Source organism: Mustela nivalis (assembly GCF_964662115.1).
Source record: "Mustela nivalis genome assembly, chromosome: 18".
Classification (NCBI taxonomy): domain Eukaryota; kingdom Metazoa; phylum Chordata; class Mammalia; order Carnivora; family Mustelidae; genus Mustela; species Mustela nivalis.
The window spans coordinates 55,253,552-55,521,282 of NC_139037.1; the positions used below are offsets into that span (position 1 = coordinate 55,253,552).

The 267,731-nt window shown below is 52.9% G+C and overlaps 22 protein-coding genes and 3 long non-coding RNA genes across 63 annotated transcripts in view; 14 read left to right on the forward strand and 11 right to left on the reverse strand.

The window, feature by feature from the left end:
- Positions 1-16,981, reverse strand: part of PPFIA3 (PTPRF interacting protein alpha 3) — a 22,822-nt gene extending 5,841 nt beyond the window's left edge. For 2 of the 4 annotated variants that reach the window (XM_082710313.1, XM_082710311.1), the window contains exons 1-20: positions 16,602-16,779; positions 12,169-12,423; positions 11,794-11,895; positions 11,254-11,418; positions 10,821-10,895; positions 10,429-10,503; positions 9,879-10,100; positions 7,724-7,870; positions 7,482-7,616; positions 6,991-7,074; positions 6,725-6,856; positions 6,046-6,108; positions 5,801-5,880; positions 5,392-5,536; positions 4,658-4,851; positions 2,883-3,105; positions 2,044-2,207; positions 1,787-1,914; positions 979-1,072; positions 558-639 (exon numbers count right to left, since the gene is read on the reverse strand). In XM_082710313.1, the coding sequence (XP_082566439.1) occupies positions 558-639; positions 979-1,072; positions 1,787-1,914; positions 2,044-2,207; positions 2,883-3,105; positions 4,658-4,851; positions 5,392-5,536; positions 5,801-5,880; positions 6,046-6,108; positions 6,725-6,856; positions 6,991-7,074; positions 7,482-7,616; positions 7,724-7,870; positions 9,879-10,100; positions 10,429-10,503; positions 10,821-10,895; positions 11,254-11,418; positions 11,794-11,895; positions 12,169-12,408 (2,550 nt within the window). In that variant the 5' untranslated portion in view covers positions 12,409-12,423; positions 16,602-16,779. Of the gene's footprint in view, positions 1-557; positions 640-978; positions 1,073-1,786; positions 1,915-2,043; positions 2,208-2,882; positions 3,106-4,657; positions 4,852-5,391; positions 5,537-5,800; positions 5,881-6,045; positions 6,109-6,724; positions 6,857-6,990; positions 7,075-7,481; positions 7,617-7,723; positions 7,871-9,878; positions 10,101-10,428; positions 10,504-10,820; positions 10,896-11,253; positions 11,419-11,793; positions 11,896-12,168; positions 12,424-16,601 lie in introns of all 4 variants that reach the window. The other 2 variants (XM_082710314.1, XM_082710312.1) reach the window with 2 other exon arrangements.
- Positions 16,982-16,988: 7 nt separating this feature from the next.
- On the forward strand, positions 16,989-25,112 carry LOC309852933. 3 transcript variants are annotated; one of them, XR_014305446.1, is made up of 3 exons: positions 16,989-17,287; positions 24,422-24,541; positions 24,834-25,112. It is a non-coding gene; the product is annotated as an uncharacterized lncRNA (long non-coding RNA). The 3 variants fall into 3 exon arrangements; XR_014305447.1 differs by having other exon boundaries at positions 17,053-17,282; XR_014305448.1 differs by lacking the exon at positions 16,989-17,287 and adding an exon at positions 21,239-21,327.
- Positions 17,855-21,760, reverse strand: LIN7B (lin-7 homolog B, crumbs cell polarity complex component). The gene is made up of 6 exons (XM_082710457.1): positions 21,652-21,760; positions 21,134-21,252; positions 20,786-20,857; positions 19,537-19,746; positions 18,311-18,474; positions 17,855-17,964 (listed from the first exon to the last, which is right to left on the reverse strand). Exons 1-6 carry the CDS (start codon positions 21,686-21,688, stop codon positions 17,943-17,945), a joined length of 624 nt encoding a protein of 207 aa, XP_082566583.1. The 5' UTR covers positions 21,689-21,760; the 3' UTR covers positions 17,855-17,942.
- A 474-nt stretch (positions 25,113-25,586) lies between the features above and the next one.
- SNRNP70 (small nuclear ribonucleoprotein U1 subunit 70) lies at positions 25,587-42,171 on the reverse strand. Of its 2 annotated transcripts, none has more exons than XM_082710393.1 (10): positions 41,721-42,171; positions 40,818-40,974; positions 39,215-39,277; positions 39,047-39,101; positions 33,692-33,756; positions 33,463-33,525; positions 32,716-32,797; positions 29,393-29,494; positions 26,489-26,576; positions 25,587-26,406 (listed from the first exon to the last, which is right to left on the reverse strand). In XM_082710393.1, the coding sequence occupies exons 2-10, from the start codon at positions 40,962-40,964 to the stop codon at positions 25,755-25,757; spliced, it is 1,317 nt and encodes a 438-aa protein (XP_082566519.1). In that variant the 5' UTR covers positions 40,965-40,974; positions 41,721-42,171; the 3' UTR covers positions 25,587-25,754. The 2 variants fall into 2 exon arrangements, with proteins under 2 accessions (XP_082566519.1, XP_082566520.1); XM_082710394.1 differs by having other exon boundaries at positions 25,587-26,379; positions 41,721-42,159.
- Positions 42,172-50,481: 8,310 nt separating this feature from the next.
- KCNA7 (potassium voltage-gated channel subfamily A member 7) lies at positions 50,482-52,830 on the forward strand (the record flags this gene model as incomplete). The annotated part of the gene is made up of 2 exons (XM_082710386.1): positions 50,482-51,086; positions 52,015-52,830. Exons 1-2 carry the CDS (start codon positions 50,532-50,534, stop codon positions 52,828-52,830), a joined length of 1,371 nt encoding a protein of 456 aa, XP_082566512.1. The 5' UTR covers positions 50,482-50,531.
- Positions 52,831-56,899: 4,069 nt separating this feature from the next.
- Positions 56,900-60,173, forward strand: NTF4 (neurotrophin 4). Of its 2 annotated transcripts, none has more exons than XM_082711400.1 (3): positions 56,900-57,050; positions 58,041-58,164; positions 59,225-60,173. In XM_082711400.1, exon 3 carries the CDS (start codon positions 59,237-59,239, stop codon positions 59,870-59,872), a length of 636 nt encoding a protein of 211 aa, XP_082567526.1. In that variant the 5' UTR covers positions 56,900-57,050; positions 58,041-58,164; positions 59,225-59,236; the 3' UTR covers positions 59,873-60,173. The 2 variants fall into 2 exon arrangements, with proteins under 2 accessions (XP_082567526.1, XP_082567525.1); XM_082711399.1 differs by lacking the exon at positions 56,900-57,050 and adding an exon at positions 57,133-57,615.
- A 1,695-nt stretch (positions 60,174-61,868) lies between these two features.
- SAXO3 (stabilizer of axonemal microtubules 3) lies at positions 61,869-64,991 on the forward strand. The gene is made up of 5 exons (XM_082712028.1): positions 61,869-62,076; positions 62,354-62,554; positions 62,654-62,818; positions 63,563-63,690; positions 64,215-64,991. The coding sequence occupies exons 1-5, from the start codon at positions 61,921-61,923 to the stop codon at positions 64,576-64,578; spliced, it is 1,014 nt and encodes a 337-aa protein (XP_082568154.1). The 5' UTR covers positions 61,869-61,920; the 3' UTR covers positions 64,579-64,991.
- A 358-nt stretch (positions 64,992-65,349) lies between these two features.
- Positions 65,350-66,546, forward strand: LHB (luteinizing hormone subunit beta). The gene is made up of 3 exons (XM_082712029.1): positions 65,350-65,489; positions 65,817-65,984; positions 66,226-66,546. The coding sequence occupies exons 1-3, from the start codon at positions 65,475-65,477 to the stop codon at positions 66,466-66,468; spliced, it is 426 nt and encodes a 141-aa protein (XP_082568155.1). The 5' UTR covers positions 65,350-65,474; the 3' UTR covers positions 66,469-66,546.
- A 504-nt stretch (positions 66,547-67,050) lies between these two features.
- On the reverse strand, positions 67,051-82,718 carry RUVBL2 (RuvB like AAA ATPase 2). Of its 2 annotated transcripts, none has more exons than XM_082710384.1 (15): positions 82,581-82,718; positions 79,900-79,954; positions 78,566-78,621; positions 78,138-78,279; positions 76,583-76,712; positions 76,358-76,424; positions 72,043-72,149; positions 71,854-71,947; positions 71,343-71,466; positions 70,905-70,999; positions 70,684-70,802; positions 68,313-68,432; positions 67,760-67,889; positions 67,297-67,411; positions 67,051-67,171 (listed from the first exon to the last, which is right to left on the reverse strand). In XM_082710384.1, the coding sequence occupies exons 1-15, from the start codon at positions 82,590-82,592 to the stop codon at positions 67,146-67,148; spliced, it is 1,392 nt and encodes a 463-aa protein (XP_082566510.1). In that variant the 5' UTR covers positions 82,593-82,718; the 3' UTR covers positions 67,051-67,145. The 2 variants fall into 2 exon arrangements, with proteins under 2 accessions (XP_082566510.1, XP_082566511.1); XM_082710385.1 differs by having other exon boundaries at positions 79,900-79,976; positions 82,581-82,704.
- Positions 82,719-82,867: 149 nt separating this feature from the next.
- Positions 82,868-98,837, forward strand: GYS1 (glycogen synthase 1). Of its 3 annotated transcripts, none has more exons than XM_082710336.1 (16): positions 82,868-83,497; positions 84,933-85,114; positions 87,133-87,324; positions 88,260-88,445; positions 88,664-88,808; positions 89,672-89,789; positions 90,082-90,202; positions 90,484-90,590; positions 91,937-91,996; positions 92,089-92,167; positions 94,054-94,167; positions 94,443-94,569; positions 96,353-96,448; positions 96,581-96,744; positions 97,100-97,180; positions 97,337-98,837. In XM_082710336.1, exons 1-16 carry the CDS (start codon positions 83,380-83,382, stop codon positions 97,658-97,660), a joined length of 2,214 nt encoding a protein of 737 aa, XP_082566462.1. In that variant the 5' UTR covers positions 82,868-83,379; the 3' UTR covers positions 97,661-98,837. The 3 variants fall into 3 exon arrangements, with proteins under 3 accessions (XP_082566462.1, XP_082566464.1, XP_082566463.1); XM_082710338.1 differs by having other exon boundaries at positions 83,158-83,497; positions 84,505-85,114; XM_082710337.1 differs by having other exon boundaries at positions 83,158-83,497; positions 85,028-85,114.
- A 1,595-nt stretch (positions 98,838-100,432) lies between these two features.
- Positions 100,433-101,924, reverse strand: FTL (ferritin light chain). The gene is made up of 4 exons (XM_082710463.1): positions 101,550-101,924; positions 101,252-101,398; positions 100,854-100,979; positions 100,433-100,740 (listed from the first exon to the last, which is right to left on the reverse strand). The coding sequence occupies exons 1-4, from the start codon at positions 101,649-101,651 to the stop codon at positions 100,588-100,590; spliced, it is 528 nt and encodes a 175-aa protein (XP_082566589.1). The 5' UTR covers positions 101,652-101,924; the 3' UTR covers positions 100,433-100,587.
- A 2,605-nt stretch (positions 101,925-104,529) lies between these two features.
- Positions 104,530-108,299, reverse strand: BAX (BCL2 associated X, apoptosis regulator). 2 transcript variants are annotated; one of them, XM_082710461.1, is made up of 6 exons: positions 108,165-108,299; positions 107,538-107,589; positions 107,301-107,447; positions 106,766-106,901; positions 105,186-105,290; positions 104,530-104,800 (listed from the first exon to the last, which is right to left on the reverse strand). In XM_082710461.1, exons 1-6 carry the CDS (start codon positions 108,196-108,198, stop codon positions 104,696-104,698), a joined length of 579 nt encoding a protein of 192 aa, XP_082566587.1. In that variant the 5' UTR covers positions 108,199-108,299; the 3' UTR covers positions 104,530-104,695. The 2 variants fall into 2 exon arrangements, with proteins under 2 accessions (XP_082566587.1, XP_082566588.1); XM_082710462.1 differs by lacking the exon at positions 107,538-107,589 and having other exon boundaries at positions 108,165-108,265.
- A 17,324-nt stretch (positions 108,300-125,623) lies between these two features.
- Positions 125,624-133,311, reverse strand: DHDH (dihydrodiol dehydrogenase). Its single transcript, XM_082710426.1, is given in 8 exon segments — positions 125,624-125,770; positions 126,016-126,169; positions 127,146-127,270; positions 128,947-129,152; positions 129,154-129,197; positions 131,121-131,284; positions 132,671-132,782; positions 133,164-133,311. Coding segments are annotated over 8 exon segments (993 nt in total). The 5' UTR covers positions 133,254-133,311; the 3' UTR covers positions 125,624-125,672.
- Positions 133,312-133,414: 103 nt separating this feature from the next.
- Positions 133,415-139,524, forward strand: LOC309852936. The gene is made up of 2 exons (XR_014305451.1): positions 133,415-136,328; positions 136,565-139,524. It is a non-coding gene; the product is annotated as an uncharacterized lncRNA (long non-coding RNA).
- NUCB1 (nucleobindin 1) lies at positions 139,195-159,474 on the reverse strand. Of its 3 annotated transcripts, none has more exons than XM_082710354.1 (13): positions 159,269-159,474; positions 158,728-158,864; positions 156,056-156,163; positions 153,657-153,789; positions 149,241-149,344; positions 145,229-145,414; positions 144,894-144,984; positions 141,812-141,870; positions 141,449-141,541; positions 141,274-141,366; positions 140,774-140,944; positions 140,204-140,300; positions 139,195-140,096 (listed from the first exon to the last, which is right to left on the reverse strand). In XM_082710354.1, the coding sequence occupies exons 2-13, from the start codon at positions 158,851-158,853 to the stop codon at positions 139,984-139,986; spliced, it is 1,374 nt and encodes a 457-aa protein (XP_082566480.1). In that variant the 5' UTR covers positions 158,854-158,864; positions 159,269-159,474; the 3' UTR covers positions 139,195-139,983. The 3 variants fall into 3 exon arrangements, with proteins under 3 accessions (XP_082566480.1, XP_082566481.1, XP_082566482.1); XM_082710355.1 differs by having other exon boundaries at positions 156,056-156,130; positions 159,269-159,389; XM_082710356.1 differs by having other exon boundaries at positions 159,015-159,280.
- On the forward strand, positions 156,170-169,562 carry TULP2 (TUB like protein 2). Of its 7 annotated transcripts, none has more exons than XM_082710364.1 (13): positions 160,014-160,261; positions 160,557-160,589; positions 160,931-160,982; positions 161,644-161,770; positions 162,370-162,507; positions 162,770-162,886; positions 164,090-164,211; positions 164,857-165,165; positions 166,087-166,199; positions 166,717-166,831; positions 166,917-167,015; positions 167,255-167,426; positions 167,713-169,562. In XM_082710364.1, the coding sequence occupies exons 2-13, from the start codon at positions 160,558-160,560 to the stop codon at positions 167,844-167,846; spliced, it is 1,530 nt and encodes a 509-aa protein (XP_082566490.1). In that variant the 5' UTR covers positions 160,014-160,261; position 160,557; the 3' UTR covers positions 167,847-169,562. The 7 variants fall into 7 exon arrangements, with proteins under 7 accessions (XP_082566487.1, XP_082566485.1, XP_082566489.1 ...); XM_082710365.1 differs by having other exon boundaries at positions 161,644-161,761; XM_082710361.1 differs by lacking the exon at positions 160,014-160,261 and adding an exon at positions 156,170-157,369 and having other exon boundaries at positions 167,255-169,562.
- On the reverse strand, positions 169,240-172,771 carry PPP1R15A (protein phosphatase 1 regulatory subunit 15A). The gene is made up of 3 exons (XM_082710342.1): positions 172,502-172,771; positions 170,077-171,798; positions 169,240-169,672 (listed from the first exon to the last, which is right to left on the reverse strand). The coding sequence occupies exons 2-3, from the start codon at positions 171,787-171,789 to the stop codon at positions 169,325-169,327; spliced, it is 2,061 nt and encodes a 686-aa protein (XP_082566468.1). The 5' UTR covers positions 171,790-171,798; positions 172,502-172,771; the 3' UTR covers positions 169,240-169,324.
- Positions 172,772-174,182: 1,411 nt separating this feature from the next.
- PLEKHA4 (pleckstrin homology domain containing A4) lies at positions 174,183-195,383 on the forward strand. Of its 6 annotated transcripts, none has more exons than XM_082710319.1 (20): positions 174,183-174,769; positions 175,221-175,310; positions 176,655-176,762; positions 178,082-178,154; positions 178,251-178,351; positions 178,513-178,622; positions 179,859-180,074; positions 180,444-180,723; positions 181,296-181,370; positions 182,717-182,764; positions 182,902-182,982; positions 183,139-183,288; positions 184,504-184,602; positions 186,189-186,329; positions 187,330-187,429; positions 187,502-187,578; positions 192,983-193,144; positions 194,028-194,086; positions 194,476-194,588; positions 194,926-195,383. In XM_082710319.1, exons 2-20 carry the CDS (start codon positions 175,227-175,229, stop codon positions 195,183-195,185), a joined length of 2,337 nt encoding a protein of 778 aa, XP_082566445.1. In that variant the 5' UTR covers positions 174,183-174,769; positions 175,221-175,226; the 3' UTR covers positions 195,186-195,383. The 6 variants fall into 6 exon arrangements, with proteins under 6 accessions (XP_082566445.1, XP_082566447.1, XP_082566448.1 ...); XM_082710321.1 differs by having other exon boundaries at positions 180,516-180,723; XM_082710322.1 differs by having other exon boundaries at positions 180,555-180,723.
- A 104-nt stretch (positions 195,384-195,487) lies between these two features.
- HSD17B14 (hydroxysteroid 17-beta dehydrogenase 14) lies at positions 195,488-210,167 on the forward strand. Of its 3 annotated transcripts, none has more exons than XM_082710445.1 (9): positions 195,488-195,864; positions 196,359-196,397; positions 196,517-196,638; positions 197,125-197,191; positions 200,193-200,284; positions 209,195-209,299; positions 209,467-209,534; positions 209,630-209,726; positions 209,829-210,167. In XM_082710445.1, exons 1-9 carry the CDS (start codon positions 195,777-195,779, stop codon positions 210,000-210,002), a joined length of 852 nt encoding a protein of 283 aa, XP_082566571.1. In that variant the 5' UTR covers positions 195,488-195,776; the 3' UTR covers positions 210,003-210,167. The 3 variants fall into 3 exon arrangements, with proteins under 3 accessions (XP_082566571.1, XP_082566572.1, XP_082566573.1); XM_082710446.1 differs by having other exon boundaries at positions 196,556-196,638; XM_082710447.1 differs by lacking the exons at positions 196,517-196,638; positions 197,125-197,191.
- LOC309852932 lies at positions 204,313-216,078 on the reverse strand. 3 transcript variants are annotated; one of them, XR_014305443.1, is made up of 4 exons: positions 215,711-216,077; positions 214,709-214,841; positions 211,897-212,011; positions 204,313-204,542 (listed from the first exon to the last, which is right to left on the reverse strand). It is a non-coding gene; the product is annotated as an uncharacterized lncRNA (long non-coding RNA). The 3 variants fall into 3 exon arrangements; XR_014305444.1 differs by lacking the exon at positions 204,313-204,542 and adding an exon at positions 204,549-205,058 and having other exon boundaries at positions 215,711-216,078; XR_014305445.1 differs by lacking the exon at positions 204,313-204,542 and having other exon boundaries at positions 210,291-212,011; positions 215,711-216,072.
- On the forward strand, positions 212,184-222,659 carry BCAT2 (branched chain amino acid transaminase 2). Of its 2 annotated transcripts, none has more exons than XM_082710387.1 (11): positions 212,184-212,355; positions 216,086-216,160; positions 216,519-216,722; positions 218,870-218,980; positions 219,074-219,193; positions 219,287-219,450; positions 220,475-220,617; positions 220,790-220,875; positions 221,111-221,251; positions 221,327-221,401; positions 222,214-222,659. In XM_082710387.1, exons 1-11 carry the CDS (start codon positions 212,332-212,334, stop codon positions 222,250-222,252), a joined length of 1,182 nt encoding a protein of 393 aa, XP_082566513.1. In that variant the 5' UTR covers positions 212,184-212,331; the 3' UTR covers positions 222,253-222,659. The 2 variants fall into 2 exon arrangements, with proteins under 2 accessions (XP_082566513.1, XP_082566514.1); XM_082710388.1 differs by having other exon boundaries at positions 212,227-212,355; positions 221,871-222,659.
- A 22,055-nt stretch (positions 222,660-244,714) lies between these two features.
- On the reverse strand, positions 244,715-248,251 carry FGF21 (fibroblast growth factor 21). The gene is made up of 4 exons (XM_082710456.1): positions 248,206-248,251; positions 246,075-246,488; positions 245,850-245,953; positions 244,715-245,109 (listed from the first exon to the last, which is right to left on the reverse strand). Exons 2-4 carry the CDS (start codon positions 246,307-246,309, stop codon positions 244,819-244,821), a joined length of 630 nt encoding a protein of 209 aa, XP_082566582.1. The 5' UTR covers positions 246,310-246,488; positions 248,206-248,251; the 3' UTR covers positions 244,715-244,818.
- Positions 245,118-251,515, forward strand: FUT1 (fucosyltransferase 1 (H blood group)). 6 transcript variants are annotated; one of them, XM_082710376.1, is made up of 6 exons: positions 245,118-245,653; positions 246,589-246,654; positions 246,864-247,001; positions 247,838-248,055; positions 248,277-248,439; positions 249,109-251,515. In XM_082710376.1, exons 3-6 carry the CDS (start codon positions 246,910-246,912, stop codon positions 250,103-250,105), a joined length of 1,470 nt encoding a protein of 489 aa, XP_082566502.1. In that variant the 5' UTR covers positions 245,118-245,653; positions 246,589-246,654; positions 246,864-246,909; the 3' UTR covers positions 250,106-251,515. The 6 variants fall into 6 exon arrangements, with proteins under 6 accessions (XP_082566502.1, XP_082566503.1, XP_082566504.1 ...); XM_082710377.1 differs by lacking the exons at positions 245,118-245,653; positions 246,589-246,654 and having other exon boundaries at positions 246,861-247,001; XM_082710378.1 differs by lacking the exons at positions 245,118-245,653; positions 246,589-246,654; positions 246,864-247,001 and adding an exon at positions 247,132-247,222.
- Positions 251,516-251,884: 369 nt separating this feature from the next.
- Positions 251,885-256,056, forward strand: IZUMO1 (izumo sperm-oocyte fusion 1). 4 transcript variants are annotated; one of them, XM_082710416.1, is made up of 10 exons: positions 251,885-252,090; positions 252,778-252,928; positions 253,366-253,440; positions 253,616-253,702; positions 253,984-254,004; positions 254,347-254,427; positions 254,614-254,714; positions 254,994-255,147; positions 255,443-255,647; positions 255,912-256,056. In XM_082710416.1, exons 2-10 carry the CDS (start codon positions 252,853-252,855, stop codon positions 256,033-256,035), a joined length of 924 nt encoding a protein of 307 aa, XP_082566542.1. In that variant the 5' UTR covers positions 251,885-252,090; positions 252,778-252,852; the 3' UTR covers positions 256,036-256,056. The 4 variants fall into 4 exon arrangements, with proteins under 4 accessions (XP_082566542.1, XP_082566541.1, XP_082566539.1 ...); XM_082710415.1 differs by lacking the exon at positions 251,885-252,090 and having other exon boundaries at positions 252,112-252,928; positions 255,443-255,668; XM_082710413.1 differs by lacking the exon at positions 251,885-252,090 and having other exon boundaries at positions 252,112-252,928.
- A 268-nt stretch (positions 256,057-256,324) lies between these two features.
- RASIP1 (Ras interacting protein 1) overlaps positions 256,325-267,731 on the forward strand; it is an 11,724-nt gene continuing 317 nt past the window's right edge. The window contains exons 1-12 of one of the 2 annotated variants that reach the window (XM_082710315.1): positions 256,325-256,435; positions 256,648-256,788; positions 257,478-258,163; positions 259,472-259,827; positions 261,877-262,530; positions 263,303-263,340; positions 263,582-263,733; positions 263,840-263,955; positions 265,038-265,281; positions 265,488-265,660; positions 266,921-267,068; positions 267,642-267,731. The exon at positions 267,642-267,731 is cut by the window's right edge and continues 317 nt beyond it. In XM_082710315.1, coding sequence (XP_082566441.1) covers positions 256,652-256,788; positions 257,478-258,163; positions 259,472-259,827; positions 261,877-262,530; positions 263,303-263,340; positions 263,582-263,733; positions 263,840-263,955; positions 265,038-265,281; positions 265,488-265,660; positions 266,921-267,068; positions 267,642-267,731 — 2,794 coding nt within the window. In that variant the 5' untranslated portion in view covers positions 256,325-256,435; positions 256,648-256,651. The remainder of the gene's footprint in view (positions 256,436-256,647; positions 256,789-257,477; positions 258,164-259,471; positions 259,828-261,876; positions 262,531-263,302; positions 263,341-263,581; positions 263,734-263,839; positions 263,956-265,037; positions 265,282-265,487; positions 265,661-266,920; positions 267,069-267,641) is intronic. The other variant, XM_082710316.1, reaches the window with a different exon arrangement.

Genomic DNA, 267,731 nt, shown 5'->3' on the forward strand with positions numbered 1-267,731 from the left:
GGGAGAGGCGGGAAAGTGGTCAGTGAGCAGCGATGGAGATGGGGCAAGGCAAACAAGAAGAGAGGGAGTCAAAGGGGACACGGGGAAAGGGGGGGATGAGGCAGGGGAGTCGGAGGGTAATCAGAGTCCGTCACCGGATGGGGTTGGGGAAAGAAGGGAAAGAGGGATGGGGAGGGAAGGGAGCAAAGACATTGGGAGAGACACGTGGAAAGACCCAGAGACATGGGAAGAAACGCGGGGAAGGACAGTAACACAGATGGGGAGAGAGGCCCAGAGAATCCCAGACAGTGAGAGAGAGATGTGGGGAGACACAAACAGAGAAAGCCAACAGGACAGCAGGACCGAGTGGGGCACGGACAAAGGCACAGGGGGAGGGGGACAAGGAGGAGGAAGGCGTTCAGATCAACAGGAAGGCTGAAGTCTTTCAGGGCCTCATCCCCCTGCACCCACCCTCCCTGGGCCAGGAGGAGGATGCTGGGTGGCCTGTGGTGACTCTGAGTGGCAGGGCTGTCACAGGAGTTGGAGATCAAGAGTCGGGGCATTTCGGGTCCCAGTACCTCCAGCCAGGAGACCACGGTGGGCCCATCCCAAGCAGCAAAGGGCAGGCCCTGGCGGCAGGCCTCTTCCAGAAGTTCGTGCCTGGGGACAGAGGCCTAGTAGGGTAGGAGCTCTCAGGGACAGAGACACCTCCCCCCCACCAGCTTTCCTGGATGGGGCCCTTCCCCACAAACCCCTTTCAAAGCACAGTTCTAGTTCTCAATGGGACGCTTCATGAATTTGCCTGGCATCCTGGTCCAGAGGCCATGCTAATCTCTGGATCGTTCCACTGTTAGTACAGCAGCTGCCAAACTGAGCCCGCAAAGCACTTTTTATGAAAGGTAGAAGACGTAGAAGGTTTACGGGGCAAAGAAAAAAAAAAGTGACTCTCTGTAAGTGGCCTCTCCTAACCCCCAACCCACCCTACACACACACACTCACTTCCTCTTGTTCCGTCGGTCCTTGTCTCCTGGGCCCGTCAGCTTGGCTAACCCCAGAGGGTCTGTGGCCAGTGTCTCATCTGAGGGTGTTCCTGCTGAAAGCAGGGAGAGACCGGAGTTTGGAGAGTCTCAAATAGGAAAGAGACTCTCTGAGGTCAGGGGTGCTGAGAAGGAGGCCAGCGAAGCAGAGGCCCCAGGGGAGTGATAATGCCAAATAAGAAGTGATTCCACCTCCCGGTGGGAACTGGAGACGTGCCCAGCATAGGGCTGGGTTCACTGGGCTGGCCTCGGTAAGGGGGCAGAGGGATGCTGGTAACAGTTTCACCACTCTCTGCACGGGAGGGAGGGAGGGAGGGCATATTCCCCAATTTGTGGTGTTCACCGATTCCCATGATGTAAAGAATCCCACCGATTTCAGGCTACCGATGTAAGGTCAGGCAAGCCCATAAAACCCCTGAAAATTAAACTCTTGGCTTTCACAAGCCAGTACAAGCAGGTTCCAGCACACCATCTGCCCTGCCTTTAGGTGGTCCTCTCTCTTTCTCTATTTAAAAAAATAGGTAAATGCAATACTAACATTCATTTAGCTCCCCACCTCCAGTAACCCAGACAGGCCTCAAAGGGCCCTGTCCTTGTCCCTCTTCCTTTACCTCTGCAGAGTCCTGACCCTTTCACATCCTTTGAACTACCAAATGAATGAAGACTCTCAGATGAATGTCAAGTGAATTTGTGAAAAGGAAGAAGGAAGGAAGAGAAGAAATAAAGAAGAGAGAGAGGAAAGGAGACAGGGTTCGCATCAGGGTCCTCACCCAGAGAAGAGCTGTCCCGGCCTGGTGGTCCCATTCGCCCCTTCTCCTTCTTGCCAAAGAGACGGCCTATGGATGACTTGATGCTCTTCTTCTTGGGGGCTTTGTGCAGGGAATCTGGGGTGCCCTCACTGGGTGAATAGGACAGAGTGAGGGCACACCCCCTGAGAGGTCTCCTCCCCTGCAAAGTCCTTGCCCCTTCCCCCAACACACCCTCCCAAGCAAGCTCCTCCCTCATCCCATCCACTGTCCCTGCTGACCTTCCCCGAGAGGGCCCACCATCTTCCAGGGATCCCGCCTGCAGTGCCAAGGCCTGTGTCATTCTCTCAAGGCGGGCAGAACGGGGAGTGGGAGGTGGGGTGTCTCCTGGGATGGCTGGCCCCTCCCCTCGTGGAGCCCCAGCTTCCTCCTTGGGGACATGATTCTGTGGACAGAAAGGCAGAGAGGCTGAAATAAATTAGAGGAGTCATGCTGGGGCTCTTCATTAGGGATGAAGAGGGATCCCTTCATTGGGATGTCTACGAGGGGGTGTCCGGGATGCCCCTAGTTTGGGGTACCATTTCTTAAAGCAGCCTAGACCAGGTGGGGTGAGCTGCAGAAACATAAAGGCAATGAGTTGGCCTGGAGCTTGACCGGCCGGTTTTGAGGTATCTCAGCTTCTGGTGTCAGGAGTGGGATCTGCTCAGGCTCAAGGAAAGCTAATGAGTTACACATTCTGGAAGTCAGAAAACTGGGTGCAAGGCAATGAAATGGGACTAATATGTCCTATTCCTCCTCAAAGATCCATTCTGAGGATCTAGTATTAGCTCTCAAATGTATGTTTAGTCACAGAAACCTTAAAAAAAAAAAAAAATGAAGACATGTACTGCATAAAACAGGTAAAAGCAGGCCAGATCTGACTAAAGTACTACTTAGGGTTCAGAAACCCCATGGCTCAGCCTCCCCACTACATTCTCTAAGTTGGATCTTATAAAGAAAGTGAAGGCTGCTTTTGAGAAATCACTGGTGTGAGGGGGTTTTGCTGCTGTTGGTTGGGGAGCCTTGTCTCCAATCTCACCACCCGCCCCACCCCACCAAAACGAGACTTCAGAACACTCACGGCTTTGTCGGTGCCCTCACGGGCAGGGCTAGGTGGTGCCAGACGGGGTGTTGAGTGGCCAGAGCTGGGAGGGGAGGGGCTGGCAAGGGTAGAGGTAGTGAGGGAGGGGGGCAGTGAGCAACTACTGCGGTAGCGGCCCAGGGAGTCAAGGCCAGAGCCAGACACCCGGCTCTCTAGCTCCTCTGCCCTTTGTTCCGTTGTCTCCTTCTCCTCTTGGATAAGCCTGAGGAGGAAAAGGGGGCAGACTGGGTGAGAGAAACAGAAGCAAGCAATGGGGACAGAGGTAAGCAACTGGGGATTTCAAAAGGCCAGGAAGGCTTGGAGGTAGGGGGGAAAAGATTTCTGAGGAAAGCATAATGAGGTCAGAGGGTCTTGGTGCATTCATCATGGCCTCATAGGTTCAAGGGCAGTCAAGGGGTCATGAGAGGCTCAGAAGGTCATGGAGGTATAAGGGACAACAGGAATATCAGGGTCTGCATCAAGGCTTCCATGATGATAACCACATGGTTCTATAAAATCATAAAAAAATCATTAAGGTGGGGTGCCTGGGTGGCTCAGTGGGTTAAACCTCTGCCTTCGGCTCAGGTCATCATCTCAGGCTCCTGGGACTGAGACCTGCATCGGGCTCTCTGCTCAGCAGGGAGCCTGTTTCCCTTTCTCTCTCTCTGCCTGCTTCTCTGCCTACTTATGATCTCTCTCTCTCTGTCAAATAAATAAATAAAATCTTTAAAAAAAAAAACACAACAAAAAACAAAACAAACAACGAGGGACGCCTGGGTGGCTCAGTTGGTTAAGCAGCTGCCTTAGGCTCAGGTCATGATCCCAGCGTCCTGGGATCGAGTCCCACATCGGGCTCCTTGCTCAGCGGGGAGCCTGCTTCTCCCTCTGCCTCTGCCTGCCATTCTGTCTGCCTGTGCTCGCTCTCTCCCCCTCTCTCTCTGATAAATAAATAAAATCTTTAAAAAAAAAAAAAATGCTTTATCTGCTTCTACTGAAGCAGGTTTTTAAAAAAAAAAAAAAAAAAAAAAAAAAACAACGAAAAAAAAATCACTAAGGGAAAGAGGTCCAATTCCAAGGAGGAAAAAAGAGCACTATCATAATAAGATTGGGGGAGATCAGGGACTCTGAGGTCAACCTAGGATCTGAGAAGTTCATGGAGTCATCTGAGTCAATGCCTCAACTCACAATGACTTTAGATGGAAAGTGGTGGTCACGCTGGTGTATTTGCAGGGGCCCATGGACAGTGCATTGTTAGAGGATTGCCAAGTAGGGCAATTTCTGGGAAACCAGGGTAGACTTTATGTCTACCTGGGGATTTGTGATAAATCAAGGATTCCTGTTCTATTAAGTAAAAATTCTTGGTATCTTGAATTGAGGTTCTTGAAGTATTAGGGTGAGACTCTTGGTGTTTGAGACTGGGGACCTTGTGTTGTGTTGAGATTCCTGAGGCAGTGGGAGACCCTGGCTACTAGTTGTGTGAAGCCATGACATCGAGGGTGTGCTGAAGGATTCTTGGTGTACTGGCTTGCAAACCTGGGTATTTTGGGAATTCAGTCTTTGCTGTGCTGGGAAATTATGAATACTAGAGAGAGGACATATAGACAGGAAGCACAGAGGAGGCTGCTGGGTATATCCTGAGGGATTCCTAGTTACTAGAGGGAGTGTTGGAGTGGGGGAGTTCCTTGAGGATAGTAAGAGAGGAAATGCACTCAGGCTTTCAGAGGAGCTACAGGGTCAGCTCGGGCAGGGTGGAGGAGGACTGGGCCAGTGCTCACTTAATCTCCTTGTTGATGGCTTCCAGCTGCTCCTGAAGCATAATGGCGAGTGTCTGCACGTCGGCCTGTCCGCTGGGGGAGAGCAGCTCAGCCCCAAACATCCCCTCAGCCTCCTCCTCATCTGAGCCATCCAGCTCCCCAGGGAATGGAGGTGGCATGGACCCTGCAGGGGCAGACCGCTCCCACTCCTGTCTCTGTGTGGGGACAGAAGGATGTCAGGTGTTGGAGCTTCCCTCACCTCTACTGACCTTGTCCACCTTCCATGACCTTGCCCATGTCCCTTGACAAGGACTGGCCTCACCTTATGATCCAGCCCACACACTTTTCCCAGCCCAGCTTTGTCTCTTAACAAGTCCCTTTCCTTGACCAACTGCCCCAACCAGGACTCTACCTCGTCTCCTGATTCCACCATTTCCCTTTTCCCTTGACTCAGGCCACTTCCTTTGTTCATCCTGCATCCCCATTCTAGGATTTTACACCGTGCTCATCCCCCACTCACCGCCCCTCTCCCCACCTCATCATTCCGCTAAGGTTCTCACCAGGTAGCAGGATATCCACGTGGAGACATCAGGCAAGTGGAGAGGATGGAGTTCCAGGAGAAAAAATACAACGTGGGTCCACGAGACCCTGCTTCTCAGCCCAGCCCCCTTCCAGAGCCCTGCTTATTAGACTCTCTTTTCTACTGTTGCCCACCCACCCCCTATTCAGTCTGGGCCCCAAAAGTGGCTGCTGACCTTGGAGGGTTCATCCTTGACCCCTGACCAGCGGCTCCTCTTGCCTGCCCGGCCACTGCCAGCCCCATAGGGGTCCAGGTGGGCACCAGAAGGTAGTGTGGGTGCCTGGGAGTAACGGAGCTCCAGGGCACTTCCGGGGAGAGACCTGTGGGCATGAAGAGAGACCAAGGGGTCAGGAAAGGGGCAGAGAGGTCAGGCATCATGGGAAAAGCTCTGGGGTCAGAGGACTGGGAGAGGGATCTGAAGTCAGAGGGCAGAGGCCATGAAGTCAGGTGTTAAATATAACAGGAGTCAGTGAAAGCCATGGGAGGAGAGGGAGTGGAGGTGGGGAAGATGTGGAGATCAGAAAGGATGAGCTTGGCCAAGGGGGCTCCTATGGGCGGGAGTGAGGCAGAAGGACTAGTGTCACCTGGAGTAGGAGGACGGTGGCCTCCCCCGAAGCTGGTCGATCTCCATCTGCATCCGCTCCATCTCTGCCAAGAGCTGCTCCTGGTGGGAGGAAGTTGAAGGTATCAGGTCAGAATCCACCCCATCCCTGAAGAATTGCCCCTCCCAGCCTGGCTGATGCCAACACCCCCCCAACCCCGCCAGCAATGTCTGCTCCACGTCCGCAGTCCTAGGCCCCCATATGCTCTCCTCCAGACCCCTCCTTACCTTGTTGAGCAGGAGTTCATCCTGAAGCTTCTTCATGTTTGCTATCTCCTCACTCAGTGAATTCTGTGGAGGACAGTAAGGGGCAGTAAGGGGCTGGAGCCTGGAAGGGGCTCTAAGAGTCCAGAAACTGGTCGAAGGCGATTCCAGGGGAATGAGGTGGATATAAGTGGTGAGCTGGAGGGCATGGGGCTTATGGGGCCAAAGATGCATCTGGGGAGGGGAATGCCAGGGAGCCCCAGAATCCTGCATCCTGTGTAATAAAGATTCAAAGTCTGAGGGTCCATGGACGCCTGGGTGGCTCAGTCCCTTGAGCATCCGACTCTTGGTTTCAGCTGTGGTCATGATCTCAGGGTCCTGAAATCAACCTCCCCTCCATTCTCTCCCTCTTCCTCCCCCGCTGCCCCCACCCCCTGCTCCCGCTCTCTAAAATAAATAAATAATCTTCAAAGTGTGAGGGTCCAAAGGGTCAGAGGCTTGGGGAAAAGCCAAGAACTCAGGGGGTGGGTGCACCCAGCTGTTGGGGTGTTTAGACCAGGTACAGACCCGAGAAGTCTGTTGAATTCAAATTCCAGATGCCCAGATTTGACATTTCAGCTAAGGGTTTGGGGAAAGGTCTAGGACCCCGGGATGGTGGCAGGAGGCGGTCTAGAATTGCAGGTTACTAAAGTCCTGGGCACACCTTCTCCTCAAGAGCCCCCATGCGCTCCTTGAGGTGCAGCTGTAACCGTTCGTTGGACTCGCTCAGCAATTTGTCTACCGTCTCTGACAGCCGCTTATTGTGGTCATCGTTCATCTTCTCCCGTTGCCGCGCCTGCCCAAAGGACAGCAAGACAGGGACGCTCTAGCCAACCCGGCGCGGAGCCCCGCCCCCAACTCCACCCCCTTATCTAAGCTCCAGCCCCAGCTTCAAAGCCCCAGCCCCTCTGCAGTCGTCCACCCCCTCACCCGCTGCAGCTCCTGGTTCTTCTCCTCCAGCTGGGCCTCCAGCTGCCGAAGCCGCTCCTCAAAATTCCCGTGACGTTCCTCAGCCTAATGGACAGGAAGCCAGGGCCTCTGACTTTGCCCCACTAGGACCCAGTCAGGCTCAGGCCCCGCCTCTTCCAAGGCTGGGGGCCAGGCTCCACCCCCCAAGCCCCAGGTTCCTCCCCTGAGAGACTCCAGACCCACAGTAGGATTCTCACCCTGTCCCTTCCTCGGGGGTCTATTCTGTCCCTTTTGTGTTCCAGGCCATCCTGTCAGTCAGGACTAGAGAACCCCCAACCCCTCACAAACCTTCAGGTCCTGCCTCCGTTCCAAGTTCCCTCCCTTTCCTGGACCCCTGGCCCTGCCTGTTTCCCCAGAATCCACAAGGCAAGTCTCCTACCCCTCCAAACCAAAGGCCCGGCCTCATCCCTCTACCCCACACCCCCACCCTCCTGCCCCACACCTCTCCTCACTTTGTTGAGCGCCGCCACCCGCTGGGCCAGCTGGGCCTCTATCTCCGGCAAGGTCTCCGCCTTCTGCAGTGTCTGCTGCAGCTTCTGCTTGGCGTCGTCCAACCACTCTGCCAGCTGACGGCTCTTCTCCTCACTCTGAGGGAGGGCAGACATGAGGGTGGGGGGTGAAGGGGGAAGGACAGGAAGCAGGTCACACAGGCCGCGGCCTCGTCCCCATGTCCCCTCCCTGGCCGTGCCCCTACCTGACGGTACAGCGACTCCTTGCTGGCCAACTCATTCTCCAGCTTGTCATTGGCATCGTGCAGAGACGTGGCCTCTCGCTGGGCACTCAGGTAGCGCTTCTCCAGGGTGGTGATCCGCTCCTCCATATCCTCCCGCTGCGCAAGCGCCTGCAGAGGCCGCAGAAGGTCACGTGGACGACAGCTCCCAGCAAGCCCCGGGGTGGGGGTAGTGTAGGCTTAGAACCCCAGACCAGGCACCCCACGGTATCCTGGGAAATGAAGTCTCCCACTATCTGGGCATCAGAATGGCGGAAGCACACCTCCCAAGAACTGGAATAGCCAACCTTAAGGACCCCGACCACCCAAGAGTTCAAACAGTGGTACCACACCTCCCATGAGCGTCTAGGATGTACTGTCTTAGACCCTCCCCATATGGATGACCTGAAGCCCATGTGATCGGAAATCTCCCCTTTCCTTGGTCCCCTCCCCTCAAAACTCCAGGCCTTAGGGGCGCCTGGCTGGCTCAGTCAATAGAGCCCTGTGACTCTCGATCTTGCGGTGCTGAGTTCAAGCCCCACCTTAGCGGTAGAGTTTACTTCAAAATAATAATAAACTGGGCGGCTCAGTGGGTTAAAGCCTCTGCCTTCAGCTCAGGTCATGATCCCAGAGGCCTGGGATCAGGCCCCACATGGGGCTCTCTGCTCCGCGGGGAGCCTGCTTCCTCCTCTCTGCCTGCCTTCCTGCCTACTAGTGATCTCTGTCAAATAAAACAAATAAAATCTTTAAAAATAATAATAATAATAAACTACCTTTAAAAAAATTCTAGTTATATTCAACTGATGAATCACTAAATACTACCTCTGAAGCTAATAAGAAAGAAAGAAACATATCAATAAATAAATAAACAAATCCAGGACAGATTTTTCAGCAAATTCTAGCACAGCCCAGCTTTAGAATTACAGAGAAAGTGTCCTAGGGTCTCATGAAAAACAAAAGTCCCTTCCACGTGGGAGCAAATATCTCCCAAGAGGCCCATGTTAGCACAGGCTCAGAAAAACCTAAGTCAGGACTCCAGGGTCTCATGGAAGATGGACTTCTGTCTGGGAGCCCCAACAGGACCATCCAGGCTTAAAATCTGAGGTGAAAGTCCAATGAACGATGAAAAACAAAGTGCTCGCTCTTCTTTCTCATCCACAGACTTCCAACATCCATATCCTACATTTCCCAGCAGTCCAGGGACACAGGAGTTAGGATCAAGGGGCCTAAGCCACTATGGGATGAAACGCAGACAGAGGAGTTCAACTTGGGAGCACAAGAGTAGGGTGCCTGGGTGGCTCAGTTGGTTAAGTGTCTGCTTTGGGTTCAGGTCATGATCCCAGGGGTTGTGGGATGGCCCTTCCCACAGACCCCTCCCTGTTCATGCTCTCTTTCTCAAATAAATAAATAAAATATTATTTTTTTAAAAAAGATTGTATGGAGGCGCCCAGGGTGGCTCAGTCAGTTGGGCTTGAGTCATGATCTCAGGGTCCTGGGATGGAGCCCTATGTGGGGCCCTCTGCTCAGCAGGGAGTCAGCTTCTCCTTCTCCCTCTGCCTGCCACTCTGCCTACTTGTGCTCTCTCTCGCTCTGTCAAATAAATAAATAAAATCTTTAAAAATAAATAAATAAATATTGTATGTATTTATTTGAGATAGAGCGAGAGAGCACGAGCAGAGGAAGGGGCAGAGGGAGAGGGGGAGAAGCAGGCTCTCCACTGAGCAGGGAGCCCGATATGGGACTGAATCCCAGGACCTGAGATCATGACCTGAGCCGAAGGCAGACGCTTCACTGCTGAGCCACCCAGGTGCCCAAAAAATAAAATCTTAAAAACAAAACAAAACAAGACAAAAAAAAAAAAAAAAACCCGCAAAAGAATTTCCCAATGATAACCTATCTCGGACCAGTTACTGAATGCCTACCATGTAGGTGTCATTCGCCAACACCCTGGCAAGGGACATAAATCCCATTCTACCGGTGAGCAAACTGAGGCACAGAGAGGAGGAGAGTCCACACAGCTTGTGGACCGATTCCAGGTTCCACCATTTATGTGGTTTTATGTGACTCTGGGCAAAGGGGGACAGGGAGGGTTAGGGGGAGGGAGGGACAGAGGGCAGCCCACCAGGGGCTCCGGCCTCACCTCCTTGAGGTCGCGCTGGAGCTTGGCGTTAGCTTCCTCGGCCTTACCCAGCTCGCGGTGGGCGGTGCCCAGCTCCTCCTCCAGCTGGCTCATCTGGCGGCACAACACCGCCAGGCGCTCTCGCAGCTGGCACACCTCCGCACGCTGCCGCTCCAGGGCCTCCTCCAGCTCCGCAGTCCGCCGGTTCGAATCCCCGCCAGGACCAAGGCCATTGGCCAGGGGCTGGAGTGGGAACAGTGAGAGAAAAAGGAACAGAACACAGAGTGGGGAACACAGAGATATAGAGAGAATACGAGGATAAAGTTGATGCAAGGGATGGGGGGGTTTGGGGGGGTTAATCAAAGGTCAGTCTAGAGGTCGCAGAAGTTAGCTAGGTGACTTGAATCAGAGGTCAAAGACCAGTAAGGGTCTTAGGACTTCAGGTGTCATAGAGCCAGTGAGGATCACACCAAACATTAAAAAGACGATCACAAAGTCAGGGGGCTGAGTGGAAGTCACAGGGATGGGGATCCTTGAAGAGCCAGGGGAGCGAAGGCCTACCGCCTCTCACCTGCCCATCCCCATCCTTGCCGGGCTCCTCCAGCCCCGACCGGCGCCTAGACAGCTGCTCTCGAAGGCTCAGGGTCTGGAAACAGGAAACAGAGATCAGCCAGCAGCTCTACTTCCCACTGGCACTGGTCCTGCTGGAGCCACCCCATCCCACAGTCCGTCTTTAAACCCTGTGCCTTCATTATATATCTCCTTAGCTGCTCAGCCTGAATAAGTCCACTGTTACTCTTCCGCCTAGCCTCCTTGTGGCGCTGTCCCCTATATCCCTAATTTTCCCCATCCAACTATTTCCTCCACAGTGGTCGGTTCTTTCCCTTAGCCCCAACCCACTCAATCAGCTCCACCCCATTGGTAGTCCCCTTAGTCCCTCCTCCTCCTTAGCCACGCCCCCACCTCCTGATTGCTCAGCTCCAACTCCTCCTCTAGCACCGCCACCCGCTCCAGCGCCATCCGCAGTCGCTCCCGGACCTGGGGATGAGGGCAGGACAGAGTGAAGTGGGGATCAGACACAATCTAAGACATTTGACTGTGAGGCCCAACACCCCTGGGACGGCCTGATAGGGCAACATTAGCATTCCTCTACCTATAATTGTTGTGCAGCTCCAACCAGTTGCCAAGGCAGCCCTACCCACCCGTAGCCCCCACTGAAATTCATTTTTCAACCAGTCGGGTCCCAGTCTGAGTCGCCCGTCCCAATCGATCTCAGTTAAAATTCTTCCCACTTAGGACATCCCCAATCAATCACAGCCGGAATCTCGCCTATCCAGGACAACCCCAGCTGACCATGGGCTTAAGTTCTGCATCCAGGCTCTTCCGATTCTCATACCTTCTCATCCAGGGCCTTGTGGTGCTCGAAGAGGGATTTTAGAGCCTTGAGCACCTCCACCTCGGAAGAGACCCCACCCGGGGACTGGGCCTGGCGCTTTACCACGGTCATGCGCAGTGACCTCTCGTGCCTGGACACCAGGCATTCCAGATGTTCAAGGAGAAGCTACAGGGTTAGGTCACCGGGCCAAGAAAAAGAGGCAAGGGAAGAGAGGCAGGGTCGAGGACAAGAGTAGTCCAGATAGGTGGGGCGGACACACGGAGGAAGAAGGGAGCCAAGCAAAGAGGTAAGGAGAGCAGTCAGGATAAAAGAGGTATATGAGAGGTAGGGGCATGGTCCAGGAAGGAATGGTGCAGGAAAAGAACAATTATGGAGGTAAAGGAGGAGATGTGAGGGAAGGAGGGACCAGAGGAGACCAGCCAGGAAGTCGGAGTAGGGAGAAGACGGGAAGGCAAGATGGGTTAAAAAAAAGACGGGTTAGGCAGCAACACCTTTGTGTCCCCGCCCACCCCATTTAGGCCCCGCCCCCACACCCCTCACCCTCGTGTTGTTGCGCTCCGCCTTCAGCTCTGCAATCTCTTCCTCCCGCTCCAGCAGCTGCTCCCGACATAAGTTCAGTTCTTTCGTCAGAGCCGCAAACTCCTGTCCAGATGTGAGTAGGATCGGGACAATTAAATCAATCCTTTCCCCATGTCCCTCCTTACACGGGCCTGGAAGTTTGAAGGCCCCGCCCCTCCCTGCTAAATCCCGCCCCTTCCAGCGGCTCAGGCCACGCCCATCACCGGCAAGGCCACCCCCCCACCGTGTACTCCTCCGCTCCACGCACCAAGTCCCGCCCCTTCCGGACCGCCCCCTCCGCGCCTTCGGTGGTCGAGATCCCGCCTCCCGCAGGCCCCGCCCCGGTCCCGCCCAGACCTGGGGCAGAGCGATGCTGAGCTGGCGCTGCAGCGAGTCCTTCTCGTGGCCCAGCTCGCGCAGCCGCAACTGCGCGGTAGCCAGCCCGTCCTGCGCCTCGCGGAGCGTCTCCAGCAGGCGCTCGCGCTCCGTAAGCATCGTGACCATAAGGCGCTCCAGCTCGCCGCCCGCCTCGTCCGGGCCCAGCGCCGAGCCCCGCCGGCCATCCTCGCTGATGGTGGGCATCACCTCGCACATCATGGCGGCGGTGCTGGCCTGCGGGAGTGGGGAGGGAGCAGGGAACAGAGACCGGCCTTGTCGAGGCACTGGCAGAGAAAACTGAGGCACGGCCACTGGGATACTCCATAGTGGAAACTGAGGTGGGGCAACCCGGGCATTGTACAGAAGAAACTGGGGTCCATCCGTTCTGACCATGGCACAGGATAAACTGAAACCCATTGCTCTCAGGAAATCAGGCCCAGCTACGTGGGTGAGAGAATCTGGGGAAACTGAGGTCATACTCCATCAGGCACTAGCAGCAAATCTAAGACCACTCTTGTCGGAGAAGCCAAAGCCAGGTGACCCATTGCCTCAGTCAATGGGAAAAATCAGTCCACCTGTTCTAACCCTACTGGGAATACCCAGGAGCCCACTGCATGAGTGAGAAGACAAGCACAGCTGAGAACCATGCCTTCAGGAAGTCAAAGAATCGGGACCACAGAATTAGGACAGTGGTACTAGTACAGGGTCACAGGGATGGCCGTCACTTATCCAGCCCAACTCCTGCCGCCAATTTCCCAGACATCTGGACCCCAGCTCCAGATATCTAAAAAAAAAAAAAAAAAAAAAAAAAAAAAATCTTTCTCCTAGAAAGAATCTTAAAAACACTCCACTTGCTAGCCATCTCCCACAACCCAGGAGTCCAAGATCCATCTCCCTCCTACCTCAAGTCACAGGAGGCTGGGTCCCCAGCTCCCTTCTCTCCCCTAGACCCTGGAGTCTGAGCCTCCAGCCGCCTCTTCCCCAATCCTGGGGATCAGACAGGGACACAAGAATCCGAGCTTTCCACCTCCATCCTCAGACCCAGAAATTCCAGCTGGCCTGCAGACCACTCCCCCCCCCACCCCGCCCAGAACCCAGGAGTCCAGGCCCCCAGGCCCCAGGAATCTGCCTGTATTAGCCGTGGGCGTGGGCGGAGATGAAGGGAGGTCTCCTGAACCGCTCCCTCCACACACATCAGGTCAGACGGGTCCAGCTGGCCTGGTCGAAAGCAGGAGGGACTTTCACTCCATTCCCTCCTTTCCTTCTCTCCCTCCAGGCAGCGGCATAACCGGTTCTGACAGTGGATAGTTCCCAGCCCCACCCAGCATGCAGACTATGTCCAAAACCTGGAACTGGGGTCTTGGACTTCAGTGAGAAGAGGAGGGGATGGAGGACCCTGGAAACTGGGAGTGAAGGCAGCTAGATGCCTGTACCCTTGGATCTTTGAAGAGGTGCCCCGGGAATCTAGACACCGGCATGTCGGCACTTAGAGGCCAGATTTAAGACAATATTTATAAGGAGAAAAGTCAAACCAAATGGTATCTAAACCCAGAACCTACTCGGGAGGTGCAACACAGGATGTTTCCGAGAAGCTACTCTAGAACTTCCAATTTACTGAGAAGGAATAGAACTTAGCAAGGCTGGGTGTAGGATCTAGAAGGCCATTGTCATGAAGACAGTACAGAGTGCAGAAAGGACATATGTATCCACATGTACAGTGTGCTTGGGGTAATTCCTTACATAGGGCCAACTAGAGGGGCATAGTCTAGAACCCAGGTCTGGAACCCGAACCAGTCAAAAGCAATCCAATAAATTAAAGAGTGGTCTGGGTCACCAAAGAACCTCAAACACAGAGGGGAGCATAATGATACCTAAGAACACACCTAATGAGATGCATGACAAACCTAGTCAGGAGACATCTAGAACTCAGAACCCATCAGGGAGGCAAGTGTAACAAAGAATATAGCAGGGGTCACACTCTCGGTGTTATCATGTGTCTAGATGACAGATAGAAGGCAGAAGATAGACTCTAGAATATGCTCTGGGCGTGGGGGAAAAAACCCTAGAAAGTCGCAAGGAGTTTGCCCGGAACTTACAAGTGTTTGGGGGAAGATTCAGAAGCATGCTGGGAATTGAGAATTTACTGGCATAAGGACTGAGCTGGCAAAGGAAAGGGGGAGAGATGTTCTGGAAATGAGGACATTTCTAGCTGAAGACTCCAAAAGAGGAGATAAGCCTAGAGCATGCTTAGAATGCTAAAGTGGCAGATGGAGGAAGAAGCCCACAGTCCTCCAGGAGATAAGTTCTAAAGGAAGGTCACGTTAGGGAAAAGACGGACAGAAAAGGTCGGAATGGATAAGCCTAGTACCGAGTACCTGAAAAGGAAAGATGTACATTTCAGTGAGAATCCTTTAGATTTAAGATGGTAGACGTGGATGGAATCTAAAATAGGAAAGTGCATTTTAAACCTGATAGCACAATGTGGAGAAAGGCTAGAGCATATAATTGGAACACACATATTCTAGAATGGAGACTGCCCCTGGGAGGAGAACGGAATCTAGAACAATGCCAAGGATGTGGCTGGAACCTAGAACACACCTAAAATAGAATTTTAGTAGAGAATAAGCAAGTGCTGGTTTCTAAAAATTCAGAACACATGTGAAGAGAAGGTGAGATCAGAATTTGGTTTAGGGACATTATCAAGACATTTGAATTCCCCTGGGGAAATGCATGCCTAGAATTTAGCATCTAACCTAGAATTGAGAACATACTGTGGGCGAAAACAGAAGATACTGACTGAGAGCATTCTAAGATTAAGAAAGAACCTAGAACATTGCAAGGGCACAGTTTAACTGTAAATACAGAAGACAGTAGGTAGGTTCTGGGTCATCTAATGAACCTAGGTCACAGAACACATCTAGAGGAAAGCGTGTATGTTTGGTTCATCAGCCTGAGAAGATATACACAGAGGATGGGACAACATGACACAAACATCATGATAGGGTGCTGGAAACATCTCAAGAAGAGAGAATATCTGGGAATAGAGAAGAGAAAGCCCAGGGAGCACAGTGCCTGAGATGATATGGGGATGAGGCAGGGATTTGTTAAGGACACTAAAATTGTCAAGTTGACGGGGGACCTGGTTCCCTAAGAGTAAGAGCTAACGGGCCTGGAATTCTGAATCGTTGTGGAGATAAAGAACAGTGGAAGCTTGGAGCCCGAGTCCTTGTTGGGAAGGAAGGTTGTGGCAGATGGCTTTGGTGGGCAATACAGAAGCTGGGTTCTGAACTCCTTGGTCCCTGAGGGGATGCAGGACCAGGGACAAAGCATCTAGGTGTCCAAAGGGGAAGGTGGGCAGAAGCCAGAGAATTGCATTAAGAATTGCATTCCAAGCTCCTGAAAGGGAGAGTGTCATGGTGCCTGAATCCCTAACCAGGCAGATACTGGGATGTGGGGAAGCTGGATATATTTGCCTGAGGGGCACAGAGGCTGTTGAACTGGGTCTCTAAAGGGGGCAAGACCTGGGGAACCGGATTCCCAGGTCCTGAGCAGGTGGGGGTTACCAGCTAGGGCCTTCAGCTAGACGGAATGAGCACAAGCAGGGCTTCCAGAGACAGGTGGGAGCTAGATCCCTGGATGCCAAGGTCCCTAAGGTGGACCAGGAAGGAACATTCAGAAGACCCGACTCCTAAGAAGCAGCTGGGGTCCCAGAAACCTGGGATACTGAGGACGGGCCGGGAGGCTCGCCAGCGGAACCCTGAGGCTCGGGCGCCCGGGTTGGAGAGGGCCCCGGGTATCTCCGGGTCAAAGGCGCGGCGGGGGGTATTCCCCCCCGGCGCCGCAGGCGCCCCCTCCCCAGCAGCAGGAGCAGCAGGAGGTGGGGGAGGTGAGGCTGCCGAGTGCGCTGACCATGGACAGCTCCAGAGCGGGCTTGAGTCCAGGGCGGCTGCCGAGCCGGCCTGGACCGAGGGAGGATGCTGGCTGTTCAAGCCGGAGGCTAGAGATGGGCAGACCGGGTGCACGAATAGGGGACTATGCACACCCGACGGGGGGCAGCTGGCCCTGGCTGGGGGTCTGGCACAGCCACAGCAGGTGTCTGGAGCTCCCGGGAATGGGCCGAGGAGGAGGATGTAGGTTCAGAGGGGGCTGCCGGGGCTTAACTGGGAAATCCAAGCTCCTGGGCCCTGGACGAGGCGCCAGGCGGCAGTACGCCTGGGATTCTAGGGTTCGGTTGGGGACTCTGAGAGCCGGGAGGGGCACGCCTGAGTCTCTGGGGTTCAGCTGTGAAATCTGGGCTCCAGAGCCCCCGGGGATAAAGAAGGCAGACCAGGATCTCGGGAAGGAAAGGGAGGCTCGGCGAGGGGTCCCCGGGGTGGGTACTGCCAAGCGGGCTGGGCCGGGCTCTTACCTACCTGGTCCGCGGCGGTTGCGGGCGGAGCTGGGCTGCAGGAGGGACGTGGGGTGGGGTGGGGGGACCGGGCGGGGCCCCTGGCGGCGGCCGGGGCCCGGATCTGTGGCTCCGGAGCCCTGTCTCCGCCGCTCGCGCGGGCTCCGCGTCTCTGGCTCCGGCTTGGGCGCTGGGGACCCCCCCTCCCCCTCACGGTCTCACAGCCCTCTACCCTAAAATAGACCCCTGCCCCTATCACCGTTCAGCCTCCCCCCCGCGAGGCCGCAGCCGCCAGATCCAGGGGTGCCCACCAGCTCCCCCCAAATCCCACCTCCCCCCCAAAAAAATTCCTCCTCCCTCCCCCCCCCACAACAGCTCCCGTGCGGTCGTGGCCCCTTTAACAGGAGACTGACAGACGGCTCTGAATGGCCAATGGGAGACGTCGTCGGAGCCGGCCGGTGGCTAAACCCCGCCTTCGCGCGGACTGGGAGGGGTCGCGCGGGCGGAGAGCGGAAGGCGGAGCTCAAGGAGCGCCGGCCAATAAGTGCGCGGCGTGAGGTGGCTGGGGCGGGAGGCGGAGCCCGGCAGGGGATGATGTCACCTGGAGCTAGTGGCGCGCGGCGTGGAATGCGAGTTGCGACCCCAGATCCCGGAGGTGGCGTGCGCCGGCCCTAGCGCCACACGGGACGCGAGGGCAGGACCGGCGGTGAGGTGGGAGTAAAGGTTGGATTTTAAGGCGGGGGCGACTCCCGGAGCCACGAGCTCAGGCTGGAAAGTGGGGTGAATGCCGGGTCGGCGGGTACACCTTTTTCTGCACCCCCTGCGCCCACCTCGGGAACTGCACACGGCACCCCCCACCCCGCACGTACTTTCATAAGTACGGCCTGCAGGGCTCCCCTGTCGAACGAAGCTAATGGTTTGCTCCGCCCCGCCCACACAGAGGCCGCCCACAGGCTCTGCAGCTTCTCAGGACTCCTCTGTCAGACCAACTACAGAAGGCGCTTGGCCTTCGCCCTGTCTCTCTTCAAGGCTAGGGGGCGTTGTCTGCGGTTGTGACCCCGCACTTGGACCCAAACAGGGTCCTAGCCTCCGCCTTGGACTTATGCCTAGGAAGCGGGCCAGCCTCCCGCTTCAGACCTTGGGGGAAAGTCTCTACCTCTGCTCTCAGACTCTGAAAAGCGTTTCTTCCGGGCCTGCTCTAGACTTCAGCTTCTCTCCCTCCCCCACTTCCCAAGACACTCTAACCCCAGGATGCAGGACAGACGCACAGACACTCAGTGAGGATCAAAGATCTTTAAATAAGGAGCCGGTGACAATAAATACTGTACAGGGAAGGGGGCGGGGTTAGGGTCCAAATACTGTGGTTTCAGCCTCGAGACTCCAAGGACCTGCAAAGAGGGTGAAGAGATGGGAGCCAAGCTCAGGGGAGGGGACCTGGGGAGGCTTGGGAGAGAACCAGGCCTGGGGTTCCAGAGCCAAGGGCCCAGGGAAGTGGACTGAGGAATTCCAGAGAGTAGGCTGCAGATCTCAAGATGACAGTGAGCTGGGAGTCCCCATGGGATGTAGCCAGAATGGCTTGTGAGAGCCTGGGTCGGGGTCAAGGGTCAGAACCCCAGGGAGAGGAGCCAGGGCTGGGGGTAGCCATGAAGGTCCCCGAAATCACTGGCCTGGCTTGGGACTCTGGGGATAAAGGAGGCAAAAGAAGCCCCAGGGGTGGGGTGGCAAAGGGCTCACGAGTAGCTCTGATGCTGCTGGCGCCGGCGGGCAGAGCGCATCTTCTCGAAGCGGGCCTCCATCTCCTCCAGCACGCGAGGCGTGTAACGCACCACCAGCTTCACCGAGCCCTGGGCTGCCTTCAGCAGCTCCACTGCCTTCTCGTGCTGCTCACCCTCAACGCTCTGCAGGGCAGTGCACAGACACCTGGGCCTGGGACCTACCACCCTCCCCCAGCCCCAACCCTGGAAATGGGACCTACTGTTGGTGGGCCTGGTGCCAGCCCAAGAGGTCAAGGCCTCGTGGCCTCAGGGGAGAGTAATTATTTTTGGCTCAGTGTCCAACCTCAAAACCTTGCAAGTTCATGTTGGGGACAAGCCCTATCTGCCCTCCCTCACTAAGCCAGAACTCCAGGTCCATCTTTATCCCCCTCCGTCCCCAAAGCCTGCTAATCCCAGCCCTCTCCCTCTTGCTGATTCCTTCTTCTTTGCCCCCACCACCCTGGCCCCAGCTCAGGCCTCCTCCTCTCCCTGGTCTTTTACCTAGCCTTCTTCCTAGAACGTTCTGGCCTCTAGTCTCTACCTTCAGTCTGTCCCCTGTAGAGTCCCAAAGGGATCCTTCTACACCTCCAAGCTGAGCCTATCCATCTCCTCTTCACAGCCTTCCCAAGGCTCCCCAGAACCCTTGAGACAAAGTCCCACCTTCTCAGGCTGGCCCTCCGGCCCTGCGTAGCTAACCCCCACTACCGATCCAGCTGTGCTGCCGTCTACTTCCAACTGCAGTGATTTTAATTAACCATGTGCTCCACTCCTCCACTAGACCTAAGCCCTTTCTGTTCAGCTCAGAGGAGTGCAGAGTCCCAGCGCCTACCTACAATACCCTTAGCTGCTAATACACTTCTCTATCTTATTTGCCTGGAGAACTCCTCCTCATCCTTCAAAACCCAGCTCAAATGTTCCTTTCCCTGCAAAAACTTCCCTCATCTACACTGGTCTGGTGAGAGCCATATTTGGGTTTCTGCAATGGTTTGTGCTTCCTCATTATGATCTCCCCAGATTAGGACAATTCCAGGCAATCTCCCTCACCAAGAAGGGAGTCCTTGAACATAGGAGCTGAGACAAACTTATCTCAGGCTCTGTAGTGGCGCCCAGCACACAGTACTCTATCGTTGCATGTTGAATGAATGTGAAAAGTAGGGACTGTGCTACCTGGAACAGACTGTGAGCCCAGCCTCAGTCCCCACTCACCACACCATTCACTGACAGCAGCTGGTCCCCACGCTTGAGGCCTCCATGGCGGTCAGCCACACCTCCAGGGATGACACGGGAAATGTAGATGGGGGAGTTCTGCTCCTTGCCCCCCATGATGTTGAAGCCCAGGCCCTCATCTGTTTTGGGCAGCTCCACTACCCTGGGATGTGCGTGGCCCTCGCTGGCTGTGAAGGCAGCCACTGTGGCCTGGGGGAAGAGAAAGCATTGGGAGATGAGGGCCGTTCCATGGCTGGGGGGTGGGGGGGCAGGCGGGTGAGGGGGGTAGGATCTGGGCCAGGGAGAGCAATTTGGATCAGATCGCTTTCCCCACACAGGGGACACCTGCCACAGTTCAAACAAGCTTGCACTGTAATGAGTCTCTCTTAATGCAGTCTGGATGCTTCAGGCATGTCGAAGAGAATGTCTCCATTTGGTGTTAGTGTACCTTCAGTAGTCAACTCTTGCCAATCTCAATTTAAAAAAAAATTTTTTAAGTTTATTTGACAGACAGAGATCACAGTTAGGCAGAGAGGCAGGCAGAGAGAGAGAGAGCGGAGGAGGAAGCAGGCTCCCTGCCGAGCAAAGAGCCCGATGTGGGGCTCGATCCTAGGACGCTGGGATCATGACCTGGGCTGAAGGCACTGAGCCACCCAGGCGCCCCCAATCTCAATTTTTAATAGAGAAAAACAAGGGCTGGAAGAAGCTGAGAGCCTCCAGGAAGCAGCAAGAAACAGCATACAACTAGAGTTTGATAAGATTTCAGTATTTCGTGCTATTTCATTATGTAGGTGTTAAAAGGTATCTTCAGGGGCACCTGGGTGGCTCAGTGGGTTAAAGCCTCTGCCTTTGGCTCAGGTCATGGTCTGAGGGTCCTGGGATCGAGCCCCGCATCGGGCTCTATGCTCAGCGGGAAGCCTGCTTCCCTTCCTCTCTCTCTACCTGCCTCTCTGCCTACTTGTGATCTCTGTCAAATAAATAAAATCTTTAAAAATTAAAAAAAAAAAAGGTATCTTCATGTCAGGTATGCGGCAATAGTTTCCATTTGAAGTTGCTAAAGATGCCTTTAAATGACATTTAAGTACAATTTAAGGGATTATAATGTCAGTAAATAATAGTAACAAAAACTGGTACACAGCTTTGGCAAAAATCATGTAAGAAGAAACAGGCATGACTGACTTTAGGAAGTTACTAAGCTAAACCAGGCGGTTCGGTGGGTACCATGAGCGATGGCGTAGGGGTCACCTACCTTGGCTGTGGCGTGGGCCCGGATCTCAGCACTGCCCGTGATGTCCAACGTGTCGTAGAGCTGCTCATACACCTGGTGAAGACGCCGTAGCGTCAGAGAACCACCAGGGGGACTCCCCTTCTCCTTTCAGCAGAGTCCAGACCCGCAGATCCTCCCACCCAAGGATCGGCCCCGCCCCCCGCAACCCGGAGCCCAAGGAAACTACAACTCCCGAAGAACCCCGGAGCTGAAGCGCGGGCTCCCTAAGGCGAGCCGGCCCAGCCGCTGCTGGGAGGCGTAGTCCCTGGGCTCTGGGCAACGACTGGGACCGCGGCCGCCCGCTTGTGTCCGGCGCCGCGCTGTTCTCACCTCCCGGATGGCAGAGCAGAAGCGGCTCTGAAGGACTCGCTGGAGGGCCTGCAGTTTCTGCGGGGGCAGCTCCCCGCTGCGCTGGAGCCGCTCGAGGAGCTCCACCGCCCGGGACACGTCTGCGGGGCGGGGGCGGGGCGCAGAGACAGAGTCAGAGACTCGGATAAGCACGGAGCGATGCGGCCAGAAACCGAGTAAGGGCGAGCGCTGACAGATCCCAGGAAAGACAGCCGAGTCCCAGTAGGACACCCGCAGAGTCGCCGGGGGCAAAGGAGACTGCGGCCGCAGTCCTGCGCCCCCGGATCCCCAAACGCACACAGGAAGGGCTGTGCGGTGGGCGCCGCTCCTGGGCCCGCTAAACCCACGGACCCTCCCACACCCACAAACCGCGGCGCCCCGCCCCGCCCACCCCCGCTCGATCTGCCCGCCCACCCGCCGGGGCTTCGCGGTGGAGGGGCGGGGACCGGGGTCCCGGACGCGGGCCGCGGCCGGTGGGCAGGGCCCCCTGGCGCGCTTACCCCGCTCCAGCCCCAGCGGCTCCACCAGCGCAGCCATGTCTGCGCCGCCGCCGCCGCGAGCCGCCCGCCTGCCCGGTCTCCGGCGAGGAGGGCGGGGCTGCTCGAGGCCACGCCCCGGACGGCGGGCGCCCCCTGCGGGGGCGCGGCCCGACTTGCGCTGGGATCCGGGCGCCGGGGCTGCCCCACCTGCTGCCACGCCTGTCTGGCGGTCCAGCCCACGGTCGCCAACCGTCTATCCGCTTTGCGACCCCTCCTCTTGCAGCATGTATGTACCTCCTTCCGTTTCACTGCCCTGCCCGCCACACCTGTCTCTCCGCTTTCTCTTTTTACCACGTTCATCGAACAAACGTTTTTAAAACATCTGGACACGATGTTGAGCAGGGCAGACAAGCCCACTCCCCTTAAGGAATTTAGTCTATGAGGAGGGGAGGTAGACTACCAACTACGGCTATGATGAGAAATCAGGAGTGAGGAGGTGTTCTAGGGCCACTGACCTAGTCCTTGGAGGGAAGATCATCGGGAGGTGGGGCGCGAATCATTTTCCAGCAGAAAGAACCCGCGAAGTTAAAACTAGAGTGGCTTGTGAGGGTGAGAAGGTAGGCGGGATCCAGGTTATACACGACCTTGGTTTTAGCATACACATGACGACCTTGGACGTCATGGTAACTCCTAAGAGTTAAATGTGATATTCAAATGCGTATTTTAAGATCCGTGTAGCCAGAGTGTGGGGACTGGATTGGATGGCAGCAACAGAGGAAGCAGGGGGACCAGCCAGTAAGGCTCCCCCAGCAATCCTGTGATGGCTTGGAGGAGGTCAGGAGACAGGAAGGACGACAGCTGGACAGATTTGGAAATGTCTGGCCCTGTCTTAGTGATCGGCTGTGTTCATTAGCTGGCGGCAAGGTAATATACAACAAAGAGGACCTAGGGCTGAGTTCCTGAAACTTCTACCATTTCAAAGTTAGGAAAAAGACAAAGAATAGCAGGAAAGTGGGAGGAAATCCAGGTGGGAGGAACTGTTAAGAGAGTGCTTTCAAAAAAGAAGTGGGCAGTGGTATCACATACGCTAGAGAGGCCAGAGAAATGTTGGAAAGGTGGAGAAGATTGTGGAGAAGGCTGACTGTTGCCTATCAGCAGGATTAGCTGGATGGGGAAATGGAATCCTGAAAAGGGCTTTTGCCAAGTGAGAGGACTAGAGCAGGTATGTCTATCCCTCTCCATAGTATCTTTCTCTCGTTTTAACAAGTTTAATGAAAACAAAATCAAACAGAAGGGCTAATATCGAAAAGCATGTCCTAAGTCTCCCCGCTGCAAGAGGCAACAACTTAGAGATGTTTTGCTTGTATATCTAAGTAACCTGTTTCTCAGTTCTAGGTGTTAGTAATATATTACGTATTGATTTTCTGCTCTTACAACCTTTCCGCTCTCTTCCCATGGTAGTTTTATGCTACCAGTTTTTAGGGCAATCAATAAAGTGCTCACATGGTAAGTACTGACTGTTTACAAGAGGGCCTAGGAGTGTTCTGTGATGACATTTCCTTTCCTGAACAGCTTTATTCCTGCAACTTCAGTCTGCTTTTCTTCCACGACATTCCCAACTTTTCAAACTTTCCATCACAGCATATTTTATTCAGTCCTTTTTAGCCAGGTTTACAGAGGAATTGACATGCATCACTGCAGCAGGTTAAGGGGTACGTACAGCACAATGGCTTGGTTTGTGTACCTCGTGAAATGATAAATGCCATCCATTCAGCGACTGAACCTTCTTTACTCTGAAAGTCCTTGGGAACCTGAGTCAGAGCCCTGACTCCAGCCTGGACTAACCGCTCTCTAGAAATTGCCATCCTGGGGTTTTTTCCCCTCACTGCTCTGAAATGGATCCTGTTTCCTCTCCTGTAAACTTTTGTTTTGGTGACATGTATCATTAACTTCCTTAAGAGATTGTGAAGTTCCTCTTACTTTCAAGAAAGTTTGTCTCTTTTCCCCGTTAGAACTTCTAATGTGTTGTTAACAGAAACATTTTGGGTTATGTAGTATATGAACTGCAAAATGCACCTAAATTCTTAATTTGTTATTTTCAGTTCTAAAGTTTGGAAAAAAATTTTTTTTTCTTTTAAAGATGGCAGATCTCTTCAAAGCTCTCCATCCTTTCCTTGTTTCGTGAACCTGTGGTTATTTCACTCTCTGGTAACTCCCAGCAGCAGAATGTGTGGGTCTGTTGGCTACTTCTCCCTTGGTTTTCAGCAACTCACGTCTTCTTTCTAGAATACCTAATGGTTTTTGAGTAAATGCTGAGCATTGTGTACTAGAAATCACAGAGGCTCTTGAATTAGATCTTACCCCAAAGGGCTAAGTCCTCTCCCAGCAAGGAGATCACCTGTAATCCCAATGGGTCCAGTTTCAGATCTCCACAGAGATGTTCCGCATGGCCACCGCAAGTGCAAGTGTGCAAGTGGCTGCTACCACCTCTACTCAGCTCGCTAGCATCCAGCTACTGCTTTCTGATGAGCCCTTTGTTGGCAGGTCTTACACAGACAGCAAGCAGTTTAGCAGCTGGCAAATGTCTTGAGGGAAGGCTGCCCATGGAACTGGGGGCTCAGCGGCCCATCTGGAAATTCTGCCCTTAAGTCCAACCTGTGCGGTCTAACCTGTGTGAATTCAACTCAGCGGACTGCCACTTTCTGAGTCTATTCCCCTAGGCTCAAGTGGCAAATGCCCTCAGGGAACAGGGGAGGGCTAACAGGTTCATCTGTGTGCTTTCCTTTCTTAGGCATCACCCTCCAGTCAGGCTTCCCAGTACCTTCCGCGGATTTTGTCCGGGCTTCGTGTAACTTGCCTGTGCCACGCTAGCCCCAAACCCTGCTCTTCACGGCCAATTCCAGAAGCGCAGGTACAGTATCTGAGATATCTATGAGCATATACTAACTAGAGGCACGGAGTTCTCTTTTAGTCCCTAAATTCTTCCTTCCAGAACCAGTTTTTTCATTTAGCTTGTGGTCTCCTGCTGCAGGATTTTTTCCATTGGCTGTCATTTTTGCCTGCTTAGGTAGAACGAGGCAGTTAAAAAGCATAATCCTTGTGTCAGATCTAGCGGACAGGCTGCCTCTGGGTTATCAGGCCAAGTTTACCTATCAACAGAAAGTCCTCAGACACAAAAATAGGTCCTGTATTTGCCTACGCAGGAAATGTCCAGCTCCTAGGCATCCTAAGGGCTGAAATGGAGGACAGCCGTTCTAGGCATCAATTCTGGAGTCTGCTACACTCATACTTGCAGCTGTGGTCTCGAGCCCCTCTGGGGTTCTGTGAGACTCACTGGCTTCATTCTCAAGGGGTCACCAGCCTGACGTGTCCTCACCCTCTGGAAATGGCCGCAATCTCAACTGCTGATGGAAGCTCTCCTGGACTCCTGTTAATCCTCCACTGACACTGGCAGCCAAAAGTAAAAATACTCATGAACTTGCTATCGTTAACCACAGGCCCTTTGTACTCCCCACCTTGTACAACTGCTCTGCGGCACCCCATCTTGTCCCTCTGCAGCTTGTGCTCCTGGTTCATCTCCTCAGCCTTTCCCTGCTTTCCCAACTCCGACGACAGCTTCCCTTTCATGTAAACCTGCGGCTCCCACTGAGCAATAGTGTCTGGAGCCCCATCTGGCCACCAAGACGAGGGCAGGGATGGCCCCAAAGGGAATGTATGGCAGACATTAAAAAAAGAGGAGGAAGGAAATCACAAAGGGACCAAAAATCCTAATGGAGGGAACCCTTAGAGAACACCTCCTTATCCCATTTTAAGCAGGTCTGGTGTAGTGTGGATAGGTCCAGCCTTAGGTCATCATAAAGCCCAGGGCCTGATACAAACCCAAGTGAGGCTATTAACAGTCAGGTGACGACCTTGGTGGGGGAAAGACAGGAAGAGCAGTGAAGAAACCAAGGTGCTCATTATCAACAGGAAATTAATTTTATTTTTAAATCTGAGGGGCCTGAACAAATAAGGAGACTCCTACCCTTGGCTGGCAAACTTAGGTGGTGGCCAAGGTCAGGGGAGAGGATGACAGCAGGGGGTGGGTAGGAACACGTCCAAAACAAAACAGGGGGAGGCCCTCATCACTCTGGTGCGGCCTCCATCAAATACCCGTTCTCCGGAGCAAGATACCCATCACCTCCCTCAGATTCCATGTACATGTCTCGGCTTTCGTTGCCCAGACCCTCCAGCCCGTTGTCCTGGCCGCCACCACCCCCACCTCGGGCCTCATCCCTGCCCCGTTCACCACCCCGCTCCCCCCGCTTGTGCTCGCGATCCCGGTCTCGGTCACGGTCCCGTCGCCGCTCCCGCTCGCTCCGGTGGCTCCGACGTCGTTCCCTGTCACGATCTCGGCCCTTCTCTTCTGGACCATCAGGGCCATCAGGACCCAGCTCCCCAGGAGGCCCATCGTCAGGAGGCGCATCGCCGGCCTCTGAGGGCTCTGCCATGTCACCACCACCTCCACCACCACGCAGCTCCTCCTTGCGCTCTCGCTCCCGTCGTGCTCGCTCCCGGCTCCGGCTACTTCGCCGCTTCCGTTCCCGGTCCTTGTCTTTGCTACGCTCCCTGGAGCGCCTCCGCTCCTCCTTGTCGCGACTCCGTGAGCGCCGCCGCCGGTCCCGAGAGCGGGAGCGTCGCCGTTCTCGCTCCTTGTCTCGCTCGCGGCTTCGTTCCCTGCGCTCCCGCTCGCGGTCCCGGTCTCGGTCCCTGTGGGGCAGCGGGGAGGGGCCGGGCCTGGATGAGGTGGGCAGAGGTTTGTGGCAGGGCTCCCCCACGTGACCACCCCCATCCCAGGAAACCGGCTGCCCAATCTTACCTCTCATCATAGCGGGAAGTGTCGTCCCGGCCGGAATGCCGGATGTTCACGTCGGCCCCGCCTCTTCTGGTCCCACCAAGGCCACCTCCTAGGGTGGGAGCAGGCGAGAGAGGGTCAGTCTGGGCAGGGCGCGGAGGGAAGGGAAATGGGCACTGAAGAGCGAAAGGACGGACTGCAGCCACACTACAAAAGCCAGGCTTTACAGACACGTGAGGACTTTCACAAGGTGCCAGCTGGGAAACACCTGCACTCAGACTCCAAAGCGCATGCCCCAGCCTCCAGATACAGTAGAGCCTCGCACACCCTTCCCACACAGCGGCCGCCTCACACCGCCCTAAGCCGGTAACTTTTTTCTTTAAAAGAGGGGCGCCTGGGTGGCTCAGTGGGTTAAAGCCTCTGCCTTCGGCTCAGGTCATGATCTCAGGTTCCTGGGATCGAGCCCTGCATCGGGCTCTCTGCTCATTGGGGAGCCTGCTTCCTCCTTTCTCTCTGCCTGCCTCTCTGCCTATATGTGATCTCTGTCTGTCAAATAAATAAATAAAATCTTTAAAAAAAAAAAAATTTTTTTTAGAAGATTTAATTATTTGATAGAGAGCATGAGTGGGGGTGGGGCAGAAAGGGAGAAATAAGACTCCCCGCTGAGCAGGGAAGGGGCTCTACCCCAGGACCCAGAGATCACGCCCTGAGTTGAAGCAGACACTCAACCAACTGAGCCATCCAAGCGCCCCAAGTCAGTGACCCTCTGAACTGACCTGCCTCAAAGCCTCCAATGGCTTCGCACTGCCCACCTTTCAACCAGGGGCTCCCGGTTCTTTACGTTCTGGGTGGTCTCAATCTCCTCGCAGCCTCTGCCTCCTTTCTGCCCCTGTCTGCGAACACTCATCTCTCCCTAGAATCTCACCCTCCCTGGGGAGCTAACTTACTCACCCTTCCTGTCTTAGCCGGAGCGGCACTTCCTCAGGCCTGCCCTGACCTACCGGACTCAGCTGCCCTCCATCATACACTCACAGACCATATGAGCCTCCTGAAACTTCCGGAAGCTCACATTTACACACCTGTGCAAGTTGAGGGGCGCCTGCCCTTCCTGGCAGACTCTCAGCACCATCAAGGTTGGGACTGACTGGCTCTGCTCACCGTAACCAGCACGTGGTAGAGCAGCCAAAAGATTAAAGTCTAGTGCTAAAGTCAGGTGACTGACCCAACGACTCCAAGGAGCAGGAGACACCTTATGCAGACGGGAAAACAAAGTCACTTGCACAGGGCCTTGGCAACGAAGGTGCAGAACTGGGCTCGGGCTCCCAGCCGACTCCAGAACTTCCCCTCTCGTGCCCCTCTCTGCACCACTCGGACTGGAAGAAAGATTCAGTGAGGCAGGCCCAAGTTCCATATAAGGAAATGGCTTCTAGCAATGCCAGTGAAAAAGGAAAAAGACTGCTTGAAGAGCAAACATTCTAGGCGGGAGAGACCACTGCCAAGCATCTGGAATATCACAGGCAGGGCGTAGCACGGGCTACTGTCTCCCCTTTTCAGGTCACGATCCAGCTGTGGATCCCATCATCTATCGGATGGCTTGCAACCAATATATTAAGAAAACATAATAAAACAACAGAACATAAAATACTAGTACATATTCCCTGTAAAAAAGATGATTATTGCTCACAGAACTTTTGTTCTGGATGCTATTTTTCCAGATATATATTGGGTCAGGATGTACTGCTATCACCAAGTCTGAATGCCAGCTGAACTAGAAGACTCTGAGATTCCAGAATCCTACAAGTGCAAACAGAACACTCTGAAAAACTCACGCCACCCGAGAAATGAGGGAAGGTAAGAAGCTCTCTCCTGTCTGAGGCTCAGCAGGTGCATGTGTGGTCTGGGTTACCCTGGCCAGGCCAGGATGAGAAGAGTGACGGGGAGGTGGGAGAAGAGCAGCAGTCCCGCACCCGCCTGAGGTGTCAGCCAGGGTAGGACCACCTCTCTCGGAGAGCCGTCACTCACCCTCGCAGGAGCAGGTCCTTCACAGGCCTGAAAGGATGGCAGGACCGGCAGCCCCAGGTCTAGGCCCCACGCTGAGCCCCTGAGATCCAAGCACCTCAGAGGACAGAGACGCACCCAGGACTAGGGGTAAAGCGGAAACGGCAGAGCAGGCACAGGGCCTGTGCAGGGAAGCACAGACGAGACCAGTCTGCGGGGACAGCAGACAAGGTGGACGCGGGCTGCAGGGACGCCAGGGGCAGCTCTGGGCAGCTCTAAGACCCAGCCGCCAGGTGTACGGGAGGACCATCACACATGTCTGGGCTCCAAGGGACTCCCAGGATTCTTTCCCAACAAGGCTCCTTTGTACTTTAAAAACCTCAAATGTGCTTTTAATACTTGCAACCAAACTGACCTTGACCGACAGGCTGAGTAACAATCAGAGACAGACAGAGGCTGTCCACGTCTTGCTCCGAACTGAAAGCACAGTACACAGCTGGTAACCGATGAATAAACAAAGGAGCAAGAGCTAAGACTACATGGGTGACAGCGAGACCTTCAGGAGCCCTACTGTGGGCCAACTGCCAAACTAGGCATCCTGTGCTGAACTCAGTGAACTATGCAGTTACCCCGACTTTCCAGGATCAAGGGAAATGAGGCAGGAAGAAGGGCAAATGCACCAATTAGTAAGTGCACAAACTGACATCTGGTCTCAGACTCGCCTCTCCAAGCCAGTGCTCCAACTCATCAATGACCCAGAATGAGAAGACAGCCATCAGGAAGGATGATGGTGACAAGAGAAGCCGGAGGGAGGGAAGGGTATGATGAACAGCCAGGCAAGGCGAAAAAGGAAGGGAAGATAGGAAGCAGCAGAGGGATGCAGAAGGGGGTCAGGCCCACCAGGGCGCAGTCCCGGCAGGAAGTGCTCACCTAGCCGCCGGGGCCGCCAGCCCTTCACAGTTCGGCCCCTCTCCACATCCACAAGGACTCTCCTGCCATCAATCTTCTTGCCGTCTGCGTGCTTGTAAGCGGCTGCAACAGACGTGGGGAGGGGGGAGGGGGAGGAGTCCCCAGAGGGTCCTCTAGTCAGGACAGGGCCCAGCTCTGTGGCATCCCCACCCGCACGTCCCCATCAATGCACTCTGTGCGCTTGCGCGCACACACACACACACACACGCCCACCAAACAGCCAGGCAACTGACAGCCAGACCAACCCTCTCCCAAACCAGGAGGGGCCTGCTCCATCTTGGCACCTGTTAATCACCCCCCAATTGCTACTGGGGGGGAGCAAGACCATCCCAACCACCATACCCCTGGGCACCCAGGCCCCTCCTACTCCCATTTGACAGAGCAGCCCCCTCCTGCCCAGGCGGCCAAAGTTGCTGCAAAGAAACTGGAGGTTAACTTAAGGCTGGACTCTGCTGTGGGGGAGGGCTCCTCCACAACCCCAGGCATGCACCCTAAACCATCATGCTGGGGCAGGAGGCCCAGCTGGGCCGCTCTGCACCCCAGTTCACACCGGTTTTCCTTTTTGTTTTTTTGTGTTTTTAGGGGTGGGGGTCGGAGGTGAGCGTGGGGGGGAACAGACATCAGAACAGAAAATGAACCAGAAAAGGGTGGGAGAAATCTTTAGGAGATGGCAGGGAGCAGAAGGGTGGGTTATGGTGCTCCCAGGGGGCCTGGAGGGGCCCCCTACAGCAGCTGGGGGAGAGGGAAAGTGGAGGGAGGCATGGGAGGCGTGCGGTGCTACCGACAATTCCTGCCTTACCTGAGCCGACTGACTGCCACCCAATCCCAGCCCCCATCCCATCTCTCCCTCCACACCCCCAGCTCAACACATGCTGGGAGGCCAACCCCAGCCGGAGCCTCTCGGGATGGGTGAGGAGTAGAGGGGGAGATTCAGGGAGAGGCATGTTCCTGCTCTTGGGCAGGGCACAGTGATGGGCAGGCCTGATCCCGGGCCTGTCTCACACGGGGCGTCGGGAAGGCCAAAAAGGTCTCTTTCCCACCCCCAGCCCTGGCCTAGGGAGTTGTCCTCAACCAACCACAATACCCTGCCCCGCCCCAGCCCTCTCCCCCCCAAATAACAACCAGAGGAAGAGAAAAAGGTGCCATTTACCGATGCCGGCCTTGCGGGTGTCCAAACCGAGCGGGATGGGGGGGGCTCGGCAACTCCTGGGGGCCTGGCGAGGAGGCGGGCTTCCCGGGGGGGGACACGGGACCGCTTACCTGGAGCCCCCAAGCTTACCTGAGCACGCGCACAGACCCCACACCCACCACCATGGGGTCAGCTAAAGCTACAGGGAAGGGAAGTGGGGGGTTCTAGGGAGCCACAAAGAGGGAGAGGAACCACATCTCCTGCACCACCTGGAGACAGGCAGAGGAAGTGGTGGACCCCAAAGAAACCTCATGGAAGCCTTGAAAGACGGGGGAGACAAGGGTTAACGTCAAGTCTAGGAGCTGGTAAAGCCCGGGGACTAGCTTGTTGAATTTTTAAAAAGAAGGCTGGGGAGACCTTAGTGAACCTGTCCGCCCTTACCTTTCCCAGTAAAGTCCACACTAAACTAAGCACACGCCCCACCCCCTCGCAGCACATAGAAGGACTTTTCCACCTCGAATTCCACACTCCCTCCCACCACCTGCCACTCAAAAGGCTGGCACACAAGTAGACAGCCTGGGGGGTCCAGGAGATGGAGTGCTGCCCGTGATTTGAGGAAGAGGGGCCATTTGGCCCCCAAACCCAGTGGGGGAGAAGGAATTTAAGGACTGGGAACACAGTCAAGCAAAGGAACCCTGCTCTGGTTCAGTATCCCAAAACCCAGAAAAGGCCCAACCCAAAGGTACCAACAAAGAAACCATGTGACATGTGTACTTCTAGGCTTCTCTTTCTCTCCCTCTCTTAGGTCTCTAGACAGTGGAAGGGTCTTAAGTAAAATCTGCAACACCTTCAGCTGCTTGCAGCCTGTCACTCGGTCCCTCCCACACCCCAACCCCCAATTCCATGCACTCTGCAGAGCCGCTGGCCACCACAGCCCTTTGGCAAGCCTCAACCATGATAAGGCAGACAGAAAAGGGGCACAGCACCCTGAGTCTAGCAACCAAAAAGATTCTCCAGGGCCACCACAGTGACAGCCCCACAAAAGCACGGGGGCCAGGAGCAAAGGGTTGAAGGGTTCCCCACGGAGCCCTCGCCCTAGTGCGCCCGGTCTGCAGTATTCCTGTAACCCTGCCGCTGACGCCATGAAGCCAGTTTAAGTCAGGGGTTGAGTGGAACCCAACCGGAGAGGCTAGCTGCCTTTCCCATCAGGGCTCATCCTTCCCTTCCTGGGATCAGCAAGACTATCAGAGAGCATATACGGACTGGGGGAAGGGTCGGCAGGAGGGACAAAGGGCACCCAAACAAGGAAAGGGTTCTGGGTGCGGGGAGGCTGAGGGGGCAACTGGGAATGGGAGGAGGGATGCCTCACTGCTCCTGAGCTGCCTGGCTAAGCTGGGCTGGTGTGCGGTGCTGAGTGATCTTACCCATGATACAAACCCTTATACCAACCATACACTGAGGTGTTGTAAGGGGAGCGTAAGCATCAGCTGCAAGCCAGCTGCGTGGTGGCTGCAGTGACAATAAGAACAGTCAATTAATACGGCGGCCCCTGGACACGCCGCAGCCCTGCCCGCCCCCCACCACCCGTCCCTGCCCGTGTGGACGCCGCCGCAGCCTCAAAGGGGGCTTTGGAGAGGTGGGGGCAGGCGCTAAGCACGCCTACCAACCCACTGCCCGCTGAGGAACAGGGTGGGGGGCCAGGGGTGGGGAGGCGGAGGGTCGGGTGGCCCAGCCCCAGCGCTGCTGAGGGAAAGAGAGGGCAGGTTCAAAGGCCAGTCCTCATTCCATCCTGGCCGGCCCCCAATGCTGGTGGGGGGAATGGGGAGAGGCTCCCCAAACATCCGACCCCTCCCCCACCTCCAGCTGGCCCCAGCCCCCACCCAGTTCCCTCCTTGCCCCTGAGGTTCAACGTGTGACACTTACCTCCCCAGGTTCACACACACACACACACGTTGTGGGGGATTTTGGTTTTTGTTTTTTAAAAAACACGTATATAAAAAAAAAAAAGATATATCAGAAACAGAGGGAGGAGGAGGAGAGACATCGCTAATGTCAGGTTTGGCAGGGTGGGGGGTGGGGACAGACGACGGGAAGGGGCTGGGCAGCAGAGGAGAGAGAGGGTCAGAGCGCAGGGCTCAGGCCGGGAGGTACTCACAGTGCATGTCTCGCTCATGTTCGTACTCGATGAAGGCGTAGCCTCGGGGCTTTCCTGACCGCTTACTGTAGACCATGTGTATCTGGGCGGAGCCGCAGGTAGAAATCAGTTCTCAGACTAGGAAATCTCACCCCTTCAATCATCAGCCTGTGCCAAAGGCCCTGGGCTGGGTGCTGCCAGCAACAGAGGCCTCAGACCCTCTCCCTGTCCTCAGGAGCCCAGAATGACTGTGGCTCTCACAGCGCCGGGCTTGGCAGTACGTGTGCAATAATCCCCAGCCCTCGCTAAGGCCCAGAGCGCTCATGGGACTTTTCAGTGAATTTAAGACACGTTGGTTAAACATAAAGCCTTCTTCTGAAACAGGAGTCAGCACACACATTTACACTTTTTCTCTGAAGGGCCAGACAGCAAGTACTTCAGCTGAGGGCCTCAGGGTCTAACTACCGGACTCTGCCTTCAGAAACAGCAGCCACAGACAACAGTGAATAAATGGGCTCGGCTGGTCACCGACAAGCCTATATTTACAAACAGTAAGTTTGTAGTTTGCCTACTCATACCCTAAATCAACAGAAAGCCGCCCTTTCTGCTTCCCAAAGCCAGCTGCATGTTAGTGCACTCAGAATGTGAACGTAGGCCATGGCCTCTGAAGCCCCAAAATAACAGGACACATCCTTGGGGCCAGGAGCCGGCCTTCTCCCTCCCCGCTTCGTGCCCCAATTCGAGTAGCCAAAGCCCCAGTTCACTCACTCTTTTGATGGGTCCGTACACCTCAAACTCTCTCCGGAGCTTCGATTCTGTCGTGTCATAGTTCTATCGGGAGACAGACACAACGTTAAGACAGAGAAGTGAACCATCCCAAAGCCCTCAGAGCATTCCAGGACTTAAGTCTATTGTCCTTTGTCCCACACTCAAGCTCTTAGCAGCCCAGGGATCTAGGCTCCTCTGGCGCTCCAGGGACGGGGAGCTGCAGACTCACCACTCTAGCCACAAAGAGAGTCTTGAAGGCATCACCCTGAGCATTGGGATCATTGTGAGGGTCCCCTGCGCGAGAAGAACACAATGTGTAAGGACTGAGTGTCCACAGCCTCACCCAGCAAGACAGACACACACAGATGGGCAGAGGCCCGTTAGATAGAGGAAAACCGCTGGTGACCTGGAGACCTTGGGCATGCTCCTCTCTCCAGCTGCCTTAGAGCACAGTGGCCCTTCTGTGAGTAGTCAGTTTAGGCTGACAGGGGAAGGGGGAGGCTGACCTCAAGCTGACTGGGCAGGACCACCCTAAGTGCCATTCAGACCTATACATGCAAAGGCTCCAGTCCCTTCCAGGGGAAGACGGGGTACCTCTGTGGAGGCAGCTAGATAGCCACTGGTGTGTGTGTGGGGGGGGAGCTTTCCTCCATCACCTGCAGGGCCCCACTGCCACCCGCTGGCACAGCTCGCAACTACAGGGAAAACCTTAGCTCAAAGGCCGGGAGAGGGCCCCAGAGAGGCAGAGCCTTGCTTTCTTCCCTATGAGCTTTGGCCTCTGTGCCTCAGGGAGAAAGCCAGGGCACAAGATGCTGATCAGATTCTCCGACCACAAGGCCACGGAGGAATAACCATCTCTGCAGACAGGAGCCAAAATCTACTACAGAACCCATTCCGGAAGGGATTCTGAAGGCTCAGGCCCGGGAAGAAATCCTTTTCAGACTATGGTGACCCAACCCCACACGACAGCCCTCGACTCCCGCCAGGGCCCCAGAGGCACCCTGCCCAGTGCCCAGCGGAGGCGGTTCCTCCATGACACAGTGCCACCCTCAGGAACAACCTGCCGTGTTGTAGGGGAACAGGAGAAAAGGAACATTAATAATTCATCGCACATATAATCAGGCCCCGACATGAGGATTCGTCATCTGGCAAATGGAAACAAAGCCAACCCCTGAAGCATGGAAGAGGAAGAAGCATCAGAGCAATGAAGAGGCCAAGCCCGGCTTTACACCTCAGCCTGACCTCACAGGCCGGGGGTTCTAACTACCAGGCTCCACGCTGAATGTCCAGGCACCGGCTTCTCAGGAAGATAGTCCAGGTGTTGCAAAAAGCCAGCGAAATAAAGTTCCAGATCTGTTTCCTGTGAGATGGCTATACTGCAAAGTGCAAGGTGACTTCAGAGAATTTACTAAAAACCAACAGACTGAGCCCACATTTAAAGGAATAACTACCTGGAAACTGATGGCAGACTTTGAAGACAACCCCATCTTTGCGCCTGCCCCCTTAAGCTGCTCACCCTATGTCACCCCTCCGCGCTGTCATTTTCTGTGCCCTGGTCTCTAGGTCTGCACCAGGATGCTCTCATCCACTCATGTAACAGGTACCCATTAAGGACTAGTGAGTGCCTGGAGCCGTCGTTAGGTGTCCAGGATTTCACAGCAAACCGGACCAAAAGAGAGCTGTGCTATCTTGGAGATCAGACACAAATGCAGGGAGGCTGACCATCAACAAGGTAAGGCAACCATTCAGTTCTATCAGACAGTGACAGACCCAGGCAGGAGAGCTTTAAGTAGAAAATCAGGAAAGACCTCAGTGGGATGAGGGCACCTGATCGAAGACCCAGAAGTCTCAGGGCAGCAACAAGAAATGCATATGCCAACACCAGGCAGTAGGTGGTCGAACAGGTGCAGAAGGAATGCAGCAGAGGGACGGACGGCTGACTGACTGCTGCCTGGGGGAGTGGAATTCCCGGCGGGCAGCGTGGAGGTGCCCAGCAGCACCACAGGTACACTGCGGCAGGCTCTGTGGTTCCTGCTTCCGCGAGGGGCCCATGAATGTGACTAAAGGCAAAAGCTAGTGCAGCCAGCCAAGAGCACCCCTGTACCTGAAAAAAGAACATGTCAGCACAATGACCGCAGCAGAGTACTAGAGCTGGTCGGCAGGTCACCAGTGAGCACTCCATCATGCTGGCAGAGAAATTCTGCCTTTGGGAAATCCTTGGCTAAAGGGCTGATCGAGGTAGAACCCTGAGCAGAGGCTCAAAGAACTGTACTATGTGGTGGGGAAACCTCATGAGACTTTTGGGTTGGGGGGGAAGTATTTCAGAACTACAGTAAGGGGGCGCCCGGGTGGCTCAGGGGGTTAAGCCTCTGCCTTCAGCTCAGGTCATGATCTCAGGGTCCTGGGATTTAGCCCTGAATTGGGCTCTCTGCTCAGCGGGAAGGCTGCTTCCCCCTCTCTCTCTGCCTACTTGTGATCTCTGTCAAATAAATAAATAAAATCTTAAAAAAAAAAAAAAAGAACTCTCAGTAAGCATACTAGGCCTCAACAATTCTTGATTTTCCTTGTCTTAAAAATATGAGTAATAACCTCTGCCATGCCTTGAAGCTATGAGAAATCAATCATAGAACGCAGACCAACTGCTTTAGAAAGGACAAGGTCCCCTTGAAGGGCAGCCGTTTACTGCGATGAGACACAGCATGCTTCAGCAGTGGGAACAGAGGCTCTCGGAGAGACGCATAAAAACCGGAATGTACTTGACGTATGCTTTTTTCTTTTCAATTATGCAAAAGTCCAAACATGTAGGACTGCAGAAAACAATACAATGAACCATAGAAATCAGCTTCAATTATCAACCTTGGCTATCCGTTTCAAGTGCACCCCAATCCCACTGAGGTATTTATTTTTTTAAAAAAGGGGTTTTTATTATTTGACAGAGACACAGGGAGAGAAGGAACACAAGTAGGAGAAGCGGGAGAGGGAGAAGCAGGTTTCCTGTCGAGCAGGAAGCTTGATGCGGGGCTTGATCCCAGGACCCTGGGATCATGACCTGAGCCAAAGGCAGACGCTTAACCCACTGAGCCACCCAGACACCCCTCACTGAAGTATTTTAAATCAAACCCCAGATATACCATTTCTGCCTCTAACAGAGACTTACCACCACACTATTGCGGCACCTTAACCCATTACTTCCTTACTGAAGACCCAGTATTCAAATGCCAATTGTTTCAATACTGGATTTTTAGAGTTAGCTCATTTAAATCCAGATCCAAACAAGTTCCACCCACACCACGTGGCTGACAGAGCTTTTGATTCCTTAATCCATAAGGTCTGGCTTCCTGCCAACCTCCCTTGTCATTTGACTGGTTAAAGAAACTGTGTTACAAGTTTGTTGTCTATAATTTCACACATTCTGAATTTGGCTGACTGCACCTCTGTGGTGGTGGAGTCATTTAACACAACAAGACCCCATTCCTAAAGGGGGGAAAATAACTTCTAGGGGGACAAGTGATTTACCCAAGGTCACTTGGCTGCAAGGGACAGAAAGAGGGTTAAAGCGCAGTGGGTTAGACTGCAAGGGCTGTGCCTTAACAATTGAGCGAAAAGACTCCCAGATTAACTGGGGCCAACAGTTCCGTGTGCCAGGTCCTGTGCCAGGCTGGGGCCATGGAAGTGAGCAAACCCCACCCAAACCCTGCTCTCTCGGGGCAGTCGGGCAACTCCAGTGAAGAAAGATCCCCTTCAAATCCCCCACGCAGACCGAAGTGACCAACCTGCAGTGGGTCTTGGGGCTTTCAGCACACACTCCACCTGAGCAAGGAAGTCACAGCTGAACGGGGATAGCAAGGGCTGCTACAAATAAACCAAGGTGTCATCACAGACTGGGGGAAGAGTCTGGGCAAAAGCCCAAGCCCTTCCGGCAAGAATGAGGCAAAGAAGAGGCAGCTGTGGGGCACCTGGGTGGCTCAGTGGGTTAAGCTGCTGCCTTCGGCTCAGGTCATGATCTCAGGGTCCTGAGATCGAGGCCCGCATCGGGCTCTCTGCTCGGCAGGAGCCTGCTTCCCTCTCTCTCTCTGCCTGTGATCTCTCTCTGTCAAATAAATAAATAGGGTCTTTAAAAAAAAAAAAAAAAAAAAAAAAGAAGAGGCAGCTGTGGCTAGAGCCCGAGGGGAGCATGGTACCCAACGAGTCTTAAACAGTGGGCAGGAAAGAGACTTTGGTCTTTATGCCAAGAGCAAAAGGAAACTGTTAGAAAAGGGTAGAGAATGGACACCTAGGTGGCTCAGTGGGTTAAGCCATTGCCTTCAGCTCAGGTCATGATCCCAGCATCCTGGGATCAACCTCCTGGGAATCCCTGCTCAGCAAGGAGCCTTCTTCTCTCTCTGCCTCTCCCTGCCACTCTGCCTGCTTGTGTGCTCTCTAAAAAATAAATAAAATCTTAAAAAAAAAAAAAAAGTTGGGGTGCCTGGGTGGCTCAGTTGGCTCAGTGTCTGCCTTCAGCACAGGTCATGATCCCAGAGTCCTGGGATCGAGTCCCACAATGGGCTCCTTGCTCAGCAGGGAACCTGTTTCCTCCTCTGCCTGCTGCTCCCCCTGCTTATACTCTCTCTAAATAAACCTTTTTTTGGACACACACAGAGAGAGAGAGAGAGAGAGAGAGATCAGAGAGAGTCAGGCAGAGAGAGAGGAGGAAGCCGGCTCCCTGCTGAGCAGAAAACCCAATGCAAGGCTTGATCCTAGGACCCCGAGATCATGACCTGAACCAAAGGCTGAGGCTTAACCCACTGAGCTACCCAGGTGCCCCAAATAAACAAAATCTTACCAAAAAAAAAAAAAAAAAAAGGTTAGGCATCTGCATAATTGCCCTGAGGAAACATGCCTCTCCAGGAAATAAGGTCCAAAGAGACATGCTTCACCAGCCTCACAGGTGTAGAAGGAAAGCCCAAGTCTTCTGACTGTAAGGCCCTTCTCAGAACCATCTGATGCTGATGTGCCCTTCTTGTGAAGTCTGGTTAATGGCTACAGTGTATCTGGTTCTGTGTCCCAATTCCTCCTATACCTGCAAGGGATGGAAAACTCCCATGGTCAAGGACCAGAAGTGGGGCTGTAACTGCCTCACTGCTTCAGCCTATGACACCGTGGCAGCCCCTCCATGTGCGCTCCCCAGTTGAGGGAGCCCAGCCAAGGTCTCAAGGCTCCCTTCCTGCCAACCCAGACCCCATCTTAAACCAGTGTTTGGCCAACTTTGTGAACTAAAAAAGTGAACCATCCCACCTTCCCATATTAGAGTCCTGGGGTGGATCAGTGGGAGACAAATGCAAGAGCGTTTGAAGAAGAGATGGGAGAGGGACGCCTGGGTGGCTCAGTTGGTTAAGCAGCTGCCTTCGGCTCAGGTCATGATCCCAGCGTCCTGGGATCGAGTCCCACGTCGGGCTCCTTGCTTGGCAGGGAGCCTGCTTCTCCCTCTGCCTCTGCCTGCTATTCTGTCTGCCTGTGCTCTCCCCCCGCCCCCCCTCTTTGATAAATAAATAAAATCTTTAAAAAAAAAAAAAAAAGAAGAGATGGGAGAGAAAGAGACACTTACACATTTTTAGCTCTGTCTCCACTTCCTGCTGTCGCCGCTCAATCTTTTCTCGTCTCTGTCAGGAGAAAGGGGTACAAATGAATGCAGACAGAAGTGCCCTGATGTCAGGGAACATCCTGGAGAAAGTAGGAAAAAAAGATGTGGGGACAACAGGCAAAAATGACCTACCTTTCTCTCCATGCGTTCCTCCCGAGTTTCTGCTCGAGTCGGGGGAGGAGCATCTCGAGGGTCCTGGGAACAAGAAGAGAGGTGACAGGGTGGGAGGGACAGAGGTTGCAAGGGACACTGATCCAGAAAACAATAGATACCTCAGCCACTCACTGCCCCCTCCACACAAGAAACATGGGACAGTTCCCAGGCCAGTGGAAGTGAGGGGGTGGCAAAGATCAAAAACACGGGTCTGTGGACAAATGCTATCCACAAACCTCTGCTGGTCTGTGACAAGAGAAGTACAGAAAATGGAAGAATTCAGAAACTTCTACAGTAACCAGATAGAGCAGCTTTACACCCACCGAGCTTAATAAAAATTTGATCTTTTGGGGCACCTGGCTGGCTCAGTGGGTTAAAGCCTCTGCCTTTGGCTCGGGTCATGATCCCAAGGTCCTGGGATCGAGCCCTGTATCGGGCTCTCTGTTCAGCGGGGAGCCTGCTTCCCCCCACCTCCCCGCCGCTCTGCCTACTTGTGATCTCTGTCAAATAAATAAATAAATCTTAAAAAAATTTTTTTTCTATCTTTTATTCTGTAGTCTTTCTTTAAAGGTACAGGAAAATCAAAATCACTCCATTGTAAACATAAACATCACCCTGCAAAAGATTTGTCCTTTATCACAGAAGGCGATCAGGACCAGGGTCGAAGCAAAAGGAGCGGACAGTGGAGTCCAGAAGCAATACCCGGACACCTTCTGATGGTCAGGGTAGTTCTCGAAGGGCTCACCAACCGCTCATTAAACTCTGCCACATAACCTACGCCATCTAGGGTGCCACAGGCCTGCAGCCACTAAATTACTTTAATTAGCTAATAACATTTTCCCAGGACCGGTTCACCAAGGGCGGCAAATCCTACTGAAGAACCAGTCTCCTGTTATCTCTCCTCTACCTTCAGCGGCCCGTTCTTACTTGATACCAGAACTGGCCTCCTCTGACTTCTGGCTGTGTGCCAGCCCTTCTCAGGTGTGCTCTGACCCACCTCTGATGTTGTCACCCGCAGTTTACAAATTAAATGACGGGGAGGGAGGCCCAGAAGCCCAAGCCACGTATTTGTGTTTACCCTGCAGTTACAGAGCTGAAAATCTCAAGCCCATATGAACATCATTCTATTAATAATAAAACTGGTGACCATGGTAACATCAATGATTGCTGACTACTTGAAATCAAGCCCTGTACCAAGTTTTGCAGTTAACTCCCTGCCAATATTGTGAGAAAAATACTACTACCCATTCCTAAAAATGAAGACATCAACTAAGAGAACATACCACTCGCCCAAGGTCACACAACTGATAAATCGTGTGAGCCGAAGATGGCCTGACTCCAAAGCCTGAATCCTCAACTGCTAGTTCCTAAATTTTCAAAAACAAAAACAAAAACAAAAAAACAAACAAAACAAAACAAATCCTACAAGGAATACAGTATCAACACTATTTAAAACAGGATTGGAAAAAGTGAGTCCCCTGCCTAAATCGCACGGCTAGAAAATGGCCAGAAACCAGACTCCCAAATCCAGCTCTGCAGCCCCCTGAACCCAAACCATTCCAAGTCTGCTCAGTGAACTCACCTCAAACTCTCGAATGTAGGGCGCAATGCCACAGTAAGGTTGGTTGTGGTGTTTTTCATGTGGCAGTTTCTCCAAGGGTGGCAGGTATGGGATAGGGTCACGGGGAGCAAAGAGGGCCAGAAGATTGGGTGGCAGGAACTGGGTCATCTTGCCAAGTCTGAGAGCAGAAGCAGGACAGGCTTAAGTTAGGGTGACCGGGTACTGATGAGGCCCCTACCGTCCCCTGACTCCCAAGAAAAGAGAGATCCAGGAGCAAGGTCTCAATATAAAAAAGGTTTTGTAAGAACACGGGAGTGATCCTAAGGCTCAGTCTGAAAAAGAAACCAGGTGGTGGGGGGGGGGCGCTGTGTGAAGGCGGGGTAAAGCCGCTCATGGAAACAAAGACTGAAAAAGAGTTTCTGAGGAGTTAAGTGTTAAAGAGTTCCGAGCAAGGGCCGTGAGGCTGAGAGGTTCCCTGTGAGCGTGCCGGGGCGGGGGAGGGGGGGGAGATCAAGGATCCTTACAAGGGAGGGCCCCCTCCCCACCCTGGAGAACAGGTTATGGGGGCGGGAATCGCAGTAAGTCCCAGGTCAAGGAAGGGGCTCAGAGGCAACAAGCACCTCGAGCTAGGGGCTTGTGGGTAATAGATCCAGGCCCCCCACAGACGAAAGGAATTGTGGGTAAGGGTCCAGGCAGCCGAGGCGGCGAGGGAGAAAAAGGCAACACGCCGCAAGGGCCTGTGGGTAAGGGGCCGCGGGAGAGCTGCGGAAAGAGGGCCCAGGTGCCCAGAGGACTCTGGGTAAGGGGTGCAGAAAGGTGCTGTGGCGCGGGAAAGAGGCCCGGCCGCGGGGAAAAGACGGGGCCCACCGCAGGGAGTTGTGGGTAGCGGCTCCGCACCCGATGAGGCCACTCAGTCACACTCACCCGCCGCGCGGCGCCCTCCTCGGCCTGGCGACGGTCCGGGGGCTCGCGGCGGCTGCGGCGGCCCCTCAGCAGCAGGGACTCCTGCTCTGGCTTCGACTCCGGCGGCGTCCGCGTCCGTCTGCCTCCGTCGCCCGCCCAGCGCGCGCACCAGGCCGCTGCTCACGAGCCCGCGCGGCCTCGGCTGGCGACAGGGGCAAGGGGTGGAACAAGTAGCAAATCCCTCCGCCGTCCGCGCTGCGCACGCGCCGCTCGATTAAGCACAACCCACACACAGGAACCTGGCACTGGCGCGGGTACTGCGCACGCGCCGGGTCACTTCCCGCCCCCCCCCCCCCCCCCCAGGCGCCTTAAACTCCTGTGCCCCGGCGGGCTGCGGACCGCAGTGCGCACGCGGGTAGCGCACCCAGCAGGAGCCCTGTCCATCTTGTGCTCACGGCTCCAACCGCCTCTAAGCGCGAGACTCCTCGATGCTCCGCCCCTTTCTCCTAACACACTTCCCGGATCTTGTACGCATGTCTCTGTTGTCTTCTACGGTGAAATACCCCTCCGCCGCCTGGCAAAGAGTCCCTAAGTGAATGGTGTCATTACGTTGAAGTCCAACCTGCTAAATCAGTAACTGGTCTTCCGCCGGCTAGTGTATGCTGCGCACTGTTTGGGCTGTGCAGATGTAGTACGTGACGAAGGCGGTCTTTTTCCTCTTGGAGCTTACATTTTACTGGGGGAGACGATAAGGCATTTAAAAGGAATAAATTTCGGAGAGGGGCTTGGGCAGTGAGAGTGGGACTGTTTTAGAAAGGAGATAATGGAAGGTTCGTCTGGAGAGGTGAAATCCGATTCGGATGGAAGGGAGATCTAGACGAGTGAGCAGCAAGTGCAAAGGCCCTGATTTGGGACAGTTGGCAGGAATCCCAAGTTGTTGGCCGTGAGATCTGAGAGCTGGCAGCCGTGTTACGTGGGACCCTGTAGACCTGTAAGGAGTTAAGTGTTGTAGAAGTTTTTCAGATAGATGCAATGGCTTGTTTAATAAAACCACGGCAGGGGCGCCTGGGTGGCTCAGAGGGTTAAGCCTCTGCCTTCGGCTCAGGTCATGATCTCAGGGTCCTGGGATCGAGCCCCACATCGGGGTCTCTGCTCAGCAGGGAGCCTGCTTCCCACTCTCTCTTTACCTGCCTCTCTGCCTACTTGTGATCTCTGTCTGTTAAATAAATTTTAAAAAAATAAAACTATGGCAGTTATTACAAAATTTAACTAACTTCATAGTTCAAGAAACATGTAACATGAAAGCACATACTTTAAAAATATCTTGACATTTGTTTTATTTATGTACGTATGTGGAACTCTGCCATATTTTTTGGATCTTATCTGTGATTCTGAAATTATTTCAAAACAAAAAGTTTAAGGAAAATGAAGCTAAACCTGCTTTATTTTTATGTATTTTTTTTCCCGTACCATGCGCAAGTAATTACTGTGGCACATTACCTCTGAATGTGTCAGTGGGTGCCTCCTAAGAATAAGGATCTTCTGCATAACCACAAAATTATTTTAACCCCTAGGAAATTTTCCAGCCCATATTCAGATTTTACCAAATGACCCAAGAATATCTGCATTGCTCTCTTTTAATATTGGATACACACACGCACATACACAGACACCTTTTTTGTTGTTGTTCTTGGGCTTTCCCAGAGTCTGGACCAGTTTTCAGTAGAATGTCCTACATTCTGGATTTGTCTCATTGTCTCCTCATGGTGTTTAGTTTGTTCCACTAACCCTGTTTCGCTTGTAAAATGGAAATTGAATCTGAAGTTTTGAATAGGTTGAAGTTAAGCATTTTTGGCAAGAACATTTCCCTAGTAATACTGTGAACTTTATCTTGCATCACACTTGAAGGTCCAAAACATGAGATGGTCGCACTGTTCCGATGCTGAGTTTGGCCACTTGGTCAAGGACCTAACTACCAGATCTCTCCTTCTAAGAGTACATCGTTCCCTTGGTAATCTGGGTGGTAAAACTTTGCCACCATGCAAACACTCTGTTCCCCAGCCTGTCTCACTAGCCATTGGTCATCCTTGCCTGCAGCTGAGTACTACATGAGAGAGAGGCAGATTTTATTTGAAATGAAAGAGGAGAGGTGCCTGGGTGGCTCAGTGGGTTAAAGCCTCTGCCTTCAGCTCAGGTCATGCATGATCTCAGGGTCCTGGGATCAAGCACCGCATCGGGCTCTCTGCTCCGTGGGAAGCCTGCTTCCTCCTCTCTCTCTGCCTGCCTCTCTGCCTACTTGTGATCTCTGTGTGTCAAATAAATAAATAGATAAAATCTTTTAAAAAAATGAAAGAGGAAGTAATTAAAGGGTTTTGATCAGGAGGACAAACATTTTTAAAAGATTTTTAAGTGATTGCTTCATGGGCTATGGACAGAAATAATGTAGGGAAGGGACTGAAGAAAAACAGGGAGACGGTTAGGAGACTGCATTTTCCAGGGAAGGGATGGTGTTTTGGACTGATATGGTAGCAGTGGGGTGGAAAGAAGTGTTGGGATTAGGGATATATTGTGAAGGTGGAGCTCACCCAGTAAAAATAACTCCTAGGGCCACCTGGGTGGCTCAGTCAGTTGAGTATCTGACTCCTGGTTTGGGCTCAGGTCATCAACTTGGGTTGTGGAATTGAGCCCCACATCAGGCTCCCTGCTCAGCACAGTCTGCTTGATTCTTTCTCTCTTCCTCTCCCTCCCCCCTACCCCTCCCCTCCTTTCTCTCTCTCTCTCTCAAATAAATAATAAAATTTTTTAATTTAAGATTTACTTATTTATTTATTTGACAGAGTTCACAAGTAGGCAGAGAGGCAAGCAGAGAGAGAGGAAGGGAAGCAGGCTCCCTGCTGAGCAGAGGGCCCAATGTGGGGCTCAATCCCAGGACCCTGGGATCATGACCTGAGCTGAAGACAGAGGCTATAACACACTGAGCCACCCAGGGGCCCCAATAATAAAATCTTTAAAAAAAACAACAACTCCCAGATGGGACACTGGGCTGACTCAGTTGCTAGAGCATGAGACTTGATTTTCAGATGGTGAGTTCAAGCCCCACCTTAGGTATACAGCTTACTTAAGAAAACAAAAGAAACCAAACCAAAAAACTCCTAGAATAAATTAAGGAGACGAATAAATGCAACATGGAATCCTGGATTAGACAACGAAGCAGAAAAAGAACAGTCGTGGAAAATCTGTGAAGTTCAAGTAAAGTTTGTGGGATGATTGGTTAATAGTATTGTATCAGTGTTAATTTCCTAACAAATAATGGTACTATGGTTATGGAAAAAGACTTTTGCAGATTTTTGTGAAGGATATATGAGGACTCTGTGCAATATTTGCAACTTTTCTGTAAGTCTGAAATTAGTTCAAAATGCCACGTTTGAACATTTTAACATTCGCTTATTATTAAATAAAGGATTAAGTCCTGATCTACCTTCTCGGCACAATGCAGATGCTCGCCACAGTGTTGCTGCCATTAACTGATGCCAGAACTCTTTGCCAATAACTGGAATTAGAAAATGTTGTTAAAAAGAAAGACACGGGGCGCTTGGGTGGCTCAGTGCGTTAAGCGTCTGCCTTTGGCTCAGGTCATGGTCCCAGAGTCCTGGGATCGAGCCCTGCATCAGGCTCTCTGCTCAGCGGGGGGCCTGCTTCCCTCTCTGTCTGCCTGATTGTGATCTCTCTCTCTCTCTGTGTCAAATAAATAAATAAAATTTAAAAAAAAAAAAAAAAGAAAGAAAAGAAAGACACTTGGGCACCTGGATGGCTCAGTCGGTTAAGTGTCTGCCTTCGGCTCAGGTCACGATCTCCAGGTCCTGGGATTGAGCCCCAAGTTAGGATCCCAGCTCACTGCGGAGTCTGCTTCTCTCTCTCTCTCTGCCTCTCCCCCTGCTTGTGCTGTCTCTCTCTCTCATATGAATAACTAAAATCTTTTTAAAAATGTTCTCCTGTGAAAACAATTGCTTACTTGTTTGGTCAAAATTATGGCTCCATAAAGAACAGTGGCTCTAGGGGCGCCTGGGTGGCTCAGTGGGTTGAGCCGCTGCCTTCGGCTCGGGTCATGATCTCAGGATCCTGGGATCGAGTCCCATGATCTCAGGATCCTGGGATCGAGTCCCACATCGGGCTCTCTGCTCAGCGGGGAGCCTGCTTCCCTCTCTCTCTCTCTCTCTCTGCCTGCCTCTCTGTCTACTGTGAACTCTCTCTGTCAAATAAAGAAATAAAATCTAAAAAAAAAAAAAGAACAGTGGCTCTGTTTCAACAAATATTTTTGAGATGATTGTCTAGAAAGCCACATTATGCAAATCAGCTTGTGATCTTGCTGAGTATCTGAACTGGAAATTCGGATACATTCAAAATTATGGCTTTGCTAGGGATGCTTGGGTGACTCAGTTAAGTGTCTGCCTTCAGCTCAGGTCATGATCCTCGGGTCCTGGGATCCAGTCCTGCTTCGGGCTCCCTGCTCAGCGGGGAGCCTGCTTCTCTACCAGCCACTCCCTCTGCTTGTGCTCTCTCTGTGTCAAATAAATAAAATCTTTTTTAAAGGGGCGCCTGGGTGGCTCAATGGGTTAAGCTGCTGCCTTCAACTCAGGTCATGATCCCAGGGTCCTGGGATCGAGTACCACATCGGGCTCTCTGCTCAGCAGGGAGCCTGCTTCCTTCTCTCTCTCTGCTTGCCTCTCTGCCTACATGTAATCTCTCTCTGTCAAATAAATAAGTAAAATCTTTTTAAAAAAGAGATCACAAGCAGGCAGAGAGGCAGGCGAGGGGGGTGGGGAGCAGGATCCCTGCTGAGCAGAGAGCCAGATCCCAGGCTCATCCCAGGATCCTGAGATCATGACCTGAGCTGAAGGCAGAGACTTAACCCTGAGCCACCCAGGCACCCCCAAATAAATAAAATCTTAAAAAAAAAAAAGATATTAAAGAGTCTTCTGACACAATTGTCTCCTAATGGGAAAAAAAAAGGACACCCTTCCACCCATCCACTTATCACACAACCCAGCAAGCCCATTCTTAACTAATTATTTAGGAAACCTGAAAAACATGTTCATACAAAACCATGTACATGGATTTTTATTACAGCTTTATTCATAATCACCAAAAAATGAAATAGAACTCAAATGAACAGAACAACAAATGACCATCGGTCCATGGCTTGGAATAGTACCCACAGACACAATAAGAATGAACCTTTGATGCATTATGCTAAGTGACAGACTCTGGACTGGGTGATTTCATTTATTTGACATTTTAGGAAAAGCAAAACTGCAGGGACGGGGGTGGGAGTAGAAAACAGAGCCGTGGTTTCCAGGAGCTGTTAGAAGGGAAGCAGTTGACTACGAAGGGCGGGAGGCAACTTTCAAGGAGTGCTAGAACTTTCCTATGTTTTGATTTGCACTCACAGTGATGTGGCCGTGTAGATGTTGGCCAGAACTCAGAAGTGTACCCCATGAAGGGTAAATTTTATTGTGTGTCAACTCAAGCTCAATAAATGTGACAGAACAAGAAAGTCGGCTCCCCCAAATGTTCATTAATTATAGGCAGACAGGGGCGCCTGGGTGGCTCAGTGGGTTAAGCCGCTGCCTTCGGCTCAGGTCATGATCTCAGGGTCCTGGGATCGAGCCCCACATCGGGCTCTGCTCAGCAGGGAGCCTGCTTCCCTTCCTCTCTCTCTGCCTGCCTCTCTGCCTACTTGTGATCTCTCGCTGTCAAATAAATAAAATCTTTAAAAAAAAATTATAGGCAGACAATAACTCTACAGTGGAGAAACCCAGCAGACACTACCCTAACCAAGTGATCCAAGTTTCCATTGCCTGCAGTGAGACGTATCACATGCCTCCCATATGACAGGATGAGAAGGGAATTTCACCTCTGTGGTATCCTCCACTCCAAAAAAAAAAACAAAAAAACACCTCTATAATCCCTAGTCAAGATAAAACACCAGATAAACAGAGGTGCAGTCTACAACATAAATGACCAGAATTCTTCAAAAATGCTAAGGTTGTGGGGCGCCTGGGGGGGGTTCAGACACTTAAGCGTGTACCTTTGGCTCACGTCATGATCCTGGGGTCTTAGGATCGAGCCCCGCATTGGTCTCCCTGCTCAGTGTGGAGTCTGCTTCTCCCTTCCCTCTGCCCCTCCTCGCCCCAACACAGGGGCGCCCCAAAAACTTTTTTAAGAAAAGTAACAAATGAAGATGTTGTTACAACATGGGAATGAAAGGAATGATACAGAGGAATGGGAGAAACTGTTTCCTGTTGTTGCTGTAACAAAATTACCACAAATTTAGGGGAGCCTGGGTGGCTCAGTGGGTTAAAGCCTCTGCCTTCTGCTCGGGTCATGATCCCAGGGTCCTGGGATCGAGTCCCACATCAGGCTCCCTGCTCAGCGAGGAGCCTGCTTCCCTCCCACCTCCCACCTGCCTCTCTGCCCACTTGTGATCTCTGTCTGTCAAATGAATAGATAAAATCTTTTTTAAAAATTACTACAAATTTAGTGGCTTGAAACCAAGCATATGTATTCTCATTCTGTTTTGGTACCCAGTGGTCTACCACTGGGAGAGGGAGAAGCAGGGTCGCAGCTGAGCAGGGAGCCCCACTGTGCCAGTGTCCCAAGGAAAAGAGTGGGGCTGAGAGTTGCACGTGGTGTTACCCCCAAGGTGGTCAGTTGGTTGGGGGAGTCACCAAAACCTGGGGACATGGTCTCCATGAGCTAGGGAGTGGCAAGATTCAGGATTTATCTTGTAAAACAGGAAAGGGGTGTGGTTTTGGAAAAGACAATCTAGTTACAAGTTAGGTTTTTGTAGGATAATTTGTGGGGATATTGAAATTACTAGGGATTGGGGTGCCTGGGTGGCTCAGTGGGTTAAAGCCTCTGCCTTCAGCTCAGGTCATGATCCCACGGTCCTGGGATCGAGCCCCACATCGGGCTCAGCAGGGAGCTTGCTTCCCTTCCTCTCTCTCTGCCTGCCTCTCTGCCTGCTTGTGATCTGTCAGGTGAATAAATAAAATCTTAAAAAAAAAAAAGGAAAGAAAAAAGAAATTACTAGGGATTAGAACAGTAGCTTTAGAATGAAGGATAGAGAACCTGGATCTAAAATCTTCCATGAAAGAGCTGGAGTGGCCAGAGGGAAAGGGGTAAGTTCAGTAGGGAAGGAGGGGGAGTGTGTGTGGGTAGCTTGAGGTTCAAAAGAGCTGAGGGAGGGGGCGCCTGGCTGGCTCCGTAGAGCATGCAACTTTGGGTGTAGAGCTTACATAATTAAATAAAAAAAAAGTCAGAATTGCTAAGGGAGGAAGAAAGGATGGTCTGGAAGTGGCAAGGAGGAGTAGCCATTGCAGATAGGAGGGTGTAAGACAAGGCAGCAAGAAGGAGGGACCAGTTCACACAGAGTTCAGAGACCCACAAGGAGAGGGGTCTCTGTGGTCTCTGAGAATGACAGAAACATAGACACTGACAAAGGGAGGAGCGAGACCCAGAGAAAGGGACTCAGAAATCCAGAGGGATGGTGACACAGCTTCCCAGAAATTGCAGATGGAGGAGAAAGAGTGCCAGCATTCACAGGGAGTCATAACCTTCGTGTTTCTCTGCACTTGCCCAGCAGAGGGCGCTCGGGACACCCCCCATTCCTACGAGTCCTGGTAACCGTTAATCCCCACCACTTCCCCCCAAGCCCATCAGATGGGGCTATTTTTGCGCGGTGTCATAGGACACCGGTGACTGGAAGGCCATCGTCTGTCTGTCCTTTGGTCCCTTCGAGTGACCCTGCGTCATCTACCCAGCCCACCCCACCCCCACCTGTTCCTGGCAGGCCCGGCCTCCTTCTCCGCTACCCAGGGCTCTAGCTTACGCTTCGCTGGGTCTCCGAATTCTTACCGAGAATACAGGTGGACAAGACCTTGGCGAGGGAACGGGGTGTGGGGCACACATGATCATGGCTTGCAGCTGCTGTGGGGTCTCCAGGACGGGACAACCACCAGGGCAGTGGCAGAGCCGACCTACAGTTACGGTCAGAAAGAGATCCAGAGATACGACTTGAGAGACCCTGAGTCTTCGAGCGTGCCTGATACAGAAACTCGCAATACTTCAGGAATACAGGGAAAGAGACCCAAGGGGAGCCTCAGGGAAACCCAGGGACAGAGATACAGAGTGCTAAGAGATAATGAAAAGAGATCCCAGCAGAGGGGAGACATAGAGACCAAGGGAGACAGATAAACTGAGACAAGCCCCTAAGAAAGAGTCAAAGGCGGAGATCCAGGGACCAAGGCACAGACAACTGACAGACACATACACCCCCAATAGAGAGTCCTCTAGAATGGCAAAACTCAGAGATAACTGACCGATAGAGATACCCAGAGAAAGCCCTTGACAGAGACTTAAAATGAAGACATAGGCAGCCGCAGAGACATACAGATGACTAGAAAGACGTGGAAGTTTGTGACTCCAACAGAGGGGCTCAGATATTCGTAAAAAAGACACGAGAGACACATGGGAAACCCGGAGAGACGCGGGGCCAAGGGAAAGGGGACTGGAGAGCCTGATGGGCGCGGGGAACTGCGGCTGGGGGGAAGGGGAGGGCACCCCGGCAGAGGGCGCGCAGCCGCCCTCTGCCCCGCCGGGGTCAGGCGCCCCCTCCCCCGCGCCCTGGCCGGACGGCCGGGCTATTTTTACGCGTGGACACCGGACACCAGACTGGGGCGGCGGCGGCGGCGGCCGAGGCGGGGCCGGGCCGGGCCGGGTCGGGCGTCGGGGCCACACGTCCGTCCGCGGGTCGCCGGGGCTGCGCGCGCCATGGAGCCGCGTTGCCCGCCGCCGTGCGGCTGCTGCGAGCGGGTGGTGCTCAACGTGGCCGGGATGCGTTTCGAGACGCGGGCACGCACCCTGGGCCGCTTCCCGGACACGCTGCTAGGGGACCCGGCGCGCCGCGGCCGCTTCTACGACGGCGCGCGCCGCGAGTACTTCTTTGACCGGCACCGGCCCAGCTTCGACGCCGTGCTCTACTATTACCAGTCGGGCGGGCGGCTGCGGCGGCCCGCGCACGTGCCGCTCGACGTCTTCCTGGAGGAGGTGGCCTTTTACGGGCTAGGCACCGCGGCGCTGGCGCGCCTGCGTGAGGACGAGGGCTGCCCCATGCAGCCAGAGCGCCCCCTGCCCCGCCGCGCCTTCGCACGCCAGCTCTGGCTGCTTTTCGAGTTCCCCGAGAGTTCGCAGGCCGCGCGCGTTCTCGCCGTCGTCTCCGTGCTAGTCATCCTCGTCTCCATCGTCGTCTTCTGCCTCGAGACGCTGCCAGACTTCCGCGACGACCGCTACAACCCGGGGCTCGCTGCGGTAGCGGCTGCCGGCCCGGTGAGGGGGGCGGGGCATGGGTGGAGAAAGGCGGGGCTTGGGAGGAGCCGAGCCGGGGTGCGGGTACGGGGAGGCGGGGCCTCCCGGGAAGGAGGGGCCCGACTGTGGGTGGGCGGGCACCGAGGGGCTTGTCACGATACCTGCCCATGATGGGTGGGGCTAGGGGCTCGAGAGGTGTGCAACCTAGGGACAGGGCCTGACCAGGGGAATCAATCTTTTAAAGGCGGGCTAGGGGCGGGGAAGGGATAGCCTCATGGGGGCGGGGCCCGAGGATCTAAGCAGGCGAATCTGCCAATCACAGGGCAGGGTTGAGACAAGGGCGGGAGGGCAGGAAGACCCCTACATTAGGAAATGAAGCTGAGGGCTGAGAGACCTAAAAATCAGGGGTCTGTGCGGCTGGCAGTAACAATAGAAAGACGGGCTGGAGGTGGTGAGAGTGGAGCTTGAGGGAGCTGGAGACAGAGGACCCAGGTGGGAGGAATCAGTCACAAAGTGGGGCTGAGAGGGCCCTGAGAGCCAGGGCCACAGGGCTTGGTGAGCAAACAAGGTGTTTAGCCATTGTAGTCTGGGCTTCTAGGGGCTGGTTAGGGAGGGCAGAGCACAAGGAAGCATGACCTGGGTGGTGACCCTCCCCATCTGGAAAATCAAAGCTGGGGGTGGGACTTTGGATGGAGCCTCACTCAGGAGACCTCACTTTAAGGAGCCCCCCCCCCCAGTGAAGGATCAGGGACCATATAAGGTCAGCCGCACAGGCATGATCCCTAGAGCTCTGGAAAGGGATCTAGGACAGCTGGGTCACTGGAGGCCTGGGGGCAATGACTGCTGACCAATTTGTATGGAAGTAGTTGCACATTTGAATCACAAATGTGGCTGTTCATGTGTGTCCCAGCCCTGGTGTGGTCCTCTCTGAACCCCTTCCTCCCTGCAGTTCCCCGCTCGGCTGAATGGCTCCAGCCCAGTGCCCGGACCCCTGTCTCGCATGCCCTTCGATGACCCATTCTTTGTGGTGGAGACGTTGTGTATCTGTTGGTTCTCCTTCGAGCTACTGGTGCGCCTGGTGGCCTGCCCGAGCAAGGCGGCCTTTTTCAAGAACGTGATGAACCTCATCGATTTTGTGGCCATCCTACCCTACTTTGTGGCGCTAGGCACCGAGCTAGCCAGGCAGCGGGGTGTAGGCCAGCCGGCCATGTCCCTGGCCATCCTACGAGTCATCCGTCTAGTACGTGTCTTCCGAATCTTCAAGTTGTCCCGGCACTCAAAGGGCCTGCAGATCTTGGGCCAGACGCTACGGGCCTCCATGCGTGAGCTGGGTCTCCTCATCTTCTTCCTCTTCATCGGTGTGGTCCTCTTCTCCAGCGCAGTCTACTTCGCTGAGGTCGACCGGGAAGACTCCCATTTCACCAGCATCCCCGAGTCCTTTTGGTGGGCGGTGGTCACCATGACCACAGTTGGCTATGGAGACATGGCACCCGTCACTGTGGGTGGCAAAATAGTGGGCTCCCTGTGCGCCATCGCTGGAGTGTTGACCATTTCCCTTCCTGTGCCGGTCATTGTCTCCAACTTCAGCTACTTTTACCACCGGGAGACAGAGGGTGAAGAGGCTGGGATGTACAGCCATGTGGACACGCAGCCGTGTGGCCCACTGGACGGCAAGGTCAATGGGGGGTTGATGGATGGGGAGATGCCTGAGCTACCACCTCCACTCTGGGCCCCCCCTGGGAAACACTTGGTCACTGAAGTGTGAGGGACAGTTGAGGTCTGCAGGACCTCACGTTTCCTTGGAGGGAGGGAGGGAGGGGTAGAAGGGAAGGTTAGGGGGAGGGGGTTGGGTTTAGGAAGAACTAGGTTAAGTGGTAATGAGTTGGGGAACACTGAGTCTTGTTGGGTCTTGAGCTGTGGTTTGGTAGCTCCCGTGGGTACTTCCTTAATTGACGGTGAATGGCCATGAGTTATAATGAGTTGATGGGGAGGCTCCTTTGGTTTGTACTACACTGGGTTGTGCAAGACTTACGGAGCCTTTCATGGTAAATGTTGAGACAGATTTGGTCACATAGTTTTGTTTTTTAGGTCCTTGTTGGGCTGGGCTGTGTTGTTGAGTTGGATGAGTCTTGTCCAATTGCATTGTGCAGGATTCTGTAGTTTTATGAGTCCCCTAGGGCCATTTTGGATCAAGTTAGGTGGTCACCCACGGCATTGTTGGGACTGAGTGCGTGTTCATGCATGGTGTTGTGGAGTTGAGTTGAGACATGTTGAAAATTTTGTGGCTTTGTGATTCTTCTAGGGCTATGTTTTTTTAGGTTCTGTGAACTTGTGAGTCACGTAGAAATACAAAGAGTCAAGTGATTGAATGTGAGCTTTCTAGGTCATGTTAGGGTAAGCTGGGTTGGAACGTATGATGGTCTGAGTCTTTCAGGGTTCTGTTGGGTTGAATTGTGTAGAGTAATGTAGCTGGAAGTTTTGAGGGGCTACACTGAGATGAATCATATCAAACTATATAACCATATGAGTCTCGTAGGGGTATGCTGAGGTGAATTACCCCAGGTTGTGTCATTGTGAGTCCTGTAGGAATGTTAGGTTGAATTGGACTGTGCATATGGGCTCCACTGGGCCATGTTGGTTTGTTTTGCATTTAATGGTAGCACCAGGACCCAAGAATAACAACACTGGGGAAGAATCATGTATCAGGGAGAAAGTGTGGCATTAGGGACTCTGCAAGACAAACAACTGACTTGCCCAGTGTCATTTACTGTAAGGGGTGGGGCTGAGTGCTGAACCCCCAGATTTAGTTGTTTGTGCAGAGGGCCTCCTGGTGAGCTAGGAAGATGTAGACAGTCCTTCCATTTACTCTACACCCGCTTCATTTTGCCATTCATACCCTCTCTACCTGTCCTCCCCTACAGTTTTTCTTCTAACCATGGAGCTCAGAGCCGCAAGGGAAGGGGAAAGGGGAAGAATCTGTACTTTGTACAGGCATGATGGGAGAGAAGGGGACAAAAACCCAAATGAGGGGACAGAGACCTGGAAGTGATAAAGACTCAGAGAAAGAGAGAGATAGAAACCCAGAAGAGAGGGAGCAAAGACCCAAAGAGGGAGGAAGAGAGATTTAGGGAGAAGGAAACAAGGACAAAGATCCAAAGAGATGGGGAGATGGAGACCCAGAGGAGGGGGGTCAGAAACTCCAAGGAGAAAGAGAGATAGAGACCAAGAGTGGGACATGGAAATGGGGGTGTGTGTGTCAGACACCTGGAGAGGGACAAGCACCAGAGCTGGAGCCAAACCAGGGCACCCCCGGAGAAAGAGAACCAAAAAAGGAATAGAGAGAAAAAAATCCGTGCCTCTGAACCCAAGAGATATGCAGAGTCTTTCTTCTACAGAATCACAAAGGGATCCCAAATCAGGGAACCCCACCCTATCCTCCCACAGCTCAGGAAGAATGTCAGGTAAACTTGGGAGCTCTATTTTCCAGGGGAGAAACTAGAGTCTTAGGGCAGGGGAGTAGCTTCCTGGGGTCCCATGGCACTTCCCAGGAGCTGGGGTTTATGGCAGGCTGTCCTGACTCCCCCTGTCCCATCAGCCTGCAGGTGTCCTCTAGAACCAAGAAACTGAGGCTCAGAGGGGAGGGTGGGATCCAAGGCAGGAAGCCAAACGTTTTCAGGGGGCTTTCAGTACCAAAAGGGCATTTGGAGGAGGAGAGGAGAGGAAGATGCCTCAATCACGAACACATAGAGGGCTTCTTACGTGCCAAAACATCATCTGAAGTCCTTTACTTTTATTAATTTATTAAAACCAGTGGTTTACAGAGTGGTGGTGTTTTTATTTTCAGCTATTGGCCCCTCCCTTTTTGGGTCCAGTGAAATCTTACTTTGATGCGGTGTGGTTCCTCTGAGGGGACCTGGTCTGAGGGACACACACGTCCACGGAGTCCTTCTTGGTGACTCAGAATGCAGCTACGGAATTCAGTCTGGAAACCCGTGATTTAATCCAACTTCCTTTTTTATACAGAGTGACAGTAGAAGGGACAGATGGTGAAAAGAGTTTGATCAAGGTTGAAAGCCATAGAATCTGCAGGTGGTCCCTTCCCTCTGAAATGGAAAGTCACATCTGGAGACAGAAATGGAGATAGACCCCCTCACGGTGACAGACACAAGGCAGAGTCTGGGTCACAGCAGAGACCCGAAGAGGAGGAGACACATGCAGAGAGGGACCAAGACCTGGAGAGATGACACTGAAGGGGCAAAGGGAGAGCAGGAGGGCAGTGACCTAGGAGGGGGGAGTCAGAGACCCCCTCCAGAGATCCGCAGAAGCTGGGAAGCCAACCAGAGAGGAGAGGTCAGAGATCCAGAGAGAGGGAGCGGGGCTAGAGGCCCAGAGAGGGAGAGGGGGACAGACACTGGTCTACTTTTCTTTGAAAACTTACCTGTGTGACCCCATCAGAGACTGGAAGTCACATAGAGTGTCTCTGGTAGGGAGTGGGACCTGTTGGGTGCTTAGGGATGAGGTTGGGGGGAAGTGTGGAGAGGTCAGGGAAGTAACCCCAGGGGACACTCAGACTGGGAAGTGCCCCTCCTCCACCCTCAGTAAACAACCCACAGCTACCTTCCACAGCCTCCTACGTTGCCTTTGCCTTGGCGGGGACTGGGAAAAGGAGAGGGGAACACCCTAATCCGGGGACACCCTTCCTGCCACCTTGCCATGCTATATTTAGGCTGATGGAGGGGTATGGGATGACCCCCTGCCCCTCCCAAGATGGATATCAGCTTTCCTCCTAAAATAGCTCTGGGGGAGGGGTGGAGGGCCTGGGACTCTAATTCCATCTGACCTCAGTCTGTCTGAGGATCTCTCTCTTCTCACTGGGTCTCTGTCCCCCTTCTGGGATTGTGTCCCCTTCTCTTGAATGTCAAGTGCCTTTCCTCTCTCTAGGTTTTTGTCCCCCCCTTTCTCTCCATTTCTGTGCCTTTCCCATCTCCCTTTGTCACTCATTTTTTTTTTTTTTTTTCCTCCAAGCAGGTCGTTGTGTTCCCACATCAAATCCTTGTCTATCTCTGAGTCCTATAATACCTTGAATTTCTCTTATCTGAGTTCAGGACAGACCCTCTCCCCAGTCCCCACCCAGGAAATTCCAGCAGAGGGGACTCTGTGGGAGAACACCCCCAACACCATATCCACTGTCTCCCAGGGCCTGGGGCCTTATCGCTGCCCAAGTCCAGCTGGTTAATGTCTGGCCTAGAGCTCCTGGGAAAGTGGGGATGAGAGCAGAGGGTGGGAATCTGCCCAGAGATTGACACTTAATTGGCAACAGAACGCAAAGAAATCTCAGGCCCAGACGCCCGGCTCTAAGGAAAAGAGGGAGCTGCTGTCAGGACTCCTAGGTCTGAGGGAGGAGGGGGTTGGGGGTCCTGACTCCTGGGTCTGAGGGAGGAGGGCCTGGTAAGAACTCCAGGGTCTGAGGGAGGAGAGGGCTGGGGCGGGAAGCAAACTCCTGGGTCTGAGGGAGGAGGGGCTTGGGGTGAGAACTCCTGAGTCTGAAGAAGGAGGGGCTGGGGTCGGATCCCGACTCCTGGGTCTGAAGAAGGAAGGGACTGGGGGTGCCCAGACTCCTGATTCTGAGGGAGGAAGGGCTGGGGATGAGAACTCCTGGGTCTGAGGGAGGAGGGGCTGGGGGTCAGAACTCCTGGGTCTGAGGGAGCAGGGGGCTGGCGCCTGGCCTCCCGGAGCTGAGACGGGCCAGTTGCTGAGCGAGCCAGGCCTGCCTTCCGAGGTGCCGGCACGCGTCTGGAAGGCGGGATCCCCGGCCCCTCCTCCGCCGTCGGGCACCGCCCCGCCCCCGCCCCCGCCCCCGTCCGGGCCAGCCGGAGAGTGTGCGGCGAGGAGCCGGCGGGCGAGCGGGCGTCCTTGCAGCCGACGAGCGGGAGGAGGAGCCGCGCTGCGCTAGGGGCAGCGGAGAAGCCGAAGCGGGCGCCCCAGGTAAGAGCCTCCGCGCCTCCTCCCCCGGGATTCCGGCTGCTGGGTCGCCCTGCCCCCGGGTAGGGAGGGACGGGGGCGGGGCCAGAGGGGGCGGGGCTTGGCGGAGGAAACTGAGGCAGGAGCGAAGTCCTCCAAACATGCCGCCGGTTACCCCCAGAGGGGTCTCAGGAGACCATTCCCCCAGCTCAGATCTTCTTTGGGAGGAGGGCTTTGGGAGTTCGTAATTCTGGATACCTGGGGAAGAGAGTCCTGAACTCCAGAGCTCCCAGGTCTGAGGGAGGAGGGCGCTGGGGGTCTGGACTGCTCGGGCTTTCAGGGAGGAGGGTGCTGGGCTCCTGGACGCCAGCACGTGAGAGAGGGAGCTGGAGATCTAGACCCCTGAAGGAGGAGGAGGCGGGGAACCAGGACTTTCGGGTCTGAGTGAGGTGGAGGCCGGGAACAGGGACTTCTGGTCTGAGTGAGGAGGTAGCTGACTTCTGGTCCTGGTTAGATCGGCATCGTTGGGTCTCTTCACACCCTTCTTTCCATTTCCCCATCTCGGAGCCAAGGCAGGCAGCCACTCCAGGTATGTGCGGTAGACGTCTTGGACGGGCCCCGGCCTGTCCTGTGAGGATAGAACATTCCAGGAAGCAGCCTCAGGAACCCAGGGCTTCTTGAGTGTGGGCCCTCAGGGACCCGGGTGTCCAGACCAGCGCCACCCCCACCCTGTCTGGGAGATGAATGGGCCGTGGAGGATGTAATCTTTTCCAGCCTCCTCTATCCTCCCCCCTCCGCCCCCACCCTCCTAACTCCCGCCTCTCTCCTCACCTCCCCCATCTGCTTCCCATCCCAGCCAGGAGCCATCACCTGGTCAGGGAAGGGGCCTCTGGGAAGGGGGCGCGGCCTTGACTCTTGGGTACCCTGCACTTTAAGAGGAACGCTGGGAAGGGGAGTGCTCAGGCCTCCTCCCCCACTTGCTCACACAACCTGCCTGTTCCCTTCTTCCCCTAGGTGGCTGCCCCTTCCCTCTCCTGAGATGTCAGGAAAGGGGGGACCACCTGTGTCCCCCACAGGGGCCCCCCAGAGCCTGGGGGCCCCCAGCACTGGAGCCTGGAGGTGGACGAGGTGCTGACAGGTCTGGTAACCACCTGCTGCTTCCTACTTCTCTCCACACCACTTTCCCAGAACCACAGACTTCCAGAATATTGCAGAGAAACTGTAGGGTCCACGCCCTCACCACTATCTCCCAGCCCCTGGTTCCTTCCTTCCTCTTTTTTCTTTTTCAAGATTTTATTTATTTATTTGTCAGAGAGAGAGGGAGAGAGAGCAAGCACAGGCGGACAGAATGGCAGGCAGAGGCAGAGGGAGAAGCAGGCTCCCCGCCGAGCAAGGAGCCCGATGTGGGACTCGATCCCAGGACACTGGGACCATGACCTGAGCTGAAGGCAGCTGCTTAACCAACTGAGCCACTCAGGCGTCCCTCTTTTTTTTTTTTTTTTTTTTTTTTAAGATTTTATTTACTTGTCATAGAGAGCTCGCACAAGCAGGGAGAGCGGCAGGCAGAGGAAGAAGCAGGCTCCCACTGAGCAAGGAGCCCGAGTTGATCCCAGGACCTTGGGATCATGACCTGAGCCAAAGGCAGATGCTTAACCAACTGAGCCACTCAGGTGTTCCCCTGGTTCATTTCTTGGATAGGGAAACTGAGGCCCCACACGGGAGAGGAAATGTCTTACCTTCTCAGTGGCAGTATTGAGCTGAACTTGGGTCTTACTAGGATCCCAGAACATGATTTTTCTTAGAATTTGAAACCTCAAACTTCCTCTAGGCTGCAGGACTTAGGGTCCCGCAAGGCTGTAGGTAAGGGTAGGATTCAGGGCAGAGTTGCTCTGACGGGGCTCCTACTTCTGGCGTTTGCTGGCTGTGTGATCTGGTATCAGTCACTCACCTCTCTGAGCCTGTATTTCTCCATTTTCTGATTTGTTGGCTATTATTGGCAATAGTAGTAGAATAATTATGATTAATCCAGAAGTTGGGTGTTATGTAAGTCCTAGAATATAAGGTCCTCCCAAGGTTCTAGAACAAGGGCTTCCCATAGTTCTGGCATTCAGGTACCCCTGGAGTTCCCAACCTCTACCCCCCTCCCCCACTAAGTTTTTATCCTCATCTCTAACCCCAGCTTCCCTGTCTATCCTCAGGTGCTCAGCGAGATGCTCCCCAGCCCCTCCTGCTCCCTCCCCATCCTCCTCCTTTTCCTCCTCCCCAGTGTCCCAATGGAGTCCCATCCTCCACCCTTACCACTGCCCCCATTTCTAGCCCCTGAATGGGACCTCCTGTCCCCCCGAGTAGTTCTGTCCAGGGGCACCCCCGCTGGACCCCCTCTGCTATTCCTGCTGGAGGCCGGGGCCTTTGGGGAGCCAGCAGGCAGCCCCGCCAACCGCAGTCGGCGAGGGGTGAGCGAGACAGCACCAGCAAGTCGCCGGGGAGAGCTGGCTGTGTGTGATGCGGTCAGCGGCTGGGTGACAGACCGCCGGACAGCTGTGGACCTGCGTGGGCGTGAGGTGGAGGTGCTGGGCGAGGTTCCTGCGGCTGGAGGCAGCCCTCTCCGCCAGTACTTCTTTGAGACCCGCTGCAAGGCTGACAGCACTGCTGAGGAAAGTGGCCCTGGTGGGGGTGGGGGAGGCTGCCGGGGTGTGGACCGGAGGCACTGGGTGTCTGAGTGTAAGGCCAAGCAGTCCTACGTGCGGGCATTGACCGCTGATGCCCAGGGCCGTGTAGGCTGGCGATGGATTCGAATTGACACTGCCTGCGTCTGCACGCTCCTCAGCCGGACTGGTCGGGCCTGAGGCCCCTGCTCAGGAATTGGGCAGGCAGAGGAAGAAGATAGCTGGATGCTGAGGGACCGCAGGGGCGGCCTGACTGCTCTGGGCCTCAGTTTGGGAACTTGTGAAATGGTCACAAAATCACAGCTTTCCGAGTTGGAGAGCTCAAGCCATACAAGACAGTGAAACCAAATGGGGTTTTGAAGGATGAATAGGAGTTCTTCTGGATGAACTTGAGGGTGATGATGATGATGATGATGATGATATCCAGTACTTTCTGAGTGTCTACTGTTTATCAGTGATAATACACAATTTGTCAGATCAACTCTGGTGGATTTAACCATCGGAGGAACTTCAGCTTCTAAATTGCTAACTGCTTGATCTCGGAGGACATCTTGCTCACCCTGGAGAGAGTGACAAGGAAGTGATACATCAAGAAGTGGTGGGGGAGTATAAAAGCGGACACATAAGCAACCAGCTGGGAGCTGGGGTTTGAATGAGAAATCTTACTTGGTCACATGGGGAGAGTGTTGGCTTAGAATGTTCTGAAATCTTACTTGGTCACATGGGGAGAGTGTTGGCTTAGAATGTTCTGTCTTAAGGTAGTAAGCTAGCCATCACAGTAGGAGCACAAGCAAGGTTGAATGATAAGAGGTCAGGATGCTGGAGAGTTTAACCCTGTTGGGGAGTTTCTGTCCCAACTTTTACCCCATCTTGGGAAAGAAATAGACCTTAGAATCATCCAGCTTGAGTATGGTATAAAATTCGGACCAATTGACCTGACTCCTGGCTAGGATCAGGGGTCATGTGGACAGTGGTAGGCTTCGAGTGGTTCAATAAAATCCAAAAGAAGTAGCAGCCCCAGGGGCCTGAACGAAGGGTTCAGTGGGACCTGGGATCAGGTTGCAGAAGATAGCCTCAGTTTTCCCCATCTGAAGAATGGGTTAGTGGGATGAGCTACTGGGAGCTGAGAAGCCAGAGCCCTTGACCAAAAGGTCTTTAAAGTGAGGAAGTGACAAGGGAAGTCAGGAGTAGACCCCACACCTTCAGGATACCCCCTTCATGTATCACCAGTCCATACCTTAAGCCTGTTGCCAACACACACACACACACACACACACACACACACACACACACAATATCTTTTAGAACTAAAAGATAAGCTTTAGGCTAAGGACTGAGACCATAGACACACACCCCCCATTCCTCTGCCAACACAGACTGGGCCCCTGGGAAGAGTAAGGGTGAGCGGTTCCGGCTGCCTCTATTTCTACATCTCTGTGTTTCTAGGTCTGTGGTTCCCACTCTCCGTTTTGCCACCTCCCTCTCTGTCTCTTGTGTCTGGGTCAGTAGCTCTCTGTCTCTGTTTCTCATTCACTGTTTCTCATCCATTCTTGCCTGTGTTTCTTTCTCATCAAAGTTCTTTCCACATCCCCTCCCCTCTCTTCTTGCTAAGTATTTCCCTGTGTCTGTGTCTGTGGGTCTCTCCCTCGTCACCCACCCCCATAACCAGGTGGAAGTTTTCAACAAAATCAAAGGCAGGCAGGGCAGATGAAGGCCAAGCCCTGGGCTGACGCCTCCAGCACACACAGGGAGGGAGGGAGAGACCTGGGGAAGTCTGGAAATCGTTACCCCTGAGGTAGGCAGGCCTGGCAGAGGGAGGGGGCTGAGAGAGTTGGGACCCCGTAGGAAAGGGGACTGCTTCTCATGGATTCCCTGATGGCAGTGGGTGGTCTCCGTCCGCCTCCCCCTCCGGGTCTCCGTCTCCCCCAGGCGGGGTTCTCTGTGTCTCTAAAATTCCCTACAATTTGAGCTATTCCCCCTTCCTCCCTCCTCCCCCTTTCAACCCTTCACTCTCTCTCTGGGACTCCCCTCCCCCATTTCTCTGAGTTTCTGTGCCCTTCCCTCAAAGTCCCAGTCGCTCTGACCCTGGGTCTCTTTCTCACTCTGTCCAACCATTTACACACCTGCAGGCCTTCCATTGGCTGAGCTCAGGGTGGGCGGGTTCTGTTACCTGGGGCAACAGGAACAACAAGCCTGCCCGGGCGTGGCTCCCCCGCAGGGGTGGGACCATGGCTGGTCGGACCCTAGCTCTGCGCTACGGTCCCCCATGGTCCCCAATCTCTGGGACCGAGGTGCCTGGATCCTGGCCCAGCTGGCATCTCACCAGCAGTGGTGTCGCCCACCACGTTATCCCGCCTGTTTCCTTTCCCCCGCCCACTGTGCAGGTGAGAGGACCCTAGGTTCCTGGCCAGGAGACCCAGGTTCCTGTGTCTGAAGGAGAGGCCTGGGGGTCCAGACACCTGCCGAGAGAAAAGGGGGTTGGGGGCGCGGGCTCCTCTCTGACTGAAGCAGGAGTGTCCCCGAGTCCTGGATCTGAAAAAAGAGGGTCCAGGGAACCTGGAGGCCTGGGACTGGGGGGAGGAAAGGGTTGGGGACCGACTGGGAGAGGTCAGGGCTCGCGGGCCGGACTTGAACTCTTTTAGCTGACGTCCTTCTTCCCAGTACACGGTCGCGGAGCCCCTGCCACCGGCCGCCAAGCAGGATTTGCACATCTGGGATTTTGATGAGGTCATCAGCAGATGGGAGACAACCTCTGGCTCGGCTTACGTGCCTAAGCAGCACGGCGGGCCCTACGCACAGCCCAGGGCCCCAGAGCCTTCGGACCCCACGAGAACTGTGGGGATCAAGGATTTAGACGAAAAGGTAACGTTCTGGGATGCAGAGGTCTCAGGGGACAGGGCTGGGGATGGCACTGGAGTACCGCGCACCCTCACGTTGGATCTCCGCGTCGCCTTCCCGCAGCTCAGACACCGTGGCTGGCGCCTCCCGCTGATCACGAAGCACCAGTGCAGTGAGATGCGGGCGCAGTACACGGGTTGGCCCGACCCGGATCAGCAGCGCCCCACCTTCTACGTCCGGCCCCAGCCCCTGGAGCTTGCGGAGCACCTTCGCGGAGGCCCTTCCCAGGTAAAGGAGAACACCCGTTGCCACCGCGGGAAAGAGCTTGTAGCGCCTGGGGCGGGGTCGGAGGGGTTCTGCGGCTGGGGACCAGGCTAGCAGACCCTGGGGTGGAGAATTTTGAGTCTGGGGTCGTGGGCAAAAGGTCTGGAACGGAATCAGGTTACAGAGTATGGGGGTGTAGCTTGGACCTTTTGAGGTAGGGTCAGGAGGAGGAGGGGCCTGGAGACCGAAATCCCAGCTCTGAGGCTGAGGCCACCGCAAGTAAATCCCGAGTGGGCGGGGGCTTGTGTAGGAGGGAGTTTGGAGGCGCAGGGTCCCGGCGCGGAGGCGGACGGTACGTGGGGGCGGGTCTTGAACTTTCCGAGCCAAGGTCGGGAGGCGGGGGTAGGCTTTCCCGGAGCCGACCTGCTCCGAGGAAAGGTGGCCCGAGGTGCGGCTGAATTCCAGGGACGGGAGGTGGAAGCCAGGAGTCTGGGGGCGGAGCTGGGAAGGTTTTTATGTGGTTGGGGCCTGGGCTTTGTGTTCGATGACCCGCAAGTGTTTGGATTTTGGAGTAACCCTAATAAGGGTTTTGATATGGGGAGCGAAGCTAAAGTGCGCTAGCTTGCGATTGGTCAGGAAGGATTTGGATTCTCGGGGCGGGTGTGAGGGTCTGTTGGGTCGAAGCGGAATCCTGAGTCTAGCGACCCAGGGCCTTGAATGCGGTATGAAACCTTTCTTGCTCATCCCTCCTCCCTGGATCCTCCTCAGGCTTTAATCCCTTGGACAAAGAACCCCGAGCTGGCCGGCCGGCCTTTCACAGTGTCTGACCAGGGCATCTTGGACCGCCGTCAGCTCTATCTGACCACCTCCGCCAAGGACTTCCGGACCTACCCGAAGTGAGCCTGGGTCCTCGCTCGGCGCCGCCCCCCAGCGTGGGCCGGCGGGACGCCGAACCCGGGTGTCGGCTCCCCCTTGTCCGACTCAGGTGCCTCAGCCTTCAGCTCCCGCACGCTCAAGAAACCGAAGTTCAGACCCCAGCCCCTATCTTTTTTAGCGCCCTGGTTTCCTTAGTGTCAACTCTCAGGAACACGAAACCTGCCACTTGCCCAAGAAGGGGTTCGGGACCAGGGGCGGGACCCTGAGGGTCCAGGGCGGGGCCTGTTTTGGTTCCCAGATACTCCTTCCCTTGGATTCGAAAACTCCAGATCCCAGGCCCTTAAGGACCTCCAGGACCCAGGAATCCAGGCTGGGGTTCCCCAGCCCCTGTCCTTCCTGAGGGGTCCCCGAATCCTACAAATGTGTCCTTGCCTCGAAGCACAGGAGTTCAGGTCTACAGGTTCCGCAGAACGCGAGGTCTGAATCTCAGCCTTGTCCCTAGGAACCAACTGTGCCTTCCCTCTCCTGCATCTCTCACCAACAGGAAGGAGTTATCTAGATATCCCCGCAAGGACTCGCTGACCTCCTGGAGCTTTGACAAGACGCCTCAGGCCTGGGAACATGACTCACAGAGGCCACCCTGTCCGCGCCCCTCTCAGCCGCCAGGGATCCGCGTGCCCCACGTCCACCCGGTGACGACTGCAGTGCCACACCGCGGGGCGTTGTCTCTGGCTCAGGAGTCCTACAGACCCCCGCTGCACCCCCTCCTCGGGCTCGACCGTTTCTGCTCGCTGGAGCTGCCCTGGGGCGGCCCCCACTGGAAGCCAATGTCGGGTATATACAGCCTGCCGCAAGCCTACCGCACTGAGAACTCCACCTACGGCAGCATGAAGCCTGCGGGGGTCTGAGCCCGCAGCGCCAGCCCCCCCTGGACACGCCCCCCCTCCCGGGGCGCGGAGCTAAGATCGGGAACCCGGCCCATGACGTGGGAGTGAGACCAGGACCCGCCCACTGAGCTGTGGGCGGGGCGACTCCCCACACTTGACCACACTGCTGACGGGGGCTGGGGGGACTGGGCAGGGAGGTGGGAGCTGAGCGAGAAAAATGAACTTTGGGGCTGTAGGCTCGCGGGCGGGACACGCCCTCTGCGACAGAGGGGGCGGAGCTTCTTAGTCAACGACAGAGTTAAATAGCCTAAACCATGCCCATTGCTGGTGTCGGCTCTGGGAGCCTGGGTTTGGGGGGAAACGGGGCTCCCGCTGAATCCCTTGCGGAAGGAAGGCGCATCTGCCTGCGGGTGGCCACAGAATCCAATACTGAAGCCCCGCCCCTCTTAGGGTTTAGACGGTGGTACAGGAATGGCTTTCAGTCTATGGCAGGTGGAGGGGGGCTGACGTCTCAGGCAGTTGAGGGTCCTTGCAAGGGGCTGACCTTCAGCCTTCCTTGGTGCCCACCATAATGGGCACAGGCCAGGCTACACCACCGGCGGCAAGGCCAAGGGCTCCCTCTGGCCTATTACCTAGGACCCGTACAGGACTTTGCCAGCCCTGGAGGATTGAGGCCCTGAAGTCAGCTTCCCTGTGAGCGTGTCCCGCTTCTTCTTGGTGTGGGAGCCACTCAGGGAGCGGGGGGAAGGGGCACTCCAAGGAACCACTCCTGCACACCTCCCTGACCTTTTCTGCTTCTCGCCCCCGGAAAGATTAGTGTCCAGGTTACCCCATCATGCCGCCACCCCCAGTGGCCTTGCCGCCTCCACAGCCTCCAAGTATAAGACCAGGTAAACCTCACAGGGAAGGCACTGAGAATGGAGACGCTCCAGGTAAGACTGCAGGGCCCCTGGGCACCTTGCAGGTCCAACTGGCCATAGCTGGCACAAAGAGGGAGAGTTCTGTGACCCGATGAAGGAGGCTTCCTTCTAGAAGGGTGTGGATGGCCAACAGGCTTCCCACCAGGAGGGAAGCAGGTGCACCACGGCCTGAAGGGGGGGAATATGAAAAGTTGGGGAGTATCTGGGGTTCCCAAGTATGGAACAGGGGATCACAGTGGGAGGGTTGGGTCCCAAATAGAAGATGCCAGGTAGGGGATGGGAAGGTAAGGGTCAGGGTAGAGGGGTCCAGCAGGCCCTGAGACACTGGCCTTGTCCCAGGGGCTGCTGCTGTGGCTGCTGCTGAATGTGGGTGGGGTATGGGCATCCAGGGGGCCACTACGGCCTCTCTGCCGACCCATCAATGCCACCCTGGCTGCTGAGAACGAGGCCTGCCCGGTCTGCGTCACCTTCACCACCAGCATCTGTGCCGGCTACTGCCCCAGCATGGTGAGCAGCAAGGGGTGGGGGGGAGTGCCCGGGGCCAGCCCTGCTGGATTGGGGATGGAAGGGTGGCTTGCCCCCTGGGCAGGGGCTGGGGAATTGGGAGGGCAAGCTGGGCACATGGGAGTGACAGCACAGGGGGTCTGCTGGACACCTGAGTCTGAGACCTGTGGGGGGCAGCAGGGGAGCTCAGGGGAGAGTCTGACCACAGGTGAACCATGCCCCCACCCCCTACCCTGGCCTACAGGTTCGAGTGCTGCCAGCCATCCTGCCACCTATGCCCCAGCCAGTGTGCACCTACCACGAGCTGCGCTTTGCCTCCATCCAGCTCCCCGGATGCCCGCCTGGAGTGGACCCCACGGTCTCCTTCCCCGTGGCCCTCAGCTGTCGCTGCGGGCCCTGCCGCCTCAGCAGCTCCGACTGTGGGGGTCCCAGAGCCCAGCCCTTAGCCTGTGACCGCCCCTCGCTCCCAGGCCTCCTGTTCCTCTAAGGATCCCCCCCTACCCCAACTCCTGAAGCCAGCAGATGCTTCTTTCCTCCCCTCCTAATAAAGGCTTCTCAAACTGCACTCAGGTTGTCTTTTGTCAGACTCAGGGTGCATGTATGTGTGTAAACACACACACACACACTCAGAATGGGTTCAGTTTCAGGGCAGCTGGGTGGCTGTTGGTTGAGCGTCTGATTCTTGATTTCAGCTCAGGTCATGATCTCAAGGTCATGGGAAGGAGCCCCACAATGGACTCCACACTGGGTATCCTGGAGTCTGCTTAAGAGTCTCTCTCTCGGGGGCGCCTGGGTGGCTCAGTGGGTTAAGCGTCTGCCGTCAACCCAGGTCATGATCCCAGGGTCCTGGGATCGAGCCCTGCATTGTGCTCCCTGCTTGGTGGGAGGCCTGCTTTTCCCTCTCCCACTCCCCCTGCTTGTGTTCCCTCTCTCACTATGTCTCAGTCAAATAAATAAAAAAAATCTCAAAATCTTAAATCTCTCTTTCACTCACCTTCTGCCCCACTGCCACCCCCTGCCCCATTAGCTCTCTCTCTTAAAAAAAAAAAAAGAAGAAGGGGGGAATAGGTCCAGTTTCAGATCCATTTTATACAAAGTAACAGTGTCAGAACTCTAGTAGAAAATAGGGTGGGCTGGGGCGGAAAGGGCGAGGGTGAGATCAGCTCAGGAGGTGTCCATGGTTTCGCCTTCTGTGGGGAGAAGGAAGGCCAGGTGGTCAGTGTGGGCTGGGAGTGGGGACTGAGGTCTCCAGATCAGATACCCGCCTGCCCTCTGGCGGGTGACCCCGGGGACAGGCATAGCAGGGGACACTCACTAAGCTCGTTGAAGAGAAAGGCGTCCTGGTATTCCTTCATGTACTGTGTGGAACGCGACTCGTCCAGAAAGAGCGAGTAGACTCGTTTGATGTCATCTACTTGCACTTCCGTGCCCTGCCAGGGGACGGCCACACCTCAGTGGGGCCCCCGGCAGGTCAGGGTGAAAACTCTGGGGTCTGGGTTCAAATCCTGCCCGGCTGTGGGCCCAAACCCTCCCTTCCTGGGTGGCTTCATCTGGAAGATGGACTTGATGGTGTTAACTTGGAGCTCCCAGACATCCGCGAGCACCTGCTCTGTGTCAGGCCGGGAGATACAGGTATGAACTCCACAGACCCATGTTTCTGGCCTTTGAAAAACCCTGGTTCAGAACTAAATCCAAAAACGCACACCGGGCCCTTGGAGAGGCAAGCGGGGCCTCCCACGCCCTCGGGCCTGCCCCTGGGGGCTTACTGTTGGCCTGACCTTGCGCTTCCGGCACACGAGACTGGCCGCCGTGATGAGCTGGATGGCGTAGCGCAGCGAGGTCTCTAGCCCGATGCGCGTCAGCACTGTGTAGGCGTCCTCACTCATTTCTACGTCTTCCTCCTCACACCTGTGGGCAGGTGGTGGTGGGGGTGGTGAGCCAGGGCCCGGGTTCCAACTGCAGCAAATGCCCGCCCCCTGGCCAGCCCATCCCCCACGGGCGCTGTGGGACATCCTGGGGGATGTGCAGAGTTGATCTCCTCAGAACCACAGAACGTGTAGCAAGAAGAGCCTCAGAGGCATGGCTGGGCCTCCAGCCTGGGATCCCCCCCTCGACCCCCCAATCAGGCCCTGCCCTTCCGCTCCTTCCCTACTCTCAGATCGGAGGCCACTGCTTGGATGTCCAGCCCAGCCCTGCCCTACCTCCTGCAGGCCCAGGGACCTTCCCCCTCAAACCTCCATGCCCCCACTTGCCAAGCATGATGGGTGCTCCCATGCTGTTCAAGCTTACAGCCTGGCCCCAACCCGGGACAGCAGGTGGCCTGGCCCATACCGGATGCGGAGGATCTGCTTCGTGTCCTTCTCACTGTAGGGAGAGGTGGAGACGATGAGCAGTCGGTCCAGTAGGTCGATGGGGATGCCGTGGGGGCTCTGGTAGCTGGTACCCCGGATCCTGGGGAGGAGGGGAAGGGAGAGCTGTCAGGGCTACGCTCCTAGGACCCGGCTCTCCGTTTCCTCTCCTTGGAATACCCCCCCCCCCCCACTTCCCCAACGCCACTACAGCCCACTCACTGGGCAAATACCACTTAACCTTCAGCTCCTGGCTGCTGTCGCCACCGACGGTGCAGCTGGCCCCCAGCTGCGTCCCCCCCTCCTCAGGGATGGGCTGATTTTAGCTAGGTATCTTTATCCGGGATTACTGAGTCAAGGTCCCACTCCTCTGCGTGAGGTAGAGCTCCACAGGGAAGAGATGGCCGGTCCTACTCCCTGCTGCACCAGGCCCAGCATAGGGCCCAGGAGACACTGTGGGTTCCCATTTCTCATGGGAGCTACATTCTGTAAAATGGGGCGAATGCTCAGTGGCAAGTGTCACACCGCTGCTTCTTGGGGACGCACGTGGTTAGGTTCTTGTGAACCTCTGGTCACAATATTGCTGTCAACCGACTGACATATAACCTGGTTGTGTGTGCTTCTGTTTAAAGACATCTTTTGTTGGGGCGCCTGGGTGGCTCATTGGGTTAGGCCGCTGCCTTCGGCTTGGGTCATGATCTCAGGGTCCTGGGATCGAGTCCCACATCGGGCTCTCTGCTCAGCAGGGAGCCTGCTTCCCCCCCCTTCTCTCTCTGCCTGCCTCTCCATCTACTTGTGATTTCTCGCTGTCAAATGAATAAATAAAATCTTAAAAATAAATAAATAAATAAATAAAATAAAGACATCTTTTGTAACATATGTCATCGCCCCACTGCCCTTGAACTCACGGCTAACGGCTAACACTTTCCATCAGGCCCGAATGGAGCTCACCTAACACACACACACTCTCTCTACGAGATGCATCCACTCCAGCCTTGTGGTTGGGGACACTGGGAAGTGACAGGCCCCTTTAGACGTGAAATCCCCAATAAAAAGCATAAAATGCAGCAAATGCGGTGCTGAGCCAATCAGGAAAAGGACATGCTTTTGGTGAGCCGAAACCAGAAGGCGGGCGGGTGGCACCCTGCTGGAGCTTGGTTTGGAGCATCCCTAGAGGGCGACTCAAATGTGTGGCCTCTCTACGCACATCTGCCCCAGGCACTGGAGTGTCACAGGTACTGGTGTTGGGGGTGGGGACAAATCAATGTTAGTGAGAGGATGCGGACACCCAAATACACAATGTGCAGATAATGAGGGACTTGGGTTGGCGCCCTGCTCTTGGCCAGTCTCCTCCTATCCCTGTTCAGAGATTGGCTCTGGCCCTGACCCCTTCTCCCTGTGACCTCAGGATCCGTCACGGGGCCTTGCTGTCCTCACCTGTAATGTGGGGCTGAGACAATATCCACCTCCGGAGCTTTTGTTTGTTTGTTTGTTTAAAGATCTTATCTATCTAATAGACAGACACAGAGAGGCAGGCAGAGAGAGAGGGGGAAGCAGCCTCCCTGCCGAGCAGAAAGCCCGACACAGGGCTCAATCCCAGGACCCCGAAATCATGACCTGAGCTGAAGGCAGAGGCTTAACCCACTGAGCCACCCAGGCACTCCCTTCCTCCCCAGCTTTAGGGTCCAAGCAGTTCACCAGGGACACAAGCCAGGGACAATCTGCCCATTTGTCCCCGGCAGCAATGACGGGGCCCCAGCTTCCTGGGGGCCGTTTACCCCCGGCTTCCACCTCCCTGTCCGCCAATACAGATGAGGCAGAGAAGGCAGCCAGCTGGGACGACAGAGTGAGCGGTGCAGGCAACACCCTAGGGCAGAGGTTCTCAAGCTTTTCCAGAACCTGGGGTATTCATGGCTCAGGAAGGTTTCCCAGGCCAAAAGTAATATCCAGCTCTGTTCTGTAAGGTGGTTAGGGCAAAGTGAGCTAAGCATAGTGATTTACGCAGTTTCCAACACACACCTCTATGCACCCGTCAGAGACTTAAACCATCCCACAGCCCTCTGTGTGTGTGTTCTGTAGCACCCTGGGATGCCTCAGCACAGTTTGAGAACTGCAGCCTCAAGGGCTACAGGAACAAAGACAGAAAGAACGTGGTCCCTCAGCTTCCTTGTGAAGCAGAGCAGAGTACCTGCCTCCCTTGTCTGAGGGAAGCACATCTTTCCATCTGGGACCTGGGACTTGTGGGGTCTCGTTCCAATCTCAGCAAACGTGATCTGCTTACCCTGGGCCTATACCCACTGCCTGGAGCATCCCCTTCTCCCAGAGGCCTTTGAGGGGGCCAGCAGCTGGCTCACCGGGTGATGCCGCGGTTGGTGGCCATGATGAGGACTGGCGCCATGTCACTCTCCAGGGCCCGATTAAGAAAGGAGAAGCTTTCAATGTCCAGCATGTGGACCTCGTCGATAAACAGCACCTGGGAGCCATTGGGGGGTATGTCAAATCCACCACCCAAGCCTCTCTCCTCCCATTTCCCACCACCGCAAGCCGTCTGCCCTGGCCGGGCCCCGATACTCACCCCGGGGATGATCTCTGCCTTGCCCTCCTCACGCCACTCAGCTACCTTGGCATTGATCTGTTCTCGGACTTCTGACTTGATCTCCCCTGTGTCACCTAGGGAGGCAGGGGTAGTGCGCGGAGGGTCAGAGAGGAGACAAGGACCCAGAGCCGGAGGGTGGATGAAGACAGAGAAGGATGGGACACCAGGGACAGAGGGAAGACAGACCAAAACTGGAGTGGCAAAGGGACAGAAGGGGTGGGAGTTCTAAACGTCCCAGAGAGGAGGAGGACCGGAGACAGAGAACCTGCGAAGAAGAGAGGGCAGGACACGCAAGCTCCCATTGGACCACCCAAGAGAGGGACAGACGGCAACAGGGTGGGATGGACAAACCATGGGATACGCTGGAGGGTGGGGAAGGGGGGTTGCACAGAGCAGGGCCAGTCTAAGGCGCCCCACCTGAGAAGAGAGCCAGGAAGCCCTGGGTGCGGGAGTTGATGACGTCAATTTCATGCAGGGACACGGTGTGGACTACCTCCTTGCGTTTCTGGAGCTCCCCATCTGGACACTGCACGAACTTGGTCTATAGGGTCCGGGGAAGGGGAGGGAGAGACATCGGCAGAGAAGAGCATGAAAGGAGGTTCAGAGGGGCCTGTGCAGGGGGAGTTCGGACTCCGGACTCCTCGGAATGGAGCTGAGAATCTGGAAAACCCAGGTCCAAGAGTAGTCACCACTAGGGGATTCAAGAGCACTGAAGGATGGGGAGTTCCCAGAGGACCTTGGAAACCACCAGCAAGAGCCAAGATAAAAGGTCTTGGCTGCCCTAGAGGTTACAGAGAAAAACCAAGAGTGCCAGGGCCACAGGGCTGGGGTGACTGGAGGACCCAGACCCTCTGGGCCATGGAGGTGTTGGTGGAGACACAAACATCCTGGTGTCTGGAGCAAGGGGACCACCAGAGCCCTGGCCCACCTGGGAGCCCATAGCGTCATAGTCACGAGCGCGTGTGAAGGAGCGGCCCAGCTTGGAGATCTTGCCCGTGGCCTTGTCAATGGTGATCACATCCCTGTGGGGGGGTGGGGGAAGGAGGGCGGGAGTGAGGACAAAAAAGGGCCCAAGATCCCCCACCCTGGCCACCCAGTGTGGCCCCCTGCCACTCACCCGGCCTGGACCTTGTCTTTGGTCAGGGACTCAATCATCTTGGTGCCCAGGTCGTAGATGGTCTCCATCTCTGTCGTCTTGAGGGTCAGCTTGCCTACCTTAGAGCCCTGAGAGGGGTGACATGCCAGGCAAGCAGTTCAGAGCGGGCCCGCTATCTCCCCAACATGGCTTTGAAATGGGCATGACACAGGGATGCCTTAGGGGCTCATGGACATATTCACTGTCACGACCATGGTGACAGCCTCATGGGTACACACATATGTCAACCTTCAACATATACAGCTTATTGTTTGTCAACTTCTTAACTAACCGATTACTAAAACCACAGCAAGCAAACAACTTGCCTAAAAGGTTAAGTTTTGTTTGTTTGTTTGTTTGAATTTATTATTTATTTAACAGAGATTGCAAGTAGGCAGAGAGGCAGGCAGAGAGAAGAAGGGAAGCAGGCTCGCCGTGGAGCAGAGAGCCCGATGTGGGGCTCAATCCCTGGACCCTGGGATCATGAACCAGAGCTGAAGGCAGAGCTTTAACCCACTGAGCCACCCAGGTGCCCCAAAGGTTAAGTTTTTAAGAACAGCAACACGGACTAGCAGTCCATGACATGGGAGGGGCGGGGATCACAATCCCACATTCTTCATTTTCTATCCAGGTAACTTTTTTACCGTTCACAAAACCAGATGACCCAGAGCTAAGCTAAACACAGCTAAGAAAACAAAAATACCACTCTCCCTCCCATAAGGTAAGCACAATCAGTGCATAGCTGTCGGTCTTGTTTCTAGGGAGCGGTCCTTTCTGTAGGGACAGGTGGCGGAAAGAAAAAGCCAAGATTTGGAAGGGAGAGAAAGATGGTTTTGGCTTTACATTTTTTTTTTTTTAAAGATTTTATTTATTTATTTGACAGACAAAGATCACAAGTAGGCAGAGAGGCAGGCAGAGAGAGAGGGGGAAGCAGGCTCCCTGCTGAGCAGAGAGCCCGATGTGGGACTCAATGTGGGGCTCGATCCCAGGACCCTGAGATCACGACTCGAGCCGAAGGCAGAGGCTTAACACACTGAGCCACCCAGGAGCCCCAAAATATTTATTTAAGCATCTCTATACCCACCATGAAGCTCCAACTCATGACCTTAGAAAGCAAGTCACACACTCTACTGCCTGAGTCAGCCAGGCACCTCCAGTTTTACATTTTTAAAGGGAGGGTGCATCCATGAATGTCTTCTGTGACAAAAATCTAACTTAAAGAACTATCTTGTGGGGCACCTGGGTGGCTCAGTCAGTTACGTGTCTGACTTTTGATCTCAGCTCAGGTCTTGATTTCAGGGTTGTGAGTTCAAGTACCACACTGGGCTCCAGGTTGGGCGTAAATCCTTACTAATCAAAAGATAAATAAAAATAAAATAAAAACATTTTGTTGGGGGTGGACATCTGACTGACTCAGTCGGGGGAGCATGAGACTCCTGATCTGAGGGCTGTTGAGTTCCAGCCCCACATTGAGGGTAGAGTTTACTTTAAAATTTAAAAAATAAATAAAAACAAGGGGTGCATGGGTGGCTCAGCTGGTTAATTGTTTGCCTTTGGCTCAGGTGATGATCCCAGATTCTGGGATTGAGCCTTGCATCAGCCTCCCTGTTCGGCAGGAAGCCTGCTTCTCTTTCTCCCACTCCCCCTGCTTGTGCTTTTTCTCTCACTGTGTCTCCCTCTGCCAAATAAACAATAGATAAAATCTTTAAAAAAAATAAAAGATTAAAAAAATTAATAACTAATCAGAAGAACTATCTTGGGGATGGCTTTCTCTATGTTTAAATATTCTCCTACCACATTTTAAAAATTCAAAAGGTAGGGGCACCTGGATGGCTCAGTGGGTTGAGCCTCTGCCTTCAGCTCAGGTCATGATCTCAGGGTCCTGGGATGGAGCCCCACCGTGGGTTCTCTGCTCAGTGGAGAGCCTGCTTCCCCCTCTCTCTGCCTGCCTCTCTGCCTTGTGATCTCTGTCAAATAAATAAATAAAATCTTTAAAATTCAAAAGGTAATTGCCAATGGATAAGACTAACTAAGGAGTTAGAGACAGGGGTTAAAAATGCAAGTTGAGGGGCACCTGAGGGGCTCAGTTAGTTGGGTATCTACCTCCCACGCAGGTCATGATCCTAGGGTCCTGGGATCAAGCCCGGTGTCAGGCTCCCTTCTCTACGGAGTGTCTGCTTCTCCCTCTCCCTTTGTCACTCCCCTTGCTCATTCTCTCTCTCAAATAAAGGAATAAAATCTTTTTAAAACAGAAATTGCAGGGGCACCTGGGTGGCTCAGTGGGTTAAAGCCTCTGCCTTCCGCTCAGGTCATGATCCCAGGGTCCTGGGATCGAGCCCCGCATCAGTCTCTCTGCTCAGTGGGGAGCCTGCTTCCTCCTCTCTCTCTCTGCCTGCCTCTCTGCTTACTTGTGATCTCTGCCTGTCAAATAAATAAATAAAATCTTAAAAAAAAAAAAGAAATTGCAGGGTGCCTGGGTGTCTCCGTCATTAGGTATCTGCCTTCAGCTCAGGTCATGATTCCAGGGTCCTGGGATCCAGTCCTACATTGGGCTCCCTGCTCAGCAGGGAGCCTGCTTCTCCCTCTCCCACTACCCTTGCTTATGTTCCCTCTCTTGCTTTCTCTCTCTCTGTCAAATAAATAAAATCTTTAAAAAAAGAAAAAAAAAAAAAAGAAATTGCAAGTCAATGGAATTGTGCTTCTGAAACTTATTTCCACTGAGAACGACGAGCAAATGAAAGAAGAGTACAGTGTCCACGGGACAAGACACAGGAATGGAAGGTGACTCGGTGCGAGGTCAAGAGGCCTGCAGCATGTCTAAACTTTCCATCATTTTTCTTTTTTTTAAAGATTTTATTTATTTATTTGACAGACAGAGATCACAAGTAGGCAGAGAGGCAGGTAGAGAGAGAAGAGGAAGCAGGCTCCCCGCTGAGCAGAGAGCCCGATGTGGGGCTCAATCCCAGGACCCTGGGATCATGACCTGAGCCGAAGGCAGAGGCTTTAACCCATTGAGCCACCCAGGCGCCCCTAAACTTTCCATCATTTGGCGTGTTACCAGCAACTACAACTGAACATGTACGAGAGAATTACAGACAGAGGAAGAGAAGCCAGCCATGGCAAGTCACCTGCCACAGGACCCTGTGTGTAAGAATGGCCCCAAACTGGCAAATCCACAGAGACCAGAAGTGGACCCATGGCTCCCAGGGGTCGGGAGCCAGCAAAGTTCTAGGTTTTTTTTCTTTAAAGATGTTATTTATTTATTTGATAGAGAGATCACAAGTAGACAGAGAGGCAGGTAGAGAGGGGGAAGCAGGCTCCCCACTGAGCAGAGAGCCTGATGCAGGGCTTGATCCCAAGACCCCGAGATCATGACCCAAGGCAAAGGCAGAGGCTTAAACCACTGAGCCACCCAGGCACCCTGAAGTTCTAGTTTTTTATCTTGCTGGTGGTCCTAAGGGGATTTGCTTTATAATAACTTACTAACCACATGATTACTTTATGTGCTTCCTTAAGTGTTTCATTTTACAACAAGAACGTTATCATTCTCAACTTTATATAAAAAAAAAAAAGGGGAGGGAATCACAACAACCTGGATAGGAAATGCTTTTAAGTGCTAAGCTGCATAAAATCTCAAAGAAAATGTTCTTAAGCCTGACCATTAAGAATCAGTCATGAGAGGGGCGCCTGGGTGGCTCAGTGGGTTAAAGCCTCTGCCTTCAGCTCAGGTCATGATCCCAGGGTCCTGGGATTGAGCCCCGCATCGGGCTCTCTGCTCAGCAGGGAGCCTGCTTCTTCCTTTTCTCTCTCTCTGCCTGCCTCTCAGCCTACTTGTAATCTCTGCCTGTCAAAGAAAGAAAGAAAGAGAGAAAGGAAGAAAGAAAGAATCAGTCAAGAGAGAGTGCAGCAGCTCCTGCCCACAGGTCCTGTCCCCGTCCTTTGAGAAAACCACCATTTTGCGCACACACACACACACAAAGATTAACTATGAGAAGGCCCCCCCAGCTGGTTCAGTCAAAAGAGCATGCAACTCTTAAGTTCGAGTCCCATGTTGGGGGGTAGAGATTACTTAAATAAATAAAACTTAAAAAAAAAAATTAACTATGAGAAACTTCCAGACTTTCTCTGTCATGACACTATTTGGTATTAACTGCTCACGGTGCTGCTCACCAGGGGATAAACTGACCCCCAACCGTAGGCACCCGGAGAGGGCTCCAACCTGCAGATCAAACATTCCACGGATTCCGTCGCTCCACCCTCCAGCCCTGGAGGTGGCCTAGGCTGATAGCAGACTCACCGTCCCTGTCGCTGGCCGGTCAATCTGGATCTCCACCACCTCCCCTTCAATGATCTCGGTCTCTTCCCTAGGCAGAGAACAGGTATGAGCAGAGAGCCCAATGCCTGGGCCCTTGGGAATGGCTAACTCCCACGAGTCCTTGGGCACAGAACAAGTCGAACAGGACAGGGTCATTCCGAGGCTCTGTGAGCTGACTCCATCCCCAGCCCTGGGTCCTGTGCTTACTTGATGCGAACACCAATAGACCGCCGGAAGGCCTGCGTCAGCGCCTCTGTCTTGCTCATTTCCAGGGAGAAGATCTCGCTGCCCGCAATGGCTGTGAACGGGGTGTCAGGGCCCAGGGCTTGTGCCATGCCTAAGGAAGAGGTGGTCTGGGTAGGGGGGATCAGCCTAACAGCAGGCACCACCTACACTGTGTCAAACCAGCTCTCTCCCTGCTCAGGAAGGAGCATAGTTGAGACGGGCTCAGCGCCGGGGGCAGACAGGGAGACATGGAGAAAGCCAGGGATGGCAGGCTGCACACGGAGGCATGGTTTGAACCCGATGCTAACTAGAGGGCCAACTTCATGACCTGATCTTCTTGCCAAGCCCATCTCTCAACCTCTAGGAGCTGTTTAGCCTCTGGGCTCACGGGCAATGCACAGGAATAGAGGCCAAAAGAGGGCTGAAACAGTTAAGGGTAATGGCTCTGGAGCCAGACTGCCTAGGTTGAATCCTGGCCCGACCGCTTAGCACCACGTGATCCTGAGAAGTCTTGTCTGCTTCGAGCCTGTTTGCCTCTCTGTAGAACAGGGACCACTAGTAGGGGAGGCACCCTGCAGAGAAGCGACCTGGGGGCGACAGGTGGGCACTGGTGTCCAACCATGAACCCGTCACATGACCGGGGACAAGCCGGGGAACAGATCTTCTCTCTGGCCTGGGGTTGGCTGGTGGCCAGTGGGGCTGATCTTGTAGTCACTCCAAGCACCACACTGAGTCCCAAAGTGACTTCCTGAACCCTTTTCACCAGTGGGAGGTGGGGACTCTTCCTGGTCCCCTTTTCAGAGATATGCCACACTCTGTGCCTGGCTACCCTGTTCTTTACTGTCCAGATACTCTGCAAGTCTTGGCTCAGGGCCTGACTTCTCTGGGAAGGCTCTCCTGGTAACTGCCACCGCGTCCTTCCCTGCTCCCTCATTAGGGTCAGGATTTGCCTCTGTCTGTTACAGCATCCATCAGCCTGGAAGGAACTGTGTCCCCAAGACCAGAAACTCCCTAAAGTCAAGGCTTTGCCCTTCCTCATCTAAGTGTCCCCAGTGTCTGGCCCAGGACCCCCACTTTACTAAGGAAGCAATGGTCCACATTAAAACAAGAGATGTGCTCATGTCTCATCATGTCGCAGTAAATGTGATGATATGCTTAAGTTCTGGTCAATGAGATATTAAGTAAAACCGTGTGGGAGTCGCAAGACAGCTGCTTAAAGGGAGCTACCTTTAAAGGGAGGGAGGTACATAATCACTGCAAGATCTCTTTCTTCTTCCTCCTATGTGGAAGTATGGATGGGAAGGCTGGAGCTTAGGCAACCCTCTTGGAACAGGAGGTGACCCTGACATGGAAGCAAGTACAGAGGATGATGTTGAGGTGGGAAGGCAGATTCTTCTACGTGAGAGAATGAGCCAGAGTGTTTATGTTCCTGCCATTTTGGGCGGCCTGTTAAATGTGGCTGAAGCCAAGCCGGATTTATACAGTAAGGGTTATCTGGCAGAGAGCCAAAGAGCTCCTGCCCCGAGAGCATTCTTACCCATGGCAATGGCTGTCTTCCCAGTGCCTGGCTGGCCAGCGATGAGCACTGCCCGCCCGGCGATCTTCCCTTCCCGGATCATCTCCAGCACAACGCCAGCCGCCCGCCGGGCTGCCAGTTGCCCCACCATGCCCTGGGAAGCCTATGGGGTGGAAGGCAAGCGCACACCAGGTGACTACCCACTGGGCTGCCACCCCATTTCCACTACCTCCAGGCCAGGGAGACAAAAGGGCATGCTGTTGGCTAGGACTTAGGGAAAAAAGCTGAAAAAACCTTTTCCACCCCAATTTTTAAAAATTAATAAAACTCTACACGTGGCTACATTTTATAGATAGGTGGCCAGAGGTCTGGGAGACCCTAACAGGGAAACCCCCTGTGCCTGGGACCTCCAGGGATCAGCCTCCCCACCTCACCGCCCTCAGCTCTACCTGCCGTGGCTCCAAGGCATCGTCCAGCCCCAGCCCCCGGATGTGCGAGTGTGCACCTGCATGAGGGGAAAGAACCAAAAGACACAGTCACCCGTCAGCTCGGGATAATGTGTGGCCTGAAAAAAGGGGCTTTGTCTCTGAGCCCTAGTTTCCTCCTTGGTCAGATAGGGGGGTCTGAGTCTCTACCTCACGGGGAGGAGGGCTGGTCGGGGTAAAGGCTTAATAAACTAGAACTGCCCTTAAGCTACAGCACAGTGGGCCAGAATGACCAAGACCTGGCTTACCGCACCATCAGATCAGACTCTAACTGGAACAGCTGACGATCACAATTACTTTACATTTATAGACTAAGTGGCCCTACAGATTCTTATCTCATTCCACATAACCCTGAGAAACAGAGTCGCAGCTATTACCACCCCAGAGTGCTTCTGGGGTTCAACAACCTCCTCAGGCCCTCACCACCATGAAGTTAAGGAAGGAGCCCAGAGAGGTTAGGCCCCTTGGCCAAGACCACACAGCCCAGTGAGAGACACAGATGTGGGATTTCAATGTTTCACACTGGACCAAGGCTGCACAAACTAGAGCCTGTGGGCCAGGCTTCTTGTTTTTGTAAATAAAATTTTATTGGCACAGCACCACGACCGTTCCCTTACACAGGGCCTGTGGCTGCTTTTGCACTGCAGCAGGAGAACTGAAATATTTGCCAAAGAGAAGAGAGTTATATCTGGCTCTTTAAGAAAAGATTTGCTGACCCCAGCCCCAGATTGTAAGCACCCTGCAGAGAAGGTACCGGGTCTTCTGCTCCAACAGCACCTGGCCCTCTAAGAGCTGAAACAATGTTGGCCCCTGCACGTTAAGGGCTCTATGTGCCTGACCTTATGGAATCTTCTATCCATTGAAGAGGGGAACTACCTCTGCTCCATTCTTTTTTTTTTTTTTTTTTTTTTTTAAAGATTTTATTTATTTATCAGAGAGAGAGTGGGAGAGAGCGAGCACAGGCAGACAGAATGGCAGGCAGAGGCAGAGGGAGAAGCAGGCTCCCCGCTGAGCAAGGAGCCCGATGTGGGACTCGATCCCAGGACGCTGGGATCATGACCTGAGCCGAAGGCAGCTGCTTAACCAACTGAGCCACCCAGGCGTCCCCCTCTGCTCCATTCTGAGGAGAAGGACACTGAGGCCGAGAGCAATCAGCCTCTTGCAACGGAAGTGGTTCCCAGCACGGTCCCCCTGTGCCATCTGAGTCCACTCTGGCACTCAGCCCACTTCCCTCTCAGGGTCCCTGGGCAGTCTGGCTCTGTCTCAGGGGGCATGCAGGGGTGGCTATGCTCACTCACCGATACGCTCAATCCTCGTCACATCTCGGATCTCTGGGACCTTGGTTGTGGCCGTCTGGGAGCAGAGGAAGACACGTCTGAAGAGTCAGATGATCCCAGTTTTCACTACCTCCTCCGTCCCTCCCGCCCGCTTCCAGGAGGCAGTCCTTTTCATTCCTCTTCCCTACGTAGGGCAGGCCAACAGCCCCAACATCTGTCACTCCCACCCTTCTCGTCTGTCACCAACAAATGCTGGTTGGTTGACCCCAGTACACCAAGTCCCAGAACAATAAGGACCGTGTCTGTCTCATTCACAGCTCTGTCCCCAGGACCTGGCACAGTGCGTGGTGTCCTGGAATGTTATGGTGAAGGAAGAAGTTTTCTCCACTCCCACAACCAGAAGGACAGACACCAAATGGAGTAGCAAGCTAGGTCGATCGCCCAGTCCCTTTGTACCTTGCTGCCCAAATCTGTCACCAGGCCTTTGCACGCACAAGTCCCAGGGTCCAGCCTGCTCTCCCCAGCTCCCCCACTGAATTAGATGAAGTGAACGAAAGGAGGCCCTCCCCGACCGCTGCCCCAGCCTAACTTGTTCCAGGGTCTCCGGATGTCTGGGCAGAATGTGAGGTCTCCCTTGGGAGCCCAATCTCCCTGTGTAATCTCACATTTAGGGGGGAGACTGTCCAATCAATGTTCTCGGCTCCAGCGGATGGGAGTCCCATGAAGGGCACAGCCCACATCTTGCTTGTTCACTTGGGGTTCAACTCTTAGGGTTTGGATGAATGATGTACTAAAGTCTGAGCTGACTTGACAAGCAGGTATTGGGTCCTCTGGTGTCTCCAGCTCTCTGCAAAGAGCCCCCAGTCACCATTCCTTCTCTATAGGGGAGAGAGATGAGTAAGTGCCCCCCGGGACAATTCAAGAGCCCCTGGAGGGGCACCTGGGTGACTCAGATAGTTAAGCATCTGCCTTCTCCAGGTCCTGGGATCAAGCCCTGCCTCAGGATTCCAGCTCAGCCGGGAGTCTGCTTCTCCTTTTCCCTCGCCCCCTGACTGTGTCCTTATTGGCTCTCTCGCAAATGAATAAATAAAATCTTTTTAAAAAATTCAAGTGAGGGGCGCCTGGGTGGCTCAGTCATTAGGCCTCTGCCTTTGGCTCGGGTCATGATCTTGGGGTCCTGGGGTCGAGCCCGCATTGGGCTCCCTGCTTTGCAGGAAGCCTGCTTCTCCCTCTCCCACTCCCCCTGCTTGTGTTCCATCTCTCCCTCTCTCTGTCAAATAAATAAAAATAAAAAAAAAAATTCAAGTGATAACCTACTGAGCATCAGCCCCAAGTATGAGGTGCCAAAATATGAAAATGGCCCAAACAATTCCATGACAAGATCCCCAGCCTCTGCACCCCAGCTGTGTCCCCTTCCCCACGGATACCCTCCAGGTCCTCAACACTCTTGTGGCTCAAGGTTAAGCAACTCCTCACTCTTTTTTTTTTTTTTTTTTTTAAGATTTTATTTATTTATTTGACAGAGAGGGAGAGATCACAAGTAGGCAGAGAAGCAGTCAGAGAGAGGAGGAAGCAGGCTCCCTGCTGAGCAGAGAGCCCGATGCGGGGCTCGATCCCAGGACTCTGGGATCATGACCTGAGGCGAAGACAGAGGCCTAACCCACTGAGCCACCCAGGCGCCCCGCAATTCCTCACTCTTAAGCACACAGGACAAGTCCCCACCTGAGCCTCCTCCTGTACTCAGGTGCCATTCATACCATCAACAACCCAAGGCTCCTGAATGGCTTGAAGCCCAAGATACTACAACCCTCATCAAACTTTAGGGCAAAGTTTGCAGAACTATCTGCTGATTGCACCCAGAGGACTAGAAGTTGGGAGTTCCCATAACATGATAGGGTCAGATCGGACCACTGAGACCTTGAATAACACTTGAATCCAGGATTCCAGGATACCACCCCCTTACTCCTCCTCAGACCAGGAGTCCTGGCCCCCAGACTCCTACCTCAGACACAGGAGCCCAGGCCCCAGCAGCCTTCTCCCTCAGACTCAGAAGTCCTGCCCACAGCTCCTCCAACTCCCTCAGATCCAGGAGTCCTGACCCCAGCTCCTCCTCCTCCCTCAGACCCAGGGATGCAGGCCCCAAGCCTCCTCCTCCCTCAAATGCAGGAGCTCAGGTCTCCAGCCCCCTCCTCCCTCAGACCCAAGAGTCCAGACCCGCAGTCACCTTCTTCCTCAGACAAGAGAGTGCTGGCTCCCAGGCCCTCTCCTTCCCCAGACCTGGGAGTCCTGGCCCCAGCCTCCTCCTCCCTCAGACACAGGAGCCCAGGCCCCAGCAGCCTTCTCCCTCAGACTCAGGAGTCCTGCCCACAGCTCCTCCACCTCCCTCAGACCCAGGGGTGCAGGCCCCAGACTCCACCTCCCTCAGATGCAGGAGCGCAGGCCCCCAGCCCCCTCCTCCCTCAGACCCAGGAGTCCAGACCTCCAGCCACCTCCTTCCTCACACAAGGGTGTGCTGACTCCCATGCCCTCTCCTCTTCCAGACCCGGGAGTCCTGGCCCCCAGACCTTCTCCTCCCTCATAACTGGGAACCCTGGACCTTAGGCCTTCTCCCTCAGACCCAGGGGCCCGGGTCCCCAGCACCGTTCCCGCTCAGACTCAGGAGTGAGGGTTCGCTCCTCAGCAATCCCCACGCCGGCACTTACCACGGTTGCCATGATGCTCACCAACCGCCAATATCCTAGCGGAAACGGAAACGCGCTAGAAACGAGGCGTTCTGGTCCTTCTAGATGGCTAGGTCCTCCAAAGATCTCGACGTTTCCTCATAAATATGCAAACTCTCCTTGTGGGGGTGTGGCGTCACTTTTTAGGCCCCGCTCCTCTGCAGACTGAGATGGTAAAGGGTTTCCCGGAACTCCTGGGTCGGTTCCCAACGCCTCCTGGCCCCTCCCTTTACCCAGGCCTCTTTGCTGAGGCTGACTGCAAAATTCTTAAGACTTCTTTGGGCCACCACACGTCCCCCACGCTCCTTTTGCTCCCTCTTCCACCCTCTTTCCTCCCTGCTAACTCTGGGGCCTCAAGATTAGGATTGACAGAGTTGAGGGCCAGTCGGCAAGCGCGGCGGGCAGCCACGCCCCCCAAGGCTCTCATTGGTCGCTAAGGTGGCGGGGCAGAGCAAACCCTGCCTTGTTCACCAATGAGGAGACGCGGCAGCCCCCTCCCCTAGACACGGGCCAATGGTTCTGGCCCGGGGGCGGGCCCCGCCTCCTCGCGGCCGCAAGATTTCACTGCAGGGGCCCCATCAGCCTCAGTGACGCTGCTGCCGCCTCCTGCCTAGGGCAGTGAGCTCCCGGGCGGGGGTGCGGTCGTGCAATAGGAAGCCGAGGGCGTTGCAATCTTCCCGTTGGGCAGCAGCTACCTGGCCCCGCGCCCTGCCCTTTGCATTCCCCAGACACCTCTGGAGCCCCCACCTGTGGCCCCTGGAGCCCCCTTCACGCGTCAGCCATGCCTCTAAGTCGCACTTTGTCCATGTCCTCCCTGCCAGGACTGGAAGATTGGGAAGATGAATTCGACCTGGAGAACACAGTGCTCTTCGAGGTGGCCTGGGAGGTGGCCAACAAGGGTGAGCACGCCAGGCGGTGGGTCGCGGACGAGGAGGGCAGTCGGGGATGGGGGCTGAAACTCTTGAGTAATAGGGGAACAAGACTACATGGCACGACTCTTGAGTTCTGGAGCCTATGACTCCTGTGCCCTTGGGGAGAGGCCGGGATATGTCTTCTGGACCCTGGCGGGGTAGGGATGTGCCGCCTCACTGTTAAAACGAAAGGGTCCTAGGGAAGAGCGGGCTAAAATGAAAGATTCCTAGATCCTGGAGGGAAATTTCTGAGGGACCAGAGATCTGGGTCCTCAACAGGGAAGGAGATGGGCGGGGGAGGGGGGCGGGGTGCTGGTTGGCGCTTCCTAGTGCAAACCGGGGAAGTGACTGGGTTTCAGACCCGCGTCCCAGGGGAAAGGAGTCTGGGGGTATAACTCTGGATTTGAGAGAGAGCCAACTGGCAGATAGGATGCAGGAGGCCTGGTGGCACTTGAGAGTAAAGATGAGAGGGGCTACAGGCTCTAATTCTTAGGTTTTAGGGTGGGAAAGAGTTGGGGTCTGAATGCCTAGGCTCTGAAGGGAGCGGAGGGTGTGAGCTGTAGGATGTGAGTAGAGGAGCCTGGGGCCTCAGACACATGCGTACTGGAATGAGGGAAGGCTGGGAAGTCCTAAGTTGGTCAGGGGCTGGGCCCAAGGATGGGAGTGGCTGGGGGCCTAGATTTCTGCGGGGCCTGAAGTTCTGAGTTTGGAAAACCAGCTGGGCTGGAGGGAGCTAGGGTTTGGCTTTGTCCCGTCTTGGGAGAGAATGGGACCTGGTCTTACACCATGGCAGGCAGCCCTCAAACTGGGAGCCATGTATCACCAGGGCCCAGGCTCCCGCAGTTAAGGAGCCCAAGAGCCCAGACTCTTGGGTCTGGAGTGGTCATAGGACGGGCAGGGCCCTGCATGTGTGCCCTCAGTTGGGGAGAGAAGACTGGGGGACAGGTCAGCAGAGCCCCTGGGGGGCACGGAATGACAATTCAGCCTTCTTTTAGGCAACTGTGGGAATCTGAATAGGGTCATGAAGAGAGAGTCTCCCCTGCTGTGACCTAGAGCCTGACTTGAGAATTTAAATCCAGTTCCTGTAAGCTGGGAACTTGGGAACCTGGGTCTTGCTAATCCTTGTCAGCTCCTGTCATCCTTGGGACCCCAGCACCTAATTACCTCAGGACCCAGGAGCCCGGGTCCCTAGCCCTTTCCTGTCTGACTCAGAAGTATAGCCTGAGCCCTGTTCTCCCTTCAGCCCGGGAGTACTGCCCTCGAACTCCTATCGCATTCTCTCTGACTCAGAAATATGGGCTTCTAGTCCCTTCCTCCCTCTAAGCCTCTAAGGAAGTCCAGGGCCCCAGCACGTCCCATGCCCCCCACCCCAGGTCCCAGACTTGTGGACCTCGGCTGGGTCTTCACACACTTGGGCCCACAGTGGGTGGCATCTACACGGTGCTGCAGACGAAGGCGAAGGTGACGGGGGACGAGTGGGGTGACAACTACTACCTGGTGGGACCTTACACGGAGCAGGGCGTGAGGACCCAGGTGGAGCTGCTTGACCCCCCAACCCTGGCCCTGAAGAGGACACTGGACTCCATGAACAGCAAGGGCTGCAAGGTAGGACATGGCCTGGCTAAGGGTAGGGAGGTGGGCACCCAGAGTTAGGGCAGTCGCCGTGGATGGTGAAGGGATGGCTGGGGAGGGAGGATCGCCCCTGATGGGGGGAGAGAGAGGCATGGACAGAAACAAGGATGACCCAGTACTTTCTCAGGCAGACATAAAGGAGGGAAGGTTAACAGACACTCAGACAGATGCAGGATGCTGTGAAATGGGTCGGTGAGCTCCAAGCTATAAGACATTGGTGAACGGACAGACAGACAGCAGGTACAAGATAGACTGAGAGACAGTTCCTAGAGGCCAAGATCATCAGACCCACAGAGAGAAAAAGAGCCAGGTAAAAAGACAGCTGGCCAGGAAGAACCCAGGGCAGGTGGGCGTGGGGTGAGGCAGGAGGGCCAGAGTAGGGGAGCCTGAAGTTCAAAGTCACGTTCTCTACTCTCTGCCTCCGTGACCTTGGCTAATAAACATGCTAATAGCACCTACCTTGTACGGTTTTGGGGAGGATACAGTAGTTAATAAAGTCTTCTGGCCAGTTCCTGGCTTTTGTGTTATGAGATACTGTGATCAAGGCGATCGTTGTCATCGTCTTTATTACTATAAACAGTTGAGCTTGCTATGAGGTGGCGAGGTGGACCAAGGGAGAGAGACTGAGCATCCCAAAAGGTGGTGATAGCGCCAGGGGCTAGAGCAATAAGGAGAGAGAAGAAGAAAAACAGCCCGTGGACATTTCAGGGAGAAGGACGTGGAAGGGAGAAGAAGAAGGAATACTAGCAAAGAGAAAAGAGAGCTAGGTGAGCAGACCCAGGGGGGTAGAGGCGGGGCAGCCAATACAGAGGGGCAAAGCCAGGAATTAAAGCTAGGAGGGGAGATCTCGTCCCAGCATCCCGGATGAGGACTGAAGAATGAGCACAGGGAGAGGGCCGCTGTCTGCAGAGATGCCCAAGACATAGCCGGTCTCAATCTCATGACAGGTTGGAGTGTGGGAGGGAAGAAGTACAGTGGTGCCTGCATTCATTCGCAGCCTCTGGCTTGGGGTGGGGTCTGGAGTCCAGTCAGGCCGGGCCGTGTCCCTAAGGAACCCTAGAACAGCCTAGCCATCCCCCATGGCAGCTGCTCCCCACGTGCTGGGGGCCTAAGAATAGCCCCCCCATCCCAGTGAAAGGGCAGGCAACAGCTGGCAGGGGGAGGGGCAGGGCATCAGAGTCCGGCTCCCCAGGCTGGGAAAAGCCAGGTTGGGGAGGTATCTGACTGCTTGCTGGCCTGCACAGGGCCATGGCAGCAGGCCCAGAACCTAGGCCGTCATCTCGGGAGGAAAAGCAGCCGCCGACCTGAGCAGCCTGGCAAGGGCAGAACAAAACTGATGGCATAGTTTGGAAACAAGGCAGTGGATAGAAAAATGCAGCCCCTGGGGGAGGAAAGAGGGCACCTGATGTTAGAAAGGGTGGCTGGCAGAGTATGAAACAGGCCTCAGGGCAGAGTAAAGAGGCGGCAGGTGACAAGCTTAGGGTGACAGGCTCAGAGGCCAGGCAGCGGGTGGAAGAAAGAGGGCGGGGAGGACAGGAAAAGAAGCATCCAGTGGAAGGAATTTGCAGCTGAAGGAAAAGATCACGGGAGAGAGCAATGTGAGGGGAGTCAAGAGAGAAGTGGCAGGGAACATGGAAACAAGGCAGCAGGTTGGAGACATAATAAAAGTGGAAAAACAAGGCAGTGGAGGCACAGAGGAAGGAGGTGTAAAATGCACGGTTGTAGGTAGAGAAAGATGGCAGTGGATAGGAGCAGGGTAGTGGTTATAGAAACTAAGCAAGGAACAGGGTAAGTGTAACAGATGGAAAATCATGGTGGGAGTAACTAAGCACATAGAGAAATGAGGCAGCGGGTTAGAAATCAGCAGCAGATACAGAGACAGGGTGGAGGAGCTGCGGATGGGAGAGCCGCAGGTGCTGAGCCCAGTGACCTCTGGCCGCAGCCCTGAGCCTTCCCTTGACCCCTACTCCCACCCCCCACCCCACCCCCAGGTGTACTTCGGTCGCTGGCTGATCGAGGGGAGCCCCCTGGTGGTGCTCCTGGATGTGGGGGCCTCAGCCTGGGCCCTGGAGCGCTGGAAGGGGGAGCTCTGGGACACCTGCAACATTGGGGTGCCCTGGTATGACCGGGAGGCCAACGATGCTGTCCTTTTTGGCTTCCTCACCACCTGGTTCCTGGGTGAGGTAGGTCCCATTTCCTGTCCCCAAGTCACTCCTTCTGACTCTGGCCCCAGACTACAATGGTCATCAGTCCTTGACCAGGGGGGGTGGCTGGGTGGGGGATTTTTTTGAGCTGTTAGCTTTAGGGGGTCCCCGTTGGGTCCCTCTGGAGGGTTTGTACCAGGGAATTCTGGGAGTTGTAGTTCTAGTCTGATAGTGGCTGCACTTAGCTCTCAGATGGGACCCTGGATGTTTTGGGGGATCTCCAGCCTATATGAGAACCAGGAATGCTGGTTCTGACCCCGTTTTAGTTTTTTTTTTTTTTTTTTTTAAGATTTTATTTATTTATTTGACACACAGACATCACAAGTAGGCAGAGAGGCAGTCAGAGAGAGGAGGAAGCAGGCTCCCCGCTGAGCAGAGAGCCCAACTCGGGGCTTGATCCCAGGACCCTGGGACCATGACCTGAGCCGAAGGCAGAGGCTTTAACCCACTGAGCCACCCAGGCGCCACCCGTTTTAGGTTTTAAAAGGCTCCAGAAACTTCACTTCTCATGCCCCAGGGTAAAAAGTCTAGGAACTGGTTACTCCTAGGGCATTCTGGGATTCTGGGAGTTGTAGTCCTTTAGCCCATACTGGGTACAGTTCTACTCTTGACTGAGATAAAGAGTCCAGGAATTGCATCCAGGACTTGGGGCTGCTTTCCAATTCAGCCCTGCGGGGACTTAGAAGGTTGGCCAACCCCCACCCCAAACTCCCATCAGCCTTTGGGGATGGGGTCAGCTGGTCTGTCTCAAGGATTTATAGTTCCTTATTCTAGGGGGATGGCAGTGGGTGACTATCCATCCTGTGCAGGAGTGGTGATAGCTCTCCCCTGCTTCCTCGTCTACCTTGGGGGATTGTCAATTGCCTACACGACACATATGGAGACATAGTGGCCCCGTTCCTGTTGCCCCATAGTTCCTGGCCCAGAACGAGGAGAAGCCACATGTGGTTGCACACTTCCACGAGTGGCTGGCGGGCATCGGACTCTGCCTGTGCCGGGCCCGGCGGCTGCCTGTGGCGACAATCTTCACCACCCACGCCACGCTCCTGGGACGATACCTGTGTGCGGGTGCTGTGGACTTCTACAACAATCTGGAGAACGTGAGCTGGGACTGTGGCACAAGGGGGCTCCCAGTGTTTCAGGACGGCCCAGGGGGATCAAGGAGTCCAGGGGAACTCCTCTCTGGAGTCCAAGTCCTCAGCTCCAACCCCCCTCAGACCCAGGAGGAGTTCACCTTCTGGCCTCAACTACCCCAGAGTCTAGACCTTCAGTCTTCTCTCCAGTTCTTGCGCCCTGACTGCCCTCCCTTCCCATCTAGTTCAATGTGGACAAGGAAGCAGGTGAGAGGCAGATCTATCACCGCTACTGCATGGAGCGGGCAGCAGCCCACTGTGCCCACGTCTTTACCACTGTGTCCCAGATTACCGCCATCGAGGCTCAGCACCTACTCAAGAGGAAACCAGGTAGGGTATAGGCTGGGGTCCCTAGACATGAATGAGGTGGTCTGTGCTAAGGCCTGGACCAATTTTTCTTAACTGTAGAGAGCAAAGAACTACACCTCCCAGAGAACACTAAATTGGTGACCTGAATATGAAGCTGCCTCACCCAACGCCCTAGAGATTAATGGGAGGTGTTGTTTCTTTGACATGAATTTCAAAATGGTAAATTTGTTTTATTGGCTAATGTAGATATTGGTCTTCTGACAGGGAAAGGGGTTTCACTGGGTTTGGATTTTGAGAATAGCAGTGTTGGGACCAGTTAATCTTCCTGAGTTATGGTACCCATTCTCAATGGGTGTATTGTGAGAACTACAATTCCCAGAAGGCACTAGGCTAGTCAGCTCCTGAGCCTTCTGAAATTTTGCACCAGGAGCAGGTGGAGGTTATAATTTTTCATTGACATGCTTTAATTTCTATGAGGATAGGAAATGGTTGGGACCTTAAGAAAGGCCTGAAGGTTGAAGATATGTTCTGGAGAAGCAGGAATGGGGATGTTTAAATCATTCTCAGAGCAGGGTGGACTAGGGGCAACAAAATTACTACAACTCCCAGAGACCCCAAGGTGGATCATTTCTCTGTGGGGGCTTAGCCATTTGCAGGGGATTGCTGGGATTTGTAGTTGTGCTTGTGAACCTATGCAAGTATCTTTGGGCAAGAAGCCATCCCGAGTGGCAGGGCAGCTGGGTCACCATGGGAGCTCCCAGAGGAGCTACTAAAGCAGAGACATTGTTCAGGAAAAGGAGTCTTTCCTTTGTTTATTCATTCAGCCAGCTGATCAGAATGAATAAATGAAGATCTAAAACGTGGACCTTCTCCCCTCACCCCAGATATTGTGACGCCCAATGGGCTGAATGTGAAGAAGTTCTCCGCCATGCATGAGTTCCAGAACCTCCATGCTCAGAGCAAGGCTCGGATCCAGGAGTTTGTGCGGGGCCATTTTTATGGGTATGTGAACCAGATACCCAGGTCTTGAGAGAGGAGAGGGTTGGGAGCCCATGTCCTGAGTGTACAGCTGGCGGATCAGCCTCTTGAGCTCCTGAGCTCCAGAACAGTGGCTAAGTATTGAGGGATTGACCCCCATCCAAGCAGAGGAGAACCACAATTCTCAGGAATCCGCATGATTCTTCTGTTCTGACTAAGAGGCTCTTTGCCGCTGTAGCTGCTGGGGTTTGTAGTTTTAAGGTCAGGGCTAGAGGGTCCCCACCTTTGGCTTCACCCTGCCTTGTGGCTTTTTTAGGCACCTGGACTTCAACTTGGACAAGACCTTGTATTTCTTTATTGCTGGCCGCTATGAATTCTCTAATAAGGGGGCCGACATCTTCCTAGAGGCCTTGGCCCGACTCAACTATCTGCTCAGAGTAAGGCCTGGGCTGTGTGTGAGGACACGGAAAGAGGACGAGGAAATCAGGACATAACTGGGTGGGGGGATGGGAGAAACCCATGTATGGAGGGGAAGTGTCAAGACCCAGAGGGCAGACCGGAGTCCCCTTGGGGATGGTAACTTCAGTTTCCTGGACAGGAAGGGGCATGGTGGGGCCAGAGTGGTCTTGATGGGGTAGGTAAAGGATAGGTGGCCTCAGCCTTCTCCCAGGTGATCCTGATCCCCTTCCCCTACCCCCATATTTTTTACTCTGCCCAGGTGAATGGCAGCGAGCAGACAGTGGTCGCCTTCTTCATCATGCCGGCTCGGACCAACAATTTCAACGTGGAAACCCTCAAGGGCCAGGCTGTGCGCAAGCAGCTCTGGTCAGCAGCCCTGGGCCCAGCAGCCTTGCTGTTCCCACTCCCAATTTTGTGCTTCAGGAAGCTCAGTTTTGTTCTTTGGAGCACGAGCAGCTCACCTCACCAGTTCTTAGGAAAGCCACTTGCTTGAGAGGCCCCCAGTTCAGGGCCAGTAAGGAGTTTGAGGGAGGACAAGTGTGACCACACAACCAGGGCTCTGGCAAGGTCCCCCTTGTGCCACTGCCCTTTGCTGGCCTTGTGACTTTAGGCAAATAATTCTGCCTCTCCCAGCCTCAGTTTCCTGAAGTGCAAAACCCATTCATCGGCCATCAGATATTCGTTGCACACCTACCACGTACCAGGCACTGTTCCAGGCCCTGGGGACACAGCATGGAGGAGAAAGAGAAGAATATGAAAGATACAAATGACTGTCCTCGCCACCAAGCTCACATTCTAGAAAGTTCTATAGAAAGTGCTCTGGGGTACCTGGCTGGCTCAGTCACTAGAGCATGTGACTTGATCTTGGGGTTGTGAGTTCAAACCCCATTTGAGGTATAGAGATAACTTAAAATCTTTCAAAAAGAAAAGTGGGAGTAAAAAAAAAAGTACTCTGGCAAGAAAATAAAGCAGGACTGGAATATGAGACAGCACACGGAGTTGTCAGGACAGGCCACACTGACAAAGTGCCATTGGGTAGAGACCAATAGGAAATGAGGGAGGGAGCCCTGCATGTGTTTGGGGAATAGCATTTCAGGCAGAGGAACAGCAGATGCAAAGGCCCTGTCGTGTATTTGAGAAACCACAAGACCAGTGGCGCTGGAGCAGTGTGCTGTAGGGAGATAGGGTAGGAAATGAGGCCTGAGCTATGAGAGGGTTAGGAGCCGAGGAATGTCGATGAGGCTGTAAGGTGTCACTAATTGCTAGCTTCCCTTGTGTACCTCAGGTTTCCTCTCTCAGAACATAATTTTCCCACTTTATAAAAATGGGGCTTAGCATTACCACTGCCTGGACTAGTGCAAGTCCTAAAAATAGCTGACATTTCTGGAAGGCTCACCATGTGCCAGGCACTGTGCACTTTTTGTCATGAGTTCATCAAGTTTTCACTGCAAACCTATGAGGTTGGTTCTATTTTTATCCCCATCTGAGTCACTAAAGTCAGAGAGGGAAGGCCACCTGTCCCTGGCCACACAGCTGATGCAAGGCACAAGGGATTCAAGCCATCGAGGGCCCGTTTCCCAGCCCCCCATCCTCCAGCTTAGAATCCCCAGGGCCTCTCTGCTCAGACCTCGGTTTTCCAGCTGCCCCAGGGACCTAACAACATACAGCAGCTGATGTGTGTGCATGTGACGCTGTGGCTTTGCTCCTTCCAGGGATACGGCCAACACCGTGAAAGAGAAGTTTGGAAGGAAGCTTTACGAATCCTTGCTGGTGTGAGTGCCCCACCCCCAGCCCTGCATCCTCTGGGCTCTCAACTGCCCTCCTTAGCCCTGATTCCCAGATGCATGCGCTGCTCACCTTGCAGGGGGAGCCTCCCAGACATGAACAAGATGCTGGACAAGGAGGACTTCACCATGATGAAGAGAGCCATCTTTGCCACGCAGGTACAGTTGGGACCCCTCAACCCAGAGCTGGCAGCCCTGTTGGGGGAATCCATTCTCAAGTCCATTGAAGGTGGGAGCTAACTGGTAGGGCTTCAGTTTACTGAGGGCAGCCTGTTTTCCCGGGGCTTACTCTGCTACAGTTCTGGGATTTGAAGTTTTCTTTCTTTCTTTTTATTTATTTATTTATTTATTTAATTTATTTAATTTATTTACTTGACAGAGAGAGAGATCACAAGTAGGCAGAGAGGCGGGCAGAGAGAGAGGGGGAAGCAGGCTCCCTGCCCAACAGCGAGCCTGATGTGGGGCTCGATCCCAGGACCCTGAGATCATGACCTGAGTCGAAGGCAGAGGTTTAACCCACTGAGCCACCCAGATGCCCCTCTTCCTTTTTTCCATCCTTCTTTCCTTTCTTTCTTTCTCTCTCCTTTTTTTCGGGGGGGGGGGTTGTTTTGTTTTTGTTTTTGTTTTTGTTTTTGTTTTTGTTTTTTTTGGTTTTGTATTTTGTTTTGCTTTCTTTTTTTGAGTTTTACTTTCTTTGAGTCCCTGGGGTCAAAGGATAAGCCAACCCAGCCACAGAAGGAGAACTACAAGTTCCTGCCGTCCCCGGGTCTTGGGGACTCCAGTGGCATACCCATTAGAGCCCGATAGTCCGCTAAAATGCTTGTCATTACTGGGAGAACACTGAAAGCTCTCAGCACCCCCTGCTTTTCTCATCCCACTGGCTGTGTCTTTGTCCCCAGAAGTGCCTGGGAGTTCTTTCTTCTTTAGATTCCTGAGCTTAATGCAATTAGGCAAATGTGAAACAGTAGTAGAATGTACCAGGAATGAGAACTACAACTCCCAGCAGCCCCTTCTTCATGGAGTCTTCCCTAGCCCCAGAGGCTTTGGGGAGGTAGAGTTCTTTTCTTCTCTGGAGTCAAGAATCTTTGGTACCTGCGCTCAGGGTTGGTGAACCATTTCCTGGGGAATGAAAACCTAGGTAAGCCAAAATACGGTGTCATGTGCTTTTGGCCAGACTACAGTTTCCAATAGTCCTAAGGCAGTTGGCCTCCCTGAGGATGTATATGCCATGGGGCTGCTGGGAGTCGTAGTTTCTTGCAGCCCCTGGACGACAACTGAAGGTGAGTAGAACTTTTCATGAGATGGAAGAGAGACCCATAACTATCTGTCCCAGCACCCCATGGAAGTTCCTCGCTCTGGCCTCTCCCAGTGACTCTGGAATTGTGGTTTTTCTGGGCCTCGGTTGGGAGTGGGGATGGAGGGAAGTACAGGATAGAGAGTAAAGAGAACTTGGAGAGAAAGTGAGCCAGATTTTCACAACAAAACTACAACAAAAGGTGCCTGGATGCCTCAGTCAGTTGCGGGTGTCTTGATTCCAGCTCAGGTCACGATCTCAGGGTTGTGAGATCAAGCCCTGCGTCCGGCTCTGTGGTGGGCATGGAGCCTGCTTGAGACACACACTCTCTCCCTCTTTCTCTCTCTCAAAACAAACAAAACCAAAACAAAAAACCCCTGCAACTTTCAGCAGCCCCTGGAGCTTGCTACCATATTGGCAAAGTCTTGGGAGTTTTACTGCCTTTGGGTTTCTTTGATGACAGTGCAGGACAGAGTAACTACAACTCCCACAGTCTGTGAGGTGTGTGAATGCTGACTTCGCCCCAAAGGCAGCTGGTAGTTTTAGTTTATTTCCAGCCCATGGTGATTAAAGGGAAAAGCAGACCTTTGCAGATAGGGCCAGATAGGAAATCTACGACTCCTCATTCCTTGGCCTTGTGGTTCTCACAGCCTGGCGGGAACTGTGGTCTCCCCAGGGTCAGCATGGCTCGTAGGGAACTCGGGAGCCCCCGTCCCTTTTCTGACCCCCATCCCACTTGTGGCCCCTGCAGCGGCAGTCTTTCCCCCCCGTGTGCACCCACAACATGCTGGACGACTCCTCGGACCCTATCCTGACCACCATCCGCCGAATCGGGCTCTTCAATAGTAGTGCCGACAGGGTCAAGGTAAGGGCAACGGTCAGGGTGGGTTAAGCATGGTGGGGTGGGGCGGGGGAAGGGGAGCCTGGGCCTCCCATTCCCCCTTTCCCCTAGTTTGTCCAAGGATTGCTGTATTTAGAAAGGACCTTAGCTCTTTAAGCAGACACACTTAGATTCAGAGCTTTGTCATCCCACTGACTTGTGTGACTTTAGACAAGTTTTTCACTCTCCGGGCCACTCCAGCATCCCAGGAAGCAGCCAAATAAGGTGCTTGGGCTGAGCTCTTCTTTTCTCGCTGGTAGGTGATTTTCCACCCAGAGTTCCTCTCCTCCACGAGCCCCCTGCTCCCCGTCGATTATGAGGAATTTGTCCGTGGCTGCCATCTTGGGGTCTTCCCCTCCTACTATGAGCCTTGGGGCTACACGCCGGGTGAGTGCAGCATGGTGGTGGGCTTCTGGTCCGATCAGGCATGAATGATGGAGGTACTTGCCCCATTCTGTGCAAAACAGGGACAATGGTAACAGTCTCTTAAGCTACAGAATGTGTTTTGGGGACATGGTAGCTCATGTGATATGTAATTAGAGGTCACACATGATTTCCTCACATTGGCTGATGTTTGGCCCCCCAGAAAGCAACAGCTGAATGCATAGTTCACCCATGGAATGTGGTCAGGGCTCTCCCTGAGAGAGGAAGAGGCCCTGACTCCAGGGCCGGTCAGCTTCACCTTCCACTTTGAGGTAGGGGTTGGCTCCGTTTAGAGACACGGTATTTTTTTTGTTTTTTTGTTTTTTTAAGATTATTTATTTATTTATTTGACAGACAGAGATCACAAGTAGGCAGAGAGGCAGGCGAGGGGGTGGGGGAAGCAGGCTCCCCACCAAGCAGAGAGCCCGATGCGGGGCTCAATCCCAGGACCCTGGGATCATGACCTGAGCTGAAAGCAGAAGCTTTAACACCCTGAGCCACCCAGGAACCCCTAGAGACACGGTCTTGAACTTAGACCTTATTTGCAGTTCTCCCTCACTTCTTGACATTCTGGTGTAGCCCCAAACTCAACCCTGCCTTGTAACTTTTCAATCAAGCTACCTTTATGTTTTTCAAGCTAAGGAAATAATCACATTTGCTGTAGTATTTCTTAATTTATGAGTAATTTAACAAATCTCTCAAACCATGCTTACATGAGAATTAGGATGATGATTTTACTAGCTTTATTTCTGTCGTGGTTTCAGTGATGCTGAGGTTTTGTGTGCTTGGCCCCAACCCTGTTTTTCCCCATAAGCCCTGTTACCTCTGGAGCCTGTGTTTGCAGGTTATGTGGGTTTTTAGGAACACTTATATTTGAATTATAACAAACTTCTTGAAGCATTTCTCAGGCTTATTTAGGGTATCAAACGAGGCAGTAGTGAGAGCCCTTCTCTTACCTTCTATCAAAATAGACTGAAGCTGGGGCACCTGGATGGCTGAGTCGGTTACGTGACCGACTTGGTTTCATCTCCAGCCCTGATCACAGGGTCGTGAGATCAAGCCTGGCACCAGGCTTTGCACCTAGTGCACAGTCTGTGTGGGACTCTTTCTCCCTCTTCCACTATCCCTCACCACTGCAGCCCCCTAAGTAAATATATAAATTTTAAACAACAACAACAAAATAAACAGACCAGGGGCACTTGGGTGGCTCAGTGGGTTAAAGCTCTGCCTTCGGCTCAGGTCATAATCCCAGGGTCCTGGGATCTAGCCTGGCCTTGGACTCTGCTCGGCAGGGAGCCTGCTTCCCTTCCTCTCTCTCTGTCCGCCTCTCTGCCTGCTTATGATCTCTGTCTGTCAAATAAATAAATAAAATCTTAAGGAAAAAAAAAAAAAACAGACCAAAGGTATGATTAACCAGCACACTCTGGGAAGAGAAACTATCTTCCAGGTTGTGTGGATTAAGTAAAATGGTAGACATTGGCACAGAGTCCGTACTTAATAGTTCAGCATCCTATTGCCTGACTCGAGACTCTTCGTCATCCTGAAGCCTTGGGAGAAGTGAATTTCCTTTAACTAGCCTCCTAGCTTCCCTTTTGAGACACTATGAGAGTCTAATGGACAGCCTGGTTTAGTAGGCTCAGTGATTTGCTCAAGGTGTCAGTAGAGGGCGCTGTTGGGGCTTCATTGCGATGTAAGAAGCTGCAAAGGCAAAAGCTAAGTGGCCCGCCCTTCTCACGCCTTCCTGCAGCTGAGTGCACGGTTATGGGCATCCCCAGTATCTCCACCAACCTCTCCGGCTTCGGCTGCTTCATGGAGGAACACATTGCAGACCCCTCAGCTTACGGTCGGTGCCCAGGAAGGGGTGGGCTCCTGGGTCCCCGGGGGAGGAGGCGGCGGCGTCCTGGCGCCGGAGAGTCCCTGGAAGAATGAAAGTTTCCTTAGTCTGATTTCTGAGCCCCTGTCCTGGCCTCCACAGGCATCTACATTCTGGACCGGCGGTTCCGCAGTCTGGATGATTCCTGCTCGCAGCTCACCTCCTTCCTCTACAGCTTCTGCCAGCAGAGCCGGCGGCAGCGCATCATCCAGCGAAACCGCACGGAGCGCCTCTCAGACCTTCTGGACTGGAAATACCTAGGCCGGGTAGGACTCCCTCCCACGTCCTCTGCTGGTGAATCGGCCATTTCTGGCCCGGGGTCTGATTCCTCAGCCTCCAAGGCTGGTGCGGAAGACAGCAGCTTTCCACTTGTAAACAGCCGCGGTCCCTTTAAGAAATTAACCAGCTTTTGCAGGTAGACCGCAGTGTGGCGAAAGAGGTAACTATCTATTTAGGGAGTGGAGCCAGAAAGATGGATGATTGGCGCAGGGGCCGTCTAGAAGGCGCCGGGGTGTGCTCATCAGCATAAGGAGCGTGGTTGGGGTCCGCCCCCTTCTACCTCTGCCGGGGGGCGGGGTCTGACTCCCGTCCCTTGACACCCGGTCCGTTCTTTTCCCCAAGTACTATATGTCTGCACGCCACATGGCGCTGGCCAAGGCCTTTCCAGAGCATTTCACCTATGAGCCCCACGAGGCTGATGCGGTGAGTGGACTCTGATCTCTGATGGGCTTGGAGCTAGAGGGCTGGGGTGGGGGCGCGTCTGGAGTGGGAAGGGCCAGGCGGGGGCCGGGGGTGAGGGGAGGACCGTAGGGGCCTCTGCTCACTCTCGGGTTTGTGCCCACACACCCCGGAACGCAGGCTCAGGGCTACCGCTACCCACGGCCGGCCTCGGTGCCACCATCGCCCTCACTGTCGCGACACTCGAGCCCGCACCAGAGTGAGGACGAGGACGAGCCCCGGGACGGGCTGCCGGATGTAGACGGGGAGCGCTACGACGAGGACGAGGAGGCAGCCAAGGACCGGCGCAACATCCGCGCCCCTGATTGGCCGCGCCGTGCCTCCTGTGCCTCTTCCACCAGCGGGAGCAAGCGCAGCTCGGTGGACACAGCGCCCTCCAGCTCGCTCAGCACTCCCAGCGAGCCCCTCAGCCCTGCCAGCTCCCTGGGCGAGGAGCGCAACTAAGTCCCGTGCCCCACATTCTCGGTCCATCCTGCAGCCCTTGTCTAGAGGGTGGACGAGGCCAGAATGGCGCTGTTCCTAGACCCCACTCCAGATCCCTAATCCTCTTGGGGGTCCACAGCCCTGCCCCCTCCGCCATACACTCCAGCCCCTCTAGCTCCGCTCTTGGAATCCCCAACACTCCAGAATCCACAACGCCGTGCCTTTCCTGGGTTCCAGAATGCATACTTTGTGCCCTGGAATCCTTCGGACCTGGCCTGGGGGCCAGGGGCCAGGAACCTGCCATTTCCCTGCAGTGGTGCAGGAGGTTCTAGGAAACCTGGTCTGTTGCCTTCCAGGCAGGGGCTCCTAGAGCCCTTTTTATAGCCCACAGGCTATGCCATGCTCAGACCTGGCCTGAGGGCCAGCAGGCTCTGGAAACCTTGTGGTTTCCCTGCTAATGGGACAATCAAGTCCAAAGCTGGGGCACTTTCAGGGACTTAACTGAACGCAGAACGTCCTCCATTTCAACTCCAGGACTCAGGCTCCAGACCAGGGCTCTCCCCTGTTTACTCTGATCTGGCCCTTCCTGGGGTGTTTGGCTCTGCCTGGAGGGCCCTTCCACCCCTGGTGTTCTCTTTCTCCCTCCTTTAGCCAATGGGGGGTGGTGGTGGTGGTGGTGCAGAACCACTTGGCTTCTCATTCCTGTTGGAGAATATGCAGTCTTGGTCTAGATGCTTTTCTGGCCATTTCTGAACCAGAACGTCCTTTGGTTCCCTGAGTCTGATCTCTCCTCCCTATGTCGAGATTCCTGTTCCCTCCAGGGACTCCCCCTGCAGAGGACCTGACTGTCTTGGACCTGACTGTCTTCCCCTGCCACAAGCCCCAAGCCCTAGGCCCACCACGAAACCACTGGGTTCTAGGTCCCGGCTACTGAATCCAGAACCTTACCACTGTGCCGCTTCCTGGTCCCTTTCCCCTGGACTAGAACTGAACCCACTAGGTTCTAGAACTTTTCATATTTACCTCGAGGCTCTTCCATCCTTAAACTGCCCTGCCCCCAGCTTTGGTGAAAGGGAGGGGCCCTTCTGTGTGTGCTGTGCTGTGTCTGCTCCACTCGGTTTGCAGTTGGGAGGGGGAGGGGAGAAAGGGGTGTGATTGATGTGTGTCCAGAGATGAAAAATACATCTATATTTAAGAATCTCAGGATTGGTCCACTGTGAGGGCTTGCTGGGCCTTGCTCCTGGCCCCTCCCTCCCCTTGGCTTCTCTACTTCTTTACCTCCTGTATTCTTCCCCCTCTCCTCTGCCTACCCTGGAGTCCCTGATAGCCTGATGTCTCCGAGTGACTTGGATTGCTGTTCTCGATTCTAGTTTTGTTTCAAGGGAAGGCACCCCTGTTTAGTTGGGACTTGCAAGCAGGCAAAAGAGTGGGCTCAGCCTCTTTGGCAGAAAGGGGCTTTGTCACCTGAAAACAAAACAAAACCTTAAGCCACAGCTGGGTGAGGCTATTTAAATTTAAATGAACCAGATTCCTCAGTAGCTCTAGACAAAAGCAAACGACCAATAGCCACTTGTAGCCACATGAAGCTTATAGGTACACAGCTAACAGCGCAAATACAGAATATTTATTTTCTTAAGATGTTATTTGAGAGAGCGCATGAGGGGGAGGGGCAGAGGGTGAAGCAGACTCCCCGTTGAGCGGGAAGCCAGCAGCGGGGACTGGACCCCAGGACCCCGGGATCATGGCCTGAGCAGTGGGCAGAAGCTTAACTGGCTGAGCCCCGGGAATATTTTCATCATTGCAAAAAGTTCTATTGGACAACACTAGCTTAGAACGTGTTTCGAGGACACTGGCCTCTGGACTTTAGCCCTACCGTGTCCTGAATAGCTGTTTTCCAGGGAACCTTTTTTTTTTTTTTTTATAAAGATTTTGACAGAGACACAGCAAGAGAGGGAACACAAGCAGGGGGAGTGGGGAGAGGGAGAAGCAGTCAGCCTGATGCAGGGCTCGAGCTCAGGAGCCTGGGACCATGACCTGAGCTGAAGGTAGATGCTTAACTGAGCCACCCAGGCACCTCTTCTTTTCAGTTCTAGTCTAGAGTGCGTCCCCGAACCAGTAATGTTTCAGGGGAATAGAAAACTGGATTTGCATGTGTGACCATCCCCGTTAACTGTTGGTGATGGACACACCTCCCCTCCAGAACCCTGAGTGGCCACCAAAGTGTGGTGACAACAGCAGGTGCTGGGTGTCCAGGAACCACTTCCTCCTAGATTCTTTGACCAAAACCAGAGAGGGTGCAGGGGGTCAGAGTTCAGTTTCATAGTTTGGGCCCAGCAGCTGCCTGCTAACCCTTCAGTTCCCGTTTGGAGAACCTAGTTCCCAAGTTTCACATCCTGTTTCTGTGCTGCGTCCCAAACCCCTAGCTCAGCGTCTCTTATCACGGGCTCTTGCTTTACAAAGTTACTCATCAGAGCCCATTTCTGGTTACAGTTTGTTATTTCTAACAGTGCCTGCTTCCAGCCACCAAGCTAGGTCCTACTGGACTCTCCTTGGGAGTTTCGTCTCCGCCTTGCAAGGGGGCAGCTGAACAGCCTGGCCCAGCAGGGAATCTGCTACTCCACCCCACCCCACTCCTAAATTAAGACTAAAGGTTTAGAGAACCCTAGAGATGGTTTGCGGGGCCAATACCTGTCTCCCCGCCAGGGCAGTCCAGCTGTAAGCCTTGTGGAAGTGAATCCCCCGCCTCAGTTCCCACACCATACACACAAGCGCAACACCAACACAACCCAAAGCGCCAACTGCTGCAAAAAGCTTTATTGTTTCCATTTGGTCCAGGGCTTGGGAGAGGGCTCCAGGGTGGTTACAAAGCTGCCTCTGGCTGCAGGGAGAGGGTGAGGCACGGATGTCAGCGAGGCCCCCTCAAAGGATGCTGCTGGTCTCCGGAGCTCCTAGTCGTGCTTGAGGGTGAGCCTCTCGAAGAGATACTCGCCCAGCCCAGCCTGGGGGCCGGCCAGCCTGCGGAGGTTCGTCAGGTGGTCGCCCATCTTCTTGATGAGCTTCACCTCCTCATCCAGGAAGTGGTTCTCCAGGAAGTCACAGAGCTGAGCGACAGGAGAGACCACATTGCCACTTATCCATCGACAATGTGACAGATGGGGAAACCCGGCTCAAAGGGAAATGTGCCCAATTAAATGCGGCTGAAGGGGATACTTACATGGGGGTCTGTGCGGGCAGAACCCAGGGCGTGCAGATCCAGAAGAGCCTGGTTCAGGCTCTTCTCCAGAACCAGGGCAGCTTCCATGGCGTCCAGGGTTTTCCCCCACTCATCTTGGGACGGCTTCTGTAGAGAGGGCAGAGCGCTCAGGACTAGCTACATCGTCCGCTAAAACGTCTAAGAGCTTGCATCTATCACCTCCAGGCTCCTACAACCACCCGTCTCAGGAGACCCCGTTGCAGTGTCTTCGGGGAAGGGCGCGAGCCTCCATTTTGCGCCGCACAAGAGTGAACACAATCATCCAGATGCCCGCGCGGGGCCTACAGCGCTACAATCAAGGCGCTCGGCGCGCGCAAGGGCTACTGGGACATGTAGTCCGCTGCCCACACACTATTTACCTGGACGTCCTGGAAGAGGGCGCGGCCGCCGCGCTGGTTTTGCATCTTCAAGAGGCGCTCGGCACCCTCGCGCTTCTCCTCAGCCAACTCGCGGAAGAAGTGCCCCACACCTTCCAGAGCCACATCGTCACGGTCGAAATAGAAGCCCTGCGGGAAGGGAGGCGCGAAAAGTGGTTAGCGGGAAGAAAGGCCGGCCAGAAGCCCGGACTCCGCCCTCCGACTACCCTACGGGACAAAGGCAGCCAGCGCGTGCGCACTTGGGGGAAACTTGGACTGGGGGCGTCCTAGGGACCCTCACCAGAGAGAGGTAAGTGTAGGAGGCCCGCAGATGCATGTTGACCAGACGGTTGACGGCGGCCTCCACCTCGGTGGAATAATTCTGACGAATCTGGGAGCTCATGGTTGATTGAAGATCAGGAGGTAAGCCCGAAATTGGCTGTGGGCTGGTCCCGGAGGCAGCGGGCGGCCAAGAAGATGGCTCCCAAAGTTGCGACTGGAAAAGAGGTTGGAGGGTGGTCGTTGGCTGGTTGCAGGGGCGTCCCTGGGTCTGTTCCGTCCAAACACTGTTGAAGCAAGAGACAGATCCGCAGGACCGCCGGGCGCACTGCGAGAGGCTGTGGCCAAGGCGGCTTCTTTTATAGCGCGCGGGCCCTAGGAGGTGGGGCGTTCAGGGAAAGCGATCGGCCAATCCGCGGTGTTGGGAGGCGGGTATTAGGACCCCTATTGACCAATCTGAGTTGATAGCAATCCCAGGCCCCCCGCCCAGAAGTGGGGAAGTCACGCGCCAGTAGCGCGAGGCTGTTGTGAAATGGGGAAGCGGAGGTGGGGGTGGGTTGCGGGGTTCAAGGGTCCTGGGGCTGATTCTGGGACCTCAGGGAATTGTGGGGATCTCCCTGGTAGGTGAAAGGTTAATGGGGACACTGGGAGCCCTGGAAAATTATGACTTTGGGGTCTTGGGGGTGTCTCAGGAAAGTAGTTTGGATTCTGGGTTGTCTCTTAGTGCATGGACCTTTCTGGCGCCCTGTAAGTTTCTCAGAGGTGCGGAGACCTCCAGATGACTGGGGTTTGCTCTGGAAGATAAGGGGTCCCTGGATCATTAAGAAGTTTGGAAGGCGGTGCGGTGAGATATTTCTGCAATCTTTGGGATCTGATAGATGGATTGAAAGGGGGGACCTGGAACCCTGGGGTTCACTCAAAGATTGGGAATTTCTGTAGCACTCAAGTTCACGATGAAGTCCTTATTTTCTGGAATCTTCCCCTGGGAGAGGGGTGGTGGTGGTGTGTGTCTTTAGACTCATGAAGTGATCTTCAAGATTAAAAGGAACAATTCTAGAGCCATGGGGGTCCTCCTGTGCCCCCCCACCATAGGGGACAGGGATATTTCTGGAAGCCTTCTAGCGGCTTTTCTAAGTGGTAGGTCTTTGGAGCCTTTGAAAGATTGGGGCATTTGGAATACCCTGGGGCTATTTCAGGGGCATGTTGTTTTTCTGGAAGCTGCCACATGTAGGGTGAAATGACACTCAAGCTTTACGGTCTCTCTGAGGCTACTTTTCCTGGACACTATTCTGAGGGCAGCGAGACTTGGAATTCTCTTTGGCTCTGAAGCAGTCTCTGTCTTGCCTTAACACATGCTTCTCGAAGGTCTCAAAGAGAAGCCCTGGGTCCTGGGGAAACAAGGTCTAGGGACCTGTGGATGGGATGGGTCTCTAACCAGTGTACATTTTTTTAAGTCTATCAGTTGCGGGCTGGTGTCTTGGAAGCAAAGCTGGCTCAAACCAGGACCCTGCCCTCAAGAAACTCCCCATGTCCTAGAGGGGGGAAAGGGGACAGACAGGAACTTGACCCTGTTTTCAGTGCCCTAAGGGGTAGCCAGCAGGTTGGGCAGGGGAGCTGAAGCCCCTGAGGCCTGCTTTGCAGGTGGTGGGGGGGGACCCCAAACAGCCCAGGCAGAGGGGGTGTTTCCTGACCTAGGGGATGCTGGACCAGGCTGTTATCTGGGGTCGTCAAGGGGTGCCTGGGCCAGTGGCCAGGGAAGCAGCAGTGCTGAGTCATGCTGAACTCAGCGGGAAGGGTCTCGGGCAGAGGCGGGGTGGGGCCACTGACTGACCTCATGTCCGCGGCAGACTGCAAAGCGGCTGGGACCCTGAGAACTAGGCCTGGCTGGGAACCAGGTCTGGCCCACTCTCCCAAGAGGCGAGTGTGCTTGGTCTCCGAATCTTATAGTCTTTTTAGCTGCCTTGATGTTTTTCCTGGGCTCCTGCCTGTGGTCATAGTGTCCCCTCTTTATGGGCAGTTGACTCAGTCTCCCCTCATGGCTGTCTCATCCTACAGCTCTCCCCTGACCTGGTGTCTCTGGGCAGAGTCTCTGGGGGAGGGGCAGTTGCCCCAGGCACACAGTCACAATGGGGCCTGAGTTACTCATTCACCAAATTTCATACCTCAGCCTAAAGACCTTTAGCCTCCAGCAGGCCCCCACCTGCAGTGAGCTGGCTTCAGAAGTGCTCACTGGTGGAGGGAGAGGAAGTGGGGAGACAAAGATGATCTGAAGGACAGAGATCTTGAGGGTGGGGTGAGGGGTAGATCATTGGAGGGGGGAAAACAAGAGGCCCAGAGAGACAGAGGGAAGACCGAGAGATTGAAGAGACCCACACAGAAGGTACAACAGACCCTATGACCAAGTGATCTTTATCTCTGGTATCTTTTTCCGTGTCTAATCTGCAAGGCAGCTTTCCGGTGTCTTCATGAGGGCCAGCTCTCCTGGAGGGCCCCACCCAGGTACTGGGCCAGCTTGTCCCCTTGGAGCACACAGCACAGGTGCAGGCCTTGTCCTCTCTCTCAGAACCTGATTCCAGCATTCCAACCAGTTAGCTTCTCCACAGGGCTCTAGAGCCCTCTCCTGGTCCAGTAAGTCCTCCTCCCAAGGCCTCTCCACCGCCCCCCCCACCCCCACCCCAATTCTCCACCTCAGTTAAGTGCAACTTCCTCCCATCCATATGGCAGAAGCTTCCATGCCCTAGTTCTCCAGGGCCTCTTCTCTTTTCCTAAAGCCTCAGGCTCCACTGCCTGCCTTGGCCTTGCCCACTGCTGCCTCCAGCACAACACCTCAGGCTTCCACACAAGTGATCTTCAATTCCCTCAGGACCCCAAGCTGCTGGAGGCAGAGCTGACACTAACTCATCACTAACCCAGAGGGCACCAGGCTCCTTCAAAGAAGGTTTGTCAGCACACAGGTCTCCTTAGACAGCCAGCAAGTGGGCTCAGTGATTCAGACTCCGAAGTGTGGCCTGAAAGAGGTTTATTGCCCCCCCAAGACCACTCCTCCCCGTGCCCCCCACCCCAATAATTACAAAAGTAAGAAAAATGCCCATGACCCCCAATCCCACCCCTCCCGGAAAAATGCCATAATTTATGCAGAAAAGACACAGTCCAAGGCAGCTGGTGGCCTCAGCCCATCTTTTTCCAGATGGTGAGTGATGCAGTGAGCACTCCAGCCACAAAGATGGTCACTGTCTGCCACGTGGGTGTCCCAAAGTAGGAGAGGAGGCCGTCCTGTGGACAGGGACATCAGTCACTTCAGCAGCCAGCACATAGGAATCAGGGAGGGAGGTGGTCATAGGGCATGAGTGGGGGCAAAACCCTAAGATGAATGGATAATGGGATCAAAGGATCATCAAAAAACTAGAGGGAAGCCATAGGAAGTGGAGGCACCAGGAAGGACAGAAGGTACTGGTGGGGTCAGAGGTCACTGAGAGGTCAGAGGTCATATGGAGGTCAGGGATCACCAACAGGTCAGTGGATACCAGACAAATTAGAGTTGTTCAGACCTGTGAGGAAAGGCATTACAGACCCCGTTTGATGACCCAGAGTCAGAGAGAGCAACACTAGTGGGCTTGGGAAGACCCGAGGAGTGGGCGAGGGGGTTAGGGGGCCTCACCCAACCACCCTGGTCCTGGATCCAGCCCAGCAGTCGCTCTCGAAGGAAGTCCAGTGTCCAGCCCATGATGGTCCTGATCAGCTCGGGCACCTTGGTACACAGGGCCTACAGGAAGTAGGGTGGGCCTTAGGGACTGAGCCTTGTCCCCACTGTCTGGGGACAATGGCCCCAAGCCTCCTTTCTCACCTCTACCTCCCCTCGTACCCTGCTGCAGTCTACTTCCACTCCTACTCAGAATGAGCCTCCTGAATTGTCAACTGGATCTTGTTATCAGTTGCCTGTTCACATACCTTCCGTGGCTTCCCAGGCAGTAAAGACCAAAAGGCCTCTCTCAGCCCACACGGCCCTGTATGAAGGCTCTGACTTGACTGCATTCCAATTTTCCACTTCTTTTCTGTGTGTCATTTACCTTCTCCCGGATCTTCGTTCCCACCAACTCTTCCCTGCCTCAGGACCTTTGCACATGCTGATTCTTCTATCTAAATAGGCTTCAACCAAGCAAATTTTTACTCCTCCCTCAAAGCTCTCATGTTAGGTCTAATGTCACTTCTCTAGAGAGAGCTTTCCTGACCTTCAAACTAGGTAGGACCAGACATACCTGCTAATGACTTTCCATCTCCCTGAACTTTCCCCTTCCCACCCTTTATGTATCTGGCTGCTTCCTATTGTCCCCAATACCTTAGCTCCATCAACATTTTGACCGCTCTCTCCCTCATCTCCAACATTCAAGCCCTACCAGCTGAATCTGGCAAACACATTAAGAAATCTACTCCCCACCTCCACTGCTACCAGTGGATGCCAGGTCAGTCAGTCATCAACCAGAATTACTACAGGTACCCCCCTCACAGCTTTCCAGCTTTTACCCCATACTCTCTTCTACCCAAAACAGCCCCCCAAAATTGTTGGGCTTCCACTCCCGATATATCTTGAAGTTAAAAGGATTTCACAGTGAACAGCCATATGCCTGCAGCTGAGATTGTACAATTACCATTTTGCTTGCTAGAACAATCCTTGAAATTTACAAATCAGGTCACCTCACTCTCCTGTTTCAAAACCAGCCAGTCACTCCCCTTTTGCTTACAGCAAAGTTAACATATTTAACATCGACTATGGGGGCCCTCACAAGACGCCTTCAAGTCTTCCCTCAATGCATCAGCCCCTTGGCCTGCCTCACACGACCTTTGCACTTGATGTGGCCCCAGGATGCCTCCCCCGCCCCTGATCTTAGATCACCACAACTTTGGCTTTAATGTCACTCGCTCTTAGAATGTTCCAACCACTTTGCATTACATCATCCTCGCTTACTTCTTTTGGCCCCATTGGACAATGTGAGCTCCAAGAGAGCAGGGACCTAGCCTGTTCTGTTTGGCACTGCATCTCGGGTGCCGAGTACAGGTCAGGCACATAGTAGGCCCAAGAAATGTTTGCTCCATGAATAAATGAAGGTGCAAACAACCAGCCCTTAGCTCTCTCCATTCCCTCTGGTAAACGGGCTTCCCAGGGCTTGTTGCCCTCAGAACCCCCAGGTCCTCTCAGGTCTGAGTGGAGCTTCCCGGGGCTCATGCCCTGCAGCTGCCCACCTTGAGCACCAGTTTGCTGGCAAAGTAGAAGAGGGCAACGACCCGACCCCAGTTGAAGTTGCCATCAGAAAACATTTCAGCTGCCACTCGGAAAAAGACCTCGCGGGGGGAGTCTGTGTCCACAGCTGCGATCATCCTGCAGGGAAGAAGGAAAGCCAGAGCTGGGGAGAAAAGATCAGGCATAATGTAGAGACCCTGACATCCACCTTGTACCAAAGACAAGGACACTGAGGCTCAAGCCAAGCTGATGTGAAAAAGAAGGGGCCAACATGGGGGAAAGGAATGAGACAGACACTTAGGACTGTGGGGAAAATGACTGAGGGAGGGTTTCAATATTCTGAAGGAGGGAATGGCTGAGTGTCCAGGGTGCTAGAAGGTGTGGGGAGGGGAGCTGGACCCCTGGGTCTGAGAGAATAGGAGGCTGCCGGTCTGAACTCCAGACTCCTAGGAGAAGGGGGGCCTGAGAGCCAGGACTCCAGGGTTCTGAGGGAGAAGAGGACCAGTGGCTGGATTCCTGGGGCCCCCGGGGCCACACCTCTGTAACTCCATGTTACTGTCCAGTTCATCTCCGATGCGCTTGAGACACTCGCTCAGCTTCTTGGTGGATGCATCCTGTGGCGCCTGCTCAAGGGCCAGCTCGGGTGTCTCTCCCCCCATTCGCCCTGCTCGATCTTGGATGAAACTAGAGTGGGAATGGAGTTTGGGGGGTGCAAAATCAGAATGGGGCATCACTCCTCAAATCCGCTCAGCAATAATCACACCTCAAACTCACCCCTGAAGCAAAAGGGCCCCTGTCTTCATGATCTGCTCAGAGCTGGTGGGCCCTAGAGGAGAAAGGAGGGAAGAGGTGCCTGGACTGTTGGATTCTAGGGGATCCAGGGACTAGGGTAGCTCATGATCTCTGAGGGAGGACAACACTAGGAGGTCCTGCACTTCTGGGTTCCTAGTAGATACAGTACTTAGGGGCCCGGACAACTGAGTCCCTGATGGAGAAAAAGGCAGGGAGCCTAGGCCTGTATCCTACGTTCTTCCGGTAGAGGCGGCTGAGGGAACGCTTCATGCATCCAGACCCCTGGCCTGAAGGGGCAGAGGAGAAACCCGCCCCTCCCACCAGGAAGTGGTGCCGGCGACAAGCCCGGGCCTGCCCCAGGGGCTTGGATTTTGGGGTCTCCAGCTTCTCGGGAGTCCGAGAGCACCAGGCAGGAAGGAATCGGGGCACAGAGGCCAGAGAGCCGGGAACCCCCGGGAAGGGAGGGGGTTGGAAGCTGGCAGCGCCCGATCCGGGAGTTTCTGCCCCGGAGTGCTTGGAGATCGCACGGCCCCAGACCGGCAGGAGGGATCGTGGGGCCAGCCAGCGAGGGGGCTTGCCCTCCTCCCGCCCGTCTGCCTCCTGCCTCACCCCCGCCTCTGGGTTGCTCCCCGGACCCGTCCATCACCGCCGCTCCCGCCGCCGCCTCTCGCCGGGTCCGCCCGGGCGGCCGCAGCACGCCCCTGGTCACGTGACCGCCCCGCTGAGCGTGCCTCCTCACGTGATCGCCCCGCAAAATGGCGACCACGCGCTGTCGCCCCGCAGGCCCGTCCGGTCACGTGAACACACCTGCCACACCTGCTGGGGGACCGCTGGCCCCGATCACGTGACCGTGAAATCCGCACTTCCCTGTAGGAACTGCCGGTGGCGCTCTTCTACCGGCTGCCTGTTCCTAGGCAGCTGTGAACTTTCATTCATTCCTCTGTGCAGTATTTTTGGAAGTTTCAGGTGGGATCTGAGCTCTCGCCAGAACAGAAGGAACACCGAAGGCCAAAGTTATCATCCTCTGAAGCAGGACGTTTCAGATGATTTTGAGTTGTTTTTGTGAAAACAAAAGGAATGTGAGGTTCAAAAAGTGGCAAAACTAATCTATGCAGAGGGACTGGAAGGGTATGAAAGGGAAGGACCCAAGTCAGGCACCTGGGGGGACCTGAAATGAGCTTTATCTTGATCTAGGTGATGATTACTTGGGTAAACATGCTGAAAAATTCATGGAGCTGCACATACGAAATGTGCACTTTACCACATGGAAACTGTATCTCCTTTGACAAAAAATAAAAAGATTAGAAAATAGACTGGAGTCAGATAATGAACGGTGGAGCATATAAGGGAAGGTATCTAGGTCCTAAGGTGGGTGGGAGCCGTAGCAGTAAGATCCTAAGAATCCTAATACATCAGCCTACCACCACCACCAGAACACAGCCTGACAAAGTCAAGTTTACTGACCCACTCTGATGATAGAGATCACACAGAGAGAAACCATGGAGCATCTTGACAAAGGAAATGGTAGAGTTACTATAGGACCTGCCAGAAGGGTAGAACTTAGGTGACAACTAAATGATGGGCTCAAGGCAGGGTCAACATCAGGCACAGACTGTGAAATGGAACCAAGGTCTTCTATCCCCTGGAAACTACACGGTCAATCCAGATGTGGAGTACTGGGTCCAGAAACCCTTTATGTGAAGCTCTGCACCTAGACTGGAAATCTAGGCTGCTACTTTGTTTTCAAATGACTACAGGGAAAAGTGGGATGTTTCATTTTTACTGATAAAAATTTCAATACTTTATGATTTTAGGGAACAAAGTCTCCTGAAAGACAGCATATCCTTGGAGGAAACAGTGTTTCCTATTTGAAGCTAATGTTATCTGTGCCTATTATTCCAGCCCAGTAAATTAGCCTTCCCTTTTCCTTAACTAGAGAGGGCTTTTAAAGTAGCTACAGACCACTGAACAGTACAGCCATTGAGTAGTGGGGAGAAAACTTCTTAGTTCTGAAGTAACAATGAAGATGCCTTCCAGACACTGGAACCTTGAAACCCACCTCCAAGAAAGCTCCTGATGATTTTACTCCCCAGGCATTCAAGTCCGGTTCGGTCCCCTCCCACACTGAATAGGGCTGAGCAACGTGATCAGTATGATACTGTGGAAATAACAGAGTGTGACTTCCAAAGTTAGGTCATAAAAGTTACTGCAACTTCTGTCGTGCTCTCTCTCAGATCACTCAATTTATTATTATTATTTTTTAAAGATTTTACCTGACAGAGGGAACACAAGCAGGGGGAGTGTTAGTTTGAGAATCAGGCTTCCTGTCGAGCAGGAAGCCTGATAGGGGCTCCTACAAGTTGGGGGGGAAGGTAAGGAAAAATGAAGGTTTCAAAAGAACTTTCATATGCTAAAGAGGACCTACAAGATACTGGAGGCCTTGCCACTGTCAAGTCACGGTTGTGTTTCCCCTCTAGCAAGGCATTAACGTTAAGATAGTTGGGAGATTCCTACATCTCTTGGCATCCTGGAAATACAAATCAAACTCACACTGAGATACCACCTCACAGCAGTCAGAATGGTTAAAATTAACCAGTCAGCAAATGACAGATGTTGGGGAGGATGCGGACAAAGAGGAACGCTCCTACAGTGTTGGTGGGAATGCAAGCTGGTGCAGCCACTCTGGAAAACAGCATGGATTTTCCTCAAAAAGCTGAAAATAGAGCTACCCTCCGACCCAGCAATCACACTACTCAGTATTTACCCTAAAGATAAAAATATAGTGATCCAAAGGGACACATGCACCCGAATGTTCATAGCAGCAATGTCCACAAGAGCCAAATTATGGAAAGAACCTACATGTCCATCCACAGATGAATGGATAAAGAAGGTGTGGTATATATATACAATGGATTACTATGCAGCCATCAGAAGAAATGAAATCTTGCCCTTTGCAACAATGCAGATGGAACTAGAGGGTATTGTGCTGAGCAAAATTAGTCAATCACAGAAAGACAATTATCATATAATCTCTCTGGTAGGAGGAATTTGAGAGGCAGGCAGGTGGCTGTGGGGGGGTAAGGAAGGAAAAAATAAGATGGGATCAGGAGAAAAACAAACTGTAAGAGACTCAATCTCACAAAACAAACTGAGGGTTGCTGGGGGGAGGGAGGTAGGGAGAGGGTGGTGGGGTTATGGACACTCGGGAGGGTATGTGATATGGTGAGTGCTGTGAAATGTGTAAGCCTGATGATTTGCAGACCTGTACCCCGGGGCAATAACACATTATATGTTAATTTAGAAAAAGAAGAAGAAGAAGATGGGGCGCCTGGGTGGCTCAGTGGGTTAAAGCCTCTGCCTTCGGCTCAGGTCATGATCCCAGAGTCCTGGGATCGAGCCCCACGTCGTCGGGCTCTCTGCTCAGTGGGGAGCCTGCTTCCTCCTCTCTCTCTCTCTCTCTCTGCCTGCCTCTCAGCCTACTTGTGGTCTCTGTCTGTCAAATAAATGAATAAAATCTTTAAAAAACAAAAAACAAAACAAAAAAAAACCTCTGCCTTCGGCTCAGGTCATGATCCCAGGGTCTTGGGATGGAGCCCTGCTTTGGGCTCTCTGCTCAGCAGGGAGCCTGCTTTCTTCTCTCTCTCTGCCTGTCTCTCTGCTGCTTGTGATCTCTGCCAAATAAATAAATAAAAATATTTTTAAATAAATAAATAAATAAAAATTTAAAAAGGAAGAAGATAGATAGTTGGGAGATTCCTGAAGAGTGTCACCCGGGGCCCACCCAGTAGCAGGATGAGATCACGTAGTGTGAACTTCTGCTTTGTCTTCAGGCAGCCTTCTGTTCCCTCATTATCAACCCCCTGAAAATTTTGATCCTTCAACCTTTAAGTTTGTTGAAGGTGGAAGGTCTCATCTTCTGTAATTTCTTCCTGCTGAATAGGGGCCTAGAGAAGTCCCTCCCTATGCATCAATACTGGTTAGCTGGGGAATGTACAGGGGAGCTGCAAAAGGCAGAGGCAGCTGAGTCCAGGGGAAACTGCTCAAGGAATCTTCCCGAGTGGAAAGGCTCATCAGTTGACGTGAAGTTATGGCAGCAAAGCAGTCAATACCCAGTGGAAAGACATGGGAGAAAATCGCAAAACGTGGTTAGCGAAACAAAAAGAAAAAGATGCTCAACTAAGGGGCACCTGGGTGGCTTAGTGGGTTAAAGCCTCTGCCTCTGGCTCAGGTCATGGTCCCAGGGTCCTGGGATTAGCCCCACATCAGGCTATCTGCTCAGCAGGAGGACTGCTTACCCCCACACCCCTGCCTGCCTCTCTGCCTACTTGTAATCTCTGTCAAATAAATAAATAAAAATCTTTAAAAAATAAAAAAAGATGCTCAAGTAAGAGTTCTTTGGTAGTTGACAAAAATCCTTCCCAGTCCAGGTATTTAATCAATCATTAAAGGAAAGAGAGGGGGGCACCTGGGTGGCTCAGTGGGTTGGGCCGCTGCCTTCGGCTCAGGTCATGATCTCAGGGTCCTGGGATCAAGTCCCACATCGGGCTCTCTGCTCGGCGGGGAGCCTGCTTCCTCCTCTCTCTCTCTGCCTGCCTCTCTGCCTACTTGTGATCTCTCTCTGTCAAATAAATAAATAAAATCTTTAAAAAAAAAAAAAAAGGAAAGAGAGGGATTAAAGTGCCAATTTTAGTATTTACATCAGGGAGAAACCCAGAAGTATTTTGTGGTTATCTGGACTGAATACACAGCATTTTTTTTAAAAGATTTTATTTATTTGACAGGCAGAGATCACAAGTAGGCAGAAAGGCAGGCAGAGAGAGAGGAGGAAGCACCTTGATCCCAGGACTCTGGCATCACAACCTGAGCCGAAGGCGGAGGCTATAACCCAATGAGAGCCACCCAGGCGCCCCCATTTTATGCTAGCCCAAGTTTCACCTTGTGTAACAGTTGAAACATCTAATGCCATTCTATTTTGCAGAACTAGCTTTACGCATTTGTGTCATCTCAGCGTGTAGCAAACAGATGCTATCGTGGGGATCGTTCAGGGCCTTTCCTATGTACTTAAGAACTTCCATGAACCAAGCAACATCTTCAGGTCTCAAAGAGGGAACAAAGATGGCCGCTCGGAGGCTATACTAACGTAATACAAACCGTGTCCACCATTGTTTTATATTTGCAAGGCTGGCTGGGTTGGTGATGGTTTTAATAATGCGTCTGTGCATCCAGGCAAAACCCAGAGTACAGTGGCCTGTCTAGCTTGGGGAAAGCTATGGACACAAGTTAGGGCTACAGAGCCACTGGGTCCTGTTAGAAGACAGTCCTGTAGTTCTGGGTTTCTGTAACTACAGCCAAGACATCTAGGACTGTTGAGTTTTGGAGAGCCATCTTTTGAATGTATAATAAAAGGCAGTCTGCTGTTACTTTGTATGGATAAAGGGAGTCCAAATATAGGGACAGTTTTTCTTTTTTTTTCTTTTTTTTTTTTTAAAGATTTATTTATTTAACAGAGAGAAATCACAAGTAGACAGAGAGGCAGCCAGAGAGAGAGAGAGAGGGAAGCAGGCTCCCCGCTGAGCAGAGAGCCCGACGCGGGACTCGATCCCAGGACCCTGAGATCATGACCCGAGCCGAAGGCAGTGGCCCAATCCACTGAGCCACCCAGGCGCCCAGGGACAGTTTTTCTTTGCAAAGTTTCTGTCACCTCTAAGGCCTTTTACCCATATCAATGGCCTGGTGTAAAACCCTGTATTCCTTTCTACTGGTTCCTAAGGTCATATCCTTTTTTTTTTTTTTTTTAACATTTTATTTATTTGACAGAGAGAGATCACAAGTAGGCAGAGAGGCAGGCAGAGAGAGAGAGAGAGGAGGAATCAGGCTCCCTGCCAAGCAGAGAGCCCAATGCGGGACTCGATCCTAGGACCCTGAGATCATGACCTGAACCAAAGGCAGAGGCTTAACCTACTGAGCCACCCAGGCGCCCCAAGGTCATATCCTTTGATGTCCTTTGCAGTGAATTACAGCTATCTCCTTAGGCAGGTGTGTACCAGCCTTAAGAAGAGTAATATTTCCAGCCCCTATTTGACTGGGGAGTTACAGCTTGATAATAACCCCCCTTTCTTCCAAACTGCTCCACAGACACGTAGGACTAGGAAAGCACATCTAGAGTCAGTATCAATATTAATTTTTAAGGCTTTGGCAATTGCAAAGCACCACACATACCCTAAAACCATAAAGTGGGCAGCACACATACGCAGCTTTTCTTAGTCTCTTTTCCATAAACTACTGACATCAGTAAACCAAGGGTCATCTGTCTTTTCAATGTGGGCATCTTTAAAATCTGGCTGACTAGCATCAACAAGATGAATAACCTCTTAACAGTTATGCTCTACAGAAGGACGATGGTCAGGTCCAAGCTTGGGTAGCTGGGTTTAAAGTCTGACGGGTCAAGGATTATTTCAGGGGGATCTATATAAAGCATAAGTCTGGGGGTGCCTGGGTGGATCAGTGGGTTAAAGCCTCTGCCTTTGGCTCAGGTCATGATCTCAGGGTCCTGGGATCGAGCCCCGCATCGGGCTCTCTACTTGGCATGGAGCCTGCTTCCCCCCTCTCTCTCTCTCTATCTGCCTGCTTGTGATCTCTCTCTCTGTATCAAATAAGTAAAATCTTTAAAAAAAAATGCATAAGTCTGCCTCCATCATCCGTTGGTGGCCTTTGGTTTCAAAGACACTCTGGGACTGATGTGAAGTCATTACAGTCAGGGACTGTCCAATAGTGAGCTTTGAGGCTCTTTTGTATGTACTTTGCTAACGCCTTTGCTTGCAACTCTTGCAAGAGAGGTGGCTTCTAGGATAAATATGGCTGTGAGGGATGAAACAATTAAGAAGACCTCTTTGGGGTTAAGTGTTAATATCCTAATTACAAGGAATCACTGGCAAGTGGAGGAAGACTTAACTAAGAAATAAGGGCATTCCCAAGCACATTATGCAATCCGATCATAAAGAAAGTGAGGTCATCCATTATCTCCAGTAAGACCACAGTTAACCCCGGAGTGGGGCATGCTCTGGCTTTTAGGAAAGGATTTTTGTCATCCCAGCCATGGGGAACTGGCCAAAGTGATAGCTGAGTTGTACAATTGGTGGGGAATCTATTCCATTCTCCAGTTGTTTAAGTAATCGTGTGCCCATGAGGGGCTGTTATTATCCCCACAGAAGAAAAAGCAGGAAGATTATAAACGAGCTATTGTGCTTTTCTCTGAAGTTTCCCTCAAGCTGTCTAGCTTAGGCAAATGACAAACATTTGAAGACAGTCAAGGTCTAGAATTTAACATCCACAAAGTGGGTTATTTAAACATAATTCCTTTCTCTAAAATAACCTTCATTTCCAGAGATAGCCGAATTAGGACTGATTTGTTTGCAAAACGAGTCCAATTTTAGCAAACTTGGCCTAATTATTTACATACACTCAGCAAGAACAATGAGTGATCATATAGCTCTTTTAGCATCTGATTTGCTGGAAATTTTTTAAATTTTATTTATTTATTTGACAGAGAGATATTACAAGTAGGCAGAGAGGCAGGCAGAGAGAGAGGGGGAAGCAGGCTCCCCACCAAACAGAGAGCCCGATGTGGGGCTCGATCCCAGGACGCTGGGATCATGACCTGAGCCAAAGGCAGAGGCTTAACCACTGAGTCACCCAGGTGCCCCTGTCAGAATTTTTTTAAAGGAATCTCTAGGTTGAACTTTTAGTAGCCTCTCCAGGCCTAGAAGCCAAGCCAAGAGCTTACCACCAAGCATGTTGGCAGTTATCTGTAGATTTGGATGAATTCCTCTTCACGAGGTCCCTAAGGTGTCTTGAGGGTCCTGTACCTGCCAGGAAGGGACATTCGGGCTGCTGGGAACTCTGTAAGCAAAGTACCAGGCCAATGTTTCCAAGGGGCTTTACGGCTCCACCTTAAGCTGTCTGGTCCTTTCGGAGTCTATGGACGTCCTTCTCAAATATGACATTCCAGCCAAAGTCTTGGTAAAATAACCAATTGTTTCCAATAGTGTCCTCTTACAAGGAGAACAGATTCTTACGGAACTTAAGAAATGAATATGACTGCCATGGAGGAAAGAATACTTACTGAGACCTTTTGAATCTTAGAGGGTACAGGTAGAGATCTGTTTACAAATGAATACTTTAACACGTTTTTATGAGTCACAGTTATCTTAAGAAAAAGAATTCTTTTTTTTAAAAGATTTATTTATTTATTTGACAGAGAGAGAGAGGTCACAAGTAGGCAGAGAGGCAGGCAGAGAGAGAGGAAGGGAAGCAGGCTCCCTGCCGAGCAGAGAGCCCGACGCGGGACTGGATCCCAGGACCCTGAGATCATGACCCGAGCCGAAGGCAGCGGCTTAACCCACTGAGCCACCCAGGCGCCCCAAGAAAAAGAATTCTTAATCTGGAAGAGTGAACATTAGAAAACCAGCAATGTTTCAGACAAGAGCCACAAGAATTATAATCTTTTTAGTTCATTTAGTCTAATGTCACTGATTTTTGTTCAGTTCGAATGCAGCTTTTGGTTAGTTCTGGAAATTCTTACTCATTTCAGTTCTGATCTTAAAGATACGGAATGCCTGTATTGTCCTGTAAGTCTTTTATTTTTTTTTTTTTTAAGATTTTATTTATTTATTTGACAGACAGAGATCGTAAGTAGGCAGAGAGGCAGGCAGAGAGAGAGAGGAGGAAGCAGGCTCCCTGCTGAGCAGAGAGCCCGATGCGGGGCTCGATCCCAGGACCCCGGGATCATGACCTGAGCCGAAGGCAGCGGCCCAACCACTGAGCCACCCAGGCGCCCCCTTGTAAGTCTTTTATATGAACCTCCTTGAAGATGAACTCATTTTGCAAGATAGTAAGAACAATTACAAATGACGAAACAAAACCAAAAAATCCCCCAAACGGACAGTGTTAATGATTCTGATATCAGAGTTCACTATGATATGACTGACAAGGAAACTCAAGTTATTCTGACACTTAACACTCAATAACCAGAACGAGAAGGTAACATATCACACAAATAAGCCTCATCAATCAACAAGACTGTTCATGATTTAAATCTTGGGGAAGTTTGCTGAAACCTTAGAACTTTGTGGGGCACCTGGGAGGTTCAGTCGGTTGAACGTCTGCCTTGGCGCGGGTCGTGATCCCAGAGTCCTGGGATTGGCCCCTGCCCAGTGGAGAGCCTGTTTCTCTACCCCTCTCCCTTGCCCTCTCTTTCTTTCTCTCTGCCTGAAATAAATAAAATCTTTAAACAAAACCCTCAGAAACTTTAAAAGCACATGCCTAAATGGGATTCAGGATGTTAAAGATCTGATAAAGGAAAAACACAGAAACTGTGTTTTTCTGGGCTGGCAAAAAGGAAACAACTATTTACATTTTCTTAATCAAGAGCGGACCAACAATTGGAGAAAAAACTGTTTGAACCGAGAGAAAGCAGACTTTTCAGTGTTATACCAGTGTACTTTTAAAATCCATTCATTTCGATCTTTGTCCTGACCACACCTAAAATTCTATTCTGGAGTTTTCCTTTCCTAAATGTCCTACAACTTTCCTTTGCAATCAAATTTTGTCCAACGTCATTTCTTTCCAAACAACCAATCTCATTTAGGACAAAAGTACCTTCTTTTACCATCAACAAAAATGCATTCCCATTCCTTAAATCTTTCTTACATATCTTCTACTTTTCTAGAGTTGTTTCCCTTATTTCCATAAGTCTTAATCACACTTAGCAGAATTTTGCACTCTTACAAACACGGTAGTCCCCAATGATGACCAAGTAGTAACCAGTTGTGACCTGTTAAAACAGTGTTCTTTGGATGGCAAAATTAAGCACAAAACGTGTTTACCAACAGATTTAAACATCCTCAGTTTCTTTGCCGTAAGAAGTCAAAAGCACAAAACCTATGTCCAGGTATCAATGATTTAGCACTTTATCTGATTTGGAAAAGACCCAGATGTCCAAAGAGTTTCATCCCATTTATCATCCAAGCAAAACTTTCAAGTTTCAGGATACCAAAGCCTTTGAAATATATTGTAGCAATTAATCATGAAAACTATGATGAGACAGACAATTCATCATTTCAAGTCATCGTTTTACTAACAACTGGCAACAGAGATAACACTCTGACCTTCAGTAAACCTTGACAGAGTATAAGAATTTCACGTTTACTGGTGGTAACCTGAGACGTCGTCTTTTTTTTTTTTTTAAGATTTTATGTATTTATTTGACAGAGATCACAAGCGGGCAGAGAGGCAGGCAGGGGGGTGGGGGGCATGCTCCCCGCTGAGCAGAGAGCCTGATTCGGGGCTCGATCCCAGGACCCTGGGATCATGACCTGAGCCGAAGGCAGAGGCTTAACCCACTGAGCCACCCAGGTGACCCGAGACATTGCTATCTTAATTAAAACAACCAACTTAACTTAGTTTAAATATTGAATTATCCTCCCTATTGTCAGTTTTTAGCTGAGACGTGGGTGGGGAAATCTGGACTAGGCCGTGTTAAGTCCAGGAAGTGCTATTCTCACTCCTGGACAGTGAGGGTAAGAGGAGGAGCCAACAGTTCTGGAAGCATCGAGGATGGCCGTGAACCCAGGTTTACAGGCCACACCCAAGGTGGTACAGAAACAGGGGGAAAAGAGGCAAAGTGCTGGCAGAAGGCAGAGAGAGAAGCGTTCCCCGTCCTAGAGCTCCTCAGCTCCAACAGAGAAGCAGATGCCATGTTTCGCTGCCAACAAGTGGGGAACAGGCAGTCCATGTCCGGCCAGAGAACACAGGGAATTTCCCAAAACGAAGGGAGTTTCAGAAGCTGCCTGGGAATATTCCTTGAAGTCCCCGTCCTGAGGGAGACTAAACATACCTGGCTCCTGTTATCACCATTAACCAGGGAATGAGTGAGGGAGAAGCCCCCACATCTGTTAGGAGGAACAGAGAGGAGGAGAGTCAGGGTCCCCTTTGCTAGAGAGGGTCTGCGTTTCCCTCCAGCAACCCGGGGACGCCCAGGTGGCTCAGTTAAGCATCTTCCTTCAGCTCGGGTCATGATTCCGGGGTCCTGGGATCAAGCCCCACATTGAGCCCCACATCAGGCTCCTTGCTCAGCCGGGAGCCTGCTTCTCCCTCTCCCACTCTCCCTCCAGCAGCCTGGGTTTATTCGGAAGAGGTTGGATAATTACCCCCGATATGTCAGGAGGGAGTTTACTAGCCGACCAGTTCTGCCCTATTTCCTACAAAAGAGATCTCTCTGACAGATCCCACTGAGACCATGCGGTGTTACGGGAGCCCTGTCCTTTCCTCAGTTTTGCAATCCGAATTGTTTCCAGTGCGTTAAAGACTCCCCAAGGGAAAGTTCTTGGGAAGCCTACAGAGACCATGCTTCCAAAAAAATAATGTCCATTACCACATTCCCCCCACCCCCCTCCTAGATAGTGTCCCACGCAGGGTTATGTCAGAAGTTCCCGGGTGTCAAAAGCGACCTGAGGCGTCCCTCAAACAAGACATCACTATTAATCGCAATCTGGCTTTCCCATGAAGGCATTCCGCCCTAAAAGGCCCATAGGAGGGATGCCGGTATCCCAGGCTGCTGATGGGTGCCTGGTGAAGGGACATAAACACCCCTGCCCTGCTATCGTGTGTCCCTGGAGGCTGCGTACTGCCCTGCCATTTTAACCCATGGAAAATACTAGAAACGTTTTACAAGGGGAAATGACCCAATTTAGTAGTTTTAAGTAGTTAGTTGAGAACATTGACGGAAAACAGTAAAGACGGACATCCACCATGGTCTAAGCGACATTGCAACATACGCTGTCCTTTCAGCCAACTTCCCTAGGAAATGGTCCCTGGTTGGGTTTTAATTCCATCGGATACTGGTTTTGGCAGGATTCCAGTGACTATCGCTCCACCAGAAGCCGCTGGACCAGGGATATGGAAGGGATCGCATTAGATCAGTCGGGAGGAAACCTCACGTGGGAGTCTTAACACTGGCAGCTGTCCTGATGACTCAGGTGGCTGTCCCATGCCCAGGACAGACGACTTTGTATTAAGGACAGGAATGAAGAGAGGGCATCAAGTTGCTGGGTCTTATTACCATCCCGGCCAGGGTACTAACTTCCAGCCAAAAGGCAGACTTTCTCCTCCCCGTACAGAAGCCACAGGCTAGAGGACAGCAACCTGAGCAACTGGCAGGGAAACGTTCCAGTAAGACTGCACTCCCTGAAAGACCCCTGAAATGAGATTGAAGGAAGAGGAGAGAAAGGACTCACCAAGTTTGCACTGAAGCTCGAAGTCCCTGCATGGTTGCCGGATGTTGTTAGAAATACCTTAGGGTTAGGGCTGGAAGCCAATGGCCCAAAAAGAGTTCTTGAGACATCTTTGGTGCAAAAAGGTCACCAGCAAGCGGAGAACACCCCTGGGCAGAAAGTACTCCACTAGAGTCACGAGGGGTGGCCCGTTATAAACCTACAAGTTGGGAGGGGGAGGTAGGAAAAAAGGAGTTTTCAAAAGAACTTTCATATGCTAAAGAGGATCTACAAGATACCTGAGCCCTTGCCATTGTCAAGTTCAGGTGGTTTTTCCCCTCTAACAAGGTGTTAACATTCAGATAGTTGGGAGATTCCTGGAAGAGTGTCACACTTGTCCTAGGGCGGGGCGGGGAGGGGGTGTGGGAGGGGGTAGGGGTGAGGGTGAGGTGGGATTGTAAGGGGTGGAGAAGTAGGGGGTGGGGGGGAGTGGAGGGTGGGAGGGGTGGCGGGGTTACAGGGTGTTGGCTTCTGCTTTGCACTCAGCCAGTGTTCTTCTGTTCCCTTCTCTCCCCTTACCAGTGTCCTGATTGAGGCCCTGAACCTGAAGCACCCAGCTAAGGCACGTGTGGATTTCCAACCTCCAGGAACGGTGTGAGATAATATTTATTGCTGTTTTAAGCCTGAAGGTTTGGGAGTGATTCATTTCACAGCGATAGATGACTAAGTCATCCCGGACAACAAAGGCCTATTCACAGATGAGGACACTGAGGCCCAGAGAAGGAGCTGAACTTTCTAGAGTTGCACAGGAGTTCTCCTGGATGCTCTCAGGTGTTCAGCTTGACAGCTGTGTCATTCGGACAAGACCTTTCTTACTCAGCCTCACTCATAGGTCCCAGCCTCTTCCATGTCCTCCCTGCCTCCAGTCCCTCCCCTCTAGTGCATCCCCCCACACGGACTTAGAAGGATCTTACTATATACCCAGAGCTGACCATAGCCTTCCCCTGCTCGCAGCCCTCCCATGGCTCCCTGGTAATGAAAAATCTCTTACATGTTTTTTAAAAAATATGTATTTATTTATTTCAGAGAGGGGGGAGAGAGAAATAGCATGGGCAGAGGGAGGGAGAGGGAGAATCTTCCAGCAGATGCCCCACTGAGCAGGGAATCCAACACAGGGCTCTATCCCAGAACCCTGATATCATGACCTGAGTTGAAACTAAGAGTTAGCTGCTTAACTGACTGAGCCCCCCAGGTGCCCCTCTCTTACACGTTATTACAAGACAATGAAGGTGGGGCGCCTGGGTGGTTCAGTGGTTTAAACATCTGCCTTTGGCTTGGGTCATTATTCTGGGGTCCTGGGATTGAGCCCTGGGTGGGGGCTCCCTGCTCAGTGGGGTGTCTGTTTCTCCCTCTCCTTCTGCCTCTCCCACCCCTGTTCTTTCTCAAGTAAATTAATAAAACAAAAAAAAAGGACAATGAAGCTAATAGGATCTGCTACTTACAGTACATCCAAAGAGGTGAGAAACTGGTATTTTAAGACTTTTCTAACAAAGAAAAATATAATGTACAGATATTTTAAAGTTATAGACTTATATTACAAGATGTAAATGATAGTTGGAATCTGGGTGTGGCTTCCCTGGGGTCCCTGCTTCACATTCTCTCCCAAGGCTATCAAAAAGGGGTCAGCTGGGGTTCTGGTCTCATCCAAAGTTTCAGCTGGGGAAGGATCCATTTCCAACCTTTTTTTTTTTTTTTTTTTTTAAAGATTGTATGGACTTATTTAAGAGAGAGAGAGAATATGAGCAAGGGGAGTGGGAGAGGGAGAAGCAGAAGCAGACTCCTCTCTGAGCAGGGAGCCTAATGTGGGGCTCAATTCCAGAGTCTCAGGATCATGATCTGAGCCAAAGGCAGATGCCCAACCAATTAAGCCACCCAGGCACCCCCATTTCCAACCATGCTTGCATGGTTATTGGGAAGACTCAGTTCCTAGAGATAGGTTGGGTTGAGGCCTCCATTCCTTGCTGGCTGCTGGCCACAGGCTATCCTTATTTCCTTGTCGTGGGACCTCTTCACAACACGGCATCACAGTGAGCAAACAGGAGTGTAAGGAGGGCTGACGTCCGCTACTATCACTTAGTCCCAGAAGGGACATCCCAACCCCCCTGGCCTTTAGCAAATCACTAGATCCAGCACACCCACAGGAGGGGGAGACACAAGGACATGAAGACCAGGAAATAGAGGTCACTGAAATCCACCATAGAAACCAGCACCGGGAGATGAGGAGCCCTTTATGTTGTGGGTGCAAAGTTATTCAGGAGCAGTGGGCCCTGGTGGCTGACCTAGGAAATTTTGCAGGGTGGGGACTACTAGGTAGGATCTGGGGGTTCTGTTTGCTTCAACGTACTGAAAATGAATCCATCTCTCATGTTCTAAAAGCTGTGGTATCAGGTGTTCCAGTCAGCTACTGCTGCATAACAAATCATCCCAGAGATTCGCAGCTTCAAACCACAGGAATCATCTTATTATTTTTCATAGGCCCGTGGGTGATGGAATCAGGAAAGGCTTAGCTGGGCAGTTCCAGCTTGGGGCCACTCAGTGTTTTTAGTCAGACAGCAGTGGGGCTGGAACAGTAGAGTCTGTGGCAGCTGGAACCCACTGGCTGAGAATCTCCTTCCTCACGGAGTCTCCAGGCTTTCCGCATGGTTTCTGTGTGGGTTAGTTCGGGCTTTGTCGTGGCTTGGTGGCTTCAGGATGGCTGGGCTTCGGGCATTATGGCTGAAGGTTTCAAGAGTATTTCAGCTTGCAAGGAAGACGTTGCATGGCCTTTCTTGACAACTGCACAAGTCGTGGGGGTTGACTTTCTGCCATGTTGCAGTGACTATGGCTGAGTCATGAGCACATTCAGTTTCAAGGGAAGAGGAACAAGAGGAACTCCAGTGAGAGGGGAAGTGAGTGGGACAGGAGAGATCTCAGGAAAATGCAAGGCAGCCCACTAATTCAGCTTTAGGAAAGGCTAATGTGACAGTGACTTAAACATCAATGAAGCTTATTGACCTCTCATGGGAAGTCCAAGAAGATGCCATCCCATGTGATATGAACATAGGGAGGGAAGTTCCAAGGTCAGGGAGTGTGTGTTTAACTTTCTATCTGCTTGGCTGGGCCACAGAATATCCAGAAATCTGGCCTTATATTTTTGGGGTGTTTCTGTGAGGGTATTTTGGGTGACATAACATTTACATTGGTGACTTAGTAAAGCAAACTAAAAGTTCCTTCCTGTGGGTGAGACCATCCAATCAGGAGAAGGCCTGACTAGAACCAAAAGGCAGACCCTCCTCAGAGTAAGAAAGAATTCTTTCTGCCTGACTGCCTCTGAACTGGGACACCAGCCTTCCTCCTGCCTTCGGTCTCATGCTGAAACATCAGTTCTTCTTGCATCTCAAGCTGCAGGCCTCCTGAGGAGACGTGCACCTGGTACTCCAGCCTTTGGACTTGATACTGGAACTAAACATCAGTTCCCCTGGGTCTCTGGCTTGCCAGCTCCCGCTGCAGCCTCAGGACCTGACCACTTCCATTGTGTGTCTTTCTTCTAACTTTCTAGCTTGTGGCTCCACCATCTGCAAACGTGTCTTCTGTCTTATGGTGTACGACTGACACACCAATGCCCAACAACACATCTCTACTCCAGTATCAGGGAGAGGTTGAAAGGGAGACCATCCTCTTTGCTTAAAAAAGGCTGGAACTCAGATGCTGTATACATCCCATTGGCCAGCACCTACCCATGTGGCAAGACCTAGTTGCAAGGGATCCTGGGAAATGTAGTCTTTAGCTCAGCAGCCATATGTCCCCGAATACTTTCCCATCATTTAAGTGAGGGATTACAGTGATGTTAGCCATGTTTGCCACACAAAAGATGGAAACCAAGCAAGCAGAGGGCTGAAACCAGTGTAGTGATAGCTGAACAATGTATAAGGGGACTTGGAATAGAAAATAATAGAAAACTCATTTGATTGATGTCTGGTCTCTCTTATTTGCTCCAAGTTGGAATTGCTAGTGTAAACCCAAGGTATCCACCTCCATCTTCTAGAGCCTGGTAGAGTTGGACTTCCTGGGCTCTCTCTGGCTCATCAAGGTCATGTGACTAGCTTTTGCCAATGAATTACAAGAGGTTATGTATGTTGTTTATGTGTTAGGGCATTTAAATTCTGGTACCAAAGCCTCCAGAACTTTCTTTCCTTGGCCACAGTGACTGGCGGGATTCCAGATGCTAGTGGTCCTATTAGCCTAGATACCAGACGTACACAGACCAGAACCCTCAGCTAATACATAACACCAGTGAGACATACACCTGTTTACTAAGTTGAGATCTGGGGGGTGTTACTGCAACATCACCGAACTGACACAAACTATTACAGAAAAATAGGAAAGTTAGACCTTGCTTAGAGCACAGAGTTAACCCTAATTGGCTGATCAGCCACCCACACATAGCCCCCGCCCAACTGCTTGTAATGTTAGTGGGACGGACATCCTAAACCTGCTGCACAGAGGGGCCTATGACCCAGGCTTTGCCAATAAGGCCACTGAAACTGAAGGCAAGGGGCACCTGGGTGGCTCAGTCAGTTAAGCGTCTGTCTTTGGCTCAGGTCATGATCCTGGGGTCCTGGGCTATCAACCCCCATGCTGAGCAGGGAGCCTGCCTCTCCTTCTCCTGCTTCCTCCCTGCTTGTGCTCTCTCTCATGTTCTTAAAAAAAATAAAAAGGAAGAAATGGAAGGTAAATCCTTTCTCTCCTGTTAAAATGACTTTTTGTACCATAATGGAGGCCTGGAGTTTCTAGACACTGGTTTGGAAAAGCCTGATCTCAAAGCAAAGGGCCATCAGTTAACATTTGTTGAGAATCTACCCTGCCCCCAGGGGCTGTTCATATACCATCTCATTTAACCCTCACCAGAGGGTGGTCAGTACTGTGTCTTTTCTCTACTGAGGAGGAGACAGGGACAGGGAGAGGCTGCAGGAGAGTGCACTTAGGGACACGCCTCCTACCCACAGGCGAGTCCTTGCCCAGGTCACACAGGGTATGGTAGGCAAACCAAGCTCTGCCCACAGGGGTCTGCTCTAAGAGCTTGTGAAAAAAAGTCATACATGGCGCTGGCTGACCGATGCCCCCAGGGGATCCTGGGAATTGTAGTTCTAGACAGCTACTTAGAGAAGCTGAGGGTTGGGGAGCAGCCCGCTTTTCCTACCAGCTTTGCCCCTCCACCTGCCACCCTCTCACCCATCCTTCACATCCTTACCCTTTCGCAAATGTGGTCTCTGGATGCCTGGGTGGCTCAGTCAGTTAAGTTTCCACCTTCAGCTCAGGTAATGATCCCAGGGTCCTGGGATTGGGTCCCACATCAGGCTCTCTGCTCAGCAGGGAGTCTGCTTCTCCCTCTGCCTGTTGCGCTCTCTCTCCCTCAAATAAAGAAATAATTTTTTTTAAAGATTTTATTTATTTATTTGACAGAGAGAAATCACAAGTAGATGGAGAGGCAGGCAGAGAGAGAGAGGGAAGCGGGCTCCCTGCTGAGCAGAGAGCCCACTGTGGGACTCGATCCCAGGACCCTGAGATCATGACCTGAGCCGAAGGCAGCGGCTTAACCCACTGAGCCGCCCAGGCGCCCCAGAAATAAAATTTTTTTAAGAAGTGTGGTCCTGACCCTGTCTTCCTCCCCTTCCCCACATCCTTCTACCATTTATTCTCTAGTGACCCCTCTGGCAACCGCTTTGCTCCAGCTCCCACCAAACCACCATTGCCACAATCTCTGTGGGAGCCACGTCTTTTTTATTCAGGGCACACGTCAGTGTTTGTCTTAGGGGAAGGTGACTCCAATGGCCTTCCTCACTTCTTCAAGGATGTCAGCCAGGAGTTCCCTTTCTACCAGGGGCATCACAGGACTTTCCTTCAGACCTGGGGGAGAGTACAGTTAGGGACCCCTTCTGAGTCACGCCTTTAAGATCAAAAGAACTACCATTCCCTGAATCCTGTGAGGCAAAGTCATACATGGCGCTGGCTGACCGATGCCCCCAGGGGATCCTGGGAATTGTAGTTCTAGACAGCTACTTAGAGAAGCTGAGGGTTGGGGAGCAGCCCGCTTTTCCTACCAGCTTTGCCCCTCCACCTGCCACCCTCTCACCCATCCTTCACATCCTTACCCTTTCGCAAGCACTCCCGGAAATGCTTGGCCTCATAAACCATGCCCGCTCCATTTGGAAAATTGAGCTCCTTGCCTGGGGTTGGGGGCAGCGGGAACTCCTTATGCTCTCCCTTCACCACCAGCTCTGTTGGGCACCAGAAGGGCTCGAGGACCTGGTGGGGAGAGAAGAGGTGGCTACTGTGGGCTCCAGCCTAAGGATATTCAGGGGGCCTCCCTCAGCTTGTCCCCCTCTTCCCCAATGCTGGAGATTTGCTTCTCAGCCACAGAACTGTCACAATAGAAAACTGTCTGTTCATCTTCCCAGGGACAAACCCCTCTCTAACAGGATGCTTAGGCCTCGAAGACAGCTTATCTCCACATGTGTGCCACATGTGTGTGACTCTCCTTTGCAAGGAGGAGACTTAGACAATCCAGCATCTTCTTATTTACTAGGAGACTTGATTTTTTGGCCCCAGAGCCCCGGGAAGCCAACAATATTCCCATTACCAAGTCTAGGCCAAACTGGAGACAGAAATGTGCCCAGGCAAGGTCCAAATTCTTCTGCTAAGAACAGAATTTCTTTTGGGATGCCTGGGTGGCTCAGTTGGTTAAGCGGCTGCCTTCGGCTCAGGTCATGATCCCAGCGTCCTGGGATCGAGTCCCACATCGGGCTCCTTGTTCCGCAGGGAGCCTGCTTCTCCCTCTGCCTCTGCCTGCCATTCTGTCTGCCTGTGCTCGCTCTCCGCCCCCCCTCTGATAAATAAATAAAATCTTTAAAAAAAAAAAAAAGAAAAAAAAGAACAGAATTTCTTTTTAGCAACAGAGCCCCAGGAAGCCCAATGAGGCCAATCTTTGGTAATGCCTGGACCCAATCCTGGAAGCAATTCCACAGGCCACATCGGCCCTCTAAGCATGGTTGATAAGAACTAGTTTCTCCTCAGTCTCAAGGATTTTTGACAGGCCAGGAAATTCACCTTCAGGAAGGAGCCTAGAGGTCCAAACCCATCCCATGGCCTGGTGGTCGAGGATGCCTTCCTTAGCAATGCTGGGAAAGAGGCTGATTCAGCCCCCAGTCGGGTCCGGCAACCACAACTGGCGCACTCCTATTGGGAGGGGCCCCAGTTCCCATCTTGGTCAGTCGCATCTCACCTGTGCCATGCCCTTGGTGCCGCTCACTGAGGCCGTATTGGAGAGCGGAGCACAGATGCTGCAGGTAAAGCTGGCCTGGAGCTCTCCTGGGTACTGGAGGAGCACGGTGACCGTGTCGTCTACACCTGGGGAAGGCACAGGACAGGAGAAGGCCTGGTCCTCAAATCCCGCCTATGGAACACTGGGGCACCTAGGTGGCTCAATCATTGGGTGTCTGTCTTTTGACTCAGGTCATGATCCCAGGGTCCTGGGATTGAGCCCCGCATCGGGCTCCCTGCTTGGCGGGAAGTCTGCTTCTTCCTCTCCCACTCCCCCTGCTTATGTTCTCGCTCTCACTGTGTCTCTCTGTCAAATAAATAAAATCTTTAAGAAAGGGGGGGCACCTGAGTGGTTCAGTGGGTTGGGCCACTCCCTTCAGCTTGGGTCACGATCCCAGGATCCTGGGATTGAGTCCCATATCAGACTCCTTGCTCGGCGGGGAGCCTGCTTCTCTCTCTGCCTCTCCTTGCCACTCTGCCTGCTTGTGCTCTCGCTCTCTCTGACAAATAAATAAATAAAATCTTAAAAAAAGAAAAAAAAGGAGACCTCGCCTCTAACACTACAGTGAAAAAAGAATGAGGCACTAAAAACACACGTGCTGGGCACCTGGCTCAGCTGGTTATGTGTTGGACTCTTGGTCTCGGCTCAGGTTGTGATCCCAGGATCCTGAAATCGAACCCAAAGTCAGACTCCCTACTCAGCAGGGAATCGGCTTCTCTCCCTCTTCCTTTCCCTCTGCTCCTCCTTCCATAATACATGCTCTCTCCCTCCCCCCAAAATAAATAAATATTAAAAAATTTTTAAAAACAACAACAATCACAAAAAAACACATATGCTAAGTGAAAGAAGCAGACCCGAAAGGCTGCGTATTGTTGAATGTCACTTGCGTGAAGTGTCTCATATCTGGCAAATCCCCAGAGCCAGAGAAGAGATGAGTGTGGCTGGGGAGGGCTCAGGGGTTTGGGAAATGGGAGAATAATCCCAGGCCATAGGATTGTACACTTTGAATAAATAAACTGTACAGTATGTGAATTATATCTCAGTAAAGCTGTTACCAAAATCAATGTATGCTGAAAAAAAAAGGGGGGTGCACCTGGGTGGCTCAGTCGGTTAGGCATCTGCCTTCGGCTCAGGTCACGACCCCAGGGTCCTGATATCAGGTCCCTCACTGGGCTCCCTGCTCAGCGGAAAACCTGCTTCTCCCTCTCCCTCCTGCTCTGCTTGCTTGTGATCTCTCCCTTTGTCAAATGAATGAATAAAATCTTAAAAGTAAAAAGCTTGCATACTGGGGCCTGCTTTTTACTGAACATGAAACTGAGCCCACCATGTGAATGAGGCCACACTAGCCAAACGAAAAAAAAAAGAGAGATTGACTTCATTAACTTTATGACAATCTCAGTTCCCCTTTCTTTCTTTGTCTCTCTTTACTCCCAACATGGGGCTCAAACTTACAACCCCAAGATCAAGAGCCCACATGCTCTACTGACTGAGCCAGCCCAGTTCCCTTCTGACCACCTTATTATTGACATTTTACCAGTAACTAGGCTTCAGAGACGTTAAGTGCCTTGGCTAAAACCACACAGCAAATCCCAGGACAGAGCATGCCCACACTCTCCACTCTGATCCTCTTTGACTTTGGGTAGGAAGTTCCTACAGCTGTCTAACCTGATTCTTAGGGTCTAGGAGGCTCATCCCCAGTTCAGTGCTCCCAGTGAGGGAGGATCACCCTTATTGTGCTCATACAGTCCAGGATAGACCGTACCTGTTTCATAGAGCCTGCCCATGGCTGAAATCTTCTCGGGCTTCTGCCCACCAAAGACCATGGAGATGAACTGGACATAGTAGATACCAAAGTCCAACAGGGCACCGCCAGCCTGGGCTTTGTCTATGATCCGGGGTATGCTGGTGAGGTCCTTCCCAAATTCTGCCCGAGCCACCCGGAGACTTCCCAGAGCTCCGAGACACAGCCGACCTCAGAACTTCTATAGCAGGAAAGAAGCGTGTCCAGATGCCCTGCACACCACAGACGGGAGAAAGCAGGACAATGGAAAAGGAAGGAAAGACGTCAGGACCCATGAGTTAACCAACCAGTTCCTCTCTCTTGTGGAGCCCCAGCATGAGGGACTCCCTGCTGCTCCCCACTGTCCTCTCAAGAGCCCTTCATCTCCCTTCCACAGCCTTCATCAGTCCCCAGGTTGTGTCCTGTCCCTGAGTCTCTCTGCCCCTCTCCTCTCCTCTCCATTTCCAGGGCCCCAACTCGGGCCTTGTCCTTTCTAGCTGGACCATTCCCCCAGTCTCCCAATAGTTATGGCCTCAATTGTGTCGCCACCAAATTCAGGGTGAGGTCCTAACCGGCTCCCCTCCGCCCAATGCCAGGACCTCCCAGTGTGGAGATGGGGTCTTTAAAGAGGTAATTAGGTTAAAATGAAGTCATTGTGGCAGGCCCTCATCCGACAGGAAGAGATGAGGACAATGACACTGAGGAAGGACCACCTGAGACACAGGGAGAAGAGTGCACTCTCCAAGCCAAGGAGGGAGGCCTTAGGAGAAACCAGCACCTTGATCACGGACTTCTAGCTTCCAGAAGTAGGAGAAAATAAGTCTCTGTTGTTGAAGTCCCCCATTCTGTGGTGGTACTTTGTGATCACAGCCCTGGCAACCGAATACACAGGGTCTCCCCACTCCAGACCATCCTCCACGTGGTCCCGGAGGCAGCTTTCCCACTCCGAGTTGGCCCTGTCTCAAATTACTTGCCCCACCCAAGATCACAGAGCTAGGAACTGGTGAGATGGAATCTAGAGTCTCCTCTGACTCTAAAGCCTGTCCAAGGTCAAGTTCAACTAAAGACATGAAATCTGCCCACTCTTATTTTCTGGAAGTCTTAACTCTGCTTTTCCTCTCTGGCCTGTTTACCTGGGCACTGTACTTCTCCTTTACGGCTTGGGTCAGTCCCTACCCACGGGTAACTTCCTTGACTATCCCCCACGCTGGGCTGATGCCTCTAGGTTCTGTCAACTGCCTGGTACTGTATCTACAAAAGTCTGTGCAACTGGGCATCGCGATAGCCCATTTCTGTGACCATGGCCGACCTTGAGCTCATTGAAAACTGAGTCTGTGTCTTAACCCATTATGAATTCAGAGTTCCTAGGGTTGGATCTGGAACACAACTGGAGCCAATAAAAACAAGGAAGCAATAAATTCAGCACTTTGGCACTGCCGAGGCACAGTGAGAACCAGAAGCACCAAGGAACCAGAGTAAATCTGGACTATATCCTTCTTGTACATAGAGAACTTTGAAGACTGGGAGCAGTAGTGGGCACAAGACAGCTAGCTAGGACATTGGGAAGTAAGAGATAGCTGTTGCTACTATTGGCAGAACCTATGGCAAGGCAGCATTTAAAAACCAGGATATTCCTTAATGTGAAAATAGCTCCTAAAGGTCATTTGGTAGCCATCTTAACTGCTGGTGCTATCTAGTGCCATTGGGCAACCATTTTAATTACTGGCACTCTGCAAACTGTCAAAGGTCCCATAGAGGTAGCCATGTCTGATAAGGGCAAAAGCAAAGACAGGTTGACCTTGAGAGTTGGTAAGGTGGAGGTGCCCTGCTCCTTCTGATCAATATTCTTGGAAATTCCCCAAACTCAGCCTGTTGCTTTTTTGTGCCACTTTTTCTCTAAAAAGCTGACAAAATACCGCTCAGGGGGCTGATGTTTGCTAAGCAAGGGCTCTCCCTCCTGACAGATGTTGCTAGCAGAGTTCAGGGTCCAGCTCAACTACATTCTGGAAAACACACCAACAACAGTTCCCTTTACCGCGGTCTTTGTTCTTGACAAACCCTTCTGTTGTGCTCCTCCAAAAAAGTCCACTGGCAGCCATGTTTAATAATGGCAAGAAGCACTCTGTTGGAGGTTGGAATGTCCCCTTCACCCTCACCTCCATGAGAAAGAGGCCTCGGGATCGGGCTTCGGCAACCATTTCGTGAACTTCCGCAGAGTTTGTGCCCATGGGCTTCTCGCACAGAACGGCCTTGCCCGCTGCCAGACATAGCAACACTGCGGCCTTGTGCTGGACCTGCTGGGTGCCGATGTAGGCCACCTCTGGATTGGAAGGAAGGAGGGAGAGACATTAGTAGCCCCGGCCACCCCAGACGTCCTGGACCTGCCCCTAATGTCGAGGCCCCGCCCCCAGCAAGCTAGGAACTGGGGTCTCACCAACCAAGGAGGGTCAGTCCCATCCTAGGGGTCAAGCCTCGTGTCCCATTAGGAAGGAGCTAACCATTTTCTCCTATAACTCATTTTCTTCAGATTATTTCCAGCCTTCCAAAATGATCATGAAGTCATTTGTCACGATACCACCAAGAGGCAGATACTCTTATTTCACCTATTTTACAAATGAGGAAACTGAGAAGGGCAAGCAGAAGAGCAAAATGCCAGTTCCAGCAGCCTAACTCCAGTCTGGTTGCTGTCCAGCTCTACCATCCTGCCCCCCACTATCCAGGCCGCTCCAGAATATAGGAGCCCAGGCCACACAGCTTACTTAAAGCCGGAACAGGGGTGCCTGGGTGGCTCAGTGGGTTAAAGCCTCTGCCTTCCACTCTGATCATGATCCCAGGGTCCTGGGATTGAGCCCCGCATCGGGCTCTCTGCTCGGCTAGGATCCTGCTTCTCCACCCCGCCCCGCCCAGTGCCTGCCTCTCTGCCTGATTGTGATCTCTGTCTGTCAAACGAATAAATAAAATCTTTTAATAAATAAATAAATAAAATCTTAAAAAAAAAAAAAAAGCCTGAACAGGGGTGCCTGGGGTGCCTGGGTGGCCCAATTGGTTAAGCGTCTGCCTTTTGCTCAGGTCATGATCCCTGGGTTCTGGGATCGAGCCAGTATGGGGTTCCCGCTCAGTGGGGAGCCTGCTTCTCCCTTTCCCTCTGCAGCTCACCCTGCCTGAGCTATGCTACACTCTTTCTCTCTCAAATGAATGAAAGAATGGGTGAATGAATAAAATAAATAAATAAAAATCCTAAAAAGAAAAAAAAAAGTCTTTTTTTTTTAAAAGATTTTATTTATTTACTTGACAGACAGAGATCATAAGTAGGCAGAGAGGCAGGCAGAGAGAGAGAGAGGAGGAAGCAGGCTCTCCGCGGAGCAGACAGTCCGATGCAGGGCTCGATCCCAGGACCCCGGGATCACGACCTGAGCCGAAGGCAGAGGCTGATAACCCACTGAGCCACCCAGGCGCCCCAAAGGAAAAAAAAGTCTTAAGAGGCTCACAAATTCAGGCCCCTTCCAAACCATGGACACCTTGTTAACAAACGCAATTTCTTGCTAGACTGTTAATCGCAGACCCAACCCGTTCCTACAGTTCTGTCCCCCCAGCCCCAGACCCTTCAGAAGCACACAGGGTTTGGGCCATCCCGCGGAGCCGTGTTTATCCTACGGGACAGCCTAGAGCCAGCGCCCTGGTGGCTTCGGCTGCATGTGTCACTCACCCACATTCGGGTCTTTGGCCAGCTCCTCATAGGACCCATAGGCCTTGGGGATGTCATGTTTCCTCGCAAACTCCTTCGCCCGGCTCAGGTCTCCGGCTGCTACCGCCACCACCTGGAAGGACGCTAGGGTCAGACTTGGGAGGCTGCGACAGGTGGATGGGAGGGAGGTTGATGGAGAAGGGCCCGGGATAAGAAAATTACATCCCCCAGGATGCGAAGAGAAGGGATCCCGGGGGGAGGACGTGACGGGGGCTGGACACGGGTCCTGGAAAAGAGAGATCTGGCGCAAGCGATTAAATTAAATCCCCTAATACCTAAATTTGTATTCTTCGCAGTAGTTCAGAACAAACCCTTCCCGAACTTGACGAAAGTCGAGTTCACGGGACAGAAGTAGGGAGAAAGGAGTAGGGTACCCTGGCTCCCTCCTCCCTCAGACCCTGGAGTCCCGGTCCCCAGGCCTGCTCTTCCAGAGGATTCCAGAGAGAGGGTGGACCTGGTGCTCGGAGCGAGGCAGCGTTCGCAGCACAGTCGTGAAGTCGCTGGAGATAAAACCGACTGACACGATGCCCCAGCGCACCGCCATCTTCAAAACCTGGGGTCCCAAGGTCTTGCCACCTGCGCCTAGAAATTAAAAACCTGGTGCCCCGCCCATCCGGGGGCGTGGTTATTTCTCCGCCTCTTGCACCCACGCCACTTCTCATTGGCCACTAGGCCTGCACACCCCTGCAGTCCGGACGCAAAGGAGAAGGTTATTTAAATCTAGCAGCTCACCATTGGCTCTGCTTTATGAGGGGGTGGGACCAGAAATTCTCCTTGAGTCGCCTATGGGGACTTCTAACCACGTGAAATTTTTTTTCCTTTTGCATCTCTACGGGCAACATTGGGGTTGAAGTCCCCACCGACAACAAGAGTTGCACGCTCTACCTACACGCTAGCCAGGCCCTCCAGGAGTGGGTGGGGAGGCTTCCTCCCTTGTCACCTTCGGAGCTGGCGCCCTTCCTCCTTCCCCTAACTCTTTCGCCCCAAAAGCCGGGCACCCTTAGGAATTGCCCAGGTTGTGGGGGGGGGGGCAAGATGTAATAGCAAATATAAACATTACTAATATTTCTAGAACGCCTGTCGTGGCCAGGCCCCCAGCTCCGTGCTTTACTTTCCTCCCTTCCAATTTCTCACCACAGATCTGCGAACTGGATTCTATCGCTCGCTGTTTACAGAAGGAGAAACAATCCCAGAAAGCCATGGTCGTTTTTTGGAAGCCTCGCAGCCAGGATGTGAAGACGTGCAAACTGGCTGTTTCCAAAGAACGTTAAGTCTTAGAAACCAGTCTGTTCGCTTCTTAAGAGCCCAGGTGCCAGGTTGACTGGTCTCAGCCCATCCTTGCCACTGCCTGGCTGTACTGCTTTGTGCAAAGGGTTTCCCTATCAGAGTTTCACCTTCCTGTTCCAAAACTGAAGTCACAATGGCATCTACTTGTTGAAGAGGATTAACTGAGCTCCAGAGTCTACAATGTAAAATATATCAAGTGATTATTCTCTAAGTCAATTGGCAAAGGGCTGGCCAACTTCACTCATGGCAAATCTGTGCACTTCTCTTTCCTTGTAGACATTCAGTTAAGGTCTGAGTTTCAGGGGCTCCTGTGTGGCTCAGTCGGTTAAGTGACTGCTTATGGCTCAGGTCATGATGTGAGGGTCGGGCATCAGGCTCCCTGCTCAGCGAGGGAGTCTACTTCTCCCTCTCCCTCTGCCCCTACCTGCCCCCTAGCTTGTGCTCTCTCTCAAATAAATAAAATCTTAAAAAAGAAAACAAACAAACAAACAAACAAACCAGCTGATTAAATAATGTAGCAATGTCAGTTCCTGGCTTTGACAATGCACTATATTTACCTAAGATATCATCGCAGGGTGGGTTGCAGGGTGGGGGGACGCTACCTGTCGGGTACAAGAGGGAGCTCTCTGTACTATTTTTGTAAGTTCTTAAACAGTTTCAGGATGAAATGTTACGACTTCAAATTGCTGGCAGCGAGTCCCTGTACCCAGAGGAATCATTTTGCAATATCCGGTAAAGGAGAAAAAAAGGGTGCCTCGTGATCCAGCAATTTCCACTGTGGGCAGAAGACACATACCCTTGAGAAACTGTCCGATGTGTGCCTGCGAGGGTGTATGTATTATTGCAACATTGGCCGTGATAGCTCAAAATTGGGAAGAGCCATCAGTAGAAGAGCCCATGAGCAAATGGTGGCGAATTCTAACAACAGGGTACCACACAGCAAGAAAAATGGGTGAACTAACTCCACACTATGTATACACCAAATCTCAAAAACATAAACTTTCAGTGGGGTACAGTACAAACACTGAACTGTGACGACTGTGTTTAATTCATAATCAAATTAGGAAGATCACTGCCCTGGGACAAGAATCCTGTGTGCCAAAGGTCTGATAAGGAACTAGGGGTAGACCGCTGGCTGGTAAGCAGATGATAGCCTCTCTGGGACCTGGAGTGAGAGCCAAGGGATTAACAAAGGGCATAAGACAATGTAGAATTTAGAGGTAGAACATCAGTGAATATATATTCTCTTGATGTCTGCTGGCAAGGGTTACCTGGCTGAGCTCAAGTGGCCACACCGGGGGTGAGGGGGGGTCTGTAACCTGAGAAACACACCTGCTTCCTAGCTCTTACTCTCTTTGTGGAGACAAGCAAGACAATGGTGCTGGAAGCATGGCAAAGCCAGTCTAAGCTTGGGCACCAGCACTTTCCAGAACTTGCAGGAAACACTGTAGGCAGACCTTGGAGGACGCTGAAATCATGGCAAAAGGGGAAGACCCTGTGCCAGCCAGCTTCTAGCCAGGAATTCCAGAATCCGCCTCTGGGGTCATTCCACAGATTGTCCTCCCAGGCAGAACACAGATATTTACTGAGTATCTAATTTGTTCTAGGTCCCGAGGACACATCAGAAATGAGACAGATATTTTCTCTGCTCTCATGGCAGCTTGCAGTGCTTTGTTATGTTCTAAGAACCCAGAACAGGCCATCATGGTTGGGTCAGTGGGATGGAAGATGGGGCTGGGGAGGGGTCAGCAATAGTTTGGAGAAGACGTGGAAGGGTCTTCAGCAGGAGACAACAAAGATCTAACCGTCATGACTCACATATTCACTGAGCAAACATTTTTACTTTTGACTTGGTCGTGTGCTGGGTGATGTGCAGGTACAACCTCGCTTTGCTCTCTGCCGCCCTCTAGTGGGCGAAAGAGAGACAACCTGTGGCAGGCACAGTAATCACCCCCTCCCAAAGACCAGAATCTATGACCATGCGACCTGACCTAATAAAACGGACTTTGCAGGTATCACTGTGAAGGCTCCTGAGATGGGGAGTTTTTCCCGGATTCTGTGGTGGACTCGTTGCAATTACAGAAGACCTAAGGAGAGGAAGGCAGGATACTCAACCCAAGCAGAGGGACCTCAAAACAGGGCAGGGGATTTGAAAATTCTCTGTTGCTGGCTTTGAAGCTGGAGGAAGGGGTCATTAGGCCAGGAATGCAGATGCAGGTGCCAGCAGAAGCTGGAAAAGCAAGGAAACAGATTTTCCACTTGAACTGCCAGGGTCTTGAGTTCAAGCTCCAAGTTCGGGCACAGAGCTTACTTAAAAAAAGAAAAGAAGTCAGTCTGGAGGGGCGCCTGGGTGGCTCAGTGGGTTAAGCCGCTGCCTTCGGCTCGGGTCGTGATCTCAGGGTCCTGGGATCGAGTCCCGCATCGGGCTCTCTGCTCAGCAGGGAGCCTGCTTCCCTCTCTCTCTCTCTGCCTGCCTCTCCATCTACTTGTGATTTCTCTCTGTCAAATAAATAAATAAAATCTTTAAAAAAAAAAAAAAAAAAAAAAAAAAAAAAAAAAAGAAGTCAGTCTGGAACCCAGGTTGGGAGTGGGGGAGAATGTGAAAGATAAACCTAGAAGGATCAACTGGACCACTTGGGCAGGGCTGAGGAGCTCCGGTGTGGGTGATGGAGTGTGAAGGTGAAGACAGCAGCGTTTTGATCAATAGAGTCATATCCAAGTATTAGAAAAACCCTTAGGAAATTAAAGGTCACAATCACAGAATGGATGAGTGGACAGCGAGCAAAGTGTGCACTCATTAGCTTGTTTCAGATAAAGCGCTACACTCTACTTGGAGCTTGGGCTCGTGGCCCTGAGATCAAGCGTCCCACGCTCTACTGATTGAGCCACCCAGGCACCCCCCATTAACTCATTCACCAGAAAATTTTCAGCACAGATTCAGTGCCAAAAAGAACTTCGCATGAACTGGGTCCGGCGGACCAGGGTTCCAGTCCCAGCCCGGACATTTACTAGCTGTGGGCTTTTTGGCGAGTGACTTAGCTTCTCTTATTCACTTCATCTGTAGAATGGGGTTTATAACAGTGATTGCCTCACAGTGTTTATGTGAAGATGAAATGGGCAGTTACCGAGATCATATAATGTGCTCGGCAGGGCACCTGCCACATTCCACGTGCTACAGAAATGTTCTCTGCTGTGTATTAGTGTCTCGCTGCTGCTGTAAGAAATGACCACCACCAATAGTAGCAACCAAGAAATCATTTTCCGAATATACATAAATAGTCAAAATAATCCTGTTGATTTAAGACAAAAGGGGACGCCTGGGTGGCTCAGTTGGTTAAGCGGCTGCCTTCGGCTCAGGTCATGATCCCGGCATCCTGGGATCAAGTCCCACATCGGGCTCCTTGCTCGGCGGGAAGCCTGCTTCTCCCTCTGCCTTTGCCTGCCACTCTGTCTGCCTGTGCTCACTCTCTCTGACAACAACAAAAAAAGACTAGAACAAAAGGCCAGACAGGGAGGCAGTGGTGGGGCGGAGGGGTCTTCGGGGCAGAGATGACCTGGTTCTTGACCATGTATACCAGCCATAGATGCTGCTGTATGGGGCCACGAACTTGACAGATGTGAACCTCCCTCTCCTGGCTCCTTTGGAACTTAGAGTCTACTGATGGAGAGAGAGTAAGGAAGCCTGACACAAAAGGGTCCTGGGCAGCTGGAATGGGGGACCTCCTTCAATATGGAAGTCACCGACAGATGCCCAGGGACACTAATTGCGTAAATGTGTCCATATAATAACAAATTACTGCTTGCTGATCTCAAATTTCAACTCAGGAGCCATACTGTTCATGTGTATTATTATTGGATACTTCAAAGAACTCTACCATTTAATGCCCATTTTCCAGGTTGGCTCAGTGAGGCTCAGCTCCCAGTCTTCCAGAAGCCGAGTGGCTGTGGCTGCTATTTGTGGTCATTGTTGGGGTTTAAGCCGGGGCGCACAGCAGGTTGTATAACTCCTCAGACCCTTCCTTGGATATTTCAGGGTCTGGGAATTTGCGTTGTTAATGAGCCTCTCAGATAATTTTTTAAAAGTCCCCTCAGTTCATTAACAGTAAAAAAAAAAAAAAAAAAGGTCCCCACAATGGCAGTGAAAACCCTTACTTCTGGGGTGTGTTCAGGGTTCTGCAAGTCCAGGATCTTACCAGCAGGCCAGAGACAAAGGCCTCAGCGGGTTTGTAACTGTCACCCAGCAGCTCTTTGACCCATCTCTCCACATCAGTCTCCAGCCCCCAAATTTCCTCTTTCTGTGGGGGGAGCTGCTCTGGGTCCATGCCTCCCGGTTGTAGCTCCTTACGGTCATACTTGACCATGACCTTCCCTTGAGGCCTTACTCCATGCTGCTGGAGGCGCTTGCCTGCAGCCCTAGAGGGCCTCTGAAAGTAGAGAAAGGTCCCTGGGCCACAGGCTGCCAATACCTGGCCCAGGGTCGCTATCCGTCCCAGCTTCCTGGTGGGGCAGGAGAGGGTGGAAAGTATGTGCCTCCCTGCACTGCTGCCTCCTCGAGGAGGCCCACCAGCTGGCTCCAGGCCACTGGCTTGGGCTCTGCCAGAGCCACACAGGACACCTCCCAGCAGATTTGCCTGCCCTTGGTGCCCAGGGGCCTTGTGTCTCCTCAGATAGCTTTTATCATTTGAGCCTCCTTTAAACTTCGTCCTCTTTGTGGTACCAAACCGGACCTACGCTATGCCCAGTGGTGTGCTGGCAAACATGCGCTGGCATGCAGGGGTACTAAGAGGCTCTGATTTGTCACCTCTGCCAATTTCCTTCATCAGCTGTTGGTGCAGATGTGGTATCTGGAGCAGCTGCAGCCACTCTGGGGCCACAGCAGAACTAGGTTATGGGAGGAAGTGGTTTCCTGGAATTACCCTACCCTAGGATGTCTTGTGTTGGGAGATAATACTTCTTCTATACTAAACCTTTCTATCCTTGTGGCTGGGATCCTGCTGAATGGTGTGTGTGTGTGTGTGTGTGTGTGTGTGTGTGTGTGTGTGCGTGCACGCGCATGCGCACACACACACGGTGGACTTATCAGAAGACAGAAAGTTGCCAGGATGAAGCCCCTCAGCTATTACAGAATGAGGACTTTAGCAGGGGAATTGGGGATGAGGTTTCAGAGGGAACGGTATATCCAAAGACACAGAGGAATGGAAAGTGTTCCAGAAAGTGTATTTGGATGGAACTGGAGTACAGAGCAGAACTTGGAGCCATGTGAAAAAAGGCCAGAAAGTGGGGCAGGGCCTCCTCCATGGGCTGAGGGGCTGGAACCTGATCCTGGGGCTGGGTTGGCTCCAGGACCCCTCTGGGGCTGTGTGGAAAAGGGCAAGGAGCCAGGCAGCTGGAAGCCAGGGGTCAGGGAGAGTCTGGGTTCCTGGGGTCAGCACTAGTCAGCTATGCTCATGACTCTGCTGTCCCTCGCAGCCAGCCATGGGGAAGACACTGTCCTTGAGCATCAATGGTTCTCTCGAGACCCCCCCCCCCCAAAAAAAAATACCTCATCAGCTGACAGAAGCCGGACAGCAGGCATTCCAGCAGCAGTGGGGACAAAGGCAGGATGCCAGGGTAGCCATGACCTGGGCAGCTGAGGCCAAACCATCTCGAGAAGGCAGGCACAAAGCCAACCCTTCTCAGGAGGGAGAGGACTTCCCTAAGTTAGGGATGCAGTGAGGGTCCAACTAGACTTGGGGGTCTCGGAAAGAAGGGAGCACAAACTGGGAGGCTGTGGAAGGTGAGGGGCAGATGTAGGGCTCAGGGAGCAATGTGTGAAGAGCCACCTGGCCCTCCCCTCCCCCAGGCGGCCACACAAGTTACTGGCCCCCCAGGGAGGTTGATGTCGACTCCACAGCCCCCTCCCACCAGCTGCCTCGGTAGGAACCCAGAGCGTGTGTGTGTGTATGTGTGTGTGCGTGTGTGTGTGTATGGGGGGGGTCCCAGGAGGATCACAGGTGTTGGGTGTCCGACTGGGGCAGCTGTGGAGGCTGATCGGGAACCTTCTTTTCTAAAGGGTCGCCATCCTTCTGGTCACCCACTGGAGCTGGGACAGGTGCATCATCTGGAAATGCAGGGAGGCAATGGTAGCAGTAGGCATCCCAGCTTCTTCCTCCCTCGGACCTGGAGTGGCCGCCAGCACCCTCCCCGCCCCCGGGGTGCCCAGAGCACCTGTGTCCGGGTGGAACTGGAGCTGTCCCTCGGGGCCAGGGGCTGGGCTGTTCTGGCCTTGCTGTTGCTGTTTTCTTTGTTCCATTTGCAGAACGGCCTACAGCGAGTGGGGCAGATTGCGTGGGCAAGAGGGGATGATACCGAGTCTCCATGGCAACTTGCTAAGTGGTCCTGAACCCATCCCTTCCCTATGGGCCTTGGCATTTTTCTCTCTCTCTGAGAGTTGGGCTTAACAGTAAGAAGATCCAGTTTTCCCTCCCCTGTCATGGCTTGGGTCATACCTCGGGACCGGGAAGCCTTCACTGAACCCTTGCTGAGTCTAGCCTCCCACTCTGTCTTTGGTCTTCCTCTCTCCCACTTTCTTGCTTAGAGCCCCACTGCCCTTATCCACCATGGCAGCCACAGAGCGGTCAGGGATGGGGACACTCGCCCTTACTAAAGATGGCGGTCACCACCTGAGAGTCTAGTAGTGATGAACATGGTGGCCACAGGCCTTCCCAGCTTCTGAATATACAAGGACAGAGGCCATCAGGGACTTAGAGGATGGGGCCAGCCTCCCTGGCCAGTCACCTGCTGCAACTCTCTCTTCTGGGCCTCCAGGCGGCCCTGAGAGCGCCCCAGGGCCTCCGTCTCCTGGCTGAGGCGCTGCGCCTTGGCATTCAGCTCTGCCTCCCGGGCGGCCAACTCCTCCTCAAAACGCCTTAGTTCGTCCTCCGTGTAGGCAGGGTGCATCTCCACTGTCTGCAAGGTGAGGGCAGGGGTCTCAGCAGGGTGCCGTGAGCCTTAGCCCACCTGTGCTGGGGAGGGCGCCGCTAACAGAGGCAGCCTGGGTCACGTGTGAGGGCAGAAGAGCTCTGCGTGGAAGCTGAGGGTGATAAAGACCCAGAGAAAGGGGAGAAGAGAGACCCAGGGGGGGATGGAGACTGAACCCAGAGACAGAGGGAGGCAGAGAGCCAGGGTAGGGGGACAGAGACCCAGAGGGTAAAAGAAATGTCCAGAGACTCTGAAAGAAGGCTTCGGGCTGGGGGGAGAGAGGCATTCAGGACTCAGAGAAACCTCCATGGTCTCACCTCCCAGCCCTCCCCGGTGTCCCCAAACTCCTTCCTCTGGGTGGATGCGAGGAACTCCTCCAGGGTCACAAGGCGGTCCTGGTTGGTGTCCACCTGGGGAGCCAGGGTAAGCAACAGAGCTGGGCCTCACTCCACCCCAGCCCCCATCCTCCCCATGTCCCATTCCTCATCTCACGTTCTTCATCACGTGCTCCCTCATGCGAAGCCGCTCCTCCTCCATCTCCCGCATGTCATCTTCTTCGTTTTTCGGGTCATACACCTTCTCCAGCTGCAGCAGTGTCAAGGGAGAGGAAGGACACATTGAGGGGTCCAGGGCGACCTCACACCTAGGCTACTCCGTTTCTTTACACACAGAGACCACGCAACTTCAACTCCCAGAAGTCCTCAGGGGCCCCCTGACACTCCTGGTAGCCTCCTTCTGTCCCAGGGGCTGCTGGGAGTTGTAGTTTCTCTTGAGTTCCCATCCAGGGGGACCCAAGGGGACACATGTCCAATGCGGGCATCCTCTGCACCCGTGGTTCCCAAAATGCTCGCTCACCTCCTTGGTGAAGAGGGCCTCCAGCTCCTGTTCATCCAGGACCCCATCACTGTTGATATCTGAGGGGGAGACAATAGGGTATCTTGGGGGGACTGAGTACAGGGTGGGTCAATTCTTTCTGCTAGAGAAAGAATTGGGGGCTGATGTGGGCTCTTTTATGAGAGGACAGGTATCCTTGGATCTCCAACAATACAATGATACCTTTCAGGCTTTAGTACCCCATTGGCCAGTTGCTAGGACAGCCAGATCCCTACCAACCAGGGTCCCCAGAAGGGAATAAACGAAGGCGGGCTTTGCCAGGACCACTCTTGGGATGGTCATAACGCAGGACTACTTGATCCCTAACCCCTGATGATCTAGGCACAGGATCAAGCCCTTTGCCCAGGAGCCAGGGGTGTCAGAGGCCTCTGTCCCAGAGACCCCGGCCACAGGAATCTCTCCACCTGTCACCCAGCTTGTATGGCTCCGAGGCTCCAGGTTTCGCAGCTGCATGGGCCACGCTCGCTGTCCCCCCGCCCCCACCCCTCGCTCACTCAGATCAGCGCCCACACTGGTCCTTCAGAGGAGGCTGGAAACCCTGACCTCGTAAATCCAATGTTTAATTTTTTAAAAAACATTTTATTTTTAAGCAGCCTCTACAGTGAGTGTGGGCCTCAAACTTAAAACCCCGAGATCCAGAGTTACATGCTCCACTGACCAAGCCACCCGGGGGATCCCGCCAATGGTTAATTTTTCACCAGCATTTTACTTGACTTTCTGCCCTTGGCTTCCAGAACATCATTTTCTCCTCCCAAATACCCCTCGTTCTCCTTCGTTGGTTCCTTTGGCTCCATCCTCCTCCGGAATGGAATGCTACCTATGGGAATGCTACCTATCGGTGGGCCCCAGGGCTCAGGCCATCTAATCCTGGAATCCATCATGTAGCCGCCAGCCACATTGGCCATTTAAATTTAAATCGATTAAGATAAAAAATCCCAGGGGGAGTCTGGATGGCTCAGTGGGTTAAGCAACTGTTCAACTGTTCAGCTCAGGTCATGATCCTGCGAGGGATCGAGTCCCACGTCAGGACCCCTGCTCTGCAGGAAGTCTGCTTCTCCCTCTGCCCTTCACCCTGCTCCTGCTCTGTCTCTCAAAGAAATAATAAAATAAAAATCTAAAACAAAACAAAACAAAAAAAATCCCAGTGTCTCACCCCACTTGTTACCAGTCAAGCATTCAACAGCCACATGTAGCTGGTGGCTGCCATATTGGATGGCACGGAACATTTGGATCATTAAAGACTGTGACTGGCCCGCTCCTCTTCAGATGGGTCCCTCCAGTCCCTCATCTACCAGTGTCTCTACACCTGAATATCCAACTGTCAACTCTCCTGGCCACATAAGTGTCTGACAGACATCTGCAGTTTAACACGAACGGACTTAGTTCCCAAATATGGCTGCTCCCACCAAGTACCTCAGAGTCACCCCTGACCCTTTTTGTTAGCTCATAATCCTCATCCAGCTGCATCCAAGCTGCGAGTCCTACCAGCTTGCCCTTCGAGGTAAACCCACAATCCAACGGCTCTTCCCTCCTTCCCATGGCAAAGCCACCAGCATGTCCCATCTTCTCCAGGCTTTTGGCCCTCCCACCATATAGCCTATCCTCCACACAGCTGGATTCTGTCAGCCCTTAAGGCAGACAGAATCAGTCCCAAACAAGACAAATTCTGTATGAGTCCACTTGTGTGAAATAGCTAGAATTCACAGAGACAGCACCCAGAAGGGAGGTGGCCAGGGGCTGGGTGGGGAGGAGTAGTGGGGAAGTTGTTGATTGACCAAAGAGTTTTCCTTTGGAAAGGATGAAGAATAATTCTGGACTTTGGCTGAACAACACGTGGGTGTCCTTAGCCTACCTGAACTATCCACTTCAAAAGGGCCAAAGATGGGACATTTCATGGTTAGGTGTATTTTACCACAGTTACAAATTAAAAAAAAAAAAAAAATCATGTCTCAAAACTAGAGAATTCAGTTCCTTGGTGTGTTTCAAGAACTTAACAGCCACATGGGGGCTGGTGGGTACAATACACTTTCCGCCCATAACCCTCCTGTCATCTCTTCCACGTTACTCATCTCTTAGCACTCCTCGGGGCACTATTATCAAATCCCCTTCCTTGACTGTCACCCCCCCACCCCCCACCCCCAAGATCAAGAGACATCTTGGCATTGGTGGTGTGTGAGTTTCATGGGCGGCTTGTGTAAAAATTCTAGAACATCTGGGCGCCTGGGTGGCTCAGTGGGTTAGGCCGCAGCCTTCGGCTCAGGTCATGATCTCAGGGTCCTGCTCAGCAGGGAGCCTGCTTCCTCCTCTCTCTCTGCCTGCCTCTCTGCCTACTTGTGATCTCTCTCTGTCAAATAAATAAATAAATAAATAATCTTAAAAAAAAAAAAATTCTAGAACATCTTATACTACCTGGATTTTTTAGATTCACCGAAATACAGCGTTATCAGTTTGCCTGATCACTGGCTGTGTGAGGGGGGGAGCTCGGTTCCCTTCACAGCGGGATCCACAGACTCTCCACGAAGCTTGGTCTCAGAGGGAACTGGGGAAATGTCTGCTGAATCAATGAGCCAGGCCCAGCTAAGCTCTGCGGACTGCTGGCAGCTTCTGGGACAAGCACATCTGAGGGGGTCTTGGCAACCCTGGGTTAGGTTCCTTCAGAGGAGGAGAATGAAGGGATACGTGTGTCTGAACCACCATGGAAAAGATAGCCTTCCAGTCCCTGGAGGCCTGTTTATTTGGCAGCAGGGCTCCTAGGCTACTGTGGGAGGCACGCCCAGCCTAGCCAAGCCTGATGGCTCAGTTAGTGGGTATCAGCCTGAGAACCGAGGAGTCTAGTGTATCCCTGAAAAGAGAACTAGATCTTCACTAGAAGGTTCTAGCAATGCAGAAGGGTGGACCCTTCTAGACCAACAGGAGGGTCAGGCTCAGATCTCTTTGGCCTGCCTAAGCCTCACTGCAATGGGGACACTTCTTAGAATTCAGGCCCCAGAAAGGACAGAGCCTCAGGGTTCAGCCTGGGTCCTGGGGCTCTTCCCCACCTTACCATGCAGTATGAAGAAGGTCTTGGGGTTAAACCTGTTGGGGTCCAATCCATCCAGCTCCTCCCATACCTCCTTCAACTGGGCTTGGCTGCCCTGTGGAGGGGAGAGCCAGGGGCTCATGAGCAAGAAGTCTGAGTCCCTCCCAGCCCTCGAATGTCATGCCCCTCAAGCAAGAAAAACTACAACTCCCAGCAGCTCCTGGAGGTGGCTGAGCATATTTAAAGGGCCTTCTGGCCTTAGGATCTGCTGGGAATTGTAGTTCTTTGGCTACTTTCTCATCTTGTGGTGCCTGGAGAGTTGGACTTGGTGTGGGGTAGCCATAAATGAGGGTTCTTACAGGTACATTGACTTTGGGGTGCTCTCGGTGCCGGCGTTGTTGTTCTTCCAGCTTTCTCTCTGCCTCCTTTCGCTGCTCCTCTCCCAGGGACTCCAGATAACGGCGTCTCTCGTGTTCCTTCAGCATCTCATAGCGTTTGAACTCTTCATGATGGGCTGCGTCGTACTGGGCGAGGTCCCGGGTGGCCTGGAGAGAGGCAGATGGTCACACCTAGGCCCTAATTTCAACCTCCAAATTCCAGGCCCTCAGCCCTGAACCTGGTCAAGGGCCACCCCAATCTCCACCCAGTCCTGGGCTCCATGTCCTGAGCTCTCTTTTTTTTTTTTTTTTTTAAAGCTTTTATTTATTTGACAGAGATGACAAGCAGGCAGAGTGGCAGACAGAGGGAGAGGGGGAAGCAGGCTACCCGAAGAGCAGGTGGAGGCCGATGCGGGCCTCGATTCCAGGACCCCGGGATCATGACCTGAGCCAAATGCAGTTGCCTAACCAACTGAGCCACCCAGGTGCCCCCTGAGCTCACTTCTTGATCTCTACAACCCACTCTTGTCCCGTAACACAGCCTATCTGTTCAAAACACACAGCAACAACTTTTTTTTTTGAAGTTTATTTAAGTAATTTCTACACCCAACATGGGGCTCGAACTCATGACCCTGTGAGATCAAGGGCCCCAGGCTCTTCCGACTGAGCCAGCCAAGCGCCCCTACAAGGCAACAACATTAACCCACTTCTTTCAAGTCCTCCACAATCTCAAGATCTTGGAGGAATAGGGGCGCCTGGCTGGCTCAGTGGGTGGAGCATGTGACTCTTGATTGCAGGGTTTTGAGTTCAAGCCCCACACTGGGTACAGAGATGACTTAAAAATAAAATAAGGATCTCAGAGAAAAAAAGTGATAGGTGATAAAGAACCCTGGGTCCCTAATTACTTTGCCCAGGGTTCTAATCCAGGCTCTGCTGTGTGAACAAATCCCACTAGGCTGTGTGATTTTGGGTAAGTTACTTAGCCTCTCTGTGCATCAGTTTCCTCCTCTATAATTTGGAATGAACAATATGACACTGGGTTGAAGAGTATCCCCTCCAAAATTACTGTTCACCTAGAATGCTGAAATGTGAACTTATTTGGAAATAGGATCTTCGTTAAATCCAAATGAGCGGTGTCCTTATAAGAAGGCTACAGAGAGGGGCTCCAGGGTGGCTCAGTTGGTTAAACGTCTGCTTTTGGCTCAGGTCACGATCCCGAGGTCCTGGGATCGAGCCCCGTGTTAGGCTCTCAGCTCAGCGGAGGGTCTGCTTTTCCCTCTGACCCTCCCCCTTCTCATGCTCTCTCTCTCTCGCTCTCAAATAAATACATAAATAAAGTCTTAAACAAAAAAAGAAAAAGGACACAGAGAAGATACAGAGAGACATGGGGAGAACACCATGGAAGCTGAGACTGGAATGATGGGTCTACAAGTTGCAGAATGCTGGCAACCTCCAGAGGCTGGAAGAGGCAAGAAGTGGGTTTTTCCCTATAGCTTCTTCTTCTTTTATTTTTTTTGTTTTAAAGATTTTATTTATGGGGCACCTGGGTGGCTCAGTGGGTTAAGCCGCTGCCTTCGGCTCAGGTCATGATCTCAGGGTCCTGGGGTCGAGTCCCGCATCAGGCTTTCTGCTCAGCAGGGAGCCTGCTTCCCCTCTCTCTCTCTCTGTCTGCCTCTCCATCTACTTGTGATTTCTCTCTATCAAATAAATAAATAAAATCTTTTACAAAAAAAAAAGATTTTATTTATTTATTTGAGAGAGAGAGAGATAAAGCGAGAGAGGGAACAGATGTAGGGAGAGTGGGAAAGGGAAAAGCAGGCTTCCCGCTGAGCATGGAGCCCAATGTGGGGCTCGATCCCAGGACCCTGGGATCATGACCTGAGCTGCAGGCAGATACTTTACGACTGAGCCACCCAGGCACCCCTTCCCTATGACTTCTAAAGAGAGTACAGCTCTGCCAAAGTCTTGGTTTGGACTCAGGGATACTGATATTGGACTTCTGGCCTCCAGAACTGGGAGAGAATACAATTCTATTTTTTATTTTTTTAATTCAAAAAAGAATTTTATTTTTTAAGTAACTTCCACACCCAACATGGGCCTCGAACTCACCACTGCGAGATCAAGAGTCAAGCGTTCTAATGACTGAACCTGCCAGGCGCCCCACATTTGTTAAGTCACTGAGTCTGTGGTAAGTTGTTACACCATGCGATAATTTCAAGGTGTCTTAAGCTATTAGGTTTGTGGTAATTTGTTATAGGGCGGTATAAGAAACGAACACAGCTGCTGTGTGGGGAACAGGTTCTCACAACGAGGATAGGTCTACAGGCATCGAGTGGGTAGAGAGCAGGGATGCGGCTAAACGTCCTATAATGCACAAACCTCCCCCACAACAAAGAATTATCCAGCTCCAAACGTCAAGAGTGCTAAGTTGAGAAGTCCTGGTGAGCTCGGAAGGCAGAAGCAGGGAGCCCACTGAAGAAGCAGCTATGAGCGATGTTGCGAGCTGAAGCTAGGAGAAGGACGGTGGGGCTGGAGAAAAGCAGAGTTTCTGGAATATTCTGGAAGTGACTGGCAAAAACATTTCTCAGGGACTGAGCCCAATGCCAGGAATACTCAACTGACGGCTATTATCTTCAGGGCCAATAGATGAAGCTCCAGGAGGCCAGAAACGGGGCGCTCCAGGTTTGTCCTGGAGGCACTGGGGACCCAGGGAAGGAATGCAAGCAGGGAAGAGGCAGGGTCAAGTCTGGGCACAGCCTTGCACTCCCCAGCCCCGCCGCCCTTGGCTGTCCCCATGAGGCTGGGCTGGAGATCCTGCTTCTCAGATAAGGGCTCTATTAGCTCCTATGGCTGCTATAATTGTACACTTGGTGTAAATGTAAATGGTGTAAAACAACACACATTTGTCGGAGGCAGGCCCCTGGCCAGGGCGGCCTCCGCCATTAAAAGATGGCACCTGGCTAGTTGCCAGGTTAGGATTGCCTCGTGAGACTAAGTGGAACACCCAAAGAGGAGGTAAACAGCATTGGTTGCTAGCGAAGTTGTTCGTTTAGGTGCACAGCCTGATTCGCTCCCTCCTGTACCCTGCTCGCTGATTGGTCATGTAAGCATATATAAGTGTGTAGACTTGCAGAAATAAAGAGAGAGAAGATGCATCTGAACTGGGGCTTCTTGTCGTCCTTGCGGGCCAAGGGCAACAACATTCAGGGGCACCTAGGTGGCTCAGTCTGTCAGGCACATGACTCGATCTCAAGGTTGTGAGTTCAAGCCCCACACTGGGTGTGGAGCCTACTTAAAGAAAAAAAGGAAAGAGAGAGAAAGAAAACAACACACATTGATCATCTTGTATTATGGAGGCCAGAGATATGAAAATAGTTTTACAGAGCTCATATTACAGTGGAGGCCAAGCCATGCTCCTTCTACAGACTTCTCCTTTCTAGAACTGCCTTCCACGCTGGCGGCTCCTTCCCCTGTCTGCAAAGCCAGCAACTGAGCACTTTCTGCTTCACACTGCTACCTCCAAAGGTAGTCACACCTCCCTCTTTGAGGACACGGAGGGCCCACCCGATAACCCAGGGTAATCTCACCCGCTCAGGACCCTCCGCTTAATCCCCTCTGCAAAATCTCTTTCACCATGAGAGGTCTACGCAGCCAGAGGTTCCGCTGATTGGGATGTGAAGGGTCGGACATCTCTGGGGGGCGTGATTCTGCATGATTCTGCCACCCCCGCCCCCACCCAAGTCATATGGGGAAGGACAAAGCCGAGGAAGGATCTGAAATGGTCTGCATGGAGCCGAGCCCATTCTGCCTACACCTTGCTCTCCCAGAGAGAATCTGGGGAGGCTTCCGGGGACTGCCTGGCCTTTGCAGCCACTGACCTTGGAGAACACCAGGGTGACGGAGCACATGTCCCAGGCTCCCATTCCCTTCTCCCTGTCCATGAAGCCTCCTTCAGTCCACTGCCCAGAGCACCCCCCCCACACACACACACTACCGTCTGGATCAGCAGCTCCAGGTCCCGGGCCTCGAAGGTGTGCTGATTCTGAGGGTCCAGATGTTCAAACTGCTTCAGGAGGCTCAGGTGATCCACCTGTACATCTGGATGAGGGAGAAGTTACTTAAAAAAAAAAAAAAGTGCACAGAATGTTCCTTCTTTCAAAATCCCTGGGTTAGATCTGCTCTGAAGGAGGTCACAGCAGGTACTGGGAAAGCACAGAGGATGTCCTGAATGAAGCTGGGGCAATCAGGGAGGGCTTCCTGGAGGAGGTGACACCACAGCTGACTCTGATGCTCAAAACAATAACCATAATAATAATTAACATGTATTGAGTACTCACTATATGTTAGGCTCTGCTTTAAATACATTAAATATATTTAATGCATTTTTAAAATACTTTATTTATTTGACAGAGAGAGAGAGATCACAAACATCAGGCAGAGAGAGAGGAAGAAGCAGGCTCCCTGCTGAGTGGAGAGCCTGATGAGGGGCTCAATCCCAGGACCCTGGGACCATGAGCTGAACTGAAGGCAGAGGCTTAACCCTCTGAGCCACCAAGGCACTCCTATTTAATGTATTTTTTAAAAATTGTATTTACTTGTCAGAAAGAAAGAGAGAGAGAAACACACAAGCAGGAGGAATGGCAGGCAGAGGGAACAGCAAACTCCTTTGCTGAGCAGGGAGCCCAATGCAGGGCTTAGTCCCAGGACCCTGGGATCATGACCTGACCTGAAGGCAGAAGCTTAACCAACTGAGCCATTCAGGCATCTCTAGAGCATTTATTTCTCACAAAAATCTTAAGACAAAGGTTCTACGATGATCCCATTTTACAGATGTGAAAACTGAGGCCCAGAGAGGGTCAGGGACTTGTCTAGGTCACCATCATCTAGGAAGTGGCAGAGAGAATATTAGAACCCATTGCCAGACTCCAGAGCACAAGTCCTGTTATGGGCTGAATTATGTGCCCCAAAACCCATTTGTTGGGGTCCTTACCCCCAGACCCTCCAAATGTAACCTTATTGGCAGAGAGGGTCTTCCCAGAGGTGACCAAGTTAAAACAAGGTCTCGGGGTAGACCCAAATCCAAGAGGACTTGTTTCCTTCTAAAAGGGAAAAAAAATTTGGACGCTGCAGGGAAGACACGAGGCAGAAGCTGGCCGTATCCAAGCCAAAGAGAGACCCAGAACTGATTCCCAGCAGAAGAAACTGATCCTGCCACAACCTGACCTGGGACTTCCGGGGTGCTAAAGCCAGCCTGTGAGGGGCAGGGGGACATGTGAATCAGACCCAGGCCGGCTCTCCAGTGGCTCCCGTTCTGGGAAGGGAGAGAGCTGTACACACACGGGAAGGCCGGGAACCTGAGGTCTTGTGTTACCATGGGGCCAGCTCTGCCCAGGGTGAGCCCAGAGGAGGGACAGGCTCACAGGACACAGACACAGATCAAATTTCATGATGCATTATTCATGCCACTAATGGGGGCTGAGCCCCTACCCCTGGGCCAGACGTGGTGCCTGGCCCTGGGGCCGCCATGGGAACCAGACAGCAGCAGCGTGGGCTCCCCTTGCCCCCAGCACCCAGCAGGAGACAGAGGACCAACACACGTGACCCTAGCAATCCCAGGGATAGCAACCAACAGAACCTCCCTTGAGCAGCCCCATCAGGGTAGGAGCTGAGACAGAAGCTTGGCCAGCAGTGCAAAGAGCCCTGAGAATATCCCAGGCAGAGGGAAGTGCCAGGGTCAAGGTCCAGAGGTGACAGACACACGCTGCCCGGAAGCGTTATTAAAAACGCTGACAGGAGAGGGCACCTGTAAAGGCAGTGCAGCCGTGAGGACCGTGGACTTGGGCCTGCTGACCTCTGGGGAGCCGGGGTGAGTCCTAAGAAGAGGAGGGACAGGATGTGGACTGGATGCTGTGATGGGCTGCATCACCACCCCCAAGACGCCCATGCCCTAAACCCTGGAACCCATGACTAGGGGACCTCAGGTGGCAAAGTGTGACTTTCAGGTGATTAAATTAAGAATCTGGAGATGGGGAGGTGATCTCGGGTTACCCAGGAGATCCAATGCAACCATAAGGGTCCCTCTAAGAGGGATGCAGGGGTGCCTGGGTGGCTCAGCGGGTTAAGCCTCCGACTCTTGAAATTTCGGCTCAGGTCATGATCTCAGGGTCATGAGATCAAGCCTGGTATTGGGTTCCACACTCAGCACAGTCTTATTCCTGTCTTCTGCCTCTCCCCACTGCTCATGCTCCCAAGAATGCGCATGCGCGCTCTCTCCAACAAATAAACCTTAAAAAAAAAAAAAAAAAGAGGGAGGCAGAGGGGGAAGGCCACGTGAGCACTGAACACAAAGGCTACATACTAGCTTTGAGGACGGAGGAAGAAGCCACCTGCCAAGGAATGCCACTCCAGCAGCCAGAAAAGACGAGGCAACAGGCTGCCCCTAGGGCCTCCAGAAGGAGTGTGGCTGCGCTGATGCACTGATTTTTGCTGGGTGAAACTGACTTCCGATTCTGATTTCCCAACTGTAAGGGAATTGGTGTGTGTTGTTTAACCCCTGAATTTGTGGTGATTTGCTGCAGTGGCCACAGGAAATGGCTACAGGATCCCCCTGGCTGCTGAAGGAGTGCGGGGGCGGGGACTAGGACCCAAAGCAGGGGAGGCACCAGGGAGCCCAGGGAGGAGGCGACTGCAGTGATCCAAGCGGGACCCAGGCAACAGCAATGGATGGTGAAGTGGTCAACTCTGGAACTGTAATAATTAAATCAGCAGACAGCCGTGGGTGCCTATGCAGGCCATCTGGTCACCGTGGAGCTCCAGCACCTGCCTGGTGCCCGGCACACAGTACAACCGGAGACACGTGTTCGTCAGTGGACCCGTGGAATCAGGAAAGTCGTGTAAACAGGCGTGTCTGACTTTGGCTCGGGTCGTGGTCTCAGGGTCCTGGGATCAAGCCGCGCATTGGGCTCTGTGCTCAGAGCAGAGTCTCCTTTTCCTTCCCTCTGCCCCTCCCCCTGCTAATGCTTTCTCTCTTTCGATCATTTAAAAAAAAAAAAAAAAAGGCGGGGGGGCACGAGGGTGGCTCAGTGGGTTAAGCCTCTGCCTTCGGCTCAGGTCACGATCTCAGGGTCCTGGGATCGAGTCCCGCATCGGGCTCTCTGCTCGGCGGGGAGCCTGCTTCCTCCTCTATCTCTCTGCCTGCCTCTCTGCCTACTTGTAATCTCTGTCAAATAAATATAATCTTAAAAAAAAAAAAAAAAGAAAGAAAGAAATGAAAACAAAGTCCAGTTCTCCTACTGACCGTCAACACCATCCACCAAGGCTCAGCACCCCCTTCCATAACATGGGAGCCTCACAGGATGTCCAGAGATAAGAGGGTCCATCTCAAGAAAGGGGGCATGTCCTTACATGTGGTCATGCCCCATACCAGACTACCACAGAGCCACAGTAAGTATAACACCATGGGCGGGGCGGGGGCGGGGCTGTGTGGCTTGGTCGGTTCAGCACCTGCCTTCAGCTCAGGTCATGATCTCCGGGTCATGGGATCGAGTCCCACATCGCTGCTCCCTGCTCAGTGGGGAGTCTGCTTCTCTCCCCCGCTCCCCCTCCCCACGGCTCGTTCTCTCTCTGCCTCTAATAAATAAATTCTTTAAAATTTTTTTTAGAAATTAAAAAATATATACCACTACGGTCCATAGGTCCATAGCCAAAGGGTGCAGACAACCCATATATCCATCAACCGATGAGTCGATAAACCCAATGGGGTCTATCTTTACATTGGAATAGTACTTGGCCCCCAAAAAGGAAGTTGCTGACACACGTTACATTTTGGATGAACCTTGAAAACTTTAGAAGTGAAAGGTCCAGACACAAAAGGTCACAGACGGTAGGGCTCCATTTATCTGGAGTGTCCCAAGAACAGGCAAATCCAGACGCTTAACCAACTGAGCCACGCAGGCATCCCTACATCAATATTTTAAAAGAAAATGGTTTTTATTTATTTATTATTTATTTTTATTTTTAAAGATTTTATTTATTTATTTGACAGAGAGAGAGCACAAGTATGCAGAGCAGCAGGCAGAGGGAGAGGGAAAAGCAGACTCCCTGCTGAGCAGGGAGCCTGATGTGGGACTTGATCCCAGGACCCTGGGATCATGACCTGAGCCGAAGGCAGCCACTTAACCAACTGAGCCACCCAGGTGCCCCATTAAATGAAAATGGTTTTTAAAAATAAAAATTTAAAAAATGAAACGGAGAAGCAAAAAACAATCCACCAGTCATGTTAGCGGTACATGGTTCTAGAAAGAAAACTCGGTCAATTTTCTATGCACATCTTAGGTGGTGGACAGGGGTGGTGGGGGGGGTGGTGAGTCCCTAGGAGGGAAGCCATCCCACCCCACCCACCCCTGCTTACTGGGCTCCTGCTCCGCATCCATCTTGGCCTTGAGCAGCATCCGTAGCCGAGACACCTCCTGCCTCTTGAGCTCGTCCAGCTTGGTGCGGACATGGTGGCTGACAAAGTCCAGCTCCCGGCTCAGCTTTCCACTCTGCCCAGGTGGAGGGGACACTGGTCAGGCTGGGGGCCCTGAAGGGGGCGCACGGGGCAGCCTTGTCCTTTCTCTGCCCTCCAGGGAGACTTCTACCAGCTTTGTGAAGCCTGAAAAGCTTACAGACCCTTGGCCCACCCGCTCCCCAAGCCTCCGAGACCAGGTCCAGCCCTGCAGCCTGGCGTCTGAGGCCCTGCCCACCCCAGGAGCCCCGAGGCCCACCATCCGTCAAATCACATTTGGTTCCAGCAGCACTAACTGGGCATCAGCCTCCACACTCAAGGCTCTTTCCCCCTCCTGGGCTTTGCACATGCTGGTTGGTCCCTCTGCCTAGGATTCTCCCGCCACCCCCTTTCTAGGCCTAAGCAGATCCTCACTGCCCTTAGACACTCAAAGCACACGACACCTCCCTTGAAAGATCCTCTGGGCAACTCCCCGCCCCCCTCCCTGGGGTGCCTTCCCTGGGCTGCCCCTCCTGTCACTTCATATTCTGTTTGTTGCTTAGAGCTGACCCCAACCCTCTCCTGCTCACAGCCCCCATGGCTCCCCAGGGCCCCCAGGACAGAATCCCTGCGGCCGGTACCCGAGACCCTGCACACATCCACCTCTCTAGCCCCATCGCCCCTGTCTTTATGGCAGTGATCATGAACCACGGGGAGACACGGAAAGTACCAGAATGCTTTGTTTATACACAAAGTTCCCGCTGTCTGAAATGCCATGCCTTCAACCCCCCATGCACACACACACGTGCGCACACACACACACACACACCCCACAACAACTTCTACACCACAGATATCCCCACTCAGACTTCAGACTTCACTTGGGCAAGAGGCACCCTTGCTCCAAAAGTTCTCTCTCACTTGTCATGCTGGACTGTGCCCTCCTGAGGCCCGCCCAAGGCCCTCTGCTATCTGTCATTGCTCAGGCTGTTTTGGTCACTTGAGACTCACAATGGGGCTCCCCAGCCCACAGGGCCCATGGCCCTTGAGAGGCAACAGGACACAGTGACCATGGAGACAGCCCCATTCACCCAACCAGTCAAGCATCTACTCTGGGCCAAGCCCTGTGCTGGACTCCCTGGGTCAGTCCTCTAATCTTGCCCACAGCCCCATTTTACAGATGGGCAAACTGAGAGCCCAGCAAAAGCCACTGGGTATCAGGTCAGAGTCGTGTCTCCCCATATTCTTTTCCTACTCAAGCAGATATTACTGCCACCACCAAGGCTGATGACTGACATCCACTGTGGCCTCACGATGTGCCAGAGCAGGCCCTGAGGTGGGGATCTTCACCATCCTACACCTCTCACGTCCCGCAAAGTGTTGCATCAGAACCCCCAGTATCTGAGAAAGACACCAGGGTCCAGAGGGTGCGGCTGCTCAGCCCGGAGCACATGAGGAGGAGCTGGGATTGTTCATTGTACTGGGCACCGTCACTCTCCACACTCTGCCTGCCTCACTGGCCCTTCTGTTTCCAAGATCATTTCCCACTGATATGATCTTGAACCCTGGCAGCGTGTTGGGGATGGCTGCACCTCAGGTTATCCCAGGTGGGCAATGGGAGGGACTGAGCTTTAGGGTCTCTGGCTCTGCTGGTCCGTCACTGGTGGCCAGGCAGATGGGGAGACATGGGAGCCCCAGAAATGCCAGGAGGCTTTGGGGGAGCAGGGCCACCTGGGTCCTCTCTGGGACCAAGGACTCAAGGAGGCCCCTCTAGGTGGGGCATGCCCACACGCACCTGAACGGGGTGGGGGAGTCTGTGTGCGGCAGGGCAGGAAGGAGGAAAGGGGGCCAGTCAGCCCCATCTCCTTGTGGAGGGGGAAGCCGCCATCAGCCAGCCCTGTGGGGACACAGAGCCTATATGGATGACAAACACTGCCATGAGGGCCTCCATGTCCCCCTTCATAAAATGACGACAATCTCGGCCCCTCTGGAGGCCCAACATGAGCTAGAGGGGAGGCGAGCTGCAACCGCATCTCCTGTGTCTTGAATTCTTCCTGAGCAGGACACACCAGCCTGGCCCTTGGGGGACCTGCACGTGCATGGTAGGTGCGAGGACCGCCACCCTGTGCATCTCCATCCTTGACGCATCTCACCTCTAGTGATCCTAAGCTGAACCCTGTAATGCAGACTCGGCTAGTGCGCCCTCTTTACAGATGGGGAAACTGAGGCACGGCACAGGGCGGTCACGCGGCATGGAAGCGCAGAGCAACAGGAACGAGCACGCGCCCCTCGTTCCCTCCCACCTGGCCTGTGCCCAGCCGCACCTTGATGTCCTCGGCGTTCGCAGCCTGCAGCTTCTCACGGAAATGCCCGTCTGTCTCCAGCACGTTGATGACTTCCTGGAGGTACCGGTGGTAGTACAGGCCAGTGTCCTGAGGGGAGAGGGATGAACACAGCGCCCCCCCCCACCCCGTTCTCCCTGTGCCTAGGAGCCAGGGCCGACATCCCTGGGGGCCGGCTGAAGGACCCCGAGGCTCCGTGCTGGGAGCAAGAGGCAGGCCTGCCCCATGGGACAAAGCTTCTAGAGCCAGGTGGCCCTGGTTCTGATCCCCAGCTGCTCCATAAGACCAGGCTGATCCCCTGGGCCGAGGTACTTGTCTCCTCCCAGGCCATTGGTGGAGACAAAGTAGACATCACACGGGGAGACAGACACCCAGCCCGACGCCGCACATGGAGCGGGTGCTCAGGGTGGACACACCAGTATTTGCTGGCGAGCCGTGAAACATACTCTCATCCATCGTTCATCAGGCAATCCCCGCGCTCCTACCGCGCGCTAGGTGCTCTGCTAGGGACTCGGCAAGTGACCAAGACAGACAAAAATCCCTACGCTCCTAGACCCAGACTGGCGTGTGTAGGTGGGTGGCATGCCTGGGTGGCTCGGCCCATTAAGCATATGCCTTCAGCTGGAGTCATGATCCTGGGGTTCTAGGATCGAATCCTGCATCAGGCTCCTTGTTCAGCGGGAAGCCTGCTTCCCCCTCTGCCTGCAGTTTCCCCTGCTAGCGCGCTCTCTCTCTCTCTCTCAGTCTATCTCTTCCTGTGACAAATAAATAAAATCATAAAAAATAAAATAGGCAATAAATTCCCTGCTTCTCAGCGCCATGGTGAAAAGTACACAAGATGAAGGGCCTGGCACGATCCTCAATCTATTACTGCCATCATTTCGTAAGTAGCGAGCACACGGTAGGAGCCGGATAACCTGATGGCTCAGCCAGGCCCCTGTGGGTATACCGACTTCCCACTGGCTGACAGCAACCCAAATGTATTCCCTTAGCGTTCTGAAGGTCAGAAGCTCAGAACAGGACAGGGCTGAGTTCATTCTGAAAACCTTAAGGGAGAATCTGTTTCCTTGCCTTTTCCAGCTGCTAGAGGTTGCCCGTGTTCCTTGCCACATGACTCTGCATCACTGTGACCTCTGCTTACGTTATCCTATCACCTCTGACTTTGACCTTCTTGCTTCCCTCTTATAGAGAACACTTGTGTTTACGTTGGGCCCACTTGGATAACACAGGCTAACTTTTCCTTCCATCAAGAGCCTTGTCTCAATCACACCTGCAAACCCTCCTTTGCCCTGTAAGGTAAGATAGTCACAGGTTCTGGGAATTAAGGTGTTGACATCATTATTTTAAAGTTAATTTATCTGTTTTGTTCTATTCTATTCTGTTCTATTCTATTTTTAGTAATCTCTATACCACAGTGTGGGACTCGAATTCAGAACCCTGAGATCAAGAGTCATATGCCATACAGACTAAGCCAGCCAGGTGCCCCAAGGTGTGGACATTTTTGTTTAGCCAACGGGCTGGAATCCCAAATCTGCCAATTACTAGCTAGGTGACCTTGTTAGGACAGCTAGAATGCCTAGTTCACTTTAAATTTCTGATAAACAACAAATAACTTATAAATATACTGCAAGAGTTTACTTATATGCAACATTATGCATGCTTGTCTGAAATTCAATTTTAACTGGGCATCTTGTGTTTTTATTTGCTACACCTAGAAACCTCAGTTCTTGGGCAAGTTACTTAAACCCTCTTGTGCTTCAGCCTCACCTGTGAAGTAAGGCTGGGAGCTCCCCATTGAGGCCCCACGTGACCTGCCCCCTCCCCATTCTGCTCCAGTCCCACTGGCCACCTTCATGTCTCTCTACTCACTCTGCTCTCCACACCACAGTGTCTTGGCCCAGGCTGTTCCCCCTGCCTGGAATGTCCTTCCTTGCATTTTGCATTTCAGTTCACAATCCTTCCTCTCTGACCATCACCCTGGTGTCCACTCTCAAGAAATGTGTGGGATGAATGAAGGGAAAGGGGACTTAGAAGTGCCTTCTGTGCCTGCAAAGATGTTACCAAGCACAGGCCTAGCTCACAAGGTGGGACCGCCACACAGGAGCATGGAACCATCCCTTCCAGAGACAGTGATGTGACCCTTACTGATTAAGGCTGTAGGAGCAGTCAGGCCAGAAATCAGCGCCTGAGCCTTGGGAGTCTCAAATTCCCTAAAACCAAAGGTTTCACAGCATCTGATAAACACATGCTGGGACTACCTTCACAGCTTTAACAACTCCCACGAGCTCCAGGAAGCCAGCACACCCCAGTTAAGGAACTCCACCTGCCCTAGGTGTTACTGGGAAATGTAGTTCTTTTTTTCAGATTCCTTCTTGGGAATGGCACTTAAAACATAGGGGGGTAATGCAGATTTGTCACTTAAATCTGACCTCATTTCCCCCACGCCTCAGAGCCAGGGACTTAGAAATATGCACATACACACGTATACTAGCCCCGAGTTTTTCACCATGTCAAAGCCCCAGGACGGCAAAGAATGGCAGGCAAACTTAAAGCCGCGGCGGTGGGGGAAGTATCCACCCAGGAGCGACGCGGATCCGCGGGACTGTAGTACCACTTGCAAACACCTGGCGGGAAAGCAGGGCAGGGCCACTCACTGGGCTCTCGGTCGCAGGGCTCTCCTGCTTGGGCGTCCCCCGCTCCAGGGGCAAGGCCAGGACAGTGCGCAGCAGCAGCAGCGGTGGCAAGAGGAGGAGGGCTGCGCTGGGCCCAGAGGAAGGCATGGCGGCGTGGCCTGTGGGGGGCAGAAAGGTGGATAATGTCTGTCCCAAGTCAGACAGGACTCCCATGGACCCAGCAGTCCGGGCCTCCAGCGCCGCCCCCGTCCCCCTTCTAAGAGCCAAGACTCAAAGCGTCTCGTTTCCCGGGACACAGGATTCCGCACCTCCAGCTCTTCCTTCCTGAGACCCAGAAGTCCTAGCTCCCAGCACCCAATCTCTTCGCTCAGACTGAGGAATCCGAGATCTCAACCCCTTTTCCACAGAACCAAAGGTCCAGGCCCCCCAGCCTCCCTCTTCGCCAGGATCTAGAAGTACTGGTGCCCAGTCCATCCCCCCCGGGACCCAGTTTTCCAGCCCTCTGGTCCCCTTCTCCCGCTCCACCCCACGACCCAATCTAGGACCCCTCCCAAACCCTCACCTTTCCTTCCGCGCAGAGGGCGTTTTCCCGGGCTGAGACCTCCGGCGCGTTCCGGTGATTTCCCCCCGAGGCCCCGCCCACTTTCCAGCAGAGGACCCGCCTTCAGAGGTCTGATTGGTCCGCGTTGGCTCCAGGTCCCCAGGTCCCTGTCTAGCGATCCGCCCCTTGCCGAAGTCGCTCGTCTGTTCTCGAAAGCCTCGGTTCCCTTCTCGGAAGCTCTAACTCTTGATGCCGCATTTCCTGCGGAGAGCGGAGGCTTTCGAAGAGAACTACAATTCCCTGCAGGCAGGGGAAAATGAGGCCACTTCCGCTGGCCAGGAGGCGTCTGCCTCCGCCTCCTGGCTGTTGTAGTTTTCCGCATCTATTTTTCCACAAGAAGTGGCTGCAAGTTACAGATCGGTAGCAATTGGCACAGGTCATCTTATAAATTTCTAACATATAATATATGAGATAGATAGATAGAGATATATATCTAATAAAAGCCATGTACATCTAATATAAGACACATATATGTATACTCCATATACACACATGGATATACATATACGTATACATGTATATATGCGTATAGACATACGTGTGTGCATATATACACATGCACATGTTGTATGCACACACACGTGTGTAGTAGAGCGACCCAGAGATGCCGGCTCTCTTGGGTCCCTTTAAGGAACACCTTCCACGCCCTTCCATTTCAGAACCCTGGAGCAGGATTGCCTAGCTGCAGTGGAGGTCAAGGGTCATTGCTTTGTTGGAAGTGGAGTGTGGGGGGCCAGGAGGGAGGGGATAAAGGCAGGTCCCAGTGGGAATTCCCCCCCTCCCTCTGAGCCCTCTTTCTTTGCCTGCTTAATTCCCAGAGACCCAGAGATTAGGTCCCCAGCTAAAGAGAGGGTTAGGTATTGTTTAGAAATTGGTCAGAGAGGCAAGGTACTAAAGTGTGAATGTGAAAAGCCTCCACAGGCACGAGGAGAGGAGCTGCCTGATCCCAGGCAGGTGGGTGCTGGCCACGTGGGGTCAACAGGAGTCGGGTGTTTGGGGCCAAGAGTCCTAAGTTTCCATGCCTGCATAAAGGAGAGTTAGCTATTTGGAGGGAGAGAGAACTGGATTCCTGCGCCCATCAAAGTCATGAAAGCTGGAAAAAGGTGGCTGGATCCCTGATGGAGGAGGTGCTAGAATTCCGGCTGCTCGGGTCCAGGAGAAAATTTTAAAGCTTAAGATCAGGTGTTGGAGGGTGGAGTCCACTGGGATCTTGGGTCTGTGTCCTGATTCTTCATTCTTGCTTCTCCAGAATGTCTCAGGAGAATGACACATGGAAGAAAGAGTGAGTGGGGCAACAGGATGGGCAAGGATGGAAACGGGGGGGCTTAAGGTTTGATTATGCCTACACTCACTTCATGGCTTTATGGCCATGTTTGCAAGTTCAGCATTGTCAGCCTCACAGTAAGGGGCTGGGGGCCTGGACTCCTGAATCCTGCATTCTAGATAGGCCAGTGCTGAAAAAAAAGAGTTTCAGAACTGGTGGGGCAGACTGAGGTTCTGCTCCTTCTGTGACCTCACCAGTGCTCAGAACCCAAAGTTGGGCAAGAAGAAAGGGAAGGTGGGAGGCTTTGGGGCGGCTGGGGTGCCCTGCTTGTTGTCACCATGACCCTGCTCCTCTCTCAGGGTGCTGGGGGATGAGCTCATCGCCATGAGGCTGCAGAAGCTGGAACACCAGGTACTATGCCAAGGAGTACTGACACCCCCCAATCCCCCCCCATCCCTCACCCCCACCCATCAGTCTTCCAAAGCTTCCAGGGGCACTACCCCAGGACTTTGTTCTGGGACTCCTGGCCCTCCTTGGCTCTCTCCAAGCATCAAGTCTGCAACTGGGAAATGAGAAAATAGGAATTGGGGATCCTAAAGAAACAGTTATTGGTGGGGCGCCTGGGTGGCTCAGTGGGTTAAGCCTCTGCTTTCGGCTCAGGTCATGATCCCAGGGGCCTGGGATCGAGTCCCGCATTGGGCTCTCTGCTCAGCAGGGAGCCTGCTTCTCCTCATCTCTCTCTCTGTCTGTCTCTCTGCCTATTTGTGATCTCTCTCTCTGTCAAATAAATAAATAAAATCTTAAAAAAAGTTAAAAAAAAAAAAAGAAACAGATATTGGTGATGAGAATGCAACGTTTCTAAGGAACAAGGGTTTTGGAGGGCAGGACTTCTAGGACCTGGGGGACCTGACGGGTGCCAGAACTCCTGGATCCAAGGAAATAGGAGATGAGGGACTGAGAGCCTGGACTCCAGGACTCCCCTCCAGGCATGCCTCCCCTTACCCCAGGCCCTCCTTCGCCCCGTCTTCCTGTTCGGTTCCTGGCCCCCACACCCCCGTTTTCCACTCCGCAGAGACGGCTCTTTGAGAAGAAGCAGCGGCGGAAGCGCCAAGAGCCCCTCATGGTTCAGGCCAATCCCGACGCTTCCCTGTGGCCCCGGCGACCATGGCGACGGGAGGAGCGCCTCGCGGGTGACAGCAGTGAGGAAAAGTTGTAGTGTCGGGCAGGAGCCTAGTCCCAGAGGGAGGGGTCTGCGGGAGTTTGGGACCAGGCCCCCAAGGGCCGAAAGGGGAGGGTCCAAGCGGAGTCCTGATGAGACCAGTACCGGGCCCTTGGGCACCGGGGAGCTGGACCCGGGAGAACTCAGGGGCGGAGCAAGGAGACCGCGGGGGCGGAGCCCGGTGCAACTAGAGGGTGGGGCGCGAGAGCTGCGGCGGTGTCCGGCCGGGGACGGTGTCCTGGCGGGGGCGGGGGAGGCGGCCGCCCTGGAAAAGGCAGAAAGGCAGAGATTCAATTCCGTAGAGTGAAGGCTGGAATTAACAAAGCCCCGGGGGCGGGTGGGGGCCCAGGCCTGGATCTTCAAGACCGGTCCCGGAGAGACCGAGAGCTGCGTGTGCGATTGTGCAGGCACGGAGTTAGCCGCAGGGATGTGCTTGCTTGAGCCTTAGGATGGACTTTGCGTTCTGCATGGGTCTCCGGGGTTTGGGCGGTCACGCAGGGAGTCACTGAGAGCGCGGATCTTCGCAGAGGACTGGAATTTGTACATCGTGTTAATGGGCCTCGCTGCACCTTCTCCTAGGCCTTGGGAACCCTTTCCTCCAGGAAAACGTGCCAGAGGCACACATGCGGTCTGGTGTCCACAGTGCCCTGGGCATCGTGAGCTGCGGTGGAGATGGCAGCGGTGAGCATGGCCCACTGGCATCGCCGACAGAAGGAGGTAATCTCGAGTCCTTGGGCTGCCTGTACCCTAGAACTACACTCCCACCAGAATCCAGGAGTCTGGAATCTCAATCCTTGTTCTCCAAAGAAACCAGGAGGCCAGGCCCCCAGGGGCTCTGTCATCCCTCACACCAAGGAATCCAGATCCTGAAACTACTCCTTCTCCAACACTCAGGAATCTCAATCTCCAGGCCCCTTTCCCTCCTCCCCAACCTCCTGAAATCCTTATCTCTAGTCCCTTTCCTTCTCCTGGCTGCCAGACAGTTCCGACCCAGAGTTGGAGGAAGTTTCCGTGGAGGATGTCCCCGCTTCTCCACCTCCTTATAAAGAGCCTCCAGGGACTCGACGCAGGGGTTGGCCAGCCCACCAACGACCTGGTAATTTCGGGGACACTGAGTGGAATCCGGTCCCCTGGTCCATATGGCGCCCTTTCTTGTAACAGTTTTGTTTTTTAAAGATTTTATTTATTTGATACACAGAGAGAGAGGCACACAGTGAGGGAGGGAACACAAGCAGGGGGAGAAGGAGAGGGAAAAGCAGGCTTCCCGCTGAGCAGGGAGCCCAATGCTGGGCTTGATCCCAAGACCCAGCGACAATGACCTGAGTTGAAGGCAGCCGCTTAACGACTGAGCCATCCAGGCACCCCTCTTGTAACAGTTTTATTGAAATATATTTCTCATACCATACAATTTACTCATTTCAAGCTTACAATTCCATGGTTTCTAGTATATTTACAAAGACGAGCAACCATCACCACAATCAGCTTTAGAACATTATCATTATCCCAAAGGAAACCCTGTACCTTTTAGCAGTGACGCCACCCCCCCCACACACACACAACACCCTCCTCTCCACACCTCACTTCTCCCAGCCCTAGGCAACCACTAATGTACTGTCTCTTTAGATTTGCCTATTCTGGACACTTCATTTTTTTTTTTCTTCAAAATTTAAGCTCAATTGGCCAATATATGGTACATTATTAGTTTCAGATGTAGAGTTCAATAATTCATCAGTTGTGTATAACACCCAGTACTCATCACATCATGTGTCCTCTTTAATGCCCACACCCAGTTACCCCATCCCCCTCTCAGTTTGGACATTTCTTTGAAATAGAATAACATAGTATATGATCTTTCATGATTGGCTGCTTTTGATTAGCATGTTTTTAATGTCTCTCTATGTTGTAGCATCATCAGTACTTCGTTACTGTTATTTCTTGTATGACAATTCCTTCTATTCTCATGACATGACCAGCGATTCAATAACAGGGTCCTTGATTATCACCCCAAACCCTGTTCCTCCCTCCCATTTTAGTTGCCCATCTCTTGGATGCGCTCTTTGGGACAAGGTAAAGGGAGGACTCTAACCCCACCCCTGTCCTTAGACGCAGGGGAGAGACTACTCAGCCAGTGTAGACACCGTGCACATGGGGGAGCTGGAGGATCTGGCATGAATAATATGGAGAGGCCAGGAACCCAGGATATCTGGCCTTTTCCAGCAGCACTGGTGACCTGGTCCTAAACTCCTGGGACCCAGGTGCCCTGAACCAGTCTTTTTTTCTGGCCCTTTCCACCCCTTAGGGGCCAGTGCGGAGGAAGAGAGTGAACCCCGGGATGTTGGAAATGAATACGAGGCCCCCAGTCCACAACCAAACCCGGGCATGGATGCTGAACTGGGACGCGGAGACTTGGCCTCCAACAAGGTAGGAGGTGGCACAGCCAATCAGGATTTAAGTGGAGGGCTAGCTAGCCTCGGACTCGAGAGAGGGTGGGTCTGCAGCTCAATCAGAGGCCCTTTTTGCTGATGGGTGGAACCTGTTATGATTGGGCTACCAGTGTTTCTGGGTGTGCACCGTTTATGAAGTCAATCTGGAGGATTTATATTGATGTAGGCATACCTCAAAATCCAGCCCACTGAAAGGCAGCGAGCTTTGGAGGGGTGAATCAGTGATAGGGAAGGGCCAGTTGGCACTCACGCTGAGTGAGTAAGACAGTTACAGCTGCTGAGATCCGGGCCATGTTAGATGTTATCTGGACCGAAACTACACTGGTTTTAGCGGAACCGACAGTGCTGTCGAAGAGACTCTCCCAATGGGTAGATGGGGCGGGCGTGGCTCCAGAGGGTCGCTATTAGTGGTGACCAATGAACAGATGATGAAGGCTTGACTGGGTGGACCCCTTGAAGGTGCTGGCCAATCAGCACGTAGCTAAGACGTTTGACCAATAGTCAGAAAACATGGTTGGGAGAGGGCGTAACCCTGCGCCGGCATGGCCAATCAGCAGTTGGTAAGGCTGCAGTGGAGACGGGTCTCAGCCATGCCTCAGTTTTAATTTGGCGCGTGGACTAGGGCGAAGACCTGGAAGAGAAGAAAGAGGAGTCGGAGTCCAGAGTGAGGACATCCCCACCGGCAGCCGAAGAGGTGTCCGAGACCCCAGAAGGCGAGGTCGGCGCGGGAAGCAGTGATGTGGGCAGCTCGCCCCGCGCGCCTCTCCGCGCGCCTGGCCCTCGTCTGGGAGAGGACATGGAAGCTTATGTGCTGCGGCCGGCGCTGCGCGGCCGCACGATGCAGTGTCGCATCAGCCGCGACAAGCGCGGCGTAGACAAGGGCATGTTCCCTTTCTACTATCTCTACCTGGATGCCGCCGAAGGCCAGAAGGTGCGGTCTGGCCTCCTCTCCAGCAAACCCCACCTCCCAGGGGGCAAGTCCCGCCCCTTACTGAGCGAGGTCAAGACTTCCACGAATCCAGATCTTGCTCAGTGATGACACTGAGCAAGGACTTTTGAACTCCAACGCCAAACCCTAACGTCCTCCGAACTAGGCTGCTTTCGCGGTAGCATAGGCCCTAACCAAGCCCGTAACAGCCTCGTCCACTCGAGATGGGCCCACCTTTCTCAAAGTCAGGCCACGCCGTCTGAGGGTCTAAAACCTTACCCCTTACACACCCTCTTGAAGTGTTGGCCCCACTGTGTTTGTCCAAATTCAGTCTCTCGCTGAACCTTCTAATCTATCAGGCCCCTCCCCAATCCTGGGATAAGTCCCACCCCCTAGGAACCAAGCCCCTCCCCTCGCGGATTGCCTAGTCTAGAACCAAACCACGCCCCTCTCAACTGCCAACTTCCCCCTCCGCAGGGGCTGGGCGGCCTCTCCTCCAGGCAGTCTTCCAAAGAGAGGGTTTCCCCCTACTCAGTAGTGCTAGACCTGCTTTTGCCTGATGAGATGCCTACCGAAGTCCCGCTGGAGGCTCCTTCCTAGTCTCCAAAGCCACCCAGCCTGCCACAGTTAGGCTCAACGCTGCCAGGGCTCAGCCCTGACCCAGGACCTAGTGGCGGAAGGAATGAGGGGGATATTAAGATGTGAAGCTCCCCTTCAGGACCCAGCTGATGACTTCCTTCAGTGAGAACCACATCTTCCAGAGCAAGGCTCGAGATACTTTTTGCTCTATTACCCTCTCCTCTGCCTTGGGGACACGGTGTTTTTTTTTTTTTTTGTTTTGTTTTGTTTTGTTTTTATCTTGGACCCCTAACCCTAGCCAGATACTAGAAACTGATTCTGATGGGCCATGCTTCCTACCCACAGCACTTCCTCCTGGCTGGGCGCAAGAGAAAAAGGAGCAAAACCTCGAATTACCTCATTTCCCTGGACCCCACAGACCTGTCTCGGGATGGGGACAACTTTGTGGGTAAAGTCAGGTGGGCAGAGCCCTGATATGTGTGAGAAACAGGTGGCAGGAGGGCTTGGGGGTGCCGGGAGGGTTGGGGGAGAGAGGACAATCGGGCCACCAGGCACAAGTTCCACCTGTTTTAGGACCTTTCGTCTTAAGGATTGGTGGGCTGTGTATATCTTAGGTGGTAGCCCCAGCATGGGTGGAAATAAGAAAACTAAGGGATTTGGAGCAGAGGTTGACGTTTAAGACGTTTGACTTATTGGGTGGCAAGAGGGTGGGACTCCTAATTCCCATAGGCCAGGGCTGTGGTGTGCGTATTCTTGTATTTTAGGGGGAAGAAGGCGCCTACAAGGCAGGAGACTAAAAATCATGGCTCATCAAAGAAACAGAAGGGGCGGGACTGTAGATGCACGGAACAAGGAACCCAAGTGCCAACTAGAGGGTTAATGGGAAGAGTTGATGACACGATGTGGGAAAGCACTTAATGTACAGCAAAACAGTAATTATTTTTACCCTGACCACTCACTCTCCTCCTGGGGCAGATCTAATGTCTTGGGCACCAAGTTCACCATCTTTGACAACGGAGTGAATCCTGAAAGGAAGAATTTCATCCCGGAGACTGCTCGGATCAGAGAGGAGCTGGGGGCTGTGTGTTATGTAAGTGTGTGGGAGACAAGAGAGAATGAAGCAGGACGGTGGGGAGGGAGAAAGAGCCAGGCCAACCGGAGCACAATACCTTCAGGAAACCAACGTCTTGGGATTCCGAGGGCCCCGGAAAATGACTGTGATCATTCCAGAAATCAATGCCCAGAACCAGAGAATCCGTATCCAACCTCAAAACGTGAGTTGGTTAAGGTTGGGAATTTCTGGGTCAGTCGGGGAGGAAGGCCTGGGAGATCTGCCCTAGGTCCTAAGGAAGAAGGGGGCCCATGGCTTGCAGGTGGTCCTATGTGAAGCCAGAGGGAGTCTGTCAGATTTCCGTGTTTCTCAAGGAAGAGAGATTAGGAACGCAAAATCTGCATCCCAAGAAAAAAAGTTCAGTGGTGGAAGCTTAACCACGCCCCCTGCTTTATCTTCTAGGAACAGGAGTCGCTATTGAGTCGCCTCCAACGCGGGGCCCGTCAGGGGCTTGTCCTGCTGCAAAACAAAGCCCCGTCGTGGAGCAACGAGAGCGGCGCCTACGTACTCAATTTTCACGGCCGAGTCACTCGGGCCTCGGTCAAGAACTTCCAGATCGTGCATCCGGATGACCGTGAGCTCCTAGGAACCGGTTTACCTGGGCCAGGGCTGGAAGGGCGAGGGATGAGCGGACGAGAACTACTTCCCCCATCAGCCCTTGAGCTTTTTTCTAGGCAGGGCCGAGCCCGCATTATTGCAAAGCCTCTTGGGAACTGTAGTTTAAACGGCCCTCAGGTTTTCTGGGCTTAGTGGGAGCGTCGACGAGCCGCTGAGAAGTGGTAATCTCGAAGTTCAGAGACCCGCGGAAGGAAGTTGAGGAGTGTGAGCTAGGTTTCCTTAGTTTCTGACTTCCTCCTCAGCCGACTACCTGGTGCTCCAGTTCGGCCGCGTGGCCCCAGACACGTTCACCATGGATTTCCGCTTCCCACTTTGCCCGCTCCAAGCCTTTGCCATCTGCTTGTCCAGTTTCGATGGCAAGCTGGCATGTGAGTAATGCAATGAAATGTCATGCCCTCACCAGCTTCTGTGCCTGCTCATTTGGAGGAAGGGCCCCCGCGAGCCTCCTTTTGCACCACCTTACTCATAACCAACACATCCTACTCTGCCTGCGTGCCCAGTCCTGTGCTCTGGGGAGTGGGCTTTTCAGCAACACCTACTTTCACCGGAGTCACAGTCATGGGAGATGGGCCTTAGACAACAACACAAAATCAAAATGCTCCTTTGCCACAAAGGAGAAAAGCACGTGGAGGCACAATTCAGCTGGGTCACATCAAGGTATCTATAAAAAAGTGATTTTCACACCACGTCTGAAAAATCACGAGGAACTAGGGCCAGAGGGGTCAGGGGCGAGAACATCAGGGAGTAGGCACAGCTCATACAAAGGTCATAAGGTGAAAAGGGGGCTCGATCGGTTTGGGAAAATGAAAGGAGACTAGTGTGGCCAGAGCCTGGGTAATCACTGAAGAGGGGCAAGGTATTTGAGCGTCAGAAAGACTTCTGAGTTGGAGACATGAACTTGGATGGGTCATTGAAGACATGCATGGGTGAGAGAGAATGATTACAATATTAGCTACACTTAACTAACATTCATTATTTGGTGAACATTGTTTTGAATATGAACTTGGGATGCCTGGATGGCTCAGTTGGTGGACGGTGGGAATCTTGATCTCAGCGTTGTGAGTTCAAGTCTCACGCTAGGTGTGGGGGTTACTTAAAAATAAAACCTATTAAAAACGCAAATAAATAAATATGAACTCCTTTGGGGGTCTTACAGTCCTATAAGGCATGTGCTATTGTTAGTCAAGTCGTATAGGTAAGAAGAGTATGGAACAGGGCTTTAAGAAGGTGAAATTGGACCACTGAAATCCTCAAGCAGCCAGCAGTTAAAGGCCAGCGAGAGGACGAGTATATTCAAGGGAGGCACAGAAAACTGGAATTGAACTATTTTCTACAGATCAGGGATTCCAGCCCCCAGCCCCCTTGGGGAGATAACTGTTGCAAGTTTAATAAAATTTAGGCCGATACCAAAGGAGAAAAAGGCCTGGGGCACCTGGGTGGCTCGGTTGGTTAAGTGACTGCCTTCAGCTCAGGTCACGATCCCAGAATCCTGGGATCGAGTCCCACATCAGGCTCCCAGCTCCATAGGAAGTCTGCTTCTCCCTCTGATCTCCCTTCTCATTCGCTCTCTCTCTCTCCCAAATAAATAAATAAGTAAAAGAAAAGAAAAAAGACCCACCAGCCCTTAGCTCAAAAGAAGCTTAAGACAAGAAGAAGCAAATTTGAGGGATGATGGGAAATAAGAGTTTGTCCTCTATTGAGGTACAAGCCTTTATCCCCAGGGTAGTGGATTATTGTCAGGTTAGTACACACAGTGACGGTGACATTGCTTGTTACAAATCAGCAAGTTTTATTTTTTTTTATAAAATGACACACAAAAATAAATAACTAATAGAAACATAGAACTCCGTGATCTTAGCCACGCCTCCCACTGAGGTCCAGGCAAGGAGAAGGGGACACAGGAGTGGGGGGAGATGCCCCAACTTGGCTCAAGGGTGTGGCCTGGATGGAGGACAGTGGTGAGATCTGGGGGGCAGCAGGTGTGGCGGCCAGAAGGGAAGTAGGATTCCCGCAGCGGGCCCAGGCCCTGGCCCGGGCGGCAGGGGTGAGACAGGGGCCCAGCTGCTCCTGGGCCTGGGCAATCCTCCGGGCGAAGCGACTGCGATCCCGGGCGAGCTGCTCCCAGGGTCCCCGGCGGGCGGCCTGGGCTGGTCCTGCCCAGACAGCCAGGAGATGGACAGAGACCTTCTCAGAGAAGCGAACCTGGAGACAGAGCAGCACAGACGTGTGTCCGCAGAGGGGGTAGGGGTGGGGGAGGGGAAGAGAGAGAGAACCCAAACAAAAATGAGTGACACAAAAATGCTTGTTGTCTGAGTCACTCGCTCATCAGGAGCCCACGGGATTCTCCACGTGACTCACTGTAGGCGGAGGCTGTTTCCAGGAGCTAACCTGAGCCATAGCTGCTCCCCCTTCCCATGGGGCCCCAGCCTCTTGCAAAGGATTGCATTACAGTGAATGCAGCCCTCCCAACAGAGTTCACACGCAACCCTCTGCAACACGCGGGGGACCCAGAAGTTGAGGCATCCAGCCCTCCTGCACCCCCCTCCCCAAGCCCAGGAGTTCCAGCTCCTCCCTAAGACTCGATAAACTGAGCCATCAGTACCCACCTTTCGAGACTGTAGGGACGTCTCAGGGTCTGGATGCCGGGTGGGGGTTTCTGTGGGCTTAAGTCGCCTCTGCAGTCGGAGGGGCAGCTGAGGATGAGCCCACGGAGGTGGTAGCTTCTCTCCAGGTAAATAGATGGCCACTCGGAAGGGGCAGGGCTCAGCTTCTCCCCGCTCCTCAGCAACTGCCCCTGCCCCCGTGTCCTCCTTCCTAGGCCGGTATGTCCAGCCCCTGTGGAGGGTGCTCTGAGCTTGAAGGGAGGGACTTGGCTTAGAGTGAGCTGCTTCTGAATCCTCTTCCTGCTCTGTGTCCTCTCCTGGTCTATATACCCAGGCCCTTGAGAAGGTATCTGTGGCCTCAGCTTCTCCCTCCTCCTTGGTTGATCCTGTATCACTGTCCTCATCTTCTTCCTCTGTGTCCTCTCCTGGTCGATACACCCAGGCCCTCACGAGGGCACTTGTGGATGGGATGGAAGAAGGACCCTCAGCTTCCTCCTCCTCCTCAGCTGGTCCTGTATCACTGTCTTCATCTTCTTCCTCTGTGTCCTCTCCTGGTCGATAAACCCAGGCCCTCACGAGGGCACTTGTGGATGGGATGGAAGAGGGACCCTCAGCTTCTCCCTCCTCCTCAGCTGGTCCCATATCACTGTCTTCATCTTCTTCCTCTGTGTCCTCTCCTGGTCGATAAACCCAGGCCCTCACGAGGGTACTTGTGGATGGGATGGAAGAAGGACCCTCAGCTTCCTCCTCCTCCTCAGCTGGTCCTGTATCACTGTCTTCATCTTCTTCCTCTGTGTCCTCTCCTGGTCGATACACCCAGGCCCTCACGAGGGCACTTGTGGGTGGGATGGAAGAGGGACCCTCAGCTTCTCCCTCCTCCTCAGCTGGTCCTGTATCACTGTTCTCATCTTCTTCCTCTGTGTCCTCTCCTGAACACCACTCCCAGGCCCCGGTGTGAAAGCCTGAAGATGAGGGGGAAACACAGCTCTTTCTGACTTCTCTGTTCTCTGTTCTTTCTTCCTCTGTGGCTTGAACCCCTTCTTCTCCAGCACAGTACACCTGAGCTTTGGGCTTGGATCCCGGAGATAAAGGGGCAGTAGGTGTTCTGGCAGCTTCTTTGTGTACAGCTTCTTCCTCCTCCTCCTCCCCTGCACCACACTCCCAGAGTGATGGAGGAAAAGAGAAGAACGTGACCATTTCATCTTCAGCACCAACTCCTTCCACAGATGGCTCCTCTCCACGAGGTTCTTGCAGGGTTCTTAGAAGGCTGGGGGACAGGGGAGCAGGCTGGCCATTTCTAAATTCACCTCCTTGCTCTTTAGGGAAACTGGCTGCTTGGTCCCCAGCATATTCTTCGTCATCAACATCTGAAAGTTCCCAGGCTTTAAGAGGAGAACGGTTGGCTTTTAAATCATGGCAGGCCTCCCAGAATGCTTCTCCATCCTCCTCAGCTGCTCCACTGTCTCCAGGCTCCCCTTGAAAGTGCCTGACCCAGGGGGCATGGCAGGTGGCCGGAAATGTCTTGGTTTCTCCCCCCAGGCCAGCTTCTCCCTGATCAGCTTCGGTTACTGCTTCCAACAACCAGGGTTCTGGAGGTCCTGGGCCCCTCAGGTGGCTCCAGGCCCTGCTGAGAAGGCCCATCAGTGGGGACAGGAGGAAAAATGGGTAGGTTTCCCTCCAGGAGGCACAATGATGGGGCACTTGGCCTGGGGCCATCTGTCTGGGCTGGAAATAAACAAAAGGAAATAGAGTTTAGAAGTCACGTAGGGGAGAGCATCAAGGGATGACTGTGAGTCATAGCAACGGAAATAGTAACACAAATAGCAACAAGAGATTCCTGTCCCACATTCCTTGCTGATCCCTGCCACTCCCATCTCCAGCAGAAGCCCAGTGGTTCCCACCTCTCTTCTCTCCATACCCAGGAGTCTGAGCCAGCCCCCCAGCCTCTTCTCTCAGACCCAGAAATCCCAGACCCCAGAACTGAGAATACAGGTCCTCTACTTGGTCCCCTTGGGGACAAGGTCCTAGTCCTTGGCTCTCTCATCCTCCTGAGGATCAACAGATCAGGCCCTCATCACTCTCCTCCCTCTGAGACTCAAAAGTTAAGACCTCCACAGGGTACTCCTGAGTACCCGGGGACTCATGAGTCTGGCTTCCAGAACCCTCCTCTCGCCAGGCTCAGGCCTCCAGGCTCCCAATTTCTTCTCCTTCCTTCTACATGGAGTGCGTCCTTGTCCCATCTCACCCCAGACACAGGAGTCTGGGCTCCCAGGCCCTTGTTCCTCAGGACCCCGGAGTCCCGGCCTCAAACCCTCTGTCTCGGTACCCAGAAATGTAAACTCCCTCCTCACTGACCAGGAGTCTGATCCCCAGCCCCCAACTGCCGGTGGGGGGGGGGCGGTACCAGGCGTTCGGACCCCTCACTCACCGACTCAGGGCTGCGCCTCACCCTGGGGGCAGGAGGGCCGAGGGCTCGGGTTGCCACCAGCGATCGCAGATCTGGATGACTCGGGAGGCCAGAGCGTTCATCTCGCCCTCCGGTGCCGGGCTCGGGGTCTCAGGTTATCACCTGCGGGGGCAAGCACTGTCGCAACGAAAGGATACGGAGCTTCTGTCGTAGGTGGGTGTGATCCACAGCCAGGTTGGGAACAGACACGGCCCGCACGGCTTTTATAGGCCAACGCGGCCGCACGTGATGACGTCACGAGGGGAGGCGGGGTTTCGAAACGAAGGCGTCGGGGCGTGGGGTGGGGTGGAGGGGAAGGAAAGTGTGGTCGGAATTCTCGCGGAGATTCCGGGGGGTTTTGTGTGACGATGCCGCGGCGTTTCCGAACGCGGCCACGCCCCGAAATAAGCGAGCTTGTCAATCAAACACGGGCACGGCCTCAGCCGCTTGGGCGCTCTCCAAGCTCCTTTCCGGGTGGGAAACCGGCTTCCCGCCCGGATTTAAAAAGCAGGCCACAGGCTAGAGTCTCCCACCGTCACTACCGGTCCGCTTCCTTCCTGGTGGGGCAGAGCATTGTTTTTTCACATTCCGTTTTCACGGATGAGAAACTGAGGCTTGGGAATGCCATGTGCCCGAAGAAGTGGCCACAGCAGAGTCTAGATGAATTGCAAAGGAGAACAAGAATGTAGCACCCTGAAGGCAGGCACTTGGCTTTGCTCACTAATTTTTTTCCCTCAGTGCCCAGCACATAGTAGGTGCTCAACAAATATTGGGTGAGTGCACTGGAAACCAAAAACTCAGACTCCCCTTCCTGGTCTCAAGCACAAGTTTCACCCACTTGAGACGCAGACAAAAGCTCATACACAGGGTTGCCTGGGAGGCTCAGTTGGCTGAGCGTCTGCTTTGGCCCACGTCATGATCCCGGGGTCCTGGTGTCAGGCTCCCTGCTTAGCGCAGAGCCTGAGTCTCCCTCTCCCTCTGTTGTTCCCCTGCTTGTGCGCTCGCTCCCTCGCTCGCTCTCTGTCAAATGAATAAATAAATAAATATCTTTTTAAAAAGAAAAAAAAAAAAAGCAAGCTCATACACAAATTGAAATCCTGCCTGGGCAGAATCCACTGAACCTTACCAGGCCCAGGGACACACTCCCAATTCCCTGGCCCATCCCCTTTACCATGATTTTGCTCCTCGAGTTATGCCCAGGGACCGTGTCTCCCTCCAGACGGGGACATCCTCAGTCCAGAACACAATTATCACCTGGGTCCCAGGTAGATGTTTGACCATGGCCTCCTGACTCTGCCCTAGTCATAATCCAGGAATCCAGGGTCACTCCCTTTTCCTTGGAAAACCTGGACCCAGTGGCTCAAAAACACATTTCCCGCTGCCCAGCTCCACTAACCACTCAGGAGTCCTGACTCCAGGTTCACAGCTTGTCAGGGACCCAGAAGTCTGAGCCCCCTTTAGTTCCAGGATCCCAGCTACCTCCCTCCCAGTGACCCGGACCCCAGAGTTGTCGGGGCCCAGCTCCTCCTCTTCACAGAGGAATCCCAGTCCAGCAGGGACCCAGGAGGCAGGCCCCCCCCCCCCGCCCCTCCCCTGGGCGGTGGGGGCAGCTGAACTAGGGGTCAGGCTTGGAAGTTGGGGGGGAGGCCAGGAGGGGCGGGGTCAGCCGGGATTGGAAGGGGAGACCGCAGCGTGGGCGGCTGGCTGGCCGACCAGCAGGGAGGAAAGAGAAACGGAGAGGGGAGGAAGACAGAAGGGGAATCTGAGGGAGAGGAGGAAACAACGTCGGTGGGACAGAGAGAGAGAAAGAGGAAGAGCTTGAGGGTGAGGGAGAGAGAGGGGGAGAGAACGAGATGGAAACCTGAAGAAGAGAGACTCTGAAAGTCCGAGGGCGAAAAGGTCTGGGACAGAAACAGAAAGACTGAAGGGAAAGTCCTGGGTGGAGGGGGCGGGGGAGAGAATGAGTGAGAGAGAGACTGGAGGAGACCGATTAGAGACGGAGAGGCAAGGTGAGGCTGGAGGCAGAGACGCTCTGAAAGAAGGAAGAGTGACCAAAAGAGAGGAGAAACAAAAAGCAAAAAAGGTGTGAGTGAGCAGGTGAGAAGGGAGACAGGTCTGAGAGGTAGCCCCACCCCCCACTCCCTACTCCCCCCCCCCGCCCCCCCGCCAGCCAGAAAAGGAGGGATACCGCAGCTGGGGGCCCCAGCACTCACACGGCCTTCTTGCCCCGTCCTTGGGACCCCAGAGCTGGTAAGTTCCCGGGCTGGCCTGGGAGGGACTGCCTGGGTGCACATTCCTGGCAACCCCGAGTTTGGCAGGGATAGCTGGCGTGATGCGTGTGGGCGGGCGGGAGACAGGTAGCTGGGGGCCGCTGGGAAGAGGCAGAGAATGGGGGCTCCCTGAGCACAGAGAGGGTCAAATTCCTGGCTAGAGTGCGGGGGGCAAGAATAAAGGAGCCCCTATTCTCTGTCTTGGGCGGCAGACAGCTGCCCCTTCCCGCAGCTGCCAGCGCCGCCCACCTCTCTTGGCACCGCGCTCGGTATGCAGTCCCCGGCCTGGGCCTCCCCCAGCCCCCCAGTCCCCAGACAACGGGCTCTTTCTCCTCAGCCTCCTCCGACCTGCAAGCCCCTGACCCTGTCTCTGTCCGCAGCCGGGTCAGCTGCAGAGACAGGCACACAGCCCCTTTCTTTCTCTCCCCAAGCCCTTGATGGAGGAGGGCAGACCTCGGAGCAGCCTCAGCCTGGCCAGCAGCGCTTCCACCATCTCCTCGCTGGGCAGCCTGAGCACCAAGGTTCGAGCTTCTTGGAGGGGCCGGGGAAAAGGGTGGAGCTCTGGGCCGCCCCATCCTCCTGTTTCGCAGCCCTGGGGGTTGGGGTTCCATGCCAACCCAAGGGCTTCCCGTTGCTAAGGGTAAGGATCCTTAGAGATGGGCTTGCCCACACCCAGTAAGGTCCCAACTGCCCATCAGCCCGAGCTAGGAATTCAGAGGCACTCCCAGCTGTCCCCACCCTTTGGATTTTCCCAATTCAAGCAAAGTAACAGTCCCGCTGCACTCCAGTTGCTAAGACAGGACTACTCCCCAGCCACGAGGCTCCCTCTGGGAACTCAGGCTGTGGCTACCCTTGACTGGGACTGAGAACTCACTCCCTGTCCTATCTCTAACCAACCTACCCAGTTGTGAAAGATGATAAGGAAAGACCTTTTCTCTGACGATGTCTCCAAGAGGTCCGAGAAACCGGCGTCACAAATTGTCACCCAAAGTTCACTCGTTTCCTTGTCCTCTGCCACCTTCTACTCATTTCCAGTTTCCCCAGTTCAGAATCTAGAGATTCGATCCCAACCTTGGTCAGCGCCATCCCGTAGGAAGTCCTGTGGGACTCTGGCTGTGGACACCTGAGATGCCTGCATAGACGGGACAAGGGCTCCATCTGTTGGGGAGGGGGGTTGGGAGTCATCTCTCTGCCTTGGACATGGTTGCTAGGGATGTCACTCCCTGGCATGGAGACATCCTCCTCAGCTGACCCATCTAGCACCCAGAACGTGGCATGGAAGTCCTTCCTGGTTAAGAGGGCACCTCCCAATAGTTCCAATTCTTTTTTTTTTTTTTTAAGATTTTATGTATTTATTTATTTGACAGACAGAGATCACAAGTAAGCAGAAAGGCAGGTAGAGAGAGAGGAGGAAGCAGGCTCCCTGCCAAGCAGAGAGCCTGATACAGGGCTCAATTCCAGAACCCTGAGATCATGACCTGAGCCGAAGGCAGAGGCTTAACCCACTGAGCCACCCAGGCACCCCAGTATTTCCAATTCCGATCCCAAAGACTGTACTACACTTCCGGCTCTGGTGGCCAACAGCATCCTCTCCTTGGCAGTAGACCAGTAGACCCTTGAATCCCGTCCTTCCGCCTTCAGCCAGTAGCTTCTTCCTTTCCCCCAAACACCTCCAGCTACCCATTCAGACTAACAGTTCTGTACCACAAATATCCAGTTCTGATCTCAAAACTCAGTTTCTTCCTTGGCTTGGTGTCTAAGGGCAGCCGAGCAAGGGCCTCGGGTTGCCTTCCCCCCAACCCCCAGCACCGCCTCCCCAAGCCCATGTGAGGCCCCGTTCATTTCTGTCCTCCTTCTCTCCTCAGAAGCCTCCCCGGGCAGTAAGCAAGGTGCATGCCTTTGGGAAAAGAGGCAATGCTCTCCGAAGAGATCCCAACCTCCCAGTGCACATCCGAGGCTGGCTTCATAAGCAGGTGGAGTGAGCATGAGAAGGGAAGGGACACCGAGTGACGCTAGAGGCTGGGCCCCTGGCTGTCCACTGTTTCTCTCCTTCCCAGTCTCCAAATGCCTTTCATTTTTTCTGATGTGACTTCTCTCCTTTTTCTGTCCTTGCTCCATGCACCCGTTCATTCCACAAGCACTTCCTGAATATCCATAATGTGCCAAGAGCAGATAAGACTAACTAGTATCTATCGTACGTTCAAGAGGGGTGGGGCAGGGACAGGTACGACAGTAGCCTATTTCGATTCTAGGAATTGTTAGAATTGCTCTGAAGAAATAACACAGGAGGATACGCACACAAGTGGCAGAGGGATGAGGCTGCCCTTTGACTCTTGGTCAGGGAAGGTGTCTCCGAGATGACATTTGAGATGAGAACGAACAGACAAGAAGGAACCCGCCATGCTAAGAGCTGGGGGATGGAGGGAATCTGAGAGCAAAAGGCTTAGCCTAAAGCTTGGTGTTTAGAGCCAGCCAAAGGTCGAGACAGGAGGGATGGCAGGGCAGTGGTTCCCAACGTGTCCCTGCTAGAAACTTGCTGGAAATGCCGACTGTCAGCTCCCACCCACCCTAGATCTATGGACTCAGGAACTCTGAGGGTAGGACCCAGGAAACTGTATTTTAGCAAGCTCCCCTGGTGGTTTTTGTGCAGACCCCTATTTGAGGCTCCCTGCAAGCCAGTAAAAGAGGAGAAGGAATTCGAGATTTATTCTGAGTATGATGGGAGGCTCTGTTTTGAGCAGGGGACTCCCACCATCTGACATAATTGAAAAAGATCCTACTGACTACAGTGGGAATGGATTGGCGAGAAGAGGGGCATAAGGTTGGAGATGGAGTGGTTTTGGCAGAGGAGATGGGAGATGCAGGATTCAGTACCACCTTCCTGGCCTCTGTGTCTCAGACTCCAGAAGAATCCAATCAAAAGTCTGAGTATGTAAAGTTCTGGCACACGGGCTGTACAGTTGCCTGTTCTAGCCTTCTGGTAACTTCTCAATCCCCAATTGACAGATGAGAAAACACAAGTTCCTAGCCAGGAAATGACTAGTCTAATGGCATAGTTTGAGGGGGCGGAGCTAGGAGCCCAACTCAGGTCTGACTGTGTCCAGAATCCATGTGAGCTCAATCAACCCCTGCACACCCTGTACAGCTCTCGGCTCACTCTGTTGCAGCAAACACGTGTCTGTTTCTCTCCTCTTTCTGGGTTTATCTGTCCCCGGGTGTCACTGTCTTCACTTCCACGTTTCCGCTCCCCACTACCCCTCTACTCAGACCTCGCCTCCTGCTGTTTCCCCAGGACAGCTCCGGGCTCCGGCTCTGGAAACGCCGCTGGTTCGTCCTCTCCGGCCACTGCCTCTTCTATTACAAGGGTCAGTGCCCCGGCTGGCACAGGGTGGACGCCCCCCCCCCCCGCCTTTTTCCTTTAGCCTCTTGTGTGTTGCCTGATCCCAGCCCATCTCTTGCAGACAGCCGCGAGGAGAGCGTCCTGGGCAGCGTCCTGCTCCCTAGCTACAGCATCAGGCCTGATGGGCCAGGAGCTCCCCGAGGGCGGCGATTCACCTTCACCGTGAGTCCGTCCATCCCCCGTGGGCACTAAGGCACTGGGCCTTGGGGGCAGCCATGGGAACATCCATTATTGGAGATAAAAAAGCCTTGACCAGGGTCCATGGCATCCTCCTTTTTAGAGGGCCCGGGCGTCCAGATCTCCAGTTCTCTCTCCCCTCGCAGGCTGAGCACCCAGGCATGAGAACCTATGTTCTGGCCGCGGACACTCTGGAGGACCTGCGGGGCTGGCTGAGGGCGCTGGGCCGGGCCTCAAGAGCAGAGGGCGACGACTTGTGAGTATAGTTTCTGGCCACGCCCCTGACCTGCACTTCTAATCCATCTAATTAGCCCCAGCCCCTCCCCTTTAGGTCCTGCCTCTTCAACGTCCAAACACGCATCTTCTAGCTAAGGAGCTCCCGCCCTTCAGGTCCCAACTCCAGGGAACTTCTACAAAAAGTCTTTCTCTTCTAAGCTCCGCCCACCATTTTTTTGTCCAGCCCTTCCCTTCATCAATATTACATACTCTCTGATTGGCTCCCTCAGAAGTCCCCGTCGGTGTCATCCGTGTCTCCCCCCTCCGACCACTCCCCACCACTCTCCCCACCCCGCCCCTCACTCGGGTTGCTCAGTGGCTTAAGCCTCTGCCTTCCCGCTGCTCAGGTTCTGATCCCAGGCTCCGCATTGGGCTCCCTGCTGAGGGGACCTTTCCCGCCCCTCCCCCTCTGCTTCTCTGCCTACTTATGATCTCTCGCCCTCTGTCAAATAAATAAATAAAACCTTTTTTAAAATCTTTTTTTTTAAAGGATTTTATTTATTTATTTGACAGACAGAGATCACAGGTAGGCAGAGAAGCAAGCAGAGAGAGAGAGGAAGGGAAGCAGGCTCCCGGTTGAGCAGAAAGCCCGATGCGGCGCTCGATCCCAGGACTCTGGGATCATGACTTGAGCTGAAGGCAGAAACTTTAACCCACTGAGCCACCCAGGCACCCCAAATAAATAAAATCTTAAACAAAAAAAATGTCGGGCGCCTGGGAGGCTCAGTGGGGTAAAGCCTCTGCCTTAGGCTTGGGTCATGGTCCCGGGGTCTTGGATAGGGCTCTCTGCTCTGCAGGGAGCCTGCTTCTTCCTCTCTCTCTGCTTGCCTCTCTGTCTACTTGTGATCTGTCTGTCAAATAAATAAAAAAAATATTTTTTTAAAAAGTCTCCACCCCCAAGGCTGCTACTTAAGTAACGATCAAATATAAAAAGAAAGGCTTTTTTCAAACTCCATCCTCCTTTCCAAAGTTTCAGTCTGGAGACTCATAGTCTGGGAATTTGGCCTCAGTGACCCCAGAGGACCTTGTAGCCTTGCACTAGTCATTTCCACACTTGAGGCCTCAGTTTTCCCATCTGCAAAGAGGGAACAATGATTTATAATGCACCATTTACCCTTTAAACTGTGTGGGTTCCCCTGTGCTCATCTGTGAAATGGGAATATGGGCTGTTACGAGGTACAAAGGAGCGATGTCTTTTTCTGTGCACACTCGTTAGTGGTCGACCCAGGTCACCCCCACGTCCCCAGCCTGGAGAGGGCCCTGGTGGCCCTGGTGGTCCCCCAGAGGTGAGCAGAGGGGAAGAGAGACACAGCTTAGAGTCACCAGAGGTGGCTCGGCTCTCCAGACTTCGTGGACGACCTGGGCTGCTCACTCCCAGCCCCACAGCCGACCTCCAATCTGGACCTCGGATCCGGAGGACCAGGAGCCCAGAGTGAGTTGAGGGAGTCTAGGGACAAGAAGGCTCCACAGGCCACAGCTTCAGAGGAAGAGCTATATTGGGGGCGTGGTCTAAGAGAAGAGCAGGGACTGTGGCTGATTCAGGGCGTGGCTTAGTGCTCTCTTCCTTCAGTGGATGTGAGTTGCTGGAGTTCTTGTGGGTCAGAACCCATAGGGGGTAGTCTAAGGAGGAGATGCCTCAAAGGTGGAAATTATTCAGGATCAGGCTAATAGAGAGGGATTCTACTCTAGAGGGACAGTGAGACACTGAAAGGGGATATGTACATGAAGCTGACTGGGTGGGTAGTGGGCTGAGGAGGCTCTAGTTCACCCAGTTTCCCGATTGATTCTCTCTGCCCAACAGCCTATTCACACCCCTCTCTCGCCCTCCCTCCCCTCTGAGCCTTCCCCGGCCCCGTTCTGCTCCTGTGCGCAGACCCCCTCCATCCTCTGGTGACACAGCACCTCTTGCTAGACCCCATACCCCTCTGAGTCGCATTGATGTCCGGCCTCCCCTGGATTGGGGCCCTCAGCGCCAGACACTCTCCAGGCCCCCAACTCCCCGGCGAGGACCCTCCTCTGAGTCTGGGGGAGGAAGACCCCCCAGGAGTCCCCAGCACTGGAGTCAGGAGGCCAGAACACAGGTGAGCAGATGGGCATGGTCTGTCTTTCCAGGTTGGTCGGCGGCCATGGCCCCCTTGGCATCATGGAAATTGTGGTTCAACATAATCACAGCTGGCTTCAGATATGAGGGAAAGGGGACTTCATCTCCCATCAGTTCTCAGGGCAGTGTTTTCAAGCCAGCCTCTGGCCATTACACCTTATGTATTATGGGGATTGTAGTCCAGAATACTGTCCTGGACAATGCCAGGAGAGGTAGTGGGGATTGCACCTGTCTTGTGTCTCCAGTTTATCTTTCCAAGATGGAATTGTAGTCCCAGAATATCCACAGTTAATCACAAATGTGGGACTGAAAGTAGATTGCAACATTTATGGACCCTTGGGGCAGTTTTGCCAGGTTTCTCCATTTATTATCATCCCATGTGTCCCCGCAGTGGCACAAAGCTGGAGAACAGGTAGTTGAGGAAGTTACAGGGGGCCCGTTCTGAACCTCAGAGACTCTCCTAAGTCACGCCAATTCTGGATGCACCAACTGTAATATCAGTTACTAAAACATGTGAATTTTGAAACATCTCTATTTCGTTATTCCTCTCAGGCCCCCTCTGGCTCCTCCACATATCTCCAACTACCCCCGAGAGCTCCCGGGACACGGACTTCCATGGTTTTATTGGTAGGTGTCCTCGGTGCCTCGAATCTGTCAGAACCCCCTTCCTTGTTTTCTTGGCTATGGAGAATGTCATCTCCTGGACTAGTGTGCCTAGAGAAGATTGGGGTATTTTTTTTTTTTAGATTTTTATTTATTTATTTGACAGAGAGAGAGGTTACAAGTAGGCAGAGAGGCAGGCAGAGAGAGAGAGGAGGAAGCAGGCTCCCTGATGAGCAGAGAGCCCAATGCGGGACTTGATCCCAGGACCCTGAGATCATGACCTGAGCCGAAGGCAGCGGCTTAACCCACTGAGCCACCCAGGCGCCCAAGATTGGGTATTTTAAGGTCCCTTGACCGATGCTTCCATTAGTTTCCTAGGACTGCCACAAACTGGGTAGCATACATATAGAATATCTCTCCATTCACTGATATCATCTTCTAGGTATTTATTTCAGTTTTAAATTTTGTTTTCCATAGAGCTCTTGTATACTCTTAGTTGAGGTAACTCCTAAATTCCTGATAGTTTTTATAGCTATTTGAATGGCATCTTTTTTTTTTTTTTTTTTCAGATTATATCTTCTAGCTATGGATGGTGTAGAGATAGACTATTGATGTTTGGAAACTCGTTTTCACCTGGCACTCTTGCCGAATTCTCTTATTCTTTTTAAAAAAAAATTTTTTTTTAAAGTAATCTCTATACCCAGCATGGGGCCCGAACTCAAGACCCCCAAAACAAGAGGCACATGCTTCACTGACTGAGCCAGCCAGGCACCCCGAATTCTCTTACTCTAATCACTCTTTGATTTCATTGGTTTCTCTGGGTCGATAAGCATATCATTCCCATCCTAACACTTTTATTTGTTTCCTTTTTCTTTTCTTATAGCATAGGTCAAGATCTCTAAAACAGTGTTAAACTGTAACAGTAGTAGCGAGCATCCTTATTTTATTTTCAGTTGTAAAAGAAATGTCTAAATGTTCTCCACCAATTATAACATCGCTGAAGCTTTTTGGTAACAGAGTCATTGGATCTTCCTAAGGCCAGGAATTTGGCAGGTGGTCTACCGAGGTTTGCTAAAGCTTGGAACAAAGCTAATAAGGGGATGCCTGGGGGGCTCAGTCAGTTAAATGTCCAACTCTTGATCTCAGCTTAGGTCTCTATCTTAGGGTTGTGAGTTGAAGCCCCAGGTTGAGCCAAGAAAGAAAGAAAGAAAGAAAGAAAGAAAGAAAGAAAGAAAGAAAAAGCTAGTAAGAAGAAGGGTGGGGGGATATGCGAATAGAAGCAGGGCTTGAGAAACAGGGCTTGACTGAGCATTGAGCTACAATAAAGACTGTCTGTCTATGTGACACCTGGCTTTTCTCCTTTTCCCCAGCCGGGTCCCCCGCTGGATTCAACTTTTCACCAAAGCTTGGAGACAGATGTAAGTTCTCTGTGGTGTAAACCCTTCCAAGTACTCAGAGCTGGGGGGAGAATGCTTTAGATGGGATGGGGTGTGGCAGGGAGGACAGGGAAGAGCCAGATCTGGTCCATAAGCTGCTCCTGTTCTCCTTTCTCCAGACTCTGTTGACCAAATTGTGTGGGCAGGACCGGCTCTTGAGGATGCTGCGGGAAGAGATAGACCAGAGGCAGGAGGAGAAGGTGTGAGGCTCTGAGATGGGGAGGGACATTTGGCTTCTCCACCTGCCTTTCCCCTCCTGCTCTCCAGCATGCCCAGGGATTTGGGAGGACACCTTTTCTCTCTTGCTGGGGCCAAATGTGAACTCAGAAGTCTAACCACCTTCCCTCTCGGTGCAGGAGCAGCTGGAAGCAGCCTTGGAGTTGACCAGGCAGCAACTGGGCCAAACAGCCAGAGAGGCTGCGGCTCCAGGGAGGGCGTGGGGGCGCCAGCGCCTCCTGCAGGACCGGCTGGTCAGTGTAAGGGCTACTCTCTGTCACCTGACTCAGGTGAGCATCTGGGAAGGGGTGTGCACTCCTGCAGAGGCTCATGGGAAGGTCGTTCTTGAGAATTCCACTGCAAGGTTTTCTGGATAAATCCCCTCCAATTTTCTTTTTAGGGGGGTGAGGGGCAGAGGGAGAGGGAGAGATAGAATCTTAAGCAGGCTCCACGTCAATCATGGAACTGGACCCCAGGCTCCATCTCACAGCCCTGAGATTGTGACCTGAGCTGATTTCAAGATTGGAGCGCTTCACTGACCCAACTGCCCACAAGCCCTCCCTTTCCCCCTCCTCCCCTCCTCTCTTCCCTATCCTCCCCTCCCCCTCCCCTTCTTCTCCCCCCCCCCCTAAGTTTTAAATCAGTCATCTTGACAGTCTTAGAGGGTGAGAGGCAAGCAGCCAAGAAACAGCAGACCTAATTTAGTGGTTTGAGAAGGTGAATTTGACGTGCGCTTCCTCGCTTTGAATCTCAGCCCCTACTTCCTACTCATGGTAGCTGTGTCACCTTAGAGAAGTTACTTAACCTCTCTGGGCCTTAGATGCCTCTTACATAAACCTGAAGTGATAAATATAGTATTTACTTCATGGAGTCCTTGCAAGAATTTCATAAATACATATATTTATACACAACATAATAAATGCATATTTAACACACATATTTTATGTATTTATCTTATAAATATATATTTAATATATAAATATAAATTTACATATAAATATATGAATACTTAATAGGGCAAGAAATGTTAGTTATAATTATTACCTGTAAAATGGAGACATTAATAATACTTACCCCGCGTGAATTAAACGAGAGTTGAGAATAGTGGCTGGCATGTGGTTAAGTGCCTTATCACTGTTAGCGGCCGTGATGATGATCGCGATGATGGTGAGGCTTCCGAGGAGCACTTGGGGCTTATTATCTTGACTCTTACAAGAACTTATTGGATCTGTAGAGTTTACCACCCTAGTGTAGTCCAGAAGTAAGCAGAGAATTCAGGGAAATCTGTTAGTTGTCCATACTAGCGGATCATTGGAATGACACGTTCCATAGAGACTGGGAGTCTTATAGTCTGAGTGAAGAGGCTCTTGGGAGTTGTAGTCCATAGACGCCCCAGGGACCCTGTTTCTCTTCCTCCTCGTCAACTGGAAAAAAAAAAGGGAGTCGGGAAAGATCTGGTGGGTGGCCGTACTAATCCTGTGTCTCCCCCTTTTTTGGGACCCGAGGAGCGGGAGCGCGTTTGGGATGCATACAGCAGCTTGGAACAGGAGCTGGGCACCTTGAGAGAGACCCTGGAGTACCTGCTGCACCTTGGTTCCCCCCAGGTATGTCCCCCACAAACTCCACCCTCTCTGCCATCTTGCCCTGGAAACCCTTCAGGGCATTAAAGCTCCAACCACTTCTTTTGAAGCTCCTCACCCCCCCCCCCCTTTCCTTTCATTCTAAACCCCTTATTGTGCTTCAAATCCTGCCCTTTATTTTAATACCTGCCTCAGATTCGGAACCACTTTCCCCTCTGGTTCTAAATTCTCTCCTCTAATTTTGGAGCTTGGTCCTCCAGTTCGCAGGTCCACCCCTCAGCCCTGTCCCCATCCTGCGTCCTGACTTTTGTTGTTATATTTATCCTCTGGAATTTCTAGTTCTAAATCCAATCCCTTGGTTCAAGCTCCACTTCTGAAGTATAAGTCCCCTTGCTTAGCCTCAGGCCCACTTTTTTTTTTTTAAGATTTTATTTTATTTTTTAAAAAGATTTTATTTATTTATTTGACAGACAGAAATCACAAGCAGGCAGAGAGGCAGGCAGAGAGAGAGGGAAGCAGGCTCCGCACCAAGCAGAGATCCCGATGCGAGGCTTGATCCCAGGACCCTGAGATCATGACTTGAGCTGAAGGCAGAGGCTTTAACCTGCTGAGCCACCCAGGCACCCCAAGATTTTATTTTTAAGTCATCTCAAAACCCTTGGTGGGGCTGGAACCTACAACCCAGAGACCAAGAGTCACGTGTTCCAGGCGCCCCTCCCCCCCACTTCTTCAATCTAAGATGAATAATTGAGTTTCTAAATCATCTATCTTTAGTTTAAAATGTTGACTTCTTTTTTTCAAGATTTATTTTAGAGGGGGGAGGGGCAAATGGAGAAGGAAAGGGAATCTGAAGCAGACTCTGGGCTGAACCCAGAGTCGGATTCGGGGCTCAACCTCATGACACTGAGATCAGGATCTGAACTAAAACCAAGAGTCAGAGGCTTAACCAACGGTACCACCCTGGTGCCCATTAAATATTGACTTCTAGTGGTGCCTGGGTGGCTTATCTGATTAAGTATCTTGACTCTTGATCTGACATCCTGAGAGGTCTTGATCTCTTCCCCTGCATACATAATCCATTTATGACTCCATAAATAGAGCCTCACAGGGACACCTGGGTGACTTAGTCCGTTAAGCATCAGCCTTTGGCTGGGGTCATGATCTCTGGGTCCTGGGATGGAGCCCTGTGTTGGGCTCCCTGCTCTGCGGGGAACCTGGTTCTCCTTCCCCTGCTTGCCACCCCCCGCCACTTGTGCACTTGCTCTCTTACTCTCTTTAATAAAGAAATAACATCTGGGGTGCCTGGGTGGCTCAGTGGGTTAAGGCCTCTGCCTTTGGCTCTGGTCATGATCCCAGGGTCCTGGGATCGAGCCCCGCATCGGGCTCTCTGTTCAGCAGGGAGCCTGCTTCCCTTCCTCTCTCTCTTCCTGCCTCTCTGCCTACTTGTGATCTCTGTCTGTCAAATAAATAAATAAATAAATAAAAATCTTAAAAAAAAAAAAAAACCTTTAATAAATAAATAAATAAAGCCTCACTGATTTCAGACCCAGTTCTAACGCTCCTGGCATTCTCCCACCTTTGAGTAACAGATTCCTTTCCTTCCCCCCAAGGACAGAGCATCAGCTCAGCAACAGCTATGGATGGTGGAAGACACGCTGGCAGGTCTGGGGGGCCCCCAGAAGCCACCCCCCAACACAGAACCTGACTCCCCATCCCCTGCGCTTCAAGCAGAGGAGTCATCAGAGAGGGAGGTGAGACTCACAAGCCTCTCTCTCCACCCCCAGCTTCCTGTCTCATCTGCCCTGGCCTAACTCCTCACCCACGCCACCTTCTTCTCTCTTCCTTTCTTTCTCTCAGCTAACCAACCACAGGCAAGTGTTGTAAGCTCCAGAAGCCTTTGTTTCTTTGCTTGTTAGATTGTGATCGTAGTCCAGCGGTGTGCTCCAGCCAGCTCCCAACACCTCCTAAGAGCCACTTGGGCGCATCTCCTCTCAACACCGTGTTCAGTGATTTCCTGTTGGTTGCTTGGAATTGACCATGGTGGCGATATTTGCACCACAGAGATTGGCGATCGCTATGTATTGGGGCTGTTCTCTCCCGGAGAGACATTTACTCAGCATTTACGAGACACTGCTGATCATAACCCCCAACTTGTAGGGTTCTGTAAAAAGGAGAGAGGATGATTAGAAAGTGTCAGACGTGGAGTAGGCCCTCAGCAGGCAAGAACCGCTGTTGTCTGAGCTGGCTTAGAGTGGCTGTGTTCCTTGACCCTCAGATCATGCATCCGAGAGACCCGGGTTCAGATCCCAGCTCTGCCATCTTTGTGATATCACTCGTTGACTTTGTTCTTGGAGCCTTGGCTTCCCCGTCTACTAAGTAGGGATGATAATGGCCACTTTGTAGGTTTATGGAGGAGATTTAATGAAATAATGCAGGTAAAGGACTTATCACAGCTCCTACTGCACAATCATTACAAAACCTGTGCTTACAATGCCTCGCCACGTGTCAGGTGCTGTTCTAAGTGCCTTACGTGTATGGACTCAATCCCCATAGCAAAGATGAAATATGGCTGGCCCAGAGAGGTAAAGTGACTGGCCCAGGGTCACACAGCTCAAAATGCCAGAGCTGAGATTTGAAAACAGACCAGTTTTCAGTCAGATTCCTATTGATGCTGTGTTTCCATTGCTGAGTGCCTGACAACTAGTAAGAATGATGATGATAAGTATTATTTTCCTCTCCTGACCCCTCCAGAGCCTGCCTGAGTCATTGGAACTGAGCTCAACCCGGTTGCCTGAGGCTGACTGGGGGCGGCCCCCTGGGGGCGACAGAGACCTCTCCAGCCCTCGCTCAGGTGAGCTTCTGGGGCTGGATGGGACTTACTGGGCATTCCCTGGCCTCACCAAGTCTCATTCTGCCCTCTCAGGTCTTGGATCACCGAGGATCTCCCGGGCTTCCAGCCCCGAGAGTCGCCGCCCGGCTTCCCCACAGGCAGGAACCAAGGTAGGGGGGGTCCATCTCCACATCCTCATGCCCATCTTTAACCCTTTAACCTGACTGCCACCTACTCAGGGGGAACAGCTGCGAGAAAGGAGCTCAGAGATCACACCCCAGGGTAGGGAGAGTGAGATTTGTTGAATGCTGGGATTGAATTTTGTCTTTACCACTTCTAAGCTGCGTGACTTGGGGTCGGTTATGAAACCTCTCTGCCCGTGTGTGCCCATCTGCAAAATGGAGCTCTTGGCAGTAACCCCCTCACCCCCTTACCCCCACCCACCTCTGCCTAGAACTGATGTGAGGATTCAAACTGGACTTCAAGCTAAGGTTGAAAATAGTGCTTAGAGACACCTGGGTGGCTCAGTCAATTAAGCAGCTACCTTGGGCTCAGGTCCTGATCCCAGGTTCCTGGAATCGAGCCCTGCTTCTGACCCTCTCTCTCCCCTTCTCCCTCTCCTGCTCCTGCTTTCTTTCCCCATGTCTCTCTCAAATAAATAAAATCTTAAAAAAAGAAGAAGAAAATAGTGCTTACATGTGATAAGGACTTCATTCATTCATTTGACAAATATTTATTAAATGTCCTCATGGCTGGGGGCGCCGGGGTGGCTAAGTTGCTGAGCATCCCATTCTTGGTTTCGCCTTAGGTCGTGATCTCAGGGTCGTGGGATTGAGCCCCGAGTCAGGCTCTGGGCTCAGCTCGGAGTCAGCTTGAGATTCCCTCTTCCTGTCCCTCTGACCCTCCTGCTCATGCTCTATCTCTCTCTCTCAAATCAATCAATCAATCAATCAATCAATCTTTAAAATATCTATATATCTCTATTTATATCTTGTCATGGTTGTCCAATAAGGTAGCCAATAGCCACATGGGACTATTTAAATTAAAATGAAATAAAATTTAAAAATCACTCGCACTCACTGCATTTCAGGTGCTTAGTGCCCCCCCCACCCCGTGACCAGTGGCTATCCTTCTGGACACAGCAGATACAGAACATTGCCACCCTCCAGAAAATTCTCTTGCATAGAGCTGTCCAGGCGCTGAGGACACAAATATGAACAAAGTAGAGAAAAAAAAAAAAATCCTTCCCTCATGAATCCGTCATTCTAGCGGGAAGAGGCACATAATAATCAACTTTCTCTATACCATTTTAACGTCATGAGTGCTAAAGAAGTAAAAACAACACGAGCATGGTGAGAAGGTTTGGGATGGCAGAGGAAGGGGTGCAATTGTAAATGGCTTGGTCTGGACCAGTGACGTTTGTGCAGCCCCCTGAAGGAGGTGAGGGAGCGAGGCTTGGGTGGAAAAGCGTCGCAGGCAAAGGAACAGCCTTTGAAGAAGTTCTGGGGGGAGGTGGGGGGGTGGAGGGTGGTTGTGAGTTGGAGGGGTGGGGGAGTGGGCTTGCCGTGTTGCCGGAGCCGCTAGAAAGTCAGAGTGGCTAGAACCGAGTATGGGAGCGAGGGGGAGAGTGGTGGAGAGAAGAGGAGAGATGGGTATTGGGGTTGGACGGTGTTGGGACTGTGGTTCAAGGGGAGTCCCAAGGAGGGTTCTTAACGCCAGCGGGAGCTGGCGACCTCTGCCGGCCATGTGGGGAACAAGCTGTGGGGTGACCACTGAGTGAGGCAGGAGACCCGTTGAGGACAGTCCAGATGGAAAATAACGGTAATTCCCACTAGGTTAGAAGAACTGGGTATGTTGAGAGGGAGGTCGATTCTAGTTACACCGCTCTTCAAAATGTATCCAAAACCCTGGGAACCATATTTAATTCAAAATGCAAAAATTTGCAGATTCTGGGGACACCTGGGTGACTCAGTCCATTAAGCATCTGCCTTTGACTCAGGTCATGATCCCAGGGTCCTGGGCTCGAGCCCCAAGTCAGGTTCCCTGCTCATAGAGGAGCCTGCTTCTCCTTCTCCCGCTCCCCCTGCTTGTGCATGCTGTGCACGCGCTCGCTCTCTCTCAAATAAATAAAAAAAAATATGATTAGGCAAAGGATTTGCCAATTCTAGGCTGGTAATAGGATTCACATACTGTGTATTATATAAGACGTCTAGCGGTGTCTGGCACAGAGCCCTTAATCAGACACATTACATTCCTCTAGCTATACATATGATGATTCGTACTTAAATGGGATTCAGTTTATAAATAACGTCTCAATTTAAATTTGTGGTTTTTAAAAATAGAGCACTGAACAACTAAATAATCGATTGGGTCAGAGTGGAATAAAAACCCATTATGAATATGCACTTTTTATTTCTTTTCTTTTCTTTTTTTTTTTTTAGATTTTAGTTATTTATTTGATAGAGAGAGACACAGGGAAAGAGGGAACACAAGCAGGGGGAGTGGGAGAGAGAAAGCAGGCCTACCCTGCAGGGAGCCTGATGCAGGACTCGGTTCCAGGACCCTGGGATCATGTCCTGAGCCGAAGGCAGATGCCAACGACTGAGCCATCCAGGTGCCCCCAGGGCAAACCATCTAATTCCTAAACATCTCCTCTTTTTTTTAAAAAATATTTTATTTATTTATTTGACAGAGAGAGAGATCACAAGTAGGCAGAGAGGCAGGCAGAGAGGAGCGGGGAAGCAGGCTCCCTGCTGAGCAGAGAACCCAATGCAGGGTTTGATCCCAGGACCCTGAGATCATAACCTGAACCGAAGGTGCCCCAACATCTCCCCTTTTAATCACCCTGTGAAGTGCTTTCCTTCCCCGCTGAAGTCCCAGACACTCCACCCCCTTCTTGGTTCAGAACGACACACATAACCTCATTTTGCACATCCACCTTTAGAATTTCCAAATCTGTGTGGATTCCCCTTGCACATGCTATTAAACTGGAATTTCTCCACTTAATACTATCCTTTGTCAATTCGATGCTTGATCTGGCTGGAAGGACTCTTGATGGGCACAGGAATTTTTGCTCCCCAACAAATGATCACTCATTTCACCTTTTCTTCCATGGGAAGTTTCTCCCCTGTGCCCCCAATGTCCTCAACATCATCAAGGGGTCATCCTCTTGAATCTCTAACTGTCAAAGTGATGAATGCCCACCTGGCGGGTCACTAAGTCACTGCTAGGTCCAGCATGGGCTTCTTATATACACCTGACCACTGTGGGTGGAAATAACAAGGCTGGGGATCATCTTCTTACCAGACCCCAGATCTTTGCTTGAGGACTTTGGGACAGGAGGTCCCATACGTTTCAATTGCAGTGTCATTTTATTATATTTTATTTTTAGTTTTTTTTTTTTTTAAGATGATTTATTTGGGAGAGAGAACAGAGCTAGCAATAGAGAACACAAGTGGGGAGTGGAGGGGCAGAGAGAGAGGGAGAAGCAGACTCTCCGCTGAGCAGGGAGCCTGACGCAGGGCTCAATCCCAGGACCCTGGGATCATGACCTGAGCAGAAGGCAGACACTCAATGACCAAGCCCCCCAGGCACCTCTTTTTTTTTTTTTTTTTTTAAGATTTTATTTATTTATTTGTGAGAGAGAAAGCGAGAGTGAGAACGCACAGTCAGACAGAGTGGCAGAGGGAGAAGCAGGCTCCCTGCAGAGCATGGAGCCTGATGTGGGACTCCCAGGACGCTGGAATCATTACCTGAGCCAAAGGCAGCCGCTTAACCAATTGAGCCACCCAGGGGTCCCTGCCCAGGCACCTCTTGATCGAACGTTTTAAAGCATGTCTGGAGCTTCCTTTATTATCGCAGATACAAAACAGTCCATCCTGTCTGTCGTTTCTGAGGAGGAGAGGCACTGTGTGATTCTCAAAGGGGTGTGTCCAGGTGGGGGACAGTCGGGGCTGCTTTGAATAAGGCTGAGCCAGTCACGTGGTTCTGGGGACTGTGGCTGTTTACAGCTCTGGGATGGGGTCTGTTTTGAGTTCCAAGGATTTTGGAGCTAAGCAAGGACAGTGATATGACTGGGGAGGTGGAAGAAGGAACACCCGCAGGCTGTGTTTGGTCCACGCTGGTGCAGAGGTCACTGCCTGGAGGCCGCAGCCCAGAAGCTTCAATGGTGGGTCTCCGTGTCAGAGAGCTCCTGAGGGCAGCAGCTACTTGGGGTTTTTTAATAGCAGCGAGTTTATCTTATCTGTGGCTCGCAGACAAGGGACACTGTTTCCTGGAGTCCTCAAAGCAGGCAGGCTGTGAATGGCTACAGTTTTCTGCCTATGTGGGCTACGTCTAAAACAAGTCCGTGTGTGAACCTTGGAATTTGGTGATGGCCGGTTTGGGGCCATCATTTTTACAGCAGGTGGACCTGTGACTCACAATGGCCCCAATCAGGGCAAAGCAGAGTAAACAGCAGCGTTTGGCCCTCCGCTAGGCAGCTGATCCAAGGCGGCTCCCTAGAATCCTCTAGGTAGAGGCTGCAGCTAAGGGTTCTCTGGTTTTGTTTGTTGAAGTCCAAAAGCATGCCCTTGGGGAAGGCACGTGGGAAGGGGTCTGTTCCCAGGCATCTTGGCTAGTGGCAAGAGAACTCCAGGTGGCCCCTGGCATTCTCACTGTATGTGTCTGTGTCCACATGCCCCCCTTTCCTGAAGGATGACACGTCTGCGGCCCAAGAGATCTGTCCGCCTGGTTCTTGCCTGAATGACAGCCTTCCTGCCTTTCGTCCCCAGCCTTTTCCCCTTTAGTTCAGGCTGGTGGCATTTCCGATGAGCTGACTTCCCAGATTCGCACATCACATGCCTAATCTCTCAGCAACACTCTTGGGATTCTCTCCAGAGTTCTGGTTTCCTTTGAGTGTTTTTTTCCTCCTCCTTCTTCTTTGATTTGTCTCTGTCCTCCCGCATTTGAAGTTCTTAAGTCTAGAGGGCCATGGTTCAGGTGTCAGTGAGGCCAGGCTTGCTCTGAAAGGTGCTGGGGAAGCATCTGTTTCAGGCCTCTGTCCTAGCTTCTGGAAGGTCCTTGGCTTGTAGCCACGCCCCTGGCTTTACCACATGGCGTTATGGCGTCCCTGTGTGTGTCATCCGTCTGGTTTCGGGAGTGAGAGAGAGAGAGCTCCGAAAAGCCCTTTTGAAGGCCAATCCAAAAGGATCCTCGTAACAATGTAGTGAATGTCTGTCATTCCTCCTTCTGTTGAGTCTAAGCTGACTCAGAGTTGTTTTTCATCACCAGGAACTGAGAGTTGACAGCCCGGCTCCTGACGACCAGGGCTAGAAAGCTGAGAATGTCCAGGACCTGTGGGTGTTTGTTAGGCTGTGGCCTAACAAGCAGGGCAGCTGCTGAAAATGAGGCCAGAGAGGCAGGGAGGGCCTCAGAGACCTTTGTCCCGAGAGTGCTTGGAGACCTGGGAGGACAGCCTCAGCTCTGGCAGCCTAAAGATCTCTGGAAAGGGCAGGACTGGAGGCTGAGTAGTTCAGGGAAGAGAGAAAGAGGAGCCCTAAAGTTGGGGCCTCAAAGTGTTTCTCATCTCCCCAGCCTCCCCTCGCCCGGCCTCGGATGAGCGCTCAGGAGCAGATGGAGAGAATACGCCGAAACCAGGAGTTTGGACGGCCTCTCCCTCGCCCAGCCTCCCCCCGGCTTCTCACTCTGGGAAGGACGCTGTCCCCTGCCAGACGCCAGCCTGACACAGAACCAAGGGTGAAGGGAACAGAGGGTGCAACATGGGGCGGTGGGGTGGTAGTGGGTCCTCCGTGCCTAGTGCAAGCCTGAGTTTTCCCGTCTGTGAAATGGGCATTTCCCTCCCTCTTTTCCCAGAGCTGGGATTCGAGGTTCACCCCAATAAGTTCCTGTGCTGCTGATGGCTCCCCTAGGGGGGTGCAGGTGGGGGAGGCAGAGACCTCTTCACATCAATGTTTTTCCTTCAGGACGGGGGTCACAGTTCAGGACTGTGGGTCCCACTTTTTTTTTTTTTTCGTTACTATGTGTTATCAAAGGGGAAAACAATGAGCAAATAAGGGAATGATTATATTCATCCTGTCGCAATGGGGAGAGCATTCCAGATCTGAAGATGAATGTCGCGGCCCATGGTTTCATCTGAGACTTTTCTAGGGAGTAATTAGACAAGTCATAGGTGGGGTGATTTTACAGCTGGGATTATTTTTGTAATCAGGAGACATCTCGGTTGAACACCGAATGTTTATCTCTGTGTCTAGTTAGTTTGAAGGGGACAAGCAGTTCAGCTAATTCTTTATGAGCCCCAAATTGTGAATTTGGAGGGCCCTTTCCTGGCCTTGTTGTAGGTAAATTAGGGGGTGGTCATCTGTCAGTCCTGTGGAGGTCATACGAAGGAAGAGAGGTTCTGTGGTAGGCCATTTCCCGGAAGCCAAAGGGATCTGTATTGGGGGGTGGGGGTGGGGCAGATTTTCTTAATGCTTGCTGTTTTCCAGGAATGCATGGAAAGTTAAATATTGTCTCTGAGGCAATTTCACTCCCTCTCAGAGCCCCCCTCATTTCGCCCTCAAAATGAGAACATGGGAACTTCCCGGTGAGGAGGAATTTTAATTCCCCAATTCCTTTGCAGCCAGTCCAGGGACACTCAGGAGCCCCCAAATGGCTCAGAAGCTCTGGATCCTGGAGCAGGTAAAGAACCGAGAGTGAGGCAAGAAGGAGGAAATCAAGTGGCCAAAGGAAAAGCATTATTATTGCTGCCTTTTGAGTACTAAAGTACAGACTGCAAAACCTTTTAGAGATGCTTGACTTCCTGGGGCATCAGAAAGCGCATAGATTCACATGAGAATTGCAGTTTCTCTGGGTCGGTATCAAACTCCTGCTCCTGTGTCAGGAAAGGGGGTGAAATTTAGGGAGGGCTAGACTCACATCCCATGAGGCACACAGGTGTTTTGAGGGCCACAGCCTGTTTACAGTCTTTTAGGGACACGGGCTAGGGACTACAATCCCCAGAAAGACAAGCGCGCACAGTGGAACTGGCTCCCTGTAGATGTCCCCCAAATCTCTTTTTTTTCTCCTAGTCCCAGGAATACCACCCCTTATTTGCCGACAGCCGAAGGGCACCGGGAGAGAGTCCTCAGCCTCTCTCAAGCTCTGGCTACTGAGGCGTCGCAGTGGCACAGAATGATGACAGGTGAGGAGGGGCTGGGGACCTTGGATTCCTGGGTTTGGGGGAAGAGGGAGCCAGAGCCTTGGAATCCTTGGTTCCGGTCAGGAGGGTTCTGAGAGCTGCTGAGATCCTATGTCCGGATGGGGAGAGCGCCCTAGAGGGTTTGGGAGTTCCAGATCCCAGGCAGGAGGGGACAGGGGTTTGGGATCCTGAGTCTGGGGGTGGGAGTGGGGCCAGACTTGTGGTCTGAGAGAGGAAGGGACTGGGGGCTCGACTCCCGGGTCTGAGAGGAAAGGCCCTGGGGGTCCAGACTCCTGTGTCCCAAAGTTTGCCATTCTCACTACCCACTCGTGCCGTCCAGGTGGAAACTTGGACTCCCGAGGAGACCCTCTTCCCCCTGCGCCACCGCCTCCGTCAGACCCCAGCCCCCAGGTGACCTCGCCCCCCAGATCTCCAGTGGCTAATTCCGGCTCCGCGGGGTTGTCCCGCGGAGGTAGTGGGCGCGGCGCAGGCCCCGCCTCCTGGGAGCCCACTTGGGAATCCGGGACCGCCCCTCCCGCCCTGACCCAAGAGGAGGGGGCGTGGCCTCTGCGAGTCACGCTGCTGCAGTCCAGCTTCTGACCCGCCGGCGCGCCGCAGCCAATCGGAGTGTGAGGGCATGGCCCGGAGGTACCGCCCCGCGATCTGGAGCCACTCAGGGCGCCTGGAGGCGTGGCTCGGTCCCCTCTGTAGCCAGGAGAGGGAGACGTTTCTATGGCCAAAGTTTGGTTTTCCCAACGCTTGTCCAAACTCGGATTAAAACTTTGAACTTTTAGTCAATAGCTTTCTCTCTGTCTGTTTGGGGTTGTGACGCGGGGTCTTTTCGGGGGCAGAGCTAGAGTTGTGGACTCCTGCGTCCTGAGGGTCTGGAACCTGTAGGTCTGACCTGGAGAGCTGGGGCCTGGATTCCTGGGTCTGAGGGAGGAGGGGGCTGGACGCCGTAAATCCTGACTTTGAGGAAGGAGGGGATGGGGGCGGAGCCGGACTCCTGGGTCTGAGGGCGGAGGGGGCCGGGGCCAAGCTGCCAGGCTTGGGGCCTTCCTGGCAACGCCCCCACCAAGGGCCGGGCCTCGTGGACCAGCCCCTATTTAATGGTTCTGCTCCACGGCCTCACCCGACTTTGGTGGTGGGAAGAAGCACAGAAGAGCGACAGGAAAGACAGACAGAAGCAGAATGGCAACGGGAACGCGTTATGCCGGGAAGGTGGTGGTTGTGACAGGGGGCGGGCGCGGCATCGGAGCCGGGATCGTGAGAGCCTTCGGTGAGTAGGGGTCTGGCTGCTCAGGAATAGTGAAGCCTAGCAGACGAGGGACCCTGGGAACTAGTGGGCGTGGGAACTTCAGTTCTGGAGCCAACGTTCTTATTAAAACCCAATTTGAGATGCTAATGAAGGGGTAGGCAGTATAACCCTGGGGCCTGAGCTCTTGGCGGGTCTCCAGAAATGGTTATTCCCTTTCTCTGGGTCTCAGTTATTATACCTACAAGGTGAGTGGTTGGGGAATGGCGCTTGCGGGTTTGGGGTTTATTCTGGAACCAAGGATGGGGGGCTCAGGAATCCCAGCAGGCACCTGGAGTGGCCAGGGAGAATATGTGTCAAGTTTTCTGCCCTTTGCTCTAGAGGATCATCATGAGACTTTGGGGTCACGAGGGGAACGTTCGGGAAGATGGGCCCCCATTCCAGGTGGCCACAAGAGGGCAGCAGAGGCCTTTGCCAGAGTCCGTGCAGGGGGTGCTAATCTTTTCTTCCATTCTCAGTGCAGAGCGGAGCCCAAGTAGTTATCTGTGACAAAGATGGTGAGTGTCCCTCAGTCCTCACCCCCAACCCCCTCCTTCCTCAGACCCAGGAGTCCAAACCCCTAGCCCCTCTTCCCTCAGACCCAAGAGTCCTGGCCCCCAGCCCCCTCCTCCCTCAGACCCAGGCATCCAGGCCTCCAGCCCTTTCCTCCCTGCAGAGTCAGGGGGCCGGGCCCTGGAGCAGGAGCTTGCTGGAACTGTCTTTCTCCTCTGTGATGTGACTCGGGAGGAAGATGTGAGGGTGAGCTATTTTCATCCCTGTCTCATCCCAAAGGTTTAGGCTCAGCCTCATTTCCAAGCTTTCCCTGCTGGCCAGGTTCTGGGTCTCCTGGGAAAGTTCTTCTTTATCTCTCCCTACTTCAGGGTTTTTGTCATGCCTGTCACAGAGTCTTCGACAAAAAAACTCCTCACAGTGGACCTCCTTCCGGAAGAGTTTTCCTCTCCTGCCTCTGGGTGTTTAACCCTTCCCTTCAGTCAATGTCTCTCTGATATGTGCCCTCTGTCCCCCACCCCCACCCCCACCCCGCTGAGCTCTCTGCTGTGTGAATATAACCCGCCCTCTGGTCTCTGGCAGCCCTGGCTTCCTGTCTCCTCTTCTCCTGCCATGCTTGGTGATTTGGGGGAGTCCCCTCTCAGCTGTGATCCAGCTTCCCGCTCCCCACCTTGCTTTTGGGAGTCCAGGCTGGGTGCCCGGCACTGCTCACTTACAAGACATCTTTGTCCCCAGACCCTCATTTCTGAGACCGTCCGCCGTTTTGGCCGCTTGGATTGTGTGGTCAACAACGCTGGCTACCGTGAGTTGTGAGGCCCACAGGCCATTCTCCGCTGCTGTCAACCCTACTTCCCATCTCTTCCTCCCCCCATCTCAGTTTCCCCTTCATCTTCCCCATCCCCTTCTCTCTCCCTTTGGATGGTACAGTATAGCTTTGGGATTCCCCAGCTCCTGGGCTTACGTCCTGGCTCTGATCCGTCCCTGCCGGGTGCCTCCAGACCCGTGCCCTCTCCTCTCCATGCTTCAGTTCCTATATTTCTAGAATGGGAATGGTGGTAACGATCATCATCGTTGCAGAGTTGTTGTGAGCATTGAATAAGGTGAACTACTCAGCCTCGTAATTACCAGAACCATCTTGGGCAAACAGCTTCCAGAAATCTTGTGGTCTCAATTAGCTTATCCATGCAGTGACATGGATGGCCCTTCTCGTTGCTGATGACTATGAAGTTATCCTTATGCATGAAAGTTTATGGGTCTTAGTGTGGTGACTTGGAAGGGAGAATGCCATCAGGTTAATGACTACCCTTCCTAAGAATCTCTCCTGCTGGTATACCAGGGCTCAGAGAGGTGAACTGTTTATACTGAGGTCATACAGCAAAGCGGTGATCAAAGAGACACCCTCTTCTATTACCCTCCCCCTGCTTATTGGCTGGGCAACTTTAAGCAAGTGGCTCAACCTCTCTGGGCTGCATTTTCCACTTTAAATTGCTGTAAAGGTGAAAAAGATGGCGAATATTAGTCCATCCTTTCTCTCTGTGTACATTCAAGAGATATTTACTGAGCGCTTACTATGTCCCAAGTACTTTCCTGGGGATGGCGGAGTAGGCAGTGAATGAAACAGACAAAAACATTCTTGCTTTCTTGGGATTCACACACTCGAGGAAGGAAATAGGCAAGAAAGGATACAGTTACGTTTCCCCATTTGTGGTTTCCGTATTCGTGAAATCACCAACTCACACACACAAAATTTTTTTTTGTAACACTAGCCTCAGTCCTCACTGCTTCCCAGGGATTTGCAGATTTGCATGGGGAGTGGTGAGAAAAGTCCTAGTTGCCCGAAGCACCTGTTCCCAGACCAGGCTACCCCTGCCTGCTAGTTTCAGAGGATGGACCTGCCCTGGGGTCCTCTGGATGATTTAGCATCCCAACTCTGGTAGCCTCCAGCTAATGGCTTAACACTTCTGATCCTTGTTTCCTTGTTTGCAAAATAAATAAATAGAGTGTCCTGGTAGGAGTTGTTTTGAGGATTTAAGGCTCTAATCTGATTTGCAAATATCTATTAAGTTTATGTATATACAGTGTCTACATACAGACATATATATAGTGTCTTAGGGGTTCTAGAACAGAAGTGCCACAGATGGGGAGGGCTTAAACAACAAAGGTCGATCTCTCACAGCTTTGGAGGCTGGGAAGAGGAGAGGTCAGCAGATTCGTGTCTGGGGAGGGCCTGCTTCTTGCTGTATCCTCACAGGGTGGAAAGGACAAGGGGATCTCTTGGGCTTCTTTTCTAAGGGGGTCCATCCTTGGGACTTGAAAATCCCCCTGTAGACCTCCCCTCCAAGTGCCATCACATCGAAGGTTAGGATTTCAGTATATGAATTTGGAGGGTGCGGGGAACACGTTTGGTCCATAATATTTACATCTTATTACATAATAGGTCCTATTTCCCTTGGGAGCAGTGGATGAATGATCACTCATTCATTGTCATTGGAATTTTATAGAGCGTAATGCCTTGAATAACAGGATTGGCTGTATATACGAGTATGTCCGGTGGTGATAAAGGCTATGAATAAAAACAGTCAGCCTGCCTGGCTGGCTCAGTCAGGGGAGGCTGCGACTCTTGAACTCGGGGTTGTGATTTTGAGCCCCACGTTGGGCATAGAGCTTACTTCCAAAAACCAAATAAATAAATAAATAAAAAGATTAGGGTCTAGAAAATGGCAGGGGCTGTTTTCAACAGAGGATCCAGGGTGGATTCTCTGAAGATGTTTGAACAGCTCCCTGAGCAAGCCAGGACACAAGCTCTGGGTCCCTGGGAAAGAACAATCCAAGATTCCCTCAACTTTCTGGCCGCCGTCTTGTTTTCTTCCTCCCCTTGTCTTCTATCTTCCCAGATCCTTTTCTTCTGAACATTGATTTTTCTGTCTCTCTAACCCTAACCCCTCCCCCCAATTCCTCCTATTTATTTTACAAATACGTTATGGGACTAAGTGTCAGGCACACATATGGACTCATGAAAAGAAAATCCTTTTAAGACTTTATTTTTTATCTTTTTAATTTAAATTCAGTTAGCCGGGCGCCTGGGTGGCTCAGTGGTTTAGGCTGCTGCCTTCGGCTCAGGTCATGATCTCAGGGTCCTGGGATCGAGTCCCGCATCGGGCTCTCTGCTCAGCAGGGAGCCTGCTTCTCTCTCTCTGCCTGCCTCTCCATCTACTTGTGATTTCTCTCTGTCAAATAAATGAATAAAATCTTTAAAAAAAATAAATAAATTCAGTTAGCCAACATAGAGTATAAGATTTTATTTTTAAGTAATCTCTACATCCAACGTGGGGGCTTGAACTTATAACCCCGAGGTCAAGAGCCACTTCACTTGTTCCACTGACCCATACAGCCAGGTGTGCTGACTTGGGAAATTTCCTTTTTTTTTTTTTTTAAGTAGACTCCATGCCCAACATAGGGCTTGAACTCACAACTCTGAGATCAAGACCTGAGATCAAGTGCTGTACCCACTGGGTCACTCAGGTGACCCCAGATTTGGGAAACTTCTAAGCCTGAGAGCAAAGTGACTTGCCCAGAGTCACACAGCCAGGAAGTGGCAGGGGCTCATATTGGAACCCAGGCCCTCTGGCCGGAGGCGGCTTTTTAATTCACTGTTATGCAACCTCCCTTCCTTTTCAGGATCCCTGACCCTCTTGTCTGTCCCCTGTCCTCCGCTGGTGCCCCTTCCTTGCCATATCTCTATTTCTTCCCTGTTCTCTGTGTCACTCCCTCATTCTCTCCACCTCTCTGTCCTCCACCCTCAGACCCACCTCCGCAGTGGCCCGAGGAGACCTCTGCCCAGGGCTTCAGGCAGCTGCTCGAGCTGAACCTGCTGGGGACATACACCTTGACCAAGGTGAGGATCTCAGCCCTGGCTGCCAGGCCAGGGGGCCTCCTGATGGTGAGATTCTCAGATGCATTTTTTCTCGGAGCAGAAGTTTTCCTCTGCCTTGGTTTGACCTGACTCCAAAAGCACTCTGTTCTTTGCAGCAAGTAGGTGGGGGCAAATCCCTACATCCAGCCAAAGCTTAATTGTGTGGCTACTTGGCCCAGTCCCCTTAGGAACCTTCCAGAACATTCCAGAGTGCTATGCTGGTAGTGTTGGGGGATGTTGGGAACAGGGGTGAAGTGTTGGGGCAGGGGGTCCGTGATAGGCATTAACAGCTTTGCCACCCTGTGAAGAGCTCTGAAGAACGAAGAGCTTTTTTACCTCCCCCATCTTGCCCTCTGAATCCCATAAAGGTCTCCTGCTTAAGGGCCTCTCCTTCCCAAGCATCCTTGCTTCTCTAGCACCAGTGTGCATGCACGTGCATATCTGTTCTCTGTAACAGCTTGTTTATTTTCATCAGAGCACATTTTAATTCGTTCAACAATTATTTGCTAAGTACCCGCCGTGTGCACCCAGCAGAGGACAAACATCCTTGTTCCTGAGCAGCCAACAGACTGGTAGTGGGGGACAGGCAGTGAGCAAGTAAATAGAATATAATGTCAGGGAGTGATAAATGCTGGCCAGAAGGGTGATGGGTAAGTGTAAAGACTCTTTTAGAAAACTTTTTTTTTTTTAAGATTTTATTTATTTATTTGACACAGAGAGAGTGATCACAAGTAGGCAGAGAGACAGGCAGAGGGGGAGGGGGAAGCAGGCTTCCCACTGAACAGGGAGCCCGAGGTGGGACTCGATCCCAGGACCCCAAGATCACGACCAGAGCCAAAGGCAGACGCTTAACCCACTGAGCCACCCAGGCGCCCCCTTTTCTTTCTTTCTTTCTTTCTTTTTTTTTTTTTTAAGTGGGCTCTTTGCTCCGTGTGGAGCCCAGTGTGAGGCTTGAACTCACAACCCTGACCTGCCTGAGATGAGACTGAATGGAACACTGAACCAACTCAGCCATCGAGGCGCCCCTACGAAACTTTTTATTTTGACATTTTTAAAAAAGATTTTATTTATTTATTTGACAGACAGAGACCACAAGGAGGCAGAGAGGCAGGCAGAAAGTGAGAGAGGAGGAAGCAGGCTCCCCGTTGAGCAGAGAGCCCGATGAGGGGCTTTGATCCCAGGACCCTGAGATCATGACCTGAGCCAAAGGTAGACACTTAACCCACTGAGTCACCCAGGTGCCCCTTATTTTGACATTTTGCAAGCATACCCCAAAGCAGAGAGATTGTGGACCGAATTCCACACACCTATCACCCAGCAACCGTTAGCAACATTCTGTCATTCTTCCCATGGACCTCTTACTGTTTTCCTGCTTTACTTTGCTTTCCTTTCCTGTTCTTTTTCTTTCTTTTTGCTGGAGTATTTTATTTTTATTTTTATCATTTTTTAAAAAGCATTTTATTTATTTATTTATTTGAGAGAGCACAAGTAGGCAGAGCAGCAGGCAGAGGGAGAGGGAGAACCAGGCTCCTCGCTGAGCAGGGGGGTCCAATGTGGGGCTCATTCCCAGGACTCTGGGGTCATGACCTGAGCCAAAGGCAGCCACTTAACTGACTGAGTTAAGTGTAGGTATCCTTGAGTCAAGGATATGGGTGAGCCTAAGTGATCCAGCAGAGAACAGCCTGTGCAAAGGCCCTGGGGTGGGATTGCTCCAAGAGGAGGAGGAACAGCGAGAGGCCAGCACGACTGAAGCAGGGCAAGGGAGAGAGGGGAGAAGGTGAGAGCATAACGATGACGAAAGGGCCTAGAGCCTATCTGGCTTTATCCACCACACAGTACTTTGGCACTTGAACCTAAAGCCCACGGAGTGAGTGGCCATTAGTGGGAATCAGAGCCCTACCTCGGCTGAGGGCTGCCTTCGGAACAGGTGGGGGTGAGGGCGGAGGCAGTGGCCCCAGAGTGGTCCAGGCAGGAGGTGATTTGAATCCGACCAGGCCAGTGGCTGTGGATTGGTGGGGAAGCGTTCTGGTTCCCGATCCATTTTGAAGGTAGAATCGTTGGGATTTCCTTGTAGACTAGACGTGGGGGAGTGGACTCGAGAAAGAACAGAGTGGAGGTTTTGGTTTATTGGTCTCCCGCCCCTACTGCCAGCAACTGACCATGGAACTGAGTTGCCATCCATTGCCACAGGGACACCCTTTGGGTGGGGGTGGGGTGCTTAGCCCACATCCCCTTGCGATTCTTGGGTCTGGGGTGAGGGGAGATGCCTGGAGTCATCAGTTGGGAGTTCACCAGCCTGAAGCTAGGGTAGATCGGAAAAGACATTGTAGACAGAGAAGGGAGGAGCCCCAGGAGTGGGCGGGCCTGGGTGGAAGGTGGTCACCAGCGTGAGGAAGCTCAGGCACTGTTTTGTTTTGTTTTGTTTTAAGATTTTATTTATTTATTTGACAGATTACAAGTAGGCAGAGAGGCAGGCAGAGAGAGAGGGGGAAGCAGGCTCCCCACCCAGCAGAGAGCCCGATGCGGGGCTCGATCCCAGGACCCAGAGATCATGACCTGAGCCAAAGGCAGAGGCTTTAATCCACTGAGCCACCCAGGTGCCCCTCAGGCACTGTTTGTGAGGTCACACCAGAGTTCCAGGTGAAATGTTTCTGGGCATTTGGGTGCCCTTGTTCAACCCATGAACGCTCACTCCTAGCCCTCACTTGTGTTCACCTGTATATGGTAAGACATATACCACAGCCCACAAAGAGGGTATATATCTAATTAAATATTATATATGTAATTATATATATAATCTTTCAGTGCCCAGTATTTATTTTTTATTTTTCTTAAAAGATTTTATTTGTTAGGGTGCCTGGGTTGTCAGTCATTAAGCCTCTGCCTTCAGCTCAGGTCATGATCCCAGGCTGGGATCGAACCCCATATTGGGTTCCCTGGTTGGCTAGAAGGCTGCTTCTCCCTCTCCCACCCCCCTGTTTGTGTTCCTTCTCTCGCTATGTCTCTTTCTGTCAAATAAATAAAATCTTTATTTAAAAAAGACATACGAGGGGCACCTGGGTGGCTCAGTGGGTTAAGCCTCTGCCTTCGGCTTAGATCATGATCTCAGGGTCCTGGATTAAGCCCCGTATCAGGCTCTCTGCTCAGCGGGGAGCCTGCTTCCCCCTCTCTCTCTGCGTCCTTGTGATCTCTCTCTGTCAAATAAATAAATAAAATCTTTTTTTAAAAATTAAAAAATAAAAAAGACATGGGAATTCAAAAAAAATTTTTTTTAAGATTTTGTTTATTTATTTGATACACCTCGGTTTTCTCCTGTGAAAAATGAAGCTTATCATGGCATCTCATTCACTGGGTTGTTCCTGAGAATTGTGTGAGGATAAAATACCCATAAAACCCTTAGAACATGCCTGGCACAGTTTACTATCTGCACATTCTTATGGCTTGTCGTGAACTTTGCCCCATTCTGTTTCCAGTAATCTACCCCACTCAGGTCAAGCTCACAGAAATATACATGGGGCAGATGAAACTTGGCAGAAGTAGAAGGGAAAAGGTGAGCTTTAAGCTGAATCCTGAGTGGGAGGAAGGGAAGTGGAGAACTAGGCCAAAGAGTGTTTCATTTACCAAAAAAAAAAACTGTGCAAACGTCCTGGGGATTGTAATCACCCAGGTGTGTTTTAAGAATAAGAGAGGCTTGGGGCGCCTGGGTGGCTCAGTGGGTTAAAGCCTCTGCCTTCGGCTCAGGTCGTGATCCCAGGTTCCTGGGATCGAGCCCCACATCGGGCTCTCTGCTCCGCAGGGAGCCTGCTTCCTCCTCTCTCCCTGCCTGCCTCTCTGCCTACCTCTGATTTCTGTCTGTTAAATAAATAAAATCTCTAAAAAAAAAAAAAGAATAAGAGAGGCCCATCTCCCATCCACGCCTCTAGCTTAGCAATTAGAAGTGTTTTATTAAATTGTTTTATCCATTGCCTTCTGCCACCTCCTACCGAGACATCCTATAATTTCATCAATACTACCAATAATTTAAATGTTTACTTATAGTTATTGACATAGTTTAAGACTCATATAATCTTGTCAGAATAGTACGGAGAACGCCTGTATACCCAGACTCCTCGTTGCTCATATTGTACTCTGTTTGCTTTATTTTTCTGCCTCTTGGTTTCACGGTAAATTGCAGGCGTCCATTCATGTCTCCTAAGGTGTCTGATGTCCATTCACCACCCCCAAATCTGGGGAATATTTCCTAAAAACAAGAACATTCTCTCATGCAGTCACAGTAAGATTAACATTGACACCGTGGTCTTGGGTAATCCAGAGTTCTTATTCAGATTATTAGAATTCTTTTTTTTAAAAAAGATTTTATTTATTTATTTAGGAGAGAGAGGGAGCAGGGGGAGAGGGAGCCCGATGCAGCACACCATCCCAGGACCCCGGGATCATGACCTGAGCCCAAGGCAGATGCGCAACTGACTGAGTACCCAGGCGCCCAAATTTTATTTTTAAGTAATTTCAGGGTGGCCTTCCCAGTGTAAGTGAAAAATGAATAGCATTGACTAGAGAGTGGGGTAAGGTGGTGGGGGGTGGCTCTCCAGGCTGGGAGAAGGGAGGAGATCCAGACGTACCATAGTCCAAAGGGGTCCTTGATGTGGCTACAACTGAGGTCCAAGTGTTCCTGGCAGAGGGAACAGCTGATGCGAAGGCCTGGTCTTCGAGAGCCACAGAGGCCACAGAAAGCTGGGCACTGTGGAGAGGCTGAGTCCTGCAAGCCAAGGGGTGAGGAAGACGTTGGGGGAGCAGATCATATGGGGACCCGAGGGCCATGCTGAAGTGTCTGGTCTTCCTCTCAAGTGCAATAGGGAGCCATGGAAGGTATTTGAGCAAGGGAGCGATGTGATGCCATCAATACTAACAGATTGTGGGGCGCCTGGGTTGCTCAGTTGGTTGAGCTTCTGACTCTTGGTTTGGCTCCGGTCATGATCTCACAGTCATGAGGTCGAAGCCCCTGCTGGGCTCCGCACTAGGTGTGGAGTTCCCCCACACATGCATGCATACCCTCTCTCTTTTGCTCTCTTTCTTTCAAAATAAATAAATAAAATCTTTTAAAAAATGCTAACAGAGGGGCGCCTGGGTGGCTCAGTGGGTTAATCCTCTGCCTTCGGCTCAGGTCATGATCTCGGGGTCCTGGCATCGAGCCCTGCATTGGGCTCTCTGCTGGGCAGGGAGCCTGCTTCCGCCTCTCTCTCTGCCTGCCTCTCTGCCTACTTGTAATCTCTCTCTCTCTGTGTCAAATAAATAAAATCTTAAAAAAAAAGCTTTAATAAAAAAAATGCTAACAGATCATTAATATTAAGAGATCACTCAAGGGGCGCGCCTGGCTGTCTCAGTCAGTAGGGCACCCGATTCTTGATCCCAGGGTCATGAGTTCGAGCCCCATGTCAGGGGTAGAGATTACTTTAAAAAAAAAAAAATCACTCTGGCTCTTGTCTGCAGAACAAATCAGAAGACAGAGTGTGGCAGTGGGAAAACCAGTATTAGGAGACTGGCATTTGTGCAAGTAAAAAGAGGTGGCCTTCACAGCCTCATATCGTCTGGCCCTGGTTCCTCCTCTGATCTCTCCTCCCACCACTGTGACCTTGTGCCAAGCGCACCAGCTCTGTCCTGCCTCAAGGCTTTGCACATGCTTTTCCTTCTGCCTGGCCCAGGCCCAGGCTTCTTCAAGACCTCCCCACAGTTCATATCTGGGTTTGCAGCTGCACCCAGCCCAACACTCCCATTCCCCTCATCTTGCTCTACTTTCCCTGACCATACTCTAGCACATTCCATTATACTCTTTTATTTGTTTATTGCTGCTTCCTCCCCAGATCTTGGGCTCTGTGAGGACAGAAGTTTTGGTCTTGTTTCCTGTGGTATCCCTGTTGATGTACCACAGTACCTGGCACATACGAGGTGTTCCGTTAATGTTTGTTGAATGAATGAGGGGGAGACAATTGTAGAGATTCTGGAGGTCCTTAGATCCTTAGAAGGCACAATGGCCAGGGCTTGATGAGGGATCATTTGAGAACTTAGGGAGAGGGAGGCTCCAGAAGGCTCTCACCTCTCTGGCTTGATAAGCTGGATGTGAGTAGACCCCAGGTCTGAGGCTGGAAATCAGGAAGAAAGGCAGATTCTAGGAGGAGACAACAGAGTGAGTTTTGTCCTGGAGACTTCAGAGATGGAGGGACCCAAAGGTGGCAGGGGAGCTCCAGAAGGTGGTTCTAAGGGAGACTTAGCATACACTGATGGGAAACCAGCAAAGCAGGGGCTCCCCTGGCAGATCTCAGGGAGAAGCAGACCCAGGAACCCCAACATTTAGGAGAAATGGAGTCAGGCCAGAGCAAGGCTGCAGGCTTCCTGGGACAGTCAGGCGTCCGAAGGGAGGGAGGGCGAGAAGGGAAGGGCAGGCCAGTAAGATTCCAGTGCATCCTTGATGTGGCTACTCTGAGGAGGTGCTAGGTGACCTTGAAGGTGGGGTTTGGGCTATGAGCCAAAGAACGTGTGTGGGAGGGTTGAGAAAAGGACCTCAGGGAGTGTGGGACAAATATTTATTCAGTGCTAGCTGTGTGCCCAGTGCTAGGAGAAGGGTGGCGAATGACCCATATCATGCAACCTGTGCGGTCCTTAGGGACCTCACGGTTGCAGGGTGGGGATGGGGAGGGAGTTATAAGGCTGGGCAAGGAGAAGGTTTAGGAAAGAAAAGGCAGGGATGTCTGGGTGGCTCAGTCATTAAGCATCTACCTTCAACTCAGGTCATGACCCCAGCATCCTGGGATCAAGCCCTGCATCGGGCTCCTTGCTTCTCCCTCTCCCACTCCCCCTGCTTCTGTTCCCTTTCTCAATGTGTGTCTCTCTCTGTCAAAAAATAAATAAAATCTTTTAAAAAAAAAGAAAAAAAGGAAAGAAAAGGCAGGGGCAGTACCTGGAGGAGGGGAGGCGCAAGGCCCAGGCTGAGGGAGGACGGTTCCAAGGTCAATAAGGGGGAGGAAAGAAAGGAATGGGGGGGGCGATGGGAGGGAGTCAGTCCCCGGGGAGAGGTTGGAGGAGTCAACCCCCCTGGTGCCCACATAATGATGGCACTCGTGCTCATATTATCTTAAAGTTCTTTTTTTTTTTTTTAAGATTTTATTTATTTATTTGACAGACACAGATCACAAGCAGGCAGAGAGAGAGAGAAGGAAGCAGGCTTCCTGCTGAGCAGAGAGCCCGATGCTCGGGGCTCGATCCCAGGATCCTGGGATCATGACCCGAGCTGAAAGCAGATGCTTTTAACCCACTGAGCCACCCAGGCACCCCTATCTTAAAGTTCTTAAGACTTAGATTGTCAGAAATTCTTTTTGTGGTTGTGGGTTTTGGTCTCTGCTCCCTGTGGGTGGAAATACTGGCTCTGACAGTTGTCACATGACCCTCAGAGCCTCGGTCACCTGTTCAGTCTCCTCACCTGGAAAAAGGAGCTATGGACATCCCTTCTAGGATTGTCCTGAGGATTAAATGAACTAATCTGTGTGAAGAGCTGACAACAGGGCCAGGCACATAATAGATAAATTCAGGGGCACCTGGGTGGCTCAGTCAGTTAAACGTGTCTGCCTTCAGCTCAGGTCAGGATCTCAGGTTGCAGGGATGGAGCCCCGCATCGGACTCTCTGCTCAGCAGGGAGTCTGCTTCTCCCTCTGTGTGCTCTCTCTCTCTCTCTCTCTCAAATAAATACATCTTTAAATTAATAAATAGGATGGTCAGGGTTGGCTTCATTGAGAATGTGACATCTGAATGAGATTTGGAATTGTTGAGGAACTTGGTTTACCCAGGATTGTCCCAGGTGAGCCATGAAAGTGAACTGAATATCCCATGTCCCCAGGAACCCTTCGGTGCTGGGCAGATGAGTGGCTGGTCACTCTAGGAGTGAGTCCCATGTGTATCAGAGCAAAAGTACTCCAGACGGAGGAAACCACAAATGCAAAGGCCCTGAGGTTGGGACACGCAGGGTATGTTTGAAGACATGGTCCTCAGAAAAGGTGAAGGCTGTTTATGAAGGGAGCAGAGAAAGTTTAAAATTGCTGGTGGGGTGACCCAGAGAGGGAGGGAATTTCAATTCCCACTCTGGAAACCCCCAGGGGAGCCTGCTTGCATTCATTAATGTTTAGTGGCAGGAACAGGTCTTGACCGGCCAGCTCAGCTGTCAAAAGAAAGTGAGGGGAAGGATAGGATTTGAATTTATTCAAGGTCATGAGTAGTGAAAGAGCTGAGAGACAGAGGAAGGGAGGAGAGGGAGAAAGAATTAGTTTAGGGACTTCTGGAGAGCCAGAGAGTTGCAGGGGAGAAGCTGGTAAAAATGGGTGCATTTCCTGAAGGTCTCCCACATCGTGTTCTGACCACAGAGTTCTCCCTAAAGTTCAGAGAGACTATCTTCCCCTTATGGATAAAAGAGCTTCCTCCCATTTTTGCAAAATATACAGCCATCTTGCATTTTCCTGTCTTGATCTGGACACGAGTTAGAGTAACATACAAAGACCTAGAGGGGGGAGACAGAGACCTAGAGAAAGGGGGGCAGGCCGGGCTGGGGTGGGGAGGGAGGTCGGGGAGAGGGTCAGGGACACAAAGGGGAGGGAGGGAGGTAGGAGAGGAGACATGGAGAAAAATGCCTTCCAGACATGGAGGGACTCCTTAACCAGACCCGGAGACCCTGGGGCAAACCGGTGAAGGCCCTCTCTGGAGTTCTAGAATGCTGTCCCCACAAGGCACTGCAATCCGCTAGTGAGCATACCAGGGCAATGGCCATTGACCCAAGCAAGCATCAGGATGTGTTTTGGTGTGGCTGGTGGAACCAAGGGGCCGCGTGGCTGACGTTGCCTTCTGTCTCCCCAGCTTGCCCTACCCCACCTGCGGAAGAGCCGGGGGAACGTTATCAACATCTCCAGTCTGGTGGGGGCCATTGGCCAGGTCCAGGCGGTTCCTTATGTGGCCACAAAGGTACCCTGCCCCTTCCTTCACTCCCTGCTGGGACCTCCAGTTACCTCAGCCCCGAGGCATGACTACTCTGTTCTCATGCCCCAACTTGACACCTGCTGCTGGAGGAGAGAACAGGAGGAACCTTCTCTTCCCTGAACTGAACTTTGCTTCCAAATCATCTTCTGCAGGGGGCAGTAACAGCCATGACCAAAGCCTTGGCCCTGGATGAGAGTCAATATGGCGTCCGGGTCAACTGGTGAGCAGCTCTAGCTGGGCAGAGAAGGCTGGAAGTGAGCCCGAGAGGCCACGCTGGTGGCACCCATCCCTGACCCCCTCTTCTCCCTTCCTCAGCATTTCTCCAGGAAACATCTGGACCCCACTGTGGGAGGAGCTGGCAGCCTTCACGCCTGACCCTGCCGCCACAATCCGAGAGGGCACCCTGGCCCAGGTAGGGGTGGGTGCCCCGTCCAGGTGCTTTGGGAGTGGCTTAGGGCAAGGCAGCCAGGCCAGGTGCTTCACGTGTTCTCCTTTGCCTCCGTTCTCTCCCCAGCCCCTGGGCCGCATGGGCCAGCCAGCCGACGTGGCGGCCGCTGCCGTGTTCCTGGCCTCGGAAGCCAATTTCTGCACCGGGATTGAGCTGTTTGTGACTGGGGGTGCAGAGCTGGGGTATGGGCGCAAGGCCATTCCGGGCACCCCCGTGGAGCCCCCCACCATCCCTTCCTGATTTCCTAAATTTGCACGCGGGCCTTCCTGTTTAGGACTCCCACCCCAAACTCAGTATCCCAGATTTCAGCTTCTACCATCTACAGACCCCAACTCTAGACATTAACTCCACTTACCAATGTGCCAAACCACCCCGCGAGTTCCCATAAAACCAGTTTGCAGCCAGAAGGAGGGTATCACGACAATTATTTCCATCCTCGAGTTCTGCCACTCAAGGACGGCGTCTGCGCTCCCAGTCCCAGGTGTTCCCACGCGTAGCCTCGACCTGAGGGACTACAACTCCCGGCAGGCCTTGCAGCAGGCTCCTGGGGAGGTATTGCCGGTCGGCTTTACCCTAGCTAATACAAAGGCCCGCAGGGGAGAAAAAATTAAACCCTATTAGGAGATAATAGTGGAGGTGAAACAAAAGGGCCTCCTCGTTATTCTAGGTCCTTAAGGGAATGGAGTTTTGAGCTCGCTGGCTGTGGAATAGGAGGGTGGCGGGTTCCAGAAGTTCTGCGGGAAGCAGCAGCAAGGGTTGAGTCCTTTGGTCAGAGGGAGGAGGGGCTGGGATCCTGGACTCCTGGGTTTGTGGGAGGAGGAAACATGGGGCGTGGACTCCCCAGTTAGGGAAGGAACGTACCCTGGATTCCCTCAGGGGCGCGGGGCCCAGTTTGGGTTGAATCTCCCCAGTGGGGGGGTGGGGGGTGGGGCCGCATGACTGCTGCGGATTGGCCGCTTCAGAGGGTGTGCGGCAATCGCTGATTGGCTGAGGCGGGGGTGGGTGCGGTCGTGGCTGCCACGCCCCCTCGGGCTCCAGGCCAGGTTGTGGGAGAGGGAGACTGGGGCATACGAAACCAAACTTGGTGAGACTTTGTGCGGGAAGGCTGGCAATTTGCCGAGGCCTGTAGGGTGTTAGGGCTGGGTGACAGTGACCCGGGGACAGAATTCGGGGCAGAATATCCCAGAGTAGAATTATGCAGGCACAGTGGCCTAGGAATCGGAGTTTGAGGACCCAACAGGAACAAGATTTTGGTTCTTGTAATCCGGATGCAGGAGTTGGGGGAATCCTGACCTCAGGAGGTTTTGGGGCCACAGTGACCGAGGAGTTCGGTATACGGGGCACTGATGCAGGTTTGAATTGCTAGGGATTAGAAGGATCCTGATGAGCTGTAATTAGCAACTCTACCTCTGGGGGTTCTGTCACTGGGGAGACACTCACAAGGGGGCATAACCAGCTAACCCTACCCTAGGGGCTCTAGGGGCTGTCCTTAGAGGCTCACTCATGCGTTGGTGGGTTAAAATTTTTCTGGTCTCACTGATGGGACTGGAACCATGTGTGTTGTATCTTTTCTAAAAATGATATTTATTTATTTATGGTGGAGAGGGAGAGAGACAAGCGGATTCTGCGCTGAGCAAAGAGCCAGCGACGGCCTGGCCTCTATCTTTTGATCCTGATAGCATGACCTGAGCTGAAATCAAAAGCGGGAGCCTTAACCGATTGAGCCACCCAGGCATCCCTATTTATTTCAGGTATTTATTCATTCTAGAGAGAATGAATATGTGAGCGTGGAAGAGAGGCAGAGGGGGGAGGAGAGGGAAAAGCAGAGAATCACAAGCTGACTCTGCGCTGTGTGGGACTCGATCTCAGGACCTTGAGATCATGACATGAGTGGAAACTAAGAGTCTGACGCCTAACGGACTGAGGCACCCAGCTGCCCCATGTGTGTTGGATCTCTTAAAAAGTTATAAAGAATACGCATACATTTTCTCCTTGGAAGGAAAATCTATATTCCAACTGGGGGGCTGACTGCGACCCCTTCATCCATCCCTATGTGCCACCCTTTTCAGAGGCCTTCTTCCAGAGTCCCTTTCCTTTTCATTCGCATGCTATATGCGCCCGCCACAACACTTACAGCAAAGCACTCTCTGCCTTATCACCAAGGGATGGAGACACGCAGACTTTCCAGTTCTTGGTCTTTTAGCTCTTACCTCAGGCTGCTTATCCTCGTTAGGGTTCCGTGACAGTACCTATTAAAATGCATTTAAAACAAACAAAAAAAAACTTCATGCACTGTCTTGCACAGCGATCGTGTGGCGGGGACAGAATCTGGGTGGGAGTTGAGAGGAGGGTGCATGTCCACCTACTCCCCTAGCCCCGCTGATTCCAGCGCATGCGCCCTCTGGCAGGACCCAGCACCCCATCCGCGCCCTATAATTGGGGCGGCCTGACCCGCCTGCCGCGTAGGGCTAGCAGCCCTCCAGCGGGAGGGGGCGTGAGCGGGGCGGGGCCGGAACGTCTTTCTCCCGGGCCGCGCCCCGGGCGGGCACAGTTACCCGCCGCACCGACCATGGCCGCAGCCGCACTGGGACAGGTGGGTTCGCGGCCCGGGACCGGGAAAACCGGAGAGGAGGTGGGGAGGCGGGGGAGGCCCACTTCCGGGTGGACCACTAGCTCCCGGCCCCGTCCGGCTTCGCGCCCCCGGCGCTCGGGTTCCGCTGCGGAGCGCCGAGAAGGAGGGGGTCTTTTGGAGAGGAGCACGAGGCTTTAAGGGCGAGGGAGGTGGAGGGAGGTAGTTGGTGGGACGGGGCCACCAGCGGGAGGTGCGAGGGAAACACGGAAGAGGGTTCAGTAATGGGACAGGCTGGGGCGGGTGGGGGTTAAGGAGGGGGTAACCGCCAGCCTGTGGGGGCGCCGGGGTAAGACGCCCCGAACTTCTGGGGTAGGATGAAGGCGCGGATCTCAGGTCCGGACTGGGAGTTGGACCCACGGCCCGGTTCTCTTGAACTAGAAGTTAAGATGTATGCGGACTGTCCCTGCAAGCTCTCCTCCAGAGCTGCGCATCAGCGTTCCAGCTTCCCGCTGTCCCAGAGATGGGTCCTCCCGGTCCCTTCTGACCCCGAAGAGGTCGACCCGCAGAGTTTCGGAGAGTGGGGTTTTACAGCACAGTTTCTCCGCGAGGAAGGAAACGCTAACAGCTCGCAGAAGGGATCTGTACAGCCGTGCCCGGCGGCACCATCCCACTAGGAAAAGGGGTGTTCGCGTCCTGTTCCGCTCCTGCCCCGCCCCGGGACTCCTGCCCCAGCTTGATCGAGAGCAGGGCCCATTGTTACTGTTCTGAGTTTTGGGGTGACTGACGCTGGGCTATCCCTGGGACCATCTGGGCTCTGATGGTGCCACTCCGGGGCGGCGGTGGGAGAGTCCCTGGCAGTTTAGTGGAGTCTTCAGCTGCTGTGAGGCAGTCTTGGTCTGCGATGGGAGAGTCCTGGGTTATCATGGGACAGATCTACTTGTGATGGGATTGGTCCTGGGCCATGATGAGGACAGTTTGGGGCTTTGACTGGGACTGTTTGGAGCTGTAATAGGGACATTCCCCGGCTGAGACAAAGGATAGCACTGCATTACCAGGGGGACCCTTCCTGGGCTGTGATGGGGGCACAGTCCTGAAGCATGAAGGGCAGTGCTGAGCTATGCAAAGACAGTGCTGGGCTCTGATGGTCACATCCCTGTTGAGAGGACACCCCTGGATTGTGCTGGGGACAGTCCTAGGCTGTAATGAGACCCCAGGAGGTTCCATCATGTTGCAGAGCCCTACTTTGTGCCTGTCCCCCTCCCTCTCCCCTTCCTTGTTTTTTAATTCAGCCCCCCCCCCCTTTTTTTTTTAATTCCGCCCAATCTTTTCACACTCTTTGTCCCAGTAGCCCGTCTACCATCCCCTGGACCCAATCCCATGGCATGGGGTGTCAGATGGTAGAGCCCCTTCCCTGAGCTGAGGTGAGACTCCCCCCCCCCCGCCCCTACAGAAATGTCCTGGAAGGATAAAGTCAGCTTCTTCCAGGGCAAGAGGGTCTTGATGGCCAGGGGGACCTCCCAAGTGCGTGGTGGCCATTGCTGATTGTCAACATGGGCACTGCCTGGCTCCTTCTCTCTGCCCCGTGGGTGTGTTTTTCTGCCTCTCCCTTCTCTATCTCTTGGATATACTCTGTCTCTAAGCATCCCTGAGTTAGTTTCTTTCCAGGTGTTGGCATCGCTCTGTCTCTTTGTCTTTCCTCCTTTCTCTGGGTCTCCTTTCACTTTGTGCTCTCGCCTGAAGGCTGGTCTTTGTCTATTTACTTTCTCCTCCCTCAGCCTCTCTGTATCTCACCCTTGGCATTTGTCTAGATTTCTCCAGACTTGACTTAACCTGAGTTTGTCTCCTAATCTGTCTCTTGTATCAGTTTCTCTTTATGATCATATCTGCTTTGGCATCTTGTGTTCTTGATTTCTGTTCTCAGTTTTGTTTCCTTTTTTTTTTTTTTTAAATTTTATTTTTAAGTAATCGCTCCACCCAACCCGGGGCTCGAACTCAGGACCCTGAGATCAAGACTCACCTGCTCTTCCAATTGAGCCAGCTACGCACCCGCCTCGGTTGTGTTTTCTATTTCTATGTCTATTTGTTTTCTCATTCTTGTTTTTCTCTCCCCCCGCCCTTCCGCCCCCCCCCCCCCCCCATTCTGGCTTTTCCTGAGCGTTGCTCTCCTGCCCAGATACTGGCTGTCTGCCCTGGGTGTCTATCCTTTCTCTGTGCTCTGGGTCTCACTGCCAGAGTTGTGTGTGCTACACGGCGCCACCTAGAGGCCATGCCGCGGACCCACACTCTCATCCGCCCAGAAGCCCTTGGGCCCTGCACGATGGGGAACCACACCTCAGACTTCACGCTCCACAGACCGCATCGGCCCATGACTCACCTACTGACCGGTGACCGCTGCCATTCATGTTGGTTCTCACTGACTGGTGTCTGTTCGCCCAGCTCACAGGGCAGGAAATGGCTCGGCTGTTCTGTTTGCACCAGCCTCAGGACCCAGCTGCTTTCCTGCCGGGCTGGGAAAGAGGTGTTGTGAGGTCAAAGAATACTGGGGAGAGGCCACTCTCATGGACAGACAGACTGGCTCTCCCTTGTTTGTCTCAGGCAGGCCACAGATGTTTCTGAGCAGGGTCTTTGTTAATGACTAGGATCACACCCCAGGTCCATGGGGCTGCCTCTCAGCCCTGGGATCTGAAGGGAATTGGGAGTCACTGGTGTCCAAGGTATGGGGCTGGGAGCTTAGGTAATCTGAGCCCAGTTGGTCTAATATCCTGAAAGAATAAGGACTTGGACTCCTGGATCTGAGACAGAAGGGGCTGGGGGCCTGGACTCCTGGGTCTGAGAGAGGAGGGACTGGGGACTGATGATCTGGGTCTGAGGGAAGAAGGGCTCGGGGCCTGGACTCCTGGGTCTGAGGGAGGAAGAGGCCAGAGGTCTGGACAGCAGGGTCTGAGGGACGAGGGGGCTGGGGGCCTGGACTCCTGGGTCTGAGAAAGGTGGGACCGGGGACTGATCTCCTGAGTCTGAGGGACGAGGGGGCTGGGGGCCTGGGTTCCTGGGTCTGAGGACAAGGTCAGAGGTCTGGACTCCTGGGTCTGAGGGAGGAGGAGGCCAGAGGTCTGGACAGCAGGGTCTGAAGGACAAGGGGGCTGGGGGCCTGGACTCCTGGGTCTGAGAAAGGTGGGACCAGGGACTGATCTCCTGAGTCATAGGAAAGAAGGGCTGGGGCCTGGGTTCCTGGGTCTGAGGGAGGACGAGGTCAGAGGTCTGAGGGAAGAGGGGGACAGGGGCCCAGCTTCTGGGTTCAGGGGAAATATGGCCTCTACATTCCTCACTTTTCTAATTCTTATCAGGATTTGGGTCCCCCGGGTAGGCCTTCACTTACCTGTGCACTGTGCCTCGCTGTCTTCTGTCTGAGCTGATCTCAGGGCTGGGGCCAAAGTTCCCAGGGGTGGGAGGTGCCTGTGTTTGACTTTGCCCTGGCTGGGAGGCAATGGGAGCTGATTCAGCCCTTGCTGGGGATTGTCCTTGTGAGGACAGGGAGGGGGCTTGGCCTCCTTCAGACTTTCTCCCACAAAGAGAAAGGGGAGTGGACTTGTCCAGGAACACATGGTCCATCTAGAATGCACTGGGCCTTGGACAGACCAGGGCAGATGGGCCTCCCAAGTGCATGGTGGCAAAGTGCAGGTGCACCAGGGTCCCCTGCTTTCTCTACCTTTCCTGGCATCACTGCTTTTCTTACTTTTGTCCCCATCCCCAGATTTGGGCCCGAAAACTCCTCCCTGCCTCTTGGCTTCTGTGTGGCCCCAGAAGATATGCCTCATCTAACTTCAAGGTGAATGGAGGGGAATGTACTTTTGGATCTCAAGATGGGACTGGGGCCAGGACTGCTGGGCCTGAGTGGGGGAGTGGGTGGGGGTTCAGGACTCTTAGGTTTGAGGAAGGGGTGGGCAGCTGGATTTGGGCATCTCCAAAAGGGTCCAGGGTCCAAAGGTGAAGGTGTTTGGCAATGGGGTCCTACTAGTCGCTGTAAGGCTGTGGGAGAGATGAGATAGGGTATGTCCCAGAAACCTCTGGGGCTACAGGTCTTTTTCGTCTTTGGCTCTTAGCCCCAGAGGTTCATGGGAGTTGTAGTTTTTCAATTTGAAGTTGCAACCGGATTTCAGGATGCTTGGGTCCCCGTCTTTTCTCAGGCTGCAGACCTGCAGCTGGAAATGACGCAGGAGCCTCACCAGAAGCCTGACCCCAGCAAGCCCCTGGTGTTTGGGAAGATATTCACTGACCACATGCTGGTGGTAGAATGGAAGGAGGAGAAGGGCTGGGGCCAGCCCCGTATCCAGCCCTTCCAGAACCTCATGCTGCACCCCGCCTGCTCTGGCCTCCACTACTCGATGCAGGCATGGCCCCAGCCTCCCTCCCCATCTCTCTGTATCTCTTCCTCCTTGCTGTGTCTCTCGCTGAGTCTATTTTTTCCTGGGCGTGCGCACTTCGTGTGTTTCTTCTTGCTCAAGATATGTTCCCTGAGGTCTCTTGTGTTCCAGGCCCCTTGCAGTGGGATGCCGGGGTCCCCAAGAAGAGCAGACCCAGTTCTTCCCCTCGAAAATCCCATGTTCGGGTTATAGCCCCAGGCAGTTGTGCCCTGAGAGAGGCCGCTGAGGCATTGTGGGAGCCAGAGCAGGCACCAATCCCACCTCTAACTTGAAAGGTGGTAGGGTCTCTTTCAGCAAAGAAAGCATAGGGTGTCAGTGGGACAGGGATCCACCAGTACAAAGACACAGTAGAAAGGAGAGCCCGGTGTTTCAGGGGAATTGGGGGGTTGAACGCGATAGGGGAGGCTGAGGATGTCATCAGGGACCTCAGAGGGGTGGAGGGCTGGCACCTTGTCAGGAGGGCAGCCCCCTTTAGGGTGCTGGGAGCCATGGAGGGCTCTGATGAGGCATGGAGCAGGTCAGCTCTGGCTGTAATGACCCCCCCTTAGGCTGATGGGAGGATGGGTTGGAGGGGAGAGCTGGAGCCAGAGCGGGGGAGGGACAGAAGGAAGGGTCTGGCAGGCTGGACAAGATCAGGGAATGGAGGGCCAAGCATGGCGCCCAGAGGTGTGGGCAAGGTGACCAGCTAGGCCATGGGGCTGTCCCCCTGTGGGGACTCCTCTGGAGATCGGCTTTGCCGAACTGGCTGAGGGGCCTTTGAGGGAAGATATCTAGGAGGCATTCAGGTGACGACTCAAAGCTATGGCTAGAAGCAGAGTCTTCCTGAGGCAGCTTCCATGCTGACAAGAATTTGGATGAACATGTTTCAGCCCTTGTAACCGGTTTGCAGTGTCAGCTCAGGAGGCTGAGATAAGAGGGACCAGATCCTGTGAGGCCTCCAAAGCCAAGGTCAACAACAGGCTGGCGGTGCAGATCAACTTCGTGGGATTTTTTTTATTGTTGTTGTTGTTGTTTTTACCTTTACAAATGTTTTGGGGCACCTGGCTGCCTCAGGCAGTGGAAAATGTGACTCTTGATCTCGGGAGTCATCAGTTGGAACCCCACAAAGGCTGTAGAGAGGACTTTAAAATTTTTTTTAAAAGTTTTTATTATGGGAAATTTCAAACATAAAAATAGAATGATATATAAGCCCCCCCCCACCACCCTGCTTCATCAGCGAGCACCTGCAGGTCCCCATCTGGACTCCCATCTTCGTGCCCCACCTTTCTCTAAGATTTTGAAGCAAACCCTGGACTTTTCTGTATTTCACCCGTAGCAACTTCAGTGCTTCTCAAGAATGCAAGGAATCTTTAATTTTTTTTTTATTTTAAAGATTTTTATTTATTTGTCAGCAAGAAAGAGAGCACAAGCAGGGGGAGCCACAGGCAGAGAGAGAAGCAGGCTCCCCATTGAGCAAGGAGCCAGAGGTAGGGCTTTTTCCCAGGACCCTGGGATCATGACCTGAGTTGAAGGCAGACGCCTAACTGGCTGAGTGACCCAGATGCCCCAGGATTCTTTAAAAACAGAACTTTCAGGGGTACCTGGGTGGCTCAGTGGGTTAAAGCCTCTGCCTTCGGAGTCAGAGTCCTGGGATCAAGACCCTGGCACAGGGCTTTCTGCTCAGCGGGAAGCCTGCTTCCCCCCCTCTCTCTGCCTGCCTCTCTGCCTACTTGTGATTTCTGTCTGTCAAATAAATAAATAAATAAAAATTTTTTAAATAAATAAATAAATAAATAAAAGTATTTAAAAGGAAAAAAACAAAAACAAAAAACAGAACTTGCATGCCATCTCTGTTCCGGAGAAATCGGACCAGTAACACGGAAGGGATTTAAGCAGGGTGATCCCTCCGCATCTCTGGGAGTGTGTCTCCTGTCTTCTGGTCTCTCTCTGTCCCTCTCTGTCTCTGCCTTCTCCTCTTCCTCTCTGAGCTCAGCGGGTGATCTCTCTTCCAGTCTGTCTCTGCATCTGTGTCTCAGTCTTTGCGTATCAGGCGCTGTTTCGGGATCTCTCCATGTGGCTCAGGGGTTCCCTGAGGTGGGGTTTGAGCTCCGTCCCCCACCCGCCCGTCCCCGCAGCTCTTCGAGGGCATGAAGGCGTTCAAAGGCAGCGACAAGCGCGTGCGCCTCTTCCGCCCCTGGCTCAACATGGACCGGATGCTGCGCTCGGCCCTGCGCCTCTGCCTGCCGGTGAGGGGCCCTGGCTGGCCCCAGGGAAGCAGGTTGGGGGGGGTGGGGGGGTAAGGGTGGGGGAGGGGGCTGACTCGTGGGAATCCTATCCAGGGTTTTGATAAGGTCGAGTTGCTCGAGTGTATTCGACGGCTGGTGGAAGTGGACAAGGACTGGGTCCCTGAGGGCAAGGATACCAGCCTCTACATCCGGCCTGTGCTCATTGGAAACGAGGTGGGCTGGACTCCCTGACTTGGGGGGCGAGGGGGGGTTGGGTTTGGGGGCCTGGACTCCTGGGTCCCTGATGCCACCTTCCGCCCACCGCAGCCCTCCCTCGGCGTCACCCGCTCCTCGCAAGCGCTCCTGTTTGTCATACTCTGCCCCGTGGGCGCATACTTCCCCGGAGACGCCGTGGATCCTGTCTCCCTCCTGGCCGACCCAACCTTCATCCGGGCCTGGACAGGTGGGGTGGGTGACTACAAGCTGGGGGGGTAAGTAGTCCCTGCAGCAGTCCCTCCCCCAACCCTCCATATCCCCCTACTTGTCCGGGATGCTAGACATCCGAGACACTGGCTGTCGTGCTTCAGGTGTGGATCTGTGTCTTTTTTTTTTTTTTTAAGATTTTATTTATTTGACAGCCAGAGATCACAGATAGGCAGAGAGAGGAAGGGAAGCAGGCTCCCTGCTGAGCAGAGAGCCTGATGCGGGGCTCAATCCCAGGACCCTGGGATCATGACCTGAGCCTAAGGCAGAGGCTTTAACCCACTGAGCCACCCAGGCGCCCCTGGATCTGTGTCTTTGGATGTCAGTTGCCCTTCCTGTCTTGTTTCACGTGGCTGGGGACAGCTCTGCTTGCCCTTGGGAATGGGATGCTGTTGGCACTGTGGTGGGGGTGCCAGGGGAGGCTGTACTAAGTGCTGTGGACATATTGGCTCAGAATTTGGCCGGGGGAGCACAAAAGTCAGCGGAGAAACCCTGATTGGTCACCCGGGAAGCCTTCAGAAATGAAGTTTATTCTTAGCTCATCGGTGTCTCCCCTAAGCACGGAGGCTCGGCCAGCACCCCGCCCTCCCAACCCAACATGCAGCTCTCCTAGTCCCCTGGGCCTCCAGTGACCACCATGCTCTGTGGGGGCTTCCTGTGGAAAGCCAGGAACCTTGGCTCAGCAGGGCAGGGAGGGTACCCCCCCAGGTGATCCAGGCAGGAGGTGGAGTGACAGTGTGTAGGGGATACCAAGTGTGGCCCCAGCTGGGAGATTCATACGGGTCCTTTCCACACACCTCCCTTGTGAGGCTCCCAGGGCCAGACCCTGTGCCCAGCGAAGCTGGGGACACAGATGAATCAGGTGTGGGCCCTGCCTTCCAGGGGCTCCCAGGCTAGAGGGCGCCCCAGTACCCAGAGCCCCGGGTGCTGTGATGGAAATGGCTGGGGCACTGCTCACTGTGATGGGGAGTGAGCCCTCAAGTGAGTCTGAGGGAGGAGCCGTTCCTGGTCAATCACACTGCTCTCTGCCAGGAATTACGGGCCCACCGTGTTGGTGCAGCAGGAGGCGAAAAAGAGGGGCTGTGAACAGGTGCTCTGGCTCTATGGGCCTGACCACCAGCTCACCGAGGTGGGCACCATGAACATCTTCATCTACTGGACCCACGAGGATGGGGGTGAGCCCTTCCCTGACTTCCCCCTCCCCCCCGGAAGTGGGTCTATCATAACTCCTAGCTGGCTGTGGGGGATCGGGGGTGGGGTGGGGGGTGGGTTTGGGTGGTCTCTAAGAAGATGGGCGGGTGTGCCCGAGGGCATGAGGTAACCCTCCAGCCCTTGAACTTGCCCCAGTGCTGGAACTGGTGACCCCCCCACTGGACGGTGTCATCTTGCCCGGAGTCGTCAGACAGAGTCTGCTGGACCTGGCTAGGACCTGGGTGAGGGCGCCGTGCCGTGGCTGGAATGATGGGCTACTGCCGGGGGCGGGGCGGGGGGCGGGCGCAGAACTTCAGGAGGCTCCAGAGGGGGCTGTGACACCCCATCAGCACGTCTCTGCTCCTGCTTCTCTCTGGGTGTCTGTCTCCTCGGGTGTCTTTGTCCCCGTGCCCTGGGAGGACGAGGCAGGGCTCTGCGGTGGGGGCTGGTCCTGGGCTCACGGGAATCGCCCGGCAGGGTGAGTTCCGGGTGGCAGAGCGGAAGATCACCATGAAGGAGTTGTCTCGGGCGCTGGAGGAGAGGCGGGTCCGGGAAGTCTTTGGCTCTGGCACTGCTTGCCAGGTCTGCCCTGTGAACCAAATCTTGTACCAAGGCAAGGTGAGGTGGGGCTGCCTTCGGAAACGGGAGGGAAGAAGAGGGGTTTCCCGGTCCTCACGGCATGGTCTTCTCCAGCATATGCACATTCCCACCATGGAAAACGGGCCTGAGCTTATCCTCCGCTTCCTGAAGGAGCTGAAGGCGATCCAGGTGAGATGCACCGGCTAGGACGTGGGCTGGATGTTTGCTCCCCGGGAAGTTGCCGTCCCAGGAGCCTTTGGACTGGGAGCCCTCCTGCCCCGCAGTCCTAAGAGCCAATAGGCCCCTGTCGTGGGCCTCTGGGCCCCAGACCGAGTCACTCTTCCTTTCCTGGGAACCTCTAAATGGTGACTCGAGAAATCCCCTTCCCTCCGCCCCTGTGGCTCATGGGTGTCCTTGCGGTGGGGACCCCTTCCCAGGGACCCGTGGGAGTTCGGGCCGGAAGCTCCGCGGGGAGCCCGTAGAGCCCTGGGCTTTCCCTTTGGCCTGAGAAATTTCCTTCCGCAAGTCCCTGGACCCTCGTGCCCCTCTGTGGCCCAGGAGTATTACCTCTCATAAGCCTCCGGAGGTGTTTCCATACATCTCGGCCGAGGTATCTTTCATGAGAACTTGTGGACTCCTTTCCTGCCATTCGACCTAGAACTGCCTTTCCTGTGAGGTTCTCTAATGTCCTGCGCATCGGGACTTAGAACAACACCTCTCCTCACTCTCTGGGACATCTCAGCCAAAAACGACTCCTTTTCCACCGAAAGCCTTTCAGGCCTTCCAGTAACTCTGCAGAACTCCATCTCCCTTAAGCCTCTGCGCCCACTCGGCCACGGTTCCCCTTCCCTACCGCTGTAGGCCGGCTTGCGGGAAGTGGACTACATTTCCCATGAGGTCTCGGGGCGCACATCCGCAACCATTTAGCCTGGGACGCCGCCGGGCTTTCTGGAAATTGCAGTGTGACTTTCCTCTGACACCTCGCTTCTGTTGTCCCTCAGTACGGAGCAGGAGCCCACGACTGGATGCTGCCAGTGTGACGCTAGAGACTCAGCCCTACCTCTTCCCGGATCCACCCCCACCCCCGCGGCATCTAGTCCTCCACGGGTCCTCCTCTCCCTACCAATGACTCACCTGAAGTGCAATATGAAATAAAAGGCCGGAGGCTGCCGGGACGCCTGGGTCTCTGGCGCCCCCACATGGTCTTGACACTCCCAAAGCCATAAGGGTCAGACCCAGGCGTCTAGGCCCCAGCCCCGCCTCTCAGATCTTGGGGGATTTGGGCTCCCCGCTGCTCCGTGTTGTGGGGTCAAGGATACACTTTGACCCGACCCAACTCGACTTCGCATCTCTCCGTTCTCAGACCGGATCTCCCGGTGCTGCTGTTGATTTTTTTTTTTTTTTTCCTTTTGCTGCAATTTTGAAATAAATGCCAAAGAACAAGCCATTAACTGTTTTCTCCAATGATGCAACTCAGATGCTCTAGGGTTTTCACAGGCAATCCTTGTCCTGGGCCTTCTTTTTTTTCAAAGACCCAGCAATCCGGGCACCCAGTGACCTGGCGGGTTGTCTGATGTGGGAGATTTTCGCACCTCCTCACACCCTGAGTCGAGCCTCTTGCCTCCTCTACTTTCCCACCTTTGGGAAAGCCCCACTGGACATCCAGTCACTAGGCCAGATCCCTCCGGCTGTACCCCTTTCTCCCCAAAGTCCATCACACTCAAGTCCTGTCCTCTGGGGCACCTGGGTGACTCAGTCGTTAAGCTTCTCTGCCTTTGGCTCAGGTCATGATCCTGGGGGTCCTGGGATCGATCCTGAGCCAGCTCCCTGCTTGGCGGGAAGCCTGCTTCGCCATCTCCCACTCCCCCTGCTTGTGTTCCCACTCGCTGTATCTCTGTCTTTCAAATAAATAAAACCTAAAAACAAAAGCAAACAAAAAACCCCAGTCCTCCTGTCCCCAGCTCTGCCCTGTCTCCTCCTCTGTGTCCTCTCAGCCCCGCTTCAACCCAGTTCTTGTCTTCTCCTGCCCGGACCCTTGCCCTACCTAGCCGACTCTCTGCAGTCAGTCAGGCCCCCAAAGGGTATTTGTCCACCCAAAGATGCCTCTGCTCACTCTTTTCCCAGGTTGTCCCAGCACCCACGGCCAATACTGCAGATAGTAGGCCCTGGTGGGTGAGCAGTGGGGCAGGATGCTTTACCCTTGGCTGAGAATGAACATCAGAAGTTGTAAAACCTAGTCCCCGTTCCCTCCCTCTCATTTGTAGCTATAGAAAGAGCCAGACCTTAGGACTGGGCTAATGTAGGAAAATGTTGGGGTTCAGAGCCGACAACCAAGGAAGAATTCTAGAGATATCTTTGGTGCAAAAAGCTGATTTTACTTCAGCATGGGGATAGGATCTGTGGGCAGAAAGCTGTACTGGGGTCATGAGGAGTGGCCTGTTATATACTTCCAAGTTGGGAGGGGGTTAGGGATGATGTAAGTCTCTAAGAAATTTTGGAAGCAAGGTTTCCAAGAACCTGAGGGGGCTAACTATTGTTAGGAGAAGATCATTTATTACTGTCTAATAAAACCTCCGTCATGAGACCCTTTGGATGTATATCAGTGGGTCCTATGCTTGGGGGATGACAGTCAACATACATCTTGGGGGAGGGGCAGGTAGAGATAAGAGAAGTTTCCAAAGAAAATTTTTTTTTTAAAAGATTTTGTTTGATTCTGTCAGAGAGAGAGAGTACACACAAGCAGGCAGAAAGGCAGGTAGAGAGAGAGGAGGAAGCACTCTCCCTGCCGAGCAAGAAGCCCGATGCGGGACTCGATCCCAGGATCCCAGGACCCCAGGATCATGACCTGAGCTGAAGGCAGAGGCTTAACCAATTGAGCCACCCAAGCATTCCCCAAAGAAATTTTTATGTTAAAATGGATTGACAGGACCCTGGGGCTTCTAGATGGATAATGTTAAGGTAATTCGGCCTTTTGCACTTAGCAAAGTATTAACATGGAGGCAGCTGAGTTTCTAGAGGAATGTCATGCTTCCTGTTTCAAGGATTTGTCAATGGGCTGTAAGTGATAAGGAAATGGAATGTTTCTTTTGCCTTCGCATCCCACATTCACAGGCATATCCATTCGATTGCAGGTGTAGAGACAAACGTGCCTTCGTTATCTGCTTGGTGTGTGACCAGACCTTGGGCTGGTCGCTATCTCTGACCCCCTCTGACTCCCTTTGTGACCCACGTGGGACTAGGACAGACACAGTCTGTCCAGCAGTTAGTTATCAGCTCTGGGACAAAATTCCAATTAGTGGATCACCATTGTCATCCCCTCTCATCTCCTTTTGTCAGTGATTGCTCAAGAGAAGGTCATGCGCACTATGGGGATATTTGTGTGGTTGCCTCTGGGAAAGCTTTCTTCCCTCCATAAAAGAAATTCTGAAAGAAGACAATGTTTTCTTTTCTTCCCTCCCTTTGGCTGCGATAATCTGGAATTGTGATGCTTGGAGTGGCCGCAGCCATTTCACACCCAAGAGTGACACTGTCCACACACTGACTGCCAAACACACAGATGTCAGGTTCTCCAGCCATTAAGCCTGATTTCTAGGGGCGCCTGGGTGGCTCAGTTGGTTAAGGGTCTGCCTTCGGCTCAGGTCAAGATCCCAGGCTCCCTGACTTCTGCCCGCCGCTCCCTCTGTTCGTGCTCTCACCCACTCTCTCTGACAAATAAATAAATAAACCTTTAAAAAAAAAAAACCCACCTGATTTCTAGAAAAAAAAGGGGCTCCTGGGTGGCTCAGTGGGTTAAAGCCTCTGCCTTCGGCTCAGGTCATGATCCCAGGGTCCTGGGATCGAGTCCCACATCGGGCTCTCTGCTCCGTGGGGAGCCTGCTTCCCTCTCTCTCTCTGCCTGCCTCTCTGCCTACTTGTGATTTCTGTCTGTCAAATAAATAAATAAAATCTTTTTTAAAAAGTCAAAATTAAACAAAAACTGGTTTAAGGGCGTCTGGGCGGCTCAGTGGGTTGAAGTCTCTGCCTTCGGTTCAGGTCATGATCCCATGGTGCTGGGATGGAGCCCCGTGGAGGGCTCTCTGCTCAGCAGGGAGCCTGCTTCCCTTCCTCTTTCTCTGCCTGCCTCTTTGCCTACTTGTGATCTCTCTCTGTCAAAAAAAAAAACCCCAACAAAACAAACAAACAAACAAACAAACAAAACTGGTTTAAGCCACTTTTGTCAGATTGTGATTTGCTTTTGTTTTTTTTTGTATTTTGTAGGGTTTTTGTTTTGTTTTGCTTTGTGACCTGCAGTCAAAGATTCTTTGCTTCTTTGCTACTTGTCCCAATGGCCAGAGCTAATTATACCCAAGGAGAATCCCTGACTCTGGTAGCCAGTTGAATTCCTGGGCAGTAACTGGGCCCCAGTTTTTTATTTTTTTAAAATATTTTATTTATTTATTTGACAGAGATCACGAGCAGGCGAGAGTCAGCCAGAGAGAGTGGGGGAAGCAGGCTCCCCACGGAGCAGAGAGCCTGATGCGGGGCTTGATCCCAGGACCCTGGGATCATGACCTGAGCCGAAGGCCGAGGCCCCAACCCACTGAGCCACCCAGGTGCCCTCGTAGGCCAGATTTTTATCATAGATTTGCATCTGAAGGGAAAGGACAGCGTAAATAGCCATTATTATGAGGTTAACAAAACCAGAAGCCCTCCAGTAGAGACTGAGTCCCTGCGAAGTAAACATTAGTTAAGGATTGTTATTTTTAAAATGAATTAATGAATACCTATTTGGCTAATCGTTGCGATTTCTAATTATGTAAATATGGGTAGATGTGACCCACATTAAGGCCCCTTGGTTGAGGTGGGGGTGGGGGGTGGTCCTCATGGCTTTTGAGGAAGGTCAAGAGGTCTCAGGACCAAAAAGTCCATGAGCGATGCTTGGCACTTAGCAAGCTCATGCGAGATTTGGTTAAATGTTAAAATAAGCAACAGATCTGCTCCTGTTGCAGCTTCTTAATTACAGGACTTATTTTGGGGGGACAGGTACCTGGGGAGGCCTTGGAAGCTCTTTGCCTTTCCCTAGGCCTGGTCCTCGGCGTCTTATCGTCTGCCCGTTCCTGAGTTATATCCGGCTACAACCAACCGGTGATCTAGATCCAATCTGAGATCCCACATTTCTGTTCTCCACCTGGCTGCTTACACTCTTCCTAGGTGGGGAATGTCCTACGTCTTCTCTTTCTTCCCTTCTTTTTAAAAAAGATTTATTTATTTTGGAGAGAGAGCACGTGAAAGCGGTGGGGGAACGGAGAGGGAGAGAGAGAATTTCTGAGCAGACTCCTCTTTGAGGCTGGCGCCCGACACGGGGCCCAATCCTGCAACTCTGAGATCAGGACCCCAGTTGATGAGGGAGCAGGAGGCTGGCTGAGGACAAAGCAAAAGCTGGCGCCTTGCACCCCCTCTTCACCCGCTCCCCTCCATATGTGTAGCATTCCTCAGGCACCCCTGATCGCCATAAAACGATAAATAGTTAACTTGCAGGGATTGCAATCCTGCAGAACAGGAATCTCCCTTGCCCTACAAGATGTCCTAGAGACCTAAACAGGGAGGTTACCTTATCAATAGCACAAATTTCCAGAGGCAAATAACTCTTGGTTCCTGAAGCCCTAATGTCCCCCTCCCACCATAAACTGGAGGAGACTGAGGTAGAAGGGAATGTAAATGATAGCCAGATCATAATGCCCCACCAAGAATCTCCCAATTATCTTGATGTTAGTGCCTGACCTAAAGACGACATTGATCAGGCCATAAGGGCAAGGACTCCCCCCGGCACCTTGTAGGCCCTCCCTAACATGTGAAAACTCTGTTGAAATCTCCCGTTCCTTCACCACCTCCCCCCAACCGTGGGGTATATAACATGCCCACCCTCACAACCAGGCGCAGCAGCTCTTCCTGCCCATGGGTCCTGTCCCCGTGCTTTAATAAACCACCATTTTGCACCAATGATGTCTTAAGAATTCTTTCTTTAGTCGTCGGCTCCGAACCTCCTCACCCCACCGAACCTGACTTAGGTTCTGGGACTTCATCACAGTGGAGATCAGGAGTCCAGTGCTTCACACACTGAGGCCCCTCCCACCCACGCACCCCTTTTGCATCTTTTCTGATCTTTCATGGCCTGAAAAGTTATGCAGAATAACGGTAAAGAGAAGGAGGCAAAAACATAGGTCCTGGCTCTGTTAAATCAGCAGCTCAACCATCCAGGGACGTTGGTCAGTTTCTTGGCAATGCCCTTGCCTATCTGGGGGCAATTCAACACCGAGATTCCCAAGACGTACCTCCCACACCTCAGTGACCAGAATGGGGCCCACCCTCAAAGCCGAAAAAGAGGCTGGCAGCGTCCCAGTGGCCACAAGTCTCGGCCCAGGTGTCACTGCCGGAAGGAGCCTGGGGTCCGGCCGCCTTGATGTCGCACACTGCCCCTATGGCTACCTGGTCACGCTAGGGCTGGTAGCTGGAGAGAGCTGTCCCTAGATTGTTAAAAACCAAACACGAAACTGTTTGAAAAGAGACATGAGGTCCAACTGGGAGTAACTAGTGCAAAGGCCAGCCCCACGTCACCAGAGACTGATACCCAATCTAGGTAAGGGTTCAGCCCCTTTCAGGAATGGCATCTTACACTATTTGCAAATCCCCTCATCAGCCCTCCTGAGGCCCCCTGCTGTGCCCTAAAGGAAGGGGCCCTTGCCACAACCAATCCACTTCCTTTTTTTAAATATTTTATGCATTTATTTGAAAGGGGGAGACAGAGCGCGACCAGTGGGGAGGAGGCAGCAGGCACAGGGGGAAGCAGGCTCCCCGATGAGCAGGGAGCCGGAAGTGGGACTCGATCCCACGACTCTGGGTTCTCCGCTGGAGCCCAAAGCAGACGTTTAACCGACTGAGCCACCCAGGCAACCCAAATTTTTTATTTTTTAAAAGATTGTATCTATTTATTCAAGTATTCATTTATTTATTTTATAGCGAGAAAGAGCGCGCAGGAGAACAAGGTGAAGGGAGCGGGGAGGAGCAGAGGGAGGAGAGCTTACTCCCTGCTGAGGGAGCCTTACTGGGGGATGGATTCCATGACCCTGAAAGCAGGACCCCCGCAGAAATTAAGTGTAAGGGCCCTTAACCGACTGAACCACCCAGATTCCTTGGAGTTCTTCGAGTTCGGTTCAGACATCTTCACCCCTCCTCTCTTCACTTTGTGTCTTCCAACAATGAAGCCGTTTTTTCTCTACTATAAATCACTTGGCCACACATAATGAAATTAACAACGATTCCCGAGGCACATGCGTGGCTCAGTGGGTTAAGCCTCTGCCTTCAGCTCAGGTCATGATCTCTGGGGTCCTGGGATCAAGCCCCGCCTTGGGCTCTCTGCTCAGCAGGAAGCCTGCTTCCCCCTCCCTCTCTGCCTGCCTCTCAGCCTACTTGTAATCTCTGTCTGTCAAATAAATAAATAAAATCTTTTTAAAAAAATAAATAAAAAATAAAATCTAGCAAGACAAAACAACAAACAGGACTTCTTTCCCTTAACGCTATCCTACAGGGTAAGAATTGGGTCCTGCAAGCCTGCTGGTAGCGCCCCTACTTCAGACCCCAGCTCCAATGACAGTTTCTGACCCCCAAGCTACTGACCAGGGCTTCCCACAATCCCTTCCTTGGGATGGACTGATTTGCTAGAGTGGTTCACAGAACCCAGAGAAACGTCCCTTACTAGATGACCGGTTTATTATAAAAGGATATAACCCAGGATAGGCCAGATGAGGCCTGGGGAAAGGGCACGCAGCTGCCACGTTCTCTCCAGCAGTGCCACTGTCCCCAAATTTCCAGCAGCTCATCCACCTGGGAGCTCCCTGAATCCCACCCTGTTGGGTTTTATGGCCACTTCAGTACACAGACACGACTGATTAAATCACTGACCTTTGGTGATGAACTCAACCTCCAATTGCTCTCCCCTTCCCTGTGGTCTGGGGGTGTGGGTGGGGGAGTGGGACTGAAACTTTTAAGCCCCTAGCCACAGGATTGGTTAGACAACCAGCCCCCACACTTAGATGCTCTCCACAGTCAGCGTTTAAACTCAAAGGTGGTTGAAAAGGGTTTGTTAGGAACACCAGGAGGCTTGGTTGCTTAAGTGTCTGCATTTAATTCAGGTTATGATTCCAGGGTATTGGGATCGAGTCCTGCATCGGGCTCCTTGCTCAGCGGGGACCCTGCTTCTCTCTCTCTGCTGCTGCTCCCCGTCCTTGTGCTCTCTCTCTCTCTCTGGCAAATAAATAAATAAGATCCTTAAAAAATAAAAAAGGAATAGCAAGAGACCTTGATCACCCTAAAGCACTTAGGAAACTCTAAATGCTTCGGAAGGAATGAAGACCAACGTATATATTTCTTACTATAAATCCCAGGATCACAGGGTAAGCTCCAGTTTGGAGCTTTTATGAAAAAAGCTGATGAAACATATTGATCAGACTGGCCATTCTGCACTGGTTGTATTAATTCACAGCCCTGAAGGACGCCTGGCTGGCTTAGTAGGTGCAGCCCGAGACTCGTGATCTCGGAGTGTGGGTTCGGTCCCCAGGACAATCCCTGGCCACTTTGTGTACTCACTTTACCAGAATGAGAAATAAAACTCTGTTGCTTCATCCGTGGATATTTCAGGATTTATCTGCCTCGGTGGGTAACATTGCTTTACCTACTACAGGGACCGGGGCTCCTGGGTGGCTCAGGCAGTTAAGCATTGGACGCTTGATTTTGGCTCAGGTCATGGTCTCAGGGTCATGTCAGGCTCCCCACTACTGCTTCTCTCTCTTCTCATGCTCTCTCTGGCGACCTCTGGTGTCTCTCTCTCAAATAAGTAAATATATTTTTCTCAAATAAAATATATATATTTTTAAAGGAACAAAGAAAACCCTATCAACCCGATAGAATGAAGGAATGGAAAAAACAGTTCACTGAATAGACTCCAAATGACTCAAAGATTTCAATGTTAAACACGCAACCATGAAAGAAAGGGAAGCAAACGTTGGGAAGTTCCTTTCTAACCTGAGTATGAAGAAAGCCTTTACACTGTGACTCATAATCCTGAATTATGAAGCCATAAAAGAAAACTGATGCATTTAGGGGCGCCTGGGTGGCTCAGTGGGTTAAAGCCTCTGCCTTTGGCTCAGATCATGATCCCAGGGTCCTGGGAGAGAGCCCCGCATCTGTTCTCTGCTCAGCAGGGAGCCTGCTTCCTCCTCTCTCTGCCTGCCTCTCTGCCTACGTGTGATCTCGGTCTGTCATATAAATAAATAAAATCTTAAAAAAAAAGAAAGAAAGAAAGAAAACTGATGCAATTAAACACGGGGGAATGGAATCAAACAGTCTTCTTTCTTCTTTTGTTTCTTTTTTTGAACAAGTAGTTCTAAGGCCCTTGGGTGGAGCAGACAAGGTCAGTTTATGCAGGAACAATGGCCCAGAATGGGGTGTCTTGACCTTAGTGGGTTGGAGAGGGCTCAGCATAGTGGGGAGCGCCCAAGGGGTTTTTGCTGGGAGCTGGGGTGGCCAGCTGGTATGGAAGCAGAAGCCCAAGGTAGGTGGTAAGGGTTTGGGTGGGGGCAGAGGAGGGGAGGTGTAACAGACAAGGGAATTGATCAAAGAAGTCTATTTCTTTTTTTAAGATTTTACTTTTTTTTTTTTTTTTTTAGATTTATTTGACAGAGAGACAGAGATCACAGGGAGGCAGAGAGAGGGGAAAGCAGGCTCCCCATGGAGCAGAGAGCCCGATGCAGGGCTCGATCCCAGGACTCTGCATGACCTGAGCCGAAGGCAGAGGTTTAACCCACTGAGCCACCCAGGTGCCCCTAAGATTTTGCTTTTTTTTTTTTAACTGATGTCTGCACTCAGTGTGGGGCTCAAACCTACAACCCTGAGATCGAGAGTCGCCTGCTCCCTGGACTGAGCCAGTCACACACCCTGAATGAAGAAGTCTATTAAGGAAAACAGATGATGTCTTGCAGGGCAAGGAGGGAACAGTCAAGAAAGAATTCTCCAGGGGCACCTGACCGGCTCAGTAGGTGGAGCATGGGACACTTGATTTTGGGGTCGTGAGTTCCAGCCCCACGTTGCGTGTGGAGATTACTTAAATAAAAATTGAAAGGGGGAGGGCGCCTGGGTGGCTCAGTGGGTTAAGCCACTGCCTTCGGCTCAGGTCATGATCTCACAGTCCTGGGATCGAGTCCCGCATTGGGCTCTCTGCTCAGCGGAGAGCCTGCTTCTCTCTCTCTCTCTCTGCCTGCCTCTCCATCTACTTGTGATTTCTCTCTGTCAAATAAATAAATAAAATCTTTAAAAAAAAATTGAAAGGGGGAAAAAAAAGCTAGTAAATTAAGGTAAAAAGAAAGGAAAAGAATTCTTGGGAAGTTTTTGGTGCAAAAAGGAGATGTTTTTATTAAAGCACGGGAACAGGACCTGAGGGCAGAAAGAGCTGCATGGGGGTCATGAGGGGTGACCGATTATGTGCTTTTTTAGTTAGTACCTTACACTCAGAAAGTTCTGGAAAATAACTCTTGTTTGTACGTATTTCCAGAATTTCTATACGCTTGTGATTGTTTCAAAATTAAGAAAAATTATTATTAAGATTTCATTTTAAGGGGGCGCCTGGGTGGCTCAGTAGGTTAAAGCCTCTTCCTTCCCCTTGGGTCATGATCCCAGGGTCCTGGGATAGAGCCCTGCATCGGGCTCTCTGCTTGGTGGGAAGCCTGCTTCCTCCTCTCTGCCTACTTGTGATCTCTGTCTGTCAAATAAATAAATAAAATCTTTTAAAAATAAATAAATAAATAAGATTTCATTTTAAGTAGTATCTACATATATATATATCACATCATATACTATGGAAATATATATATCATAGCTTTATGTCTATATTTATATATGAGCATGTCTATAGTCTTTTTTTTTAAAGTAGTATAGTTCTTTATTTTTTAAATTAACATATAATGTATTATTTGTTTCAGGGGTACAGGTCTGTGATTCATCAGGCTTCCACAATTCACAGCACTCACCATAGCACATACCCTCCCCAAGGCCCATCACCCAACCACCCCATCCCTCCCACCAGCAACCTCCATTCCAGCAACCTTTAGTTTGTTCCCTGAGATTACGAGTCTCTTATGATTTGTCTCCCTCTCTCGTTTCATCCCATTTCATTTTTTCCTCCCTTCCCTGTCGCTCTCGGCCCGCAAGAACGACACGGAGACACGCGTGGAGGCAAACTTCTTTAATGGCTTCTTTTTATCTTCTTCCCCCTCTGGCGCAGCTCCTCGCAGCACACGGCGCAGTAGCGCTGCTCACACAGCACCCGCATCTTGGTGGAGCAGCGGTAGCACACCGGGTGGTCGCAGCGGCCCAGCGCCGTGGCCTCCAGGTCCCCGCAGCACAGCACGCAGCTCCCGCCGCCCCGCTGGGGCGTCGCCGCCTCCAGGGCCAAGCGCCGCCCCTTGACGCCTGCCGCAGCCATGGTCCGGGCTGCGGCCCCCTCCGGCCGGCCTGGCGCAGCGCGCCCTGGCTCCTGGCGGGCCCCCTCTACAAGTACATTCAAGCATATATACACCTGCAGCTTAGCCCGCCTAGACAATCACCGCAGTGCTCATGCACCTCCCGCGTGAGTGGACCTAAATGAACAGCCAATCATATTCAGTCCCTTACAGCTCTTATAGTAGGCCTCCTGTACTGGCTCCCGACACTTCCCCTATGAATGTCTGCCTTGTTTCTCAAATTCCTCATATCAGCAAGATTATATGATAATTACCTTTCTCTGATTGACTTGTTTCACTTAGTGTAATATCCTCTAGTTCCATCCATGTCATTGCAAATGGCAAGATTTCATTTTTTGATGGCTGCATAATATTCCATTGTATATATCTATACCACATCTTCTTTATCCATTCATCTGTTGATGGGACATCTAGGTTCTTTCCATAGTTTGGCTATTGTGGACCTTGCTGCTATAAACACTGGGGGGCACGTGCCCCTTCGGATAACTACATTTGTATCTTTAGGGTAAATACTCAGTAGTGTGATTGCTGGGTGGTAGGGTAGCTCTATTTTCAACCTTTTGAGGAACCTCCATACTGTTTTCCAGAGTGGCTGCACCAGGTGACATTCTCACCAACAGTGTAGGAGGGTTCTCCTTTCTCTGCATCCTCACCAGCATCTGTCATTTCCTGATTTAATTTTAGCCATTCTGACTGATGTGAGGTGGAATCTCATTGTGGTTTTGATTTGTATCTCCCTGATGCTGAGTGATGTTGAGCCCTTTTTCATGTGTCTATTGGCCATCTGGATGTCACTGCAGAAATGTCTGTTCATGTCTTCTACCCATTTCTTGATTGGATTATTTGTTCTTTGGGTGTTGAGTTTGATAAGTTCTTTTAGATTTTGGACACTAGTCCTTTATCTGATATGTCATTTGCAAATATCTTCTCCCATTCTGTCAGTTATCTTTTGGTTTTGTTGACGTTTCCTTTGCTGTGCAAAAGTTTTTATCTTTTTTTTTAAGATTTTATTTTTTTTATTTGACAGATAGAAATCACAAGTAGGCAGAGAGGCACCAGAGGGGGACGGGGGGAAGCAGGCTCGCTGCTGAACAGAGAGCCTTGTGTGGGGCTCAATCCCAGGACCCTGAGATCATGACCTGAGCTGAAGGCAGAGGCTTTAACCCACTGAGCCACCCAGGTGCCCCTGATATTTATTTTTCAAAAGATTTTTATTTATTTATTTGTCAGAGAGAGAGAGAGAGAGAGAGACAGCAAAAGAGCAAACGTACAAGCAGGGGGAGCAGCCGGCAGAGGGTGAAGCAGGCTTCCTGCCGAGCGGGGAGCCAGATATGGAACTCAGGACCCTAGGATCACGACCTGAGCCAAAAGCGGATGCTTAACTGACTGAGACACCCAAGCATCCCTTAGTTTCTCTTCTTAAAAAACTTGGGCCCCTTGGTTGCTCAGTGGGTTAAAGCCTCTGCCTTCTGCTCAGGTCATGATCTCGGGGTCCTGGGATGGAGTCCCATGTCAGTCTCTCTGCTCATTGGGGGCCTGCTTCTTCCTCTCTCTCTGCCTGTCTCTCTGCCTACTTGTGGTCTCTTTCTGTCAAATAAATAAACAAACAAACAAACAAACAAAAAACCTTAAACATTTTGCTTGGTTATTGAGAGGATACTTTGTTTACTTTTAAAGTCCATCAATTTTGGGGCACCTGGCTGGCTCTGTCAGTGGATCGTGCCACCCTTGATCTCAGGGGTTGTAGGTTTGAGCTCCACATTGGGTGTGGAGATCATTTAAAAATAAAATCTTTAGGGGCGTCTGGGTGGCTCAGTGGGTTAAAGCCTCTGCCTTCGGCTCAGGTCAAGATCCCAGGGTCCTGGGATCAAGCGCCACATCGGGCTCTCTGCTCAGCAGGAAGCCTGCTTCCCCCTCTCTCTCTGCCTGCCTCTCTGCCTACTTGTGATCTGTCTGTCAAATAAATAAATAAAATCTTAAAAAAAAATCTTTAAAGTCTGTTGACTTCAATAGGGTACAATTTGATACTGATTATTCTTCTGTATCAATCTCCCTGAAATTCAATGATTTATGAGAAATATGTATTTTGTCATTCGGATGACCAAAATACATATTTCTCAGCTGTATTTAGTCTTCATGCAGTTCCTGCAAATGCTTCAGAGCCCTGCAGGTGAAAGGGCTGTCTTGTTTTTTGTTTTTATTTCTGTTTTGAGAGAGAGAGACCCTTCATGAATGGAGGGGGAATCGTGTCTATTCTAGGCAGAGAGAGAAGCCTAAGCAGGCTCCATGCCCAGCTTGGAGGCTGATGTCAGGGCCAGATCCCAGCACCCTGAGATCAAGACCTGAGCCGAAATCAAGAGTCGGATGTTCAGCCAGACTAGGCACCCCAGGGCTGTCTCGTTATTCACGAAGGTGACTTTTGGACCCCAGCCAAAGACTCAGCTGGTTACCAGGAGGACCGGCCTTGTGAACAAGGGGGTGGAGCTCTCATTCCCACCTCCACTTCCCCAACCGCTGGTGAGGCTGAATCAGCCAATGGCCCAATGACTTAGTCCATCGTGACTCTGCAGTCAAGTCTCCATAAGAACCCGAAAGGCTTGGGGTCTGGAGAGTTCTGGGCTGGTGAGCCCATGGAGGTCAGGGAGAGCGGGGAGGACTTGCAGCGGGCACAGAGGCTTCCCTGTTTTTTCCCAGACCTCACCCTGTGTATCTCTGCATCTGGCTGTTGATTCACTTCCTTTATCATATCCTTTCATAAGCGGCTAAACACAAGTAAGTGTTTCCCTGAGCCAGCCTAGCCAGTTAAAAGCATCACAGAGACGGTCGGTCGTTGGAACCACCAATCTATGGCGGGTGGGTCAGATGCACAGACCGAGGTTTAGACAGCCTGATGTCTGGAGGGTGGGGTGGGGGGCCGTCTGAACCTGTGGTGTCTGAGGCTGCCTCTGTGTAGACAGTGTCGGAATGGAATTGAGTTCATGGACACCGGTAGGAACTGCTTGGTGTTGTGGGGCAGGGGAATCCACCCCCCCCCCCACCGTGTGGGGATTTGGAGACACCTCTAGAAGAATTGGTGTCAGCAGACTCCCCTTACGCTATATGCTATATCCTTTTCATCTGGAGCTTCAAATCTTTTGTTTGCTGATAAAGCTGTATTGAGTTACATCTTTTTTTTTTTTTAAGATTTTATTTTTCAGCCAACTCCACATGGACCCAAGGTGGGGTTCAAACTCACAACCTTGAGATGAAGAGTCACATGCTCAACCAACTGAGCCAGCCAGGTGCCCCCATTATTTAATTATAGCAGCCAACTATGAACCATATGTGCCTCAGTCTCCTAATCTGCGAAATAGGGATATAATGTTGCTTTTATCTTTCAGGGATTTTCTGACAATATAACAAAATAATACTTTATTTTAAGATTTTATTCATTCATTTGACAGAGAAAGAGAGAGAGAACACAAGCAGGGGGAGCGGGAGGGAGAGGGAGAAGCAGACTCCCCACTGATGCAGGGAGCCTGATGCAGGACTCTATCACAGGACCCCAAGATCATGACCCGAGCAGAAGGCAGACACTCAACCAACTGAGCCATGCAGGTGCCCCTATTAAATCACATACACACAAAAAAATTTACTTAATTGAGAGAGAGAGAACCTGGGCCGGGGAGGTGGGTGGAGAGGGAGAGAGCCTCAAGCAGACTGCCCACTGAGCGGGAAGCTTGACTCTGCGCTCCGTCTCATGACCTTGAGGTCGTGACCTGAGGCCCTGAGATCATGACCCAGACCGAACCCAAGAGTCACCTGGGCACCCCCCAAAATCAATTTCTTCATCCGTGTGATGGTGACAAAGTCTAACTGGGATGGAATTCGAGCGTGGTGGGAATTACCTTGGAAGGTAGCCAGCTCGTGTCCTAGGACTGAATCTTCAACCCTCAGACTATTAACTTCAGCTCCTGGGTGAGTGAAGCCTACCTATAAGGTAGGAAAAATCACAAGTTAGAAGTATCAAGACCGTGAAGTCAAAATCCTGATCAGAATAGAGGTACTGAAGAAACAGATTTATATCCAGGACACTGGCGCCCTTGTAACCAGTTGAATGTAAAGAAATTGATTTGCTGGGGCACCTGGGTGGCTCAGTTGTTAAGAATCTGCCTTTGGCTCAGGTCATGGTCCCAGGATCCTGGGATCGAGTCCAACATCAGGTGCCCTGCTCAGCCGGGAAGCTTGCTTCTCCCTCTCCCAGTCCCTTGGCTTCTGTTCCTTCTCTTGCTGTCTCTCTCTGTGTCAAATAAATAAATAAAATCTTTAAAAGAAAGAAATTGATATGCTTTTGAATGCACTCTACTCCTGTCTGTCTGTCCTTGAGATATTTAAGGCATTTAGAAAAATCTTGTATATTTGATTTGCAAAAAATACGATCAAGCTTGTATTACTGTTTGTCTTCTCTTCAAAGCACTTCACTCATTTAAGGGAATCTGAGATGAAGTTCATTGATTTACGTTTGCAATGTTCAAAAGTTTGGAAAAATCTAAAGTTGTGAAATGCACAGCTTGCTATTTTTAGCTGTAGATGTCGTCAGCTAATGTTTAGAGGAAAGTGAATTGCTTAAAAATTTGTTAATCATTACCAGAGAAACAAATAGTTGTGAATATTTGTGTCCATCCATAAAAACTTTTGTGACATTAAAAGAGCTCACCACAGTCTTCTCAGCAAATGATGCTGGGGAAACTGCATGTCAACACAACAAAGAATGAAGTTAGATCCTTACCTAATGCCAGATGCAAAAATTAACTCTCATTAAATCTGCAACCTAAACGTAAAGACCCAAACTATAAAGCTCATAGAAGACAACATGGCGGGGCTGGGGGTAGGGGTGGGGTGTCATGACATTGGGTTTGGCAATGATTTCCTGGATATTACAACAAAAATACAGGCAGCAAGAGTAATAATAGAAGAACGGGGCTGTATCCAAATGGACAACCTTTGTGCATCAAAGGAGACAGTCAACAGAGTCAACCCACGAGATAAAAGAAAATATTTGCAAATCACATATGTGATTAGGGATTAGTGTGTATCTCTACAGCTTTCTATGATGTCACTCACATTGATGGGTCTGCTGATTCCAATGCTAATCTCTTCCAGAAACACCCTCATGGACACACCCAGACATGATGTTTTGTCGTCTCTCGGTATCCCTTCCGTCAGGTCAAGTTGACCTATACAACTAACCATGACAGCTCCTCAAATGATTTTAAAAATGGGGTTACTATATGATCCAGCAATACAATGCTGAGTGTATCCCCCAAAGAAGGAAACCATGGTTTTTGAAGAGCTATTTGTACATATGTGTTCATCGCAGCCTTTTCCCCAATGGCCAAAAGGTGAAAGCAGCCCCGATGCCCATGGATGGGTACACAGGAAACAAAAATGTGGTCTGTCCGTACAGTGGATACTAGGTAACCTTGAAGGGTATGTTGATACATTGTACACCACTTTGGATGAACTTTGGAAACATTGTGCTGGGTGAAGTAAGACATTCACACACACAGAAATATTCTGTGATTCCACTGACTTATCTGAAGTAGTAAAATTCATGGAAACAGGAAGCAGATGGTGGGTGGTGGGGAGCTAGGGGAAGGAGGGAGTGGGGAGTTGTTCAATGGGTACAGAGGTTGAATTTTACAAGATGAAAAAAGTTCTGGGAACTGTCTGCCCCATGACATTAATCATTCAAGACTGCTAAAATGTAGGGGCGCCTGGGTGGCTCATTGGGTTAAGTCTCTGCCTTTGGCTTAGGTCATGATCTCAGGGTCCTGGGATTGAGCCCCACATTGGGGGTGGAGGGTGTCTCTACTAAGCAGGGAGCCTGCTTCCTCCTCTCTCTTCTGCCTGCCTCTCTGCCTACTTGTGATCTCTCTTTGTGTCAAATAAATTTTTAAAAAACTAAAAAAAAAAAAAAAAAAGACTGCTAAACTGTAGACTTAAAAATGGCTAAGTGAGGGCGCCTGGGTGGTTCAGTGGGTTAAAGCCTCTGCCTTCAGCTTGGGTCATGATCCCAGGACCCTGGGATGGAGCCCCGCATCAGGCTCTCTGCTCAGTAGGGGGCCTGCTTCTCTTCCTCTCTCTCTGCCTGCCTCTCTGCCTACTTGTATTCTGTCTGTCAGATAAATAAAATGTTTTTAAAAAATTGGTTAAGTGAGTGATTGTTATGTTGTGTAACATACATACGCCTGAACCACCCAGGCGCCCCTAAAAATAAAATCTTAAAAAAAATAAAATAAAATTTTATTTTTTTTAAGATTTTAAGGGGTGGAATGGGGTGGGACAATGTCCTTGCTGGCTTACCATCTATGTGCCTAGTTCCCTCCTGTGTTTCATGACTTTTCAGGATGAGCTCACTCAAGCCTTCCTCTGTTCAATCTGAGCTGGGTGATGTCTCTCTAGAGAAGCTTTCTCTTTGCTTTGGCGGGAGACCTAGGGACATCACCAGCCCAACCACTACACCATTAATTTCTCAGCTTGTCAGTGCCTCAACCACCCAGCTTGATTTCCAGCCCATTCCACATGAGACTGGTTGGGTGGTCACTCAGCATTCAGTGGAGGGGACGCCTGGGTGGCTCAGTGGGTTAAGCCGCTGCCTCCGGCTCAGGTCAGGATCTCAGAGTCCTGGGATCGAGTCCCGCATCTGGCTTTCTGCTCAGTGTGTTGCTTCTCCCTCTGCCTCTGCCGCTCCCTTGCTTGTGCCCTCTTGCTCTCTCTCGCTCTATCTCTCAAATTACTAAATTAATTAATGCTTGGGCTCTGGATGGCTGGGAAATGATTCTTTACTGATTTTTAAAATTTAATTAATTAATTAATTAAAACTAACTAATTAATTAAATTTAAAAAATCAGTAGAGAATCATTTCTCTGCCATCCAGAGCCCAAGCACACATAGGAAAAGCTCCTGGAGGTCCTCCTAGAGCCACTGGGTGATTATTTCTGGGGGGGGGGGGTGATTATTTTTTATTTTAATTTTGTCCATTTACTTATTTGTTTGAGGAATCTTTACACCCAATGTGGAGCTGGAACTCGTGACCCTGAGATCGAGAGTCACGTGCTCTTCCGACTGAGCCAGTTGGGCACCCTGAGACTTCATTTTTACTGTGGTGAGAGACACATAGCAAGACACTTGCCATTTTAACTGTTCATACGTGCACAGATCGGTGGCGTTAAGAGCATTCATGCTGAGGTCCACTATGACCGCCATCTGTTCCCCTAGAACTTTTTCTTTCTTTCTTTTAAACTTTAATTATTTGAGAGCGAGAGAGAGAGAGGGTGAGAGAGAGAATGAACACGTGGAGGGGCAGAGGAAGAGGGAGAGGGCGACTCCCTGCTGAGCGGAGAACCCGACATGGGACTCGATCCCAGGACCCCAGGACCAGGACCTGAGCTGAAGGGAGGCACCCAACCGCTGAGACACCCAGGCAGGACTCCTCCTCCAGAACTTTTTCATCTTCCCAAATGGAGACTCTGCCCATCCAATGGGCAACTCCACACCATCCTCTTTCCCCCAGATCGTAGCCTTTGGCATAAATGGCTTCAGGCTTCCTCTGCCATGCAGCCTGTGTCCCAAAGTCCCTCCTTTTTAAGGCTAAGTAATGTCTCATTGGAGGTAGATCAGTGGGACTTTCTTTTATTTCAAGATTATTTATTATTTGAGAAAGAAAGAGCATGAGCAAGGGGAGGGGCAGAGGGAGAAGCAGGCTCCCCGCCAAGCAGGGAGCCTGATGCGGGGCTCCATCCCAGGACCCCGGGATCATGACCTGAGCTGAAGGCAGAGGTTTTAACCCACTGAGCCACCCAGGCGCCCCTAAACATCAGGCTTTCACTGAAATTCTGGCCGTGGAGCTTTCTCTTCATAGACATCCCTGTCAGTGTCTGAACGTTCCAGAAAGCTCCTTCCTGCTCAGCCGGCATTCCACTCTGATTTCACTGTTTCCTGTGTTGGCCTCTTCCCTCCCTTTCTTTTACCTTTCCTGTCACCTTCTGTCCTTTTCTTCTTCCTTCCCTCCCTCTCCTTCTCCTTCTTCTTCATCATCGTCTTCTTTTGTGAGGGAGGAGATCTGGAAATTTCTGTCTTCTCACAGGCTCTCCATACATTTAGAAGGATGTTTGGAAAGAGGTGAGGTGACAATGAGGTCACAGCTTGGATTCCCCAGCCCCCCACCCCCACAGGGGTAGCTTTTACCTGATATAATTTTGAACGTACAGAAAAGTTCCCAGACTAGTGCAAAGAATTTCACAGATGCTTTACCAGGCTCCAGGGCTCGCTGTCCCCACCCCCGTTTTGTCTTATCATCCCATTGTTCTCTCTCTGTATTATTATATATTTACATTTCCAGAGGCATATGAGAAAACACCAGAGGTGCCACGCTCCTTTGTCCCTAAATACAGCAGTGTGTATTTGCTAAGAACAAGGACATTCTTTTTAAGAACCACAATGCAGGGGCACCTGGGTGGCTCTGTGGTTTAAGCCACTGTCTTCAGCTCAGATCATGATCTCAGGGTCCTGGGATCAAGCCCTGCATCGGGCTCTCTGCTCGGCAGGGAGCCTGCTTCCCTCTCACTCTCTCTGCCTGCCTCTCTGCCTACTTGTGATCTCTGTCAAATAAATAAAATCTTAAAAAAAAAAAAGAACCACAATGCAATGATTCAAGTCAGAAAACTCTCTGTCTACTTGTAATCTCTGTCTGTCAAATAAATAAATAAATAAATAAAAATCTTTAATAAAAAAAATTTATAAAAAATTATTTTTTTGTTAACATATCGTCTATTTTTGCCTCAGGGGTACAGGTCTGTGAATCATCAGGCTTACACACTTAATAATACTATTTTTTAAAGCATGGAGTTTTGTCCTTCCAAATAATGACATTCTGGGGGCGCCTGCATGGCTCAGTCAGTTAAGCTGCAGACTCTTTTTTTTTTTTTTTAAGATTTATTTATTTATTTGAGAGAGAAAGAGAGAGCACAAGTAGGGCTGGGGGTGTGGAGATGAGGGAGAAGCAGACTCCCCGCTGAGCAGGGAGCCTGATGCGGGGCTCCATCCCAGGACCCTGGGATCATGACCTGAGCCAAAGGCAGACGCTTCACTGACTGAGCCCCCCCAGGCACCCAAAGCGTTAGACTCTTAATCTCACCTCAGGTCTTGGATCTCAGGGTTGTGAGTTCAAGCCCCATGGAAGATTAAGAAACCAGCCTGAATCAGGCCACCCAGCCTGAATTTTTTAAAAACGAAAAAAATAGTATTATTGAACTATAGTTGACATAAAACATTGTATAAATTCAAGGCACATAGCCTGTTCATTTGATACATTTATATACTGTAATATGATTGTCATTATAGCAATAATGGACACTTCTATTGGGTTACATAATTATCCTTTCTTTTTAGAAAAAATAGGTCTAGTCTAGTAGCTCTAGTCTTGTGAAAACTGGAACTCTGGGAGTAAAGGAGAGAAAAGCTTCAGATACTAGTGGGAGAGAAAACTGACCTGTCTACACAATTTTGGAGAGCTTGATGTACTGAGAGGTTATATATATGTATCTTTTCCTTTTTTAAAAGATTTTATTTTGGGGCACCTGGATGGCTCAGTGGGTTAAGCCTCTGCCTTTGGCTCAGGTCATGATCCCAGGGTCCTGGGATTGAGCCCTGCATCAGGCTCTCTGCTCAGCAGGGAGCCTTCTTCCTCCTCTCTCTCTGCCTGCCTCTCTGCCTACTCGTGACCTCTCTCTGCCAAATAAATAAATAAACTCTAAAAAACAAAACAAAACAAAACAAAAAAAACACTTTAGGGGCGCCTGGGTGGCTCAGTGGGTTAAGCCTCTGCCTCGGCTCAGGTCATGGTCCCAAGGTCCTGGGATTGAGCCCCGAGTCGGGCTCTCTGCTCAGCAGGGAGCCTGCTTCCTCCTCTCTCTCTGTCTGCCTCTCCACTACTTGTAATCTCTGTCAAATAAATAAAATCTTAAAAAAAAGATTTTATTTTTAAATAATCTCTATGCCCAACATGGGGCTCAAAACTACAAACATTAAGCATCCCATGCTCATCCTACTGAGCCATTATTTTTTTTTTAAGATTTTATTTATTTATTTATTTATTTATTTATTTGACAGAGAGAGAGAGAGACCAAGTAGGCAGAGTGGCAGGCAAAGAGAGCCGAAGGCAGAGACTTAAACCACTAAGCCACCCAGGCACCCCAAGAGGGTGATTTAGACGCAGACACACATAGACACTTGGGGAAAAGACCATATGGAGACGGAGATTGGGGTGACATGTTTCTAAGCCAAGGGATGCCAAGGATTGCCAGCGGACCACCAGAAGCTGGAAAGAAGTAAAGAAGTCTTCTTCCCAAGAGACTTGGGAGAGAGGCTGTCCCTGCCAACACCTTGATTTCAGACTTCTATGCCCCCAGAACTGTGAAGGAGCACATCTCTGTGTTTTAAATCACTCAGTTTGTGGTACTTCGTATGGCGGCCCCTGGGGAAAATCATACGCTCCCCTTTCCACCCTCCTACCGGTTGGTGGCAACCACTAAACTGATTTCTGTGTCTAGGAGTTTGCTTAGTCCCCAGAATTTTTTGATCCAAGAGGTCTGGGGTCGGGAACGTGCATTTCTAGCAAGTTCCCAGGCGGTGCTGATGCTGTTGGCCTTTCTGCAGCATCTCAAGCATAGGGCACCTGCCAAGAGCTGACAAAGGGCACCCCAGGCCCTAGAGCTGAACCAATAAGTTCACTTCCTGGGATCCCTTCCCAGGCTGGCTCCCCAGGTTGCTGCCAGTTTCAAGGGCGAGACCCTGCTGTCCTTTTGTGCACTTTGCAACTCCCCACTGAGCACACTTTGCACCCCACCCTGTGAAAGCTGCCGGTGAGTTTTGTGGCATCTCGGCTCCTGCTTCCGGTGAAAATACTCTCCCCCACCTGAGCCAGCCTCTGCCATCAGAGCAAAAAACCACCCTTCCACAAATACAGACTTTCATCTCCTCCGGGTACTGACTCCGTCTCATGAGCTTCAGGGACCTGCACTGATATCCCCCCACTCTTCCACGGAGATGTTCCTCTCATTGGAACAGGGGAATTAAAATGAGGGGTCCAAAACCACAAGTCCCAAGGGCCTGCGGTAGTTGGTCAGACACCCAGGACCTAAAGGGCACTGACCATGAGCCCCGGGGAGGGGTCAGTCCTCCTGTCCTTCCTAACTGGGAAATGACCCTAGGAGCAATGTGGAAATCTGGATGGTGGGGAGGGAGGGAGATCGGGCAACTCCCTGGGGCTGGGGTCTGTGACAGTCGTTAAGTTCTGGAGTCCCTAAGCACCTGGATGGAAGCATTTAGATCCTCAAGTGTTCTCCTGAGGACCAGGACTCCCAGTCTCCAGAGTCTGCCCTCAGACCGGCGTTCCATGTTCCTCTTCCCCTGTTCTCCTGGGACCCAGGTGTCCAGATATCCAGCTCTCCGATCCCTCAGGACTCAAGAGTCCCATCTCACACCAATTATGGCCCTAGGATCCAAGAGCATTTGCCTGGGCCCTGAGGACCCAGATGTCATCCCATTCCTTGTGCTAAGTGGATCCAGAAAACTACGTCTCCCATGAGGCCTTAGGTCTGCAGTGTCATTGTTTAAATGCTCCCTGTTATTGAGGTACCTCAGAAAAATAGTTGCACACCACAAGCCCGAGGTTGGGGGTGGGTTGGGGAGGGGACGGGAGGTTAAAAAGCCTTCTCCTGTCAAAGGGCAGGGATAGTCCAGAGTCCCTGGGGACACCAAAGCAGAGCAGAAAACTGAGGCCCAGAGGGCAACTGGGACCTTCCCACAGCTTCCTGACAATGGGGACAGGGGTGCTTGGGGTGGATGGGAGACGGGGAAGCAGATCCCATAACCTCCCTCAAACACTCACACAGGCTCACTCGGGTCCTCCTCTCAGATTCTTTATTATCCCAAGTAATAAAAATAAAAAATAAATAAATAAGATAAATAACCCAATAAATAAAGAGGAGACCCCGTAATAAACAGCCGGCGGCTTCAGGAAGTGTAGCTGGGACTTCGACCCTGCAAAGGCCCCACCATGCTCAGGGGGTCTGAGGAGCCCACGTCGGGAGGCTCGGGGGCTGGGATCCCCGGGGACTCCGGGGTGGCCGGAAGCAGGCCTGGCAGGGGCAGGAAGCGGGCAGGTCCCCGGGGCGCCAGGTCCCGGTACGGGGAGTTGTGGGGGGGCAGGCGCAGTGGGAGGCCCAGGGTCTCAGAGTGGTAGATGTTGTATCCATCTTCCAGAAGCACTTCCCGGAAGCTGCAGGCTACGGGGTCGAAGTGGAACTGCGGGAACAAGAAGAGAGATCAGAGACATGGGATCCCTTCACATAGTCCTGCTGCAGGACCCAGGCATCCAGGCCGGCGCCCTCTTCCCTCGGACCTGGGCGTCTGGGGGCCCCCAGCTCTCTCTTCTTTCTGACCACAGAGTGCTCCCCTCCAACAGGATACAGGAGTCCAGACACTCCTAGAGAGCTGGGGGAGCCCCTCCTCCCTCAGATCCAGAGTCCAAGTCCCCAGACACAAACAACAGAAGCAGGCTCCTCCTTTCCCTCTGGGCAGTCCACCTCCCGACCCCACTTCCCAGAGAGGATTATTCCAGCCCAGGGAGCAGTCAAGGCTCTCTGAGTCCAGACAGCAGCATCTGGCTTCCTTCCAGGGGTCACAGTCACTTTACAGGCCATGGGTCCTCGGAGGGACCCTGTGCCCAGCAGGAACAGGACATGTAGGAGGACCATGCGGCCACCAGGGGTTCTAAGTCACAAGACTCAGCCTCTCAGGCCACTCTGTCATTCACAGGCCTCGTGACTCGCAGCTGGCATGTCCCTGTGTAAGCCTCAGTTTCCTCTCCTTGTAAACATGGACAAAGTCAGCTCCCACAGGTAGGGGGGCTGGCGTGGTACAAGCATGTGGAGAGCACAGGACCAAGCCTGGCCCAGGCCACAGGTGCCAGACGTGGTGCCCCAGATGGGTGAAGATGACAGGAGGGAGGGTGGAGCACAAGGAGGGGCACCCCGGAAACTCACCGATCCGTACAGTGTCCCATTCGGGCCCTGGCACAGGAACCTGGATGTTTTCACTCCCAAGATCTGAATGACCCCTGGCTTCAGGGCTTTCAGCTCCAAGAGACCTGAGGGGGAGAAAGTGGTCAGGGACTCAGAGGGCCTCTTCCCAGGCCCCTCTCTCTTGGACCTGGGAGTCCAGGCCTCCAGTCCCTCCTCCCGCAGACCACCCCTGGTCTATATACTCACTTTCGGGGCTCCGGCGGGCAGCCCCCACCACCGTGCCATCAGCCCTGATCGCTAGGTGGGCCTCCGTCTCCTGAGCGTCGTCTGTGTAGAGGTACCGCTGTCGAACTTGGCCTCCAAATTGGAGGAGGGGGCTGGAGTCAGGAATAGGGTATGCCCGGCAGGCTCCCAGCAAAAGGACTGCCATCACAGGGACCCACAGCCCCAGGTGCTCGGACCTGGCCTCCTCCCAGCCCATCAATGGCTCACGTCCTCAGGCGAGATCTGGGGTCTGGGGTCTGATAAGCGAGAGGAATGGTAGAGATTTTGTTCCAGATCCTGGCCGTCTGGGAGAGCAGAGTCACGGATCACTGCTTAGCCTGATCGCCTGGGTCCTCTCACACATGGATTCCCAGCTGAACCGAACACCCAGGTCTCCTAGAAGGGATGCAGGCTCTCCAAAATTTATATCCAGACAGACCCGCCCCGTTACCTACCTTCCCCACACCTGACCCATGATATTTGACCCACTTGGCAGGAACCAGGATTCCACGGTGGCCAGATCGGGCTGAACGGATGATGCAATCCGGGGGGGTCCTTTCAGGTGGGGACCTGGACTTCCCAGTCTGAGGAATTAGGGGGAGAGGGTTCGGAAGAACTGGGACCTGGGTGACAGGGGCTGGGGGACCGGGACCCCTGGAATCTCAGGGAGGGGAGGGCTGGGGGGCAGGGGGCTGGAAATCTGCTTCCCTGACTGACAGACTCAGACTGTGTCCCATAACTGGAATTTCTGCACGCCACCTGAATTTCTAGGTTTCTGGGGGTCACATGTGTTCCTCGATCATCAGGAAGGCTGCGAATGCCACATGACCAAAGCGTCCCCTGCAGGGACAGAGGCATCCTGACCTCAAAGTCACCAACCCCAGCCCAGATGCTCCTCCTGCACCAAAGGTCCTAGTTTCTCTCTCTCTCCTCCCTGATGCAATCGTGGTATTTCTTTCACCAGAGAAGCTATCCCCAGGCCCAGAAGGGTGCTCTCAAAATAGCTTGGGGCAGGGGGAGGGTGAGAGTCTCTGACTCAGCGTTGGAGTCCCAGCCAGGCTCTGGAGGGGGAACTGAGAGGCAGGAGCCCAAAGGGAATGAGGGGGTGGGCAGTTTCCTGGAAACCAAAGGTACAGAGACTGGCCACCTGGGTCTGAGCGAGGAGGGCACTGGGGGCCTGAACTTCTCTAACTAAAGAGGGGAGGGGACTGGGGTTGGAAGTCCAGGGTCTGAGGAAGGAGAGGCCTGGGGGCCCCACTCCTGGGTCTGGAGACATTTATGGCCAAGTCTCTGGACAGTGAAGTCAAATCCCTATTGAATGTTCACGCTTCCCTGCTGCAGCCGCCCAGGGTGGGGCTGGGTAGGGCCACCTTGACCATGGGAACAGTTTCAGGTGTGCTGCAAAGCAAAGCCTTTGAATCCCAACCTGGCACTGTGGGAGGATAAACAGGCTTCCACTCCCACCTGCCAGCTCCTTCCGGGCTCAAGGAGAGGCTATCACCAGGAGGGGCCCGTCTAGAAAGGAGCAGTTGGCACCAGACCATCCAATCCCCACGGAGGAGAGGCTGGGGGCCTCGGCTCTGGCATCTGGAGGTGTGCGGTGTGGACAGGGGCGATCAGCTGTGCCTGGTGTGCGTGGGGACACCCACAGACAGGAGGCTCCCGCGTCTGGGACCCTGACAGCTGGAGGAGGTTTTCCATCCGTTCCAGGAGCAGCCCGGCGAACGGGTTCCTCACCCCCACAGGGAGGACGAGGCAGACAGAGGGCGGAGGATCTTACTCCCAGCCGGGGCCTGGTGTCCGGGGAGTGACCGGGCTCCGAGCCTCCAGGTACCCGGGGCAGGCTGTGAGCCCGGGGTGCCAGAGAAGGGGGAGAAGTCCATGGACCCGAACACCTGGGTCCAGCATCGCGTCGGGCGCTATAAGTCCACGTCCACGGAAGGATGCCGCTGCTGGAGGCTAGGTAGGCGGATCCTGGAAAGCCCTGTGGCTGGCCGAGGCCGGAGGGGATGGGGCTGGGCGCAGGTCGCGGGGTCTGGGGAGGACAGGGGGCGGAGGCTCCCACCCCAGCCTGGGGCTCCAGGACGGGGGCGGGGCTCCGCCTCGGACCTACCTGCCTGGCCCTGGAGGGGCGGAGGCTGCGAGCCTCGGAACCGCGCCCATCTCCTTCCTCTCCTCCCCGAGCCCTTGGAGCCGGTCGGGGGAAGCGGCATGGAGGGGAGGGCTGCCGAGCCTTGGGATCTGGAGTTCGGGATTCCGGGGGCGGCCGGATGTGGACTGCACTTGCGGACGGCTCGCTGCAGTCTCGCCAAGCTGACTGCGGATCTGCCATCCGCCAGAAGCTCAGGTGAGTGGGCCTAGCAGATGCCTGGCACCTAGGAACCTGGGCCTTCCCTTCCCGCGAGGCGCACCCCCAACCTCTCGCCGCTTAGGATCTGGGGAGTCTCCACCCCGCCTGCAACTCCTGCTTCTCCAGGAACCAAGATCCCTTCCTCCAGTCTGGGCGTCCAGACTAATCCTGTTCTGCTTGGCCTGTGTCTTCCCGTCACCTCCATAGTGGAGGCTGCCCACCTCCTTCCCTTCTCCCCAGCCCCGGGTACACCAGAGAAAGGAGTTGGTGGAACATTGCCCAACTTCAGTGGGCCTCGGGGGCCCCAGGGGAGCCAGATCCCAAGATGTGGAGATGACTGCTGGGTCCCAGACCAATGCTCTCTTGGAAAACACCATTTCCCATCCCCATCCCCTGAAATTCCAAGACCTCGCTTCTCCACCCTAAGATCCAGGACCCCGATCCCCCCTTCCCCAGGACCCAGGAGTCTGAATCCTTAGTCCTCCTTCCGACTGGCCTCTGCTCCTTGACATACGTCCTTGGGCCCCTTGAGTCACTGCTAACTCATCTCTCCTCCCCTTCAGCCATGTGGGCCCCCAGCCGGCGGCAGCTCTGTCTGACCTTCCTGCTAGTCTGTGTTCTTTCAGCCGTCTTCTTCCTCCACATCCACCAAGACCTCTTTCACAGTGGCCTGGACCTGACTGCCCTGTGTCCGGCCCGCCGCCTGCTGACACCCCCTGTGGCCGTCTTCTGCCTGTCAGGCACGCCGATGGAGCCCAACGCCTCCTTTCCCTGTCTCAAGCCCCCTGCCTCGCTCTCAGGAATCTGGACCATCTACCCAGATGGCCGCTTTGGTAACCAGATGGGGCAGTACGCCACGCTGCTGGCCCTGGCCCAGCTCAACGGTCGCCAGGCGTTCATCCTGCCCGCCATGCACGCCGCGCTCGCCCCCGTGTTCCGCATCAGCCTGCCCGTGCTCGCCGCTGAGGTGGATGGCCGCATGCCGTGGCGGGAGCTACAGCTGCACGACTGGATGTCGGAGGACTACGCACACTTGGAGGACGCCTTCCTGAAGCTTACGGGCTTCCCCTGCTCCTGGACCTTCTTCCACCATCTCCGCACCCAGATCCGCAGGGAGTTCACCTTGCACGACCACCTACGGCAGGAGGCCCAGGGTCTCCTGAGCCAGCTCCGCTTGGGCCGTGCAGGGGACCGCCCTCGCACCTTCGTGGGGGTCCACGTGCGTCGTGGGGACTACCTGCAAGTCATGCCCCAGCGCTGGAAGGGGGTGGTGGGCGATCGCGCCTACCTCCAGCAGGCTATGGACTGGTTCCGGGCCCGGCACGAAGCCCCTGTCTTTGTGGTTGTCAGCAATGGCATGGCCTGGTGTCGGGAGAACATCGACGCCTCCCATGGGGACGTGATCTTTGCTGGCGATGGGCAGGAGGGCTCTCCGGGGAAGGACTTTGCGCTGCTCATGCAGTGTAACCACACCATCATGACCATAGGGACCTTCGGTTTCTGGGCCGCCTACCTGGCTGGTGGAGACACGGTCTACCTGGCAAACTTCACCCTGCCTGACTCCAACTTCCTGAAGATCTTTAAGCCAGAGGCTGCCTTCCTGCCCGAGTGGGTGGGCATTAATGCCGACTTGTCTGCACTCCAGTCGCTGGCGGGGCTGTGAGCAGCAGGGAGACTTTCTGGAATCGCTGATCAGTCTCGGGGTGGCATTTACCTGGCAGCTTCTGGGGAAACCTATGGGAGCCCCACAGCCGGTGCCCTCCCCCCCATTTCTAGAGCAGTTCTAGCTGGCTAGACTTTGAGAGAAAGGAGGGCTCTCTGTAGCTGTCTGGACATTTTAGAACCAGCAGAAGATCTTTTCCTGTGGGTTGACAATGCCCAGAGAGGCTCATATCAGTTCTAGAAGGCAGCGCCTACCTGTTCATCCCAGCCCATATCCAGAGTACTTTCTGGCGGGCTGCACCCAAGTCCAGGCAACTCCCCCTTCGAATGTTGCCCCTGGTCTTCTCGAGAAGAGAAGTCCAGTCCCCAGGACTGAGGGAACTTGTGGGTGTCCTAGAGCAAGCACCCACCAACTCCTGTCCTGTGTTTCTGGAGTCATTCTAGAGGCCCCAGCTCGAGTACCTGTGGAGAATCCTGCAGGGATCTTCCAGAGGGGTGAGGTTCTGGAATTCCAGGAGAATCTCAGGAAGGTACAATCCAAATCTTAACACCTCAACCACTGCCGGGAATATGGGTAGAAGACAGATTATGTGTAGCTAGCTGAGAGCTGACCCGAAATCTGTCTGACCTCTCAGCCCCTGAAAAGAAAGACCAAGACTCTTTTTTGAGCAGATGGACGAAAATGTGGGAGGTGGTGGGAGGGGGACAGATTCAGAAGTGTAGCCAGTTCTGGAGTGAAGTTTTTCAGAAATGTGGGAACACTTTTCTTTTTTCTTTAAGCTCAAAACTTGCCAAAGACAAGTGCCCCACAAGGCAGGTCTGAGTTGAGTTGGCCCCTCCCAATTATGGAAGTTTCCTCCTCTGCCTTCCTTCCCCTCACCCCTTCACCCCACCACCACTGGTCTGGGGGAGGTGGGGGTGGGGGGGGGGTGAAGGGCTGAGGGATGGGGAGGGATGATGGAATCCATTTTCTGGAATTCGGCCAGCTTGAATGTTTCCTTCTGCCTTGCAGAAAGCGCCTGGCAGGCATTGTGCCCCTTGCCAACCCTGGTCTGCCCCTGATATCACAGAACCACTAAATCTGACTTCAGGTTTGAAATGAATGGAGGGTGTGCAGACCCTCGGCAGTTCTCAGACCCAGGCTGTCCTCAGACCCAGGCAGAAGGGAATGCAGGGTTTGGCCACGGAGGATGGGATTCTGGACTCAGATTCCAGGAACGCCTTGAGGCTTTTGGAAGAGGGTGAAGGTGGCCTGCCAGCTTTATTACAGACAACTCTGATCACATCTGTCCACTCAGAAGAATGCAGACCCCTTTTTCAGTCTTCCTAAGGGAGTTTTGAGGGATCATTCCTGATTCGGCTGCCACAGGTGGGGGAGAGGGAGGTATGAATTAAAAGGCCACATCGCTAATGCCTGTCCCTGCAGTGTTTTGGAGTCCTGTGTGTGTGTGTGTGTGTGTAGGAGGAAAGTTTCAGAACTGCTAGGGATTCATTCACATCTAGGGGTATTGTCTTGCTCAAATCTGGCCATCTCTTGTTCTCAGAATTGTGTGAGTCATGGTGCCTGTTTTTCTGGTGGCCTGTTTCCAATGATGCAGAAAAGGAGACACCTTCCAGGACCCAAAGAACCCCAGTTCCTCAGTATTAGCCCTAGGCCTCTCTCCTCTGGGACCTGGGCATCAAGCCCCACGAGGTAGGGAGAGAAAGTGTAGGAGGAAGCGAGTGAAGTGTGTAACTCCGGAACTACATTTCCCATAGAGCCATCGGACTGGCCGGGAGAGACCCCAGGGCCTCCTGGGAGTCGTAGTCCTAGGGCTAGAAAGGGCCCCTTTCTTCATCTTCGTGGCTCCACGCCAGGTTTGCAAAAGGCCAAGTGCACCTAGCCGGAAGCCTGGGTCCGGGGGCTCAGGGAGGGGAGGAAGCTGAAAGCCAGAAGTCCTTTCCTTGGTTTTAGAAGCTGGAGGGGACAAGATACTTTCCTTTCGGGTAGGCGCTGGGAAAATTCTAGTTTGAAAAGGCGGCCGCCTCTGTGATATCATGGAACGATAGGCGGAGTCTCCCTTTGTTGCGGTCCTCTCAGACTCCGCGTTGGGCTTGTGGGCGGGGCCGAGAAAACTCCCTGGGAGTATCTTTTGGGGAGTTGGGGCCCCACGTGAGAAGCTAGAAAGGGGAAGTTGTGGAAATTCCTCGTAGACCCGGGCGAACCGTGACCGTGACTCCAGTCAAAAAGCTCTCCAAATCCCGGGACCGACCTCACCCTCGCCCCCAAACAAAATCCTTAATTTTAGTCGTGGGAAAATAGCAGAGTGGAACGACGTGGCCTGCTCATCCTGCCTAAAAGCCGTCAGCCTGGATTCGGCTCTTCAGCGGGTCCTTGTATTTGAGGACACAGCATTCAAGTTCAAGGTCGGGCAGCGGCTGTTTAGGGCTCATCGGGTCTCCGGACTCCTCGGTTTCCTAACCGAGAAGTGTGCGCCCTGCAAATTAAGGGTCTTAGTCTCGGAGAAGGGCATCTTTCCACTTAGCGTGAAAGTGTGGGGTAAAAGGACCCTTCCCGGGGTTCGGCGCGGCCTGAGCGCTCTGGTCTCAATGGGTCCGCAACTTCCCTTCCTGGTGGCGGCGCTGGCCAGCTGCCTGCTTCCTGCCCGGGCCTGTCTCATGTGTTCCACAAAGGTCGTGGAGGCGCTAGACTCCTTGGAGAAGGACTACCTGCCTGACCACTTGCCGGCCGAGAGCCACGGAAGCTTTATGAAAAGGGTGAAAGACGCCGTGCTGGATTTCAAGAACCTGCCATTTCACGAGGATTCCTATATGGGGGTTCTTGGTGAGGGCAGGGAAGAGCGTAGAAATCCTGAGTCCTGGGAAAGGAGGGGTCTGTGGCTAGGATAGCGGGGTGCCGGGGCGGGGGCGGAGGGGTTTAGTGGGAAGGGAAGGCAGGGCTGGAGTCAGAGCCTACTGGGCTCGGGAATGGAGAAGGCTGGAATGCAGATTCTGGGCCTTACCCAGGATCGGCAAATACTGTTTCCCCCACTTTAGCCTCCACTTTTGTGCTTAAAAATAAAACAAAATAAAAAACCACATTAAAAAAAACTACAACTCCCAGAAGGCAATGGGCAGACAAGCCCTTTACCAGTCTTTTCCTTGCCCAGTAGCCTCATGGGTATTGTAGTTTCTGACACTAGGTGAGCCAACGAGGCAGTAGGGCTTGTAATCTGGACTTCTGTCTCCCCCTCCCCGCATCCCTGCTTCCCACCCCTCCAGATGAGCCCACACTGGAAAACGCATCCTGGAGTTTTCTGAAGGATTTGAAACGTATCACAGACAGTAACGTAGAAGGTAAATACACAGAGGGGCCAGGGGAGGGGCTCCAGAATCTTTCGGAGAAATGGTAGTTGGTGACAACTGGTCTGGTAGTGACTCTGTGAGCCAAACTGCCCAGGTTCAAATTCCGGCTCTGTCATCTAGCCGCATGGCTTTGAGTGAGGGCCTGTGTCACCCTGCTCCTTCCCAGGTGAGCTTTTCGTGAAGGAGATGTTTTGGATGTTGAGCCTGCAGAAGGATATCCTTGCCCGCTTTGCAGCTCAGTTCCAAAAAGAGGGTGAGGGAAGACGCGAGTCCCTCAGGGACCACAGCCCCTTTTTCAACAGTCCCAGAGTCCCTGTCCCCATCCCCCCCCCCCCCCCAGCCTCCCGCTTCTCTAAGTCCAGCCCCTCCGCTCTCCCAACTCCGTCCTCCCTCGGTCCCTGGGATCCAGGCACCTGGGTCCTTCCTCCCTCAAACACAAGAGTTCAAACCCCAACCCATTGCCTCCTCTCATCTCCTTTAACTTAGCAATCTGATAATCTTTTTTTTTTTTTTTCTTTCTTTCTTCTGAGGCAGTTTTTTGTCCCAACCGATGTGGTGAGTTCGAATTTGGAAACTGGTCCTTATGCCTCATGGTCGCTCCGGTAATACCCAGCCGTTCTCCTCCCCCTTTGGGTCTCGATGTTTCTCCCTTCTCCACGTCTGAGAGGTTCTACAGTCCTTTCCTACTGCGGGCTTACTGGAAAGCCCGTCATATTGTATTTGCACTCTTTACCGAGCCTGGTTCTATCCCTCTTCCAGCGGGGCTGCCTTCTACCCCCGCCCCTTGGGCTGACCTCCCCGGGATTGGGCACCTGACCCCGCCCCAGCCCTTGGCCCTGCCCTCTCCTTTTAGCCTCCTCTCTCAGGGCGAATACAGCGTTGATCCCGCCCCTTCAGGTGTGATGTTGCAGAGTCTGGTCTGGTGCAATGGCTGCGAGCGGAGGGTTCACAAATGTCTAAGGCACCCTGATTGCGGGGGTGAGAGAGCTGGGGCCGGCAGGAGGGGGGCGGTGCAAGAGGGGCGGAGCCAGAGGAGAGCCTGAATCTAGAGAGGGCGGAGCCTGGAGCGGGCCGACGCGAGTAGGCTGGGCGGGGACCAAGCGGGAGGGAGTTGAAGGGCACGGAACTTGGAAGAAGCATCGCACCGTAACCCCCTACCCTCAGAGCGCCCAGTACTCGTCCACGAGAAGGAAGATATGATCCTGAACTGTGAGCTCAGCTGGCATCGACTCTCTCAAGGCCTGACCGATTACAGCTTTTACAGGGTGGGGCCCTCTAAATCCTGTAATCCTTGATCCCCAAGTCCATCAGGCTAGTGTGAGCCCCTTGATCCCTGTATCCACCACAGGCTTGCACCCACAATCCCTATGACCCATGACCTATCTACCAGGTTTGGTTTCTACTGATCCCTGAGGACCCCATGTCCCGACCAGTATACCCGGGACTCCCATCTCCCCCGCTGAGGCCCCATGATGATCTCACCCTCGTACAACCCCAAACCCTGAATTCCCCAGGCCTCTGTGACCCCTTGAGCTTGGGTCTAGGTTTGGGGGCAAAATTCTGAGACCTTGCTGTCCGAGGGGAAAGATCCCATCCTGACCAAGACCGCGGTGACCGCGGATGACGCAGGCGTCTACCGCTGCAGTTTGGGCACTGTCCAGTCCATCCCAGCCACGGTCCTCCGCTTTAGAGTCACAGGTTAGTGCTGCATTGTTAACAGCAGTATGGGACTCAAGGTCCCGGCGGGGAAAGCAATCAGCTTCAGGGGCGTGGTCTGGGCCACATTCCCTTTCTGCAGGGGTGTGGTTTCAGGTCACGAGGGTGTGGCTTCGTGCCCTGGGTGTGGCCCTCCCACCACAGTGTTCAGTCACTTAGGGGCTGGATTCCTTCCTGCTAGGCGTGGGTCCTGGGGCTGGCTGGAGTTGAGCAGGCTTGCGTTTGCTCGGGCGGGACCTTCGTGCCCTCCCAGGACGTCTTCCCTCTCCTCTGTCAGTGTTGCCCGAAAGGATCCGTGAAGAGCTACCGTCAGGCCAGGCTGAGGAGGCCGCAGGTCCGGGGGATTCGATTAGCCTCCAGAGGCCCCCAGCCGGCCAGCCTACATCGACACAGTGTCCGAAGTCCGAGAACATGCTGAGAGGCCGTCTGATCGGACTGCTGATCTGGGGCTTTGTGGTGCTGATAATCGGCTTTGCGACCGCGTGAGCCGCCCACTGAAGAAGGCAGGGCTTGGAGCAAGGGGCGGGATTTCCAACTTCCTAACGCCGGAGGGGGTCTGGGAGCTAGGGGGAAATACTGGGAGCTGTATTTCCGTTGGGGATGGGTCTTAGAAAACAGGGTGGGCCTTATCTAGGTGGGCTAAGCTTGGATCACTGCTAGAATTAGATCAAATATAGGGAGGCTGGGAGGGGTGTCCCTCACTCAGGACCTAATCTGGTTCTGCTGTTTGCAACCCCCACCCCCAGGATACTTTGCTTCCGGCCTGAGAGGGTGATCAGTTGCATCAAGGACTGTTTGGGCACCATGAAGGAGTCTGCCACGCCACCACAGGTTTCAAAGGGAAAAGTCACATCATCAAGGCACAAATAAAGATTTGTCTGATTGTCTCGATATCTGACTCATTCCTCCGGTCTGATCCTAACTTTTGGTTTCCCCAGAGGTCGGGGTCTGGGGATGGTCTCCTGTCTAAGAGGAGGGGCCGGGAAGCCAGCTCCTGGAGTCGTGGAAGGGCCCAACCGGCTGAAACGTAATTCCAGAATCAAGGAGCAGGGAAAGGCCAGCCCTACCCAGATCTCCTCCCTCAGGCCCAGTCCCCTCACAGGACGCCCCCTCCCCGCTCTTCCTGCCGGGTTTCCTCTTGCCTTTTCCTGTCCCCCACCCAGTGCTGGGAGCTGGGGCAGAGGCAAAGGCTGAACAGGAGCAGCAGGGTCAGGAACCAACAGGGCCAACGGAGCCAGGGCCCCAGGGTGCTGCTGGGACCTGACGCAGGGTAAGTGCCAGGGTCCCAGGAATCCAGACCCAGGAGTCAGTTCTCCTCCACCTGGCATCTCAGCACCCAGGAGTCTAGGCTCCCATCTTTCTCCTCTACTCAGAATGTCTGAGCCCCAGCCCCCCTCTATGACTGAGGAGTCTCAGTCCCCCTCTGTCCCTACCCAGCCACTCAGGGCCTCAGAATTTGGGGTCTTACCCACTCTTCCATAGGGCCATGCTATCTGGTGAGCGGAAGGAGGGCGGAAGCCCCCGCTTCGGGAAGCTCCATCTCCCCGTGGGCCTGTGGATCAATTCCCCCAGGAAGCAGCTGGCCAAGCTGGGACGTCGCTGGCCCAGTGCTGCCTCTGTTAAGTGAGTCCCCTCCACCCCAGACTCCTTCCCCTGTCCCATCTGCTTCCCATTTGTCCCCGTTTATAACCCAGTCTCTGTGCCGGGTAATGCCAGGGGCCCCAGGGATTGGCTTCCAGTTCTTGTCCTGAAAGGCAAGTGAGCTGGCAGGCAGGAGGAGACCGTGGGCCTTAGCGCTCTCAGGCCCAGGGTGGGGAGTCCTGGGGCTGTAGATGGGGTTAGGCTGGATGGACAAGGGGATGGGGAAACAGGGGTTTGGTTCACCTTCCTTCCTCCCCTCCCTGCTTCTTGGAATTTCCTTCTGGGGGACTTGCCTTTTATTTATGTATTTATCTCTCTCTTTGCTTCTGGCCTCTGCCCAACCTCATCTCTGTTGCTTCACACACCCCCCCCCCCGCCCTCACCCCCAATCTCTCACCCTTCTGTGGGTACCTTGTCTCCCATCTTCTTCGTTCTCTGGGGCTCCGTCCCTCTTTTTCTCTGGGTTTCTGTTGCCCTTTCTCTGCTTCCCTGTTCCCTCTCAATGGGTCTCTGTCCATTCCCCCCGCCCCACCGCCGCCATCCCTTCCTCCTGGGTCTCTGTCCCCTCTGTCTGGATCTTTGCCCACCTCCCTCCTTCTCTACCATCTACTCCCTTCTCTGCCTGTCTTTCTGGGTCTTTCTCCCGCCTCCACTCCCCGGCGGACTCCCAGGTCGTCGTCTTCGGACACGGGAAGCCGCAGCAGCGAGCCGCTGCCCCCGCCGCCGCCGCACGTGGAGTTGCGGCGAGTGGGCGCGGTCAAGGCGGCCGGAGGAGCCTCGGGGAGTCGCGCCAAGCGCATCTCCCAGCTCTTTCGGGGCTCGGGGACCGGGGCCACGGGGTCCGGCGGCGCGGGAGGCCCCGGGACTCCAGGGGGCGCCCAGCGCTGGGCCAGCGAAAAGAAGCTGCCGGAGCTGTCAGCCGGCGTGGCCCCCGAGCCCCCGCTGGCCACGCGCGCCACGGCGCCCCCGGGGGTCCTCAAGATCTTCGGCGCCGGGCTGGCGTCGGGAGCCAACTACAAGAGCGTACTGGCCACCGCGCGCTCCACGGCACGTGAGCTGGTGGCCGAGGCGCTGGAGCGCTATGGGCTGGCGGGCAGCCCCGCCGGCAGCCCGGGCGAGAGCAGCTGCGTGGACGCCTTCGCGCTGTGCGACGCGCTGGGCCGGCCAGCGGCGGGCGGCATGGGCAGCGGCGACTGGCGGGCGGAGCACCTGCGCGTGTTGGGCGACTCGGAGCGTCCACTGCTGGTGCAGGAGCTGTGGCGAGCGCGGCCCGGCTGGGCGCGGCGTTTCGAGCTGCGGGGCCGCGAGGAGGCGCGCCGCCTGGAGCAGGAGGCCTTCGGGGCGGCGGACAGTGATGGTGAGCCCGCCAGCCGGATTCTGGGGGCGGGGCTTTGCGGGCTAGGGCGGGGCCTGCGGGAGGTGGGGGCGGGGCTGGGGGCGGGGCCGGGGCCGGGCGGGATCCGGGCTGGACTGGAGCTACGAGTCGTAGGCTGGAGGCGGGACCCGCGGGAGAGAAGAGGACTGGGAGTGTGACCTATAGCACCAGGTCTAGTGGGGAGTGGGGCTGGGGCCAGGCCAGAGGTTTTGGCAGAGCTGGTGGGCGGGGCCTGCAGAACAGAGGTGTTGAGTGGCAGCCTGGCCTCTGGCAGGAAGCCTCTCAGAGCAATAGGTTGAAGGGGTTCATGAGGGACCAGGCCCGTGTAGATTAAGCGTATAAGGGGAAGGGACTTGGGAAGTGAATAAATGGACTACTTGATCTGGGCCTAGAGTAGGGCGGAGCCTCAGGGGAGCTGGCCTTGGAGCAGGTGCCCTAGGCTCTGTGGACTGCAGAGTGTGAATGGGAGACTTGAGGGTGGCTCAAGGGAAATGAAGAGAGAGAGTGTTTGTAGAGGCCGAGGAAGGTCATGCTTGCATGCCGGCCCAGTCACGGAGAAGGCCGGGCCTGGAACAGGAGGTGATGCCTTTGGTGGAACAGGGCGCACGGAGCCGGGTCTGGCAGGGATGGGGCCTGGCTCAGGGCCACGGGCCGCTCAGGGAGCCTTCTACAGCTTTTCTGTTTCTGAGTCTCCCTTTGAGAGACAAAGTGTTGTAGTAGTTATACGCATGAGCTTTGAACTCTGGCTTGAATTCCAATCTATCCTTTGCCAGTTAAACTGAGTGAAACCCTAGGCGAAGGTGAGATGAGATCATGTATAACAGGGCTTTAGTACAAGACTTGGCACATAGTAGTTGCTTAATAAAGAATGGCGATTATAACCATCGCTCTCTCCCCCCAACTCCCAAAAGCATTCGTTGAGGGCCTACTGTTAGCCACACATTATTTAGGGCCGTGGGGGAATGCAGTGAGCAAATGACAGGTGAGGGTCCCACCCTGCTATGTTTTACAGCCTGGTGAGAACAATCAGTTCACTCCTTGGGCCCGGTGTGGTGCAGCAGTGCCCTGCACGTAGTAGGTGCCCCCTCCCCCTCAAAAAACAGTTGAAAGAATGAATTTCTGAGCTGAAAACTGCAAGGTGGGTAGGAGTCAGGCAGAAAGTGTGTTCCAGGCACAGGGAACTGCGTATGCAAAAACCTAAATGTGGGAACCCGCCTCATTTCTCTGTAAATTCTTCGTCTCTTCACAACCGGCCTCTTTCCAGTCTCATCCCTCCATGTCTCTCGGCAGGCACGGGCGCCCCCTCGTGGCGGCCACAAAAGAACCGCTCCCGGGCGGCGTCCGGCGGGGCGGCGCTAGCCAGTCCCGGCCCGGGGTCGGGGTCAGGGCCCCCGGCTGGGACTGGGGGCAAAGAGCGCTCGGAAAACCTGTCCCTGCGGCGCAGCGTGTCAGAGCTCAGCCTGCAGGGGCGGCGGCGGCGGCAGCAGGAGCGCCGGCAGCAGGCACTGAGCATGGCCCCGGGGGCAGCGGACGCCCAGATCGGACCCACAGACCCTGGCGACTTCGATCAGTTAACCCAGTGCCTCATCCAGGCCCCCAGCAACCGTCCCTACTTCCTGCTGCTCCAGGGCTACCAAGACGCCCAGGTAAGCGCAGTCTATCCCACTGGAAGAGACCTATGCTCTACCCTTCCGTGGCAGGGAGACAAAATTACAACTCCCAGAATTCCTTGCGATTTGGTAGTCTCGGGTATGCCCCATTAAGGTTCCAGTGTAGGAGATGATATTGTCAGAGATGGGGCATGGAGGGCCGGGGGAAGGTGGTGGTGGTGGGGGTTGACGGCTGAAAAGATCTGGATGGAAGAACAAGTAGCCGATGGCTCATTTCATGCCAAACTGAGGGAAAGCACTGTCTTTGGTGGGGAGGGGTTGTGAGAGTCTATTGTAAAAAAGGGATCTCCTTGTAAGGTTCTGTTTCTTGATGAGGAGTAATGGAAGTGTCTGTTTTGTTTGGGAAGAAGATAATTTGATGGATGAATGGAATCTTGTTCTGGATAAGCCTGCATTTTTTGGAAAGGAGTGGACTAATCCATTCTTTAAATGTGCTGGTTTACACTAGAACGATCTGACTATTGTTGATGGGGGTAGGTGATACTCATACTTCTATTTTTTATATTTGGGTGACAATAGAACTTGCTTGAGTGTTAGGAAGCAAAGGGGGAGAAAGGATTAGGAGTTAGAAAATTACTAGTGGGTTACTGGGAAATTATTTCATTAATAGAAACATAATGTATTATTGGAAATACTCACTTTTGTGCAGGTGATGATTGGGAGAGTCATTTTCATGATGTTGTTCAACTTTGGGTAACAGTCAAGTGGTACAAGTCACGTTCAACAGGTGCTTCTGGGAATCAGTGGGAAAGGCCACTGGTGGAACTTAGTGATTAGTCCCATTTTTACTGTCATAGAGAGTGATCAATTGGGTTAGGTGGCCTGGCTTTATAATTGAGTGAATGAGGAAGACTATTTAGAGAAGGGCTCGCTTAGAAGAATTCATTCTTCCTTGTTGGGGCAAGAGGATGGGGCAAGTTCATTATAGGGAGGAGTTTGCATATATTACAACAGCCTATTTCTCCAGGCAAGGTTGGAGAATAGGAAGGTCTATTTTGGGAAGATACTCAAATTGGAAGGATCTGTTCTGGGAGTACAGGAGAGTCTCTTATTGGAAGAGGGGAAAACATTGGAAGCATTCATTCTTTTGAGTGAGGTTCACAAGAAATTCCTTTTTAAGAAAGAGGCTTCATTGGAAGTCTTTCTTCCTTGGGATCAGGAGTAAGAGGTGAATCTCTCATAGAGGGGAATTTATCTGCACTCATGTAGTCGTGAGTGGCCATCTTTGGAATTCTCTATCATGGGAATGAGGGTAGTAGACAAGTCCATTGTAGTACTATGTCTCTTTGGAAGTGAGTCCAGCATGGGTTGGGGAAAAATGAGAGTTCATTGTAGAAAGGGGTGTCTCCCCAGAGTGCATACTTGTGGGGTGCATACTTGTGGGGTGGAGAAAATGGAAGAAACCTTTGTTCGAAGGGGGAATCTCTTTAGAGATATCTATCCCTTGTTTTGGAAATATTCAGAGAAGCTGTTATTGGAAGGAGAAACGTCTTTGGTAGTCTCCATCATGGGGTTCCTAAAAGAAAGATTTCCTTGGAAAGTTCCATTCTTTGTAATAGGACAGTCCATTTTAGTAGCGGGGTGTGATATTCTTGGAAGCACCTGTTCTTTGAGCTGGATGTTGTGGGACAAGTGTACTGTGGGAACGGATTGCCTTGTTAGGGTCCATTCAGAGGAGGTGAGAAGATGGGAGAGTCTACTGGACAAAGGCTTCCTAGAAACCATCAACAATTTGAGGGAGGGGAATTCTAGAGCCCCTATAAAGAAAGGAGTTTCCTTATAAGCAGCTGATCTTCAAGATGAGTGTTAGGGGGCAGTCTGTCACAGGAAGTGCCTTTGAGAGGTCCACTCATGCATGCTTGGGTGGAGGTAATTGGTGAGTCCTTGACATCCCAACAGATCTCCTTGGAAGTGTTCATTCTAAGGAAGGTGGTTGATGGGCGAGTTGGGTGTGACAAAAGGTCCTCCTTGCAAGTGTCCATTTCGCCTGGAGCTGTCCCTCCTGTATCTTCCTTTCCCCTCCAGGACTTCGTGGTATATGTGATGACGCGGGAGCAGCATGTCTTTGGCCGGGGCGGGAACTCCTCGGCCCGCGGGGGGTCCCCGGCCCCATATGTGGACACCTTTCTCAATGCCCCTGACATCCTGCCGCGGCACTGCACTGTGCGAGCGGGACCTGAGCCCCCGGCCATGGTGCGCCCATCCCGGGGTGCCCCAGTCACGCACAACGGGTGCCTCCTGCTGCGGGAGGCGGAGCTGCACCCTGGCGATCTACTGGGGCTGGGTGAGCACTTCCTCTTCATGTACAAGGACCCCCGCACTGGAGGCTCGGGGCCGGCGCGGCCGTCCTGGCTGCCCGCCCGCCCTGGGGCCGCCCCGCCGGGTCCCGGCTGGGCCTTCTCTTGCCGCCTATGCGGCCGGGGCCTGCAGGAGCGGGGCGAGGCGCTGGCGGCCTACTTAGACGGCCGCGAGCCGGTGCTGCGCTTCCGGCCGCGCGAGGAAGAGGCGCTCCTGGGCGAGATTGTGCGCGCTGCGGCTGCGGGCGCTGGGGACCTGCCACCGCTCGGGCCCGCCACGCTGCTGGCGCTGTGCGTGCAGCATTCAGCCCGGGAACTGGAGCTGGGCCACCTCCCACGCCTGCTGGGCCGCCTGGCCCGTCTAATCAAGGAGGCTGTCTGGGTGAGTGCCTCCCGCCACCGTCGGCGCCCCAGGTTCTTTCCCCAGCCACGCCTCCTCTCCACCTTCCAGCTGTGTGGGCGGGTTGAAACCACTCCTTCCAGGATGCTCCGGGAAGAGGGGTTGGGGCTATTACGCAAGGGGGCTTACGGGGATGCTGGGAGCTGTGGATTCATCCACGGTGCTAGAAGAGAAGGCAGTGAAATACCACCTTTGCACCTGTGGGATAACGGGAGAAATCATTCTGGGAGATCGGGCGAGATCCCGCTGGATGAGAAGTCGGGAGAGACCATTGTGGGAGTTGAGGCCCGCAGCCCCTTGGGCGGGGCTTTGAGTAGTCGCGGTCCAGACCATTCTTGGAGGGGAGGAAGAACAAATTTGTCCGATTTACAGATGGAAGTGCCTGGGAGAAATCATCCAGAATGGGGTTTCCATTCCCACTGAGTTCTAAGATTCCATCCAATGGGTTCCAGCCCACTGAGCTAGGGCTCATTAGAAGCTTAAGGAAGTGTCTTGGTTGGGGGCGGGGTAGGGCGGGGTAAGAAGATACTATTTGAGCGGACCTGAGGGCGATAGACCACTCACAATCATAAGGGTTTGTGTTTTAAAAGCTAAGAAGAGGAGAGACCATTCTGATGCTTGAGGGTTAGAGTCCATTTGAGTGGGGAGAGTCTCTGTCAAAAAGGTGCTTCTAGAAACACCAGGGTATTAACTCGTAGGCCTCTCCCCAACCACCCTCCCCCACAACCTTGACTCTGATCTTTCTGTTCTACAGGAAAAGATTAAGGAAATTGGAGACCGTCAGCCTGAGAAGTAAGAGAAGTTCTGGGGAGAAGAAATTAAAGGGATGTAGGGGTGGGGGTTTGCAGCGGGGGCTCTTTCACTCCATTCCTGGCTTAGTGTAGGTTTTTGCTCTTCCTCACCACTCAACTTTTCCAGCCCTGAAATGAGGATTGGTCTCGGTCCCCAATTAGACCTTGGGGTCTAATTTCGGGGTTTGGACAAAGTGAGGATTGGGCAAAGATCACACACAGGTCCTTTTCTCCTTCCCCAGCCACCCGGAGGGAGTCCCCGAGGTGCCCTTGACTCCCGAGGCTGTGTCCGTAGAGCTGCGGCCGCTCATGCTATGGATGGCCAACACCACGGAGCTGCTGAGCTTTGTGCAGGAGAAGGTGCTGGAGATGGAGAAGGAGGCTGACCAGGAGGGTGAGCTCTGACCCAAGCCCAAGCCTGTCCAAGTCCCCTGTCATTCCTGCTGCTTGGGGACTTGGGCTCCTGCCTGTCAGCCTCCGGTTCTCTCTCTCACCCCCAGGTCTGTCCTCAGACCCACAGCTCTGCAATGACTTGGAATTATGTGATGAGGCCATGGCCCTCCTGGACGAGGTCATCATGTGTACCTTCCAGCAGTCTGTCTACTACCTCACCAAGGTTGGTCTCCTCCCCTGCTTCCTGTCTGACATAATCTCATTTCCGGTTGGAATTATGTCGGATCGCTCCTATGTCACTTCCTGTTTGACCTTATAAGAGTCCCTGCTGCTCTGACATCACTTCCCATTCACCGAAGCACTTTGCTGTTCTGGTACCACTTCCTGTTTGAGCCTACATCACTTCCTGTCTTTCCGGTTCTCTTCCTGTCTCTATAACGATCCCCTCTTGACAGGCTAACTTTATTACCTATGGTTTTATCAACATTTTCACTTTTTTAAGCACCTGTTTTCTAAGTTCACTGGTAAATTTAATAGATGATCAATCGATGGATAGATGATAGGACTCAAACAGTGCCGGACACTGTCATTTAAATAAAATGTCCTCTCGAATCTGGCCTCACTTCCAGTGTTTGCTGACTTACTTCCTACAGCTCTGAATTCACTCCCTTTTCCGAGCCACAGAGGTTCTCCCTGGAGTGCTAGTCCTGCAAGACTTTGCCCCCACCACCCTTGACCTTAAGATGGTGTCTTGGAATTCTAGGGTTTCAGGCTTCTGGAACTCAGGGCCTGAGTTCCTTTCTGTAACAGCAAAGGAGATCTTTGGGGAGAGTCCTTCTGTTCCTTTAGCAGCCTTGATTGGTGAAGCCCGTTCCTCCAACGCTTCGCCTCTTGTCCATCCCTGCCAAGTGTAGCTTTATTTCTTCTTTGCCTCTGACCTCATTTCCTGTCCTTAGCCTGGTCTCACTTTCCACTGGCTCACTGCCATGCAACCCCCACTTCCTGACTCTTCATTCTTTTTCTTTCCTTCGGGAACTCTGGGCTGTCTCTGTTGAGAATAACAAGTCCTATGAGGTAGGAGAGGTGGTCTTAAAATTCCCAAGAAACTCCGGGAGGCTTTCTTAAGACTTGAGGTGTCCTTCACCTGATGAATGCTAGATGCCCATCTGGAAAGTAGGGATTTTCTCACAAAGAACCTTTAGCATGTTGCAGGTAGAATGGACTAGAATTCCCAGAAGCTCTGTCACCCTGAAACTTCCAGGAAGTGCAGTCCAATCACTTGTTTTCATCTCTGTGTGTTCTTAGACTCTGTATTCAACCCTGCCGGCTCTCCTGGATAGTAACCCTTTCACAGCTGGGGCAGAGTTGCCAGGGCCTGGCGCAGACCTGGGGGCCATGCCTCCAGGCTTGAGACCTACCCTGGGCGTGTTCCAGGCGGCCCTGGAACTGACCAGCCAGTGTGAGCTGCACCCGGACCTTGTGTCTCAGACTTTCGGTTATTTGTTCTTCTTCTCCAATGCATCCCTTCTCAACTCGCTGATGGAACGAGGTGAGGGTCAGACTGGGGAAGGGGTGGCGAGGAAAGCACGGGAACCTCTGAGACACATCAAATCAGATACCACGCCCCACGATCCAGCCTTATGTTTAGGGACTCTGGAGAGCAAGCTCCAGATCCCAAGCTGAAGGATAGGAAGGATCTGGGATGTGGGAGGGCCAGGTCCACACACCCATTGCCTTTCATACTCTTCCCCACAGGTCAAGGTCGACCTTTCTATCAATGGTCCCGAGCGGTCCAAATCCGAACGAACTTGGACCTTGTCTTGGACTGGCTGCAGGGGGCCGGGCTGGGTGACATTGCCACTGAATTCTTCCGGAAACTCTCGATAGCTGTGAACCTCCTTTGCGTGCCCCGCACCTCCCTTCTCAAGGTGACTGCTGATTCCTGACCTCTTGATTCCTCCACCCCACTCAGCCATGATCTGTTTTCAGCTCACCCTTGGATCTCCCCTTGGACTTTGTGTTATCCCTGGTCCCAGCTCTGACACTGTGGGTGATGCATCGACAGTAGAAGGAAATCAGCCACAAGTGTCCCCAACTGCATCTGAATCCCATGGTACTTACTAATGCTAGTTTCCAAGGCCAACGCTCAGACGTGCTGATTCAGAAAGTCTGCTCTGAGACCAAGGAATGTGATAGTTAAATCATGCATGGAACATAAACGACACAACTGACACTGTCTAGCGCTTCTCACCGAATGTTGACTAAGCCTCATGAAATAGGTTATTAACTGATAATTCGTTTCGGACAAGGAAACTGAGAATCAGGTAAAATAAGTGACTTGATTTCATTTATTTATATCTACCAAACTTTTACAGAGCATTCGATAAGCACCAGGCAGTGTCCAAAGCACTTTGCAATCTTGCCTTATTGAATCCTTGGAACCACCCCGTTAGGTAGTCGCTATTCCTGCCCACACCCAATTGACAGATGTAGAAAGTGAGGCACAGTGACTTGCCAGAAGGTAATGAGTAGTCAAGCTGGGATTTTTGGACCCAGGCAGTCTGGGTTCCCAGCGTTTGGGTTTTACCCCAGTGATGATTCAGATGTCATCTCAGTTGGGTGTAGACATTTTCAGATACAAAAAGCAGCCACAGTACAGTAATGAAGGCTTCAGTACATGTCATCAGCTTCAGTAATACAAACTAATGGCCAGTTTTGTTGTTCTCCACCCTCCCCACCAACACCTACATCCTCATCTATGCAGAAGCAAATCACTTTTTAAAAAAAAGATTTTATCTATTTATTTGACAGAGAAAGAAAGAGGAAGCAAAAGCACACAGCAGAGGGAGCTGCAGGCAGAGGGAGAGGGAGAAGCAGGTTCCCCTCTGAGCCAGGAGCCCAAATCAGGGCTTGATCCCAGGACCCTGGGATCTTGACTTGAACAGACAACAGACCTGAGCCACCCAGGCGCCCCAAATCACATTTTATTTAAAGTGCCCTTTCCCACTGAAAGCGCTCTTTCCCACCGTCACTTTGGCTGACAGCCTGGCCTCACAGTGTCTGGAAGATATCACACAGACACCACAATCTAGCCACCACACCCATGCCCTTTATGGAGGGCCTTCCATTTTAGGATTTCTCAGCTGCCCAGTAATGACCATAGATTTCTCACTTGATCTTCCCACCAGGCTTCATGGAGCAGCCTACGAACTGACCACCCCACACTGACCCCTGCTCAGCTCCACCATCTGCTCAGCCACTACCAGCTGGGTCCTGGCCGTGGGCCACCACCTGCCTGGGACCCTCCCCCTGCAGAGCGAGATGCTGTGGACACAGGTGAGGAGAGACAGGGACAGAGGCACTGGAGTTGTCAGCGTTTTTTGTTTTGTTTTGTTTTCCTCTTGGTCTCAGGACCCAGGAATCCATAGCGCCAGCCTCTTCCTCCTTCTGACCCAGGATTCTGGACCCTTAGCCCTCTCCTCCATCAAGACTTAAGTGATGGACCCCAACACCCTCCTCCCCAGGGTATATAAGTTCAACCCCTAGATCCCTTTTTCCCCAGGCTTCAGGGCCCCAGTCTCTTCCCCCGACAACCTTCCCTCCTCACCCAGGAGTTCAGGTTCCAGTCCCCTCCATTACGTAAAACTAAGTTCCCAGACCTTCCTTCCTTATGCAGCTAAGAACCCAATACCTCGTCCGTTTCCCGAGCAACGGTGGCCTTTCTCTGTCTGAAACTACAACTCCCATGACCCTTGAGGACTCCCGAGAGTCCTGATTGCGTGGATCCAGCTCTAGGAATTGCTGGGGTTTTGAACTTTTTCCTTCCTTCGGGAGTGACACAGCCTCTCCCCAACACTGCTGCCCCACGCCCATTTTCAGAGTTTGACTCCGTCTTCTTTGGTCTCTTAGGGGACATCTTCGAAAGCTTCTCTTCCCATCCTCCCCTCATCCTGCCCTTGGGCAGCTCGCGCCTGCGCCTCACGGGTCCTGTGACGGACG

Excerpts from the sequence above, each read along its gene's own strand:
- PLEKHA4 (XM_082710319.1), top strand. The coding sequence starts at position 175,227 with ATGGAGGAGGGCAGACCTCGGAGCAGCCTCAGCCTGGCCAGCAGCGCT. Across the intron at positions 180,724-181,295 it reads GTCAGGAGGCCAGAACACAG|GCCCCCTCTGGCTCCTCCAC; the intron begins GTGAGCAGATGG and ends TATTCCTCTCAG. Across the intron at positions 194,087-194,475 it reads AGCTCTGGATCCTGGAGCAG|TCCCAGGAATACCACCCCTT; the intron begins GTAAAGAACCGA and ends TTTTTCTCCTAG.
- FUT1 (XM_082710376.1), top strand. The coding sequence starts at position 246,910 with ATGCCACATGACCAAAGCGTCCCCTGCAGGGACAGAGGCATCCTGACC. Across the intron at positions 247,002-247,837 it reads ATGCTCCTCCTGCACCAAAG|GGAGGACGAGGCAGACAGAG; the intron begins GTCCTAGTTTCT and ends TCACCCCCACAG. Across the intron at positions 248,440-249,108 it reads GCCATCCGCCAGAAGCTCAG|TGGCCTGGACCTGACTGCCC; the intron begins GTGAGTGGGCCT and ends CCTCTTTCACAG.
- GYS1 (XM_082710336.1), top strand. The coding sequence starts at position 83,380 with ATGCCTCTAAGTCGCACTTTGTCCATGTCCTCCCTGCCAGGACTGGAA. Across the intron at positions 88,446-88,663 it reads TCTACAACAATCTGGAGAAC|TTCAATGTGGACAAGGAAGC; the intron begins GTGAGCTGGGAC and ends CTTCCCATCTAG. Across the intron at positions 90,591-91,936 it reads GCTGTGCGCAAGCAGCTCTG|GGATACGGCCAACACCGTGA; the intron begins GTCAGCAGCCCT and ends TGCTCCTTCCAG.
- FTL (XM_082710463.1), bottom strand. The coding sequence starts at position 101,651 with ATGAGCTCCCAGATTCGTCAGAATTATTCCACCGAGGTGGAGGCCGCC. Across the intron at positions 101,399-101,549 it reads CCTACACTTACCTCTCTCTG|GGCTTCTATTTCGACCGTGA; the intron begins GTGAGGGTCCCT and ends CCCTTCCCGCAG. Across the intron at positions 100,980-101,251 it reads CCCTCTTCCAGGACGTCCAG|AAGCCGTCCCAAGATGAGTG; the intron begins GTAAATAGTGTG and ends CCCTCTCTACAG.
- NUCB1 (XM_082710356.1), bottom strand. The coding sequence starts at position 159,180 with ATGGACTGGGCACCAGTACTTCTAGATCCTGGCGAAGAGGGAGGCTGG. Across the intron at positions 156,164-158,727 it reads GCCCTGCGACCGAGAGCCCA|GACACTGGCCTGTACTACCA; the intron begins GTGAGTGGCCCT and ends CTCTCCCCTCAG. Across the intron at positions 140,097-140,203 it reads CCAGTTCCACCCGGACACAG|ATGATGCACCTGTCCCAGCT; the intron begins GTGCTCTGGGCA and ends CTGCATTTCCAG.
- IZUMO1 (XM_082710413.1), top strand. The coding sequence starts at position 252,694 with ATGGGTCCGCAACTTCCCTTCCTGGTGGCGGCGCTGGCCAGCTGCCTG. Across the intron at positions 252,929-253,365 it reads TTCCTATATGGGGGTTCTTG|ATGAGCCCACACTGGAAAAC; the intron begins GTGAGGGCAGGG and ends CCACCCCTCCAG. Across the intron at positions 254,428-254,613 it reads AAGGCACCCTGATTGCGGGG|AGCGCCCAGTACTCGTCCAC; the intron begins GTGAGAGAGCTG and ends CCCTACCCTCAG.
- BAX (XM_082710461.1), bottom strand. The coding sequence starts at position 108,198 with ATGGACGGGTCCGGGGAGCAACCCAGAGGCGGGG. Across the intron at positions 107,448-107,537 it reads GGGGCCCTTTTGCTTCAGGG|TTTCATCCAAGATCGAGCAG; the intron begins GTGAGTTTGAGG and ends TTCCCACTCTAG. Across the intron at positions 106,902-107,300 it reads AGTAACATGGAGTTACAGAG|GATGATCGCAGCTGTGGACA; the intron begins GTGTGGCCCCGG and ends TCTTCCCTGCAG.
- SNRNP70 (XM_082710393.1), bottom strand. The coding sequence starts at position 40,964 with ATGACCCAGTTCCTGCCACCCAATCTTCTGGCCCTCTTTGCTCCCCGT. Across the intron at positions 39,278-40,817 it reads CCTACATTCGAGAGTTTGAG|GACCCTCGAGATGCTCCTCC; the intron begins GTGAGTTCACTG and ends TCTTGTTCCCAG. Across the intron at positions 32,798-33,462 it reads TGTACGGACCCATCAAAAGA|ATACACATGGTCTACAGTAA; the intron begins GTGAGTGAACTG and ends GGCTCCGCCCAG.
- FGF21 (XM_082710456.1), bottom strand. The coding sequence starts at position 246,309 with ATGGGCTGGGAGGAGGCCAGGTCCGAGCACCTGGGGCTGTGGGTCCCT. Across the intron at positions 245,954-246,074 it reads TGCCCGCCGGAGCCCCGAAA|GTCTCTTGGAGCTGAAAGCC; the intron begins GTGAGTATATAG and ends TCTCCCCCTCAG. Across the intron at positions 245,110-245,849 it reads ATGGGACACTGTACGGATCG|TTCCACTTCGACCCCGTAGC; the intron begins GTGAGTTTCCGG and ends TTGTTCCCGCAG.
- LHB (XM_082712029.1), top strand. Across the intron at positions 65,985-66,225 it reads CCGGCTACTGCCCCAGCATG|GTTCGAGTGCTGCCAGCCAT; the intron begins GTGAGCAGCAAG and ends CCTGGCCTACAG.
- NTF4 (XM_082711400.1), top strand. The coding sequence starts at position 59,237 with ATGCTCCCCAGCCCCTCCTGCTCCCTCCCCATCCTCCTCCTTTTCCTC.
- HSD17B14 (XM_082710445.1), top strand. The coding sequence starts at position 195,777 with ATGGCAACGGGAACGCGTTATGCCGGGAAGGTGGTGGTTGTGACAGGG. Across the intron at positions 209,300-209,466 it reads TTCCTTATGTGGCCACAAAG|GGGGCAGTAACAGCCATGAC; the intron begins GTACCCTGCCCC and ends CATCTTCTGCAG. Across the intron at positions 209,535-209,629 it reads TATGGCGTCCGGGTCAACTG|CATTTCTCCAGGAAACATCT; the intron begins GTGAGCAGCTCT and ends TCCCTTCCTCAG.
- RUVBL2 (XM_082710384.1), bottom strand. Across the intron at positions 72,150-76,357 it reads ACCGGCCAGCGACAGGGACG|GGCTCTAAGGTAGGCAAGCT; the intron begins GTGAGTCTGCTA and ends CACCCCTCTCAG. Across the intron at positions 71,000-71,342 it reads CTTCCTGGCTCTCTTCTCAG|GTGACACAGGGGAGATCAAG; the intron begins GTGGGGCGCCTT and ends CTGCCTCCCTAG.
- TULP2 (XM_082710361.1), top strand. The coding sequence starts at position 160,558 with ATGTCTCAGGAGAATGACACATGGAAGAAAGA. Across the intron at positions 162,508-162,769 it reads GGCATCGCCGACAGAAGGAG|ACAGTTCCGACCCAGAGTTG; the intron begins GTAATCTCGAGT and ends CCTGGCTGCCAG. Across the intron at positions 167,016-167,254 it reads TCCGTATCCAACCTCAAAAC|GAACAGGAGTCGCTATTGAG; the intron begins GTGAGTTGGTTA and ends TTTATCTTCTAG.
- PPP1R15A (XM_082710342.1), bottom strand. The coding sequence starts at position 171,789 with ATGGCCCCAGGCCAAGTGCCCCATCATTGTGCCTCCTGGAGGGAAACC. Across the intron at positions 169,673-170,076 it reads CGTCCCTACAGTCTCGAAAG|GTTCGCTTCTCTGAGAAGGT; the intron begins GTGGGTACTGAT and ends CTCTGTCTCCAG.
- LIN7B (XM_082710457.1), bottom strand. The coding sequence starts at position 21,688 with ATGGCTGCGCTGGTGGAGCCGCTGGGGCTGGAGCGGG. Across the intron at positions 19,747-20,785 it reads GGGCCCACGCCACAGCCAAG|GCCACAGTGGCTGCCTTCAC; the intron begins GTAGGTGACCCC and ends CTCTTCCCCCAG. Across the intron at positions 17,965-18,310 it reads CAGCAGCATCAGAGCTACTC|GTCCTTGGAGTCTCGAGGCT; the intron begins GTGAGCCCTTTG and ends CCCTCTTTGCAG.
- BCAT2 (XM_082710387.1), top strand. The coding sequence starts at position 212,332 with ATGGCCGCAGCCGCACTGGGACAG. Across the intron at positions 216,161-216,518 it reads ATGCCTCATCTAACTTCAAG|GCTGCAGACCTGCAGCTGGA; the intron begins GTGAATGGAGGG and ends GTCTTTTCTCAG. Across the intron at positions 221,402-222,213 it reads AGGAGCTGAAGGCGATCCAG|TACGGAGCAGGAGCCCACGA; the intron begins GTGAGATGCACC and ends GTTGTCCCTCAG.
- SAXO3 (XM_082712028.1), top strand. The coding sequence starts at position 61,921 with ATGGCTGGTCGGACCCTAGCTCTGCGCTACGGTCCCCCATGGTCCCCA. Across the intron at positions 62,077-62,353 it reads TTCCCCCGCCCACTGTGCAG|TACACGGTCGCGGAGCCCCT; the intron begins GTGAGAGGACCC and ends CCTTCTTCCCAG. Across the intron at positions 62,555-62,653 it reads TCAAGGATTTAGACGAAAAG|CTCAGACACCGTGGCTGGCG; the intron begins GTAACGTTCTGG and ends GCCTTCCCGCAG.